The following is a 288,358-nucleotide window of genomic DNA, read 5'->3' as shown; positions in this document are numbered from 1 at the left end:
CTTTTGGGCCGCGGGCCATTTTATTCTTTAGCAAACATTTCGGGGTCAAAGAGGATAGGTAAAGTCAGTTATTGTCAATTCAAAAGTTTTTTTTTGTACAAAAAAATCAAAAATAACACATAACTAGAAATTTACAAATCAAAGATTATACTTATACGTAGGTACTTATTAGTTATTTAATGGGAGCATTGTGGCCTTAGTTTTTGAGTAACAATTTCTTTTATGTCAATATCAACATTATTTTGTTGTGGCAAGTCTAATTATATTTTCCAGCGTGGAGTCCTTCAAGCTGTTTCTATATTTTGATTTTATGTATTTCATGTCAGAGAAGGCACGCTCGCAGATATTGATGTCTAAATGTATAGTGTGCAAGGTGTGTTTGTTTAGTTGATGCCACAGTGGGTACTTTTGAATAAAAATCACTGTTAGTATGTATCATAGTATTGGTATTAATAATGCGTGAACAGACGGTCACTCTCTCTGCATCGATGACGATTTACTATGATCTATAATACCTATATACGTTGTTAACAGTCTTTATTAAATGTGCATTTGTTCACGGACAGGTGTATCTTGGTTTGGACCCCGATACTTATTAAACTGTGTTGATTGTACCTTGGTACTTGCTGTATAATTTAATATATTTTATTTTATGTAGGGAATGGTTTTCCACCATGAATAATAGTCATCAACAGCATGCATGCTAATTACAACGTACTGTTTTTCAAACGCTATTTACATTGATAAGGATAGTATAGTATTGCACTATGTCGCTATTTCGTGTGTGGGTTTTCAATTCAGGCGTAAACTAATTCCAAACAACTGAGCAATATTTCTGTAGTGAGGTATAATAGTGTATTACCTCAACGCTGTAAATTTTATCATGTAGGTAAATACGTCCAGTATTACATATATATTATGTTAGCATATTTTCATTGCATTATTTACAAAAGCTGAGTTGTGTTTTGATAATTTACACATTTTCAACGTCACAAAACATGGCTGGAAAATGTCTTGCTACAAAAGGTATATTAGAACTAAGCTCATTTCAATATAAAAAGTATGAAATGATATGTCGAATGTTAGCATGTGGCGCCCTCGCTCAGCAGACAACTTGGTGGATCTATAGTGAATTCTGTTTTTTTTTTACGTTTGTCTATCGACTGTAGCCATACTGTCACCGTCATAATCAGGGATCTCAGAAATAATGGGAACTGAAATATCTAACGGGTGTGGAGTAACAGGCAACCGATCTCGAGTGTGGAAGAATATGGGATAGACTTAAACACGTGTCAAAAATACGCTTGTCCTTCGTTCTGACAACTGCTCTCCGTTTATGCACTGACGATTATTCAATATTGGCGTATTTGAAGGTTGCAACACACACTATAGCACGTCTATATCTAATGTGTGGTTAATTTTCGTAGTACACTCACATATTCAAAACCCCGCGTCAAAATGTAGCGAATTGGGGTATAGCCTATCGGAATTCTATTTATTTATCTGTGCTGTGGTCATAATACTCGGCGAGGCTTGTAAACTGATTACTATTTTTATATTTGAGAGAAATTGAACAACACGATAAATTTGATATTTTTCGCGGCAAAAGTAAAAAAAGTTTCTCTTAAAATCGACAGATAAGAATACTCCATTTTGCTTGTGGCGATTCGAACACCACTATATCCGAGAGAATTATCGTTTGGTGTTTTAAATTTTAACCTTAGGTACTTTGCTTTGGATTGTTTTGCATGCCGAATTTACAAAAAGTACCTATGTTAAAAAATCATCAGTATATTTATGAGATATTGGTAATAACTACGCTTTGTACGAAAATTCGTACATTCAATCAAATTAGACCGCTTTTGGTGGATGGGCCATGTACACAGGATGGACGAGTCACGCATGACAATGAAAAAGCCGTAAGGCAAACCTTGTAGGTACAAGATGAAAGGAAAGCGTCGAGTTCTATTTAAAGACGTTAAGCATTTTAAACTGGAAAAAAATTGGATATTGGACAGATCTTCATGGATGCATACTAAAGTAGTCAAAGACCCACTTAGGGGTTGAAGTTTGCATTTTTTTTAAATTGTGAGATTTATGTATATTGTAAGTGTCTGTAACCTTTGTGAATTGAAAGCAATGTATCACTTATTATCTTAATATTGCACGGCAAAATACATAGGTTAGCTTCTATGGGTTGAGCTATTGTATTTCGTTTTGCATGTGTGTGTGTCGGAGTCATCAATCGCCTTTTAGTTTCTTGTCCATCCAGCGGAACGAGCAGTTCAACCCGTTGCCAGCGGACTGTTATTTATTCACTATCGCAATAAAACATATTTTTATTGTTATCATTACCTACCTGCCAGATCCTATTTGCGTGTTATATTTTAACCTAAACTGATTCTAATAATAATACGACGTTGTTATGTTGCCAATCCTGTGAGGACACTATTGCGCGGACTATTATAAAAAAATATGGTAATTATATTATTATGACACAAATATACGGTGAGGCATTATCATACGTTAGTTACATTAAGTGACGTACGTATCGGATGGTGCTACGGTCAATTCGAAACTTTTCTACTACATATTATATACCTATTTCTTGTCTCCTTCTCATTTATGTTATTGAACAGAATCCGGACGTATTGTTTCTTATGGCTCGATGACATTGAGCTACTTTACAAGCTGCTTGTAAACTCGCCCAGTGTCATCATCGAACAAGCTAACAAGCAGATTGTAAACAATCTACCGAGAAAGGTTGAAAGCTGGGCTAATTTCACACGCTACTCACTGGCGTGTGGGCCGGTCTGCGTCTGCGCAGTAGGGCGATAGTGGCGACCTCCGGGTAAAAAAATGAACTACGTCCTGTCAAAATAGTCGCTAGCTAGTGGCTTCTGAGCGAGTGGAAATTTTTGTGTGTCATCATCACAATCGCACTAGTTGACTCGCCTGCTTTTAAATTCGCCAACAAGCAGCTTGTAAAATAGCTCAATGTCATCAAGGCTTTAGGGATGTACCCGTACCTAATATTGAAAGAAAAAATATGGAAAGGTGGGCAGGTACTACTGTTCGAAACTAGTAATTTCTGTTTACTTATATTATGTTTTTGAACGAATACCGGTACCCAGGTATGCAATAAGAAATACCGAAATAGTGTTATCTAAGTATATTCTAAGTATTCATTCGACATTGCAAATATTCCTAAATAAGTACGTAGGTACCTATGTCAATTTGACTGCTCATTTCTTCATCGCTTACGGTAGACTGAGGTGCCGTTGCAGACCGATTGGGAAGCTCAGGTCTAGGTAACTGAACTATAGCTAATGGATAGGTTCTACTAATAATTGTACATTCATATCAATATTGCAATTAAATGGATGTCACTAATAGTAATTCATAGTTGTCGAAGTATTATCGCTTTTCTGAAAACCACGTAGCTTTTAAAAAAAAAAAATCTGTAAACATGCAACGCTTGTTGGCGGGTCCTTTATCGCAGTTTACAACATTTAAAATAAAATATAACTTCGATACATACTGCACAGTTGGCAGAGCTGTTAGAACCTTCAATATTTTTTAACGTTCGAATGGGGTTCGATTCTGCCAAATTAATAATTAAAACATTGGTATCGCGGTTTATTTCTAGTTCTTAAAAAATAATGCATTTGTATTATTTGTATCTTATCCTATAACGCTCCTATATCGGAACATAGAGGAACCGTATACTATACGCTCTATTTTTATAGCCGATTTTGATAAAATTCATGCAGTCAAGAATGGAAACCTAACCTAACAGATAATCCAGTATATCGGCTTGTTATATATATATTTACCAGGTAGAGCATAATATTTCCACACTATTTTAAGAAATTGTAAAATAGCTTCCCTGTAAACTAACGCAAGTGGAATATTTCAATACCCATGCTGTACTTGCCCTCCCAAATCATCAATAGCAGGTTACTTCTGCATCTTTTGAGAACAACATATTTGATACTCCTATTTTCTACGTATATGGTTATTAGGGACACATAAATTTACAACAGCAAAAATGGAAATACACAATGACTGTAGATATTATACATTCAAAGACAATTATTTGAATCTGAAAACTCTGACATTTTAAAGGGTTCTCATCATTCGAAACACAAAGTTTAAAACTATCAAAATAATCAATTGCTTCGCAGGGTTCGGTTCCGGTTCCCTGTCCAGCTCTGAATGTGACTGATGCAGGAATTTGTGTAAAAAAACAAATACTTTTCATACGTTATCGGGGTTGTGCGTAGGCAGTTACTTATATATACCGTTTTAACTGTTAGAATTTAGATAACTAAATACTGAATTTCTTTATCGCCATATGTGCAAGTGCCACTGCTTGTCGAAATTATATTTTACACAAACAGTAATTTCATAATGAACTTGTGTGTTTTTTTTTTAAATAAAATTTCGTTGAATTAGATAAAACAATGGAGGTACTTTGTTATCGTAAGTCTAATACAATATTGCTATACAATTCTATTATTCAATTATTTCATTGATGGCGTTTTTAATCAATACTTTCAACTTAAGAAGGGCAGATTCTTGATAATAGTGGTATTATATTATATAATATTTTTTTTTATTTAATACTTCAGTGCCTTCATCTTCTTGGTATTTTCCTCGTGACTGAGGATCGTGACCACGTTGAAATTCCGTCATCTGATTGACCAAGACTTTCTACCCCTCTCGATCATCTGCCTCTTTCAGGGTAGAGTGAAGGCTTCCCCATTAAGCTCCTTATCTGATCCGCGCCGAACAATAGTATCAAAAAACTGCAAAATGCGTATCAAACATATTTTTGAGGGTAGTTTCTTTATTTGACGTCTCTGGATCATTGACATTGACAGCTCTTCAAAACCATATACAAAATTTGATCGCGATTGCGAAACGTTTTTAGTGCTATTTTATTTGTAGTAATTATAGAAAAATATAAAATAGAAAAATAATATCTGGCGCACTGAAACGTATCGCTGTCATTTTTTTCCTATTTAAATGGTGTTATTGGTTGCTTATCTATCAAAAATAATTTACTAAGATTTAGGGTGGGATATCCTACCTATTAGGTACAATGGGATATGAAATGCTTGTGTAAAATAACAATATGTCAGACGAATTCTGCAGTTTTTTGGACATATTGTCCTGCGCGGACCGAACAACCTGGTCGTTTAGGGTGGCGTCCAGGGAAGGCGAAGCAGAGGAATATCCTCTATTGGCGCGCTGGGGCGACCAAGTGAATGAGCTGACTGGCCCCATTCATCCTACCCTGAGAGAAGCGTAAGATCGAGAGGGATAGAATCTTGGTCGCTGAAAGGTGGCCACGATTGTCAGCCATGAGGGTACGACCAAGAAAAGATACTAGGTTATCTTGATGTTTAACAAATTAAAAATAATGATACTTCACCAAAAATTCAACATTTCACTGACAATATCGCGTCAAATAAATTCGAGAAATAAAGCCTTCAGAGGGGGTGGGGTGGGGATGAATATGGTAAATACTGTATGATATTGCACGTGCACAGTGATCACGTTTCAACGGATGTGGAACAAAAACACCGGACGCGTGCTTTCCAGAACACTACCAAGTAGAAGTGATGCCATCCTAAAAAACAGAATGTTTGATTATCCACTAACCTTTGGCTTTCCTAGAATTCGATCGACGAAATCTATAGGTAAACCACAAGAGTATTAAGTGTGACAATATCCAGTATTTCACAATACATTTCAAATTTCACGATGGTGTTATATCGATTACGATCGAGCTTTTTTCCGTAGGACATCAATTGATGCTTTTACTAAGTTAAATTTACTTTTCAAATAGTACTATAACATGTTTCTGCTATAAATACTATTACGAATTTACTAAAGCGGAGCTTTCATTTTCACTGTTATTAAACATGAACATGCCCACAAGAGTTGGTTTTCGGGATACGAAAAAAATATGAATTATTAAAGTAAATGGAATACTACTCCTGGTTTTTCGTCAGAAGCTCATCACTGGGGATCATGGGCCGGATGATTTGACTGTTAAAGACAGACTATGAACGGGTTGCCCCTACTTATATCGGCATTCTACGACACACAAGGCTATGATTAATGGAAGACCCGCGGCATTCATTATTTAATGCAACTATCTGGGACATCCAACGTTTGCTTTAATATTCCGATGTGGCTTATTTAAAAGACAAGAGATCGCGAGCGACTCAAATGGACATTAACGATCTTAATAATCTTGTCTGTTAAGCTACGCGCATTTGATAACCACTTGTGGATGCAACAGCTCGCAATAATTCATAGATGAACACCCTAAGGTTTACTTGGAGTAAAGTTCATGTATTTATATCTAGACATAAGTGTGAGATATCTGTGTATGGAGAATGTACCTGGAAAAGTGCGGTACTATGCGGTTGAAGTGACAAAGATGAAGAAGCTATACGTTGTAGGCAGGGTAAATTAACCCCGCCCCTTAAAAATCAATTAAAAACATTCCTAACACTATGGATATTTAAAAAAATGGAATATTAAAATAGCAATTACATTATTTAGGTAAGTTTAAATATGTATATTTATTTTTTTACCAATGTATGCCAATTAAAAAATGATTTTTTAAATTTACATGGTATCGGAATTTAAATTTAAAAAAAAAAGTAGTAGGACTTTCGATTACTAAAGGTGACGTTATTATTGATTGGTTTGCTAAGCTGTCAACTATGCCTATGGTTAATAGTTCCCATTTTGTTTTACATAACGTCAATATATTAATTTGCGTTTGCCTCAGTGTTATTTGTTTTTAAAAGATGTCGGTACCTATTTGTGTTTTAATGGATTAATAATTACTATAGCTAGGTATTAACAGTTTATTATTACGCACGTATGTATACCTAAATCAGTTTAAATGTATTTGGTATGGACTGTGGGAGGAGTCGAAAAGTTTTAAATTTATATACTCAACTAGTATTTATGTATCTGTTTTAGGATTAATTGTTATGTTTCATTTATTTAGTGTATGGTTATGTAATAATTGCATATTAAATGTATTTTTACGTGACCACTAATGAAGGTAATTGAATCTATAAAACTTTATGGCCACATGGCCACACTGTGAAATATTGCCTTACTTTACACCGGTTTTTTAAAGTGGGAAATTCAAACTCGAAGGTCACTTCCAAACGTAGGTTTATAAAATTCGGTTTCTTTATTTCACACATTAATTATTTTAATAGTTTTATTTTGTTTTAAAGTATGTAGTCGTCGAATAGACTTGATTACGTCACAATCTGCACTTTAGAGATAAGTATATATTTTAGATTGTTAGATTATAACGTCGATACAGTGGTATCTAATATTAGAGGAAATATGTGGGCAATAAATTTATCATATTAAATACACAATTAATTTATATTGAAAGTTTTTTTATATATTAAAATTGCAATTAATATTAAAAAGTAAATAATGATTACAATTTATCATTTTACACAAGCATTTCATATCCCATTGTGCAAACCTTGTGTCAATATAATATTATTGTCCTCCCAATTTCAATAAAATATACACTTGCCAAAATGGCAGTGCACGTAGAATAATGGAATATTATTTTAAACATTTTTTTATTCAACGAATAATTCACAAGATTTAAGAATGTAATATTACATTTATTTATACGGGTAGTGGTAAATTGATACATTAATTTAAAACAAAGGTCGATTGCTAAAATCAACGTAATTTGTTAAGCACTTCAAGGTGTAAAAACTACTAGTTAATTTCGTCGTTATTAGATTGGTCGTACGTGACTCAACTGATAAATAACATTGACGCAAATCCAGTGTAGGTATACGGGTTTGATTCCCGTCAGTAGTCCTATTTTTTACAAAAAAAAAATGGATAGGTACGTATCCCAATTTCGACATTTTTAGGTCTTTTTTTTCTTTTTCTTTTTTTTGTCGTTTTACGATACGTTTGATCTAATTTAGGGTATGTATGACCAATATATACATATATTTACCATCCCATTACTTGGCATTTACAAGAAAGAGAAAAGTAAGTGTTATATTAAAAAAATATAGGTATCTGTAAGTAGAATATTTTTTTTGTTAAATTTGAATTCTTTATGTTTTCTTACATCGTAAGGCTCAATGCACACTCACTAATGGTAAACGTAGGTACCTACAATTGACATATTATTATTTTAGTTACTTAAAGTTTTTATAGTTCTTTTATACTCGTATATTTCGAGTTGATACTTATTAATATCATTATTTTTCATTCACTTTCGTTTTATTCTTATAGTAATACTGCCAAACAGTTATTATGGAGGTACATTTTCATTCATTGATTGAGTTATATTTGTAAAAAGGATAAATTTGTCCCATACGTCCAGTGTGGAAATTGAATTGTTGGTAGCATTATTAGATTTTTGAACGAACCCGTCCCATTCGTCCACCCCTATATTTTCTATTCTTTGAATTTTCTGTGTCTTATATTATATATTTCTAGATATGACATGATATTTTTTATCTGGCTAGACTTTGCCAAGTGGATGAGATGTAGAGACCCAAGAAAAATCATGATAATATCAGGAAATACCAACACATCAATATCAATATCTGTGCAGTTTACCAACTTCATAATGTGAATAGAATATAAATAAGAGACATTAGGTTTACCTACATATAGTTCTTTTTTTTATTATGTTTAGGTTTTACTTATCTTGTTAAAATGTAGACGTATTTCTTATTTTAAGGGTGCTTGAAAAATACAAATAAGATTAAAAAATAAACAAACTAATTGTAAATCACAAAAGGGGGAGAGAAAGTTTTATCAATGCATCAGACGTTTAATGGTAAAAACATCTTCACTGAAAAAAAAACGCTCAAGATCAAAACCATTAATCTTTACTTAACTTGAATTTTTACGCACGTGTTTTAGATAGTAAACTACCGTTTTTTTAGAGTTTAAACGATTAGTTATCTATCGGTATGCATGTCGTATTGTGATACTAAGAATTTTGAGATTATCAATGACGATCTTGGCAAACGACACTTCAAGATGTCAGTCCATAAAAAGATGTTTAAAAATATTTATGAAATTCAGTGCAAACACGTATCTTGAACATTTAGTGAATAATAATATATTATAATATACATTTCCAAAGCTTTTTTCAACAAATTAATTATCTGTGAATTTTGAGAAATATAATTTATTATTCTATTGTTGATGCTAGACCTCAGTCAAACCCCAGATCTGTACGCCCCTTCTCCAGTCCTTACCCTACGTTAAGCAGGCCTATTAGGTACCTACCTACTTATATTTTTTATTTACCATATTGTTGCGCCTTCAACATCGGCTATGTGTATTTCAAAACTTTACAGGAGAGGCTAAAAACAATGCGAATTACAATGCCTGCCGCCTACATCGAAATATTTTTTAAGCAATTCCAGAATACATTTTATCATAATCATTATATTTTTTCCTTGGTAGGTATATAAGGAATTATTATAAAAATTTTGGTGCAAAAAACCTGTTTTGTGAATATCCACATAGCCGATTTTGAAGGCGCAACGACGAATCTTACTCTAATTTAATACCTAAGTTATCAACCTCATGACTGGAAATCGTGATCATACGCATTGCATAAATGTGGAACAATTTTCTACAACTTTTCCTGTTACATGTGGGAATGGGACGATTTGACACCGCGAACTGGCCTCCGCCGATTGGCCTCCGGTTATTGGCCGCCGGTACAATCAGACACCGACCCAATTGGCCTCCGGGACGATCGGACACCGGCCCAACTGGCCGCCGGGAGATTGGACGCCGCACGGCTGAATTAAATGCGCAAAGGAAAAGACCTACGTAACGACTTGGTAGAGAAAGTAGACACGACACTTTAATGTGCTTCTATCTACTTAGTGGTTGTACCTTATACATTTTTCGCTTATGATTGATAATAATTATTACTTATGCTTTATGCTGTTTATAAAAAGAGAAGAATTCTTTCCTCGTCAGAACTTGAAGATGTGCATAATTAAGTAAGTTATTTATTGTGTATTCTATTCATATTAAAAATATATAATATATATTAATAATGAATTGGTTAGTGAAAATAATATCTTTCGGCGTTTTCTCGATTTCATGTTATTATAATTGAACTTTATATTTATTCATCATCCGTAAATAAGTATTTTGAAGTTTATGAAATTACAAACAATATAAGTAGGTAAAATACTTGAAAGGTACCTACATATTACATTATATATTATATTATTGTTTGAAATGTGTTGGTCAATCGATCTTTAATAATTAGGTACAATTTATATTAATCAAGGCGTTTACGTAATAAATAAAATAAGTCTATAATAATTGACAAACTATACCGTATTCAGTACCTACATGTATTCTGTACCTACATTATTATATATTATGTTGACAAAGCGAATTTGTATGTAGGTGCATATTATTATCAATAGACTATCGTTTGAAATAGGTGTTAGGTTTCTTCGGCTTAAAATTGCTTATTCCATTTTTATTACTAAACGTATTTTATAAAAAACGCGCTAACTCACATTAGAAAAATTTCAAGAAAAGTTGACTCAAAAAATTCAGCACGGTGCATAGGTAAATGAATATTTTTTCATAGTGTGGTATATTTTTTTACATTATTTTTAAAATAATTGGAGTAGAGTGTACTAGATATTAATTTAAGTCGAAATGTTCATATGTTAAAAATTTCACCTTTAATTTAAAATGTGTACACATATTTTTGTTGAAAGATAAATAGTATGGCTAACATCAATACATTATTATAAACATTATTATGGACGCTAAACCAAGAGATGTTACGGAGACTTGAAGCTTTCGAGATGTGGCTGTATAGATGCATCCTCAAAATTTCTTGAACTGACAGGGTGACAAATGTTGAAATTCTCAATCGAATGGGAAAGGACCAAGAAGTTCTACGTAGTATTAAAACCAGGAAACTACAGTACCTCGGCTACATTATGAGAGGACAAAAGTACAGTATTCCCCAACTTATTATTCAAGGAAAGATCAATGGTAAGCGTAGCAGAGGACGGCGCCGCATTTCGTGGCTTAAAAACCTCCGTGATTAGTACGAGTGCAGCTCCACTGAACTATTCCAGGTAGCAGACGACAAAGCTAATATTGCCTTGATGGTGTCCGACCTCCGCTAGGAGACGGCACAATAAGAAGAAGAAGATAAATATTTATTTCTGAAGAAAATCTCACAAATGGAAAATTCACTGTTGGAATATGAATACGTATAATATAACAAAAACAGTAAAACAAAATAGTAATAAGTAGCAGTGTAAACTTAATAATTATATATCCTCTTTGACAACAAAAGTCAATACCACCACCTGTCACCTGACCAAGGCTACTAAAAACCATCCATACATTATATATATGGTGGATACAGAATGGTGACATGACTTGGGAAGATAATAAGAAAATAAATAATCTAGGGAAAAAAATTATATTGACTGGTGAAACATTTCACCAAGCATGGATTTATATTTTATGAGTTGTATTGTTTTGTGTAACTACGTCGAAATATATAATACCTATTATATTAATCACTAGGAAGCCGATGTTTGTAATAGGGAATTATTTTTAATTTATCTGTGGAAATACCTGGGTACGTGGGAAAGCCCCAGATATTTAAAAATAATCTGATCTAACTACCTCATTAGCTCGATCAGGGGTTAAAAAATGATTGGCCTTTGTCATGAGAATTATACAACATATTTTAATAGCGTTAAAAATATTTTTAATAGGACAAGAATTTCGAAAAATGTCTAACTCATCGGCTAACAGTCTAAGAGCCGGCTGTCCAGTGAATTCGTCCAAAAATATCAGCCAAATATAATATAAAACATTGGAGTGATCCTGAAATCGATAATTCAATACCTACTTTGATTTAAAATACAAAAGCCGATTGCCAATAAGTAACGCAATTTAGAAAGTGCTTCAGAGACAATTATAAAAGCATTAGCTCACTTCGATACAAGTAGATAGGACTCGTATAGCTTAGTGGCCAGAGCACGCATCTGGGCGCGAATCCTGTTGGATGTCGTATTTTTTAGTTAGGTTAAATAATACTGGGTAATTATTGAGTTTGGAAGAAAATAAATCATTAAATCGACATTGACTGATTATATTGCAGCACGTTTTTATAAATTAAATAATTAGTATAACACAAATTATGACTTAATAAGTAGAATTGAACAGTAAACATATTATTAAATATATCGATGACCCAATCACATGAACCTTTTTTAACTGCAACCGGTTTCGTCCACCGAGAGGCTAGTCTAGTCAGTACGATAAAAATTGCGTTTTATTAAATTAAATCAATAATAGGATTCATTTCCACCATGAATTTACAGTTAACATAATTAATAAAAGAAATATTATATTAAACAGAATTATACGAGTGAACACAGTTTGAAAACCCCTTTTTTTGAGAAAAAAATAGGTTTAATAGTATTATTTCGATCAGGGTTGGCGAACCTTTTTACGTACGTGGGCCAAAATTTCCCTATTATAATTGTTCGACTGTCTGACATACCGAGATTCATGAGAAAAAAATGAAAAACAGTTTTTAAGAATGCTATTGAAAAAGTTTAAAGATTATAATTGAGTTCTTGAGATTCTATTTTTACTGTGTTTCTAGCCGAAGGCTAATCTTTTATTCGTTCAATAATTTTTTCCTTGTTTTCAAAATTTCAAGGAGATCGTGGAAGCATTTTAGCAACGTTTCTTTCATATTATTATATTACCTATCACTAACTAAGCGGTTTTCCGTTTTTAGCGATTATATTTGAGGTAAAATAATAAGCAGCTGTTTATATTTGAATGACTGCCGATAAATTTCACCAAGTTGTCATCATTGTTGGATGAATATTTTTATTGCCTGACTTTCGTTGATTGGTAAAAATAATATTAAAAACCGAAGAAAACATAGCTCTGTCGTCATCATTTTTTAATATTATATACTTACTTATAAGAACATTAATTTATTTGCAAAACTTTCTTGTATATTATTAAATTATTGTAGGTTTTTTTCTCTTTTCAAAATAAAACATTCGCGTGCCATGAAAAATCATCTCGCGTGACACTAGTGTCACAGGTTCGCCATCACTGATCTAGATTCATTCCGCTGTAGGGTTAATGCTTTTAACTTTTGCATTATCTACTTAGTATTAGTATTTTGAGATGTTTAAAAAATACCTAATGATTATTTACCTTTGTATCAATGACCTTTGTATACATAGACCATAATTTCGGAGTATATTTTCGGGGCAAATTTTCATAACAGCTAAATATGGTAAAATAAAAAAATGTATAATCCTCGTCATAGACATTTTCTTTGATCATTGTAAGTGGCAATATGATGCAAATCCTTACTGCTTATTTTAATAATAATCTAGTTTATATTCTAAATTTAATTAAACGTTAAATTTTTTTTTCTAACAGTGCTTTAATGAATTAAATTTACAGAAAAGATGATCGCATATACATTACAAGTTTTAGGTAGATAGGTAGGAAGGTACCTAATATTGTATTATTAGGTTCCTCCATTTATTCCTTTATTTTTATGGATAGTAATAAATATTTTGTGTAGTTTTCGTATGTTATTTTGTTATGAGGTTTTTTGAGATGAATATGTACGTATATTATGTTATTTAAATATCATAAGGATCAGGATTATAAAATACCCATACGATGTGTATTTATGAACTGCATTTTGTTTTTATATTATTAAAATGTATTGTCTAAAATAGGTTGTCATTGAAAATAAATGTATTATTATAATTGTCGTTTTATTTATCAATTTTGCTTAGCACTGCATAATATTGTGTTTTATTTTATTATTTAATATTGGTATTGTCTTTTCATCAAGGCTTCACTGTGAGTTAATACCGTTAAAGAAATTCATATGTAAGTATTATTATAAAAATATGACTAATAATAGTGAATATTATTAATTACTATAAGGTTACTTTACATATTTATCCATCAACCTACTGAAATATTTACAGCAGATTATTTTCTTAAATTTTTAAAAGATATTTTTATTTACCTTAAAACACACTTTAAAATGTATTGTTTTAATTTAAGAAAAGTCTGAAAGAATATTATTTTCATTCAAACTGGCTCAATTTAACTAATAAACTAGAAACAGACAAAAAAATAAAAAACACAAGACGAAATAAATAACAATAGCTTAAGTGTTTTATGGTTGTATTTGAAATCATATACATTTAATAAACTTTAAAAAAATATGTACCATATACGAATACATATATTTTGGTTACTTACTGTTTTTATTTGGTGTTTTTCCTCGCTTTCTGTAAAGTTGAGTTTCGCATAACATATACTTAATTATCCCCTTTATAGGGACACCTACAGATTCGTAAATATAAATAAAAATACGTAAATTTATTTGTGCACATCTTTAAAATTTTTCCATTATTTTTATAAACATCATATATATACTATACTTAAATAAAAATGACTAAAACTTCCAATAAAGTTACAAATTCGCTTTGTCAACATAATATCTAATGTAATATGTATATACCTTTCAAGTAGTTTACCTACTTATATTGTTTGTAATTTCATAATCTTCAAAATACTTATTTACGGGTTATATACACATATAAAGTTCAATTATAATGACATGAAATCGAGAAAACGCCGAAAGACAATATTTTAACTAACCAATTCATTAATAATATTTGTTGTTTTTAATATGAATAGGTATGTATACACAAAAATTACTTAATTATGCACATTTTCAATTTCTGGCGAGGAAAGAATTCTTTTCTTTTATAAACAACATAAAGCATGAATAATAATTATTATCTATCATAATAAAAATATATTAAGCGCAAAATGTATTAGGTACAACCACTAAGTAGATAGAAGCATTTATTAAAGTGTCGTGTCTACTTTCTCTACGAAGTCGTTACGTAGGTCTTTTCCTTTGCGCATTTTATTCAGCGGTGCGGCGTCCAATCTCCCGGCGGCCAGTTGGGCCGGTGTCAAATTAGGCCGGCGCCCGATTGTACCGGCGTCCGATCGTCCCGGAGGCCAATTGGGTCGGTGTCCGATTGTACCGGCGGCCAATAACCGGAGGCCAATCGGCGGAGGCCAGTTCGCGGTGCCAAATCGTCCTAGACCCGTTACATGTACCTAAGCCTTGTGCTGGATGCTATCGGTTTTGCAATTAATTAATATCCTTACACGGTTTTCACCCTTTGCTTCCTTAACCTTATTATTTATAGCTATGACTTTTATTTCTCTTACCATCGCCCAATATATAGCAGAGGATAGCAGTGATAGCACGATACTTTATTGTCCACGTTTTGACGATTGACCACGAGTTTAAATCCAGCTACTCGGTCAAAATTACATGTTGTTTCCTTCAACCAATATGTGTGTTAAAATCAAGTGACATGTAAATTCGTCATTTAAGTACCTCTCTCATCATCTATTTATTTATGCATAGTTTTTTTTATATATCTGCAGGTTCAATTATTATGAAAGTATTTAATTGTTAATTAAATTAATTAAATGTTAAAATTAATTAAGCATTTAATTTAATTTTATGTGCATTTTTTTTGTAGATACTTTGTGCGATTGGCGGGACATTCGAAATTTATAAAATTTAACTCAGCATTCAAACAATAATATCCCGACCATAATAATGTATCGGATTAATTATTATAAGTATTACCTACGTACTACCGCGGTGGCGACACTAACTATAGAAACTATACCGACACCTGCGTTAAATCTCAACAGTGCGTAGCGCAAACTTTATATTGTCATATTTCAAAGATTAGTTAGTAGATATTTGATCAATTGTGCTTTTAACACTGGCGGATTAAATGCCATTTCGAGACGAGCTTTTCAAAAAGCTCTGCCGCAGAAGAAAGGAGTAAAGCTGCAGATAATTCCTTTATTTACAATTCAACACCTTCGTAAAGTATCAGACTTCAAAGTGAGCAAGCGAAATGCGTGCTATTATAGTCCTACAGATTTTTAACAGTAGGATAGGGTTTCTATTGCTTTCAGTAAGCAGGTAGGTACTTCAGTAAGCGCTTACTATAAGAAATTTAATAATCCCACGAATTAATGGTATTTCTGCGAATTTGTCTTTTTACAATCTACTTACCTACTAAAATGAGAAATTTTGTACTTAGGTAAAGATAGCATGATTTTCTAATCAATTCGTTTTTTTAAAACACTTCATTTATGTTAACTGTCGTCTCTTGATGTAAATGCATTCGATTAATTCAATTGAAACGTACATTATAATTTAATTCACATAATTCAAAAGCAACGCTTGTGAGAACATTTTTATCTGGAAATAATTATTACCCACACTGCTTACCTACTCCTGCGGGTCTATTCTATACACAAGGCGACTATCGACCGCTAAAGTGATAGTATTTATTACACATTTGTATTAAGGTATTATAATTGTTACAATAAGTTAAGTTAGTCGTCAAAACTGTATATAGCAGTTATATACAGTTTTGACGGCAGTTACTGCCAAAAGAGGTGCTGTTAAAACATAGCACTTTTTGACAGTTCAGACGGTTAAATTATTGTAACAATTAAACTCCTCAATACATAAATATGATAAACTACCCTCGATCGTCGCCTTCTATATAGAGTAGATGCGCTGAACAAAATACCAGTAGGTATATTTTTTATAGTTGCATTGTATTGGTATCTAGTTAGTGTGGTTACCTATTTATGTACACAAATAGTTACCTAGTTAACTATGTGCGAATAAGGAAAACTATGATTAAAACTATGTTACCTATTTATTTTAATTGTTTACCATAGCGGTTCGATATTTTTCAGATATCAGAAACACACTAAAAACACAATATAATAATTAACTCAGTGGTTTCTAACTAACCGTGACTTTTTTCTGTTTTTAATATTATTCATTTCGAGCTAACGAACAGCCTTGAATTAATTACAGCAATCCATTAATAATCGAGGAGAATAAATTGTATACAATGAATAACACTTTACATACACTCGTTTATTTCAAAGTAATTAAATTTTTGTTTGGCTGCCTTATCAAAATTGTTATTAAGTATATTATTGTTTTCATGGATCCCATGCTTTAAAATTAAATTGATTTTTTGTTTGTGTTATTGAATAAATACAGGTTTTATCGGTTAGACTTGTATTCGATAGTATCGTACGTTTTCGTTTAGTTAATATTTAATTTATGCATTCAGATTAATCACAAATGTAAATAAATTAATTTTGTCATTCATTGTTGATAATTAATTGTGTAAGACACCATTTTTTGCACTTGGCATTTGAAATTGGTTTAATTGCATAAGATTTCCTGTTATTTGAATAAATCAGCCATTATTTTCAGAAATATATTCACATCAATAGAATTAATAGGTATCGTCTGTACATTATATTACTTGTAGACTGCGAAAATTATAACGTGAAGTGTCATGGCCGCCGTCGTGGCGCTGCGATAATATACTATTATGAAAGGATTATCAGTATTAGGAGACGACAATATTTTCCAATCTTTTGGGATATTTTAAATTATATGGTAACACTGAAATGTCAAAAAATATCTACCTCTCATTGTAGCGACTTTATCGACCTTATTTTTAGGCTCATTGAGCTAATTTTGCTTATTTTCTTCTTCGCAGTAGGTTAACATGACTTATAATCCTCCTGCTAAACACTTTACACGAACTTGCAGCACGCACAAATAATAACGAACGTTAAATGATTGTGTGGCGAGGGGAACGAAAGGAATCCACGCTTCACGTTATACTTGCCATACTCTACTGTTGTATTTACCAGCATTAAAGTTAATGGCACTACCAAAACACTTCAGTATGCCCCCACAAGGAAGGAGCTGTCAGAGCTTTAGCCTGGGGTCCAGGCTCTGGGGGGCCCAGCTCAGCGGGTCGATCTGATAAGTGAGATGAACACACATCACAAAATTGCTTTAGTGGGAAAAATGTCGCCTGTGGTGCTATTTTACTTGAAGAGTATTAAATTTTTTAAATATCTAGTTGGGTGTTGCAATTTTTGATTATTGTGTGTCGACAACCCATAGTTGAAGTAGATTGATTCAACAATGCAAAAAAATCACTAAAAATACACTGAATACCCTTAATTTTACCTGAAATACTGTAGAGCGTCCTACTGCCTTTAACCCTATCGGTGGGTAGGATGCCCGCTTCAAGATGTGGAGGCCATGCACTTCAGTCTTAGGTAATTTATCCTGAAACATTCCTAGTCACAACAAAATATCTATAGAATAATTAATATTTTCATATTGATACGTACCTATACCTAAGGCGATAATGCACTGCTTATGGGAGGCATATTATAAGGGTTGCTAAATAAAGGAAAGAAAGAGATTGATACGATTTCTGCTAATAGATTTCGTGTAGAGGGTATTTTTCTCCTGCAGCGCTGTCAGGCAGGGCTAAGAGTTTTATAGCGTTTTTACGATTTAAGAAATTAAGTGAAAGGGGTGGATTTTAAATTCTGATTAAGGGTAGATACCGTAATTCATCAGGGAGTGAATGTGAAAACTGCGATTGAAAAATTTTAAAAAGTTTTTTTTAATTAAAAAACAACTTACAATCAAATATTATATAATGTTGAAAAGTTACGTGTTTTTGTAAATACAGTAAATAAACAGGATCAATCTCTTAATTCCGACAATGTATTTTTAAAATATACCTAAGTATCCCTGGAAAAATCGTTACAGTTCGTTCACAATAATCAGTACGTTCGTGTGTAGGTATTATATTGTTGAGCTTAAAATAATACAATATCTACAAAATGTGCGGCCGAGGCCTGTTATCAGCTGCGATATCTCGGCCAGAACCTTATCAGCTCGACCAACACCACAGCATCCTGCCGCTCCCTTCACTCCTCGTCTCCACGACTCCTCGGCCGCCATGCCCACCAGATGTCCGATATATTTGACAGTTTGCATTGTAGATCCTGCTGTAGTCAAAGATAAATCGGCAAATTTAATAGAATACTGATTATAATTGATTTAAGTTTTGTACTATTCTATTTTAATATTTGAAGTGTTGTTTTTATACTTAATACTTTACTTAGTAGTTAATAATGCCTTTACATTGTTGTATTGTATTAATTTATTATATACTTATGCGAGAATTGACTGTATTAACTGCGAATGCCGAAAGACGAATCCCGGGTCTCAAAAAAACGACTCATATGGAACAGTACACAACTTAAATCAATCATAAATTCAAATTCTATCAAGTACATACTAAGCCGATAGTATTAATTAATTTAATTGGATACATTTTCGTAAGGAATTATCTATGTTGAATCTTCTTCCAGATGGAGGGTTTGGTATATGGTTCATATGCAAAAACAATAAGCATATACAAGAAATGAAAATATAATTAATTTTAAATTCTACAGGTTTTTAAAAAGGTTTTTCGATAGCTATTTCGGTTGTAACACCATTATCAAGACTATCCAGATATGCCGTTTGCCTTTGCCTTAATACTATACGTATAGATAGAGACAGAATACATTTTCTTATTCGTTCAAACAATATTATGACTTTGTATACCTATTATTAATTGTAATATTATTAATACTTTGAAAACCCTAAGTGGGTTTTAATGGATATCAAAATTTATCGAAAGTACCTACAATGTTGGAGTGGTTTGGTTATTTATTGACATTATTAATCAATTAAAATATTAGTATAATTGCGCATTTAAGCACATGATTAACACAATTATACTAATAATATTTTAATTGATTAATCATGTCAATAAATAACCAAAGCACTCGAACACCTTACTTTCGATATATTTTGGTTTATAAATGTGATTTGTAGAATTAAAAACACAGCAAATGAACAATATCTACTACAATGCACTTATTTATTTTTGGTTTGCGAAATATATGTAGGTTTCTGGGAACACCATATTGTGCGTTTAAAAAAACCGATTTATTATGTCGATGCTGTGGTACCAAAGTTGTAACCCAGTCAGAAAGTTATAACCAGGGAACTCAGTTGTTCTGTGGTTATAACCAAGGTTTTACTGACCGTTTATAAAGTAGTTACTCGCGGCTTAATTCACACGTTGTTTTCTACGTGAATTTAGATCCAAGTTTAATATTTAATAATTTAAGCAGGTTCAGTGTTCTTAGGATTAGGTGGTTCCAGGGTTTGGTTCCGGTTCTGTTTCCAGCTCTGATCCCAGCATCACATGTTAATAAGAATTGATAACGAAGCATTATCCTTATCAGTCGCTTTTTCTCATGGCCAGATTTGCCTAAATTTAAAATAAAAATAACAACCGCCGATAACACAATGTCAGTACATTTTCCCGATACCAAGCGGCTTATAATATTATAATTCGTAGGACGACTCAGTAAAAAAATACCTACTTTATATAATATTTTTGTTCAAACAAAATTTCGCTGTATGCACATTTATTATTTCCACTTAATCAGATAAGAAGATATAGTATATTTCTTATAGGTATAGTCAGTGGCGGCTCGACGACTTTCTATGTGGTGGGGTTTGGCCATTAATTATTAAATATACAAACTTACCGACTTTCTCATATTATACATTATGTTCCAAGCTACTTATAATAATATGTTTTTATTAATGAGGAAATGAGATTTTTTTCAAAATAAATAATATGATTATCTGAGCCGTTACTTAATTAATAATAATAATTATTATCAACTTACCATTATCAGTTTTGAACAACGACATACAGCGAGCGTTTTTACTCACCTAGGGGTTATTTGATTCGCTCCCCAGTATGCGTATACTAACGCTATTGCATTCACATCATTTGTAGAACGAGATTTGTACTGCGGCGACGGAATGGGACTGAGTCGCCCCGGTCAGAAAAAATAGACACCATAGCTTTCTTACTTTATACATACGTGTCGCCGTGAAATAGGGCGTATTCAATTTAATTAATAATTTAATACAGCGTAATCATCATTATGTTATTACATAATTTACAATCATTGCTTTATTTGTATAATAATAATAACTATCTCTATACAATTGTGATGTAGTTGGATAAAATAAATTAAATAGTTCATTTAATCATGTATTTAAAAAATATCGGACATGTAATTTTACGTGATATCAATGTGGGGATGGTCCCTACAAACCCTTAAGATAGAGCCGCCTCTGCATAGTGTATAATAATTAATTAAATAACTGTAAAATTGAATTTTACCAAGTAACCTTCCTAAATGCTTTTTAATTACTAACTAGGTATATAAGATTAAGCTTCGTCATAATTAGATGTTATGCATAAAATTCTTTGATGAGTTCTCTAAATAAATAACGCATCAATGGAAATGTAGAAATATTATATTATATGTAACTGTTTCGAATAGATATGCTTTAATTTAAATACAGAGCATATTAATAAGATAGAAATGTGAAATCCAGTCGCTATACACCAATGTTTTTAAACAGATTTTCGCTTTATTATTTTAGGGTGTTTAAGCCATTTTGCGTAATTATTGAAAACAACAATCTTTAACTTTTAAGGTCATGTATTCATTATACCGATATATTGACGTTTCTCACACATTGGACTGGCAATTAATTGTTATTGGTTTATAGATACGTCACGAAATATGCTACTTTAAATTTCGTGGAAGATTCTAATCGAAATATCTGATAAAATGTGCAAAATATGCCACAAAAATTCACGCGGCTAAAGAAATTAAAAAGCCAGGTCCATGGTGTTATTTAAAATACGAGTATGAACGGCACCATGTTTGAACCTGAATGTTTTATTATGTAGGTAATATGAATATGCATGATGGCGATACGTTGACTCATGTGGTCACTAGATGAATTAAATTATTATAATATTTATCGTTTTCAGATAGTTAATAGTTCTTATGATCAGTTCCTCCTTTTTGGCACTTCGTGCTTTATTATTATAAGTCTTGTATACCTATAGAGAAAAAAAAACTTTGATCATCACAAACGACCTAATGTTAGTAATAAGTATGTATCGCATGTGACTCATGTGAGTATGTCGGTATATATCAGGGGTTGCGAACCTATGGCACGCGAGATGATTTTGCATGGCACGCGTTTGAAGAGAAAAAAATACCTTTAATAATAATAAATGACAGATCGCACTGTATACAAATAGCAGGCAAACTCTTCAAGAATAAGCATTACGTTTAATTTAAATATAATATTGCATAGGTCGGTCCTTAGACTTTATGCGTCTCATATAATATTGCCACACTAACCTCATCAGGCGACGGGGGATGCCGCGCCGCGAACCTCTAATTTTGATCGATTTACAATGCTTGAGACCACTGTAGTGAGAAAATGCCTCATCTGATCGGAGCAATTCTCGTGTCAATTTTTTTGCGATAAGAACCAAACTAATTATTACATTACAAACAATTTCATTTCTACCTACAAAAAATGAAACAAAAACTTGGTAGTAGTAATTCTGGCAGACAGTTTCAAAGTTGGTGTACCGAAATGTTTGGTATAATTGAAGTGATAAGGCTATATAATGTCTGCTATGTTCCGTCAGTAGTAGGTATGTAGAACATCATTATTTTTATAGCATCTTTAAAAACTATTTTTTCTCATGGAAAAATGCTCGACACGTCAGAGAGTTGAAAAATAATATTTGTGAAATTATGGCACGCGTACATACCTACATGAAAAGGTTTGCCAACCCTGTTATGTATTATTATTCGAGTTTCAGTTAATCGGTGTTTCAATATTACCCAGTTTCCAATATTGTAAAATAAACATTAGGTAATTTCTATGTTAAATGTTTCTTGTAATGAAAATAACTTAGGTATTTTTAGAATCATTCCGTGCTTAAATGTATTATTTTGACCGCCATAATAATTTATGTTTATTGATGTATCTACATGAATGCATTTCTGTGAATTCAGAAACTCACTCGATTAAAATAATTAATTATTTTATTATAAGTAGGTACCTACTTATATTCATGTTGGTATGTATGAATCAGTGGCGAATACTCCATACTAGGCGATTATTTAAAGACTTTTTAAATTGCCTATTGACGTATGTAAATAATAACTTTATTATTTTATAGATAGATATTCTACAAAAATGATGCAATTTGTTCGTTATTATAAATTGACTGCCGACTTGCCGAGTTACCTAACTAGACAGACATGACATGTAGCTATTGGCACTTATACGTATGCAGCTATTACATCAAGTCACCTACACAATCCAACTAAGGCTTCAACTAATTTGGTACATTTAACGTGAACAACACATACATTATACACACATTTGTAAAAAACACATACACAATGTCAAAATCATTGTAATACCAGCACGTCATCCGAGACTGTAGATATTTAAGCCTAACAGGTCTTCCACTACATACAACGAAATATTTTTTTTTGTAAAAATGTACATTAATTTTGGCGTACCGGGCCCATACTGAAACTGAAACTCTAAACTCGCCCGACTGCTGTGATAGCACAATGTTATATAGCTCGAGTTCGAATCGCGCCTGGATATTACTTTTATTTAATATCAATGTTAGTGGCTCTTACCTTTTTTACAATCTATTTTAAAACGGTAAAATAGGTAATAAATAAAAATAAAATAGGGTGGGTAATATTTTTTGTTCAGTGAAATACGTAAATATTAACTGTTTAATACTAGGTATTTCTTTGTTTTTTAATGTCATGTTGTGAACGTCTTAAATTTATAATTTGTAATGTTCACCGTATGTTTAAAAAAATATTGAATGTCGTAGGACTTTTTTCAATTATCGACCACAGCCCACAGCCTTATTAGCTTCAACTGGCACCCTTCGCCACTGGTATGAGCAATACAAGAGATTAAATGAGTTCCTAATAGATCCATATCAGAAGATAGGTACTAATTGTATAGTATTAAAAAATCCGTTCGTTTTTTATTCTTTTTGAAGATTATTTGAAAAACATATTTGAGAGGAAAGAACAAAGTTACCACTCGACCTGAATGATCTTTGGCGATCTTTCAAAGTTCAAAAGACTACTCAATCTTATGCTAAACGAATTCACTTGAAAGATTTTATAATAGCCGATAGGTTATAAGAAAAATCAGCCCCTAAAGTCCTCGAAATAAAGCTGAAGACGTGATGTTCAGGTTTATTGTGTTCATACATAAAAAGGTTTTTTTAACATCGGGGTGAATTTTGATAGACAACTTGATTTCAACTTTGAGAGACAGAAAGGGGTCACGATTCTAATGTACTCACGTGGTTTTAAACAGCCTCATAGCCCACCCCTATGAGGTTGTCTACGCTACCAATGGAAAAGTATGTATATATAGTACTTTGGATAAATGTGTCATTTTGTTTTCTCTGTAGTTAACTCAACTCGAGTACACGTATGAATTGAAAAAAATCTAATAATATAAACATAAGACCAACATTAGCACTTAGCAGTTACGAAGCCTATCCTGACCCGGCGTGCACACAGAAATTGGTTTAGGAGCCGGGGTCCATTTGCAAAAAATATCCACAATATTTTTTTAAGTTATTAAATAGGTTAATAAAATTTAGCAGGTGCCACTGGCTTCCATATTTACCCTATCTACTAGCTTCTCGTCGCTTTTACTGCATTTTTCCGGTACATTCCCCGGACACAGACTCTCCAAACGTTGATATAAACACATCGTGTGCAAAGTTACTGCGAGCTGTTGCATTCATAAGTGTTTATCGAATGCGCGTGGCTGTGGATTAAGGGTCATTATTAGTAGAATCGTTAGTGTCCGTTTGTATCGTCCGTGCTGTCATGTCTTTTAGATATGCCGCATCAGAATATTAAAGCAAACGTTGGATGTCACAGATAGTTGCACCGATTTATATTACCTTCTTTTAGTGGCAACATGCCAAGCGTGTCGTAGAATACCTAGAGGAGCGGGGCCAACCCGTTGTAAATGGTGTCCGACAGCCAAATCATCTGGACCACGATCCTTAGTCACGAGGTCCTGATGAATAATGAGAAGAATAGTAATATCACATTTATCTAAATATTTCTTTCTGTTTCTGGGGCGATCCGGATCCGAAAGCCCTCCCTTGTGCGCGCGTCTGTACCAACTCGATTACTGTCAATCCTTTTTATGAAATCTTGAATAATAACAGGTTCTTGTCGGAGCGGCAAACAAATTTTGAAAATAGCCTATATACTGGATTATTTGTTTGTTTCGGTTATGTTATGTTAAGTTAGGTTAGGTTAGGTTAAGTTTTCATTCATGAATGAATGAATATTGCAAAAATCGGCCATGAAAATTGGCACGGTTCCCGCCTGGCTTCCCGTAAACTGACTTGTACAAAAAAAATATGAATTTAATATTATTTTAATCCTCGTAATTAGTGATAATAAACGTGGCCTACAATTTTACATGGGTAAGTTTTACCTACCTATTTTAATTCCATAGTTAGTAATAAGTACCTACTTACGTAGTTAGTATAAATTAGTAAGTACCAACATATATGAAAATATTTTTGCTAATAATTATATTGAATGTATGCTAATAATATTTGCTAACGATAAATTCGCACGTGTATAATATTCGAATACGCACGTAAAATTCGTTTATTTTCGTACGGCTCGCTCTGTTTGTTTCCAATGCTCTATGTTTCAAATTAGTATAACATGAGTCTGGTGCATTTAAAAATAAAACAAAGATGATATTATGAATGGGAAGTACCTCCTCAGGAGTGAGAGAGCGTGCTGACTGCAGAGGACACGTGTGCACTGTTGTGGAGACACGTGCAACAACATCCGGCGGCATTGGGGCATGGGGTGGAAGCTAGGCACACATGCAACTTTGCTAACTAGGTGAGCTTTTTCTCAACAGGTAACTGTGCATATTGAATTTTGCTTGTTTTTATAACACAAAAAAATGAGACGATAGTGGAGCCATTATTTTACATTTATCCTTTTGTCGTTGTCTAACATTTGACATCAATCAATTTTAATTCTGGCAAGGTCTCAAACGGTTTTGAAAACTATTAGGTAGGTACATATAAAGATTGTTTTAAACATTTAAAAAATGAATTAATGGACATACATTGTGTGAATGTAACTACGTACCATATTAATTTTTTAAGTAGGTAAGTACTTACTAGGTATTTCTTGTGACAGTGGTAGCTCGTGGATTTTGAAAGAGGTGGTTCATATTGTTAGCCGAATGAGAAAAAAACGATGTAAATATTTTCAAACAATTAATAATGATGAATGATGCCCAGCATGCACCTTTCTAAGTAGATAATTATAGCAGTTTACTCTATTCTTATATTCCTTACATTGATTAATGTCGTTCATGATTGGTTTAAGTGCACACCACACGTTGGTTGATCAGATAGTAACCTTTTCTCTCTGGACCGTTTCCTCTTCCCTTATTCACTATTCTCTCCTTACACATCTCCAAATATAAGGGAACTAATATCGTATTGCAGACCATACTTAGAAGCGTAAATATAGAAGATGTACGTCTAACTTACGATACCGAAATCGGCGACTTGATTTGAATGAGAAAAAACGTAGATATATGTGACGCTTATTTGACGTGTTTTTCAGTATTGATACATTTGCGTAATCTCCTCTCAATATGTAATAAAATTAATGGATTTAATTTTTCTACTATTCCATTTGACTCGTTTCTTGCGACCAGGGTTTCGCTGTTCGGCATTTTCAGGCGCCATGTGCACTCACCAATGGTAAATGCACACTGTTAACGAATATAGTTATTATACTAATTTAATACAATAAACTGAGATAAAAGTAAAGAGTCAAGTATAAAAATAAACAAATTGCGAATAGTTGAAGTGTTTGTAAAAACCCGTTCCTAATAGATAATTAGATACCAACCTACTGACTATTAATACATTCGGTTATCGCATTAATCGTCATTACTTCGAAACAATGGCACTGGATACCTAACGTATTGGGAATCCCAGAGAACTAATTGTAACACTCATATTGCGCTTATTGAACTTGGGATCAGGGAGCTCAGAAATAATGGGAACTGAAATACCTAACGGGTGTGGAAGAATACGGGATAAACTTAAACACAAGACAAGACTACGTCATACGTCGAATACTGACAACTGCTCTCGGTTTATGCACTGAAGTGTATTGAAGGTTGCAACACACACTATTGCACGTATAGGTACAATGCGTGGTTCTTTTTCGTAGGACACTCACACATTCAGAACCCTGCGTCAAGATGTACTGTATTGGGATATAGCATTATAGTCTATCGGAATTATATTTATTAAGTCGTTCTGTGGGTAATCCATTAGAATTTAAATTCAAATTCCATCAAGTACCCTCGGTCGATAATACCTATAAATATTGTACTTTGTATTATTGATAAAAATGTTATTAAATTTATATGTATGTATTTCTTATCTTAAAATGCCGCATATACCTATCACCTACATTTAGGTATGTAATAAACCTACCAAGTTAGCCATAAATCATTAATTATTTATTATTTTTCGGTTTTTACTTAACCAATATACCAAACAGTAGTTACTAAATTATAAATTTTAATAATCTTTAATCAACAATTAACCACACGCGTGTAACACTCGCTTATCTTTCTTACATACATATTATAAAATACGAGGGAAATAACTTCATATTTCTATAAAACTTTATGTTTTATTTATTCTTTAATATTTCGCAATTTCCTCTTTATAATGTATTTTCCCAATACATTTAAGGCGCCGTAAAAATGAGACCAAGTTAATAGGACCATAAATATTTTAATTATCCACTAATAAAATAAGTGTTACCATTCATTTTTACCTTTTTGTTTTTGTATTAGTTACTTTATTACTACTTTATTTTTCATATGCCCACCTAGGCAGAGGCACCTACTTATTATAAATATTATAATTACAACATATTCCTAAGTATAGGTTTCTACCTACATACCTATATTGTTTTTTTTTAATTCCTTACCGTTTCAACGATTGAATTGATAATTAAAAAGAGGATGCAACAAAAAATAAATTAATTTATGCCCTTGACATTTAGCTACCGTGCCTAAATGATAATTTATTTTTATATTATGTTATAATGTTGTGAGTCATTTTAGGATAATATAATATGTATATTTACCTACATAGAGACGACATGTAACTACTTATATTTGATTGGAATATAACATTTTGTCAGTAGTCTACCTTCTATCAAGATTGTCATACCAAACTGAGACATTTATTATTGATAATTTTATTTTAATTTTATTATCAATTGTTTGCAGATGCGCACACGAAGAGGGGTGGGCGGTTCATATCCGAACACCTCCAGAAACGAAAAAAAAAACAAATTATTTAGGTGAATGTAACATTTCTTCTTCTTCGTCAGGACATTATGACTGAGGATCGCTACACGGTTGATTTGACTGTCGAATAGCCTTCCTCACTTATTGTCATTCTACGACATCGAGACCTGTATCTGTGTAACTGATGGATTGGTGATGATTTGATTGAATATTCTGACGCAGCATGTTAAAATACATAAATGGTCCTAATAACTATGACCGTTAGATCACGTGCATTCGATAACCACTTGTGAATTCGACAGGTCGCAACAACGGTATTCATCGCCAGATTCAAAAAATTACAGTAACTTATATTGATATGGAGAAGTAACGATAAGATATAAGTAGTAGACGGGGTAACTGCGGAAGACGGTGGTACATGCAAGATCTTGTTACCCCCCTCCCCCAATGCCTTTAAAAACTAGAAAGAATTTTCCGAAATGGACTCCCTCAAACCATTTTTCTGTGTGCACCACACCGCACCTAGGGTTGAAGAACAACCTCCTATTGTTGACGCTAATTGAGAGAGCGATATTTATGCTCAATCCATTGAAAATAAAAACTTATTATGTATTCCACTTATGTGAGAGTGAGTTCGGTACTTATCGTATTGAAACAAAAGCATCGGTAATTTGTATTTAACTGTGTTTTTTTATAACAATAACCAATGACATACAATAACCCATCGATATAACTATGGCATAATGTTGAGTTTTTTTGATTTACATTAAATTTTAATAAATAGCACATTCTGTAAATTATTCGTTCAAGAACTCAATTTGGATATAATATGTTCAAGCTTCAAGCCTAACTTGACTACCCGATCTTTCAAGCAGAGTGAATAAATGTCTTTAAGTCAGTGAAAAAAAACGTCAAAAGTCATCAATCAGCCACCGACAGGCAATAAAGATTATAACCCACTCGTTTTTTGTCCACCAGAGTCGTGAGAATTCACCAATCGCCTTTGCAAACACGAAAAAACTCACATCCGCGAAAGTAATTATTTTAATACCTACATAGGTACCTACCTACTTACGTGTTATCTTTTAATTTCATTGCGCTTTACAAGCGAATTAGTATATTTTTAACGCAATAAAAAGATGTTACTTCATTGCGGAATAGTTTGCTATGTATACAAATTAAGGCGACAGATAGCTGGAATATAGCTAAATACATACTATACTGTCCTGCTCTCTCGCACCGTAGCAAATATAATTTATTTAATATCAACATATGTCAGTACAATGTAACATTTTACAAGCGTTGGTGACATTTTAATTAATTTAATTTATGTACTACTGAATTTATTTCTAGCTAATAAATCTTCGTAACGACTGAATCAAAGTAGGTACAGGCCTTCCATTCAATATAGCCAGCAATAGTTTCTTTTTTGATCAAACTACGTAAAACTGAAGATTTCAGACATTTTTTTCTAACAGTCTCGTGAATTCGTATTAAAAAAAGTGATTGACTTATTTACGTAGAAACAATATTACATATAAGACAAAAGACAGAAACAACATGTCCGATTTAGCTATCTGACTTCTTACGATAGATAGACTATAATGGGATTTCCGGGACACTAGAAATGAAATGTGTACTACACAATCTAATCTCAAAAATAACTAATTTTCGCTAATGTTTTTGTTTCCCCATTTTGGCTTAACAGTCACGAATTAGTATGAGCGGTTTAAGGTATTATGATGTCTAACTGTCGCAGCAATCATTCCTTGGAGTATTTTATGTGGTAATGTCATGGGGGTAAAAGTGGTAGGGGGTACACGTCCTGTTTTTAACGTACGTATTAATAATTAGTTTACGGGTTAAAGCGAGAACCTAGAGAGCAGATAGGTTTACGTTCGCAGCTAACTGCGCAGTGATACTCGCGCATCCAGTTTATTTCCGGCGCGACCGGTATTGTCTCAGCTTCCGGCCGAGGTTCGCGCCTGCGCAGAAGCCGACTCGAATGCGCGCGATTGCCCACTTTGAATTCGATCGGCGATTTGTGAGACGATGTACGAGACTTTTTTTTCAATTCCATTTGATCGTTTTGTCGTTGTGGATGTGTGTCGCTCTTTTTATCAAATTTGTCGGTTGTAACTGAGTACCTATCTACCTGATTATTCAACGATATGCTTTTTTAAACACGATCTCCTACCTACCGGCGCAATATAATCTTGTCGAACAATTAGGTCGTTAACTTAATCATAAATCTCTACTGAAATGAGCCTATTTTTTCACATGAATTACGTTACCATTGGTGTCGACAAATTAAATAAATTCCACTTAACTATACGACAGTATACACCAATGGCTCTATTCTATACTTATCGACCGCTAAAGTGATCGATATTATCAAATTTAGGGTAGGTTTGTATCAAAGTATTAGCACTTATTGTAACAATTACAACCAACGTATTGCCAACGCAAACCTACCCTAAGTTTGATAATATTTATCACTTTATCAGTTTAGCGGTCGGTAAGTACAGAAGAGATTCACTGAATTGACAGTAAACTTAATTTATTTGAAATACGATTTTTGTATAGTAAATAATCTTTCTTATTCGACCAAAGTACGGCGCCAATCACATAACAAAATATTAGTTTCGATTTTAGACGCAATGTCGCCAGTTTCGCACGTTGTAATTTCCGTGTCCGGAAACTTGTACGTATGCAGTTCGCCGTATCACACTTCGCCGTGAAATGCTGTATCGGAAATATATGGCCGTATATTAAAGACCGTCCAACCTCTTTGGGTCGTATAGTATCTACCTACCTACTGACATAAAATTCATGTCTAAATAAAACACGGTTATTGTCGGTTCACACTTTACAGGAGGCCACCAGCGAACATTTTTTTAAAATAGCCGATATACTGGATTTTTTGTTAGGTTAGGTTTTCATTGTTGAATTCATTAATCTCGACAAAATCAGATATGAAAAGTGAATTAATGTTCATATTGAATCTAATAAAATTGGAGACCGTATAGTAGGTAGGACCTACCTATATGGTCTTCTCTTTCCAATAAGAATGCTCACGGCGAACTATGCCACGGTGAAATGTTTTACGTTCAATTTACATGTAACCTGTAATTTCATTACTTTATCGCGCTATTCGTGGAAAATGTTTAGAAAACTCATGTTTTAAAATTATGTTTACGAGTCAAGTTACGTTAAATAATCGGTTAGTATCTACCGATACTTCGCTACTGCTCTATATTGTGGATGACATAATTCAAATCTTAAGAATAAGTACCGATCAAAATCTCTGTTAAACCGAAGAATAGCATGTAAGCAGAGATCAGCCAATAGCTTTCCGTAACGCCTCCCAAGGCTTAGCCAAGATCCCCATGGCCCCTGGGCGGACCTTCCATTCTTCGCGCTCCTTGTCTCTTGTCGAGGGTCGCCTCATTGACGCTGCGGGCCCGCGCTGCCTTTCTCCGCCGGATGTTGAAACGTGATATCATCCCTGTGACACGTGCACTGCCAGCGAAGGTAGCTCTACTACCCCTTGCGCTTTTGAACAGGGGCTCTTTATTTCCACAGGTAACGCGTTCGTTTCTTCTTAATATAAGGGTCGCTTCAAGTACTTACATAATTTTATTTATATTATGGTGTTTCTGATGGCATGGTAGAATGTAGAAGTGCTTTACTATTTTAAATGTTTTTTGTTTTTTTTTTTCATAAAAATACACAGGTATTTAACACGCAGAGATGTTACCGTTAAGTTAGCATAACTACGACATTCTATTATAATTATCAAAATTAAGTTTGCTTTCCATTTCTCACGATGTTTTTATTGAAAATAGCCCACCTCAATGTGGCGAATACCTACCTACATAATTTAAATAGCCAGACGGGACTCGAACCCGTTTCCACTGAATTCCAGCCGATGTGTTTTAGCAATTGAGCAATAATTATTATTGAGTGCAAGTTCGCTATCACTAAATTTTTGAGAGATCCTGACGCCTGTTATTATTTGAAGTAGGTACCTAATTGATACCTTGTTTTAAAAAATACAAAAGCCGATTACCAAAAATTAACGCAGCTTGTTAAGCGCTTCAAGGTGTAAAAACTGCTGTTAATTTCGTAGTAATTAGATAAGACGCACGTTGATCAATTGATTAGGCACATTGGCGTGAATCCAGTCTGGCATCGTATTTTTTGAAATAGGTATATATTTCTAGTGGCTACCTGCAATAAATAAATGAAGAATGTTACATTTTTAAATCTTCTGAATATTCGTTTAATCAAATAAAATAGTTAACAATATTTGACTTCAATCTGAAAACCACTGAGAATAAAATAAAAAATCTACAAGCTTTTTACAACAATTTGACAACATGTTGAAAAGTACCCACCTACCCACCTACCCGTAGAACAATAATGTACCCCCCCCATTTACTACAGCGCAGCGGATGTTATTGTCTGCCGGGGTTTGCGAATTCGATGAAAATTTTCTCGGAAAATAATCACTGTCAACTTGCCCCACAAAAGGCATTTTTTTTCTTCAATAAAATGAAAATAAGACACTGGGCGTAACGCAATTCGATAGTTGTGCAATTTTTCGGAAACGTGTAAACCGAGACTATTTTTATTCGAGTTCGTTTTGAAAGACATCGGTGATGATAAAGGTTGATTTCCACGTACCCATCATCCTAGTATTGTTATTATAAAAAACTAATCTTTCATTGAAAACGTCCATTTCCTTCATTTTTTTGAAGTTATACCTACTTCTTTTGGGGCGTTTGGTAGAGAGTGAAATTGAGAGTTACGAAAGTTTGCGACAGTATGAAGTTATCTGCGAATCAGTCAGCTGCATACAAACGCAAGTTTGATAGTAGAATTATTGTTCCGTTGCCTGGGAAACGAATTTATTATTATTAGCCATTTGCACTTACGTAAACAAACAATTAAAAGTCAGAGTGACAGAAAAGTTGTTACTCAACTAAAGGAGAAATAACAAGATAATTAAGAGCTAGTCGAAAAATATCGCTATATATTTGTTTTTGTTTTGTTACGCCAAAGAAGTGTAACTTCAAACGCGCGTACATATGTACACGCACCGATTTTTTTAATCAAGTATATTCTAATCATCGACTATGTAATGTAATGGACGCGACATTTGAATAATAAAACGACCCTGCTCATAGTCATCTGAGTCTGCATAAAGAAATTTAATTATTTTGTAATCAAATAAATATTGATACAAAATAAACTTTAGATGTGGCATAAAGTATGTACCTACCTACACTTATCTACTCAGATACAATATTAATAAGTACCATCAACCGAGTGTAACTACTTGATGGGATTTGAATTTAAATTCTAACGGATTTAAGTTTTGAACTATTCCATCTGAGTCCTACCTATAGGTAGGTGATAAAGTTTTTACCTACTAGGTACGTAGTAATTTATTAAGTATATAAGTTAGAATTAATTGTAGATACTTTTGGTGAGTGCATATAGTGCCTGAAGATGCCGAAAGGCAAAACCCGGGTCGCAAAAAATAATGAAAATGGAATAGTACAAAACTTAGAATTTACCTACCTACTTAGGTACTTAGGATATTTTAAAAAAATATCTCAACCCACTTTCCAATATAACTTATTTTTTCAGATAGATACCGTTTATGTATTTGAACTATCATGCTTACGTTTTTACGTTAATATTGAAATTTTCTATCTGAATGTGTGTCCTGTACAAGTCAATGTTAGGGGCCCGATGCTTATAACTACGCCACTGCTTACGATCGCCAGTGCGTTGTCCCTAGAACGTAATCCGTCACATTTGTATGCCGATCCCGTATCATTAAATTAAATATAAAATATGTATGATTAATAATATAATAACCAGCGATACCTGTCGCCATTTTAATCGCCGCGATTGGGCGGGAATATTCTTTCTTCCAAGGCCACCCCGCGCCGTGGAAGCCATTTTGAAAAAGTCCGAAAGACGCGGGAAACGTGTGTTCGAAATATGAATATGAAAATTATTCTTATCGAGATTGAAATTTAATCGAAAGTGAGTGATTGATCGTGAACTCCAGTAGCTCCGAATTTAAATATTTTTTCAAAATTACCAGATTACAAATTAAATTTGATCGCGTAATCGGACTAATAAATTCGAAATTTGAAAATGGAAAAAATATAAGAATACTTACCTCCGATGCCATCAATCAAATAATAAGGATTAAGTACCTACGTTAATTAAAATTAAATGGTTTAATGATCTGTATGTCTGATTCGAATCCTGTTAGATGTGCTTATATCGGGAGGTAGTTTCCAAACGATGTCAAATCCACTTTTTCACAATGTGAGAAAATCGATATGTTTATTCCTCCTTCCAAAAAAAAGCGTTTATTAGAAACAAAGTAAGCACATTGTCTATAATATGATTACCTTCATAATGTATGAACCTAATGACGTGCTCCGCGACGAAAGTGGATTTAACGCTGTTTGAAAATTCAACTGCCCTGATTAGACTAGACATGGGGTTATTAGGATTAAACGTAGAGGACATTCGCTCACGACAATGTCTACAATATAAACGAAACACCCGTAGGTATTTAAAATGTAATAAACCTGAATACAATAGTGTTACTTATAAAATATTGAATTTTAATTAGGTACTTACAAATAAAACACAGCTACCCTACACATAATGTGATCTCGAATGTGAATTCAAAAACGATTATTTGACTAATTTTTACATACGAATTAAACTTGATTTTTTAGACGCCACACTTATAGAAGTATTTAGGCAAATATAATATTTTTTGCCAAGAAGTACCTACCTGCCTACCTTCCCAGTTACATAAAATATCTTTAGAATTAATCGTTAAATAAATTACATCTGTATAATATAGATTATATTCACTACTGTTGTTATCGTCTGTACGTACCTACTTATTTACTGTGCAATAGTTAGGTTAGGATCGCAATATATTTTTAATTCAACAGGTATGATAAACATTTTCGTATGTAAACTGCATGCATAATTGTATTAAAATACTGACCTATGGGTCATACAAAAAGCATTAACGTTAGTTAGCAATTATTACACCGCGTCGTGTGGATAATATTAGATATGTATTATTTTAATAGGTTTTAGTGTCTACCTATTGAATCATTAGTTACCTATCTGTAGGCAGGGTTTGAAGTGGACCGGAGCGTAAAATCAGCAACATTGTCGTTCCGTCTCGTGGAAAAAATAATTTTACCGTTTGAGCTATAATGGCCATATAACAAAAAATCTAACTCACTTATTTTTATATAACACACATAAAATTTGATAACTATATTAATATTTTCAGAAAATTAACGAGCGCTACAGTTCGTGAAATTTTCCATTTCGAGCACTGCCTGTAGGTATACCTACTTCTAATAATGAAAGAATGTTAACTTTGAATGATGTGCTGATAATATATTCGATAGTATTCACCTACTTAGAATTAGGGGTCGTCCATGTATGACATCACACGGCCTAGGTGCAGGGAATTAACATGTTTACTAACGAATTGGGGTGGGTCAAAAAAATTGTCATCATTTAGACATGGATGATTTTGTGCACAAATTGTGACGATGGCGGTGGTAAAAAATGCCGAAAATCCTGGAACGACCTCTTGAAATTACTAATACAGAACAGTTTAATAATTAAACAATAAAATATTTAGAAAAAATACAAACAAATAAATCAAGTTGGTTATTTTTGAATATTGTACTTAGAGTTATTTTAATTAAATTGTATCATATTTTATTATGCATACTTATTACCTACTGGTTTGTATGTTATCTATTATATTCCATATTCTAACATGCGATTCGAATATAAATTATGTACCTACTTACATTGTATATTATGTATCAATTTATTGCAGTTACGTACTAATCATTATTACTATTTCAATTATTTTCCGGTTATGATTAATAAAATTCATATAATTTCATACGTCATTTCAATAGATATTACTAATTGCAATTTAATATTCGCCTGCTGCTTACTTCACCGTGTCAGACTCCAGTCTCGGAGCTTACAGCAAACACCGAGACACGCCGTTTTCCTTGGTCTATCACCACAGCCTGCGTTTTTAACAGCAGTGACGCGTACATCACTCTTGTCGCTTGTCTTTGGTCTAGGAAGGTCCAGTATGATAACAAAATTTGAGGGGTTGTGTAGTTTCATATTAAGATTTCTCAACCATATTATAATATTGTAGTGGCCGGCAACACATGTCGATTAGCTCATTAAATCAATAGTAATAAGTATCTATATAGTTTCGTTCAAATAATGTATTGTATAATAAACTATGACAATATAACCTGTAGTGGAACAACTTAGCCTTGAAATTGCGCAGATTGCGATTTCTTCTACTGCGCATGAATTACACCGGGTAAATTTTATTATTAATACCGTTATTATTTCCTACTGTTCTTACGTAAACCCTATTGCATACTTTTATCTGTAAAAACTATCGAACTTCACGCTTTTTGTGATATGTTTATTATAACAATATATTATTAATACTATTTGCTTCATTACTGAGGATGGTCATTACTGAAATTACAGACGTTGCCAACAATCTCCTTCTGTCTAGAGCGATGTTGCTTTGATCTTGTTGCTTCAGTCGCTTTATTAGTAGTGCCGCTACATCTGGAAGACACATGCTCTTGGAACCTCCTCCCTTCGACCCTACCAGAAATCACCCATCTCTTCATACTGATCTGATTTCTTCTTATCACGTGACCGAAGAATTGGAGACCGCGTCTCTTGCAGTTGGCTGATAGACTTTTATGATGCCAAGCTATTTAAGTAGAGTAAATTTGTACGCATGGACGTCCATGGAATATGGAGCAACTTTCGCCACCATCATTTTTCTGAAAGTCCAGTTTTCAACACCGATTCTATTGAGTTTGTAGTTGTAGTTTTTCTGGTGCTGATTCTGATGGTGATTCATAGCGTTCTTGGACATAACTCTTTTTATTATTATATTATGAATTGAAGTCATTACCCGCAGACTCGAATGAGTGGGTTTTAGATTCAAATCATAGACTAATATGCTGACCGAGTGTCCATCAACCTTTCTAGTAGAAAAAGTATCTTCTGCATACGTTAGATATTTCTTATATTATTTAACTATTAATTTCCATCGCGCACATTTAAAAGTTTTCCAAACTCTGATTTTTAGCAACGCAGAATTCTTAACATACAGAGCACGCGTCGATGGAAAACGCTCCTCATTTTCGTAATCAAAACCTGCAATCTTCAACATAATCTTCAACGAGGATTACGAATTTCGATACGGGAGAAGCTAGTTAGTTATTCACAACCCGACGTGGTTATGAGACGTCGGTATTATTAAAAAATCTGTACGCATTATTGAACGTGAATCAATATTGTAATTGACCGATTAATATTTTTCATTGTCATATCTCAGGTTCAAGGGTTTGGCTCTAGGTTTATCTACCTCTCTATGAATAACTTAATTCGCGTTAATTGTCCATTGAAACAATGCTGGCATTACGTACACATTTGCCACTGACTTACTCTGGAAGAATTTTTATTATTTTACACGCCATATATTAGTGGCGAATACTCGATTCTACAAACGAATTGTCACGGCTGCCATTTCACACCGTTGTATATAGTGTAAACCACAGAACAAAATAATCTGAGTTCCCTGGTGTAAACTGTAAAGGACGGAAACAGGGCTCGGGAACATACATGCATGTAACTAATAGACTTAATAGAAATAATTACAAGATAAAAAGAACTTTTTATATACTTACCACTTTTTTAAATGGATCATATAAACTTGACAATTCTATGTATTAATAATTTAGGACAAATAGGGCAATTGTCAACAAATCATTTTTTTTGTATTTTGCAACAAACAAACAAATATAGAATACTGAAATGTCATTTTGATTTACATGGTAACGCACGTATATATTAAAAATTTTGTTGCTAGGTCCACCCCCTTAGCAACCAATAATAGTGGATTGGATTACGGATTTCTTCCGAAATAACTTTTCATACAAAACAGATTTAACTGAAAATGAATTCAATTCTACTTAAAGATGGCTAAACGTATTAAAAGAATTCATTGTCATCGTGTTCTGACATATTCTAAAAGTTTCAAATGTCTAGCTGGTTGGGAAGTTAGTTAAAAATTGATTGCAAGATTTGTACTGGATAAACAACCACCGGACAAATAAGAATACGAGCTAAGAAAAACGTGGTAAAATAGAGGATTGCAGTTTCGCAGATCGCTGCTAATGCGTCCGTACCCATTATACCTACCAGTGGCGAGGAGTGGAGGTAGCCTGTTAAGCTTTAACTTTTGTTTAAGCATGTATTCGACATAAAAAGTGAACACTAAACTTTGTCAGTCATACTTATTTGTTTTTATTGAACTAAGAACACAAATGGTGCTGGTTAATTTAAAAAAATAATAATAAACCCTTCTTAAACCAAACCATAATAGTTTTGGTATATTTTGGGCGATACGACAAAATTGTGCACAGTTTTTCATTTATAATTATTTTGTTTTCGTTGGATTAATAATACATATTACCTACACATATTGTTGGTTATTTTTTTTAAATTCATTAAACCCTGCCTAAACCAAACTATAATAGATTATTCTGTCTATAAAATATTCAAAGTTATGTATGATTTATTGCATAATTTGAGATATTTTATAGATAGACTAGTATTTTTGACTGTTATCTAATAGGGTATCGCTGGGTTTAATTGAATTTTAAAAACTAACTAACACCATCTGTAAATTATAGTCTTATTTCAATGAAAACGAATACGTATGACTGATCTGGGTCTGACAAGTACACGTATTGTTTTTCAATTTGTGTATAAGTCAGAGTAGGTATCTATATACCTAATAGTTTGAGCAAGTGGCTGACATCCATTTCTCGTAACAACGAAAATCTGTTAATACAAACCTTCACTCTGTGGAGGCCCATATGATCCTTTTAGGATAGGACATGGTCGAAAAAATTTATGGCGGATCTTAACAGCCTACCTCCCCCCTTCGCCACTGATGGGTATCTAGTGTATATTTCTACTCTTTCTATAATATAGCCCCTGGTCTTTGGTTTGATCATATCTACTTTTATTGCGAAAAATATGGTCGAAGTATGCAGTCTTTCTACACTTGGTAGTAGTTAGGTAGATAGTAAAAGTTATCCTAATTGTTTATTGGTTCATCTTAAAACCTTCCCGTTAGTAATCTGAGTTAGTCTTTATGAGTATGATATGATTTCCCCTGATATTCTCTATAGATTGAACCTTACAGGAAAATACAATATGAAAATACATAATCACATGTCTTATTGGTAGATCTGGCAATTAATTACTTACCAGTAATGTGGATGTGTTATGTTGTCACTTTTGCCGCTGAAATCGAGCCTTACCACGTGAACCTTGAACCGGACGCCCTCCCGCCGCCGTGCAGACGTGACCTTGACAGACGTCCCGACGCTGACCTCGGCAGCCTCGCCGAAGAACACGCGGGTCGACGATGGCTTCGGCCAATTTTCCCACACTCCACGAGAACAATGCCAGCACGTTAATTCGCTCGCCGCGGCTGTGTTTTTTGTACGCCATTTTACGTTCATCTCGTAATGGGACATGTTCGCCTGATACTGTCATTTGGAAAATAATACTCTTTTTATTCTAAAATATTCGTTTTTTTCACGACATAATATATCTATGCGTTTCTGTTATTCATGATGAGAATCAGTAGGTATATGTATAAACATACATGAGAAAATTGTCGTTTTTTACCGTTAAATAAGTAGTTAAGTAGGTATACATATATTATACCTATTAGCCACGATAGCCGAGCGGTCACCGCGTCGACTTAGGTATAATGTCTTGGGCTCTGGGTTCAAATCCCGGTCTGGCAAAATTATCAATGTGTGTTTGGACGCAGAGGATCGACATATTATAATAGGTTGAGCAAGTGATTAACATACATTTATCATAGAACCAAAAAACCTATAACACAACCTCTACTCTGTGAAGGTAATACCTATACTATGATCTTGTTAGGATCGAACATGGTAATATACCTATACCTACATATTTTCTTTTTTTGATGACGCTTTTGATTTATTGTATTGGATAACACACTATTTTTTTAAATCTTTTTTAACACTTTCACTTCGATTTATCCACTCCGAATATTTATTTCAATTTGAATCGAGCATGTTCTTATAGAAATTGACGTTTTTAGAGATTCAAAATCGTGTTTCCTATCCGACACCATACTTCGTAGATCTGTCACAAATTGATTGTAATGGTGTTTTAATTATTTCTATATAAGATACTAGATATAACTGCACTGTAAGCATATATCAAACTATCAATGGTATTCTTTCACAATCCGATTAAAATAAATGACTGCGTTATTTGCTTGTCAGTTTATTTTTCAAATTTAGAATTTCCCTTTTCGTGCGGGTTTTCTCTCACATTACCCCTTTTAACACGCCTTCTCTCACGCATTTCAGACATATAAATAGATATATCAAAACAAATAAAAGGCAGTAGCGAAGGGTGGAGGTAGGCTGTTAAAATCCGCCATAAATAGTGTACATTAAACTGTGTTAGTCATACGTATTTGTTTTTATTGAACTAAGCTACAATCTATAAATGGTATTGGTTAGTTATTAAAAATCAATTAAACTCTGCCTAAACCAAATCTAATAGTTTTGGTATATTTTGGGCGATACGACAAAATTGTGAACACTTTTTAATTCATACTTATTTGTTTTCGTTGGATTAAGAATGCATAGGTATTATCGGTATAGGTGTTAGGCTACATACATGTTGTTGATTCATTTTTGTATATTCATTAGGCCCTGCGTAAGCCAAACTATAATAGATAAAAAATATTATTCTATCTATAAAATATTCAAAGTTATGTATGATTTAATTGCATAATTTTAGATATTTTATAGATATAGGTACGAGTATCTTTTGACAATTATCTATTATGGCTTGGTTTCGCAGGGTCTAATTGAATTTTAAAAACTAACCGACACCATCTGTGCTAATACGTATGACTGACAAAGTTTAGTATGCACTATTTATGGCGGATCTAAACAGCCTACTTCCACCCTTCGTCACTGATACCTATAAGGTTAATTAAGTAATTAACTACTTAACCGATCTTTTTTTTGCAGATTGTAGATATGTAGATTAATCAATTTGAATTTAATATTCAGCAAGTGGCAAGCACCCTCGTGTTAATATCAGCTGATCACCACACAGTCACATCTTATTGAGTTCAACGCGTTGTTACATTTTCCCATGACTAGCATGATGCCCTGGTGACGCATCCCGAGCACCATTGTCTGGTCTCTGCGGCCTTTGTGCGGAGTCAAGTCTCCATTGGCATCCATTTTATGTTCCTTTGTTCGTTGGACGTTGGCTTTTCACGGCTGCGTGACGGCCATTTTACCTCGGAAGAACAACAGGCCTATCTTGTTAATGTGTAACATTGTTTTCCAGCAGTCATATTAAATGTAGGTATACCTCACTTACAATAGAATATTATGATCATTTCTGATCGAATCTCTCAATGTAACACAGTTTAATTGCACCTCAGTGATAGGAAATGCTGGTTACCAACCTTTCAATATGAACTTTTTATCATAATTTATATCTACCTGCCTACATGTTTAATATTATACAAAGACAATCTAAAGAATAAAATATTCATGTTTCTTTCTTCTATAATTCTCGAAGTTATTCACTTTTTAAGTACTAAAAGATCACAGATTAGTCAGGTAAGTAGGTAGGTACCTAGTAGGTAGTTTGAAAGAACGGTCCCCGTTTGTTGGATTAACATTTAGTTTTAAATTTAATTGTTGGCTATCTATCTAAGTCGGACTCAGCGCTCTAAATGTACAATTTTATTAACTGGAGGGCTATTTTTTTTTAATAAACCCTGCTCAAACTAATCCATAATAGTTTTGGTATATTTTGGGGGATATGATAAAATTGTGCACACTTTTTCATTCATACTGATTTGTTTTCGTTGGATTAAGATTACATAATTACACATATTGTTGGTTCATGTTTTTAAATTTATTAAGCCCTGCCTAAACCAAACTATAATAGATAAAAAATATTATTCTATATATAAAATATCCAAAGGTCATGTATGACTTACTTTTAGATATTATAAAGATATACGTGTATTTTTTGACTATTACGGCTTGGTTTTCGCATGGTTTAATTGATTTAAATAAAAATAACCAACACCATTTGTAAATTGTGAACTTATTTCAATGAAAACAAATAAGTATGACTGAGAAAGCTTAGTGTTCACTATTTATGGCAAATATTGACAGCCTACCTCCACCCTTCGCCGCTGCTAGTAGGTAGTTTTAAAAATATATTTTTAGAAGAAGGTAGGTACCTATAAATCTAATATAGAAATAATTTATAATAGTATGACGAAATGGGTTTAGATTTTACCCAAAATACAATCAGGTAAGTGTAATTAGTATCTAAATATACCTACCACTTATTTATAATTTACTACGGAATAAGGGTGTCTTATTCAGCATGCCTACAGAATGCCAAAAAGTCTCCTGGGTAGGCTGATACTTCGGTCGGTATAGTAGGTCCCTATGTTTGATATTGCCTAGATTTGACAATTTCACTTGACTTCCTGTGGTTATTTAGGTAACTCCGGAAAAGCGAATTTAATATTCAACGCTTTCGCTTATTGGCTATTTAAAATTAAATGTTACTTTGCAAATTTCATCAAGATCTCATTTTATGATTTCACCGTGTAGTTAGTTCTTGCTATCTGGATTTGTAAATTATTTACGTGGGCACCTACTTACCTCATTGCCTCTTCGCTGTTTAGTTGACAATCACAAGGTTCGGTATATCTATTCAACTTTCTGGTGTGTAGGTACTTAAGATGTCAAGAAGTTATGGTCAAATGTGGTAAATACTTTTTTAAATCATCATCGTCATCCTGAATCTATCTAGATGAAGCCCTCTCCGAGCTGATTCTGCTCCTTTCGGTCCCTTGGAAAAAATACTGTGTGATAAACTGACATTAAGTAAGTACCTACTAGAATATTTATTAATATTGGGCATTAGAATACAATAGTTAAGGCGATTTCTTTACCTACCAGAGGCACCTAGCGGAAAAAAATACGAAGCTTGCAATGCGAGACATTATTTTGATAATTTACAATTTAAACTGTATTAATTAATAAATATGTAAGTAGGTACCTAAGTACCTACCTATCTGAAAACATTAAAAAGAAAAATATTTTTTTATTTTAAGTCAAACATAAACTTACAATTGTAAAAAAATGTCGGTAATAAAATGTAAATTTGTCGCAGGACCCCCCCATCTTATTATTAAGTAGGTACATATATTTTATGGTCATATTTATTATTAAATTTTAGTTTATTAAGTTTTCTAAGCTTAACCGATTCATAGTTTTAATATTTTTATATTCATTTTAAAAAACATCGATTTTTATACTTAAAAATATAAATGTGTAATAACTTGAAATCTTTTTTATTTATACGATATCACTTTGGAACGGTGTTAGTGTCATTTGAAAGTACTAACTAAACCAACACTTAAATGAGTAGCCTACACTGCCAGAAGTAGATATTAAATTAGGTGAAGTCTCCATCATGGCCCCCATACCCTGAAGCGAGCCCCCAGGCTACGATATATAGAGCCCCCCCCCCTACGCTAAGGTTAAAGACAGTGTGACGTTCTACAGTAGCGTTTTCAAAATGGTGTTCACGGAAAAATTAAGGGTAGATATTTAGGACCTATATTTTTGTATTTTTATCTACATCCACTTGAATTATGGAGTTGTCGAGTATCGACACACAATAAAAAATTGCATCGCACAATCACATAATATTTTATTTCTATTAAAGCAAAATTTGTGATGTGTGTTTATCTCACTTATCTGGTCGATTCGCCACGCTGGGCCCCGCCTGAGCGCGGGCCCCCAGACTAGAGCCCTATCAGCCCCCCTTTATGGGGCCCATGGTCTACAACCTACATTATTGATGAATGTCACAATAAAGTTTTTGATACGTACATTTTTTTTTTGTATTAAACGATCGTAGGACAATTAAGTCAATGAAAACAGGTTTACGTGTCTAACAGGTAGTCAGTTAAGACAGATAGATAGTAGTTATATGAACCAGAATATATCATGGATACTCCGCAATTAAGCAAAAGCACCTACTAAGACAAGTATCTACTTAAATCTGAATGATTTGAAAGCTCGTAGCAGTAAAATTAAGAACGTATGGGAAAAAAGGAAAGTGCATTGGCTCAAAGCCTCTTATTTCTTACCTCGGCTTAGTAAAGTTCTCCATACATTATAGGCGGCAGGTGTTTCTTAGCCTGTTGCTTTATCGCCGGGGAGGGGTAGTGTCGAAGTGGGGGAACAATCTCCGGAAACGTTCGGCCCGCATCGGCGCTCGTCGGTCGTGCGCCTCACGTATGCCTATATACCGAACGGAAGTCAACTTGTCAGTTGAAATGACGACGTCGTTCGTGTTCTACGCGCGCTGTGCTTTTCGGATATCGAACGTTGATTTTCTTTTTAAATAAAACGGCGGCGATATATCGCAGCGTTTTTCGCCGTGCGCAATTATTTAAATAATAATATTAAAAAAACATTTGTTTAAAATAAATAATTTATTCACGTATTTCTATTTTAATTGGTGCATTTATTTAAGTTTCTCAAGTTGATGGCAGAGTCGTACTTACGCAGTCCGCGAAAACTTCATGCCGAAGTATATTCGCATTGTGTTTTGATCAAAATAAATTACTCCCAGTAATTTAAATGGTAGTTACTTTGTTATAAAAACTCGTATATTTCGTTCTGATGTTTTAACAAAAATGAAATACGCAAATAGATTCAGTGTTGATTATTTATGTACTGCGGACAGTGACAATTTAAAAACACATCATCATTAGTCTTATTTCATTTTCCTAGATATTATATTATACTGAGACTTAAAAACATTGAAAAAATAACATTAAAACTAACAATATACCTAGTTACTTAAATAATTATAATAAAAGTGCGGAATATTAAATAATATTACCTTATTTATAATAAATAGTTATCTACCTAAAATATAATACCTTAGTAGAGTTTTAAATCGTTGTGATATTAATTATTCAGTTGGGCTGGCAACGATGACAGTTTTCGCAAAGTTGTCACCCTGGGTCGTTCGCGAGTTCCTCCAGTGAGGATATTCTGTTGGTTGAGTGGTCCTCCGGGACCCCCGAGTGACCGGAAAGGCGCTGCCGGCCGTTTCCGGTGCGCGCCGGAAGTGAGCGTCCACGACGACGGCGGAAGAGGTTGGCGCCTCTAACATGGTGCTCCTGGAGCTGTCCACAGACGCCTACTATGGGGACTGCCCCGGCTATTCGGACATCGATATTGGATCAGCGTTTCTGCCAGGTTAGCCGACACGATGGATTGTCTGTTGGAACGATCAGATCCATAAAATGCCACCAAGAACTCTTGTGACTCGTAGACATTATCTCGATATAACTTCATTAAACATCTTAGGTACCTAGGTACATACTATCGCCGCAAACTTAATAATTAGTTACCTATCTACCTGTTTGTATTCGGATGCGTTTTAGCAGCCTTCATTAAATAATGGTATTCGATTCGTAGATATCAGTAGCGAAGAGTGGAGGTAGGCTGTTAAGATCCAGCATAAATAGTGCACATTACTCTTTACTCTTTAGTCATACGCATTTGTTTTTATTGAACTAAAGTTACTAAAGCTACAATTTACCATACTAGTTTTGGTATATTTTGGGCGTTACGACAAAATTGTGCACGCTTTTTCATTCATACTTAGGTATTTGTTTTCGATTAACAATACATATTAGGTACCTACACATGTTCTTGGTTATTTTTTTTAATTTAAGCCGTGCCTGAACTTAGCTGTAATAGATAAAATATTATATCTTTAAAATATCCAAAGGTATGTAGTATGATTCGACTGCATAATTTTAGATATTTTATAGATATGTACGTACACGAGTATTTTTTGACTATTAGGTATATCCTATCTATGATGGATTGGTTTTCACAGGATTTAATTGAATTTAAAAACTAACCAACAGCATCTGTAAATTGTAGTCTTATTTCAATAAAAACAAATACGTTTGACTGACAACGTTTAGTGTGCACCATTTATGGTGGATCTTAACAGCATACCTCCACCCTTCGCCACTGACAAATATCTAATCATCTACTAGATATGATCTATTCTTATGTTCTTGCCTTACCTAGATATGTTATAATCTGATAAGGTTACATATCAAAAGTAGATGACAAATAGTCCAGATTAAAATAGTAGTGCGTTGTCTTGAAAACATAATTAACAGATAGGTATCGGCGGTAGATATCTCTACGTAGGTACCAATCACAAATGCGTTGGTTAGGTTAGGTACGTGTATTAATCATATTTTTCACGCATGTATTTAAATTGAATACCTACCTACCTATCCCTACCGAGATATTCATGTACCTACTTACGTTTCCATCTCACTGTAGCTATAAACTAATTTAACTAAAAAATATATATAAGTATATAATTGAAATCATTGCAAACAGATATCTATACTATTTTTTAACATCTTAAAGGGGTATAAACAGCAATTAAAATTAGATATCTACTTAGGCCTAATTTTATTTTTATTTTCATTCACGCGAAAAACTTTCAGTTTTTTGATGTAACAATTTTCTTGTCTTATCTTTTGTGACTGTCAATACACACTCGTAGTAGATACATTCGACAATTGGTTTAAACCAGGTACCTACTTGATTACTACCAGTCTATGTTTGTTATGGATCATAATTATTATATTTAATCATGCCTATATTGTTGGGTAATTACACTCAGGTATACCTAATGATAGTATAATAACCCATATTTACTTATTATTTGATTATGTATGAAATCCATTTATAAGGGTGTAAACGTTTAGAAAATGATTTCGGTATATGAATAATCACACGTTAAATTAATTAAGTAATTATTATGAATGAGTAATTAATTACTGACCTAATATATTCATTAAATTTAATGTTTTAGTAAGTATAAGTATAAAATTGCTAAGTGGGGTAGTACAAAACCGGATTTACCGTAGGGCTAAATGGGCTATTTTTCAGGGAACTTGGTAGGGGCCCCGGGGCTAGAAAAATAAAATTATGAAAAACTTTCAGCTAAACGAAGCAGGTGTACCCGCGCACGATTGCTTTACAGGGGCAAAAAGCTTGACAAAATTAGGTGGCTATTTTCAATTAGTTATACTATTAATTATTGATTTGCTGTGCACAAATTTGTTTCTCAGAACCCACCGTAGTCTTTAGACGTTATGACATGAAAAAATCATAAAGTTTGCATGCACCTGCCATAACATTTGTTAAAAGATGTGCAATATCATACAACAAAAAAGCAAAAAGACTTACAAACCTGGGTTCTTATTTGTTTAGTGGAAGCCAGCGACAAACACATTTTGAAAATAGCTTATATACCTACCTACTGGATTATATGTTAGGTTAGGTTATCGTTCTTGAATTCATGAATTTTTCCAATCAGCTATGAAAATTGCCGCTGTTCCCGTATGGCTTCCAGTAATTTGTAAAATACATTGTTATTCTGGATCCCTCAATATGTAGGTATCAGTAGCGAAGGATGGAGGTAGGCTGTTAAGATCCGTCAGAAATAGTGCACACTAAACTTTGTCAGTCATACGTAGGTATTTGTTTTCATTGAAATAATACTACAATTTACCAGTGGCGAAGGGTGGAGGTAGGCTGTTAAGATCCGTCATAAATAGTGCACCTTAAACATAGTCAGTCAAACGTGTATGTTTTTATTGAAATAAGACTACAATTTACAGATGGTATTGGTTAGTTTTTAAAAATAAATTAAACCCTGCCTAAACCAAACCATAATAGTATTTGTACATTTTAGGCGATACGACAAAATTGTGCACACTTTTTCATACATACTTATTTGTTTTCGTTGGATTAAGAATACACATTACACATATTGTTGGATCATTTTTTTAATTCATTAAGCCCTGCCTACGCCAAACTATAATAGATAAGAATTATTATTCTATCTATAAAATATCCAAAGTTAGGTATGATTTAATTGCATAATTTTAGATATTTTATAGATAGATGAGTATTTTTTTACTATTATCTATTATTGCTTGGTTTTCGCAGGGTTTAATTGAATTTTGAAAACTAACCAATACCATCTATAAATTGTAGTTTTATTTCAATAAAAACATATACATTTGACTGACAAAGTTTAGTGTGCACTATTTATGGCGGATTTTAACAGCCTACCTTCACCCTTCGCCACTGCAATTTACAGATGGTGTTGGTTAGTTTTTAAAATTCAATTAAATTTTGCGAAACCAAGCCATAATAGATACTACCTAATTTTCAAAAAATACTCGTCTATCTATACCTATATCTATAAAATATCTAAAATTATACAATTAAATCATACATAACGTTGGTATTTTATATATAGAATAATATTATTTATCTATTATAGTTTGACTTTATTACTTTACTATATTATTAATCCAACGAAAACAAATACCTAAGTATGAATGAAGTGTACACAATTTTGTCTTATCGCTCAAAATATACCAAAACTATCATGGTTTGGTTTAAGCAGCGTTTTTTTAAAATTTATTTTTAAAAACTAACTAACACGATCTGTAAATCAATCTGTAGTTCAATAAAAATAAATACGTATGACTAACAAAGTTTAATGTGCACTATGTATGGCGGATCTTAACAGCCTACCTCCACCCTTCGCTACTTGTAGGTATTAACCCAGGGTCCCTTTAAGCATAAATGCGGCTTAGAATAGATTCACATATCTTTGACTAACTGATAGTAAACGAACCTCGTTAATGATATTAGCAATTTTGCAGACGTAATGGATTAACTACTAATAATTATTATTATAGGTATTATAACTTTCGTTACTTAACTATCATAATTTTGTTTACCGAACACGTCGGTTAAAAGAATCCTCCGCCTGTACGCACGACTGCGTCCAGTTGGATAATGAGGTCATCATCATCATTACCAACTTCATTGTTGACTAAAAGAATACGTAAACATGCCTCTAAATAAAATTATATTCAAGTGCTTCTTCTCTCAAAAAATGTCTGTATTTTCTGACATCGTAGACAAAACAATGGCAGTGTTAATAAGTCGTTATTATTTAATGAACATTAACACAACGATCTTTGAGTTTTAATATTAATCCCTTTTTTATATTTCTTCATTTTTTAGAGTTATACCGGCTATGTATCACACCTGAATTCTTATCACAAATTTCTCATGCTTTTAACAGCACTCAATTCAAATAATTATTAACTTTTCGTGGCACACTTCGGAATACTTACCGAGTGCCAATGGCGTGGGTGGAAGAACAAATTGGAGATTTTGTTAGTTTTTTTAAATTCAATGAAACCCTGCCTAAACCAAACCATAATAGAGTAGGCTGTGGAGATGCGTTCCATATACCTACCTACCAGTGGCGAAGGGTGGAGGTAGGTTGTTAAGATCCGCCATAAATAATGTAGACTAATATAAGTAGGTAGGTACTATAATTTACAGACGGTGTTGGTTCGTTTTTAAAATTTAATTAAACACTGCGAAACCAAGCCATAATAGATAATATTTAAAAAAAAAATACTCGTCCATCTATAAAATATCTAAAAATATGCAATTAAAACATATCTACCTACATAACTTTGGATATTTTAAAAATATAATACCTACTTAATATTTTATATCTATTACTTATCTATAATTTGGTTTAGGAAAAGCTTAATGAATTAAAAAATAATGAACTAATAATATTTTTAAAAACTAACAACACCGTCTGCAAATTGTAGTCTTTATTCAATAGAAACAAATACGTATGACAAGCAAAGTTTAATGTGTATTATTTATGGCGGATCTTAACAGACTACGTCCACCCTTCGCCACTGATGGTGGGTAGGTACATTACCTATCTAGATAGTTTTCAGAATGGTCGTCAGTCATAACTGATGATTCAAAAGTAACGACGCGATATTCTTAGTTATCTACGTAATAATATGTTGACAGAATGACAGGTTTATGGTTAATATTATGACCAAATAAATCTGTCAGAGTTTTCTTGTACGAGATTTATTGAGATACATTTGTCCTGTATCCCGCAGAAGGTTGGGAATTACCGTGCATCGGTGACCGGAAGTGCGTTTATTCACCGCTAGAGGTGCGAAACCGCCTTTTCCGCTCATAATAAATAGGTACCTACAACGCATACTGCGTTATCAGTGGCGCCTTTAGTAACGCGGAGACCAGATGGACTAACTGATATTCAGGAGCCCACGACGAAAAATAAAATAAAACCAAAGTTTTGAATTTCCAAAATACCTAATAGTAAAATATCAGTGTATATATTTCCTATAACTACATCATGTAACTACGTAGGTATTATTGAAGATGACGTTGATGAGTATAATATTACTTAGTATTACTTGGTGGTTTATTGTTTTGTGTACAAGTAGGTACCTGCCTACATATTAATTTGTGGTTAGGTAAGTTATTCGCCCCTTTGATGTTAGTTGCAGAGATTTTGTTAGGCTTTGTGCAATATTTTATACTCAATTTATGAGAAATGCGCACCCTTCTGTCGAATCAATTGCGTCATCTGCGTTAAACAAAATCGCCACCGTGCATTATGCACGTAGATTTTTGCCTCACACGATGGTGGCAAAATTTCAAGCGACCGCGGCAGAACACAAACATGCCTACTTCCTTATATGAGATCATATACCTACTTCAACTACAGTATATTGATAGGTCATGACCCCCACAAGAGGGGGGGGGGGGCTGACAGGGCCCTAACCTGGGGGCCCTGGCTCAAGAGGGGCCCGGTGAGGCGAGTCAACCAGATAAGTAAGACGAACACACATCACAAATTAGCTTCATTAGTAAAAAAAATAAAAGCTATTTTCCTTCAATAAAATTATGTGGTTGTACGATACAACTCCATAATTCAAAATGGATGTATTAAAGTGTACAAAAAACACTAAATAATATACACAATAATTTTACTGCGCCCACACCATTTACACCATTTGAAAAACGCTACTGTAGAGCGTCACACTGCCTTTATCCTTAGAGACAGGTAGGGGGGCCCCATAAAAGATCCTAGCCTGGGGGCCCGCTTCAGAATGTAGGGTCCATGAGATAGGTACTAACTGTAGCTTTCTTTATCCAACTCACTGTCTCTTAAGCTTTTTCACATTCTTGTGTGATGATTGGGCATCAGTTAGGTACGTATGTGTTTTCCAATTGTGCATTAGGTACTAACTTATCATTGATTGTTCATGTAAATTGAGACGACAACAAAATTGCTTCACCTTCAGTTGAAATCGATCGACTGCTGTATGAATGTCTCCACTAACTTATTCCACTCTTATCGGACCCTTGTTTCTTCCACGTAGGTTCTTCATCCGAAGATATTAATGATTTCGTAGATTCAGCAGGTTTTATAGCGTTCCTGTGGTCGTTTGTTTTATGACATGTTGCGAGGGTGTTGTAATTTGTAATGCTCACACATGTAATCGTTCCGAGACTATGCATGCCTACCATTTTATTATATTATTCATACAGGTTAGCAGACTTATTGAACCCTAAGTGTTCTAGATCCATTTTTTTAAATTAAATATTAAATTGATAAACATGATACCAATAGAAAATATATTGTTTTAATGATTCTCTTCGGTGTCAGATCTATGTTTGACAAAGCCAACTGCATCAGCACGATATAAAATATTCATTTATTAAATGTGTTTATCGACTTGTATTTACCACATATACCTACCTAATACCTACCTACAAAGTAATAAAAACATTGCCAAGTAATAAAAACATTTTATATTATCATGAATATTCACCAAGTAAACGGTGGATACCTCAAAAAGATTGACCTATTTATGGGCAGTATTATTATTTTTATGGGGATCTTAAGACTTCAAGCAATACTTTACCTATGTGGACAGTTGGGGTATCTATTTAAATCCTTGTCATATTAATTGAATGCGTTTATACCTTTAGTAGAACTCAGGGGAACACGAAAATAGAGGAAATGGGTTATTTGGTCTGTATCATAATAAGTTAATAAGTAGATATAACAATACCCAACTTCTATAGGGAAACAACTCAAAATTTCAAGGTTTTGAGTTAATAATGCCATTCCATGTAGAAAGGCCTTTTCTTTATAATTCAACAAGAAAAAAAATCTAAAATTTTCTTTAACAGGTTATAAAATCGAATAACCCTTATAATTAGGTGGGTGTTACCTAATTCAATTATAAACAGGAATGTCTGGGTCGATTATTTGTTAAACTGTAAAATTGACAATAATTGACAAATTGAACATGACAATTAAATGGAAATGTGCATTGCTAAGTTCATTTGAACTAAATAAATAAACACATTTACCTAAAAAAAATAAGGCTTTAACATTAAAATGAGAATTTTGTGCAAAATTTTCAATCGCCATTAGGTATCTTAGATTCTTGGAACAAGGTATTTTGAGTTGTTTCCCTATATAATTTGGGTATCAAATGTTGTTTTATTAAAGTTTGTCACGTAAACAAAACGTGCATTGGTAATAGTATTTGAGGACATTCAGCGGCTTGTAGGTACATATTCCAGGCTATTCCATGTGCTTCTTCATTTACCAAAACCGACTTCAAAGTCTTGGTCTATTGTGGCTGACATTTGCATTTCTCTCTTACCTTATAATTTGCTAGGCACTTATATGATAGAATTAATTACACATATAAGTATCGTTTTGAGACAATATTGTAGAATTAATAAAGGCGTTGTTTCTTCAAGATCATTGGACGTTCTCGTAATAGTCATTTTATTAATATCTATTGTTTCCACGCTTCATAGCTCTAATGTTAACATACTTAATGCACTTGTCAATTAGTTGCCACTATCGTTCACAAAATTGTCAATGCACTCATGCAATATTGCATTCATAAGTTTATATTAGTTAACTGTGTATTTCCCTCGTAGGTATACTAGTCAGTTCCCTAGTACATATAGGTACGGTCATCTCTTTCCAATAAGAAAGCTAACGGCGAACTGTACCACGGTGAAATGTTTTAAATACAATTTACACGTAACCCTGTTGGACGAGGAATACGTAAAAATTGTTAAAAACTTTAGACATCTAAAAAGGTGTAGGCACTTTTCTTACTGAAATTCAAACGTTTGGAATAATGTCGTTCCTAGCTGTTGTCAGGAACACCAGTCTGTTAAGCCTATTGTAAGGTAAATTGTTCGAAACATATTGATACCTGAATGGACATCTAGATATCTAGCCTACTTATGTTTCATTCATAACATAAATCTAATCCATCCATTCGCTGATGACTGTGTTTTTTAAATATTCTATTTAAATCCCCAGTTGGACCCTGCGCACTCGGCTCACCTGTCAGAGGTGTCAAAATTATTACTGATTAGTATTCCGAACCTGTCCCGCCGCACTGTTAAACCTCCATTCATTCATTCGAGCCTCTTCGATTGTCTGGACGTTTTTGTTTTATTCATTCTTACTAAAAAAAAAACAATAATGACGTCTGGCTGCTTGATACGTAAATGTACCTACTGTGTGGCGACTCGATTCATTTTCGGACGTTCGATTAAATGCACTACTACTATGCAGGTTACCTTTTATAGGTAGACGCACATAGACACTAATTTATATTCAGGCGGTCATTTACTTTCGTAGACACGAATATTATTTTTATTAACATGCATTGTACCTACCTAACTACGCGTATTATTTTTTGATAGTTGCCACACATGCAGGATCAAGAATCTTTATTTTGCTACTTAAACTTAAAGGATTTATTTATATTTATTTTTTCGTTTGGAATCATTCTATTGTATATTCACTCTATTCAGCAGTGGCGAAGACTCCATAATAGGCGATTATTTAAAGCCTACCTTCTTAAGGGGGGACATGCTCAGCGTACGTGAAAATGGAGCTTTTATGCTATTTTCAAAGCATGATCCTGGACATTCCTTAAACGTTGTAGATAATCTATTTACCTACATAATCTTGAAGCCTTATTATCCTTTATACTTATTTTAAACATTTGATGACTGCATAAAGTATTTTTATTACATAAAATAGTATTCTTTTAAACCTCTCGCTCTAATGTTTTAGAATATAGTCATATTTCAATACGTCCATGTGAAGTGGTTTTAAGATTTTTTATATTTATTAATTTTTAAAAGCATTTATAAAACCATTATTAGTAAAATTTATGTCGACATTATAGTGAAATATTTGCAATAAAAAAATATATTGATAATCTCTGTGATCCGAAGTTTGACAAGAATTAGGCATTTTATTATTCAAAAAATGGGCAAGATTTACACATTTAAAGATAGATAATTTTAAAGCTACTAACTATAAGTTATGTCTTTAACCATTCAAGTGTGATAAACATTCTACGAAAAATGTTTGCTTTATAATAATTATTGACTTAAGAATAAGGTAGTATTTTTTTGAAATACGCCATTTCCCAGTGGAAAACTATTTTTTAATTGCATATTGGCATATTTATATAATCACTTGATTATTTTATATTCTATAAAAGTTATTTAATTTACCAACGACGTCGTATAATATGTTGGGAGATATAGGTACCTAGGTACCTACAGATTACAAAAAAATCAGCAAAGGCTTAAAAAAATGCGCCATCTGTCTTTACGGAAATAAATGTCAGATTATTTCTCAAGGAATTGTGATATTTTTAGCATGGACTTTACGTCACGTAACCTCAGTCAGTCTATCGAATTGTATGAAATATAGAAGGCTCCTATCGCAGAGCCTAAAACCTTCGCGCATAATAGATATTGTTGTCATGAGTACACTTTGTCCAATTAGATAATTAAAAAAAAATCCATGGCGTTCAATCGCATACCTACTAATAAAATATAGATTGTTTTTTAAATATAAAGACATTGTATCCAATGATTTTTGATGTGTACCTATAAATGTTTTGAAAAATACGTAGTTTAAACTCATCGCTCAATTTTATGTCGTCAGTGAGTTTTTGATGTTTCATTCAATCAGTGTGCCGTTGTCATTAGTGTGTACCTATTCATTAGTAGTAATATCGTATTATCTTCTTAATCTTATTCTAAGAATACAAAAGTATGTAGGTAAGTAGGTACCTAACGAATGCCACATTATAGGTAATAATTATACTTAAGACTTAATAAAATGAAAATATTTTTAAGCACCGGTAGAATTCAGAATGATGTAAGTATAAACATTATAAACTCAGGTAGATACTCGATGTTACTTACCTTAATTATTATTATAACTATTATATAAATTGTCTATTTCAAGTTACTTGGAGCATCACGCACTCGCAAGAAAGGTACCTAGGTACTTACCTATTTAAAATAAAATACACGTGCGTACAAAATTACCATTCCGTCAAATGCCCCACGAGCAACGCGTCATTTAATCTCAATGCTCTACCTACTACTATACGGCGAACTGCATACGTACAATTTACTTTAATCAGTTACCTACATAGTAGGTAGATTTCTTCATTAGGTACCTACCTATATGTATAGTGTATGCTCATAGGTCAGTGAGGCAGGTCGGTATCACAGGATAGATTAATAAATGGAATTCAGATAGGCTATATCCCAATAAACTACATTTTGAAACACACATTGTAGACGAATAGGGTATGTTGCAACTTTCAAATACACCATTATTGAATGAGCGTCAGTGTATAAAACGAGAGCAGGTTATCGGAACGAAATTCAAGCCTATTCTTGACACGTGTTTAAGTTTATCCCGTATTCTTTTATCGGTTGTCTGTTACAGGTATTTCAGTTCCCAATAATTATGTGTTCCCTGGTTGGTACCTACCTACCTACCTACTTATCTACTCATCTACTTGATTAAGATATAGGCGTGTGAAGGGGATCCGTTGCAATGGTTCTAGAATTTATCAAGTTACCGATTACTTCTAACATTAGATAATACCTATGTTAAATATACACTGGTGCATTTATTAAAGAAACGATCCTCATCTATGACATAGCTTAGGTATGTGTGATGAGTTAAGTATGGTTTCCATTTTTAAAGTGGATATCGTTAGTACCTAGAGTAGTCGGTAGAATGCCTGCCTCTGTAACAGTGATAATCGTATCACAGTCTGACAAAAATTACATCTATTTTTTTTCAATGTGTGCTTGATTCAGAGTACACAGAATAAAGGCTTTATGAATTGGATGAAAACCTAACAACCAGCCATTGTCTGTTAGTGAACTCAGTAGGTGTGTGGAATAAATCGGTACCCATCTACTAAGTAGTAGGTACCTACCTAGATGCACATTGTGTAGGTACCCATCAATAAGTTTGTTGGCAGTTTTACCATATTTTTATCCTTATTGTTCTGCTTGTGTTCTGTGATACCAGGGTTCATAAAACACGACCAACGACATGCAACACACATACACTCTCATTAGATCATACATTCACATGCACACAGGCGCACGTAGTGTCTGTCAGTGGACAGGTGCTTGCGCACCACCTGTCGCCGCGACCTGTGCGCCCTCGCTCCGCACTCCCGTGGTCGTTCCGAATTCGAAATTCAAATTCGTTCGAACGTTCCAATTTCGAATCTGGCGGTTTAATGCGAATTCGCATTATTTATAATGAACTTTGCTATGGCGATTTTTGACATTTATTTTGATATGGGTTACTTACTAAGAACTACGAACACACCTGTTGGTAAAATTAGGTTTTGTCTACGTAACCTACCTTTATTTATGCAGGTACCTACCCACCTACCAGCGGCGAAGGGTGGAGGTTAGGCTGTTATGATCTGACATACTTAAATAGTACCTACACACTAAACTTTGTCAGTCAAACGTATTTGTTTTCATTGAATTAAGACTACAATGTGTAGATAGTACCTACCTATTTGTTAGTTTTAAAGATTCAATTAAAGTTGAAACTCTGCCTAATCCAACCGAAAGTAGATAGTTATCTATTTTTTAATAGTCAAAAACTATTCGTTTATCAATAAAATATCTAAAATTATGCCTTTAAATCATTCCTAGGTATATAATTTAGCTGTAGGTAGGTACATACCTAATATTTGATCTCATTTTATTTGATTTAGGTATTATGCTTTTTGTGTCCGCCTGTTATTGAGACCATGACATACCAACCTACCTGTTATTTATTTCTATAAGTATTATATTCATATCCCCTGTGATTGATCTTGTTGCTTGTCCTAAATAAATTTAAAAAAAATATATATAATTTTAGATATTTACTAGATATTTCTAGATAGAAGAATAATTTTAATCGATTATGGTTTGCCATAAGCAGGGCTAAATAAATTTCAAAACTAAACTAACACATCTGTAATGTTATTATGTATTCTTAATTCAACGAAAACAAATAAGTACCTATCTACCTACATATGACTGAAAAGATGTGCATTATTATCTAATGCTGGATTGCCCATAGTAGATATACCTAAACTATTATGGTTTGGTTTAGGCAGAATTTAATTGATTTTTAAAAACTAACCAGCACCATCTGCAACTTGTAAATTGCAAACAGTCTAACTCTACCCCTCGTCACTGCTACCTACCTACTCCATGATTTTTAGGTAGGTAGGTACTTGTTTAGTGCTACCACGCGATAGATTTAAGTATAGAAAATAATTGTGAAGTTATAGGGTAGCAAACCATAATACATACCTAATACGTAGGAACTCACTGTATTGCTATGTCAAGTGTTTGTTTTAATTATATCTTGTCACTAGTCACGATTCTGAATGATAATTACCTAAAAGAGACAAGTATTGGTTTAATTTATAATATTTAATAATAAGTAGGTATGTAGGTACCTACAAATTTAATAAAAAAAAATATGTTGACTACCACTACAAAGAATGAAATTCATCCCTCTATGGTTCAAATTTCTGAAGTGAACACGTGTCACTTCCCTACCTAGGGCTTAGAAAGGTCCCGTATTTTGACCCCAAAGGATACAAGGGGATCTTAAGATCCCCTTCTGTCACGTAGGTAGGTAACTTTTACCTTCTTATTAAACATATGGCAGGCGATATGTAGGTAGATTGTTCTACTAATCTACTTAGGTAGCTGTAGGTACCTATCTACTCCAAAGACACCAGTTCTAAACCCCAGGTTTTTTAGTTATGTAGGTGCCAACCGACTACCTAATTTTAACAATTTAGGTAGGTACAGATAATCTATCCACTTAATTTATAACAAATTATTTTAACAACATGTTGGTAGGTAGGTATGTCTACTTTAGGTACTCACTGATATTGTTAATAATTTTAGCCTATTCTGTGATATGATAGAGGTTAGGTATTCAAATTTCACTGCGTTCCTAATTCGAATTCGGTTGTTTGTTGTTCGATAGACTTGCTACCTAATACTAAATTAAAATACATTCAAATGTTTCAATTCAATTTTCGAATATTCAAATTTTACGAATCGTTCCGACTTCGAATTCGATAATTCTTCGATAGGTTTCCATCTGTCATTCGGTTGGGCGGGTCGGCGCCCGTTTCCGCCCACCGGCCCGCTGGCCCCGCCCCCCGCCGAGATCTCTTTCGGCCAATCGGCACGCGCCATTTGAGAGTGAACTGAGGTGTTTACAGATCCCTCCGACTTCTTTGTTTTCGCACGTGACCTCTTTCTTTTCGAGAGAGAATAATAATAGGCAGGTACCTACCTACCTACCTACTACTCACCTTTATCTTTGTATATATATATTAGTTCCCCCCCCCATAACGATACCTATTATAGGGTGGTTATTGATTTGTTTGGGTACCTTATTTACAATATTGTGTAAGCGGCGAAGGCTGCCTGTCGGAGGGAGGTGAACGATGCGTAAAAGAATAGGTAGTAGGTAAGTAGATAAGAACATAATTAGAAACTTGTAGGTAGGTACTTATACGACACTATTTCGTGTTATGATTGCCCTGAATTCGTTATGTAGCAGTGGCGAAGGGTGGGGGTAGGCTTTAATATCTGCAATTAATAGTGCACATTAAACTTTGTCAGTCATAAGTATTTGTTTTCATTGAAATATAACTACAATTTACAGATGGTGTTATTTAGATTTTAAAATTCAATGAAACTCTGCGAAAACCAAGCCATAATAGATAATAGTCAGAAAATACTCGTTTATCTATAAAATAACTAAAATTAGGCAATTAAATCATACATAACTTTGTATATTTTATAGAGAGAATAATATTTTTATCTATTATAGTTTGGTTTAGGCAGGGTTTAATGAATTTAAAAAAAATAACCAACAATATTTGTAATATGTATTTTTAATCCAACGAAAACAAATAAGTATGAATTAAAAAGTGTGCACAATTTTGTCTTATCGACCAAAATATACCAAAACTATTATGGTTTGGTTAGGCAGGGTTTAATTGATTTTTGAAAACTAACCAACATCTGTAAATTGTATTTGTAGTTTAATGAAAACAAATAAGTATGGCTAACAAAGTTTAATGTGCACTATCTTGACAGCCTACCTCCACCCTTCGCTATTGTTATGTAGGTAGGTACCTACATCATGGCCCCCACATCCTGATGCGGGCCCCCTACCTATAGGTACAGACATCCACTTGAATTATGGAGATAATATCAAATAATGACACAATTAAAAATTACATCGCACAATTATCTACATATTTTAAAATAATATAATCATTATTAAAGGAAAATGGCGCCGCAGGTGACTTTTTTATATTAGATTAAATTTTTGATGTGTGTTTATCTCACTTATTTGGTCGACTCGCCACGCCGGGCCCCCCATGAGCCCGGACCCCCAGGCTAGAACCCTGTCAGCCCCCCCTTGTGGGGGCCATGACCTACATTACTAAGTACCTACCTACATACACAATGTATTTTTAATAAATAAATAATAGAGTTGAATTCGCAAAAAAAAACAATAGATATACTCAAATAGGTACGTTACTTGAATACCTACCAACCTACAAGTGATAATAATAAGATATTTAGGTAGGTATATTCAAAATTAAAAAAAAACTTTTCTAGTTGAATGTTGCTTTGCGTAGAATAAAATTATATGTATAATATATAGTGCATGGCAGTAGGTAAGTACCTAATTCATGTGGAAACAATAAGTAGGTACATTGCCCGGGTTAGTAGTTTAAATAACCGCATGGTGTGTGGATAATTGTGTAGTGTGGGGCAGTATTTAATCCGGAAATATACCTACCTCCTACCACAGAACAAATTAATGGATTAATCAATAGAATTCCGATAGGCTATACCCCAATACACTTCACCTTGAGGCAGGGTTTTGAAAGTGTGGTTGTCCTACGATTATGAAACACACATTATAGACGTGCAATAGTGTGTGTTGCAACCCTTAACTAGGTAGGTACACCAATATTGAATGAGCGTTAATGCATAAACCGAGAGCAGTAAAATTGTCTGGATGAAGGAAAGCTTAGAATGACGTATTCTTGACACGTGCTAAACAACGTTCCCTCTAATTTTGTATTCTGTGTGCGGATCATCAACGCATCTGAGCAGTGCCACTCGTCACCCAGTGCGGTAAATTTACACCCCCCCCCCCCCCAAACAAACACCTACAATTTTTCATTAAAACTTATTTTTTAAGGTATTTCTTAATTTAGTATCTAATTAACGTACAAAATTAGCAATTTGTGCACAAATATATCCGTACTTTCATCAAAAATTAATGTATGAAACCGAGACTTCCGTAATTCGTCAAAAAATTCAAATTCGAACGCATAATTTTTACTTCGCCAGCTTTCGGGAATATCTGTGTATTTAGACATTTATACATGATTATGAATATTTTGTACTGAAAGCATAGAAGCATTTTTATTTTGGTAGCCAATTAGGTATCAATCACGATTATCAATTAACACTTTGACTAGATCGCAACCAGATTTAATGCTCTCAGCGTTCTCAATCCTATTCTTTCGTTCTTCGGGTGTTTTCGTCATTATTTTCAAAAGTCCACCTCTTTTCAAATTTTTCAATTTCGTATTAGATTAGCATCCCGGTGTACGTTTTGACTTAAATGCAGTTTTAAAAGATACAACCTCCATTCAATCCATTTCTTTCCAGATGTGAATTCTCCTTGCATATTTGCTGCGAAGCAAATTAAGATGCATTTGACCCAATCATCTGTTTCCGAATGAACAAATTTAATATATGATCACCAATTCTTACGTTTTGCAAATTCATTGAAGATGGCATTTCTGTTTCGACGATTTCAGAGAGCCATTCCAATTAAAATTTATCGCAGGATTTTTTCTTAATGATCTATAATTATATTGTTTTCTATTTATATAATAAGTATAATTGTATTATATATTATTATGTAACTGTGCAAGCAATCGTATTGTTCACTTGAATTGTTTGTTACGTACACTGAACACACCTGTATTTATTACTAAAATCTGGCAAAGGATACTTTCTTGTACAATATTTTTGTGTAAGGACTGTGCGGGGTATGAAAACATGTGTGCGGATGTATCTATAGTCTATGGTGCGGACACATTTTGGTAGATGTGCGCGCGCACACTTTACAGGGAACATTGGTGCTAAAGTTTATCCCATATTCTTCCTCTTACGAGATCGGTTACCTGTCACTCCAAACCCGTTAGGTATTTCAGTTCCCATTAATTCTTTGTTCCCATATGTAGGTATCTACCATAGACTATAGATACATCTAGACGCCACCCGTTGCATTGCTAAATGAAGCTGCGTGCCGTGCGTTTGGTTTGTGGGCGAGCAAACGCATTCGTCTACAAATGTTCGAGACCATAGACCATTTCGCTAGTGTTCGCCCAAAGTGCTTGCACTAGACGCTCAGAATTAAAATATAATTTTCTATTTTTTTTACGTTATATAGTATTTTTAAGCGGTCAAAATGCAACCATTAGGTATTAGGTAAAGATATCCATAATTTAAGTTATTTTAAAGAAACACTAGGTCATTGATATTAAAATATATAATAATATACAAATAAATTATCACGAACATGTATCAACTTACCTATGAAACGTAATACCATCTTCTTGCTTATCAGTACGGCTACCATAATTTAATACAGCACAGAACCATCTTTCCTACTTAATTAACTAAAAATATTTACCACTGACTTTACGTTTAACACAAAAAATAGCAATTTTAGCAACACGAGCTCGCAGGTTATCGACGCTACGTGAAGCGATTCACCACGATTTTCCGGCGATACTTTTGGAAACTAACTCACACATATGTAGACCTTTTATCTTACTCTAGCGCCTGTCGCAGAGATTATAAGGGTGCCAGCGCTCGAAATGGAATATTTTACGAACCGGAGCGCTCGATAACTTTACGAAAACATTAACATAGTTGTCTGATTGTATGTGTATTTTATAAAAATAAGTGTGTTAGATTTTTTATTATATGGCATATCTAGTTAAGATGGTCAAATTAATATTTTCACAAGACGGTGCCGATTTTATGAACCGGAACGGCGCTCCGGTGCGTTCCGGTCCATTTCGAGCCCTGCAGGGTGCCGAATACTTTCTCACTCGCACTCATGCATCGTTTTTGTTCAGGCCTTGGTATCTACCTATATTATGAAATCGTCTTTCGTTACCTAACGAATGGTAAATGTTCAACTGTCATGAAGTTTATTGGTGAGCAATTGATCAATAGTTGTAACAAAAATATATTATTTTGAGAAACAATAGTAAATAGGAGGTACATAAATACCTACTTACTTATACCGTTTCGAATCTGTAAAAAAACACATATCAGAATGATATTTCATTATCTTATCGTTTTTTTATTTTTTTTTTACTGATCAGTTAAATTTAAATTGTCAATTAAAGCCCTAACCAGAATCGCGATTCGATCATTTATAATCGATCGTATTTTACGGATAATCGGAATTTTCTATAACTTGGAGTTTTTCTTGCAAGGCGTCGAAAACAATCGAAGGAAGTCGCCATAATTGTTCGGGCGACAGAAGCATGAATCCGGGATATTTGCTTCGTCGAGAAAATTGCATTGTCTCTTTTATTGTCCAGGACCAATCGTCTTAGAATTAGATTTTCTTTTTCACACTTTAATATGAAATTTAAAATGTCGATTTTCTAGTTGATATTTAAGTCAGAAAATTCGTTCACTCACTCATATTGACATAGACACTGTGACGATAGAAAGAATAATTGCCAAGTCAATTGAGTGGAATTGAACCATAATAATTCACCGTAAAAATTGTCACCGTGAAATTTAACAAATTCCGTTCAGAATGCTGATAGCTTTTTTTCAACCACCCCCGGATTTTTTTTCACTAGCGAATTTTAGAAATTTCTTTCAAAATCACTGTCGATTCGGATAAATTTTATATGAATCTTCACAGTTCCATATTATGTTAAATGCGATTTTTGCAAGCTAGATTGGTACCTATCTAAATCTGGCAAGACAAATCTATTTTTTTTTCTACTGGGAAATCAAATTCTCTTGTTTTGTTTAAATTCCAGTCGCAGTCAGCAGTCTAGTGACAATATCTCGATTTCTCGTGATTCTTCATTGATGATTTCTTGAAATTTCAGAAATTTAATTTCATGAAATTCGAGATTGGGCCTTTTTGTTTATTTCTCGAGAATTCTCGATCACAACCTGTAAGTGTGGATACCGGAACACAAAATTAACGGGAACTGTCTGACAGGCTAAATAAGTCGAGTGTGGAAAAATATGTAGTAAACTTAAACACGACGTGTCAAAGAATACCTATGCTATTTTCAATAGTTAATAATTATGTATTTTAGTTTGTCACGTTGGTTAATGTAACGTGCTTTCAATCTATGAGAACAGTGGACGCGGTTTTTTTACTTGTGTTTTATGGCGGTCAGGCAGGTAGGTCAACTACCCTGATTCAGAGCTTTGCTCCATGGCGATGGGTTTTACATTATTTATTAAAATCTGTTTTGTGGTTGGTATAATTATGTAGATACATCCTATGCGTGCACAATTTTAAATTGTCTATTTATATTTGAAGTTTTAGGTACCTACGTAATGTGTTAAGGGTTTCTCCTCACAAAAAAGTTGGATATTATTGGTTTAATAATACGTACATACGAGTACATAATATTTATCTTGAGGCACGTAGGGATTTATTGAAGTTATTTTAACCCCACTACGTACGTCATCCTGTTTCTAACCCAATGACGTCTTTGCCTCGACATGACGTGGCTAAATGTCACCTCCCTTTGAAGAAAATGGTTTATTATCTTTCGCAATCACACGTCCATGTTTGGAAAATAAATGAAACAATCTGAACTATCATATTATTATTCGAACTCGGTTGTATGAAATTTAACATGGATAAATGTAAATCTGCAAATTGTATTGGTGCATCCATTAAAATTTAGGATTCACCTATTATCAGAGTCCTGAGTCATCATACCGAGTGATCCATGACATTGCCAGCTCGTGCCGCATTATCTTATTTTTTTAGACCAACCAAAACAAAGCTGAGGTCTTAATTCTCTTCGGTTCTCGATTCTTTTGTACAGCATTTGGTTCCTTGCTCAGTGAATGAATATTCTTTTTGACAGGATATTTGTTTATCGTCAGATGTTTTTTTCCTTATCCGCATAAGGTTTTGACATTGAATAAATATTTATTTTGTTCATATAGTCATTTAAAATCGTAGAACGTAGTAGGTACCTACCTATTTAGGTACCTAAAAAAATCATTCGCTTATATCTAAATATTTCTGTCGTTTAACTGGTAGGTACCTACTAAGTATTTTCTTTTCGAATAATAGAATATAGAGTTAATCATGGCCCCCACATCCTGAAGTAGGCCCCCAGGGAGACTGGGACAACTGGACGCCAGGACAATAATTGGGCGCCGCACTGTCGAATTAAATAAATAGACGTCCGTTACGATTGTATACAGAAAGTAGACGAAGAATTTTAATTTCAATTTATTTCAATTTTTCAATTTGAGATTGAGAATTATCATGCCTTTTATATAAAAAAAGCACTCCCTTCTCGTTGGAACTTAAAATACCTACTTATGCACAATTAAATCATTATTTAGGTTCGTGTGCATATTTAAATTATCACCAAGTATTAAATAATAATATAATAATTTAAATATAAATAATAATATTAAATATATATTTTCAAAGTAGGTAGAACCTTTATTCACGAACAATTTATTTTTGAATTTCATTTTACCTCAAACACCATTTGGAAAACGCTACAGTATAGTATCTATCACACTGTATTTAACCTAAGCGGTAGGTAGGGGACCGCCAAAGATCTTGGCCTGGGGGGGGTCTAGGGTGATTCGGCGCCGTATATGAGTGAGCCCTTATTAAGATTAGGTAAATAGTTTGTTTTAACACCTTTATTAGTTAGGTATATATCTCTATAAGTATGTAGGTAGGTATATAAAATCTATCTCTATAATTTTCCGTCTATCATTGAATATATCCAAGCGTTTGTTCAAATATGAAGTCCGATAGTAGTGCTAATGTGTATTCGATTGGTATGCCTTAAACTAGGTAGATATCCTATTAAACGGTATCTTTTAGGCTTGAATGTAGGTACTGTAAGTAATTTGTATCATAGTGCGGCTTTGTCGAATGAATATCAGAGCACACATGTGATCTTTGCTATAAATGAATCTATAATTTTCACTTTTATAACATTTTGTTCACCTACTAGGTAGGTACCTACTTCTCCAGCTATGTTAAGATGATTTATATTACGTATTTGAAATGTTGTTTCTTTTTTAATCGTAATTGTTCTTCTCTTTCAGGCGGCTACGCGTCGAGCGGCGGCCAGCAAGGCGGAACCCCCCCTCCGCCCTCGTTCCTGCAGCAGTCGTACGGCGCACCTCCCCACCAGCACCAGCCGCCTCCCTCCTACCTGCCGCACGACCACCACGACTACCAGCCGCTGGAGCCGCAGCAACCACCCCACCACCAACCCCCGCACCACCAGCCCCAGCAGCACGGACACCCTCACCAGCAGATGGGCCAGCACCAACATCTGCACCATCACCCGCCCACGCCGGCGCCCGCGGGAGCCGCGTACTCCGAGAGCTCGCCCTCCTTCTACGACACCTCGCCACAGGCCCTCGAGCACAAATACCAACCGGCCAACTACGTCAAGCCGTACCCCAGAGGTGAGCATGATCATATTATATATCCCATACAAACACTCCTAGGTCTTCAATTATTACATAGGCATCAGTGGCGAAGGGTGGAGGTAGGCTGTTAGATCCGCCATAAATCGTGCATATTATACTTACTTTGTTAGTCATACGTATTTGTTTTTGTTGAACTAAGACTACAATTATTTACAGATGGTAAGTAGGTATTGGTTAGTTTTAAAAAATCAATTAAGCCCTGCCGAAACCAAACCATATTAATTTTTGTATATTTTGGGCGAACGACAAAATTGTGCACACTTTTTCATTCATACTTATTTATTTTCGTTGGATTAAGAATACCTACACATTACACATATTAATTGTTGGTACCTACCTACATTTTTTTTAAATTCATTAAGTCCTGCCTTAACCAAACTATAATAGATAAAAATATTATAATTTCTATATAATATTAAAGTTTATGTATGATTTAATTGTATAAATTTAGATATTTTATAGATATACTAATATCTACCTAATAACTAACTAACACAATCTATAAATAACTGTAGTCTTATTTCAATGAAAACAAATACGTATAGGTATATAACTTGCAAAGTTTAATATGCACCATCTATGGCGGATCTTAACAGCCTATCTCCACCCTTCGCCACTGGTGGGCATACTAAAAGACGTCTAAGGAAATCTTCTACAGGAGATGGAAATAATGTATGGAATATATGAAAGAGAAGTTTATAAAAACTACTTAGACAAGTGATTAAATTAGCCACATGTCATATTTCGCATTCCAAATTTATTTGTCGCAAACTTTAGATTGTTATCGTCAGCAATTAATTGTAAAAAACCGCAAGCCTTTCAATCAACAGTAAAGTTCTTTTGTACGATTTAGCTGCATTGTTCTATTAATCATACGGGGAAACCTAGAGGGCAAAACACAGCGAATACAAAGTGTGTTGCCTTCTGGGTAAGACTGAAACAAGATTTAATTCTCGAGTGAGGAGAAATATAGGATATACTTAAACACGTGCTTAAAAGATTGGTAATATTTGAGAACATTGGGGCGGGCTTTGTATTTTTTGTGTTTTATAGCCGGACCATCATTAAGTAGTGACGACTGGCTTTCCCATTTTTATATTGCCTACATAATAATTTGTGTGTGGCAAAAGACGATGCATTTCTTCTATTCTAATTGATATGTCTACTGTTAATTACAAAACTTAGTTTATGTACGTGCACAATTTTGCCATAGTGATGAAGAATGGGCATAAAATTTTGATGTGCTAAATTTCGTGTTAACATTAATTATTAATAGGATGAGTGCTAGAATAGGATAGGGCGACTGATGTTATGATCACTCTGCACGACAAGTGCTTAATTTAGTACCATAAAGTTGTGCACTGTTGTATGAGTGTACCTATATATAATTATTTTGCTTTTTCTTCATCGTGTCGGGTTTAAGCTCCAGAAGTCCAGCAAATACGTATTTATTTGGTGAGATTTTGTTATGCTTTTTCGAGCCTCATTTTAAATATTCTGACGAATCGTTAGTACCATTTGCGTCAAAGAAAATCACTGCTGGCTACAAGTTGATAAACTTTGTTGAAATGTGGTTCCTAATTATTTCAACCGACATTCCGTTGATCGACGAAAATCGACACGTGGAAATGCGGCGAAATGCAACTCAGTTTTCCTCAGGTTGTAGGATCTCTTCGAAATTACATTTAAGTGGCATGCTAATAATTATTCGCTAAAATACATTTATTTTTCATATTTGATACTCGAAACACTGTCATCTGTAACCTAAATGACTTTTCAATGTCAAAAAGGTGTTTATAACACACTCGCGTTAAATTCATTATGTAAGATTGAATGGAATTTAAATATTGAATTAATTAAACCAAGACTCGACTCTATTGCCCTTTTATATGCAAAACAATTGATTTTGTAGTTTTTGAGACCTCTGTGGGACACACCGACTGATAATTGCTCTTACATTCTAGCAGTATTTTTTTCAATCACTGTTTGTCTTCGAAACCGTACTTCAGTGTAGGTAAAGCTGGGCGCCGACATAACTACGGGTCGTTACGTCTGTTCCCTATGTCCCACGGTTACATGTAAATTGAACGTATTACATTTCACCGTAACACAGTTTGTTCGCCGTGAGCTTTCTTATCGGAAAGAGATGCCCGTATGCTATACGGTCATCTCTATAGCACCGTGATGAAAAAATACGCGTTGTTCGTGGAGCATTGCAGACAATAATGTTCCTTCAAAACTTAACCTAATCTAACCTCACAAATAATCCAGTATATCGGTTATTTTCAAAATGTATTTGCCGCTGTATCCAGGATAAAGGTATAGAACCATAAATATATTAGAAAAGGGGGCGGTTAGCCAAAATAGTATTAGAAACGACGGCATACTTACATTCTTTATACAATATTTTCTTAAGTGGTACCACGTTAATACGAGGGTGGGTCAATAAGTCCTTAGAAAAGCCGACAGGTGGCGCGACTAGTACTGCAAGCGGTTTGTTTTCATGCAGCGGCACTACCGATTCAGTATGCTGCGAAGTTTCAATCAGATTGGTCGGATTGTTGTGTGTTTCTCGTACATTTAAAAAAAAAAATTGCTTGTGGAAAATGGAAAAATAGAAAATGGAGAAAATTGAGTTTAGAGTTGTTATTAAACATTTTAATATAAAAGGGTTAACAGCAAAGGAAATAAAAAATGAGTTGGATTTAGTTCACGGCATATCTGCTCCTTCACTTGCAACTATTTATAACTGGTTAAATGAATTTCAACGTGGTCGTACATCAACAAAGGATGAACCACGCTCAGGACGTCCTGTAGAGGTGACTACACCAGAAATGATCAATAAAATCCACGATATGGTGTTAAGTGACCGAAGATTAAAGTTGAGTGAGATAATTGAGGTTACAGGGATCTCAAAAGGTAGCGTCATTTCTATTTTACATGACAAATTGGGCATGAAAAATATTTCTGCAAGATGGGTGCCGCGTTTGCTCACAGTCGACAATAAACGCAGTAGGGTGGTGGCCTCTAAAGCCCTGTTGTCGCTCATGCAACGCAATCAGGATGAATTTTTTCATCGCTTTGTGACTGTAGATGAAACATGGATACACCACTATACTCCCGAGACGAAAGAACAGTCAAAGCAGTGGATTGCGAAGGCAAACCATGTCCAAAGAAGGCGAAAACCGTAAAATCAGCTAGTAAGGTTATGGCTACTGTATTTTGGGATGCACGTGAAATTATTTTCGTTGACTATTTGGAAAAAGGAAAAACAATAACAGGGGATTATTATGCATCTTTATTGGACCAGCTAAAAAACAAAATTGAAGAAAAACGGCCTCATTTAAACAGGAAAAAAATCCTCTTTCATCAGGACAATGCCCGTGTTCACACATGTTTACGATCAATGGCTAAAATTGAAGAATTGAAGTTCGAATTGGTCGACCACCCACCGTATTCGCCAGATTTAGCCCCCAGTGACTTTTTCCTTTTCCCAAACTTAAAAAAATGGCTAAGTGGACAACGTTTTTTTTCAAATGAAGAAGTCATCGATCGGACAAATGCTTATTTTGAGGACCTTCCGAAAACTTATTTTTCTGACGGTTTAAAAAAAATTGAGAAACGTCTAACCAAGTGTATTGAGCTCCAAGGAAATTATGTTGAGAAATAAAAAAAAAATACAAAAATAAAACCTGTTTTAATGCTTTTTTCTAAGGAATTATTGACCCACCCTCGTATTATTATTATTAACCTCTAAAATCATATTTTGAACTCAGCATGTAATAATTTATTTATGAAATTCAGAACATTTTTGTATGGCATGCAAAATTATTCACAGCAAATTACCAATATTGTATTTTCCCCTCTGCATTTTAAAAGTTGTCTATTAATTTTGATATTTTTTCCTAATGACAAATAAATGATATTCATTAGTTATTTATTTGTCATCGCTTTACAATAAATGGTTGAAATATTTCCAGCCAGAGCCAGGATTCTTGCTGACTTTCGAGACTCACCGAACTGTAATTTGACTTTTATGATTCCGAATATAATTTAATATTCCTCGGGTTGTTAGTGGTCTCATTTTTAGACAGAATATGTCGTTTGGCTTGTAAGATAATATAAATTTGGCAGATGTCGGCCATTTCGATATTTAATATACCCATAAAACAGGAGCCATTAGTGTGAAATATATTTGTTTATTTTTAGCGAGGTGTACATTTTGTTTCTGGCACCAACGCGTATAATTAAAATACTGAAATTCTACTCTAAATTGAATATTAACTGTAACAAACGTCACTCAACTTTCTTCCCTAAATCTCATTATTATTATTTTAATACCTAACGATTGACGGTTTTTCATGTTGATTATTAATAAGTGTCAAACTGACATTGATTCGTGTAGGATAAAACATTTCTTTTTTATATCGGTACCCTTATTAATATCAATCTTTTAATTGGTCATAATATACGAGTTCGTTTTCAATTTGACGTGTGCAAGTTTGGACTTATTATAGGGCCTATAAAATAGACCACACCTCGAGCTTACCATACGTTTGAATTACTTCGAGAAATTCTTCTACAGCAAATAATAATTGCAAATGGTCCGAATGATCATTTTCCACTTTCAACTAATTAAAAACAACGCATTAATTTGCCAAAAATCGATTGTGTTATGCATAGAGGTTTTAAATAAAAAGAGGGCCAAGGAATCGGCTTTCTCATACAACTGAATGAAGCAGGCCAACAATAGCCGACAACTTACGAGAAATAGCGACGTGATAAAAAAAATGCAGGGCATCATGGAGATTTACTTTGGTCATTATAACGTACCCATATAATATAATGATAACGTGGAAATTTTGCCGCAAATTGATTACCAGCCTGCCTCACCATACTTGCCTGCTTCACCATACTTTCATATAACCTGCCGCCCCTAGGTGTTATGATAGCTTTCATGAAATAATATGTGATTGTGAAATCAAAATTGCATGGATTTTTTTTAGGCCACAGTATGTAGGTCTCAGGGTCACACGGTGTTTGTTATATTAAACCTAATATAATGTGTAGCAACCAATTTAAATTTAATTAAATGAGGTACAAATAGGTTTTTATTTATAATGAAAATTTACCATTTAGCTACTTCTATCAGGATACCACATTTGCATGAATATTAAACAGACACTCTCAAGGCTCAATATTGTTTTGGTAATCTGAGATGTTAATGAGATTAGAGCTGGAGACTGTAAAGTGAAAGAGGTGATCAGTGGCGAAGAGTGGAGGTAGGCTGTTTAGATCCTACATAAATAATGCACACTAAACTTTGTTAGTCAAAGGTATTTATTTTAATTGAACTAAGACTACAATGTACAGATGGTGCACAGATGGTGTAGAACACTATCTACACATTGTAGTTTTAGTTCAATAAAACAAATATTTATTACTGAGAAAGTTTTGTGTGTACTATTTATGTTGGATCTAGCCTACCTCCACCCTTCGCTACTGGGTGATAGCAATACTAGTGTATTTTTCATAGCATTAATCCATAAATGTGGTCCCATTTAAAGTTTCCTCTTTTGTGGTGCTACAGTCCGGAGTGGATTTTGGCTGGACGCTCTTCTTTTCCTGTTGATAACATCCACAGTCCTCTGTCAAGTCTTTCCGTATATCATCAAGCCACCAATATCATCATCTCCTTGCATTCTAGTTTTCTTTTGATCCACTAAATTCGACTTGCTTCATCAGTACCTACTTAATCATTCATACATGCATCTCACTTGGGCAACCGATTAATCTGACAATGCCAAGCTAAGCAGAGAGCTCATGGTTGTAACAAGTCAAATAGTGTTTGTAAGTTTCTAGTTAAATAAAATAAGCAGAAGATATGAAGAAGTATTCAATGATGACAATAATATTATTTATAAGTATGGAACATTGAACAGCCTTATTGATTGTTGATGGTATCTTTTTCAGCGCGGTATCACCACGATGCATACAGCAACGACGGAGGCTACGGCTCACCCTACGATGCGTTCCAAGGAGCGACAGGCGGAGGGGGAGGAGCAGGACCAGACGTGTGGGGGCCGCCTCCCGATCTCCAGCACGCTGCCGCCTTCCTCACTCCCGACAAGCTGCCCACTGGATACCCATCTGCAGGACCATGCTTCACAGGTATGTAACCTCACCCAATTAATAATATTTTAACTGTTTCATTTGTTATGTATGCAATGTATCTTTAACAATGCGAATCATCTCATGTATGTAGAGTAGCATATTTAGTCGTGGCGTTTACAACATTATTTCAGCGGGTGAGCGTGAATAAGTTATGTTAAGAGTGGGTATAACAGGACAATGTGATTCATATTACAGTCAAAGAGAGTCCACAGAGCGAGTAGCACGTTATTTTAAATCAAATTTACAACAAAATCCCTGGTCATCGAAGATTTTATTTTAAAAACATAATAATTATTGTCGGTAGTGCAATTCATTGCAATGATTTATTAGGTACCGTCAACGCTGTTCGCCGGCCGACCGAATGTAAAACAATGTGAAAAATAATAAAAGTGTATGGGGTGCTGCACGATAATATTTATTTTTAGCCGTTATAAATTATTTCGTGCATTGGCTTTACTCAACCAACAAAATACAATAATGGTACCTACCTATTGTTTCACTAGTACATATTATAAAAGTAAAGTGGCATTACTAGTTTGTAAAAGTGCCATACTAAACTTAAACCAATCGGTTACATCACTAGATATATTCTACGTTTTTTTTAAATATGCATTAGAATTAAACACTACTTACCTATGTTTTTAAATATTATGTAGGTCTTACACATTAAAAATAAATACTATTCATTAATAATGTTCTTTGGATAGCACATGAAATAAAAATATAAGTAGATAATATGTGTTTCAACATCCTTCGTATGTTTAGTTCTCGTACAATTTCAGGTTAAAAAGTTATTAATCTATTTCTAAGTTTCTAAACTACTAAACTAAACTCTATGTTTAAAAACGTCACAATATCCACCATATTGGTTGCAATACTTCCCACCAAACAGCTGATTAACATATTGAATTTAGTAACATTTAAGTATATCTACCTATTAGATTTTTTTTTGGTCACCCCATACTCGCTTAGTTTGAGCGAGTTTGTTTGTTTTAAATTTAATTTAGTGACCATTACTTTTGAGGCACGCATCCACGGCGACTTTCTTATATTACTAGTAGACCAACTATTTCGGACCACATATAAAAATATCATATTTTCAATTCTCAAGGGCATTTCTGTAGAGTGTCCCCTTAATGTAGATAAAAAGGAAAGGGGCTATGATTTGAGTAATACCCCTATATCTCTCTCACCTGCTAAAACTACCACGCAAACATCTTGACTAAACGTAATCGCTCTACCAGATTGAAGACTGCACGTTGGGCGATGGTAAATGAAAAAAACTTGGTAGTTTTAATTCACTTTGCTCTTAACATAATGTTTTTTTATTGCGGATTGAGAATTATTATGCACAATTAAATCATTATTTACATGTGTCTATTTAAATTCTCACCAAGTAATAAATAATATTATCATTTATTATATAAGTATCATATATATTTTTAAAGTACTTACCTATAACTCACGAACGTCTATTTATTTTCGAATTTCATTCGATTGCATGGCGCGCAGTTGTCCCGGCGCCGAATCGTCCTAGAATCGCTTTACTGATGGTGGTTAGTAGATTTCAGTGGATTCATCAAGAAAGCAACTATATATTTACCTGGGTTCTGACTGGAGTCAAGCACGGTTTTTCGCCTCATATGGTTTGCTCATTTTGGCAAAAAATCCAATGTTCTTGCTCAAAAATTTTCAGTTTGGACAATAATATTGTTTGATACTGCCGTTTAATTAATCTGAATCGCTAATTTATATTTACGGTGATACAGAATCTACCTAGTGTACCTACAGTGCTTACCATATTATGATGTTGTCAGAAGAGCATAAACCTACCTTGTATCATCTTCCAACCGATTTGATTCTGGCAGAAGGCCACAAAATAATATTTTGGTGTGGCATTATTTGACCAGAGTCTGTTATATATTATTGAATGTTACACAACAAAATGGCAGTATTTAATATTTAATGTGTGTTATTTTCCATTGCAGGTTCTGGTCCAATCCAGCTGTGGCAGTTCCTGCTGGAGCTCCTCACCGACAAGTCCTGCCAAGGGTTCATCTCTTGGACAGGCGACGGTTGGGAGTTCAAACTCACCGACCCAGATGAGGTACGGTTTCTCTCTAATAATAAATTGTATTCATATAATGTACAGTAGGCGCTCTGTAATCCGGCGTTCACCAATCCGGCACCTCCAAATGTCCAGCATTTTGCAACTCACTTCTGCTGATCTATAATTCGGCAGGTTTCATATTAAAATGCCGAATTACAGAGCGGAGAGCCGTTCGCTTGGCAGTTCAGTGCCCGACCTTGACAGATAAATACATGTTTATTTCTCTCGTGCGTGAAAGCGTCACCTAAACAAAATGGCAGACAAAAAACCAATTTTTTGTGTATGTTTACATAAACTAATAACGATTTCCACTGTGAAAATCTGTGATAGAATTATTTTCTATAGAAATCCAATAATCCGGCATAGGTGAAAAAATATGGGTGCCGGATTACCGAGCGCCAACTGCACCTATTATTTATTTGATTATTTCTTGATTAATCTATACAAATACCCTCTAGGAACACAGGATACTTGATCCTAGAAAATGTGTACTTGAATTATTAACGTATATTTTGAAACATCTATTTTCAAATACCTATGTATCTATCCACACTTCAATATTTGTGTTATATCGATTTCTTTTCCTTTGTTTACAGGTTGCACGTCGCTGGGGCATTCGCAAAAATAAACCCAAGATGAACTATGAGAAGCTGTCGAGAGGCCTTCGTTATTACTACGACAAAAATATTATTCACAAAACGGCCGGCAAACGATACGTTTACCGCTTTGTGTGCGATTTGCAGAACCTTCTTGGGTAAGTTCAACTAATATTCAACAATATTGTAAGATACATTAAGGGCAAGTGCAGTGCTAAGGTAGAAAACAAAGAGTTTGTGGGTATGTTTGTGAACTTATATCTGGAAAACTGTATATTATTATAATACCTTGTCTTTTCTCATCTTAGAAATCAACATGTAAAATATTTTAGGTATTAGTAGTAATATTGTAAATGTTATTGTGTACCTACATCAGTTGTGTTTACACATCACGTTCACCCTTAACGGCACACATGCGCCACGTAGGTCAGAATGGAGTTTTATATTATTTTCAGAGCATAAGCCTGGACATTCCTTAAACGTTGTAGATAATCTATTTATATAATTTTGAAGCCATATTATCCTCTATATTTATTTTAAACATTTGATGACTGCATAAGTATTTTTATTACATAAAATAGTATTCTTTTAAACCTCTCGTCCTAATGTTTTAGAGTATAGTCATATTTCAGTACAACCATGTGCAGTGGTGTTTAGATTTTTAGGTTTATTAATATTTAAACTCATTTATAAAACCATTACTAAAATTGTTTTCAACATTATATAGTGAAATATTTACGATAAAAAATTATATTTATAATCTCTGTGATCCCAAATTTGACAATAATTATAATAATATTGATTGTTTTATAATAATTATTGACCTAAGAATAAGGTAGTATTTTTTAAATACGCCATTTCTTTTGCTGGAATGAAATGCCAATAGAAATGGCGGGAAATATTGGGACAGCCTCAGAAACATACGTCGAAACATATTTGGACTTTATAGGACTTCAATTTTTTATGTGTGTTCCCTGCATAGCAACCGAAGTTTAACTTCCAATAATTCCTTGTCCGTTTTAATGGTATTTGTCTTCTTCTTCTGCAGGTATTCACCGGAGGAGCTGCACGCGATGGTGGACCTCAAGCTGGAGAAGAAAGACGACGACTGAAGACCACGAAACGAAAAATAATAACAAAACAGAGTTTGCAAGAACGACCGTTATTAGTTTATTAAAGTTAACGATAGGGATGTGAATGGAGACGCTTGATGAATCAAAACACTGGGCCAAGTGAATGAAAATATACAATCAATCGTTATGAATTAATTTGAAATTCGTAAGCATTTACTTGGCTCATTACTGTTGTGTTGGCCTAATGCTAATCAATATAAAAGAATATGTGCATATGAAAAAAACGTATTATTAAAAATCCTAATTTATTTTTTTATAAAGGTCTTCGTAAAAGAATCATTTTATTGAATATAAGATTTTCGTTCATAAATCATTCTTCGTTTTGAATAAAACAATGATAATTTTTTTAAATTATCGCTTGTAATTGTTTAAAAAAAAATTGTTTTCATCCAAATAATAATAATATGTTAATTTGTGCTATGTCCATTTTCTTTTAAAAATATTTCTACATAAAAGCTTTTTTGTCTGTTGGGTGCTGTGATACGTTCTTCAATATTGTTATTATGAATTTTAACAAAGATTAACTAATATTGCATACAATATTATTTGTATTGTCTCACACACTATATTATATTATAATATATATATGTAAAATAAATCTTTTACATATCCGTTAAAGTATACTCCAGTGTTTTAGTCTAACCTTATTTTTTAAGTTTCTTTCTCAACAATGTTGACTTAGTGATAACACCTATTATATATTTACTCTTTGATTACAAATACATACCTACTCGTAATACTATATACCACAGGTGCCTTGATATTTTTCCAATATAGAATATCTTATTTACGAGTTTTAGTAAATAAAATATTCTTTTTTTTCACTCATATAATAAATATCATGCACTTTTTTAGTAACATCGGCGATTGCTTTCAAAATGGTGTCTATTTTAAATTTTAATCTAACGCATTAAATTTTTTTTTATTATAATTCCTTTTTAACCTTTTCTATGCCTCACGATATTACCATGGCAGTATATGACAGGCTGCAGTTTTTTAACAACACACGTTGAATGTAAAGCGAAGCTCCTATTACAATCGCTGTAATACCAATAATTTATGCTTTAGTATTTCATAATTATTCAAACAGATGTCACTGTGTGTTTAATTTTTTGGATTATACAAATGAATCGACAGTGGCTAGTAATTTTAGTTTAAAGTCGGACGAAATAACTCTCGTATGTGCGGCCTGTCGATCACGACCTCATAGAGTGAGGAAACTCGCTGAAGGCATAGAACTTGTTGAATATTTTGTGATAATCACTGTTGATAATAAAACAAATAGAGTTTTCAATATAGCAATTTTTTTTTTGTTCTAACAAAGTCTATGATGTCCAATACATACTGCCCTGCCGTCTTAAAATAAATAATCGTACTCCATATTAGGCGATTAGGAGATAAATCTTTATATTTTTGGTAATGGTACGTTTACATCTGACACTTATACCGTTATACTTATTTTATGTGTCTGACATAAAAATTCACTTACTGTTTACACCTGCATGGATCTGACATAAAATGCTCGTATACTTCTCGTTGAAATAAAGTCTCGACACTTTATTCAATGGCAACATTTGGAATAAATATATGCGGTGTTTACATATGGTATTGTAACTTATTCGGACACTTATTTCGTATACTTCTCAAAAACGTTATGTCAGTTGTCAATATGGGAATGTTAAAAACGAAAGCAGCGAGTGTTATTATTTTCTATCTTTCTATAAGTCTTTTGGCAACAAAAAGGAGGAAAAAATGGTCTACATGGATGCGGGAATGGATTCATATTATCGTACCTAATACGAGTGCAGGTGTGGGCCAAAATGAATTAGGTAATACCATTTGAAGCGCATTTTTTCTTCACAGAGTGCATCAGAATTAATCGTATGTGCCGAGAACAAGCGATATTTTATTTTCGAACAAAATCCATAGAACACGGCACATCCGATTTATTTCTCATTGTCTATGATTTTTGACAGATCGCTACAGTACATTTATTAACGTAAACGTTGGGCATACATTCATGGTGTACCTATGATAATTGATTGTCCGTTGTTTTAGAAATATACATATGCAATTCACTAGGTACCTGTCAAACTACGAATAATGTGTCAGGTACTTGACATAAAAGTAGACGGTGGTCCAACTTCGGTGATATATCGCTCCAAGTTCGAACTTGTCGAATACGCGGTGCTTACATTTGCGTATATAAGTAGATTGAATAAGTGGCTGGTGAGAGTCGACACACGCAAAATAAGTGGCAGATACAAATATACTTACTGTTTACACTTAAGTGAATATGGTGTCATACATAAATATGACGATATTAGTGTCAAATGTAAACGTACCATAAGAAGTATTCTATAACGATAGTCTCCCAAACTTCTGAGTCTGCAATACAGAATAAATAAATGAGAATCCAAGACGTCGAGACTGGATATCTTACTCCCTAAACTTATGACCTATTATTATATTTATTCGATCCATAAACATAAATTCTCATACCACATATCTCACAACAACTTCATTTTAGTTATTCCACAATTAGTTTCAAAGTCGGCAACCTTTACTTTTACATTATATGTAAACAAAAACACCAAATCCGCCTCCGTTTCTCAGTTAAATATAATTAAACCGGACATTGATTGTTGAGTCGTTTATATTCATCAGTCACCATTTTCTATAGTTTATGTCGAACTTTAAACATGTTTTTTTTTTAATTTACTGACATTAAGAACATTTTATTTTCTCATTAAGTTTTCTAATTGTTTACTAATAATAATTAATATGTTTGCAAAAATTAAATATTCTATTTGCAGTCCAAGTGTGTTTTATGGTTTTTGTGATCATCTCTAAATGACTGAATATGGAGGTTAGGGATAGACTTTGAAACTAACAGCTGCAATTGGACATAGTTATGCAGAAAGTAGCCAGTCCACAAAAAATAAAAAAATGAGATATGATATAGATCAGATGCGAGAAGGTTTTCTCTACGTTCTGCTGAAAATAGCCAAGCCGCAAAAAAATTATTCTTGAAATAAAATACTATTAACAATTTTGCATTTCACATTTTTAATGTCATACTGTTGTTAAAGTGCCATTATCTCAGCTCGACATTATTGTGGACTAGCTACATTCTGCATAACTACATTCAATTATTGCATTAAAATACCTACTAGTAAAAAAGAATGTGTCTATTTTATGATGGCAGAATAGTACTTTTTATATATCCTGATATCCTTTAGAAACACTATTCACAGTATCAAAAAATAATATATGTATAACAGATATTTCATTTTTACAATGACTGTCTCCATCCTTTTTTTTAATTTATACATCGATGATTTTATTATGACAAATTTATTTTATAAAGAATGTTTTAATTTTTTAAATTCGTTAAAAGTTTGTGACACTTTCTTAACATCATCTCATAAACTTATTTATGTAATCATTAGTTATCCTATTGATGTGAATGCAGTTTTATTGTAATTATGTAGCACTTTTTTTAAATCTTGTAATGCACTTAATGTAGTAATTGTAAAAAAAAAACACATATTCTTTAAATTTTTGGGCCAGCAACAGTTTCGGTTGACATTCTGTTGATTTTGTATATAAATATTTACACATAAAATTAGAAACAATAGGCTTAGAATTAGTTGAAAATGTTAATGTTTAACTACATACTTAAGCGGTGAGGAAATGAATCAAAGTGAATGTTGATCATACGCGTATGAAAGAAATAAAAGATACATTCGTTAAGATTACGCGCACAAAGAATGTATTCCACTATCATTTTATATTGAAATAAGATACGCACATTAAAAAAAAAAACTGTAAAATAACATTTATTATAGACCAGAAACTATATCACTAATTCAACCAATCGATTCAGGATAATTGGTGTGGTGATTAAATTACTTTTTGCCTTAAAATCATTTAATATCATTATATAAATACTGACAAATTCTTTAAAATAGATTTTTAAAAACGTTAATAGTATGACAGATTAGTGAAATTCTCAGTGTTTATTACAAACCCAGAAAGCGAACTAAATTTAATATTAACAGGGTGCATTAATGAATTGCATCTTTCTAATTAAAAAATAGTTCTTTAATTAATATAAAATCATGAGATTCTGTTAATGTTCTGATGAGACATAGTAAGTATATTACGACCAAAGTTATATTCTTAAAAAAAAATGTTTTTTAAAAATCATTTACAAAATATTTCATAATTTAAGTGCAATCGTTCATTTTGAATTAACATTTGAAAGGCATAGATTTATATCTTGAAGTCAAAATTACAGAATATATCTTTTTACTTGATATTAAACCAATAATTTCCCAATTTAGAGCCTATGTACAATATTAATAATCGGTAATTATTTCTTCCGGCTAACGAAAACTGTATGAAAATTAATAAATTAGATGTGAGATAGTGAAATATTTTTTTTAAATACCCATGTAAGTGGGGAAAATAAATAATAATAATTATTGAAGTCTTTCCCATCGCGAAAGTAATTGATCTCGTTTTAGGGGATTCTATTGCAGATAATGAATATTCTGTTTTGACATTATGTGATTAAAATTATTTAGGCTAGATGAATAAACTATTTGTAATTTCTTTTTTATTTGACACTTTTAATTATTGATCGATTTAAAACGAGAGGGGGGCCGCATCGCTTCTCAAGCGGAGTCTTTTGAGATAGAACATAATCGTTTCTCCTGGCCGAACATTACATTGTATGTATTGATAATGATGTTGAAATAAAAAAATATATATATTTATGGAAAATTACACATTTTTTTCTTTCCCCTTATCCTATACCTACGCATACTGCATTCAAACCGCTAAAAAAGTATTGGTTGATTTAAAGAAAAGCAAATTTTACCATATGATTAAATGAATAAATACCAACCTACTTATTGTTAATGCATAATACTCCGTCCATTACTTCTAGGCATGCTCTGCATCTACAGCATCTATGGACCGCATGTCACTGTACGATATATCTACCTATTAAAGTAGGTACACAAGGAGGTGAATACTGTAGCACCTCGATTATCTGTAATCTGGATTATCATCGTCATTTATGGCACTACAGCACTTGGTGGGTCTGTGCCGACACTCTCGATTGCTTTGATTATGCATTTTTTAATGTCCCATTGCACATCCAGCCATCTCAATTTCGGTAATCTGGATTGTAGTAAACAAATACTTTCAAATGGCAAATTCCTAATGGTGTTATGCCATCATCAAGAAATATGGATGTAAACATTGTAAACAATGCCTTTGATGGCACAGGAAGAATAAAGAGAGGTGATTCCTCAGGTTTCTTGTGTAATAATAAATGGTGTCACACTTGCATATAAAAAAATACAGATACAGTTCACTAATTGTATTATAATATCTGAGTAGTCTGTAGACACGGCCAAATTTATGCTTGAAGATTGGGCTAGAAAAACAGAACTGTTTATTAAAACTCATTTCACAAAATGTTAATTATATTTTATAGTCCTTGCATTTTTGCTGTATCATATTGCACGTCTTCAACAACAAACATTTTGAAAAATGCATAGAAAATATATTATGATTTGTGTGTCATAACCTCTGAATACTATGGTGGCTTCTGAGATACAAATTGAAATATTAATAAATATTCTATAATAATGAAAATTCATCAGCAGTTGTTTCATCTGCCTCAAGATTTTTTCATAAATGTATTCAAATTAAAATTTTCCAACCTCAGGGCCTCTTATAGCCCCTTTATGGTTAATCTGGTCCAGTTGAGGGGTGTATAATCAGGAGGTAAAAAACACTGCAGTGGGGTGTAAAATCATTTCAGCAGTCTGACACAGACTAAGTCTTTCCAGTTTCATATTATGTTCATCATACAAAGGCATATAAACTCTATTTAGATTTTAGAGTTTATTAAAAGCCTTAAATGGAGATGGGCTGGACACATAGCTCGAAGAAGAGACAATCGTTGGACAAATCTAGAAAACGAAAAAAATAACGGTTTGAGCGGTTATATCGAAAATAAATCCTTCAGTGACTATTACTAGCAGACAAAAATAATGAAAAATCAATTTCTACAAGAAAATTGAAATTTAAATAACTATTTTGCAACAGAGATAGGTACTTGTCAATATTGAAAAATCTTGGAACCAAATAATGAATATATCCATTTATGAAATCTATCAGGTACCGTTGTTTATTTGTTTTTATTTAGTGGGTACCTCTTTTTAACTAATTTCATTAAATTCCTAAGACATTACCTATTAGTAACATTGTCTACGAGTAATGATCAGTGACGTCCCTAGGTAAAATGCCGCCCCTAGGCAGTGCCAAAATGCCGCCACATTTTTTTATACAGTACTTTTTATCATCCTTTCATGACTCAAATATCTAAAAATATGTTGTACATTACTAACAAGATACTTATAGTTATACCTACTACTAAATCTATTTTAAATGCCATCTCTGCTTCAATAGACAATATTTCGAGTCTATGGTTTCAGAGGGCACATTTAAAAATACACCTAACAACTTCCAAACTCGCTAGTGACTGGCAAACATATTTGGATAAATTTTAAATTAGGTATGCACGTGACATTGCTCTTCACCAAAAACGTGACATCCAACGACAACAGTAGTAAACTAGACATCGCGAACCCGAAAAAAAAATAAAGCCATGTGAAAACTTTTATAGTAGGTACCTTATTAACATATTTTGTTTCCAACCAGTGAGCTGTATTTTTTAATTGAAAGCTATTTCTGTTATTACTAAGTTTAGATAGCTTTCTATTTATACCTAATGATTCTCCTAGATATGCCGCCCTTTGGGTAACTGCCGCCCCCAAGCGACGCTCAATCTGCCTACCCCCACGGGACGTCACTGGTAATGATAAGTTAATGTGCTTACCTAAAGAATGTATTAATAGTAGGTAAGTATATGAGGTATTTACTACCGGTTTTTATAAACACTTTAAATAATATTCAAAATATTTAAAAAAAAAAAATGTTTTTATACCTAATCCTTCATTCAGGTAAAAGCTTCAAAGGCTTTTGCCTTCTTTTATTAAACTGCTATATAAACAAGAATTAAGTATTCGTTATTGGTCAGTGCGTATTTGGCATTGGTGAGTAAGCATAGTGCCCGAAGATGCCGAAAAGTGGGTCGCAACAAAATGACTCAAATGGAATAGTGCAAACATCAAATCAATTTCAATTAATCCTGTCGAATACCGCCCCCTACAACTACATAATAAAATTTCTGTTTGCCCACTATAACTTGACTGACTTACCTACTTAAGTTCACACATAGTTTTCTTAATAAGTGAGTGTGTTGTGATGAAGATGATGCACGGTGCATATTTTTGGAACGGCTCCCTTTCGATTCGACGCCCGAAAGCGCCGCGACGTCCGTATGCGTCGGCGGCAGGGTTGGCACAAGTCTCTTAAGTCTACATTTTAGACGTTGTTTTTTTACACTGGGTTCTTTCTCTGAATCATACACATATTATTGGAAAACACATCGTGCAAAATTCGCCACTTCGCAGTAAATATTAATTGAAGGAAATGATAAGTTTTCACTTTATATTTGTCTTTGGGTAAGTCTGTAAGCCGCGTGGCTTAAGCGTCGGCCTATAATGTCGTGGGTCCCAGGTACGAATCCTGAGTCTGACGAGTACACATATTGTTTTTTTTTTAATTTGTGTATGAGTCGGAGGTCGGAAAAAAAGTCAAAAGAAAAAAAAAATCAACATTTCATTTTAAATTCTACATATTATGTAAATTTTTATAGAGAACGTACCTAACTACATTTTTTTATTTTAACAGTAGGTACGCTTTAAAAATGTAAAACAACTCTTTGAAAAAAATCGCACTGTTTTATCACAACATAGGTAATAAATTTGATTTACGTGTTAACTTGATCTATATTCTTACATACACCATTTGTAACAACCTCAGAAACAAACAAATTAGATTTTTTGTACCGATTTGCATTTCGATTGGTGAGCTTTTTCGATTAAGCTATCGATACAATATTACTATTCATGCAGAAATATTCCATTTATTAATCTCGGATACATAGCTACACATACACCTTTATATTTTCGGTCAATATATAAATTGCTCGAGTTCGAATGTCGGGTTTGACAAATTCACATGTTGTTTGTCAATGTGTATTTGAAACCAGAGCATGGGCCTTATGGCCAATCGGTTGGGCAAGTGGCATTAATTTCTCGTAAAAAATCTATCAAAAAACTCGTTCGTGGGAAGCCGAGATACACACTAGTTTGTAGTAGCTATGAGAAGAAGGTTAATAGGTATATTTTGCACCTACTGTAAACTAATTACATTAGGTCAACTTACAATTCAGTCAATTACAGCATACGATCAAGCGCGATTATTTGGAGAGGGTAGGTTTGGTGGATTTAAACACTGCACACCACAAGTAAGTTATATTTGGGCTTATTATTACATACGATTACAAATTATGTCGCTATTGATTGTTATATTTAGGTCAACCAATTATTTAATTAGACCGTAATATCACAATGGTGACACTACATATCATACGTATTGAATGTTTTTGTTATAGCAAATCGCTGATAAATTAATCTGAAATAAGGTTTTTATTGAAAACGCCACTAGAACCAGCGAATGAATTATAATATAAAGCAATTTATGAACTCTATTTTACGAATAATACATAATAATTAACAAAAAATAAGTGTGTTAAATAAACTCCAGTGATTTTGTCACCCCTATATTTAGACGCCCGAAATCTATCTACGGTGCAGTGGACGCCTCATTTTGGCGTCGGCGCCGCGCCGCCTCACTTTCCCAAAAGTCCCGCGTCGCCGTGTGACGTATTAATGTGACAATGTATTTATTTACTAATATCGTAAATACGTAAATCAATTATCTACAGGAATTGATTCACTAAAAGAGAATATTTTTAATGGTTAAATAAAAGTTCAGGAGTGATTATTAACTAATTAAATATAAAGAAAAACAAGTGTAAAACTCAGTTTCATCAGTTTACTATGAAAATATTACTTAGGAATATTGGGTGATTTTTATGTTCCTATGCATATTGTGTCAATTGTATCAATTAATAAATAATCAGCCAAGTTCTTAAATTCAAAACATGGCTAATGTTAAAATTGCACTAAGAGTTCGACCTCTTCATGAAAAGTAAGTATTAAATAACATTTAACATTATTTAATTCAGTATGTAACCATAACCATATGTTTTGTTATATTATTAGTATATTATAGTAATATTAAAAATAAATGCAAAAATATATATTTATGCATAGGTACTTATTATTTATTGAAGAATTAATTTTAAAGAATTCTCTTAATTAATGAGCATTTTATCTTAACCATCTCAATGATAATCAAAAAAGCATTAATTTTTTATATACTTAAGTAATGTGAATTTACAGAAGGCGATTTCATATGTAAAAAAATCATTTCAAATTATTTATATACTAATAGGTGTATACTGTAGAATCTGGGTATTTTTTCTAGTAAATTGGTAATTTAATTTCAATAATTGTCGTAGTTAGATCGATATTATATGTATAAAAATGTTAATAATCTATATTTTAGTACGTAACTAGGTACCTAATAACATAAATTGCGAAATCGAAAACATTTTATTTAAATATCATCTTAAGTAGGTATTTCATTGTTTAGGTTTGTTTATTTCGTTAAAGAAGATAGACCTTTTTAATAAACTAGTGGTAAGAAAACTTTACTATACAACGAATAATAAAATTTTAATTCAACCTTGTGTCATAAACTTTATAGAAAATACCTATCAATATTAAAGATAATGTAAGTTACCTGTACATATTGAATTTCGCCGTAGCACAGTTCAGCGCGAGTTGTCTTACCGGAAAGTGATGGCCGAATAGCATTGGGATAAAAAAAATAACGCGTTGACGGTGGTTCATTGCAGATAGTAATGTCATTTTTTTTAGATGCAATAAGAATATTAATTTTATAGTAATTAGTATCAAATATCTGATAGTAACGCTGTCATTTTATTATAAGATATTAAATTTGATACATACGAGCACCTACCAGAATATTATAACTCGTACGATTTGATTGTATTTCTAATTTACATAATTAGAGATTTTCTTCTATTTGAAACTGTTCAGTGTCCACATTTTTTAAAAATAGTACCTACACTACCTACCCTAGATTACTTTTGTTTTTTCATTGATTCTTATTCTTTTTTACTTTCAATATATTCAGTAAATTATATTTAGGTAATTGCATGTTCATAGAGCTATTAACATAAAAATATATATATGATTCATAACAAACTCTTAATTTGTTAGTTTTTTTTTAAATTGTGTATTATTTAATAAGTATTCAAAAAAAGAAACCATTATCGGAATAAATACAAAAGTTGAATAAATTATACAAAAATAAAATAAGTAACTGATTCCAAGAAAATGACTGTGATAGTTAAAAAAAATTATGAATAGGAAATAAATTTGGTTACCTATATCACGACATTTTTAAAGGCACCTAATTTTAGTTTGTTTTCCTGGAAAAAATAGTAAACCAATACTAAGCCTTGTTCTCTTGTGTGGCATTTTTAATAGTTTTCCTCAAAGGAAGTGACAACATTTCGTCATTTTTTGAGTCAGAAACCAAATATTATGTGGGTGTTGTTTGTATACAAGCGAAACGCAGTGCACGTGCTTCCAAAATTTCTATAAATATCCTGAATCGGGTCGACTTTATTATACCCAGTTCACTCACTCTCTCTATAATAAAATTAACTACAAACGATTAACAAAATTAAGAGATCAATGCAAACACCATAAAAGCCTCCCGTATGGGCCACAACCTATTTACAAGATTAACCGATTTATCCATTTTCTAATGTTCACTGACCGCACCGCAGTGGGTAAAAGTGTTGAAAAAAAATGATATAACGAGACATAAATATTAATCTTTTAAATTTAGTAATTACATCCAATCACTATCCACTCTTCATTACGTACATAATCATATGTATTCTCACGATAAAACTTAGTATGTAGATATATAAGAAATTACAATTTTTCGTATTCAATGAAACGTATATCTATAGGTACCTACTTGTTATTTTGGCCCGCGATCACTGGTCTAGAATGATTCGGTGACGCCGCCTGGACGCCAGGACAATATAACGACGGACTTCTGGACGTCGCACAGACGAATAAAATGCGTAAAGAAATATCGACCGCGTTAAGTGCAATATTGAAATGTGAAAACGACAGTATATTATTAGATACTTTTTATTACACATATCACTGTCTACACGTGGGCTTAAGTTGTGACATATTGCACGTATTTCATTCAGCTGTAACGGTGCCAGACTGTCCGTCGTTCAGATGTCCGATAGCGCCAAATCACCATTATTTCCAAACAATAACAGTGACACAAAAATCATATGAATTTGCTGGACACTTTGATATTAAGTAAGTGGCGGCTTACACTTGAATATTGCCGACGTAAACAAAAAAAACAGAGTTTAAAAAATCCAGCAGATAAAATATAAATAAATATAAATATTTGTGTCCTCTGTGATCAACAAAATTATCCGTTATGATCAATTTGATGTACCTACCTATCTCTTTTTCAAACCGTAAACTTGTTCTCAAGATTTTTTATTTGGTATCGATATTACCTTCTTATAAAACATGATATGGTATTGTATAATTTATGAGTAGCGAAACGTGGCATAGAAACGTGAATGTGGGCAAAACGCAGAAAGACCACACAATAAACCAATGGGTAAGACAGAAAACAAGGGTAGGTACGCGATGTCGTAGACGTCGCTAAGCAGATGAAATAGCAATGGGCTAGACATGACGCAAGTGGAAAACCTCTGGACAAATGCCGTCATGCAGTGGTATCCAAGGGGCACTAAACGACCACAGGGACACCCTAAAATTCGCTGGACAGACAAACTCATGAAGTTCGGTGGATGTACTTGACATTGTCAGAAAGAAACCTTGGGCTTAATGTTGTATTCGAATATAATTTTTGTTCAACAGGCCAGGTTAAAATAATATTATGTTCTCATGTCATTATGAAATTATATTGCACGTTTTTAAACTTAAGTAATAATTAACTACTCTGTCATACTAAGACTTTACGGTGAATGGCAGAAAAGTCGACATGATTTCGATTCGGGTGGTGGAGTGGTAGGTAATTGATAATAGGTACCTAGTTAATTTTCCGCCAGATCCGACCAAACACGTTTATATGATAATGCATGGTCAAGGAATTTATTTTTAACTTATTGAAAGGGGCTCGAGATTACAATACGTTTCCTCGCCTCATCACAATCCTGAGGAAGCTTCATTTTGAATCGGATGGTCGCTAGGTCGGTTGAAAGATGACTGGTCCCTGCTTCGTTGCAAAAGCACAAATTTACAAAAAATCAAACTGCTGAAGTTAGATTTAATAAAAAGAACAACTAAAATCATAGGAAGTATATAGGAAGTATAAATTTTCTAAAATTATTGCTTATTTTACAGGGAACTGCAAGATGAGAAGTCTTCCAAAGTGGTGGTCGTGGCTGAAGATGATCATACAGTCGCAATTACAAATTTGAAAGTTTGTTATTTTTTTATAATATTATGTAGTAGCTATCTAGTTACCGTGCAAATACAATTAATAACCCACAAGTTGATTGGAGAACGCTTTATATTTTTTAGATCAAGACACATTGTACCTACAGTTCACAATATATTTTCTATACATTATCAATGTTAATTTTCCATAATTAAAATCAAGTGATTCGCCCCTGCAACGGACGAGGTCCAACCGCTTTCATTTGCTTTTATTTTATTTATGCATTTAAGAAAACAAAACATTGTGTACATAACAAATCAAAATTAGGCTTTTAGCATGAGTCTTCATATTTCGAAATATGGGACCAGGAACAATGTTTGTTACATACCTTATAGTTATAACTAATTTAGAAGATTTATAACTACCTATATATTTAAATAAAGCGTACTATATATTTATATTTTTGTCTGAGCTACAGCTACTTCTTGTTATATGGCCGTCAGAAGCCAAGCTCGGCCTAACTCCAAAGGATTCATTGGATGTAACATCTAACTACGTTCTCAGTTGGTTAACATGACTTTGAATCTATATTATTCGTAGAAGATAATGGCAAAATTAAAATAGGTTCTTAATTACATACTTACTAATTAATTACATACTTACTAATTAATTAATTACATACTTACTAATTAATTAATTACATACTTACTAATTAATTAATTACATACTTATTAATGCAAAATATTTACCCATTTGAAACAGGTTCCCGCCAGTAATGCAGGAGACAGCCGCGAAAGGGTGAAACGATTTTCATTCGATTTTTGTTTTGACTCATCGATTCCAGCGCGGGAAAACTCTGCCACACAGGAAATGGTTCGTAAATGATCGTTTTAATTATATTGCTATTAATTTAGCGTAGAAATAATGCTTGATCATATTTCACTAGTACCTATCAAAACAGAACAGTTATTTTAGTAATAAAATATTGAATTTTTGCAGTATTTCCTTTGTGTATAATAATTTAATATCAGCTCTGCTATTGAAACATTGTTATACTCTGTCCAGGTCTACGAAAAGCTCGGCGCAATCGTTCTGGAATCACTCGCTAGAGGTCAAGACGCGTGCGTTTTGGCGTACGGGCAAAGTTCTTCAGGCAAGACGCACACCATGCAGGGAACTGCTTCTCAGCCTGGACTCGCACCACGGCTTTGCGAGGCGCTTATGCTGCCATCTAATGGGGAAATTAGCGAAGCTACTGTAAGGTGGGAAATTCTTTACCTATGTATTAATTTGTATTCGATTCGTAATAATCACGCTGTGAAACTGAACTTTTAGCTTTCGGTGTAGGGCATCCAATTAACCGGGGTAAATAATACTAACTGGTTTTCATTATATTTAAGAACAAGTAACTTTTTAACCAATTTAAACAATCTAATTAAAAAAAAAAAAAAATAGGTACCTACATAGAGAGTTGGGTATTTCCCGAGAAAATCTCAATCTCGAGATTCGGGATTTCCCGAAATGATGAAATTTTGATTTCTCGAGATTCGGGATTTCCAGAAAAGAATTCTCGAGAATAGAAATCGGGAAATCAAAAAAAAAACCTGTAAAAATCCTAAAATTAGTGTAAAAACAGACAAATTTCAAAAAAATATGTTTTTTTATTTATGTAAGAAAACAAAACAAAATAGAAGTAGGAAAACAAAAATAATTCAAAACATTACTTATTAAAATAGAATTTCAAAAAACACAGACTGTCAATCGCTGCGTCTGACAATCGCGTACGCTTTTGACACACAAAATTCCCTGATGTTGCAAAAATTGCGCTCATTTTTAGTCGACACGTTGGCTTAATTGTGTAAAATAACCCAATCAGTCCTTGAACGTTTTGTGTTATCTGTCCACTTTTTTCATATTATAGAAAATCGTTTTTTAATTAATATTTGATAATAAAGAAATCCCGAATCCCGAGAAAAGATTCTCGAAATCCGGGATTTCCCCAAATGTTAAAAATTTCAATTCTCGACATTCGGGATGGAAAATCTAGAAAATTTCTCGAGAATTCCCGTCGGGAAAATCCCGAAACCCAACTCTACCTACATACAGCATCCATATACCTACGTAAAAATGACAATCGTTAAATTATTTATTACATTATTGCATGACAACTGGCCTAATTTTGCTACCAAATTTATTTGTTGAAAATGTATTTTGTTATAATATTTAATTGTGTCTTCCATTCAAATAATCAAATACCTACTGACTTTAGCCGATTAGCCGAGTAAAATTACCCGGTTTACGGTTATTCAAAAAACCCTAGGTTCCGCGGTTTGGAAGGTGTAATTTGGCGTAATGTTGAATACAACTGATTTGGCAATAAACGGTGTGTCTGAATATTCATTTTTACAACGTTGTTATTAGGTCGATTCTTATTTGTCCGGTGGTTGTTTATCCATTACAAATCTTGCACTCGATTTTTAACTAACTTCCCGACTAGCTAGACATTTGAAACTTTTAGAATACTTATATCAGAACACGATGCCAATGTAGTCTTTTAATACTTTTCGCCATCTTTAAGCAGAATTGAATTCATTTTCAGCTAATTCTGTTTTGTATGAAAAGTTATTTCGGAAGAAATCCGTAATCCATAGTGGATTGGATTACGGATTTCTTGGTTGCTAGAGGGGTCTGGGGTCCTAGCAACTAAATTATTAATATATACGTGCGTTACTATGGGAATCAATAATTATGAAATGTCAAAATGACATTTCAGTATTATTTCTATAAAGTAAAAAATTTTTTGAACGAGCCAAGTTTATATGATTCAATAGAAAATTTCAAAACGTTGTAAGTATATAAAAAGTTCTTTTTATCTTGTAATTATTTTGTATTGAAATTGTCAGCTCACAATATTAGTAAGTGACGTAGACGTATTCGTTACTTCGGTTTGAGAGTGGGTCTATTTTTTTCGGGTCCGCATCAGTTGAAGTAAGGCCTTATGGTGAAGAACTAACTTTCTAAAAATGCAGAACTTACTCACATGTCATTGGTAATGGCGATTGTAATAGCTCTGCTCAACAAAATCTAATTCAAAAATATAATTTTTATATGTATCAGAATCATTGTACGAGTTACCTACTATAATTATATTATTAGAAAATTATTATTGACTGATTTTATACATTTTGAATCAATGGTAACACCACGGAAGAGATATTAAATGAAAATATGACGCCAAATATAAATACAAGCGTCGTAATAATTTAGCGACGTCGCTTTTCATTGAAATAATCCTTACTGTGTTTTAGGTGAGGTGACCAAATACTTATTTTGATAAAAAAAAAATATTATAAAACTTGTTTATTTTGATTTATTAAAAGACTTTTTGCGTTGTCGGAAATACCGTAGAGTAAAACTGAAAATTTCAACTACACATGTATTAGAATTTTTTTTTTACACATGTATTAGAATATTAGATATAAATATTTATTTTATTGACAGCATTTATGTAATAATCTCCTGTGCGATTGTTTCTTAATTGGTATAGTTTATCGCAATTATTTCATTTTACTCACTCTACCTTTTTTCAATTTAAATTTTAATCTAATGCTTTTCCTTAAAATATAATTTTTCAGGGTTTTTAATTTACATCCAGTATGGTGAAGAGAGTTTTTTTTATAAAAATTTAGCCGGTCTATACCTGCTTGAGATTATTAGTAACGTTCCGGGGGGATAGGCAGATCATGCGTTACGTAGAGATGCCACATCATAAAGGCCGGCGAATGGAGGAACGAATACAAATATTAAAATTTATGACAGCAGTGGCGGTTTTACATAAAGCAGACAATACGGGCGCATTTCATTAAAAATAGTATCGACATCTTAGTTTAAAAAATGAACGAATAAGAATAAAAAAATCTGGTAACAGTTGTGTTGTTGTGTTGTAATTAACACCTACTGAAATACACCTTGTTAAGGAGGTTTGTCGCCTTGGAAAATTTTTCATGCCTCTAAACCTGTGAGCGCCACAAACCTCCACTTATCGACCACTGTTTGAGAGTAGGTTTCCTGGAAATGTTTTAATTGCTACTAGGTAGGTAATTCGTATGTCAATGTGCGGTTTTTGAAACTGATGGAGCTTTTCAGTGGACTGTAATTGAGGTAGATTCTGCATGTGGATGCTAGAGGAGGGTAGTTTAAACGGGACTCAAACCAGGCACCAACTAAGGTTTCACTTATGTCTAAGGATGAATGACGAGTTTATAATAGTTGGTAGACGTGACATTCACTCAAACCATAACAGATTTAGCGGTAACGAAGGTCGAATGATAACTTCTTTATGAGTCACCTTGTGTCGAGGCGATCGACGCCAAAAACTTATGCCGAAAATGATGTCTCGACGGGCAACAGGTAAGCAGGTATTTATTCCAATAATGTTGAATAATTACTGAATTATTAATAGCGTGCCTGGCATACAAAGGATGGCAGTGGGAGGTAGGTTAATACTTTATATAGGATTGGAGCCCCCATAATTGGCCCAAATAGAAAAATAAAGGAGGAGTGCATTTTTAAGTCTGCTAAGGGGGCGGTTTGCCTAGGGACGTCACAGGTGATTATACATCAATGATATAAGTGTCAGTCATTATGTGTAATTAATTTAAAAATATTTAATTACCGAAATTCGGTGCCATAAAAATATGGTCACATTATTTCCTACAACCCTCCGTCTATAAGTGCCGATGGATGTGTATTACACAAAAGAAAAGTGTTGGGAATCCAAACAAACGCACACTCTATCAATATCGTGTTTCATTACAACGTTTGTGTCTGTGATTGTTTTAAAATGGCCGCCCGAAAGCAGTTTCCCGCGTTTGCTATCGGCGAACAGTCGTGCCAACAGAAACTAAGAAAAGGCCACAATCACCAACACCATCGAAACAATAAAATATTTAATCCAACTTTTACAATCAAAGTGAGCTGAAGTTATGTTAAGTGTTTTTATGGCTATATAAAGCCACCAACTCCATGTTTTTTTTATAAATGAATATTTAGTGTTTTTAATTTAACTTGAAATCTATATATTGATTAGTTATTAAGTGTTAGCGCTTTCATGGGCATCTACTAATATAATATAAATTATTTATTAGACATTTGCTTGATTGACTTTAAAATCTGTAAAAAATACGTTAATACATTGGTATGAGCAATATCCCTAATCCTCGATCAATGGTTAAAAATAAATTAACGAATTAGTTATAGGTAAGGTATATACTTATTAATGTAAAATGTAAATTACATTGTTTTTAATTTATTTACTTTTAACCAAGACTTATTTAGGAACGTAGCATTTTTTTTAAATTAATGTACCTAGTAAATAGAAAAGTTATTTTAATAAAACGGTGAATGTGACTTGGAAATACCTCAAAACATATATTAGAAAAACGTAGAAAACGAAATTACTGGATCAAGTGAGATTCGACAACTCGCATTTGGTCCAAGATATAGAATTGTATTTTTCTGATGAAGATACATTTTTTCCATTGGTATACTACATTCCGAATATTGTATGTATATCTACATTTATTACACATTCTATAGCATCTTTTATATTGTAATAACACAACAAATTAATAATCATCGTCATGAGTTGATTTACTTCTCGATTAAGGCGATCCCACACCTCCTCCATCTCGCTCTTTCGTTAAAATAACTTAAAATATTTAATATATATGAAAAATATAGACGATTAATTATTGGTGTTTGCTTATAATGTCTTCATAACAATTCCGTGCGGTGATTTTTGTTTATATGGATGCTATTAAACAAGTTATTACATATTACCTATTTTTTGCTTTAAATGTGTTGACTGTCAATTATTGATGGAAAGACATTGTACCGAAAGGTTAGGTAAATTAATTCATTTATTTTTGAACAGATTTTTTACATTTTTTTCAGAATTGACGATATTGTCTTCAATAAATATTTTTTTTCATTAAAAAGTGCAAATAGCTACAATATTATATATTATTTTGTATCAGTTGAAATTGCTCTAATGAAGTGGAGAAAACCGGTCCTGGTTATTATAAAATTATTTAGTATATAGGTAAGTACCTACATACTGCATAATAATATATTTTTATTTGAGACATATTATTATCTACTTCGTTATTTCATATTTTTGTAATTAATTGATTGATGACTCGATCAAGCAGTATTTAATAGTATATTAAGTGGTATTGCGGAGTGATAGCTCTGCAATATTTTCAAAAAAAGTATAATAAAATATAATAATAATAACATAAAATCTTTAAAGATAGTTAAGTACACTTTACATAAAATTGCACGATAAATATGTACATCGTAATATAATAGGTACGTTACAGATTATTTGTGGGGGTGCTCTGCATTCATAGGATCTATGGACCGCACGCAACTGCTTCATAAGTAGTATAAGTATATAAGTTCTATAAGTAGTTAGTCACTTACCTACTGTACAGTAGTTGTACATATGCCCTTATCATTTTTTTTAATTCGCTCAACTCACGTGTCTATCTAATCCTGTCAATTTAATTTAATAGTGTGAAAAAAGTGATTCTTTTGTGTTTACTTACTAACTATATAGCATGTACCTAAGTCTTATAATAATTAATTGATGACAATAACATGTACTTATGTATATGTAACAGTATAGGTACGTCATAACAATATGTATAAATAACTGTGGTGAAGTGTGTTCAAATGGGGATGAATAAACACTCGGAACAACACTGTTTTCAAATAATTTACAGTGAACTTACCTACATGCCACATCTACAGGTAAGTTTGTTGAAGTTATGATTATTTTAAATTCAGCTATGGTTAAAGGGGGACATCCTCAGCGTAGGTGAAAATGGAGTTTTTATTGCATTTTCAAAGCATAATCCTGGACATTTCCTTAAACGTTGTAGATAATATATTTATATAATTTTGAAGCCTTATTATCTTTTATATTTATTTTAAACATTTGATGACTGCATAAAGTATTTTTATTACATAAAATAGTATTCTTTTAAACCTGTCGCTCTAATGTTTTAGAATATTGTCATATTTCAGTAAATAAATGTCCAGTGGTGTTAAGATTTTTTGCATTTATTAATTTTTAAACGCATTTATAAAACCATTTATAGAGCCATTTAGATACAACATTTAACGGTGAAGTGTGATACGGCAAACTGCACACGTACAAGTTTCCGGACACGATAATATTATATACCTATGTTTCTGAGGTGTTCCAAATTATATATAATATTAATGAAGTTTCTGTCGTTTAGGGAGATAATAAGTTAAGAACAATTAGATATTCTTCAACACTTTTGTAGCTACCATACCGAGGAAACAAACATTTGTGTTAATTGTATATTTTAAGTCAGCGACGTTGTAGCCCATTTCGGGATTTGAACCAATATTATAAAATTCCGTCACCACAGTTCGATTAGTTAGTGAATCAGTTTGTGATTGATATAACACTATTGTAATCAAGCCGTGATACAAAACTGCTAACTTTGATAGTATTGTTATTGCTCATACTTCGAATGTAATATAGTAAACTGTTTATAGAAACTGATGATATTTGCATATTAAATAAATATGGTAGTAATGTTAATGAAATATGCAATCGAAAATCTTAATTTATTGCGAACAGGTTACGGTATTGCCTTCGAAGATAATCAACAACTAGCACTACTATCGTAATTGACAATTTAGTGCCACGGCCTGAATATAGTCAGCCTTGCCCGAAATCCAACAGTTTTTGAATGTTACTATTAATTGAATATTATTACTAGTAACAAGCTACGAGAACGTATGTTTGTGAGACATAACCGCAAGTAGATAATATTGTGAAGTTTCTACAGATCTTTATTTTTTAACCACAAAATTTGACTGGAATATAAAAGAAAAAAAATCATTGGAAAGGCAATATGATCGAGTTAATAATAATACCTACAGAATTTTATATGAAACTATTTAATTGCATTTAAAATCATACCGACATTTGATTTCTTAATGAATATTTTCTCTTTTTTACTAATCTTTTAATTTAACTTCACTTGAATTAGGTACCTATAGGTTAGTACAGGGGGGGGCAAACTTTTTGGATGGAGGGCCAAATTCAAGAATTCAAAATGAGCGGCGGGCCGCAAGTAAAATACCGTTTTTAGATATACACTATTTATTATCACGAAAAATAAACATTACAAAAAAATTATGAGAAGAATGAAACTGTTATACATTTTTTAACATTTTTTTAAATTCAGGTGTTAATTTTGTAGTTGATATTATCAAAACTGTTTGTAAATGGGCATCGGAGATATTTGATCGCAAAGAATTTTTATTGAGGTTCATGATCGAAAACTTTTGTTCACATATATAGATTGATCCAAAAATAATGAACATTTTTCTTGCATAATCTTTAAGTTGGTCAAATTTGTCTGAATTAAGGGCATTGAAAAATTTGGAAATTTCTTCACGACGATGCAATTCTCTTAAATCGGTGTCACACTGCAGATCAGTAATATCAAGTTATAGCTCTGTCGGTACACTATCAATATCTATTGAAAATGGATCGCGTACTATTGCTAAACTTGTCTCAATTTTTCGGAAGTCACCAAATCTTATAGCATTACCATTGGCGGCTTAATCCGGAAAAACCTAGCAGGTCAATTTTGAATATATTATTTTAATTTGCCTTTTCGTTGTATACTGAAAAGACGTATTGCAAATTGACTTTTTATACATTATAGAATAAGTGCTAGAAATTGTTATAGGTCGGTACCTACTAACCCTTCAAAAAATGTCCGTTTTTCATAACGCCAACCCATCGTTAACCGAAATTGCACACAACGCATTATAATTTTTTGTAAATCAGGTCCACTTTTCTTTCTTTGCTTTTTGAAAAATCATCAATCACACGATTATAAAAATTGTCTATTTTTCCCACATATTTTTTTTCAATACTGAGCATTGCAAGAGCGGTCAGTCTATCCTGGCCCTATTGCGTAGAAAGGTTTTTATTCTTTTGAGAGTGGAAAAACATCTTTCACTTTCAACTGTTGTCATTGGTATGACGCAAATAAATTGGAGAACTTTGATCGACTCGGAAAATGTTTCGTTGAAATTATTGCTGAGTAAAAAATGTAGAAGAGAAACTGCACTAATAGCGCCATGCAAATCATCTCGTTGATAAAACACCAATAATTCATTTTTTAACTTGATTATGTTTATTTCTTCTAACAGTTTTACCAAATTTACTTGACGTGTGGGAAAATTATTTTTAAAATCAGTGTAATTTTCTTTATTGAACAAATCGGATATAATGAGATGATCGTTGGATGCAAATCGTGCTTCCATTTCCATTATAATTGTATCACAGACTTCAATTGCTACTGCGTGCGTACTAACTGCTTCACAAAAATGTTATAAATCACCAAAAACTCCTTATATATTATTAAAATAACCAAAGGCATTCGTCAAAACCTGTCAACGAATCCGAACCGCATACACAGTTGCGTCTTGAGACCAATTATCTAGTCAGTGTTATCATTCTGTTTCATTTAATTAGGTGAAAAAATCTTTTGTCTCACACTCGGGCATTGCCGATATTACAGTAATTCACGCACCGTTACAAGCTTCGATCTCGTATTTTGTGTTATATCAATCTCTGTCTTATGTATGAGAAACGAGAGAGAAAATTTTATAAAAATATTCAATTTGGGTCAATTTTCAGACTGCCGGCGAACACAATATTTTTGTTCGGGGAATTATCGCCCAAACAAAAAAAGCCCAATAGACTGGGTTGACACAATATCGCGCGCCCTATAATTTCAAATCCACCGATTATTATTAATATTATTATATATGACATTGCACATATTATTAATATTATTATGTCGATTGTAATGCCGGGTCCACACCGAAAACAAGTCGCGCGACAACTCGTTAAATTTTACGATAAGCATGATAATTATCGTAAAATTTCTTAAGCAATTATGATAATTATCGTAAAATTTAACGAGTTGTCGCGCGACTTGTTGCCGGTGTGGCCGCACTTTTAGGTATTTATTTTGGCAGGTCAATGACCGAATGACCTATAGAGGGAGCCGCCAGTGAGCATTACTATGTTATAATATGTGAAAAATCGTCATTCAGAGCTTTAATAATTTTACCATATTCTTCAAATTTATATTCTGATATATTCAGCAACTTCAAAGTTGGAAAGTGGTCGACGTTGTTATTCGATATTTGTCGAAGGAATAACTAGAGTTTTAATTGAAATCCATTCAAACTTTTTACCATATCATGGGCATATATTTTTTTTCCTGGCAACGCGGAGTTAAAAGTATTTAAATGTGTCACGATGTTCAACGTAGAAAATAGTGGTTACATAGTGTGAGACGAGACGTAAGGAAGACGTACTGAGATAATACATTTATGAAGCAACAAATTCTTCAAATTTTAATCTATTGTCAATATTTTTTAAAAAATTATAAAAAAGTTATTCGTAATCAGAAGTACAATTAATGATGGCGGGCCTCAAAAAAATACCCGGCGGGCCACATGCGGCCCGCGGGCCGCAGTTTACCCACCCCTGGGTTAGTATATTACATAATCATATTTAAAGCTGTCAACGATTTTTTGATATATTTGTGACTTGAAACTTAATAGTCTATACACAGACGGTAATGTGGTGACATTACCATATTAATTAATATGGGGTCAAACGTTGGCCCCATACAACGGTTTGCAAAAAGATTGTTTTCGTATTCTGATTTAAATAAAAATGCCAAAATCTCATATTATGTTAAGTCGACACCAACGGCCGAAATGGAAACTTTACGAACCGGAGCGCTCGATAATTTTACGAAAATATTAACATGGTTATCTAGTTTTATGTGTATCTATTTCTTTTGGCAAATTATGTAGCTAACTCAGATGATCAAATTAATTTTACCACGAGACGGAGCGATAAATTTGTGGATTTTATAAACCAAAACGGCGCTCCGGTGCGTTCCGGACCATTTCGAGCCCTGCGACACTTATAGATACAATTAGTAAAGAAAAGCCCCCACTTAGGACTGTGATGACGTATATAAGCTGTCTTTCCTCTTTTACATTTAAAATGAATCTTATTATTATGTATTATAGGTATAATGTGATTATATCGTATCGACTTTTTAATCTATTGAACATAATATAAAATTTTTGAAAACACTTCAGATAGGTAGATATGTGAAAAGATCTTTTGAAAATCTCTGCGGGACTCGAACCTTCATCCATTAGATTCGAGGCCAATGTGCTTTACCAATTGAACAAGGTGTATTTTATTTAATTACGACGAAATTAATTAGTAGTTTTTACATTTATGAAGCGCTTCACAAATTGCGTTAATTTTGACAGTCGGCTTTTATGTTTTAAAATCAAAGTATGAATTACTTTAATTACTAACCGGGGTCAGGAGCTCTCCAAATTTAGTTATAACGAACTAAAATTCCTAATAAATCAATAAATACAAAATTTATCTAATAATATGATAAAACTATTTTTTTATTCAAAGAATAATTCGCAGAATTTGAGAAAGTTACAAGAAACATCTTTCCATTTTCTGACGTTTTGGTGCTTTAAATCAGCACATCATTCACGTTGAACATTGTGATAATAGTCTAAATAAATAGTCTAGAAAAAGATTATTGAATGGTACAATAATTGTTGAATATCGGTGTGTGAAAATTACTCTTACCCTGACATATACATAAATGTAATAACATTTAATATTATAAACAAATAAAATGACATCTTGCGAGATGGTCTTGTAATCACTTTTGTATTAACGTTAAACGCCTGAAAGAATATTTTTAATTGTAACTAAAAAAGTGCAATAAAAAATATTTAGAAATCGCGACCTCATTAACCTATAAACGTTGCAATTTATAGCGAAGACTTTAAATTGGTGTGAAAATGCTCTAAATGAAAACTCTGCACAACAATGAAGCGACAGACAATGTTTGTTTTCTATCTAAATGTCACTTTTATTTGTCAATCATCCGATGCGAAAAGTTGTTTTTATTAAAAATGCGAAAAAATTCAATAATGAGACAAAGCTGCGAAGATAATATGTTTTTTAAATAATCACTTGAACGTCTACGTCAGTAGCTGTAAACCGTTTAATACAGTAAAATAATTTGTGGTGCGTTTAGGCTTGCGAAAACCTGATGCATCGACTGATTTTGAGCCCCTCGCATGATACAAAATTATATGAAACCCATAAACATACCTATCTAATATAAATGATTTTATTTTTGAAGTTATACTTCTTTTGACGCGTTTGGGAAATCAGATCAGAGTGTATTTTTGGCGTGTGATATGTAACACATAATTTATTTTTCACACGAAAAAAAACGCACTCGATGTGATTCGAACCACCGATTGTTCGGTTATCAGCCGAACGCACTACCTTTACGCCACAGTATGATATACTGCAATCGTGACGATTATACAGTATACTATTATAGTTTAGAATTGTTCCGTTGCCTAGGCATCGAATTTATTATTATCGGCCATTTGCAATTCCTTACGTAAACAAACGATTAAACGTCTCAGTTACTTTAAAAATAAAAACAACGATAAATAATTATATAATTTAGTAATATAAGTTAAAATTTATAGAAATAAACCAACGGCGCCTCAATAAGCGGCCCATTTTCTTACGTGTGTAATTTAACAAGATAATTAAGAGCTAGTCGAAGAATCTAGTTTATAACAAGTTTTGTTTTTATTTTGTTACGCCAAAGAAGTATAACTTCTGACGCGCGTACATAAGTACACACACCGAGTTTTTTGCGTGTAAGTACGCATATGTCTGATTGATTAGTGAGCCCTTTTGATGTTATTTCCAGGATTTTTGTTAAACTTTTAATAATGTTGTATGAGAAAAAATATGGCTTTTTATGATTTTAGTATAATTTATTAATTTGAGGTATTGCGTCATGTGCATCAGAGAAAATCGCCGCTGTTTTTAACACTGAACAACAATATTGAATGAGCCTCAGTGCATAAACCGAGAGCAGTTGTCAGAACGAAGGACAAGCTTAGAATAACGTATTCTTGACACGTGTTTAAGTTAGGTATTTCAGTTCCCATTATTTCTGAGCTCCCTGGGAACACTATACAAAATACGAATATTGAAGGTCATGGTTCTTATTATAGATATTATACAATAATGGTAATACTATTTATACGTACAAGCAGTTATTGTATGCCTGACGGTAGGTACTAACTAATATAACCGTTAGTGTCCGTTTGTGTCCGGCCTGTCCCGTGTTTTAGAATATATATATTGTAATAACACCGAGTAAAGTAATATTCTATCATCTAAATAATTTGTTTTTTTTTCGATCCTGAAGGGACTTGAGGATTCTTCATTGTGTGCGCGAGTGGCGAAGGGTGGAGGTAGGCTGTTATAATCCGCCATAAATAATGCACATTAAACTTTGTCAGTCATACGTATTTGTTTTCGTTGAAATAAGACTACAATTTACCGATAGTGATGGTTAGTTTTTAAAATTCAATTAAAGCATAAATAACTTTGAATATTTTATAGATATAATAATATTTGTTATCTATTATAGTTTGGTTTAGGCAGGGCTGAATTTAAAAAAAAATGAACCAACAATATGTGTATTAGGAATGTATTCTTAATCCAACGAAAACAAATAAATATGAATGAAAAAGCGTGCACAATTTTGTCGTATCGCCCAAAATATACCAACACTGTTATGGTTTGGATTGGGCAGGGTTTTATTGATTTTGATAAACTAACCAACACTATCTGTTAATTGTTGTTTTAGTTCAATAACAACCAAATACGTAGATACGACTAACAAAGTTTAATGTGCAATATTTATGACGGATAATAACAGCCTACCTCCAGTGACGTCCCGTGGGGGTAGGCAGATTGAGCGTCGCTTGGGGGCGGCAGTTACTCGAAAGGCGGCAAATCGAGAAGAATCATTAAGTATATATAGAAATAGGTACCTAACTTAGTAATTACGGAAATATCTCTCCATTAAAAATACAGCTCACTGGTTGGAAACAAAATGTATTAATTGACATAGTGTTTAACCGGAGTGTATTTTTTGTCGGGTTTGCGATGTCTAGTTTACTTCCGTTGTCTTTGGACGCCACATCCTTGATGACGAGCAATGACACGTGCAGATTTGTGAATTATAGAAATATATTTGAATTATAGGTAGGTACATACTCGTACTTATACTCGAACAACATCTTCTTGGCTACGTGTTAAAACTGCGACCTACAAGCTCGTCCCATTTTTTACCGCAATTCCATTATAAACTGACAAGCTCCACCCAATTAGTCGACAACAGCGCCTTCTGGCTTTTGCCAAAATCTTCTTGTTGGAGAGTAACCTAATTAATTTATCCAAATATCAGAGCCAGTCACTCGAGAGTTTGGAAAGTTGTCAGGTGTATATTGAATTGTATCTGAAAACCGTGGATTCGCAATATTGTCTTTTGAAGTAGAGATGGCATTTAAATTAGACCTATATATTTTGTTAGTATTGTATCTATACAACACATTTCTTAGATATTGGATTCATGGAAGGATGATGAAAAATATTGTATAAAAAAATGAGGTGGCATTTTAGCGCTGCCTAGGGGCGGCATTTTGTCTAGGGACGTCACTGCCTACCTCCACCCTTCGCTAATGGTGTGCGCTCCTGATGGGATAGCCTGATCTTTTCTTCTATCGTCTCCATGCGGGACATGTGCCTAGACTCGCGTCTTGACTATCGTGATGGCCACATTCACAGCTTGTAGGATCATCGGTGTATCGGACTTGGTCATATTGTTTTTAGTTCTAAGTTCTAATTACCCCAGTTCGCGATGGCCGGATTATAGCACAATATAAAGCACGTCTACAAAAAAAAAATAATGCAATAATTGCCTAAATTATTATCTATTAGTGATTCCGGAGTAATTTCGACAAACCGTTTGTCCGAATATTAGAAAGTAATCTATTTGTAACTGTCTATAAATCGGCTTGAACCAAGACCAATTACTAATAATTATTATTTATTGGACACCATGTTTTATTTATGGCATCAAATTTATCTTCTCGGCGAAGTTAGAAAGTTTAAATTCAAAATTTGTGCCGCAAAATTTTGGCATCGAATTATGCATAGTCTCGTTCTAACACAGAGTAGTAATATATAGAGCATAGTTTCCCAAATGGGTCACGAGAAAATAAAAAAGAAATACAAATTAAACGTATAAAATATTGTAAGTCTAGTTGCCACTTCATAAATTTGCACTCCGGCTATAGGATAAAAATGATGCATGTAAAATATTTGTTTTACATGTATTATCTATAAATACAAGTGAATATCATTATTTTGCATGCGAGGTTATCAGGCAAAGAGAAGAGTGTAGTAAAAAGTGCAAAGTTATAAAGTGTTCTACGACCTACGTGTATATATTATGCTGATGGACGTGATAATAATTAGGGTTGGATTTGTAATTGTAATCCAGGACCTGCACATGACAGCGACTATATTCGAGAGCAACTAACTATATAATTAAGTATTAGGAAACGACACGTTTTATTACCTATTTCATACTCGTATCGATTTACGCATTTTAATATTCCGCTTCGTAAAAAAATCAACAGTGTACCTATACAATTTTTTAAATAATTGGAATTTGAAATCAACATGGATTTAGAATGTTGTCAGAAGAAAGTTTAGCAAAGTACGCAGAGAATAAATCGTGTACTTAGGTACATGTTGCTTTCCACGTGGAAAAACGTAACTTTCAATTTATAGGAATTTGACATTGAACCAAGATTATTTCTACGTTAAAAATATTTAAGGGCATGGGGAAGCACGTAAAATTAACGAGAAAAGGCAATATCGGTAAATCGGTAAAAATATCAATCGGTTATCCGCTAATTACTAAGGTAGTAATAGGTAGTTATTATGGCATAATTTTTAAGCCATTTATAGACATAATATAATATGTATAGTGGATCCAATTTTATTGCACATCACTTTTGCTGAAGAGAAAACATATTTATAGAATAAGTAGATATTAATTTTGGAGCAATTTATTAAAATTTAGTAATTTATCTATAATAAATATATATTTAAGCTTGACTATTAAGTTCTGATAATATTAGGTAGGTACCTAATGTGTTTTTGTTAGAAGCAGGTAGGAAAGATTTATAATAATTTCTATGTAAATATACACTCTCTGACCACGGTGTTGCAGCTACAAATAATAATATCATTGAAATTGACAAACTCAATTTTTTTAATTAACTAAAATAGCCGTATTTATAAATAAATTTAACATATTTACCGGTAAACCGGTTTAGCGATAACCGGTAATGAATATTCCTTGGACGGAATATAAAAGAGTTCCGTGACTAAATTTTATTGGAGAACGCTGACTTAGCGTTTGGTTAAGACAAATAAATAACAACGAGGAAAGCATAAAATTACGCGGCCATTTGGAATCATCACACTTTATTTTGTTAGATACCTAGAATAAGCCTTTACTATGGCAACACGCATAAAGCTCCTACAGAATGTACTAAAACGTTTTACTTATTTTTCTATTATATTACTGAAAATGGAATCTCGTGACAGGTAGACGTATTTTTTTTGTTCGTTTCAACTGAGAGCTATCCTAATGCCCAACTCACACGGTTAGTCTTGTCCCCGCCGATCACCTACCCCGACAATAAGAATCATACAATTTTAGATAGATAAATTTAAAAAAAAAATTATTAAATTTCATAGCAAAACAGTGCTCGAAATGGAAAATTTTACCAACCGCAGCGGTCGATATTTTTTTTCTAAAATATTAAATTGTGTTCGATTTTTCTGTAAGATAAGTACATATATAGGCACTTACTACATATGTGATATGTATTAAACTTTACGTATAAAAAAGTAATGCATATCGTCGTTGAAACTACAAAATTGTGTAACTAAAAAACACAACTTTACAGGAGAGACAAAAAACATCGTGGTTTCGTTTACAAGTATAATTATAGTTATGGAGTTAAATCATCCATTATTTAAAAATGTTACATTTTTTTGGAATTACATCATATCCAAGCCGGGAAGATATTAAGAACGAACACTAGAAGTCAATTTTCGATTAAAACGGAGTTACACATTTTTCTAGTTTCAACGACGAAATGAATTTTATATTTACTTAGCAATTCACTAATCAGAACGTAATTTATAAAATTTCCACGAAACTATAGTATCGAGGATTTTATTAACTGGATCTGCGTTCTGGTGTGCTCCGGTCTATTTCGAGCACTGTAGCAAAAGAAGATAATCCCGCTCCGTATTAATAAAAAAATACCTATATTATTTCCTAGATGATTAAAATTACGTACCTATATAAACACAGTGACGTCTCGTGGAGGTGAACAGGTCATGCGTTGCATAGACGCGGAAAATAATGGAATGTATAATGTTTATATTAAAAATTTTGAGGGCAGTGGCGGTTTTCAATGTAGCAGCAAACGATGCTGTCATCTTATCAGCATCGAAATTCGTGAAAATATAACTAGTTTTGTATTGTAATACATATTGTAATAGCGGTTTCAAAATGTTCACAAGGGTGCCTCGAAACCTGTCAGCTCCACGGATCTTCATGTATCCATTTTTTGAAAATAGGTTTTGTGGAAATTCTCCAATTCTCAATAGATAATGTGTATTTGAATTTAAAGATATTTGGCGTATTTTTCTGTTTATGGTAGTCGATAAATAAATAAGTAATAAATATATAAGTAGGAAGACATCTGATTAATTTGTTGCCAATTTAAAACTAAAAATGAAATGGGACGGTGTTCTAAGTATGTTTAAGGGCGACACTTTGCCTAGGGACATCACTGTATAAATATTTAGGAATTTTGTATTGTAAAATTCTGGAATTTATATTATTTTTACGAGCTGAGTTATCTTTATCATTATTATTTTGTACTGCACATTTGTTAAATGATTGTGAATAAGAATTGTGTATAAATAGTCCCTTGGTGAATATATTTGTAATTAATACTTACTTACATAATTCATAAATGGTGAATGAATTTTTTGGACGGGGTGTATAACACCAATTTATCATGAAATTAAAATGCCTTTTGTTTTCTTATTAATATCATTTTTACTGCTGTTGAACTCTCAAAAATGATGATGATAATTTCCATTTGATGTCATTTATTTAGCGAGAGATTATATTATTGTATTTTCTTTTCCTTATTAAAAAACCGCTGTACATTTATAAAATATGAAAAGTCAGAACAGTCATTGTAAGTAAAATATATTATAATATATTCTCTTTTCTTTTATGTGTTTTTACATTAATTTCCTTATACTAATGATTTTCTTACAAATTATAATATATGTGTTATCGTATTTGTTTATAATTATTGATATTTGTATTGAGGCGGTTAATTGTTACAATAAGTTATCTCTTTTGGCTGTGTTAACTTTTAGAACAAGATAGACAGTTTTCACAGGTTAGACGGCTAACTTATTGTAAATAATTACAAGATAAAAAGAACTTTTTATATACAACGTTTTTAAATTCTGTTGAACCATATAAACTTGACTTGACTAGCTTAAACGATCAAAAAAAATGTACTTGACATGTCATATTGATTTCCATAGTAACGCACGTATATATTAATAATTTAGTTGCTAGGACCCAGACCCCTCTAGCAACCAATAATGGTGTCGAAATAACTTTTCATACAAAACAGAATTAACTGAAAATGAATTGAATTCTACTTAAAGATGTTACTAAAAGTATTAAAAAAATGCATCGGCATCGTGTTCTGATATATTCTAAAAGTTTCAAATGTCTAGCTAGTCGGGAAATTAGTTGAAAATCGATTGCAAGATTTGTACCGGACAAAGAACCACCGGACAAATAAGAATACGAGCTAAGAAAAACGTTGTAAAATAATAATAACTCAATACATAAATATGACAAACTACCGTCGACAACCGCCAACAGCCGGCTTGTGTATAGAATAGGCTATTTCTGAGTTCCCTGGAATAGACGCAAAGGATTCAAATGATCATACGAATTAGATAATTTGTTTTTATTAGGTATGACTTGGATTATCTTTTTCTAATAGATATTACTACTTATAATCAAAATGAAATCCGTTACTTTTACATTGAACGGTTTTTTGAGCTACATTCAATATTGTATTGCACACCACTGATGTATTTATAATAGGTGAAAAACTTGTTGGGCATTTATTTTTCAATGTGCGTTTACACGTGAGCTAATAAAAGATCAGTGTTCTTCAATGTAATACTAATTAAGTTTTTAATTGTCAACATTTAGATTTATAGGGCACACCTTTATGATTAAAACTACCGGTTGGAGGACTACAGGATATACCTACATGTCATGTTCATTAGTCCTTAGAGCAGTGGTTTACAATATTTGCGTTAATTGGCATAAATCGTATAACTATATACTCGTATGTATATTCACGGCGCCCTAAATATTATTTCCGAAAAAAACAATAGTATCCGTTGTCTGCGGACACATTTGAAATTTAATAGATGTTAATTATTTATAGCATTTTTTTTAAATTTGTCGATAAGTGATTAGACTTACGAAAGTGAAGTCATATATTCTGATTTGACTGTGCGTAATATCTGTGATAAGAAAAGAGCAATTTATATTTTTGTTATCGCCGAAAGAAACAGTTAAGCATACGAATCTATCGTTGTTGGTGACATGTAAACTGTACGAAAAACATTTCGCCATGGCACAATTCGCCATGAGCTTTCTTATCAGAAAGAGGTGTCCGTATAATAAACTGTCTCCAATTGTATTAGATTCAATATGAACATTAATTCAATTTTCATAGCTGATTTAGGCAGAATTCATGAATTAAACTATAAAAACCTAACCTAACCTAATAAATAATACAGTATATGGGCTATTATCAAAATTTATTTGCTGCTGGCTTCCTGTAAAGTGTAAACTGACGAGAATCGTGTTTTATTTAGACATAAATTTTATGTCAGTACCATATAACCCAAAGAAGTTACGGTCTTTAATATACGGCCATATATTTCCGATACAACATTTCACAGTGAAGTGTGGTACGGCGAACTGCATACGAGCAAGTTTCCGGACACGACTTCGAATACCATCGGTTAAACCGTTAAAGGAAGAGTTTAGATTAGTTTTTTTTTAATTTTGAATTATATCGGCATGGTATATTATTATATCTGCAGACTTGTTAAGTGACTAGTTTGTAAATTTATTTTTATGACATATTATTTTTCTTTTTTTAAACTATATACACTATGATTATATCATAAATATAATATACCTGGTTAAAATATATAACAATTTTCAGTCATTAAAAGTCAAATAAACATAATTTTATCTAAGATGTAGTTTTTTTAATCGAACACACAATAATAATTGTGATTGATATGTGCGTGAATCCCAATATATAATAAATAATATTATATATATAAACCTTTTTAATCTATGCGTTTTCAACGAATGTATTATCCTTAAATCTGGTGTATTTTTTATACATATATAAACAATAATTGATTAAAAAAATCAAGTGCAATCGATTGAATAAACAATTATTGTCCAGGAGATGAAACAGGTATATTTCACTTGTTTATAACAAATAATAAGAGTGTGTTTATTTTGAGAAATTCTTATTTACTTTGTTATGTAGCTAGGCTTTAACGTGACATATATGACAATGTATGGCAGCGTCGGCGTCGGCGCCGGTAGCGATTAGTAGCCTTTGAAAGCAAAGCCTCTTTTTGTAAATAAACGTCAACCATCAATAAATAATACTAAACGAATTATATTATATTGTTATATGTAGGCATTGTAATATATCTCAAATAAGTATATTCATTGAGTTAAAATTCAAATTATAACCCATTTTTTATTGAACGAATAATTCACAAGATTTTAGAATGTAAAAGATTTTTTCTAGTGGTTATATATATCTCAAAAGTGTTCAAATTATGTACATAATGTAAAATTCACATGATGATGGTTTTTTACTGTTATAATATATGTAGCAGTTTTATGTAGGTACCCTGGTTTAGGTTCGAATCCTGGGTCTGACAAGTACAAATATTGTTTTTCAATTTGTATATGAGTCAGAATATGGACCTAATAGGTTGATCAAGTGACTGAAATCCATTTGCCGTAAAAACAAAATCTGATAATACTCGTACAAACCTCCACTCTGTGGAGGTCCATAATATGATCTTATTACGATCGGACATGGTCTAAAAAATAAATATTTCTTTGAGTTTGTTTGGTAATAACTCATTCCTTGCGTCCAACGCAACTGTTGCGTTGCCCGTTAGATCGCCATTAGATATAATTACCATGTTATTTGAACATGGTAATTAATTAGTAATTAACAGGTCCGCAGTGAACGAGCTTTAAAATTTATACAGTTACACACATATACATAATTTGAAAACATCTCATGCATATACACTAGAAATATTGTTTTGTAGAAAAAAATACGACAACCGACGAGTCTTGAACCTGTATCTGCTGGATTCGCGCCAGTATATAGAATGTTACATTCTGAAATCTTTTGTCTTATTCGTTGAATAAAAGAAATAGTTTATTAAAGTTACACACCTTTTAGAGCGGATTCATCATCATCATTTATGGTAGGTACTTACTAAAAACTACAACCCTTGGTGGGTCTTGGCCTCCTTCAAAAACGTCGTCCACCCTGGACGATTCAGCGATGACACTCAATTTTTTCAACTGATCATATCAGTTCGGAAGGCTATTCCAAGTATTAAAAACTATAGTATCTACATTCTATAGATCGTTTAGACGTTTGCTCCACTTGTGTTTTGAAATTAAATTACACTTTATCTCTCAAAATCTTCAATTCAGTGGAAAGAGCTACAAATTTGGAGCTTCATAACACTTTTCTCGTTAAATCCACCAATTATTGTATTTCAAAAATGCTCGTGTCAAAATCAAATGGAGAAAAATTTAATTTGTTGACTTTTGCAATTAGCGGATTTAAAACAAATGCTAGTGTTCTTTTTACCTTTTTTTTTTTTTGAATCTTCGTATAAAAGATTCCCTCATATTTAATATTGCTGTTTTAAAATAATCAGTGCTAATAATTAGGGAATTGCTTTTTTGCGATATTTATACAATTCATTGATCCCTTTTCTAAATCTTTAGCGAAAACCAACAAACCCTTCAAATTGATGATGGTGGAGCGCTTTTACCACAAGTAATATTAATTCAGAATTCCATAGCTTTTACAATTTCTTCTGGGAATGTCTGTGCACAAAGCGCTTCATTCGAAACGTTAGTACCTACCTCGTGATTATTTTTTTTCTTTTAAAATTGTGACAAATATTTTTTTCACACCTGTCATACTTTTTGCCTGTTTAAAATTCGGTTGATATATTTCCATGCATTCAGGGACAGCCTTAGCTATGTCTTCTCAGCGTGTATGGCCTTTGAGTGGCAATAGTCCCAAAAGTTATTCTTTAGGACCCCCCCCCCCAGCAGGCTTATTCTAACACATCACTCAAGAGGCATGTCAGCAGAGGCACCTAGCGGAAAAATACTAAGCTTGCAATTTGAGACATTTTTTTGATAATTTACAATTTCAACTGTATTAATAAATATGTATCTGAAAACATAAAAAAGATTTTTTTTGTCAAAAATAAACTTACAATTGTAAAAAAATGTGAATTTGTTGTACGGTCCCATCTTATTATTACATAATATTTTATGGTCATATTTATTATTAAAATTTAGTTTATTATTAAGTTTTCAATTTTTTAACGTTTAGATTTTTGACTAATTCATCGTTTTAATATTTTTTATATTTATTTTAAAAACATTATTTTTTATAAAAATATAAATGTGTATAACTTGAAATCCTTTTTATTCATATCGGCCTGCACATTTTGGTGTGCATCATAATATAACCACAGCTGTAGACCCGCGATAATTATATTTATTATATAATCATATTATAAATGTAGGTACCTACATATCAATGACAAAAAATTTAAATTGTGAATTTGGAAAAAAGAGCCGCACGTGCATACCCAAGAGCCGTGGTTTGCTGACCCCTAAAGCCGATAAAGACTTCGTTAAATTTATAGTATATAATTATAATAATTATGGCAAAAGAAAGGTTTCCTACGAAAGCCTACCCTCATTCAGGAAAGGGTAGTGGGAAGCAGTACAACTGATACAATCCTCGTCGATTCTCAAGGTCGTCCAGTGCATGCGTACCGAGGTCAATACACCCATTAAAATCATAAAACGATTAAAACAATATTGTCGATCATTTTTAAGAATGTATTGTGATTAAATGGTTGTATTTGATTGGGAATTGTATCATGATACGTGATTTTACTGATAAGTAAAGGCCTTGCCAAAGTTGTATTTTTGATTACTATAGTCAATTTAGGTACCTATGCTATTTACCAGTTGAGTGTATCGGTCGATTAACGCTAATAAACAATACACATGCGTATAATAGTATGCGCACGAAACGCCACCGACGTAAGGATGTCCTGAAAAATTGAAATTTTAAAACAAAAATTAAATAAATAGTTTATAATGTTGTTTTATTATTTCCAGCAAAGGAAAACTATTTTCGGTATCGATTATATATGCAAATACGAAAGACTAGCAGTATTAAATACATATTTTAAAGTATCAACAAGGTTGATATTCGTAATAACACGCCACATCCAAATTGATCTGAAAAATTAATGTATATCAATAAACTATTGTAATTTAAATCGTCACCTCAATACTACAGCTAGATAACTTGATTTTCACTGTTTTTGAGATATCTATTGAATATAATTCTACATTTTCCTTCTCTACGAAATGATACAATTAGGTAAGTCAGAAGTTAATTGAAACTGTATTAATTTTGTGTCTGAAAATATTAAATAACTTTAAAACCATAAATATAATAAATAAATAAAACAATACATCTACAATATTTTTTCATACAATTGGACATAATTTAATTGTTATCAACTAGACAAGCATAATTTTCCATTTTTATTTTAAATTATGATTATAGCCAAGATTTATGTTAATCAAGTAAAGTTTAAATTTCATTTTCCCAACAATGACCAAATCAGAGTTATCTAGTCAGTGACGTCCCTAGATAAATTGCCGCCCCTCGGCAGCGCCAAAATGCCGTTCCATTTTTTATATAGTATTTTTATCATGCTTTCATGACTCCAATATTCAAGAAATGTGTTGTATACAAATATTACTAACAAAATATAATACCACTAAACTAATTTAAATGCCAACTCTACATCAATACACAGTATTGCGAGTCCACCTGAAAACTTTCAAAATTCGCGAGTGACGTGCAAAAATATTTGGATAAATTAATTAGGTAAGTATGTACCTATAATTCCAAATATAATTCGCAAATCTGCACGTGTCATTGCAGGTCATCAAGGACATGACGTACAAGTACAACGGAAGTAAACTAGAGATCGCGAACGCGACAAAACAATTATAGTCTTGTTAAACCTTTTATGCCAATTAATAATTTTATTTCCAAGCAGTCAGCTGAATTTTTTAATGGAAAGATATTTCTGTCATTACTAAGTTCGGGTACCTATTTCTATATATAGGTACCAAATGATTCTCCTCGATTTGCCGCCCTTTTGGTAACTGCCGCCCCCAAGCGACACTCAATCTGCCAACCCCCACGGGACGTCACTGTATCTAATTGTTGTATTGAGGTGACGAAATGTTCTTTAAGTCTAGAATTTTGTAGAATATCACTTTCAACTCGAGGTAGTAATATCGTTGTATCATCATCAGCCGGGGTCAATCCACTGCTGGATGAAGACCTCCCCTTCTTCCAACTCTCTCGATCCTGTGTCGTTCGCTGCCACGTATTTCCGCTGAACTTTACCAGTTCGTCAATCCAGCGGCTTTTAGGGCGACCCTGTGGCCGTTTTGTGCCCCTTGAGTACCACTGGATGACGGCATTTGTCCAGCGGCCGTCCTTTCGGCGAGCAATGTGCCCCGCCCATCTCCATTTCAGCTGTTTGGCAACGTCTATTACATCGCGTACTCCTGTCTGCTTCCTAACCCATTCGTTTCTCTTACGGTCCTTTCGCGTGATGCCCAACATACACCCCTCCATGCCTCGCTGTGCGACTCTTAGCCTTTGGACATCTCTCGTGTTGAGGGTCCACGTCTCACAGCCATACGTGAGCACGGGTAGCACACATTGGTCGAACACCTTACGCTTAAGACACAATGGTAGGTCACTTTTGAAGATACTATTCAGACGTCCGAAAGCACTCCATCTCAGCTTTGTTCTTCTAGCAATTGCATCGCGCATGCTTCCGTCTATGGACACCTGCTGTCCGAGATAGACGTAGCTGCTGACTTGCTCGAGTTGGGTGCTATTAATACAGATAATCGCAGGGTCCGAAAAACAGTTCCTCATCACTTTTGTCTTTGATACGTTTATCTTTAGGCCGACCGTTTGTCTGACATCCGCGAGTTCTTGCATTCTACCTTGGAGGTCTTTCGGGTCTTGTGAAAGTATAACAATATCATCTGCAAAGCGCAGGTGACTGAGGTGCTTCCCATTAATTGGAACACCTTTTTCCTCCTAATCAAGTTTCCTAAATATGTCTTCAAGAGTAGCGGTGAGTGAAATGGTATCACCTTGTCGGACACCTTTGTTAATGGGGAATTTACACGACCGTTTGTGGAGTTTCACGCATGCTGTGGCATCACTGTATATACTGTTCAATATGTTTATGTAGCGTCTGGAAATCCCTTGGTTGCTAAGGGCGTCTATAATAGAAGATTTTTTTATTGAATCAAATGCCTTCTCATAATCAATGAAACCAAGGTATAGTGGCAGTCTGTATTCTTGATACCGTTCTATAACTTCTTTGACGACTTGGATGTCCATCGTGCTATAGCCTCTTCTGAACCCAGCTTAGTCTCTCGGTTGATTCTCATCTAGAGCAGTTTCTAGACGGTTGGAGAGTATTTTTGTAAAGACTTTGTACAGAATTGGCAATAAGCTGATTGGCCGATAATTATTCAAGTCTTCCTGATCTCCCTTTTTATGGAGGATGATGATCGAGGCCAAAAAGGATAACAATTAATATATCTTGGGATAATATCCAAAAAATCTCCGTATCCTGATATAGACTAATTATATGAAAAAAAACCTTATATGATTAAAGAGAAAAGGTTAATCATAATTAAATTATTTGCAAAATATATATATTTTAATATTTTTGTTACAGTTATTTCGAGATATACAATGAACGCGTTAGAGATCTTCTCACGAGCGACGATTTACGGTCGATAGATGAAGGAAGACCCAGCAGTGTAGCAGGGTCTACGCTGAATCGTAGCACCAAGGATCTTAGAGTACGCGAGCATCCCAAAAAAGGCCCATATGTAGAGGGTGAGTGTAGTTTTTATTACAAAATTTCGTGTATTTATTGCAATTTAATCATCGATACGATAGGTACTATATATATAGCAGTAGCGATGGGTGGAGGTAGGCTGTTAAGATCCGCCATATATATTGCACATTAAACTTTGTTAGTCATATTACGTATTTGTCTTTATTGAACTAAGACTACAATAATTTACAAATGGTGTTGATTAGTTTTTAAAAATCAATTAAACTCTGCCTTCCAAACCATAATAGTTTTGATATACATTGGGCGATACGACAAAATTGTGCACACTTATTTGTTTTCGTTGGATTAAGAATACATATTACACATATTGTCGGTTCATTTTTTAAAATTCATTAAGCCCTGCCTAAACTAAACTATAAGTATCAGATATAAAATATTATTCTATATATAAAATATCCAAAGTTATGTATGATTTAATTGCATAATTTTAGATATAATATAGAAAGACGAGTATTTTTTGACAATTATTTATTATGACTTGGTTTCGCAGGGCATTATATATGGCGGATCTTATCAGCCTACCTCCAATCCTTCGCCACAGTTTACACTGAAGAATGAGGAGAATACAGCATTGATTATTTTTCAGGTTTAAGTGGTGTCGTGGTCCAGACCGGTCATCAGCTGTCAGGGGTTGTGGCTTTGGGAGCGTCTCGTCGTAGAACTGCAGCAACGGCTGGTAATGCCACCTCCAGCCGCTCCCACTCCCTGCTCTCCATACAGAAGCATAATACTACTTTAACACTTCTCGACTTGGCTGGAAGGTACAATAATTAATAACAGCTTCATCTTACATATTTCTTATACAGGCGGACCTTGACTTACGAACGTTCGACTTTCGCACAATTCGCTATTTCGCACATTTCAAAAAAAAATCGTTTTATTAAAACGTCGCGCTGGTCGTGGGGTTAAGATATCCCCTTCTCGCTCGCTCACAAACAAGTGCATTTCTTGCGTCACTTGCATCCTGATCGCACCCGTCACTTTGCTTGTGAGCTAGCTAGGATAGGTTTATTCTTGCGCAGGAGCGCGTGCGGGCGTGTCATGTTGTGCGTTTTGCTAATTTTATTCATTTGAAATTTTTCACCCTAAACATTTATAAACATGAGTGAGAAACGGAAAAACTGCAGTGTTGATACGAACAAAGAGAAATCAAGGATTTATAGACTTCACATGACGTTCTGATTGCGGTGAATCTTTTGCTTCAATCGGACGTTCGTATGATACAAACAGGTCTACTACGATATGTTCAATTTTGAAAAGTAAAAATAAAATTAAGGAATATGTTAAAAATTGTGGAAATATATGTTTAAAGGTTGTTTCCAAAAAACACGGCATAGTTATGGATGAAATGGAAAAATATTTGTCATCATGGATCGACGACCAACATCAAAAAAATGTCCCTCTGAATATTTCAATTATTCAAGCGAAGGCTCTTAGTTTGCACAAAGATTGGAAGGCTAGATCAAAAGAAGATTCTAACACGATTTTTCAAGCAAGTAACGGTTGGTTTATATTAAATTCACTGGAGAATCGGCTAATGCGGATAAAGATGCTGCAAAAGAGTTTATTTCCTCATTATCCAAAATATTGAAGATGGAGAATATTCCTCTAGCTAAATATTTAATGTAGATGACACAGGTTTATTTTGGAAAAAAATGCCTTGTCGTACATTCTTATCTAAGGAAGAATCAGTTGCCCCTGGGCATAAACCTTCTAAAAACCGATTGACATTGCTTCTTGGTGGAAACTTGGCTGGTGATTTAAAATTGATGCCAATGTTAATTTATCAACCAGAAAATCCCAGAGCATTGAAAGGGAAGGATAAAGAATTGCTTCCAGTAATCAAATAAGAAAGCCTGGGTTTACTGCGTTAATATTAAAATATTGGTTCACTTTACATTTCGTGCCAGCAGTTAAGCAATATTGTAAATTTAATGATTTACCATTTAAAATATTTTATTTAAAATAAAGAAGAACTTTTTAAGGGTAACACCCGCAAACCCCACTTAAACATGTCTCTTAAACATCTTATAATATTTCAAAATACAAACTATTTAATTTTTTTTTTACTTCCCTCTACTTTCGAACATTCAACATTCGCACACCTTTTCAGGAACCAATTATGTGCGAAAGTCGAGGTCCTCCTGTAATAGGGAATTCATCAATACGTGTAAACATCGAGTGGAGCATTTATACCACACAAATAATAATATATATCGCACCCGGGGAATAATAGTGGCACAACTCGAAAAACTAGTTTTTGCAGGAGAGCAGTTTGAATATTTTATTTTGGCATGTTTGTGCCACTATTTCTGCTCGAATTCAAGTAAACTGTTACAATTTGAGAATGACAAAAATGCTTTTAAGACCACCAGTATATTTTTAAGCATTATGTCGCTATTTGTGCGGATACATTTCTGCATACTTAACTCAAAAATGACAAATTTGGACTTGTGCCACTATTATTCCCCGGGTGCGATATTATACTCATATAACGTGGAGATATCAACGTCGGTATAAACAATATCTTCCTCCACGTCTGAATCAAATTGACTAAAAAAGGAGGCAGCTCATCTTGGATTCGTTAAAAGAATCCGCAGTAGACAACCAGTGGCGAAGGATGGAGGTAGGCTGTTAAGATCCGACATACATAGTGCACATTAAACTTTGTCAGTCATACGTATTTGTTTTTACAACGTTTTTATTAGCTCGTATTCTTGTTTGTCCTGTGGTTGTTTGTCCAGTACGAATCTTGCAATCGATTTTAAACTAACTTTTCGACTAGCTAGATATTTGAAACTTTTATAATATATCAGAACACGATGACAATGCATTATTTTAATACTTTTAGCCGTCTTTAAGTAGAATTGAATTCATTTTCAGTAAATTCTGCTTTGTATGAAAAGTTATTTCGGAAGAAATCCGTAATGCAATCCACTATTATTGGTTGCTAGGAAATTATTTATATATACGTGCATTACTATGGAAATCAATATGAGTGTCAAAATGACATTTCGGTATTATTTCTATCAAATACAATTTTTTTTGATCGTTTAAGCTAGTCAAGTCAAGTCTATATTATGATTCAACAGACAATTTAAAAACGTTGAATATAAAAAGTTCTTTTTATCTTGTAATTATTATTGTTTTGTGTTGATACTTCACAACTACATAATTCAAGTAGATGTATTAAAACTACAAAAATCCCTAAAAATAAACCGAAGGCCCTTACTTTTTCCTCTAACACTATTTTGAAAACGCTTATGTTGTGCGTCACACATGCCATTAAACTTAGCGATAGGTAGGGGGGCCTGCCAAAGATCCTGGCCGGGAGGGCCGTTTTAGGATGTGGGGGGCATGTTCATAATTATAAGTATTTTATAGATAGACGAGTATTTTTTGACTATTATCTATAGTGGCTTGATTTTCGCAGGGTTTAATTGAATTTTAAAAACTAACCAACACCATCTGTAAATTATTGTAGTCTTAGTTCAATGAAAACATATACGTATAACTGACAAAGCTTAGTATGCACTATTTATATCGGATCTTAACAGCCTATCTCCACCTCATGATCTCTTCGATGAAAAGTTGACATACCTACTCCGTTTTATTTTATCACATGTTTGACAAAGTCATATATTATGGTTGTACTGTCAGACAGGGAGCGGTAAACATTTGCTCTCAAAGGGTATTGTAAGGTTTCTCTGAGCCTGCCATAAATGTCATGATTCGCTATAATAGAACAGCTGATTTACATTGTACGATGCAACAGTAACACAACTACTAGTACTACCGAACGTAAATGAAATATTTTTTATTAATTAATTACAACACCACTCCCCGAGACGAGATCCCAACCCGTAGCTTCCGCCGTCCATTATAAAGTAATTTAAGACTTACAGTATTAATATATTTGGGGGAATATAATAATTATATAAACAGTTTTCACAAAGTGCCGGCAACATTTAAAAATATGAAATTCACACCGGAAATGAATGGTTTCACAAATGATTGACAACTACTAACTGTCAAACGGTAGATTGTCATTCATCATCATCAGCCTGAATCTATACACTGCTAGATGAAGGCCTCTCCAAGCTGATTCCACTTATTTCGGTCATGTGCGCTGCGTTCCACGTACTTCCGCAGAACTTTATCACTTCATCGATCCAGCGGTCTCTAGGTCTAGGTACTTTGCGGACGTTTTGTACCCCTCAGATACCATTGGATGACTAAATTTGTCCAACGATTGTCCCTTCTTCGAGCCATTTGTCCAGTCCAATTCCATTTGAGGTTTTTAGCAAACTCTATTACATTACATGCTATTAGATTTTCATTGTGGAAAGAAATAATTCTCACTTGTCAATAGATTATTGTAACACTCAAATGAATGTAGAAAATATATTTTGTTCTTCTTTCCGGTTAACTTAAATAAAAGAATTTGATCATGGGTATACTTAATAGTACATAGTATTATATCCAGATATAATAATAGGTATACAGTAAGTATATAAAACTATGAACAAATGTCTATCCATATTCTCTTATATTCCATTTTATTGATATGGGGGCTATCAAAACGATAATTCATTTATAAGTACAGTAATATCATATTTTATTTGACAAATCTTTGACGTGTCGCTCAGTGACGTGACCATCATAGACGAACATTAGCTTTCCTTGGTGAAAAATTGTTTCGCTTTGTGAATTTCCTCCTTTTTCTTTGTGACTAGTTGTCAATACTAAGTTTACTTATATTTTTAAAATGTGTTATTTGGTATTATTTAGTTTATGTGAAAAATATTTTCTAAATGTATGACTATTTTTTGTTGATGTGAATTTTGAATAACGCAATGTGCGATTAATTCCCATCGATATAGGTATGTGTATGTCCTTTTTTCTACTTATCTTTATAGTTTATACAATACATTGAAAAATTATAACAAAATATAGGTAGGTGTAGGACATAGTTACTACTAATAAGTCATAACTTAAATTTTGTAATAAAATAATAAAAAAACGTACATTGACAATCATGAGCAATTCTTTTATTGACCATATTAAGTAATAAAAGTGTTCTTTTACAGTTTTACACTGTCACTTAGCAAAAAATGGTTTATGACATTTTATTCGCAAGAAGATTGGTACAAAAATTACTTTGAAACGCGTAGAAGTGATAAAACGTTTAGGAAGAACCTTGAAAATGTCTTTGAAAGTTTTTGTAATCTGATATAAACTCCACAAACTGTTATGAGTTTTGAAGAATCTAGCTGTGTTCATATTAGGAAGAAGTATCTATTTTGGAAACCATTAAAATTATGAAACCACAATAGGTGTTAATAATTTCGTATATAAAATTTCTATTCGGTGTTCACTTCGACGGGTGGATTCTTCGGTGTTTAATATATTTTTTATATAACACAATAGATATACTTCACTGTGGAAAAGCATGGAAGAAAGCTCTTACCCTTAAAAAAGGTTCAAATACATTATGATGCACGTCGCGTACTGTCATGCTATTACGGCGATAAATTTAGTCTATGGTTTCTTCATTCTGCAGAATATTTTGAACGATCACTATCTCTATAAATTTAATGATGCAGAGTGCCAACTCTAATGCATTATTATTTTGAATTATTATTCATTATTCATGCTAATTTCAATTAATTTTAACAGTTTCTACGTGTGCGTACGTTAAAATTACATGCGATATTGTATCCATGGATAATATTTTGTACAGAGCCCAACCTGCAGACCATACATAATAGACAACATTCTTAAGGAAAATACATAGTGCCAACCGCTAAAAAACAAAAAATACGTGATTTTGACATGTGAGTCGAAAACGTGTAGGCATGTAGAAAATGACAAAATACGTTCATTGAGTCATGCGGGTGTCGATGCAGTACGGTATGCGTGAGGTGACCTCATTGTTGTTCTGGTGATTTCGGCAGATTTTGCTAGATTGATAATTTTCGTTTAAAGGTTCAAAATGTGCTACGGGATAGGAACATCAATCTGATAACATTTTAAACACCAAGAATAATGACATTACACCAGGGCTCGAAATGGACCGGAGCTCACCGGAGCGCCGTTCCGTTTCGTGGAATCTGTAAAGTTATTGCTCCGTCTCGTGGTTAAAATATTTTGACCGTCTGAGCTAGATATGCCATATAACAAAAAATCTAGCACATTTGTGTTTATAAAATACCCATAAAATTTGATAACCATGTTAATATCCTCAGAAAAATTTCGAGCGCTCCGGTTCGTAAACTTTTCCATTTCGAGCACTGCATTACACACCTTTTTCCCGTAGCGGCAGCTTACTGTGACGTCACGCGATAGTCCGCGTCATGCACCATAATATATTTCGCGCTTAACGTTCGTTTCACTTCACTTATGACATGCGATTCAAACTAGTCGATTGTTATAATTACTATTCCACAAGGGTAGGTACCCTAAGGCTAACATATTTCATTTCTTACTACTCATCAATTAATCTTATTCAGGTGAGCACAGCACAGGTAGAATCGCGTTCAAAGGGAGCCCACTTTAAGTCACGGCGAAAAACTCACTAGATCTTACAGATAGACAGATTAATTACGAAATTATGTACAAATGATAAACAATTTTAATTTACTAAAAAATATTATTAACTAAGTATATGATCGTAGAGCATAGATTGGCTGAAAACACAGTAATTTTTAGCGCGCCATTTACAATATTAACATGGACTAAAAGGGTTGTATGACGAATTGTCTTTTATAATAAAACAGCGCAATGATGACGTGGTCAGCATTACTATTCTCGGAATTTCCTTAAATTCACTGGAAAACTATTTCGTACTTTTCTTATATCCACCTGTTTATTTCAATTTATCTGAGGCTTAATGACTATTGTTTTCTTAGTGAACGCCCAAGCAGAGTGAACCAGAGCATACCCCGGCAGAAGGAAGGATCCAACATAAACAAATCCCTAGTAGCATTGGCTAATGTCATTTCAGCATTGGGTACGTATTTTTAAAATGAGGTTTTTTATTGCAGTTGATATTACCTAAAATTAATTGAAATCCGTTTGGAGATTGTTAATAATATAATGTATTAAACATATTATATTTGTACGTGGATCAGAGTTTTGGAAGCGCTGAACAATGATTCTTAGATGCTCGACTCCGGGATGGGCTTTAACCTGCTCCACGATATATTATAATATCAACTGACTGTTATATGACACTTTCCTTCAGCACAAATAGTTTTATATGCAACCCACTTAATGGCAAACATATACGTGCTGTTGTCTTCACTATCTTATATATGAGAAACTGTCTTAATCATTATTTCGGGCGTCGTAGAGTCTGGCATTTTCTGACCATTCCATCGTAGTTTTGTGATGTACAACGTAAATAATATTCAGAATTGAATGAAAAGTTATTAATATTAAACATATTAACAGGTAAAAGAACGTCAACACATAAAATGAGGAATCCTAATGGCCAAATTTCACGATCATACTCAACGACTACCACCGATCATCCCATCCGATTGAGAACTTTACTTTTAATCGTTTCATTAGCTCGTTGTAGAAAGTTTTCTGTTATACACCAATTATTCGATTCGGCTCTCTTAATTGTGACGTGAATTTCTATTAGGTCATCCATGAACCAAATATCATGTTGTTTATCTTGATTTAAATTACAAAGATGGTAGCGATATTGACGGAATTTATAAGAAACTTCTTCAAATGCAATTAATTATTTTCTATTTTCTTAAATATTATATACAGCTTACACAGGGCCCCGCGTGGTGAGCAGATATGTTCCTTACAGAGACTCCATCCTGACCTGGCTGCTGAAGGACACTCTAGCAGGTCGAACCACCACTGTTATGATAGCAAGTAAGTTATTTTATTATGTTAAATCTGGCTCTTTGAAGATCACCATGATGACTTGCAACAGTTGCAACATTATAAGAGTATGAAAAGTTACTATATTCTAAATCTCATATTTTTTTATAAAATGTGGTTATTATTTTCACAGGAAGGTTTTGAATTTTCTTGTCCTCTTTAAAATAATATAAACATTAAATATAAAGAAAAATCAATATTTTTTCGTAGTCATGACAATGCAACCCTATTAACAGAATATTGAAAACAGTTATGTAGAATTTACAATCTCATATTTTATCTGTACCTACTGTTGATTAATTAAACTTGACCACCGATTAAATAGAATTCTTTCAAACATCAGCATCTCTTTGATAATAGGTACATTTATGTAATAAATACCGGAATTCAAAAACTGGGATCCAGGTATTCCTCGATATCGAAAAACCGGTTGAAATTTTTTGAATTAACATTGAAAAATAAACTATACATATAATAACTGAACTATCCGACGAAAGTGAAATAATAACAAAAAAAAAAATCGAAAGAAAAAGCTCGCGTCTTTTTAAACAGAATTTGGCAAAAGTTAAAAAACACTATCGCGACAATGGTTTCTGGACGAAATATTTTGTTGTGCGGAATAATTTCCATCATCGAGAAAAATATAGGTTGCCGTGAAAGCATTTTTATTGATATGTTCTTTTTTTCGATTTTATTGAATACCATAATACCACTATTGCAATCCCTACTAACTGTACATAGGTATAAGATAATTTTTTTCTTATTAACACTTGTTTGGTTTAATTATTTCGATTGTAGGGAGGCACAAAACCAGTCATCGGTTTGGGGGCCTCTGAATTTATTTTAATTAAACCGGTAGTATGCTTTCGTACAATTCAAATAATAATTTTCCACGGTACGTATTGTAAATTATAATGCCATAATATAATTTTTCATGCACAGTTTGAGCGTGATCATAAAAACAGCATTATGAAGAGGCAAACTTTATAAAAATAGCATTGATGTTTTCTCATTTTATTCTTTCTTTTTTGAAAAAAAAACTATAGTCCATAAAATCGCCAGCACGCTAGGTATACTTAAACCTATCGCTTGAAATATACTTCGAGTGAGAAATTTCTTAACTACGGAAAACGGTGAGCTTTCTATTAACCATTTGATCGCGTGTTGAACAGGACATTTAATGGTTAAGGTATTAAAACTTCCTTATAAAGGTTAGGTAATATTATTAAGACCCTGTTCATTTGTTAACTTTACAAATAATATTGGTACGATATTGTTGATATCGTATTAACCTTAATATTATTATCCTGAAATGCACAGTAAAAATGATAATATTGTTATTATAGATTAGATATCTATCATTGTTGGGATAAAACTACGATAATTACTCTACTTTTGTGTGAAAGTACGTAAATTCATATCATTAATTCCTCTTGTGCGTCATAAAAGCACATCTGGAGTGTTATATTATGTTTCCGTGTGGATTAGTCATTGTTGAGTATGAATGCATATTGCCTGAAGAGGTGAAACTCGGGTTTCAAAAAAATGATTAAAACCGAATAGGAAGAACGAAGTTATCGAAAAGTTAAAAAATAAATGAATTATAATAGTCCAACTCTATGGTTTTGACTTTCTCATCCTCGATATCACCTCGACATTCGGAACTTTATGTGAATGTCCACGACTGTTATAATAATATGTACTATTTTTTGACTTATTAACCAACCCTGTTAGGCTTAGTGTAATAAGAAGAGGTAGGTTCTACTATCGGGTGACATCGCCAAAACGTGTTTACACTGAACATAATGACATGAGTACCTACATAGACAAAGTTTTCTGTCAGTAGTAATTATTTCTCGCTCTTTTAACTTGTTATTTTTTGTTGTAATATATTTTATTAGATACAGTCTATATGAAAGCTATGTTTATTTATGTGATTATGTACCAATTTTATTTGTCAACAATAATTGCTTTATGTAGGTATCTCGTATATTGTATTAAAAAAAATATTTCCTTACAAGCTTTCACTCATGTTGAAGAGACGCATATTATATATTATATAATAAGGTAAGGCATTATCTATTTATTCCAAGTTTGCATGTTGTTTTTAAGTTATAACTATAGCATATTATAGTCTTGGTGGAAAGCAGCAATATTATAAAATAAAACAAAATAAATGACGGCAATTAAGGCATGCAATTTAAATACCTATCATAACCAGTTTTATCGCTTTAGATTGGACGCATGACAAAACAGAACAGTGACAAAACAGAACATGACAAAACAGAACATGACAAAATAGAACAGTGACGAAACAGAACAACGATAAATATAACTATGACCTTTCAGGAAAAATATAAATTTAATATTGAAATTGTCCTATCTCTATTATGTTAATAGATTTTCAATACGCCATAATAAATCAAATTATATACCTAATTTCTGCATTCCTAATCGCTAGAAAGCCTCAAATAAACGGGACTTAACTTGGTGTTGCCGGCAAGCTTAGGATATCTCATTTTAATCAATATAATTTATGCTCAAAATGATTGGGTGACTAGGTACAACGAAATAATGACCTAACCTAACCTAACCTGTCCTGACCTAACCCAACCTAAATAGATTCCATAAAAATTAATGTTTCATTTTTCCCCTGGCTGTTCTGTTTTGACATGTTCTGTTCGGTTACCATTTTTTTACATGCAATGTACCTATGTAGGTAGATTGATTTGGAGTGTAGAAAAATAGAGATCGAAAACTATAACTTGAGGCGTAACCTTGGCACTAGTGTTACGATGTGAGTATTGTCAAGGTATTGTGAGCGTATTAGTTACCGAAATCGCCGCACCTCAAATTATAATGGTTTCTAGTAACGTTTTAGACATTGGATGTGATAAACGGTGGTTCATTTAAATGTGACCGTGATGACTCTGCGAGTGAATTCGTGACAAAAGCTCAATTAAATATAAATATAAAAAAAAAATCGATATTGATAATTCAAAATTTTAAATTAAAAAAATACTAAGTATTCAATTTTGTAAATTATTCGTTGAATTGAAAAAATAGTTTTATTAAGAAGTGCAAGTGAACGAATTCGGATTTGATTCCCGACTAAAGTCGTATTTATTTTTCAAATATATTTTCTAGTAGATCTGCTTCTGAAGTGATTTTAAATCACGTAGGTATATAAAATATTAGTATGCATTTTCAAAAATCGTTATGTGAACTTTAACTGCTTTAACCTATCAAACTACATTTTAATTCTAATTAAAAAATACTATAAAATACGGTTTGGTAATACAAATTGTAATCACCATGCATAAGATGTGAGGTGAAAGGTGATGAATTTTGCTTCCTAGAAACCAAGAAATGGCTTTGCGATCCAACGAATTGAGAATATTTTCCCTGCAACCAACTCATGGACACCTTTCTAGATAGTGTGGTAGTAAGTAATAAATTATACCGCATTTATTTGTGGAGATAGGCAAGTAGAAGACACTGCTAGACTAAGCTGACTAGAGCTTGAAAGTAAAACTACTTTGCCAGGCGAAGAACTAAGAGGTCCAATGGTTACCTCTCTACACAGACACGTTGTTTCTCATTAAAGCTAATATTGCATGGGATTTCTTTCAGCCGTTTCCCCGTCGTGCTGCTGTTACTCAGAGACGGTGAACACAATGCGCTGGGCTGCCAGGGCCTCCAGGATCCCCGCCAGCTCAAGCGCAAACCCTGGTCCTGGTACCTCGAGATCGTCTGACTCGCCTCATGAAAAAGCCATCCGAGTGCTAAGAGAGGAAGTCAGCAAACTCAGAGAACTCTTGCGAGAAGCTATACTAGCAAAAGCGCAGGTTATTTACTATATTATATGTTCATTATTTTCATTTTTCTTTCTTTGACATTTCAGTGTCCAACACATTAATATACCGAACAGTACCTACACTCTACACTCTACCATAGCCCTCTACTCTAGCCTGAGAGCCCGGGTTTAGCAGGGCGTGGTGGGTCTACCAGTTAAATGAGATACACAAAGACCACAAATTTAATCTAATAGTAAAAACGTCGCATTTTGTAGTGTATTGTTTCATGTCTAATAAAAGTGGTTATTTATCCAATATGGTAAAGGGTCGCATGTTACTTGGTTACCACAAAATTGTCGCGACAGTGCTCCATATTATGAGGCTTAGTGCCGAGAACTCAATAATTCAAATGAATTTATTTAAAAATACAAAAATCATTAAAAATACACGGAATTCCCTCAATTTTACCGCAGAGTACCGTTTGGTAACAGTACTGTAGAACATCACACCAGTATGTAGGGGGTCCGCCAAACATGCCGCTACAGCATTTGGGGGTCATGCACTATACTATAGTATATTTTTAAAATGAACTGAGTTTCGTAAATGGTAAATATATCAGTAAATTAACTTTTACAGAATAATAAAAAGAAAGTTCAGGCAAATTAAAGAAAATTCTGTCATCGTACTGTTACAGAATGATTTTAAATCACTGTCCAAATATTATTCAACATGTAATACTAAAATCATGTTCTTTTTTTGCAAACATCTTTGACTTTTATGTAAATATATGTTCTCTTCGGTTTTGCAGACACCAACACAAATCAAGAATACAACTGCCGAATCTACCACTCCTGAAGATCCCGGTGCTGCAGATACGTATGAAATAAAAAGTACAGCCGACGATGAATGTGAGATCAGCGAAGTATCAGACTCAACCATCAAAGAAGAAAAAGAGATAGGGGAGCAGAGTCGAGAAACTGAAGCAGGAGATTCCTTCAACTCATTAGCATCATCACGAATCAGCGTGAACAGCAATGATACTCTATCAGGAAATAATAGCATTCCGTCTACTCAAGGATCGATTTTAAATTCAAGCCAAGCTGAAGATGTTTTATTTGGTCCTAGATTACATAGAGCAGGAAGTGTTCATGACGTTAAGCCATTGCCACCTTTAAGAAATAAAAAACGACAATATAGATCACACGAAGTTTTACCTTCTCTTGAACAGTATTCAACAAATAAAAATACTGTAAAGCCATTGAATAATGGTAATAAAAAGTCATTAGCTTCTATACAATCTCATAAAAGTCAGAAAGAAAAAAATGCTGTTGTGAGTCAAGAAAATAAAGGTTCTTCTTCCACTACACCTGATACTAAGACAAAAAATGGAATAGATTTTCGTAAACCAAAAACACATGTTCCCTACGAACCTTTTAATAAGAGAGCTGATATTGTGGCATCAGTCACAGATAGACTATATTCTACATTGAAAAAAAAGGATGAGATTCAGCTATTAAATAAACCGGAACCCATTGTTATGGAAAGACGGAACTCGCAGAGCCTTAGCGAGTTGAGAATTTGCAGCAACGCCAGAAAACGTCTCTTCGATTTTAGTCACAGAGCTTTGAAGATGTCTCGACGGCTCAGGATCGGAATCGCTGTCGAGACCCAAACTGACAAGGTTTCAGCAATCAGAGTTAAAGAAGTAGCCATCGATACCCAGCATGATATTGAACCGATACAACAACACTTTTCACAGAATGAAAAACAGTATCGCAACGCGAGTATAGGAACCGAAAAAAATACTTTACTGTGCAAAGAAGCTTCCGTAGGGACGACCGGCGGATCTTTACGAAGTAATGATAAAAGTGTAGAAACTGATAAGGTTAATGAAACTCCGAATATTACGATAACAAGAACTTGTGGAATCATGACAGAAAATTTAACTACGTCTTATTCATCGTCAACGCAAACCAGTGAAGCAATTCCTCCAAGGAAAAAGACGTGTTCTTCATTTACGAAGTATTTAAAAGTTACTCACGATCCTATTGAGCCAGTACACAGTACAAGTGATCGATCGTCCCCAAGGGTGTTGAATATTAGTATTTCACATGATTGTGGGCCGTTTGAAAATGAAATTGATGGTATATCTGACGATAGCCTCGAAGGTGAAAATAAGCAACCTTCTGCTAAAATAAGTGAGCGAATTACTGCTCCTCCAGACTTATTGAACAATCATAATTCGACGGAAAACTTAGTTGCGCATGGGGATCCGTGTTGTTCTCATTCTCCGCAACCAAAGTTTTCTTTGTCAAATAACAGAGTAATGATTGAAAACCGATGTAAAGGTTTAAGTAAAAAATTGGCGCCGAAGTTTAATAATGACATAATAGGCAGTGTGCTAGGCTCAAACGCCGAAAGTAAATTCACTTCCGAGTGTCGTAATAATGCGAAATTGACAAACACCGATGGCGCAATGAAAAGCGAGACAGACTGCGATATCAATCAGAGGTGTGATCGCGTGTCGGGCGAAGTAATAAAAGACCCTGCCGTGACTGGGAGCATTTTGCAGCCGGCAATCTTAAAAACTGACACCACACACCCGGCCGCCAACAATGGAACAAACCAAGTAAACACTTCTCGCGAAAGTAAATCGATACAGGTGGGACCCCCTCGCGATGCTTTGGCGATTTGCGGGGACTTTCTTGAAGACGTTTATATCCCGCTGCCTCGGATACGAATTGACTCCGAGTACAGAGCTGACCGATGGCCGGACATGAGGAATTTAATTATGGGCCGAAATGATAACGTGTACCCATATAATATAAAAACATCTCCAAGAAGAGACACATCAGATAAAACAAAGATTACCAAATCAGTTACTTGGAAGTCAGATGATGATAATGAAAGATCTTCTTCATCCACTTATGGGAAATCTATTATGAAGAAAGTGATTAGTTCTCCTTCTGTAGAATTTACCAATAAATTGAAGGATTCAAGTAATTTATGTGAAGCGTCTTATTCTGATACAAAAAGTTATGGTTCAGAATTTCATTTGGACAGTGATGACGTTTCTTCTGATCAAAATAGAGAAAGTTCTAGATTATCTGGAATAAATACTCAATTTGATAACTTTAAAGGAATTCATTGTTGGAGTGATAGATCAACATCGCCAGTGAAAAGAAGAGAACACAAATTTAACAAATGTCGTCACGATTCTGATTCATGCAGAAATGACACCAAACGATGTTTGCAGTATGTGGAAGCCACGTCTAATTTTTTGGTGGAAGCAACAAATTTGGTGACAGCTCTTAATAAAACGACAAATAAATTTAATGATTCAGATAATAGTGTGAAAAAAATGGTTTCTCCCATTTGTAATAACAGATTACAAATCGCCGATGAAAATAGAAATATTTATCATAGTTTTGATTTTATTGATAGAAGTATTGGGAAGACTTCTGATTGTATGACTGGATGTATAGCACCGTCAACATCAGTAATGAACAAGTTTTCTGATGCAAAGCGCTCTCTTTTGATTAATGATTCATTAGTTGATATTGACGAGTGTAAAAAAGACATACAAAATGGCAACCAACGAGTGAATTTGCCAATTAGACCAATTAGTATATTCAACGATGAAAAGTTTTTGAAGAATGCCAACAGACTGGATGATGCTGAAAAGAATCTGATGTCTTCATTGGACAGGTTAGGAGACTGTACAAAAAGAACAAGTGACTATTTTTCTACAATGAAGAGTAGATATACAAAACAGATGAATATCGATCATCACCATTCACTACCGATTAGTTTCAATGATGGGATTCCTTCGCCGTATCCAAGGCACAGAAAAAGTCCTAGCAGATATCTTCAGCAACTCTTGGAGCTTCGTAAAGAATTGGTACAGTCGACGAAACGTGACGATGATATATTTAAACATTTTCAAGTACGTTGAAGCGGTAAATTGTTGTTAAAATTTGTGGTTTAAAAATTACTTATGTCAACATCTAATGAAGAATTCAAAAAGGTCTTTGGATCTTTTATTCTTTCATGGGAATAATTACATTGGTCAGTAGAAGGACTTTTAAGTCATTTCTAAGCAGCTCTGTAATAAATGAAGAAACTGTATTTCTATAAACCTAAGACAAAAAAATAATTTTGTCGGTTTATAATAGGTTTGCATTTTCAAGATTCATGGAGTGAAGGCCAGAGAGCTCACACTCATAATCTATTGATTGTCGATTCGAATCCATTAAATTTAATGTCTGTATTTGGATCTAAAGTATAGGCATAATGGATTGGACAATTGTCTAACGTCTAATCTGTGAATGTTCATTATGGTCCGTCATAAAGCGAACGCGGTGCAGCGATTAACTCAATATAATATGTGGAACATTCGTACCTATAAAAGTTTTGGAATATTTCAAAACATAATTACATAAAGTTCTAATGATTGTTTAATCAAGAGATAATTGAAGGAAGTATCAAAAGTTTTAGAACCTATGTATTTAGGTGAAATAATAAATATTATTATTCTATTGTATTCGTTGGAGATTTTAATTGCTGTAAAGGACATATAGATAATAATTGTTAACACCATTTTAAGAGTTGGTAATTAGTCGAGCAGACAATGTATTGCGTCAGAGGTTTTCAAAGTGTGCGTCTCGACGACCTGGGGTTCCACAATAAATTCTATCCATTCCACGGCTTATTCTAAAATTCTCATAACACCTTAATTAAACAAATAGATTTAGGTGCTTTGATGGCTGCATCTTCTTTTTTTCTTTCGACCATCGGTCTAGATTTCCAGAATTTTGATGTGATGTTCCAAAGAACATGCTCACATATGCCATTAATAATTGATATTTTTACAGGATCGTGATATGTAAATATTTGAAAACAATTGTACTATGCATTGAAAACAATGATGACCATAATATGACAAAAAACAGATGGAGAGTAAGAATAGTCTCAATGCGAAGGAGAGAAAAATCTTCCCTCGATTATCTTTGCAGTCTTGATAATGGTGTTACAACCGAAATAGCCATCGACTTAACAAATAACCTTTAGATTGTTCGCCAGTTTTGTATCAGCTTTTGTTACTTACAACAATTTTTAATTTTGCCTCTACGTGATCGTTTCTCCCATGTGTACTCTTAACCAGTGACGTCCCTAGATAAAATGCGGCCCCTAGGCAGCGCCAAAGTGCCGCCCCGTTTTTTATATAGTATTTTTATCATCCTTTCGTCAGTCCAATATCTAAGAAATGTGTTGTATGGATACATTACTAACAAAATATTAGACTAATTATTCGCAAATCTGCACGTGTCGTTTTTGGTCACCAAGGATGTCGAAGGGCAACGGAAGCAAACTAGATATCGCGAACCCAACAAAACCAGTGAGCTGTTTTTTTTAATGGAAATATATTTTCGTTATTACTAAGTTTATGTAGTTATTTCTATTTATATTCCAAATGATTCTCCTCGATTTGCCGCCCTTCGAGTAACTGCCGCCCCCAAGCGACGCTCAATCTGCCTACCCCCACGGGACGTCACTGCTCTTAACTACCACTTAAAGTCATGTAAATTCAATCAAAGCACATTTGTGTGCATAATGACTTGGGTAACTGCTCCTGAGCACGCCCGATTAAGACTGGTGCGGGGCACTGTGGTAATTTCAATGTCGAATTTAATATAATTTATATTATCATTTTGTGACGTGGATTTTTTGTTTACTAACTGTCCTGCCAAAAAATTGTTGTAACTTCTTGACAGAATAATTCTTTAGACAAACGCACTTTTGTGACGCTGAATAATATACAATTTTAATCTAACATTCAAACCCCATAAATAACTCATAATCACCATGACAACCATTTTATAACAACTTTGTGGTATTATGAATGGTACTTTTACATAATTTTTATGTATACAGATATCGTTGCGTAGTTTTAAGTTTTTATTGAAACGTAAATGTCCCTTGCAGTTATTGAATTTTCCAGTATAAGTATAATATTGTTATAGAAGAATTTATTGTTATATTATAAGACTTAGAAATAATAAATTATTTAAAGTATTTATGTAAGTATATTAAATTAATATAATAACACAAGTTTTCTAAAGAAATGTTTTTTTGTATGTTAATTTTCATAAACTATGGAATGTTGATAAATATTTTTAATAATATTGTTTTATAAAAAATCTGAGTTTCGAAATAAATTAAATAAACACATACCTACTTATCATAAAAGAGCTTTTTTTTAACCTTATGATTTACATTTTACAATGATGTTTGCAAACTATTTAACGTCATATGCGTAGTCACCACAGAGAAGATAATGCATTTATAGTAAGTAGGTGTAATAGTGTTTATATAATGCAAGAAAATAAAGCCAAATTTTTGAAATAGCAAAAATAATTTTCATTCGAGTCGGATATTTTTTCTGGCTATTTTAAAACCAAGCATAATGTAAATAAATGATCATGATTATCTGAACTAACAAAATAATTTTTATCATATTAAAAATCTGTTTACTACGCATACTTCATTATGAGTCATATAACATGTGGTGCTAGTTATCTTCATACAATTATTAGTCGCAACTACAGATCAATAATTTCATACTCACTAAAGATGTACTTAGCGTTTCTCACTATATTAATTACTTTTAGATGGAATAACTCATTGATTTTCATAATTCGCTTCAATTAAATTGTTGGTATACTATGTTTAGCAATGCCGATGTAAACGTAATCGTTTATGTATGAAGTGTCTTACACTATGTGTTTTGTCTATTTAAATACCATTTAACCAATACAAAACTATAATTTTGTAACAATACCTACTATATAATATTTTATTTATTTATTTAGAAACATTGTGGACATAACTAATCAAAATTCAGGATGTTCACATGAGATTTACATTATTACAAATATTGCTCTCACAAGAGAGAAGAAAAAAATAATAAAGAAAACAAACAATTATGTACAATTAAATAAAGTTTTAAAAACAAGATATATTATCATTGAAATTATCTATGGCTTTAGGGAGCGCATTTACTAGTCTTGCACCCCTCGCTAATGGTGCCTAATAGGCGTGACTCGAGGAAACAGTTCAGATCCAGAATAGGTCATGGCACTGCAACCACGTAGGTAATTGACAGGCGCATATAAATTAAAATTCTTTAGGACGCCAGGATTGGAAACCATTCGTGATAACAGCGAAAAATGTTTTAAGAGCAGAAGTGACCTACGAGATTCAAGAGAGTGAAAAGTGATCATGCCTTGTAGAAAGGCAGTCGGAAAGTAATCGTTTTGACAGATTATTAAAAGGAAAATAGTTATTTATCTTAAAATAAAGACATAAGACATCGAAGAAATTTCTTCTAGACGCCTTCTGAAATAAGCTTCATAAGGACTCCAGTTAATATACTCATATTCAAGAATACTACACATTAACGTGACGCAGTGGTTATGTGTGACATTTGGTTTCTTGAACGGTTTGGCTTGTCGCATGAAGAATCCTAGAAGCTTACTTGCACGTAGAGCTGTAGAAGTTAAATGTGAGTGAAAACATAACGAAGAAACAAAAATTATGCCAAGATCATTCACCAAAGATTGGCAGTTGAATGAACTTTTTGACATTACATATATAATTATATTAAATTGGGGTTCTTGACCTAGAAAAAGTGATACAGAAATACTTGTCAGTTTTAAATTTTTTTCTTAAATTCTTTATTTTATGAATAATATTATGTTGGGGGAAACGGAAAAAAAAACAAAACTGCTTTACCTCAATATATAATTTATTTAATATCACAGTTAGCTAATAAGGTATAAAATAATAATTCGGAAATAAATTATTCATAGTAGGTAATAATATTCCAATTAGCTGTATAATGTCTTATGGTATATTTCTTAAAAATAGTACATACCAACCAGGTATTAATACATTGGTAATCTCTGTAATCTACTGATACCACCTTGCAGTGGCGAAAACTCCATACTAGGCGATTATTCAAAGCCTACCTTCTTAAGAAAAATATTTTTAATTGCATATTGACATATTTATATACTTAATCACTTCATTATTTTATGTTATTTAAAAATAATTTATTTTGCCAACGAGAGATGTCGTATATCGTCGCTTAAGAAACAACACCGCGGAAGTCAATTCATTAAAATTTTCAGGGGAAACAAAAAACGTCTCAAAAAATTGAAAATTGATACCTTTTAACTTATTTTTTTTTGTGTTTAGTTAAAAAAATGTTTTTTAAGTTATCAATTTTCAATTTTTTGAGATGTTTTTTGTTTCCCCTGAAAATTTTAATGAATTGACTTCCGCAATGTTGTTTCTTAAGCGACGATATGTATTACAGTATTACACAGTTTACATAACAACTGCAAAGGTATTAATAAATATACCACAGCGCGCCCTAAATAAATAATAAACGCTGCCACATCTCGACGTAAATAAATCTCCGATTATGAGTGAAATAATTCTGATTTTTTTTCGTATGGACTTTACGTCTCGTAACCTCAGCAAGTCTGCTGATTTGTACGAAATAAGGTAAGCTCCTATCGCAGAGCCTAAAACATTCGCGCATAATAATGTTGTCACGACTGCGCACTTTGTCCAAAATCATTAAAATTAGATAATTAAAAAAATAATTTCAAGGGCGTTTAATCGAATATTAATAAATAAGTAAGTATAGATTGTTTTTATAAATAAAAATAAATTTTATCTAATGATTTTTGATGGGTATACATGTTTTGAAAAATACGTAATTTAAACACATCGCTCATTTTTATGTCGTCAATGAGTTTTTGAAGTTTCATTGAATTAGTGTGTCGTCATTTACTAGTGTGTACCTAGTCATTAGTAGTAAATATCGTACTATTCTCGTAAGTGTACCTGACAAGTGTGCTCTTTTTATCAGATCTCCACAGCCTACCTCTTTCCAAAAGTCACCCTTCGCCACTGCCACCTTGATTATGTTGGAACGTTAAAAAAATCAAATTGGTGGTTTTAGTGTAAAATATTTCCCACAGTAATTGTTGATTTGTAAATGTAAATTTAACAATGATGATTGTTTTTAATATCATTTATTTTACAAATCGTCGGTTACAAAATAAAAGTAAGAATATTGTGAATTATTGTATTGATAATGAATGATTTTGACAGTCGTCAAGTCGACATGGGTAAGATGAATTAAACATAGTTAACAGTTTTGTGCTAAGATGGACATTTATCTAGTCGTAGTAAAGTCAAAATACTGAAGCTGATTCAATATAACTATTCAATATAACTAAAAACGGTTTCAAAACAAATAAATAAATTCATAAAAATTTTGCCAATTTAGCGCCGCTGTAATAGGATGCAGGACATGGTAAAAATCAAATGTTTTAAACTATTTTTGTTTTTCCTTAAGGCTATACTTCAGTTGAGGCATGGTCAAAAAAGATCGTGGCTAGGCGATGCGCGGATTGTGCAAATGACGCGTGCCGAACAAAATATAATTTGTCATAAAAATCCAACATGCGTCCATTCAATGTCATGTTTATTGTTATATTACCAACTAATAATAATAGTAAATTCACATTTTCTATTTTAAGTACATACATAAAGTTTTTTAGTCATCTTTACACGATTTAAGAATATTTTCATCCGACGCCATGACAACACAAATCGACGTGCGGACACCTCGACGGTCAGTCTCCGATTGGCAACTAGTGAGAAATTTCGTTGCACCTACTGTTGAAAATTATTTGCCGTTTCACTGAAGTACGCTCTTAAGTTATCTTAAATCTATTTTTATTTAAATTTGTCAAAATAATCAGTTCGGTAGGTATGAGGTGTTTGAGAGGGTAAACCAATGACATTAATATGGACGAAGCATCTGGAAAAAAAAATGACACTCACTTTTATACCGAATGGCATAATCTGTTCTAACGCCATTACAATAAAGGTGATATTGCTATAAATTCCCGATGCTTTTTGTCGGGTCTGCCGAATAGCATAATTCATATTTAAATATCAATATCGTTTGCTCAAATGAACATTGACACTAGAAACACTGTTCTAATGCCATTACAATAAAGGTGATATTGCTATAAATTCCCGATGTGTGATATCGCATAATGGAAATTGCGAAATTTTGTCACGTGACGTCTACCTATACATGTTTGAATTAACTTGCTAGCTACTGTACTGAGTGCGTTGTCCACTAATAATGTCATTGGAAAATGGTCCATTATCTTCTACTTAAAAATCTTGGAATGTTATTATAATTTAACTCTAGTTTTAGTTCATCTTCTTTTATCATTTAGTTCTACGATGGACATTTTGTATAAAAAAGGCAAAAAAATATTAAAAAAAAACTATATTTGACATATTTTCTAGATTCCACTTATATTCAAAGTTAACTTAAATGTAAACAAATAATAATTAAAAACCTACAAATATTTACAGGATTATATTATTAGTTATGTATTTATATCAATTAGTGTGCCCTGCCAAATCGAACTTATCTTCAACGGGTTAATATGACGTTCAAAGCTTTCAATGAACGCCAATTTTATAACAATTGGATGTAAAAATATGTGTCATTTAATGTTTTTAGACAATATACATAGGTACCTATGCCTATTGATAATTTATAATACTTTTTAATGTAATTTTTCAATATTGCATTACAGAATTGCATGGTTTGTAATTCTGTCACTAGCTGTCACTAGTAGTAAACACGTCACACACCAACGCTTCACTTCATTTATTTTTAAAATTACTTTGATCGTTTTGTGATCTTCAGTGTGATTCCTTTCTTCGGACTTATGAAGAATGTTCTGTTGTTAATTTCTATGGGTGTATTACTATTTACAACGCTTTCCACGTGATAATACCTCAATATGGAGACAAGCGCGACTCTAATTTGCAGCATGGAGAAGCGGTTACCTGAAAATCAAATAAGACACCTACATTTTGACTTATCATTTTCTATCATGTCGCATAATATATAACCCGAGATTCAAACCAATGTGTTCTTACTTATTTGCAATAGATGTCAGTGGTACAATGATAATATATATACAATAATTTTAAATTCTAATGGATTTAAGTTTTGTACTATTCCATTTGAGTCGTTTTTTTGCGACGTAATGGAGTTTTATAGGTAATGGAGTTTTTACTTACTTTATTGTATTGATAGGTTATAAGTTAGAGTTAATAGTATACGTTGTCAGTGTTTATTTGCCTTTCGGTGAGTGTACACAGTGCCTGAAGATGACGAAAGGCGAAACCCGGGTCGCAAAAAACGACTCAAGTGGAATAGTACAAAAGTTAAATCCATTACAATTTAAACTAAAATTCTATCCTATCATCAGTCGATAATATGATAGTATAAATATAATTATTTTAAAATAAAGTATAGAAAAATAAATAAATAAAATTAAAATATAAAGTAAATAAAATGAATATTTTTATTTTCAATCTAGTTGCTTATATGGCCAAAGAAGAAGTTGCTAGTTCTGAACAGCCACTTTTCGACCAAGATTTGATAATATTTTTATAATAATGGAGAATCTCGTGGAACCTAATTTTAAAACAATCGAGAAACGAGATTCTAGATTACACTAGGTTATCATTGGTCACCTGCATAATTATTGTCTATTAAATAGGTTTTTTAAATATTTCTTACCGATGCACATACGAGGACCTTCTCCAAATGACAAGAAAGAAAAGTGGTGCCTTTTAGCTTTGTTTTCTGGTAAAAATCTTGATGGATCAAATACTTCTGGATCTGGATAGATGTCTGGATCCTTCTGAATACCAAGAATCGGAATTATGACTGATGTTCCTTTTTCTATTTTGATTTCGGTTCCAGGGATCGTATATTCCGTTGTACACACCCTGAAGAGTATTGGTAATGAAGGGTAAAGTCGAAGAGATTCTGAAATTTATTCAAAATAATAATTATTAGGTATTGAGATGCCATGATTTTGATACAAAGTCGAATTAACAAAAATAACTTTGTTTCAAAACAATTACATACAGTGGAGTAAACGCTAGTGCAATTAATACATTGAATTGCAGGTATTAGGATGGCAGGTGTAATTACACATTGGCAGGTAAGTATCAATTATTAATAATACCTATATGGGTGGCCACTAAATGCATAGGTATTGAAAAAGTATGTTTGATCTTGATCATCCGAATGGATCATCACAACATGATATTATAAAGAAAGATGCATAGATTCGCTCTCTGTTTGCCTCAGTAATATATCTATTAGAAAATCCTAGGAAAAATCTCGGAAAGAATGGGATTTGAATACACATTTGTCGCTTGCAAACCACCAGGGTTTGGTTTAATAATTAAGCTACTTAACTGACTCAAGTATATGAGGAATTTGCAGATTATGTATCTATAATAGAGAAATCTGTCTTTTCTGTCTTGAATAAAAATTATTTTATCAAAAATTTGTATTATTATCATACGAAACTTTCTTATTGTTTGGTTAGTGATCTAACCTAACCTAACTTATACTACTGGTAGGCATTAACATACAATATAATTATTATTGTCTAATTTCATTATTGACATAATTACGACAATACTTTAAAAGATAGAAGAAACTGTTTCTCCCGCAAGTGGAGAAAGCACTCATTATCGTAAGAACTTCTAGAGCTTCTAAACATTTTAAGCAACTACATTATATTTAGGTGCCTACCTTCAATAACTTGCCCCATGTAAGTTAATTCAGACAACGCTTCGTAGGTCGTTTTTCCACCATGTCTTGCCAAGACTTCGTCAATCTCCTTCGTCAGATTGCTTTGTATTTCAGGGTTCTTGGCTACCTCGTTCAGGATAAAGCTGGACATAGTGGACGACGTCTCATATCCTCCGAAGAATAAGCCGAAAGATTGTGCCGTAAGTTCCATCATCGTCAGATGAGGTTCCTTGTCATCAGTGTCTTTTGATTCAATGACTTTTTCGTCGTTGTCTAAAATATAAATAATCATAGTTGAATAAATGCAAAATAAGTAGTACAGAATCAAAAATTGAACCCATATTTAATTTGTTTTTCCGCAATATTTTTCTCATTCAATTGAATTGACTTTTTAGTGAGTGATTTAACAATATACATATAGTAAAAATTATATGATTAAGTATGTACTAAAAATATACACAATGTTTTGCATTCATATCTTTAACTCGTACAGTAATTAATTTGGTCTAACAAAAAAAAACATTTTTTTGTGAAAATTATGGATTCAAACAAGTACATAAAATTAGTTACACAAATTCTATATCACCAGATCCACCAATATAAGTTGTCCGCTGAGTGAGGACGCCATATGCTAAGATTTGACATTTTTATACTGGGTTTGAGCTTAGTTCTAAATTCAAACACCAGCTGACGATTTATGATGGTGTTGTGTATCATTTTTCGATCAAGAGATCAATAGAAAATATTACAGCGATCGAAATTGAAATTTTTACAAACCGGAGCATTCAATAATTTACCGAAAATATTAACAGAACCCTCAAAACCCACCTGGTGTGTGGCCATTAGTTACATTCACTGCTGACCAGTTACTTACCACATTTAATTAGCAGGCGGCACTGACCGAGCTGTGGTAGTTAACTGGTCAGTAAGTAGTGACTGTGTTAATATATTCATACTATTTTATACATAGTAGGTATATATACCTAAAGTGTCAATGACATTGAGCTACTTTACGAGCTGCTTGTTGGCGAATTTACAATCTGCCTGTAAAGTCGCCCAGTGTCATCGTTGAATAAGCTAACAAGCAAATGGTAAACAATCTACCGAGAAAAGTTGAAAGCCGGTCAACTTTACACGCTACACGCCGGCGTGTGGGCCTACTGCGTCTGCGCAGTAGAGTGTAGTAGCAACCTCCCGGTAAAAAAACCAAATACGTTCTGTCAAAATAGTCAGTGGCTTGTGGCTTCTCAGCGAATGGAAAGTTTTGTGTGTCATCATCACAATCGCAGTAGCTGAATCGCCCGCTTTTAAATTCGCCAACAAACAGCTCGTAAAGTAGCTCAATGTAATTGCACATAAGTATTAAGTAGACCTACTTAAATTTAAAAAAATTGTTGCCACAATTCCGAAAAGTTTCGTATAAAAAGGAATTTAAGTTAAAGTAGAAATAATAATATATCACCTTCATGACCATCTTCAATGCTTTGATTATTCTTCAACCTCATCAAGAGTTGCAGAATATCATTTCTTTTCACATTATTCTCTTCACGATATTTAACAGTATCACCAACCATCTTCACGAAGAAGTCAGTAACACTCTTATCCAGCATGCTGAACTTCAACATTTTCAACAGACCAGGAGCCATGATTGTCATAAATTGAAATACGGTCTTCCTTATGTCCAAATCAAAGACCTTACGAGCGATTTCTTTGACATCATTATTCGGATTCTTGAAGCTATTCCTTTCGATTCCAAACGCACACGATACGATAACGTCAGTTGAGAATTTTGAGATCGCGTCTTTCATATCGATATCAGACCCTACAGCTGCATCCGCCTCCAGGTATCTCGTCATTTCTTCTGCACAATTCACCATGAATTCAAACATGCCCTTCATTTTCGACGTTGTAAAAGCTGGTGTCATTTTATGCCTCACACTTTTCCATCTACTGCCATTAACATGAAACAAATGAGCCGAAAGTGGTTCAACTTTTTCATCAAATTGAAATCCGTGATCCGTGAAATGATTGAAGTCCTTCACTATAATATTCTTAATTAAATCGAGGTCATTGACCAATAAGACTTTAGTATAAAACATGTACACTCCGATAAAAGGATGATTTTTGTTTTCAGCGTATAGTTTTTCAAATATTTGGCCAATGTGTTGACTTCCCGTGATCATTTTCGTCATGTGACCAGCCGGAAAAGACGGCGGCGGTCCATGGACACCTCGTTTACTCCAGTAATTAAATTTTTGGACATACCAACCGTACACTAAACAAGTCGTAAATATTAAACACATTAAAACATCCCACCAGAATGATGACGATAAAAAATACCCCATGTTTAATTTATATACCTAGGTAAACTGTCACAAGGTTTTTGTTTTGTTTATATAACCTCAAAACTTTGACATTACATCCGAATAAATACGACACCGCGCCCAAACGAACAAAACTGACCCCAGACCCAGTTCCATCCCAGTTCGCAGCGGTTTTATTTCCAGCTGATTGATAATATTCTCCCCTACCTAAAAAATAATTTACCACGCGGCCTTGCGGTATGTATGAACGCGGACTTTATAAAAATTAGTTTTTTTACTTCTACTAAAAGTATATTAGTCTCAGTGTTGCCATATTTTGAAAGAGGAATTATAGTACAGAGCCTCCAAAATTATAGTATTTGGAGATAAAATATAGTACGCGTTGTCATCTGTTGAAAATGAAAATTTTCCCGATTTTTCATAGTCGGCTTGTTTTTTTTAGGAAAAATATTTCGTTGCGGGCCGCAGGTTCCCGATTTTTCATAGTTGGCTTGTTTTTTTTAGGAAAAATATTTCGTCGCGGGCCGCACGTTCCCAAATTTTCATGGTCGGCTTGTTGTTTTTAGGAAAAAATTTTCGTCGCGGGCCGCAGGTTCCCGATTTTTCGTGGTCGGCTTGTTTTTTTTGGGAAAAATATTTCGCCGCGGGCCGCAGATATCCAAATTTTCGAAGACCACTCGATTGCGAAATGGCAAATGCAGAATTATAGTACTCTTATATAAAATTATAGTACGATTTTCAAAATTATAGTATTTTGGGCGTACTATACCTATTTTATATCGTACATAGTACGCGGACCAAAATTATAGTACAAATACTATAATTATAGTACGGTTGGCAACACTGATTAGTCTATGCTTCTACATCAGTGTTGCCATATTTTCAAAGTGGAATTATAGTACCGAGTCTCCAAAATTATAGTATTTCGGCCAAAAATATAGTACGCGTTGAATGACGAATACTTTTCAGCATTTTCCAAAAATTTCGCGTAAAGTAATTAACGTCACCTTTTTTTAGACAAAAATTCAAATGTAAATTAATAACGTCTCGTTTTTTAGACAAAAATTCAACTGTAAGGTGATTAACATCTCGTTTTTTTAGACAAAAAATGAAATGACAAAAATTCAAATAAAAGGTGATTAACGTCTCGTTTTTTAGACAAAAGTTAAAAAGTTAGGTATTTTAGTCCTCCCGAACAGCTTTAGCGCCATTTTTTAATCTATTTTTCCGAATTTTCAAAATTATAGTATTTTGGGCGTACTATACCTGTTTTATATCGTACATAGTACGCGGGCCAAAATTATAGTACAAATACTATAATTATAGTACGGTTGGCATCACTGTTCTACATAAAAAAAAAAATAAGTAAGTACTGTACTTTTGTAGGTTTTGGATAGATGGCGTTAGAAATAATAAACTGCTAGGGCTCAATATATCCTAATAAATTATATTTCTAAGGGGGATCCTATTCCTATATGCCAACGGAGAACCTAGCGGAAAAATACGCTTGCAATTTGAGTTTTTTTTTGATAATTTACAATTTCAACTGTTGTATCTGAAAACATTAAAAAGATTCTTTTTTAAGTCAAAGATAAACTTACAATTTGTTAAAAAAATGTGAATTTGTCACATATTATTTTGGTACATAGGTTACGTTATTATTACATTATTTTTATGGTTATATTTATTATTAAAATTTAGTTGTAAGTTTTCAATTTTTTTTTTATATCTATTTTAAAACATCGATTTTTATAAAAAACTAGCTGAAGTACCCGGCTTCACACAGGGTCGCTTCGTGGTTATATTTATCTTAGATATTTGAAAAATAATAATAGGTAATTATTTTTTTAATATTAAAATATCTTTGTAATACAATATGGCAATATGAAAATAATTCTAATATGAGTAAAGGTCAAACATAAGAACACTAAATTAAAATCGAATCCAAAATATGAAAACGTTATTAATGTTATTAATATGTAGTAAAAAAAAATCAAAATTGGATGGAACAAACAAACAACAAACTTTGTACTTTATATAATAATAATTTAGACACCTTCGCAGGTGTGCGCACAACAACTGACAAAAGTTTCATCGCAATCGGATGAATGGTATAGGAACGCATACGAATAGTAGAAGAAGATGATTTTCTAAATCAGAAATCTTCGTGGGCACGCGCATGACAACTCACCAAAGTTGCATTGCATTCGGATGAATGGTATAGGAACGCATACGAATAGAAGAAGAAGAAGATGGTTGTACTAATTCAGAACTCTTTGCGGGCGTACTCACAACAACTGGTCAAAATTTCATCGCAATCGGATGAATGATATAAGAACGCATACAAATAGAAGAAGATAGAATAGAAGAAAAAGAAAATAGTTGTAACAATTCAGAAACCTTTGCGGCGTGAGCACAACACTTGATCAAAATTTCATTGCAATCGGATGAATGGTATAGGAACGCATACGAATAGAAGATAGAATAGAAGAAGAAGATGGTTGTACTAATTCAGAAACCTTCGCGGGTGTTGACACAATTACTGACGAAAATTTTATTGCAATCGGATGAATGGAATAGAAACGCATACGAATAGAAGAAGAAGAAGAAGAAGAAGATAGTTGTACTAATTCAAAAACCATTGCGGGTGTTACCACAACAACTGACGAAGGTTTCATCGCAATCGGATGAATGGTATAGGGACCATACGAATAAAAGAAGATAGAATGAAGAAGAAGAAAAAGAAGAAGAAGAAGATGGTTGTACTAATTCAGAAACCTTCGCGGGTGTTGGCACAATTACTGACGAAAATTTTATTGCAATCGGATGAATGGAATAGGAACGCATACGAATAAAAGAATATAGAATAGAAGAAGAAGAAGAAGATGGTTGTACTAATTTAAAAACCATTGCGGGTGTTACCACAACAACTGACGAAGGTTTCATTGCAATCGGATGAATGGTATAGGGACCATACGAATAAAAGAAGATAGAATAAAGAAGAAGAAGAAGATGATGATTTTTCTAATTTAGAAACCTTTATGGGTGTACATACAACCACTTACCAAAATTTCATTGCAATCGGATGAATGGTATAGGAACCATACGAATAAAAGAAAATATAATGAAGAAGAAGAAGAAGATGATGATTTTTCTAATTCAGAAACCTTCTTGGGTGTGCATGCAACCACTTACCAAAATTTCATTGCAATCGGATGAATGGTATAGGAACGCATACGGGACAGACACACAGACAGACAGACATACAGACAGACAGACATTCATTTTTATATATTAGTATAGCCTATACTCTTCCCGCAAGTGCAAGCAATAAGTTTACAAAGTTTTATTGCAATCGGATGAACGGTATGGCTGCGCATTAAATACGAACAAACAAACACACAAACACACAAATATTAATTTTTATATATTAGATATAAATGTGTATAACTTGAAATCATTTTATTTAATTATATCAAATCGAGCTTAAATATTGGGACCATACCTAAAAAGGATTTCAAGTTATACACATTTATATTTTTATAAAAATCGATGTTTTTTAAAATAAATATAAAAAATAATAAAACTATGAATTAGTCAAAAATATGTACGAGAAAAAATAGAAAACTTATTAAACTTTAATAATAATATGACCATAAAATATAATGTAATAATAAGATGTGGTCCTGTGACAAATTCACATTTTATAACATTTTTTTACAATTGTAAGTTTATCTTTGACTTTTGAATGTTTTCAGATAGGTACTTACATAAATGTAGATATTAATTAATACAATTTATTGAAATTGTAAATTATCAAAAAAAAATGTCTCAAATTGCAAGCTTCGTATTTTTCCGCTAGGTGCCTCTGCTAGGTAGAAGCATCACCCTTAAGAACTGTCTGGAGATGTACCGGAGCTCGCTTCGTCATAGAAAAAAGCTTCTTGTCACCGATCCGGCGCGCTTTGACCTACCACACAACTGATTATTATACCTAGTACTTACATCATGGCCCCCATAAGAGGGGGTGGGCTGTCTGGGCTCTAGCCAAGGGACCCGGGCATAGGGGGGAGGGGGTGTTGTGGCGTGGCGCGTCGACCAGTTAAGTGAGAAAAACACAAATCATACATTTGCACGAACAGTAAAAACAATCGCATGCGGCGTTATTTTCCTCAAGGAATATTTACATTTAAAACTACATGGCTGTGCGGTATTTGATGTGATATGATGATAAGATTGATGTAGTTAAATGATAATTAATTCATGTGTAGAATTTTATTTTATAATTATTTTAAGTGGGTTTCCTGACATATGTAAGGCTATTTACCCAATATGGCGAATGGTTGCATGTTACTTGGCTACTACAAAAGGAGGTCGCGATCAGTGCTTCATAATATTGGATGAGTGCCGAAAACTCAAAAAATCAACTGCATTTATTTAAAAATTACTGAAAATACACAGAATCACCTTAACTCTGGGGGTTCCGCGGAAATCATTTGAGTAACACTACTACTCAAAAATCACACTGCCCTTAACCTTAACGATAGATAGGGGGCTCGCCATTTATCCTGGCCTGGAGGCCCGCTTCTGGATGTGGGGGCCATGACATACATACTACACACTAATCAAATTGATAGCTTGGAAATCCACTCTCTTCTCAGCCGAGCCATCGTGAAAAGACGTCTTCGAAATCTTTTTTGGATTGCCTCACGATTTATAATAATAATTGTAAAAACAATAAAATTAATAGTGGTACTTTATATTTATAAGGCCGAATATACCGTAGTTGGGTGATGTTACTAAGGATGTAAGCGACAAACTGGTGGAGATTTACGATGAAAAAAACAGATGCAGATGACTAGAATAAGGGTCGTCGTAAAGGCCATACCTCAGTTGAGACACGGTCTAAAAAGATCGTCGCTAGGCGATGCGCGGATTGCGGGTCGCGGGTGCAAATGAGGCAAGTCAAACCAAATATAATTTGTCTTTTAAATCCCGTGTCCATTTAATGTTCTGTTTATTGTTTTATCAGTAACAATAATAATATATTCATTGACATGTTTTCTTTTTAAAGTAAATGGGTAACGTTTTAAGTCATCTTTACACGATTTAAGAATTATTACGGCCGTCGCCATCACGAAGCAAAATGACGTATTTCCAGCTCTACATTCTCTCTCCGAATGGGAGCGAGTGCAAAATTTCGTCGCGCCTATGATTGAAAATTATTTGCCGTTTCACTGATGAATCACCTTAAGAACGTATTTAAGAAAATATTATTTGAGTTTGCCCATATTCACTTCGTGTATACCTATGCACGAACGCCAGAATCAAGAATACCCGCAGGGGACCAATGAGTCAGCCATGCACCGTAGATAAAAGCATCGTCTATTAATTATATTGATTGATGTAAGACACATGTCAATAGAATATTTCAATATTTAACTGGACACGTTAGCAGAATATGACTATTTTTCTACGCGTTTGCAGAACAAGACAATAATGCTATAAATAAATGGTCACGGCGTTGTAATATGCACTTATTTTGTGGTGTATGTAGGTAAAGTTAATCTTTCAACAGCAATCATATATTTACGAAATAATACCGTATATATACGTAGTAATAATATATAATATAATAGTACAGGGTGGTAACTACAGCTACTAGAAGTGTTGACAAGGGCCGTCAAAAATGTATCGATATTTCTTGAATTTTAAAAACTAATTAGCACCATCTGTAATTTGTATTGTTAGTTCAATAAAAACAAATACGTATGACTGACAAAGTTTAGTGTGCACTATTTATGTCGGATCTCATCAGCTTACCTCCACCCTTCACCGTTCAGGTTAAACAGGTTTCCTTCATTAATCAGCGTATCTATTCTACTGAAAACTGTTATCGGCGGCTATCGAGGGTAGTTTATCATATTTATGTAGTGAGGTATTATAATTGTTAGACACAGAATTAAAACTGTCTATCTCGTTCTAAAGTTAACACAGCCAAGAGAAGTGCTGTTAAAACAGTACTTTTTGACAGTTCTGAGGGTTAACTTATTGTAACAATAATTAACCGCCTCAATACATACATGATAAACTACCCTCGACAGCAGCCTTGTCTATAGAATAGATGCGCAGGCAGGTTTTTAATTAAAACAAATGACAATAATATACTGTTCTACATTGTTATTCTTTATTTAAAAATGTTAAAAAGTGTGCAGAAAATATTTAAAAATCGTTTAGTTCACTATCCATAATATTCTCAGAATCAATACAAAATAATAATAAAAAATTTAAATAAACATTGTATTCAAAAAATATAGTGCATCTCTGAGTTTTAAAATCATTCATTTTAATATCACTAATCATGTAATAATATTATTAATTATTACCTATGTAGGATATGACGACATTCAGTTTACACATTTATATTATTCATGTATTATAATATAAAACATTGAACACCAAGTTAGTGATATAAATCACTATTTTACTTGGTCCTCTTCTTCAGTTTCAACCAAACACCACCTTCGGCGACCATCAGAACCGCTTTCTTGTCGAACACCATCGGAATGCTGGTCTTCTCGCATACTGACAGTTCATACTTCGACAGAACTGATACCAATCCCAGCTTAGTCTGCATCAGGCCGAATCTGCTTCCTGGAAATTGACAATAATATTCATCCATTACTTAAATGAACTCAAACTTAAGAAGTTCTTTGTACTCGTTCATAGTGGTTGGCGAAATTCGTTCAGATTACGGGGTTGAACAAAATACTAATCAACATCTTCCAACAAAATTGTATTATTTATTATAAAAGTCACCAAACGTAGGTAATAAATTAATATAATCGTATTTCTTTCATTACCAACAACTTAACTGATTGTTCATATAGAAAACAGGGAATATTTTACGCGTTTTCACTGATCCTGAAATCTGATGGTTGAGAGCAGGATTGAAATTCTTTCATATTTTTTTTTATCGAAATTCAGATGTTTTAAAAACCAATACAAGTATATACCTAACTTATATGATGCAGTTGGACACCATTTTATTGACCATTTTTTAATAATTACAAATTACCCTCATATTTTGCAAAGTTTTTATTAGCTCGTATTATTGTTTGTCCAGTGGTTGTATGTCCAGTACAAATCCTAAAATCGATTTTTAACCAACTTCCCGAATAGCTAAACATTTGAAACTTTTAGAATATAGCAGAACACGATGCCAATGCATTCTTTTAATACCTACTTTTAGCCATCTTTAAGCAGAATTGAATTCATTTTCAGTTAATTCTGTTTTGTATGAAAAGTTATTTCGGAAGAAATCCGTAATCCAATCCACTATTATTGGTTGCTAAGGGGGTGGTCCTAGCAACTAAATTATTAATATATACGTGCGTTACTATGGAAATCAAAATAAAATGTCAAAATGACATTTCAGTACTCTATATTAATTTGTTTGCTTGTTTTTTATTTACTTCATATCAAGTACAAGTTTGAGCATAATAATTCAACAGAAAATTAAAAAACGTTGTACTTATATAAAAAGTTCTTTTTATCTTGTAATTATTTATAATAATGGTACTTCCAATAGAGCTCGTAACACCTTCGGGTTAAAAATTACGGTGCTCCAAGTTGTAGCAAATTGAAGACACACGGCACTGCAAGTTGTCGCGTAGACGTTAGAGCATTGACGCGGATATTAAGTCGGTCTTTGCATAGACAAACACAACCATAGACCCCCTCGAAACCAAACAGCCCCGCATCAAAATCGGTTTTAACCAAACGTATCACAAGTCTGGTAATATCTCAGTAGCAGAATGATACACAAGACAGGTCACCATGCACTCAAGTGTGTTTTGACTGAGCAAGACAATGTAATACACATCTGGTAACTACGACCAAACCGACATACTATCCGTTAACGCGGCGATTTGCAATGCCGTCAGTTTTACCTCTTAGGCAATCAGTAAACCACGGCCCCCAAAAAGGGGGGGGGGGGACTGACAGTGCTCTAAGGGGCCCGGCGTAGCCAGTATAGTGAGATATACATACACCACAAATTTTCTTTAATAGTAAAAAAATTAGATTAGTGCTTCATAATATGATGCTGAGTGTCGACAACGGGATTTATTTAAAATACAAAAATCGCTAAACATACACGAATCACCCTTAATTTGACCTCAAAGAACCCTGGGGTTCCGCGGAATACTATTCGGAGAACACTAACGTAAAAAAGATCACACTGCCCTTCACCTTAACGATAGGTAGGGGGGGAACCAAATATCCTGATCTGGGGGCCCGCTTCTGGATGTGGGGGCCATGCAGTAAACAAACATACACAACAATTATTAATAAATGTGAAAACGAATAATTAAAAATCCTAAGAGTTGGTTCCTTACCTATGCAGATTCTTGGACCTTCTCCGAACGGTAAATAAGCGAAATGATGCCTCGCTGCTTTGTTCTCAGGCGTGAACCTCTCCGGGTCAAACTTGTTCGGTTCAGGGTAAAATTCTGGGTCTCTCTGAATGCCAAGAATTGGTATCATAACGGGTGTGTCCTTCTCGATGGTGATGTCTGTGCCGGGGATGACGTAGTTCTTCGTGCAGACGCGGAATAGAAGCGGAAGAGGTGGGTATTTTCTCAGTGTTTCTGAAAAAAAATAACCAAACGTTTTTTATCGTTTTGAATGAGTTTGTTTCGTGTCATTCACTCCCTGAAGCAATTTGGTGCCTATAATTTAAATTCTAAATACATTTAAGAAATAAAAAAATGTTATAGAAACTTTTTTCAAAATTGTGGAGTGAATGTGAAAACTTTGTGGGGGAACAAATGAAAGAGAAAAATGTAAATAATGCAGCAGACTCGTCATAATACTGTAACTATAATAATACATGAAAGGACAGAATCGGGAATATCCCGATATATTATATATTGGTCAATAATGGTGGGAGTATTTTTTACTTTTGTTGATGGTCGATATACCTACCATATTAGTCACAATATAAAAGTGACACTTGACCAAAGCAACATCTTAGTAATTGAATGATATATAAATATAATACCGAATAGTTAGAGAAAGAAACCTATTTTGTAACTTTGAAAACAACTAGGTAATATAGAACTGGTCCTTATGGAGCAAATTAAGCTGACATATTCAAAAATCCGTAGACTATAAAAAATAAATATTTTAAACTACGCCATTGTTGTGTGGGGAATGGGACAACTGAACGCCAGGACAATTGGACGCCGCACTGTTGAATGAAATAAATAGATGTTTGTTACGATTTTATACAGAAAGTGACGAGGAATTTGAATCAGTTTCTATCTACTACTCAGTATTTTAAATTAATTTTGCTGTTAACATAATGTTTTTTATTGTGGAAAAAAAAGAACTCTCTTCTCCGTGGAACATAATATGCACAATAAAATCATTATTTACGTGTGCATATTTAAATTCTCACCAAGTATTAACTAATAATATAATAATTTAAATATACCTACATAATAATATTAAATATATATTTTATTCACGAACGTATATTTCGTGGCGCCCAATTGTCCCGGCGCCGAATCGTCATAGACACCCATTGTGCGAAGGGAAAAGCAGACATTAAGATAGTATACGCCCTCTTTCTATAATGAGTAATGACTATCTTAGCATGAGCATTTGTTATCAGATTTTTTAGAATTTATTATTTTAGATCATTCTTACAAATTGTGTTCATATCTTGAAACAGTTATAAATAACTGAAATATTGTAGAATTAACAAAAAACTTTCTTTGAAAACCTATATAATGAAGTCTATCACGTAAACGCCTATTCAATTACTATACTAAATAGTGTTTTTGCATCATTTTTATGTTCATATATTTTTGCTAAAAAGCACATTAATTGGACATGGATAACTTCAAATATAATAAGTAAATTAATAATGTTTAGTACCTTCGATGACCTTGTTGAGATATGTCATCTCCCCCAGAGCATCATATGTGATCTTGTTGTCATGTTTTGCAAGAACTTCGTCGATTTCTTCCCTGACTTTGTCTTGAATATCGGGATTGAGAGAAAGCTCATACAGAGCGAAGCTTGCCGTTGAAGATGACGTCTCAAATCCAGCGATGAAGAAGACGAACACCTGAGCGGCGACTTGCATCGTCGTGAGTCTGGTGCCATCGTTGACAGTTTCTTCTTTGGTTCCTTGAAACAATGAAACAATTCACTATTATAATATTTTACATTCCAAATGAACAATCTTATACAACTTTTTAAACAATATTCCATGGTTGTGCTTTCCAGGTTCTTCATGATAATATTTAAAATGGAATTTTGAAATGGTATTCAACATAATTATAAAAAGATTGTTTTTATAATAAGTACCTACGTATTTTGCTAACGTGGTGAGTTAGTCACGGTTCAGATACGGCGGATTCATCGCGGATGCAAACCGCGCGGTCTGATCCGTGTGGTGTCAATTTATACAAGTAGGTACCTATGTATATATAAATAATATTCGTACACACTTGTCCGCTAGTCAAGGGCTGATAATAGAACACTTGGACACAAAATTGTTTATTGACTATCCCAATAAAAAGCGAGCTTGGCAGAAATTAGTGGACATATTTGCGGATAGAAAGGATTCATTGGATTTACCCGGGTGCATCCAATACTGCCCATTTTTTTAGAGCACCCATAAACATATTGCTTCTGAAACTCCGAGATCGGTTTCCGCACGAAAACCACATCCTTATGAACAAATCAATTTCCGCGCGGTCTACTACGCGCAGAATCTGCCGTGTCTGAACCGAGCCTAATATTAAGTATGCATATGTAGGTATTTAACTTAAGCTTAAGCTTATGTTATGTTATAATATTATTACTATCAATAGTGCGTGGTAGGGGTAGAAAAGAAGCTTCGTAGAAATGTGGGAAAGGGATGGTTTGTAAAATTTCATGTTATATCTAATAATTGAGTACCTGTAAGAGTTATTGGGGTTTAAAATGTTGTGTTATGGTTGTTAGTATTTTATTTGTAAGAATTCCAAATTATTAATTGTAAGCCTACCTACTTCATTCATGCTATGAAGGATTATATTTTTATCATATTCGATTAGTTAGATGGCAAATTCTGAATTTTGTTATTTTTTAAGCATCTTATATTATATTCATTGACTTGAATATTATTGAAAGCTCGATAGGTTTTTCCGATGTAGACTCACTAGTCACAGTCATTTCATGCTATTTCATAATATTATTATAAAAGGTTTTTTTTTTCGTGAGCAGAGGGCCGAAGATGGCAAGGAAGACTGGGCCCCAATGCCATGATGCAAAGTTGTGAAATATTCGATAATTTGAAATGCTGCAACTTTATATCATAATTATTTTAGTAGAGTAGGGATTGCAATACCGAATGAAAATACTAATATCGGTATTTCATATTGAATACCGGCATTCGTGAAATATAAAAAATAACACTATCTGCCAAAAATCTTTTTAAAATATTAATATTTCATAGCAAAAATATTTAAATAGTTACATATTATATATTATGTAAACCTTTAAAAATAGGTAAAGGTAAGATATGATAGAGATAGTGATGTTTACAGATACTTACCTAGAAATATTCGCCACAGCAGCTGAGTTTACTAATGTTTATATAAACGAATAGTATTTTACCTACATATAAAAATACACCTGACAACTTAAGTAGATATATCAACCGCGAGCGACTGACGAAACATTAGGATAGATTTGAAAGTAAGGAAATAACTACCTACTTATAATGCAAATGTATTTCGAAAATCTGCACGTTTTGTTGATGTTCACTAAAGCCATCGAAGTTCAACGGAAGTAAACTAGACATCGCGTAAGCCGACAAAATATTACAGTCCTTTTAAACCTTTTATCTAATTTAATACATTTTGTTTTAACTTTCAATATCGAATATATCGGTATTGTCTGATTTTTAATAACGGTGTTTCGGTATTCAAAAATATTGGGATACCGGTCGTATTTAAATACATATGTTTATTCTTGTTTTACATTTTAAATGTTCTTAGGCTTAAGTTAAATTTATACTAAGGTTAAGATTAGTATTTATAAGATGTATATTATAAAATATCGTTGTAAAGTTGATAGGTGGTATAATGATATATACTTATTTGTTTACCTGTTTCATCTTCAACTGCACCATCATTTTTTAACTGTATCAACAGCTGAAGAAAATCATTTCGCACAATATTATTATCCTCGCGATATTTAATAGTATTTTTCACTGTATTATAAAAGAAATCGTTAACATCTTTTCCTAGTATACTTCTTTTGTAGAGTTTCTTAATATCGGGCACGAAAAACAGAAACAATCTCATGATTGACTGGAAGAGTGTCAACTTGAATAATTTCTTTCCCATCTTCCGGAATTCGGCGTCAGGATTTTTAAAACTGTTGCATTCAATACCAAAAGCACATGACCCAATTACGTCTGTATTCAATTTTGCCATGATTTCTTTGACATCAGTTACACCATCTTCTTTAGTGTGTTCTTCTAAATATTTCTTCATTTCAACTGCACACTCGTTTACTACATCAAACATTTTTTTGATTCTACTCGTTGTAAACGTCGGTGTCAATTTGTTTCTCAGATTCTTCCATTTTTCTCCGCACAATATAAAAAGATGTCCAGACAATGGTTCAGTCTTAGTATCCGGCGGATAATTGTGGTCAGAGAAGTGAATAAAATCCTTTACCAGGATTGTTTTTATCATTTCAATATCGTTTACAACCAATGTTGGCCTATGCATCATAAAGGCGCCGCAGAATGGACGCTGTTTCGATTCATAATAAATTGCCGTGAATATGTCTCCAAGTGTTTTCTTTCCACTGAATATCGGACTAATATTTCCAAGTATGAATGATGGTTGCGGACCTTCAACGCCTTTTTTGGTCCAGTAAGTATAACGGGACCGATACCACAAATACACATATCCAAAGAAGACACACAAAAACAACACAAAGTACCAAAACCACGACATAGTTTCGCAAATTTTATAATATGCGCTGTATCACTTTGTTTTTTTATACTACGGAAATAAAATAATAAATTATTTTTATAAAATACAAATGACAAAATTAATTTGCAAAAACAATTAATATCATAGTAGTTTTAATCGCTTTTTAATAATGAAATAGAAATTTCATTAAAAACCGACAATACGATTAATTAAGTATTATAAATAATACCCCATTTCACTTTGATCGCAGTAAATTCCATTCCATACAGCAGTAGCGAACGGTGGAGGTAGGCTGTTAAGATCCGCCATAAATAGTGCGCATTAATCTTTGTTAATCATGCGTACTTATTTGTTTTTATTGAACTAAGACTTTAATTTACAGATGGTGTTAGTTAGTTTTTAAACACCAGTTAAACTCTGCCTATACTTTGGGCGATAAGACAAAATTGTGCACACGTTTACATTCATAATTATTTGTTTTCGTTGGATTAATATTACATATATTATTGGTTCATTTATTTAAATTATATTTAGCCCTGCCTAAACCAAACTATAATATATTCAAATATTATTCTATATATAAAATATTTAAAGTTATGTTTGATTTAATATAATAATTTTAGATATTTTATGGATAGACGAGTATTTTTTGACTATTATCTATTATGGCTTGGTTTTCGCAGGGTTTCGTTGAATTTTAAAAACTAACCAACACTATCTACACACTGTAGCTTAGTTCGATTAAAACAAATACTTTTGACTGACAAAGTTTAGTGTGCACTATTCACGGCAGATCTTAAAAGCCTACCTCCACCCTTCGCCAACGCCATACAGTCCACTTACTTCTTTAGAAATAATTATTGCGAATGCTAGAAGGAGAGCAATTAATATGTAATACAACTATGAATATATATTAAAATATATGTCATATTTTTTTGTTTATAACGCAGTCACGTGTTGTGTTGTGACCAATTGATGGTCAATATAACACTAAAATAAATCCTGAGTTTGTACTATAGGTAATATCAAAGCGCCAATTATTTCGATATGTAGGTACTCGTACGTAAAAAAACCGAACCACAAATCCTGTTTGTTGCATCGTTCCCCGCACCACTCACTTCTCGTTGTTGCATTTGATTGTATGACGTGCAATTTAATAAATGTAGGTATGGTGAAATACCCGAATTTAATAAACCAGGTAAAAGTAGTAAGTACACACAAAGGCTACAAAATATGATATTATGGCAACACAACTATCCGCAATGTAAAGTAAGTACCTACTTACATATTATTATTTTTGTATTACCATGTCCGATCCTAATACGATCATATGGGCCACCTACGACATTTTAAACCGACGCGTAAGCTACTCGGCCATCGTGCATACATACATTACCATATTAACATTGTTTAAAATGAAATAACAAAAGTTAATTTAAAATATGTAGGTACCTATTACCTATACGTTTTTATTGAATATTTTTTTCGAGCATGGCAATGTTAATTTAATTAATTAAAATCGTTTGTTTGACTGTTTCATTCCATATCTTTTATAATTCATAATTATAAATCACGATAAAAAGTATTATTTTCCTACACATTTCTCACAAATTTATTATATTTGTACATAAATAAAGTAAAATAGTCGCATGCGGCGCAATTCCTTTATATTCGTTTACCTACATGAAGAAAATAATATTTTGATTATTGTTCATCGTAATTTAGCACTTTGTGTGTGGTTAATAATTTTTACCATGTCCGATCTTAATAAGATAATAATATGGGCCTCCACAGTCGGAGGTTTGTATTAACAGACAGAAAAAAATAATATAATTTTTAAATGTTAAAAAATTATTGTTTTTGTAGAATATTGACATTCATTTAACTGCCGGACTATGCTGATTGAAAGATCTCAAAAATCGCAATAATTAACAGTGGGATTCCATATTTCATCCATACATAATAACTATCGCCAAAGATGAAGATTGTAAAGAAGAGGTTATAATAGCCGTCTTTCAATTTGCTAACGTACCTACTGAATTGCTGTTGAATATTACTGATTAGTGATTACAGAACTATTCTAACTCATTTGTTTCTGTTATTGTGTTAACTGTCAATTCATGGTCGAAATACACTATTATTAATTTGATTTAATAAAACGCAAATTTTTTAAATACTTTTTCCGTTTTATTAAATTAAATCAATAATATTCTAACTTGTTACGCCGAATGTGCGAAATTGACTATTACATGAAATGGGCAAAATTTTGCCTAAATCATGAAAAATGCAAGCCCGTTGCCTTATTCATAAATTAGGCAAAATATCTGCCAAGTGCGTGAATTCGGCAGTAATTTTTCTGTCTAGTTCATGCATTGGGTAAATTAGATAGTAGCGCTACGGTAGTGTTTTTTGCAACTAAACCAAATGTGTCAAATGATCACGTATTGGTCAAAATAGATGGTCGCGCTCCGGTGGTGTTTTATGCAACTAATCAAACTAACCAACTGTGTCAAATGTCATTGATTATAATATGACGTTCATATCCATTTACTATATCCAAAAAAAATCTAGAACTATAATATGACGGAATACGGAAGAATTTTATTAAAATGTATTTTCGCGATTTGATTCGTGCCTGGGTATCAATCGTGCGATGGTCGATTATTTGTTTGTGATAGTATGATTTGATATGGATATTCAGTTGAATTCAGAATTACAAAACCTAACATAACATGACCTAATAATAACAATATTATATTATGTACAATTATTATAACTAATAAAACCATCAGTATTAAATTTACTTTTTCTACTGTCATGTTTACAGTTTGAAAATTCCATACCCTGGCGAATTCACGCACTCGGCAGATAATTTACCTAATTCATGAATAAGGCAACGGGCTCGACTATTACATGAATTAGGCAAAATTTTGCCCATTTCATGTAATAGTCAATTTCGCACATTCTGCGTAACATACACATATTATTTTAGTAGGACTATTGATGATAATAATAATGTATGATTTTGTCTACATAACTAATTAATAACTTATGTAGGTATGCTACTTCAAATGACACTTCTGTAAAATATTTCAAAATGTGAGCTTGAATACTTTCGCATTCAACTGACGAATAATTAATGTTCTATGGCTACTAATAATTTTATTAATAGGTACACACTAAAAACGTGGTGGAATGGTAAAGATTGTATATAGGTTCAGTCTTGGTATCAGGTGGGTAATTAAAATTATGGTCAGAGAAGTGAATAAAATCTTTAACCAGGATTGTCTTTAACAACTCAATATCGTTTACGACCCAAGTTGGCATAATATACAATATATTAACATCATGAATGCTCCACAGAATGGAAGTTTTTAAAGTCATTATAAAATATACGTGAATATGTCTCCAAATGTTTTCTTTCTAATGAAAATGTCGCTTAAATTCCCAAGTACGAGTGATGGATGAAGACCTTCAATGCCCTTTCTGGTCCAATGACGATAACGGGACCGCATACACAAATAACCAAAGAAGATACATCCAAATAGTACGAAGTACCACTCCCAAGACATGGTTTACAAAAAAATATAAGTACACTGAATCACTCAAGTGAGGGTCGGTAATATTTTTAATTGGTTCTTGTCTGTATAGTGGAAGCCAGCGGCAGTGACGTCCCGTGGGGGTAGGCAGATTGAGCGTCGCTTGGGGGCGGCAGTTACTAGAAGAGCGGCAAATCGAGGAGAATTATTAGGTATATTATATAGATATAGCTACCTAAACTTAGTACCTAATAACGTAAATATCTTTCCATTAAAAAATTAGCTCACTGGTTGGAAACAAAATGTATTAATTAACACACGAGGTTTAAAAGGTCTGTATTTTTTTGTCGGGTTAGCGATGTCTAGTTTACTTCCGTTGTCCTTGGAGGTCACGTCCTTGATGATCAGAAATGACAAGGGTAGATTTTTGAATTACCTACCTATATACCTATAGGTAGATACATAGGTACTTCCCTAATTTAAAATTTATCCAAATATTTTTTTCCGGTCATTCGCGAGTTTTGGAAGATGCCATCTGTATTTTTGAATGTATCTGAATTAATATTTGAAAAATTTAATTAAATCAATAAATGAAATTAGATTTAGTAATACTTATATATTTTGTCGGTAATGTATTTATACAACACATTTCTTAAATATTTTAGTCATGAAAGGATGATGAAAAATACTGTATAAAAAATGGGGCGGCATTTTGTCTGGAGACGTCACTGGCCAGCGGCAAATAAATTTTGAAAATAGCCGATATACTGGGTTATTTGTTAGGTTAAAAGTGATCATTCTTGAACTCGTAAATTTTTCAGAAATCGGCCATGAAAATTGTCGTTGTTCCCGCCTGGCTTCCGGTAAATAGAATTGTACCTTTTAATCTTAATCTTTTTATATATCCCGACAATAAATAATCCATTTATTGTTTATAAAAACATACAAGTGATAAAAAAGAAATATGTGGTAAGTTACATTTACGTAATTTTTTATAGCATATGTATTTAAAAAAAATCATACTTATTTCATATTTGACATAATAAGATATGGGTGTCATAAACTTGAAATAACTTAGGTCCATAACACAATCAGTGAATCACAATAATATGTGCTCTGAAGTACCTATTGATATTGTTTGACTGTTATTTTGATACTTTATTATATCACTACAATAGTACCTACAATAATTTTGTTATTGATATATACTCCGACACCAGTGACGTTACATATTATTTACATACAGAATAATTTTTATTAAATGCGTTAAAAAATCATTAATTTACTGTACTTAAAACACAATGCTTACGGGCCCTTTTAATTAATTATGTAATTAACGTGTTAATTTGCATTTGAAAAGTAATTAGCAAAAACACAATTTTGTGCAGCCCGTAAGCTATGGGTTAAGCCCGGTCGCACACGCAGAGTAATCTCGACTACAACACGTCGATTTTGTTGATGTGATTTTGTTGCCATTTACAAAATACATGTAACATGATGTACATTGCGTTTGTGCGACATTTTTGGTAAAAAAATCTACATGACAAATTTCACTCTTTCGCGCTTTCGACTTTTTAATTCGTTTCGGTTAGCCGCGTGCCGTCACTGTCCAAGTATTATCTCCCCTGTATGCGCGGAAGAGAGATGCAGCATTGTTGGCCGTTTTGATTTATGACCACGTCCCAGTAGAGACGAATTTGTATATGCGACGAGGCTTATAGATAAGTACTTGTAAATAAAGTACCTATACACTTTTTTATTAAACATTTTATTTTCGAGCATGACAATTTCAATTTAACCAATATTTGTGTGTCAGACTATCCCGTACAGTAGAAATGACTCCAATAATTTCATAAAATCTCGAGAACCCCTACCTGGATATCGTATATTAAGGTAGGTACTGAATGTTAATCACAAAATTTACATACAAAACAATATATATATATATATTATCATTGTCTACTCCATACTATTTTAGATCTCACAGTGTATATAATTAGTATACATTATTATTTTTACGTGGTTAATTGTACTGGGTACATGCAAATATTTTATTCTAGTTGTATCCACTCTTTCTCACCGTAAGCGAGAAATTTATTATCCCACGGAAAATGCTTTGAAAAGTTGTATTAAAGCGCATTCGCTCGAATGTGCCGTTTCCATAGGCAATGGTGGCCTGCCTATCCGTACCGTACGAGACGCTGATGTTAATAGAGTTATTTTGAAAAAAAGAATATATCAAAATAGTAAGTATTATTTTTATTGCCTATATTAAACGTAGGATACAAGAATTATCTAAAGATATCTCAATGAAACCTGTAACTGTATTTTTTTTTTAATTTTATTACCAAAAAGGTTGCATGTTTTTAAAAACAGCTAAATAAGACTCAACTGAGACTTCGATGCTTAATAAAAAAATATTATGAGAATTCTCGTAAATCCCTGATATAATTTGCAGAACGCTAGGCTTATATGAACATTATTAAGGAATTACTGCCGTACGCAAAAGTAAAATTTTATAGACATTTTCCTCGTATATTTCAGAAACATTGATCAATGTTTGTGTCTAAACTCTAGCAACTCGATCACTACAATGTGGATTTAACAGCCTATGACAAGTAGCTTGCCGTATTGTGATCCGACTTGTATGTCAAGGTTACTTTATACGTAAAATGCCTTTATCTATAATCAGGGCTCGAAATTGACCGAAACGCACCGGAGCGCCGTTCCGGTTCATAAAATCTCCAAAATTTTCTCTCCTGATAGATGTTAGATAGACCATATAACAGAAAAATCGAATACTTATTTTTATAAAATACACAAAAAAATAGACAAATATGTTAGTATTTTGGTAAAATTATCGAGCGCTCCGGTTTGTAAAATTGTCTATAATAAAATATGATATAATTTACCTGAAGTTTCATCATCGATTGATCCTTCATTCTTCAGTTTAATCAACAGCTGAAAGAAGTCATTACGTTCTATGTTGTTCTCTTCGCGATATTTCATAGTACTTTTAACTGTATTATAAAAAAACTCAGTGACATCATTTCCCAGCGTACTTGTCCTGTATATTTTTTCCGTTTGCGGTATAAAAAATAATGCCAATTGCATTATTTTAGCAAACACTGACAGTTGAAAGATTTTTTTCCCCATCGTTCTAAATACTGCATCGGGATTTTTGAAACTGTTGCATTCTATCCCGAAAGCGCACGAACCTATTACATCCGTATTTAACTTTGCCATTATTTCTTTCATATCCGTTTCACCGATTTCCGTTTCCTGTCCATCTAAATACTTTGTCATTTCTACGGCGCACTGCGCCACTATGTCGAACATTCCTTTAATTCTACTTGTTGTAAACGTTGGAGTTAATTTATTTCTAATATTTTTCCATTTTTCTCCTGTTAATGAGAATAAATGCCCCGATAGAGGTTTGCTCTTTTCGTCGAAAGGATGATTTCGGTCAGAGAAATGTATAAAATCCTTCACGAGAATCGCTCTTATAAAATCAAGATCGTTGACAACCAGTGTGGGTCTGTGCATCATGAATGCTCCAGCAAACGGACGATCCTTCGTATCACGATATATGTCAAGGAATATGTCATAAATAGACTTCTTCCCAGTAAAAATTTCACGTAAATTTCCAAAAATAAGTATTGGTTGTGGTCCGTTAACACCTTTCTTTGCCCAATAGTTAAAGCGACGACGGAATAGCAAGTATAATATTCCAACCGAGATTAAGGAATACAGTAAAATGTTACACACGATTTGAACAGTCGCCATAATTTCTCAATATTATATCACTTTGTTTCACAATACAATAATATTATATAGTTATATAATATTACATACCTATTATAATTGGAAAATTCACTAGAACATTATACACAAGCAGGCACGCACACAGAAAAATGGTTTGGGATTTTTAAAGCGGAGGTAGGGGGTGGAGTTTCACTGATCCGCCAAAAATAATGCACACTAAACTTTGCTAGTCATACGTATTTGTTTTTATTTAACTAAGACTGCAATTTATAGATGGTGTTAGTTAGTTTTTAAAAATCAATCAAGGTTAATACATCAGTTGAGGCGCGGACTAAAAAGATCTTGGCTAGGCGATGCGCGGATTGCGGGTCGCGGGTGCAATTGACGCATGTCAAACGAAATATATTTTGTCATATAAATCCAACATGTGTCCATTTAATGTTCTGTTTATTGTTCTATCAGTAACAATAATAATATATTTATTGACATGTTTTCTTTTTAAAGTAAATGGGTAACGTTTTTAGTCATCTTTACACGATTTAAGAATTAATACGCCCGTCGCCATCACGAAACAATTGACGTGTTTCCAGCTTGACATTCTTTCTCCGAATGGCAGCGAGTCCAAAATTTCGTCGCGCCTATAGTTGAAAATTATTTGCCGTTTCACTAATGTATCACCTTCTAATTTGGGCGATACGACAAAATTGTGCACACTTTTTCATTCATACTTATTTGTTTTCGTTGGATTAAAAAGGGTAGGTACATATTACACATATTGCTGATTCATTTTTTTAATTCATTAAGTCCTGCCTAAACCAAACTAGAATAAATAAAAAATATTATTCTATCTATAAAATACCTATAGTTATGTATGATTTAATTGCATAATTTTAGATATTTTTTCGATAGACGAGTATTTTTTGACTATTATCTATTATGGCTTGATTTTCTTGGGGTTTAATTGAATTAACCAAAAACTAACCAACATCATCTGCAAATAATTGTAGTCTTATTTCAATGAAAACAAATACGTATGTCTGAAAAAGTTTAATGTGCACTATTTATGGCGGATCTTAACAGCCTACCTCCACCCTTCACCACTGCCTACTACTAATACGTTCTATCAGATTCACCCGCGTACCCTCCCCACAGCACTTTTCCGGGTACATTCCTCACACCCAAACACTTCAACTTTTGAATCTAGCTATGAACACCTAGCCTGCAGCTTTAACTCATCTACGAGTTATTGTAACCTGTCGCATGGTTTCGCCAATGCATGAGTGCCATTCTTCCACTGACACAGGCCTTGCGAGAGATTACAAGAGGAGAGTGGTAAACTCGTTGAGAAGACTATTCACCTCATTAATTTGTATTTTTCGGGAGCGGTTTGGAACCGGATCCACCTTGTGTGAGCGCCCGTACACAAGTGAACATAATAATTTTGCAACAGCGTTGCCAATTTAGTGTTTTTATTGCGAGATCTAGAATTTTTTGATAGGCTAGCTATCACAAATCGCATTTGGCCATGACCCTGACAGCTTTAGAAGTGTAAAAAAAGCGCTAGATACTTAATGCAGGGAGGTACCTATTTTAGTGAGAAATAAAACACGATGAAACAATTGCATGTTTTATTTAATGTTTTTGTATATTATTTCGAATTTCCGCATATATAAAATAATATTTTAACTAATAATTATTAATCTAGCATATGTATGTTCTTTAATTATCTATGTCTGTCCTACAAGAAAGAAGCTCTCGCCTTCAAACATGAAACAAAACTTGAATACAGGTATTTGTTGTCAATTTTGAAATATATTTCTGTTAAAATGTATGGTTTTTACGGTTACATGTAAACTGTGCCTAAAAACTTTCACCGTGACACAGTACGCTGTGAGTTTTCTTATCGGAAAGAGATGATAATATACTTTACGGTCTGCAGTTTTATTAGATTCAATATGAACATTAATTCATTTTTCATAGCTGATTTTGGCAAAATTCATGAATTCAAGAATTAAAACCTAACCTAACCTAACAAATAATCCAGTATATCAGCTATTTTCAAAATTTGTTTGCTGCTGGCTTCCTGTAAAGTGTAAACCGACAAGAACTGTGTTTTATTTAGACGCGAATTTTATGTCAGTAGGTACTATATGACCCAAAGAGGTTGGACGGTCATATATTTCCGATACAACATTTCGCGGAAATGCATACGTACAAGTTTGCGGACACGGGTTTTTATACGTATTGACTTTTTTCGATTTTTGAACTTTATTTTCGATACGTGAAAAATAAGGGTCTTCGTTCTTGGTAGAATTAGTAAATTTACTTTCAATTTTATTTTCACAAAATCTAGCGTTTTTTCCTGCCAAATAGTTTGTTTTCATACCCTGTCTGGCATGTTTTTTTCAACGACAGTTGGCAACACTGATTACCAAGCAATTGCAATCAACCGGTTTTAAGGCTATTCTGCCATGTCACGATGATAACTGATTTTTTGTAAAATTCTCTGATAAGATTTTTGTATTAATTTTAAAATTCATAATATCACATTATACATAATAAAATATATCTCATAAATAAGAAATTAAGTTTCTCAAATTAAATTTTAAAAATAGGTATTATGCATACATATTAATCGTTTATAATTAAATAAAATATAATAATATATATATTTGTGGTTATGTAATTAACGACGTTTTTGTATTTTAATCCTATGTGGTTGGGTTCCTTTTTTATCTATTGTATTGTATGTTGAATATAGACCAATATATTATTAATAACCAATTTCATTAGCCGAAAACTCTTGTTGAAATAATTGTTATCAAAATAAATCAGACATAATATTTGAGTACATTTATTTTAACTAATTAAACTTCTTGTCTGCTTCCTTATCCACTCATTCCTCTCTTTGTCCTTTCGCGTTATGCCGTAAAAATAATAATTGCTACATAATAAATTAAAATAGTTTTTCACTCACGACCGAATATATAGAATATTTAAGAATATAACATTCTCAATCGAAAACACATGGCTCGTAAATAAATGGTAGATCTAGATACGGGTCATCTATATGTGACTATTTTTATCCCCCTACCCCCATTATCACACTCTGTCACAAAATCATTTATCCTCCTATCTAAATAAGGTATTATGTCACACTTTTAGCGTTTTAGCTCCCCTCATTTTTGTTAAAAAACTCCCGTAAATGCTCGATTTCAGTATACTTTTCTCATGGATATTTTATTCTCATAAATAAAATGTTTTTATTTTCTTAGTTTTATGGCATCACATTTTATACAATCCCCTTTAATATAAATCATCATATTATAGCAAACCCTCCCCCTCCCCCCGATGACGTCATAAATATTCGTTTTATTTTTCAGATAAATAAGTGTAAATAAAATTATGAATTGCTAAAAAAATAAAGTCTATCAAACAATCCCGGATCCAGAAATCTATACACTTTTTATTTGGTGTCATACAATTATTATTTAGTTGCTAAGAGAGTATGCATACACCTTTCCGACAAATTGTGGAGTTCAAGATTCAACTGCACAGGTAATCAAGTTGAATAAACCTACTTCAAGGTTGTGGATCAAGGTTGCGGTCATAAAATCTAATACTTTTCTGTCTTTAACATTGACTGGACCTGTTTCTCAAATGGTAGGAACATTAGTCTTATTAGTCAGACAGTTTAGCATGAAGGTGTGAAAAAAACTATTTATTTTGCCAAGTGCTATTTTAGATCGTTGGTTTCAATTTTCGATAGAAACCGTCTCCTCCGGCGGCCATCTTTATATTGATTGTACATATTGCCAATATTCAGGCTTCTAAAGCAAAGATCATAATTTTACAATATTGGTGTGTAACAAACGAAATAAACAAATGAAAACAGTATTTGATTGTTGAAATATAAATAAACCTATATAATAAAGGACACATAGTTACCATGACCATAAAGCATAATGAAGTAAAACAAGCGAAACTTAAATATCAACTTTGCAATACAAAACAGCACAAGTGATGTTTCGTGGCTGTACCATAATAATATATAATAATTCGGTAGGTACATCGGCAAAATAGGCCGTAATCAAAAGTTAGTAATAATTATAGTCACTTGTGTGGTTATGGTTTTCAAATGTCGATATAAAGGCATTATGATAAAACCAGGCATGAATTCTTTGTTATTTTTAAACAGTTTAATAATATTCTAACCCACCATTACCATGCTATTTTTAAATCAGGTTTGTTTAAAATACACCAATTTAACCAAATATAAGCTTTGTACGAGTCAACATTATGTGTATTTTGTGAAATGTTGTGTTAATCAGCGCTCGAAATGGAAAATTTTACGAACCGGAGCGCTCGACAATTTTACGAAAATATTAACATTGTTGTCTAATTTCGTGTATTTTCCAAAAAAAGTGTGTTTGATTTTTTGTTATTTGGCCTATCTAGCACAAACGGTCAAATTAATTTTTCCACGAGACAGAACGATAATTTTGGGGATTTTATGAACCGGAACGGCGCTCCGGTTCACTCTGGTCCATTTCGAGCTCTGATGTTAATTTAAAAATTAATAAACTAAACTACGTGTTATGCGTATCTTGGTCACATGCGTGAGACGCAAAAGCAACATTACTTTCAAATTAATTTTACTTAGCGTAAAACAATATTTTTACCTGGTGAATCATCATCGACCACGCCATTGTTCTTGAGCTGTATCAGAAGTTGCAGGAAATCATTGCGAACAATATTATTCTTCTCACGGTACTCAATTGTGTTCTTGACAGTGTTGTAGAAGAAATCGTCAATCTCCTTTCCGGTTACACTGCCTTTCAACAGTTTACCCATAGTTGGTATCATAAAAATCAGAAAGTGCTTCAGTGTCTTCATCACGGTGTTTTCGGAAATCTTTTTCCCCATTCTTCTAAACTCCGCGTTGGGATTCTTAAAACTGTTACATTCTATCCCAAAAGCGCAAGACCCAATGACATCTGTACTTAATTTTGCCAATATTTCTTTCACGTCTACTACATCATTTTTATTTACATCTTCTTCCAAGAAAAAACCCATTTCCATTGAACATCTTGCAACTGTCTCAAACATTCCTTTCATTTTATTGGTGGTAAACGTTGGCGACAGTTTGTGTCGTAGATTCTTCCACTTTTCACCTGTCACATTAAACAGGTGAGACGATATTGGGTCTTTATTTTCATCGATTGGTTGATTATGGTCAGAAAAGTGAATGAAATCTTTTACCAATATCGTCTTTATTGTTTCGATGTCGTGAATCAAAAACACAGGTTTGTATAGAAGAAATACTCCAGCATACTTCAAATGTTTTGTGTCGTTGTACACATTCGTGAATAGATCTCCTAAGTTTTCTCGTCCTCTCAAAAGCTTTCCCATGTTACCAACGATGAATGTCGGTTTTGGTCCTTCAATTCCTTTAATCGTCCAGTATTGAAAAGCATTCTGATACCACACATATAGGTAACTAAGAACGAATGCAAATGATAGAAATATGCCCCAGATCAAAAAAATGATATCCATCTTCACTTTTTTTATTAACCTTATATCACTTGAAATTAAATTATATTTAAATTTCTTGTAGTAACGTCACTGTAGAATTTAATTTACATAATATTAAAATCGATGTTACATCGAACGTAACGATTCACAAAACACAATCGAGTGTCAAACACCAACTAGAAAAATATCGACAGTTTGTTATTTTCATACAACTATTCGTATTATTCTCTGCTTGCAAACATACAGTTGTATTTTTCTGGTTGATATCGATATTGCTTTGCGACTAAAATGTGGCCAGTGGCAAAGCTAGAAGTATTGGGGTCGTGTTTATAAAAAAAATGTACACAGTTAAAGTCGAGAGTAAAAATTTTATTTCATCCATTTCAATCTATGTAATATTATAAATATTCGATGAGGTAGTTACGTCACTGTGCGTGTCCCAGCTTTTAATGTGATTATAAATTCAATTGACACTTTTGTGACATCCCGAATTGTATAGATATAATATACGAGTACTAACTATAAACAATCGAATATTCTACTACCAACATGCCATAGGCTGCGATTTCATAGCCTTCTGTAGGTATAGTGTAAAAGGCGAAATCGCGCGGAGGGGATTTGTAGTTCCGCAGATCGCTGCTAAGTGTCCCATGTCATGATTTAATGATAAGTTTATAACATTTGGAAGATTTCTAATAAATTTTCCAACTTTTCGTAATTCTGTCAAATTATTGACGTTTTACAACTGGTCTATTAAAATAAATAATACACATTTAAGTAGATTTGGGGCTAAACGAAAGCGATAAAATATTAACCTATTATATTTGAAAATATCAAAATCATTTTATGGTAAGTAGGTACGTGAAAATAATTTCGCTGAGATAAGAATATTGATATATACCTACTTACTAGGATTCAATACAAATATGTGGCTATATTTTTTGTACTGCTTTATGTCGTTCGTATAGTGACATGTGCCATGGCCCCCACATCCTGAAGCGGGCCCCTAGGCCAGGATCATTGTCGGGCCCCCCTACCTATCGCTAGGCTCTACGGAAACGTTTCCCAAACGGTATTCCAGGTAAAATTACGGGTATTCAGTGTATCTCTATATATTTTTTTGTATTTTTCAATAAATTCATTTGTGGCATGAAGTTTTTGAATATCGACATATCGACACACAGTATTCAAAATCTGCATCACACAATCACATATTTTAAAATGGTAATATTCTTAAAGTAAAATAGCGCCGCAGGCGACTTTTCTACAATTAGAGAAAATTTGTGATGTGTGCTTATCTCACTTATAATATAGACGCGCCACGCGGCCCCCCAGGCTAGACCCCTGTCAGCCCCTCCTTGTGGGGGCCATGCTATGTGCTATCAGTGATACTGCACTAGGATTATTGAACTAAGGATTGATTAATAATAACAACAATACTCCATTATGACAACGATATTAGATTGATATATTTAGATCAGTGATGTACAATACATTACCTATTGCATTTAATACGACCCACTGACTAAATAATAATCAATTAATCGAAACATTCCCCTAACTACAGTGGTGACGAACTTATGGCACGCGTGCCACCAGTGGCACGTGAGATGATTTTGCATGACATGCGTTTGCAGAGAAAAAAAATACGAGTACCTACAATAATAATAAATGACAGATCGCATTGTATAAAAAATAGTAGGCAAATACTCTTCGAGAATAAGCATCACGTTTAATGTAAATATATAATTGCATAGGTCGGTCCTTAGGCTTTATGCGTCATATTTATAATATTATCGCAATAACCTCATCAGGCGGCGGGGGATGCCACGCCGCGAACCTTTTGATCGATTTACAATACTTTAGACTTAGACCACTGTAGCCAGAGAATGCCTCATCTGATTGGAGCAATTTTGGTGTCAATATGTGCGTAAAGAACCAAAGTAATTATACATTATTTTCAAGATTTCGAAAGGTAAATCAAAATGGCGACGATTGAGAAGCTTATCGAGTTGGTCCGTAATTATTGCATACTTTACGATTTGTATGAAAGTGATTATAATAATATTCTTAAAAAGATGAAATTGGGAGAGAAATGAATGAAAGTTGTCTGTAGGTAGTCATATAAATATAGACAAGTCGTATTATGCTGAGCATAGAATATTCTGTCTTCTGTCACTTTTTTTATGGACTATGGCTTTAGCCTGTGCTACCATCTATTTTCATAGAACTATAAAATACATTTTACGTGGACTGGGTAAACGTTATAGTATTCTGAAAACGCTAAAGTGTACGTATATTTTTCAAAAGCAATTCATAAAATATAGTATAAAACATTTGGCGTAAAATATTAATATTATTTAACGAAATACGTATCAAATTCAAGCGCATTTTTTTCGATAGCGGTTGCGTTGTGAATGTTTCGGTTAGAGCTGTCCAGATGATGGGTGTCTTGCCGCGATATGGCGCGAGTTCATGTCGTCGTTGTTTTGTAAAAAGGGCGAATTAACCAAAATGCTACTTTACAGGAGGAGGATTTTTAACTTTTGACATTTATTTGTTTTTTACCTGTAGATGATTATAAATATCTAACAAGTTTATAATAAAGCTTAGAAAGAATACAGTCATTATAATAGGTATTATTATATAAAATTTAGAAGGCCTAATATGTCACATTTGCTTTTTATTTCGTAATTTTAATTAATTTAATTTTAGTCGATTATCGATTTTAAGTACTTTCCTGTGGAGATAAAAATTCTCTGTTTTTACACAACAAAGCTAGTGGGGTACATATTGTATTTTCATTAAAATCTCGATTTCGCCAAAATGGTTGATTCGCCCTTTTTACAAAACACCGACGATGTGGACAGGTCAATGAAGTCATCTATACCTCGACTGCGCCCGACAGTCGTCAGAGTGCGATTACGTGCGGACGGCTAAATGAGGTCACATGTACCTGGAATGTGTGCGAGTCAAAACGCGACATGTGGACAAGGCCTTACGTCTGTGGAGTTTTTAAGAGTGGGTATAACAGGAGGCAGTGTGATTCATACTTCAGTCCCCGACCGACCAAAAAAGAACAAAAAGAAAAAGACACCTGACAAAGAGGAAGAGTACCGCCGAGGGACCAACCAACGCGCCTACTTCTTAAAAAATAAGCCCCTCCGACCCACGCCAGAACCATGACCCAGCCCACCCCTGCCAACTGCCAAGAAGCAGAGCTCCGAGCGGCGATACTCGGTGCTCTTCCAGGCTATGGCGGATGACCGGAAGCCATGAAGATTGACCAGAAAAGGAAACATGCGAAGAAATCGACGGACGCCTGCGTGAAGTTTGCTCTGCTTACTATTAAATTCCTCCAGATCAACTCACTGAGACCACCAACCCGGCCTCGCTCGGTCGCGAAGCCACCGAGGCCGGGCCTCACCACCAACAATCATGCTGCACCAGAGATAGGCACCTGATATAAAGGGAGTAGGCGCTAACAACCGTCCTGGCATCCCAAATGTGAAAGCACATTACCCTAAGCAAAAGCAAAGCATACTTCAGTCTTGGAGAATCCACAGAGCGAGTACCACGTCATTTTAAATCAAATTTAGAGCAAAATCCCTGGTCATCGAAGATTTTATTTTAAAAATACAATAATAATATTATTGTCGGTAGAGCAATTCTTTGCAATGATTTATTAGGTGCCTTAAACGCTCTCGCCAGGCGGCGGAATGGAAACAATGTGAAAAATAATAACAGTATATGGGGTGCCTATACGATAATATTTATTTTTAGGCGTTATAAATTATTTCGTGCATTGGCTTTACTCAACCAACAAAATACAATAATGGTACCTACCTATTGTTTCACTAGTACATATTATATTATAAAAGTAATTGCGTTACTAGTTTGTAAAAGTGTCTCTAAACTCGGGTAGATCACTAGAAATATTGTACGTTTTTTTAAATAGGCATTAGAATTAAACAATACATACCTATTTTTTTTTAAAAATAATTATGTAGGTCTTACACATTAAAAATAAATACTATTCAATAATTATGTTTTTTGGATAGCACATGAAATAAAAATGTAGGTAGATAATGTGTTTCAAAATCCTTCGTATGTTTAGTTCTCATACAATTTCAGGTTAAAAAGTTATTAATCTATTTCTAAGTTTCTAAACTACTAAACTAAACTCTAAGTTTAAAAACGTCACAATTGGTTGTAATACTTTCCACCAAAAAGCTGATTAACATATTGAATTTAGTAAAATTTAAGTATATTAAAAGATATTATTTTTTGGTCACCCCATACTCACTAAGCTGAAGCGAGTTTGTTTGTTTTAAATTTAATTTATTGACCATTACTTTTGACCCACGTATCGGCGGCGGCTTTTTAATATTACCAGTAGACCAGCTATTTCGGACCACATATAAAAATATCATATTTTCAATTCTCAAGGGCATTTCTGTAGAATGTCCCCTTAACAAAACTGTGTTGTGTCACATTGATTTGGCGGGAATTGGAACTGCGTTTTACGCGCCATGTATGGAGTCGAAAGCATTGAACGCATAAAACATACAATCTATTAAAACATAAAGCATTTTTATGACCCGAGAAAGTTTGAATAGGTAGTTGTTAATAAAGCAAGTTTTACCTGGTGAGTCATCCTCGACAACGCCATTGTTTTTCAGTTGCATCAAAAGTTGTAGGAAATCCTTGCGAACGATATTATTCTTTTCACGATACTCGATTGTGTTCTTGACAGTGTTGTAGAAGAAATCGTCAATTTCTTTGCCAGTAATGCTCCCCTTATAGAACCTTGCCAGAGCTGGCACCATGAACGTCATAAACGTCTTAAGCATCTTCACCAGGGTATTGTTAAAAATCTTTTTTCCCATTCTTCTAAACTCTGCGTCAGGATTCTTAAAACTGTTGCATTCTATCCCAAAAGCGCAAGAGCCAATAACATCTGTACCGAATTTTGCCAAAATTTCTTTCACATCTACTACGTCATTCTTAATTACATCTTCTTCTAAAAATATTCCCATTTCTACTGAACATCTTGCGACCGTATCAAACATGCCTTTAATTTTATTTGTTGTAAACGTTGGTGACAGTTTGTGTCGTAGATTTTTCCATTTCTCTTCCGTCAGATTAAACAGGTGAGACGATATTGGGTCTTTGTTTTCATCGATCGCGTAATTGTGATCGGAAAAGTGAATGAAATCCTTCACCAGCATCGCCTTTATGATTTCAATGTCGTTGATCAGAAACACAGGCTTATGCAGAAAGAATACACCGGCACACAGTAAATGTTTCGTATCGTAATACAACTTGGTGAATACGTCTCCGATATTTTCTCGCCCAGTCAAAACCTTTCCCATATTACCAACGATGAATTTTGGTTTTGGTCCTTCGATTCCTTTCTTCGTCCAGTATTGAAAAATGTTGTGAAACTTCACATAAAGACAGCTAACAATAAATCCAAACGACAGCAACATGCCCCACAATAATGAACATATTTCCATTTTAACTGTATATTTCTAAATATTTTTAAATCACATTAAATCCAAATTAGTGGTAAAGTCACTGTGAAGTATTATATATAAACATTACAAAACACGAAGTATGTAAACATTTAGAAAATGAACAAATCTTGTCCAAGCTATATTTTGTGTAATATTTAAACTATAACTATGGAATAAGAACCAATAAAACGTTAACTAATTATATTTAAGGTTGATTATTTCATATATTATTTAAGTATTTGTTAATTTTCCAAAATTCTATCTATCTCACTAACTCACTCACTCACTCACTCTTTCACTCACTCACTCACTCACTCTTTCAGTCACTTACTCACTCACTTTTCACTCACTCACATATTAAGGTTTTGCAACGTTTCTTGTAAACGAATTAACACCAATTAATTATTGTAGTCTTGGAGATATAAGAAATGAAAGCGATAATCCAATCTTTTTTATTTAAGCCCATTAGTTTCAAAGTCGGTGACCACCATGTTCACTTCTTTTGATATTTTTCATAAGTTGTTCTGTAAATATTTTTCACTAATAATATATAATATATTCTTGAAATATCAAATCCTCCTGTCAGTTTAATAGAATTCAACCGTAGTTGGTTGCAAAGTTGTTTATATTCATCCGCCATTTTTACCACGTTTTTATTAGCTCGTATTCTTGCTTGTCCGGTACAGATTTTTTCTTGTGCAGTACAATTTTTTTAACTAACTACCCGACTAGCTAGACATTTGAAACTTTTAGAATATATCAGAACACGACGACAATGCATTCTTTTAATACTTTTGGCCATCTTTAAGCAGAATTGAATTCATTTTCAGTTAATTCTGTTTTGTATGTTTCGGAAAAAAATCGTTAAATGTAATATTTACTACTCACTATTATTGGTTGCTAAGTGGGTCCTAGCAACTACATTATTAATATATACGTGCGTTACTATTGAAATCAATATGAAATGTCAAAATGACATTTCTGTATTCTATAATATTTATTCAGTATTTCTATCAGTACAATAAAAAGATTTTATTAATAAGTACATATAATTGTCAAGTTTATATGTTTCAACAGAAAATTAACGTGGTACCTATATAAAAAGTTCTTTTTATCATGTACCTAATTATTATATTTTACGACTGATTTTAACCACGATTTTTATCAATTTTAATGACGTTCATGCAATTTATTTTGCTATTAGCCTTTTCTGATTGTTTAAGTACTATGTTGGCGAAAAGAAAATGATTTTCTGTTATTTGTAGTCCTAATTCAATATGCTTGGCGGTTTTGTTGTGATTATTTCAAAACAAAACAATTTTTTTAATTGTGAAATAACCATCGTCATTTATACGTATATAATATTGTAAAATATGAGCACAGATTTGCCTGAAGATGATTTTGTTGAGCTAACATTATTTTGAGCGCTGAATAAATTCGTCTACATTGGCAAACAATGGTAGCTGCGTGAGAAACAGGGGTTATGCGTTTCAGAAAACGTTATATGTTATATTATTCCGTCCTAGCCGCAGAAGGTTGAGAGGCCCTGATTTGATTGAAGATGCGTGTCGCTGCGCATAAATTGAACGAATGATAATAATGTTAACCTTGACAACGGCAGACGATTTAATTAGCATGCCGTCATGTGTTGTTGGTATATATTATATGCATGCATAGTGGTGAAGAGTAGTTAAATAATAAATGAGGTATTTATGGCATTTTACATCTCACAAAGTTCGTAACTATAGCGTTTGTTTACTAATATTTAGTTTATATAAGTGATTTCCAATCTGGTCCGCGACAATTTGCAGAGCTGCGGAAAAATACGAATTAGTATCTCCGCACATAACGATGGCTCGACATTGCCACAAATAACATTAAGGCATGGCCCCCACAAGCGGGGGGGCTGATAGGACTCTAGCCTGGGGACCCAGCCTCATGGGGGGGGGGGGGGCAGCGTAGCAAGTCAACCAGATAAGAGGGGTCGACACGAAGTTTGCCCTAATAGTAACAAAAGTCGCGCTATTTGACTTCGAGGGTATGAACATTATGAAATATGCGATTGTGGGATGCAATTTTTGATTATTGTTTATCAATACCTGACAACTGACTATAAATTAATTCAAGTAGATGTATTAAAAATAAAAAAATAAATGCTAAACATACAATGAATATCATTAAGTTTACCTCGAACACCATTTGGAAAACGCTACTTTAGATTATCACACTGTCTTTAACCTTAACGATAGGTAGGGGGCCAAAGATGGGGCAAAGGGGCAGGCCAAAGATCCTGGCCTGGGGGCACGCTTCAGGATACGGGGGCCATGCATTAAGTTATAGGTCCGCATCCTCTGGGAATGTTCTAAAATGTGTAAGGAAAGCAAAGAATTGCTAAATTCGGTTTAACCAGCTGTTGAGCCCGTCGGAACGTCTAACCTGGTCGCCACAAATACCAATTTTGTTGCATTTAGAAAATTTGCGGCGTCGTCCAACCGGCACCAACCAGTGACGTCCCTAGATAAAATGCCGCCCCATGTTTTTATACAGTATTTTTATCATCCTTTCATGAGTCCAATATCTAAGAAATGTGTTGTATGGATACATTACTAACAAAATATCAGACTGTAATTATTCGCAAATCTGCACGTGTCGTTTCTGGTTACCAATGACATCGAAGGGCAACGGAAGTAAACTAGACATCGCGAACCCAACAAAACCAGTGAGCTGATTTTTTTAATGGAAAGATAGTTTCGTTATTATTAAGTTTAGATAGCTATTTCTATATATTCCAAATGATTCTCCTCGATTTGCCGCCCCTCGACAAACTGCCGCCCCCAAGCGACGCTCAATCTGCCTACCCCCACGGGACGTCACTGCTACCAACGTAAGATCTTTTCAATTAGAATGTTCGACAGTTTTGTACCTATTAGCTTTTGTTATTTACTACAATTTTTAGTTGTTTAGGTGTTTAGTTGTCTGATTTTACAGACTTTCTAATTAAAAGTGCACATGGGTGACAGAGTACGGTAAACTAATCAAAAACAAATAAAGCTACAGCAATATTGCAGAACAGATTATTAAGATGTTAATGGGAAAGCCAGTCGCCATGGAACAAGGCTTTGAAACTCATTTTGATTTACGAATTAATGACGGCGGGCTACAAAACGCAAGAAATACAAAATCCGCCTGAATGTTTTCAAATATTACCAATATTGAATGTGCGTTCCGTTTTTGTGAACAACTTGAATGCATATTATGATAAAGATAAACTATTGAAAATATCATTTCCTTTAACACGTATTTAAGTATATGCCATATTTCTCCATAATCAAGAATTAATCCTCGTTCGTTACAACCTCACCCAGAAGTGAACTGACTTTCCATAATTTATTCTATATTTTTGTTGAAACGCTCAGGAAAATAATATGTATAATATGTTAACAAATATGACCAGTCACCGTACTATGTGTAATGGTCAATTGCTATAAAAAATAAAAATGACATTTAATATTTGCACCAATGTCCTAAAAAGTTGGGCACCAGTGTCCAAGTCGAGGTTAAATTCTATGATCACGTAACAACGAATGAAACAATACAATTTGTCATAACACTCATAACACTGACCTAATAACCAAAAAATATTATCATAAAAGAACCATCGCCCGTCACAACAGCATCCGCTACAACATCTCTACAATTCTGCCGTCCTAAGCGAAAGAGCAGTATCTCAAAAATGTTAACTTTTGGCTATGAGCAATTTTGTAAAGATACAAACCGCACCACTTTGTAAATTATTATTTGATGTTTATATGCGATATAATACCTATTCTCATACTTACCTAACTGCTTATGGGTTAATTTTAATTAAAAACTTAAGCTAATAAATGAGATACGTCCATTTTGCTTAGTAAATTTGGTTTCTAAATAATAGATACCACCTCGGCCTTTATGATGTTGTAGGAAAACTTACACTTATTTTCAAAAACTTGCATTCTTTTATACTTTCGTACAAATCAAGTTTTAAATATCATGTTAATTATATCTAATGGCCAACTAATGCAAACGCGCCAGTCGCGTTGTCAGCACTAAATGATGTGCGAAGTGTTATTACTTCTAAAATTGTTCTCAGCACACACGACTAACTGTCATTTTGCTTGACAGGAACGTTTGAAACATGATGTAATATGAAAGACTTTCTTGCCATAGAACTGTATATTTCCAAAATTCTTTGTTAAGAAACTGCGTCCTTTCTTCAAATATCATTTCAGCGCACTTATGAGCACATTTTTTCAGTATCACAAGCATTTTTTACTGCATGGATTTCTGCTATTTTTTGCAACTTTTGTTTTTTTAGTTCTTTTAAACACAAATCAAACTTTTTTCTCTTTCTAATTAATCCCTTTTTTGTGTAAAGGACATCACTGTTGCGTTTACGTTCACTAAAAATTTCACCTGTGCCATTATTCTCATTAATCTCACCCTCATCCAATATTTGTCGAATATCTTCAGTGACAGTGTTATTAGAACTGACAGGATTAACTGGCTCAAGTTCTAATAATAATGAAGAATCTTCAACTATAATATCATTTATTGGAGATTCTGTTTGATTCAAAGAAGTAACATCATACATAGTCGCAGTAGCAGTAGCAGGACTAACTGGCGGCCAAAAATAATATCACATTACATCTACGTTGGTCTGAAATAATAAAATCACGTATTATAAGTAATATTGTATTGCTTGGCCTTTATCTGATACACTTTAAATACGGACATAATATTGAATTATATCGATTAAAACAAATCAAAGTTACCTTCAAAACACAATATGTTTTCATCCTGAAGCATTTCTGAAACCATACCCACCCAAATTGTTCTGCATTGCCTCACCAACATCAGGTTCCGAACATTTAACAGTTTCTGAAATGACGTAAGTCCGCAAAGTCCGGACTTAACGGCCCACGTGCGCCGCGTCGCGTAGGTCAAAATTGAGGTTTTATGGTATTTTCAAAGCATAAGCCTGGACATTTCCTAAACGTTGTAGATAATCTATTTATATTATTTTGAAGCCTGATTATCCTTTATATTTATTTTTAACAATTGATGGCTGCATAAAGTATTTTTAATACATACAATAGTATTCTTTTAAACCTCTCGATCTTTAGAATATAGTTAAGATTTTTTAGATATATTAATTTTTAAAGGTATTTATAAAATCATTAGTGAAATAATATTAACATTATACAGTGAAATATTTACTTATAATCTCTGTGATCCCAAATTTGACAAGAATTAGGCATTTTATTATTCAACACAATTAACACATTTGAAGATAAATGAAGTAGGGAGTAAGATCATGTTAACACGCGTGTTTGAAGATATATCGAACCGAAAAAAATCGTTTCAGCAACAGCTGAATTATTCTTTATTAATTCTTTCTCAGTTTTAGATATAGATTTCAGAATACTTACTTTGGAAACAACCAAATTTCACAACAATCGCTGATAATAGTGTAGTATAAAAGAATATAAAAGTCGATTTGATCGAATGTGATTGACATAACCTCACATGCATTTTTTCGATAAATTTAAATGCATTGTATTTGAATAATATTAATGTCTTACCTAATTCTTTTATATTTTATTGACATATAATCATCATTTTCATCGCTCTTGAATACACTCTTGATATATTTTTGATGAAAACACGCTTGTCAAACCTACAATAATACACGCCGAAACGTCAAGCCGACAATTATGGCATTGTCGCTAGCGAAATATTGTGAGCTTTTTCGGTCATAATGGTAAGCGAAAAGGGCGTATCTCAGAGATTCCACTAAACCGCTTAGGAAAGTGAGATACTGCTATTGCGCTTAGGATTTCATTGTGATTTTGAGATACGCCATATTTAATTAGCTTATTTTACCTATTTAAAAATGAGATGCGGCTATATCGCTTGGGAAAATAGATGTGGCACCCCCTGAATGTTCATAAGGCAACAAAAACCAGAAAACGAAAAAAAATGAGATACCGCTCTTTCGCTTAGGACGGCAGAATTGTTATATTATAATACTATAAAGACAAATAAAGTAAAAACAGATGATTCTCTTATTTTATTTTTTAGACATTTATTTCCGCTCAAATATTGTGTCCAACCTCCTCTGCACACAGAATTTTCGCAGAAAGTAGTAGGTATACGATATTACGATACCAGAATTACCTATTACCTAATTACCAGATATGTACTAATATACCTTCTTTTGTAGGGTAGTTAATGCATTCAGTTTACCGATTATGGATACTTACGTTAACATTGTTATGTATGTATTTTAGTGATATTGTTTACAATCTTTACCAATGTACTAAGTGAGTATATTATTATTATTATAATGTGTAGCAGTGGCGAACGGTGTAGGTAGGCTGTTAAGATCCGGCATAAACAGTGCAATGTGCATACTAAACTTTGTCAGTCAAACATATTTGTTTTCATTGAACTACGAATACAGTGTGTATGTGTTTGTTAGTTTTTAAAATTCAATTAAACCCTGCCTAATCTAAGTCATAGTAGACAATAGTCAAAAAATATTCGTTTATCTATAAAATATTTAAAATTATGCCATTAAACCGTACATAATTTAAGATATTTTAGTGCTTAATGAATTTACAAAAAACTAACCAACACGCGTGAGTGCGCATGGTGTCAATTAGAATTAAAATTAAATTTTTATATTAATTAATTTCAACAGTAATTACCTGTTGTTTCATCATCAATTGCCCCGTCGGTCTGCAGTTGAATCAAGAGCTGCATGAAATCCTTTCGTACAATGTTATTATCCTTGCGATGTTTAATGGTGCTTTTTACAGTATTGTAAAAGAAATCAGTTACGTCATTTCCGGCTATACTTCCTCTGTAGAACTTCATCAGACTAGGCATAAAAACCGTAAGAAACATTAGAATCCCTTGAAAGAAAGACAGTTCAAAGATTCTTCTTCCAAATTTTCTAAACTCCGCGTCCGGGTTTTTAAAACTGTTACATTCGACTCCAAACGCGCACGAACCAATTACATCAGTATTTAACTTTGCCATGATTTCTTTCATGTCGAATAAATCGTCTTGTTTTATCTGTTCGTCTAAATAAGTATTCATTTCAACTGCACATTCGGCCACAATATCAAACATTCCTTTTATTCTGCTCGTAGTAAAAGCCGGAGTTAATTTGCATCTTAAATTTTTCCATTTTTCTCCAGTTAAGTTAAACAAATGTGCGGAGAGCGGTTCGTATTTTGCGTTTATTTGGAAACTGTGATCAGAAAAATGGACAAATTCCTTCACCATGATTGTCTTTATAAGTTCTATATCGTTGATCACCAATGTCGGTTGAAGCATCATGAATGCGCCAGCGTAAGGAAGCTGTTTCGTGTCGTTGTAGATTTTGGTAAACACGTCTCCAATGCTTGACTTTCCCATAAAGGTGTCCAGAATGTGTCCAGTCAGAAATGTCGGTTGAGGTCCTTGTATTCCTTTCTTCGTCCAATACTTGTAATAATGCCGGTTCCATATATACAGGCCAGCGACGAACAGGCCAAAATATAACAGTGCACTACAAAGGCACCACATTATAATAATTGTACTAGGTATATATTTCACTATGGTTTCAATATAATAATATAATAAATTACGATTTTACGGAAATATCTCTAAAAAGAAAACAAAAAATAAAATATATTTGATTCTAATATATTTGGAAGAGTTGACATGCACTATGTTGATTTCCATTCGCGGATTAGGCTGGAACCGACTTCAGGTGATCTTATAACTTGGTTAACTTAACTTTAATAATATAATATGTAATAATATTACGATTTAGTTGTAGGTATTGTATACGTATACTTATCTAAATTGGTTTAACTTTAATAACTGTAAATTATAACCAAACGCCTATTTAATTGAATATTAGCATACCCAAAATTCCGAAAAAGGGCACATTTATTGAATGGCCCGCCAAACAACACTCGCCCCGCACCACATCTTAATCGGGCGTATCTCGTAACCCTACGTTTGATGTGAAGCATAATTTTTTTTTATGACTGACAATGTCTCTGGAGCAGTTACCCAAGACTGAGGTCGCCATACAGTAAAATGTGCTTTGACTGAATTTACATGGCTTTAAGTTAAGAGTACCCATGGGAGAGATGAGCACGTAGAGGCAATATTAAAAATGAAAGAGCACACGGAAATCACAAGGAAATGGCATTTGGTAAAGATATCGCCAACAATGAGTAATATGGATGATGACTACATTTATTGTCATCACTCGCCGCTTACCGTAGATTGCAAGTAAGAAGCCACCCGGGCACAACAGCGTGCATAAGTAAATTTGTATTATTATTAATTGTTGTGTACGCTTTAATTGTCCTTATTTTAAAATAAATACTTTTTTGAACATACCTACATAATTTTGAAAAACACTTTATGAGAAAATATATTAGGTATAACCAATAGATTTATTTTTTTTGAAAAAAGTAACCTACCCCGGCAAGGAATCGAACCCTGCATCTCCCGGGTTTACGCCCCATCCGCACATTACCTCTATGCTACGCGGTGACATACTAATTGCGACAAATTTTAACTATCGGCCACTTTTAATACCCACTCATCAGCGCTCTTCTAAATCAAGCTACTTTGACAATCGATTTTTGTTTATTAAATCAAAGTAGATGCCTATTACTTCAATTACTAACCGACGTGATTAATAAACAAAAATGATTTATAATTATGTAAGTTGCCGATTCATTTTATTTTTTCACATACATTAATAAAAATGAGAAAGATTGGAAAAAAACAATGCTTCGCACTTTTAACAAAGTAATTCCACCATGATGACACGAACAAAAACGCCGACCTTCAGTTAGTGTTTATGGCAGAGTATGGTTTAACGACATAACTATACAAATCTAGCCTTGTAGTCAATTCTACTTCTCAATAGCCGTGCGACAACCTCACGACAAGGTAAAAACAGAATATATAAGTCCCATGGTTCTAAACTATGGAAGAATCAAGAATGAAATGGTCAAAAAGACTATGAACAGGTAACCACTAGCGTAATCGTTTAGTATTAGGAAGTAAAATGTATGTTGTTTACCTTTTCTTTGTGAATGTAATAAAATTTTACGTAGAAAATTTCGCCTCCAAGGATCGAGACTGCTCAAGTGTAATTGGAACGCTGTGACCACAGGCCTCGAAATGACACGTCGCGTAGATTTGGCGCGATGTTATTTTGGAAATAATTTCCAGGAAATCTCCATTAAACTTAGAAAATAAGTTATGGGAGAGATTGTTTACGTAAAATTTAGCAAGTACATGCTTCAATAACTTTTATAGCAATAATGGAAATGTACGAAAATTGAAAAAGAAAATTGAATATTTATAAATTTATATACTGTATAATTATGAATAAAAAATTTTAACACTAATTTTATCAGTACAAGATAGAAGTTAACTACCGTTATAAAAATATTGTAAACGCGTATCTATATCTATAGACGCGTAATTATAATTATAGATTTTGTTAATGCTATAACTCGCTAACTATAATGAATATTGTAAAAGTAACAATTGGAAAAACTTAAGATTCTGGTACAGATGGGTTTCTACCCATAAACAATAATAAATCTTAATCGCGTCTTGGATAAATAAAAGAATCAAATACTGCGACTAAAAATACAAATTGACGCGTGACCTTGAACCTTAACTGAATTCTGTCCGACTAGAATTTACGGCCCAGCTGTGTTAGCTCGTGAGGTAAAAATAGATTCAAGGTTACGTTTAGATTACTATGGAAAAGCCACTATTAAAGACTAAATAAATTTGTAGTCGCTTGTAAATAACATCTTGTTAGGATTAAGCATTTATATATTTAAGTTGAAATGTTAAGTATAATATTATAGTATTTTCACGTAATAATGTTCGTCCGAAAGGTAAATATCGAATGAAACGTTTTCTGCGGCTCCAAATAGTTTTATTAAAACTTAGTAAAATTCTATTGGCCTAAAAAGGCCAAGAGTGGTGGAAAGGACTAGTACGTGGGTGTCAACCTTTCATTTTGACATTTTAAATTTAAAGACTGCCATTCCCTTATTCAGTACCCGAATACCTATTCCGATACCACGTTGGAAAGCTAGAAACTTTCCCCTTCGTTCGAACACGAAAAATCATATAAAATCAACTATTTTGCTTACGTCATCGCTACGGCGTATTTAAGGGACTTGTTCTAGAGGGTGCTTGAAACACCCCTATTGAAACTTTATTTTGTGAAAATAAGGTAGAGTAATTTTAACCCGATTTAGTTAGAAGATATCTCTATTAGAAAGTTGCCAGGAACGGGAGATATATGTAAATTTATCCCGTGAGAGAAAGATATACATCTGCTATCCCTTACGGACTGTTTCCTGTTAAACCTCTATCCGAAGGGTATAAAAGGTGACCACTTTTCCCGTAAAATCATTAGTTTCTACACTTCTCACCAGCGATCTCCTACTAAGCAGCAGTCCTTCCGCGGATACGAGATACGGTTCTCAGTAACATTCGTGAAATTTACCTACAATAAGTCCCCATCGACGGGCAAAAAGTAACGCGAATATCTCGTACCTGCCGGTTGTGACGTGTGCCGCAAAACGTAGCGCGAATAACACGTATCTGTCGGTAGTGACGTCGGCCGCTAAAACGTAGCTCGAATACCACGTATCTGTCGATAGTAACGCGCTCGCGGAGTAATTTCATTTTTCATTACTCATCATACGAGGTGACGTAATCGGGATAAATTACGTGATCGGATTTGTTTTATAAAAACAAATTAATAAACTCAGTTTGTAATAATAAATTTTACAAATCTTTTTTTCGGAATTATAAAATAAATTTTTGAAACTTTATTAAGTAAACATAATCATAAAATAAATTTTAGTAAACAAATTCGTAAACATAAAAACAAATTTTAGTAAATACATTTGTAAACATTAAGCAAACCTTTTGTAAACAAGTCTGTAAACACAAATAAATATTTGTAAATACACTGTGAACATAAATAAACTTTATAAACAACAATATAATAATTCTATTCTTTTATAAACCTAATACTGTGTGACCAAAGAATAATTTATATTTTCTTTCTTATGGGAAAATATTTCATGAATTAAAAATATCCAAAGAATATCGGCGTATACATTCTCTGAATTAGGTGTGACTTTTTGGGAACTCGCGAAAGATTTCACAGAGATCCTATAGTGAACAAATAAATAGTTTGCTGATACTTTAATGAGATTTAATTACGGGAACAATGACAGTTAACCTTATTGTGTGACCGTGAACTCTAGTACCTGAATAAATTCGGCACCACACCAGCTGAGAGTTTTATTCGGGAATTCAAAAGTTGTGATACTACAAAGGAGATCCACCTCTCCTAATTCATCACTAGTCTCCTCAGTGACGGCCCGGTAGCATTATTGAGCTAGCCGTGAGCCGGGTCATGTCAATGATCTCATACGTTTTACGGCAGTTTCATATTTGGCTGACTAATTAGATTTATGAAGTGGAAAGGCCATACACCACGATTTGCTTTACTATTTTAAATCTCGCTAACTCATTCATCTTTACTATCAGAAACAGCAATCTCATATTAAATTCACATTATTATTTATATTACAATATTTACTCCATTAAACTTATGTATTTTCAAGATTGAACGTACACAATATTAACAACAAAAATGTCTTAAATAGTATAAATTATACTAGATTTATTTTTGAGCGATTTTATCAATATTATTTGTAAATATAAAAAAAATATATATTAACTATGGAAAAATGCCAATCCCGGGATTGTCAAAATGTAATCCCGAAATCCCGGGATCAGAATTTTGGCTCGGGAATGGATTCTCTAGTTTCCAGTGATCGCGTTAAGCGGTTGCATTTATCTATGTCTCAATACAGATTAAAATTGAATACCTATCAGTATCAACCAGATATTAGATTATATGAGACAGAAAAGATAACACTCTAGTTAACCAACGTTCCGTATTTTTATTTCATGATATCTTAAGATTACGCATTAATTATCTACGCCCTTTGGCGTACTAATTGGCGCAGGTATTAATGTAAAATTCTGTGAGCCAAAAGATAAAGGAGATATCCAAGGACAGAAATTTTCCAAATATTATTTTTCTACTGTCTGACGTACCGAGCAGTTTTTCATGGGATTTTTTTTTTAAGAATTCTATTTCACTCATAGAAGATATCACACACATACTATAGCTTTATCACTTTTTGCAATTACGCCATACATTTCGGTCCACCGATTTTGAAGCTGTCTGCCAGAATAACTACTTCTAGCTCTATCAAGATTTTGTTTCTTATTTGGTGCAGCAATTTTATGTGGGTAGAACTGATCAGATTAGGCATTCTCCCGCTACAGTGGTCTCAAGCATTGTAAATCGATCAAAATTAGAGTTTCTATTATATATGACGCATCAAGCCTAAATACATGCAACTATGCAATTATATATTTACAACGTGATGCTTATTCTTGAAGATGATTTGCCTGCTATTTTTTATACAATGCGATCTGTTATTTATAATTATCATGGGTATATTTTGTGTCATGCAAAATCATCTCGCGTGCCAAAGGTTCGCCACCACTGTCTTAGGACCTAGAATATGCCAGCCATATTGCCAGCATTATTGGAGTTCTCACAGGTCCGTCCACATATTGAAGTTGGATAGAGACCATGATAGATTTTTTTTGAGGGTTCTTTACTCATGATAATGAAATTTACTCTCACAAAAGAATTGTCCTATTCCTTTTATTCTGGATATGCTATCAGTGGAACCCTTGTCTCTTTTAAGGCATTTATTTTTACTTCTTCGTGACTTCATTAATTACAATCCGTCTATATTGGGAAGTATTAATTGTCATGTTCCCGCCAACATCAATCGTAGCTCTGTGGTCTTCACGATACTCTGTTGTAGGACGGATGCTATGTTTAATGTTGCTGGGTGTCGTGCGATTAACCTTTTTGAAAGCACCATAAAGATTTTTTTTATTTTTTTTATAACTAGATATAATATAATGTTTGTGGACGTGTTAAATAGGTTATATTTATAATTTGATTTTAATATTTATATAAGAACTTCCTTTCTCTCCGTGTTTTGTATTAGTTGTTGTTAGTAGTTAAGTCTCTTATTTATTTCATGACTATAATGTTGTATTGTAATTTATTATATTGCATTATGGCACATTGGCCAACAGCTGTAATGATATAGTACTCGTTTATAAATAAATAAATAAATATCTTTTAGGAATGCTAAAAGACGATTGAGTATTCGGCAACTTCGTTAGCCAATTTTTCTTTGTAGAATTTACTGATTCAGAAGAGTTGATTCTACTACTCCCGTTTTTCGTTTACGCAGATATGCTTAATTTGGCATGTAACTGATTTTTAAAATTTCAAAACTTATCTCCCTTTTCCTTTCTAAGAATAAGAAACATTACCTATATTTTCTGACATTCTATCACAGATTGTGATTGTACGAGTATCATTACGTGTTTTGAATGTTGTGAGCGACCTTTATTCCTTACAGCGCGAACGCAACAGCTGTTGTGTCCTGATTGGGGGCCATTAGATATAATTAGCATGTTATTTAAATGTGGTAATTAAAAAGTAATTAAACACTCCGCAGTGAATCGATTAAGAATAAACAGAAACGCACTAAAGGAAATCGGGCGCCTAAGTTTATGGTGTCAACTAATTATTGTTGGGGCGCCATTTTGATAAACCAAACAAAACATTTTTGCCTGCTATCATGAAATGGTTTCTAATTATGGCGTCCCAAAGAATTTCAATTTATATTCGCCTGTTAATTACCTACGTGGTTATTACCTACATGACTTATTCTAAGAAGTGGAAATACAGCGTACTTCGCGCTGAGTCGTCTGTTCAGGTCCAAAATGCTGTCCATCAAAACGAAATTCCGGGTGTATAACGTGGTCATCAAGCCAATCGTCATGTATGGATGTGAAACGTGGGGTTTAACAGAAAAACAAGAAAAGGCGCTCCAAGTGTTTGAAAACAGAATCCTCCGGAGAATACTTGGACCCGTCAATGAGAACCACCGGTGGCGCATCCGCACAAACGCTGAGCTCTTCGACCGATACCAACCTAGAATCACTAATATTCTGAGGTCAAGAAGGCTCAGATGGGCGGGCCACGTTGTACGATCTGAAAGATCTAGAACTCTCTATAGGATTTACAAAGGCACACCAGCTGGCACCCGACCTCTTGGCCGCCCTCGACGGAGATGGGCGGACAACATTCAAAGGGATGCGGAAAGGCTGGGGATAGTCAACTGGGAAGAGAGAGCGCTGGACAGAGATGCCTGGAGAAACGTTGTGCAGTCGGCCATGGACCTGAACGGCCCCTAGCGCCAGTTTAATAATAATAATAACTTATTCTGGGTGAGAACTGTTTCCTTGAGTCAAGCCTATCAGGCACCATAAGCGACGGGTGAAAGACTAGTAAATGCGCTCCCTAAAGACATAGACATTTTCAATGATGTACTTTGCATTTTGTTTCTGAAACTTTATTTTATTGAATAACATTGCTTGTTTGTTTGTTTTTTTTTTTTTTTATATATTATTATTATTTTTCTTCTCTCTTGTGAGAGTAATATTTGTTATAATGTAAGTCTCATGTTTTTTTTATAATTATTAATAACCATGTCCTTGCTTTTTCGTGCAAGGTGGTTGTTAGTAATTTTGAACAATCACAAACACCCAGGCTTTGAGAAAAACACATAAATTTTATGTCCTGACCGGGAATCGGACCCAGAACTCTCGGGTGGAAGGCAAGCGCCCTCGCCCCAGAGGTGAGCCGTCTTTAAGTCTCATGAAATGATCTAAAAATCTCATGGTGTGAACGTCCTGAATCTTGATTTTATATGTCCACAATGTTTTGTTTTCTTAAATAAATAAAATAAAGAGGCATATTAAATAAATAAACAAATCCTGATATCGTCAATACATTCTCGTGCGACAAATATTAAAGAAAAACTAGTATAAAACTGTGGATTGTGTTTTTAATTGAAAGCCAAATTATTCCATGTTATAGAATAATTAATATCCATTCGCCACTGGTTTTCACTTTTCTTAGTTCGCCACTGTATGTCACTAATATATCACTATCACTATCACAAATAAGTGCATAGAACTAACATAATTAAGGGGGAAATTAACAATACGTATCGTAATCAACACGACGTTACTTCATAAGATAAGCCTTCCACTACGACTGACAGGTTTGTTCATTTATAGATGATAATAACGAGAATAATATGCAGAATCAGAAAATCCTTTTTATCTTTAAATTTTACGTTTGCAAGTAATTTGTACGAATACATTATGGCCGAAATGAATGGCATGTTCACCGACAAGCATTTCTCCGAACGGTAATTTGTACGAATCTCAAAACCATGTGCCATTTATTAATAATAAGAAGTCTATTTCAAGAAGGGATTGAAATACCGGTATTTCAAAACCGGTACTCAATTATTTATCGATATGTACCGAAATACCGGTTTCAAAAATCCAATCCACCGGTATTTTCGTTATTAAGGGAGCATACACGTTTATGTTTTAAAAAAATTAATTTAATGATTTTTTTCTTTATTTATTACTGTATTTATTGTACCCACGGTGGCCGCGCGGCATAAGCGTTGGAGTATTACGCTGTGGGTCTCAGGATCGAATCCTGGGTCTGGCAAGTACACATATTGTTTTTCACTTTGTGTGTGAGTCAGGGTATGGACCTAATAGGTTAAGCAAGTGGCTGACATCCATTTCTCGTAAAAAACAAAATCTGTTAATACAAACCTCTACGCTGTGGAGGCCCATATTATGATCCTATTAGGATCGGACATGGTCAAAAAAAAAAAAATATTGTATATTAAATTTAATGTACTTATAAGTTTTATGATGCCAAATATTTACTGAAACCAACAAAAGTTAATTAATATTTAAACAAAATCCTTCAAATAATGTAGAATTGTCACGATGTATTAAGATATTTCAACATTCGTGGCAAATATTTCCAATTATTCTATAAGTGACTATTGATCCAACGTTGATGGTACATCCAACAAAATGTTGAATTTGAGAGAGATTTTCCTGTATCCGGACTTATAGTATTTGTAAAAATTAGCATTTCTAAAATGTTATGATCTATACATATTTATATAGATCAATATAATAAATGTAGGTAGGTTGCGACAAAATAGTGTTTTAAATATATTTTAATAGTTATATTAATAATTGATAGGTAATTCTTTTTTCTATTATATTATGTTCTGATGAATACAGGTATTTATACCGATATTCAATAAGAAATACCAGTATTGATATATTCATTCGGTATTGCAATCCCTTATTTCAAGACAGTCGTCTACTTCTCGTATGGTGGCAGAGTGCATAATACAACTTATAAATAAAGCGCAGTGTACACGCAGAATGTCTTGCGATACGGTTATTATTAAATTATAATTGTCAATTATTGTATGTCGCAATATTAAGTACCTATCGAAATTGTTTTGGGTATTTATTAGGTTACAATTAAGAGATGAATCTTTTCGTGAACGCATACAATCGACACTGATATAATGCGCAAAGACATACCCCGCATATATGACGATGACGCTGGTACAGTACGATTGTTTGATAATTGACACACTACATCTAATATTAATCTTTTAACCTAAATAATATATTTCTAGAAATCGGCTCTCGTGTTGCAGTGCATAAGGCGCTGGCATTCCACCCGTGAGCTCTGGGATCGATGCTCAGTGAGGAAATCATATATTTATGTAATTTTCTCAAAGTCCGGGTGTTAGTGATTGTTAAAAAATAATAACAACCACATTGTACGAAAAAGCAAGGACATGGTTATTAATAATTACAATTAACTATTTCTTTTATTCAACGAATAATTCACAAGACTTAAGAATGTATCATTCTAATTAAAATAAATGAATTGAATTGAATTGAATGAATTTACATTGGTAGGTATAACTCTGCATTTGGCCCTAACATTAAAAAAACTATGTTTCTATCGTAGAAAAATATTTTCTTTAGTCCCATATTATACAAATTATATAAGTAATTATGATCCTAACTAGAAATACCTAAGTATATATATTTTTTTGTAATTATTAAACATACATAATTCCGAAAAACTAACGTAAAACGTAAACTAAATTTGGAGAGCGGTTATGAGCAGGTATTAAAAAGGTCATTAGTTAAAATTTGTCGCAATTAAGCATGGCAGTCGTAGCATAGTGGTAATGCACAGGACGCGATACCCAAGATACGGAGGTTCGATCCTATTTCGATCGATTTCTATCGGCTATATTTTCTCATGAGTGTTTCCGAGACTATGTATGTTTAATAATTACAAAAAAATATATATACTTAGGTATTTCTATTTAGGATCATAATTACTTATATAATTTGTATAATATGGGACTAAAGAGTATATTATTCTACGATAGAAATATAGTTTTTTTTAATGTTAGGGCCAAATGCAGAGTAATACCTACCAATGTAAATTCATTCAATTCAATTCAATTCATTTATTTTACATATTGTGAAAATTACTAATTATAAGTTTAAAAGTGGTCGAGCAGATTTTCGATCGCATTACAAATAACATAAACCGAATTAAATTACAGGCTCCTTTATCGACGAACTTGAAAACAATGGCTTAATTACATATTGTAAACGTAAATCAATTAAATATAGTTTTGAATATCATTTAATAATAGTCATCCGATAAAACGAGATTGAATTGGATAACAATTATCTACGCAAACAAAAAATACTAGCAGTATTAAATATGTATTTTAAATATTATCCAAATTACAGAATACTGTTTGACATTGTCTATTTATATGCATGTCAACTGACTGTGTGTTGCAATACGAGTAGTACCTAAGTATGTCCAAATATCCACGCTATATTATAAAAACAAAACAATGATTCGTTTCGTGGATTGTATGCGTACGAATACGTATACCGTTGTCAGCGTTACGGGCACACCGACTGCCAGGTAATTAGTAGCACTAGTAGGGATAAACATCCGCACGCATACCATCGACCAACCGAATCATTGTTTTGTTTTTACTTGTACATTTATTGAATTAAAAAAATGATAATTAAACAAATAGGTGTTTTAAGTTTATATTAAATATTATTATAAAATGTTGATTTTTCAATATATTATATCGTGCAGTTTTTATACTTGGCATTGTATGTCATTTAAAAAAAATGATCGTCATAGTGACATTGCCACATTAGTGCTTGTTTTTTTAAACTGTCACCTATGCATATGTTTCATAATTAGTTAATTTTACATTCCACGCATTAGGCCCTAGTTAGTGTATTACAAGGTTTTTTTTAAATCGATAATTATTGTGTTAAATGGGTATTTAAATTTGAATTTTCCAGTTTATATAACTGTTAACACATCTTTAATTTGGTAAACAATCTTCTATTCACTGACTGGTACAATATTTGAACAACTGTTTTTGGTTATATTATACTGCGTCATCTTACCGTACATAAATAGTAGGCGGAAACTGTGGTATGAAATTAATATTAAAAGATTTTGAAGAATATTTCCAAATTTGTACCTGTTATTTCATCATCGATGGACCCGTCATTCTGTAGTTGAATCAAGAGCTGCATAAAATCTTTTCTAACGATGTTGTTATCCTTGCGATGTTTAATAGTGTTTTTTACAGTATTGTAAAAGAAATCCGTCAAATCATTTCCTGCTACACTTCCTCCAAAGAACGTCATCAACTTAGGCATTAACAAGAAAATAAACTGTTGGATCCTCGAAAAGAAAGTCTTTCTTCGATGTTCGAAGATTCTTTTACCCATTCTTCTGAACTCCGCATCCGGGTTTTTAAAACTGTTACATTCGATTCCAAACGCGCACGACCCAATTACGTCGGTATTTAACTTTGCCATGATTTCTTTCATATCGAATAAATCGTCTTGTTTTATCTGTTCGTCCAAATACGTATTCATCTGAACAGCACATTCAGATACAACGTCAAACATAATTTTTATTTTACTCGTAGTAAAAGCCGGGGTTAGTTTAATTCTTAAATTTTTCCATTTTTCTCCAGTTAAATTAAACAAATGTTCGGCGAGTGGTTTATTTTTTGAGTTTTTCTTCAAACTGTGATCCGAAAAATGAGTGAATTCCTTCACCATGATTATCTTAATAAGTTCGACTTTATTGATCACTAACGCTGGTTTAAGCATTATGTATGCTCCGACATAAGGGAGTTCTTTAGTGTCGTTGTACATTTTATTAAGCACGTCGCCAACGCTTGACTTTCCTGTGAAGACGTCCAGCATGTTTCCGACTATAAATGTCGGTTGAGGTCCTTGTATTCCTTTCTTGGTCCAATATTTGAATTCGGAACGAATCCGTAAATACAGCACCGCAATGAATATAGTCAAATATAACAGCCAATGACAGAGGGCCCACATTATTGTAATACTGTTTGATTTCAATCCGATAGGTAATGAATGATTTTATAGAAATATCTTTAAAAACATATTTCCGATAACAAATTTAATTATAATAATATGCATTTGTTTTTATTTTCTGTATTTTTCTATAATCTAACAGGGGTAGTCAACCTGGTCCTTACCGCCCAGTAGTGGGCGTTCCAGCTTTCATGGTGGGCGGTAGAGGTTTTAAAAACATTGTTAACTTCGTTATATTATATTGAAGAGAGAATTTCGTCACTGTCCTGAATTTTTATCTATAAAAATGATGTAACTCCAGAGGATATTGACAGATTCAGTAGCCACCTCAAAAAACTTAAATTGGACTTGGAAAAACGATGTAAAGATATTTTGAAATTCAAGGTGTATGACTGGATGAAAAATCCTTTTACTGCAAATATTTAAGAGGCTGATACAACTTGCCAAGAAGAACTGTTAGAAATTTGATATGATATCATGGAGAAAGTTTGATACCTTTCCCTATCTCATATCTTGTGGAATCAGGTGGGCGGTTAGAAAATTTTACTATTAACAGAGATACAAAAGTGGGCGGTAGGTGTAAAAAGGTTGACTGCCCCTGATATAAACTTTGTCATGTAAAGAAAACACCGAATCATCGAGAGGGTGCATCATTGCATTATTAAATTTCCTGTAATTATCAAAATTGTATAACATTCGCACACTCTGAAATCTTACGAATTAAGATACATATATACACATCTGACATCACCCAACTTTATCAGACCAGGCGGCTCTCGTGGTGCAGTGCGTAAGGCGCTTGCCTTCCACCCGAGAGTTCCTGGATTCAAGGAAGTAAGGTAATGGTTATTAACAATTAAAAAAAAAAACTTTATTGGACCGTGTAGACCCCAAATAATTGGTGGGGTAGGAGTGCCTTTTTAATTTTAATATTAAATACTAAGCAAATATACACGTATATAATATTATATTGTAACGTTTCGACTTGTCTTGTATTTCGAGTTGTCAGCAACCTACGCCTCTCAGGATTCGCACCTGTGTGCACTGACCACTATGCTATACGTGTACTATTTAATTGCGACAATGTTAAATAATAGTTTTTATAATATTCTTTGAAGCGCTTTCTAAATTGCGTTACTTATTGACAATATCGCGAGGTCCCAGAGTTTATTTTTTTGTGTATGACCGCACTTTAGATATCCAGCCAGTCCAGCAGACCCTGGTAATATTTTAGTATACTTCTCACTCGGAGTTATGGAGGTTAGCTCCAACGCAAGGCAATTTTCGCCCCTTACGCCCTCACCCTTATATGGGCTGCTTGCAAGTAGGGATTGCAATACCGAATGAATATATCAATACCGGTATTTCGGTATTTCTTATTGAATACCGGTATCAATACAGGTATTTGTCAAATCATATTAAGTATAGAAAAAGTACCTATCAATAAATATAACTATTAAAATGTATTTAAAATGCTATTTTATAGCAACCTTAAGTACCTACCCACATTTATTATGTTGACCCTTGTAAATATGACGTATAGATATAGAATATAGATAAAAATATTTTAGAACTGCTAATTTTTACAAATACTATATTATTATATAAGTCCGGGTACAGAAAAATTAGTTTTCTTTTTCGAAATATGTTAATTCATCGCAACAATTATAGAAGTATTAAGTTGAGGGATTTTGTTTTAGTATTATTTAACTTTTGTTGGTTTCAGTCAATATATTTGCGTTTTGGCAGCATAAAACTTATACTTACATTAAATTTAATATACAATACAGTAGTAAGTAATGAAAAAATAACAATACATTCATTGTTGAAAAACATATACGCGTATGGTTTTTGATATTTTGATATTATTGATGATATTTTGGATTTTTGAAACCGGTATTTCGGTATCGATAAATAATTGAATACCGGTTTTGGAATACCGGTATTGCAATCCCTACTTGCAAGTATCTAATCGACGCCAGTATCGAGACGTCCATTCGATACGCCACTGACAACATGTAACAATACCTTTTCTTTTGATATGACGACCTTAGATAAGACTACGTAACTGTGGCATTTAATCAATTTATTTATAACTTTATAACTGAGATGTTTGAATGGAAGAGTCGAAACATTTAAGTTTCTGACGTCACTCTATCATCAGTCATCACTCATCACTCCTGCTGCTCTAACTTGTACCTAAGTGATATTTATTCGTTGAGTCAACGACATAATAATATTATGTACCTACATCCAAATATATTTTTGATGTAAACATGTACGGCCGAGGAGAATTACTGTTAGCAAAGACTCAGGGATGGCGAACCTTTTTACGTACGCGTGCCAAAATTTCCCAAATAATATTTTTTAACTATCTGTCGTGCCAAGCCATTTTTTTCGTTTTGTTTTCTAAAAAAAATACTTTTTAAGAATTCTATTAAAAGAGTTTAAAAATTACAATTGAGTTATTGATATTCTATCTTTCACAGTATTTTTAGCCGAAGGCATTTCTTTTATTCATTGAATATTTTTTTCCTTGTTTTCAAATTACTCAGAGAGATCGTGGAAGCATTTAAACCACTCTTCTTTCATATTATATTCTCCATCACTGAGCGGTTTTCCATTTTTAGAGATTACGTTAGAGGTAACATAAAAAGCAGTTATTATATTTGAATGACTGGCGATAATTAATTTCATAAGGTTTGTTGATTGTTTTTTTATACAATTTGTCACTAGGTATGCATGAATTTCGTCGTTTCCGTTTCCGCATCGTTTGTAAGGTACCTAAACATAATATGAAAAACCGAAGAAAATACGCATGGCTATGTCGTCATTATTTTTTAATATTATATTATATAAGTACCTATATATTTATTTGTAAACCTTTTTTATAAAAAAAAACATTTTTAAAATATGTATAAAATACTAATATGTCTTTTCTCTTCAAAATGAAACATTCGCGTGCCATCCAAAATCATCTCGCGTGCCACTGGTGGTAGGTTCGCCATCCCTGACTTAAGTCAATGATAATAAATGATAATTAGTGATAACAACATACATATGGCCAGGGCCGTCCCGTCCATATGTGCAGAACGTGCATAGCACGAGGGCGGCTGAATGTACGGGCGGTAAATAACACTTTTTCTATTACATAAGTACATATTCAATCCTTTAATTTACATTTATGTAAATGACAACCGCCATTTACAAAGATACCCTTCCTTTTAAAAATTACGTAAAAATATTAAACAGAAGAAGCGCACTAAATAATAACATATCATATTTAAAATAGTTCGCCGCTTTTGTATCAACTACAGAACAGACATATAATTCCGACAGGGTATATTCCAATACACTACACTTTGACGCAGTGTTTTGAATATGTAAGTGTCCTACGAAAATGAACCACGCATTATAGAAATGCAATAGTGTGTGTTACAACCTTCATTACACCGATATTGTATAATGCATAAACCGAGAGCAGTTGTCAGTATTCGACATATGACGTATTCTTGACACGTGTTTAATTTTATCCAGTATTCTTCCACACTCGACATAGGTTGTCTGTTTCTCCACACCCATTAGATATTTCAGTTTCCATTATCTCTGAGTTTCCTGGTATCAACATATTTCCATATTTAAGTTAAAAACGTTCAAAATACTTTTAGCGGTACTTAAATATTTATAGACATAATTATAATTAATATACGAGTATTATAAGGAAATAAAATTAACTTTTTAAAATAAGTTTTTTTTAAATTTATGTAAGTATTTTTAACGAGGTCGGCTATTTTAGATTTCGCACAGATTCGGCCGAGCACCTTGGGGTGGACCTGCGTATTGCAATTATTATTTTTGATAACTGATAGCAATTATTCAAAAGAGTATTTTCCCCTTTACAAAAGTTCGAACTGTTTTTGTAATAATGCGCCCAATAAATAATAATCAAAGGTGTCTGAGAATAATTACAAATATTTACCTGTTGTTTCATCATCGATTGACCCGTCAGTCTGCAGTTGAATCAAGAGCTGCATGAAATCCTTTCTTACGATGTTGTTATCCTTGCGATATTTAATGGTGTTCTTGACAGTATTGTAAAAGAAATCAGTCAAGTCCTGCCCTGCTATACTTCTATTAACGAATTTCATCAGACTAGGCATAAGAAAGAATAGGAACTGTAGAATCCTTGAAAAGAAAGAAAGTTCGAATATTCTTTTCCCCATTCTTCTGAACTCTGCATCTGGGTTTTTAAAACTGTTACATTCAATTCCAAACGCGCACGAACCAATCACGTCAGTATTTAATTTTGCTAATATTTCTTTTATGTCCAACAAATCATCTTGCACTATTGTTTCTTCTAAATACGTATTCATCTCAACTGCACATTCAGATACAACATCAAACATATTTTTTATTTTGCTCGTTGTAAAGGCTGGGGTTAACTTGTTCCTCAAATTCTTCCATTGTTCTCCTGTTAAATTAAACAAATGTCCTGCAAGCGGTTCGTTTTTGGTGTTCAATTTAAAACCGTGATCGGAAAAATGAACAAAATCCTTCACCATAATTGACTTAATAAGTTCGACATCATTTATCACTAACGTCGGTCGAAGCATCATGAATGCTCCGTAGTAAGGGAGATGTTTTGTGTCGTTGTATAGTTTGGTAAATACATCGCCAATGTTTGATTTTCCTTTGAAGACATCCAGCATATGTCCGACTATAAATGTCGGTTGAGGTCCTTGTATTCCTTTCTTGGTCCAGTACTTGAAACTGTGCCAGCTCCATAAATACAGGCCAGCGATGAATAGGGCGAAATATAATAGCAAATTACAAAGGCACCACATGATTGAAGGTATTATAAATTATTTTACTTTAATTTTAAAATAAAATGAATAACGTCTGATTGTTTATTGGGCTTAAAAATTAATCACCAACACGAATATCAATATTTATTTTCTCATTCTGTCACTGATAATAAAAATAATTGTCACTGTAAAAATAAAGAATGAGCAAAACTATCACAACGTTTCTTTAACACGACGATCCTTAACTAAGGATATTCAGTAACCGACAGCTTTATTTATATTCGATACTGCCATGAATGTATGTGTTTTAACCGGAATTACCGAGAATACGAAGAATTGTACAATCATAATATTTATCTTTACATTTTACAAGCAAGTGATTCGAAACCTTTTTAGAGCGACTAAAATTTCGGTGACACCCTCTGATGATGGTCCGATGACAATTTTTTCTATTGAACTGCGAACATATTTTAAAATATATAGACTTCTGTGGTGAAGGGTGTCTGTTAGTTGAAGGTAGGTAGAAACCTTACCTTTTTATAACAGATATTACACGTTATCAGGCACTAAAATGGATATTAAAGAAAAGTAAAAGCCAACTACAGCGCTCGAAATGGAAAAGTTTATGAACCGGAGCGGTTGACAATTTTCTGAAGATATTAACATAGTAATCAAATTTTATGTGCACTTATTTTGTTATATAACCTATCTAGCTAAAGCTTTTTTTTTACGAAACGGAGCGATAATTTTACCGATTTCACGAACCGAAACGGCGCTCCGGTGTGTTCCGGTCCATTTCGTGACCTGGCAGCGCTCTAAATGGAAAAAAAATTAACGAACCGGAGCGCTCGACAATTTTCTGAAGATATTAACAAACTAAGATACTTGTTGTTATCAAATTTTATAAGTATTTTATAAAAATAAGTGTGTTAGATTTTTTGTTATATGATCTCAGTCAAATTATTTTTCCCACGAGACGGAGCGACAATTTTACCGATTTCACGAAACGGAACGGCGCTCCGGTACATTTCGAGCCCTGTATTAATGTCAATAGCTACATGTCCGTCTAGTTAAGCAAGTCGGTAGTAAATTTATAAAATTTACATACCTACAGATAGATGACGTCGTCATATTAAATGCGATAATAAATTGTATTTTTTGATATAACTAATCTATTTTTACCAATATTAAAGTAAAAAAATATAGAAATTATTTATTAAGGTAGTTGAGAACAGTTGAGGTAGTATATATATATTAAAATATTTATTGGTTGAGGACCACTGATTTACCAAAGTATTAATTTTATTTATTTTCCTTTAAGAATAAACGAATACTGGTTTGCCAAAAGTATGTACTCTTTCAAGACAGGCAACAATGCCATAAACGTAGGAACGATAACTTTTTGCCTCTTTTGAAAGTAAGTAGGTAGGTACCTACTGTAGGTATGTATTTAAAAAAAATGGTTTTTATCATAAAGACAATCATAAATTTCCTGCAAAAAATAAATATCCGGTGAAATTGATAACAACGTATAGTTTAATGGGATAGGTAGTTCGAAAATTGTTAAAATTATTATCTACTTATTAGGTTTCGCAATCCTGGAAACCTGCTAAATCTTTTCTTACTAAATTCCAGGATTGAAAATACTGAAATATCGGAAATCCCTGTTATCGTGTTTTTTTGTGAAAATTAAAGTGTTAGCCACTTTTCTCTCGGCATTCTACACACGCAAAGTCTGTGTCAGTAGAAGACCCGTGGCCAATGACATTATTAATGGACAACGCACTCAATACAGTAGCTAGCAAGTAAATTCGCGCATAGCGACATTCGCACATATATAGGTAGACGTCACGCAAGTTCCATTATGCGATATCATACATCGGGAATTTATAGCAATATCACCTTTATTGTAATGGCGTTAGAACAGTGTTTTTAGTGTCAATGTTCATTTGAGCGAACCCGTTCGAACCGAACCATTCGGCAGACCCGACAAAAAGCATCGGGAATTTATAGCAATATCATCTTTATTGTAATGGCGTTAGAACAGTGTTTCTAGTGTCAATGTTCATTTGAGCGAACCCGTTCGAACCGAACCATTCGGCAGACCCGACAAAATGCATCGGGAATTTATTGTAATGGCGTCAGAACAGATTATGCCATTCGGCAGACCCGACAAAAAAGTGAGTGTCATTTTTTTTCCAGCTGCTTCGTCCATATTAATATCATTGCCCGTGGCACTTATGAATCGATGCAGTCATCTGAGGCATCCAATGCTTGCTTTAATATTCAAACGTGGCATGTCTAAAAGACAAGACGACAATATAAACGGGCACTAATGATCTTAATAACTTTGACGATTTGGTGACGCGCATTCGACAATCATTTATGGTTGCGATAGGTCGCAATAACTCGAAGGTACGCAACCATTCTTATAGCTACAGGCAAAGTCTTCATCCGCTAGATTTTGTCAACCTCGCTCTACCGCCCCATTAAAAATCAATAATCAATTTTTATGACTATTTTTTCGAAATGGACCCCCTCTAAAATATTTTTCTGTGTGCTCGCTTGTTAGACACGGGAAATTGAATGATTTACTTTCAAATCAATGAAAACCTTAAAAATAATATCCGTTTACTATCGAGTCATCGCCCTTGATCGTAAGTGTATGTATTCATAAACAAAATAATGTACCCAATAACCACATAGACGTGTCCAGTATATTATATTTAAGTGGCATTTAATTGGTTAGATTGCAAGTGTAATAATTTGCAAATACGTACTACCTACTTACAATGACATTAATTACTTACACTATAATAAACGGTGTATTATTAAAAAAGAAACACTAAATTTCACAGTGCTAAGTATAAAGGCAATAATTTTTCCATAGGTAATAAATTAGTAATTACTTGGGAATTGGACTGACGAATCGCTTCTGTCAGTTCTGTCGCATGCTGCTCTGTTTGCAGGATACGAATATACTAGATTTTCCACCGAGTAAACAACGCAATGATTGTCTATAGTGTATGTATATTATTGTATGTGTATTGTATATGTCTATATTGTATGTATTGTCACCAAATCTCAGTAGCGAAGGGTGGAGGTAGGCTATTAAGATTCGCCATAAAAATGCACATTAAACTTTGTTAGTCATACGAATTTGTTTATATTGAACTAAGATTACAATTTACAGATGGTATTGGTTAGTTTTCAAAAAAAAAAAAATATACCCTGCCAAAACCAAACCATAACAGTGTTTGGGCAATACGAATTAAATTTGTCATATTACACATATTGTTGGTTCATTTTTTAAATTCATTATTAAACCCTGCCTAACCAAACTAACTTAAAAAATATTAGTCTATCTACAAAATATTCAAAGTTAAGAAATATGGTTTAATGGCATAATTTTAGATATTTCATACTATGGCTTAGTTTTCCGCAAGGTTTAATTGAATCTTAAAAACTAACTAACATCTTCTGTAAATTTTAGTCTTATTTCAATGAAAACAAATACGTATTACTGACAAAGTTTAGTGTGCACCGTTTAACAGCCTACATCCACCCTTAGCCACTGCGGCGGGCAAATCTACACCATCAAATTAATTCTCCATCGGATATATGATTAGAACTTGTTTAAAAATACCTATAAAACGAAATTGTGTAAAAAAAAATCGCCATCCTTTCCACGTTTCTTGCATACGAAAATAAAATATACCCTTGGTACCTAACAAAGAACCTTCATTGGAAAGGATGTAATTGGAACCTGGAAATCTACCACAACCTCTTCTCTACCCGCAAAACCCGAAAGGCCCAGTAGGTCTATTCTAAATAATTAATACGGGAACACGTTTTCGTTATATTTATTGCTCTAAAATAACACGGATATCACTTGGAGCAATTCCATAAACAAGGCAGTTATCTACAGTAATTGTTAGCACTGTTAACACGTCTTACTTTATTTGTGTTACTCCACGACATTTGATCACGACACGATCCAATAGAATAAGAATTCCGATAGGCTATATTCTAATACACTGCATTTTGACACAGGGTTTTGAATATGTGAGTGTCATACAAAAATGAACCACAAATTATATAAGTACGTGCAATAGTGTGTGTTGAAACCTTTAAATACACCAATATTGAATGAGCGTCAGTGCATAAACTGAAAGCAGTTGTCAGAACAAAGGACACGCGTATTCTTGACACATGTTTAAGTTTATCCCATATTCTTCCACACTCGAGATCGGTTGCCTGTTACTCCACACCCGTTAGGTATTTCAGTTCCCATTAATTCTGTGTTGCCACCTTACGCCTCCCTTCCACTAAAATCTCAAAAATTACAAACTCCTAATCCCAACAATGACTCGAGCTAGAAGGAGTTATTAATATAAATAAAAATATTGTATGTAACATAATAATATTATAATGATAATTCTTTGAAGAAGTGACGGAATGTAATCTGTCCTAGAAACATATTTCAGTTATCCCCATTACATCACTGACTAGGAACAATGAAAAGTGATTGATTTGTTAGTAATGATTATAATATTTAGATCACAAGTAGTTAGCTTGGTGCTTTTTTTTAATATAGTTACTTAGTTGTATTACCTGTAGCATCTTCTTCAATCGTTCCGTCGTTCTTCAGTTGTATCAAAAGTTGCAAAAAGTCGTTCCTGACTATATTGTTCTCCTCGCGGTGTTTGATGGTGTCTCTTACAGTGTTGTAGAAGAACTCATTCAAGTCGTTCCCCAAAACGCTTCCAGTGTAAAACGTCATAAGTTTCGGCGCAAAGAATATCATGAATTGTAAAAATGCCCTAAAGAATGACAGTTCGAAAATTCTTCTTCCCATTTTTCGGAATATTGCATCTGGATTTTTAAAACTGTTGCACTCTACGCCAAATGCACATGAGCCAATTACATCTGTGTTTAATTTTGCCATAACTTCCTTTATATCTAACACATCTTCTTCTTTAGTTACATCTTCTAAATAATGATTCATTTCAATTGCGCATTGATGTACTATCTCAAACATTCCCTTTATTTTACTTGTTGTAAACGCTGGAGTTAGCTTATATCTCAAATTCTTCCACCTTTCCCCAGTCAAGTTGAATAAATGTGCAGACAAAGGTTCATTCTTTTCACTTGCTTGAAAACTGTGATCAGAAAAATGTATAAAATCTTTCACCATAACTGCCTTTATGAGGTCCACATCATTGAAAGTGAATGTTGGTCTATGCATCATGAACGCTCCAGAGTACGGCAGATGTTTTGTTTCTTGATAAATTTCTGTGAATACGTCGCCGAGGTTTTTCTTCCCCATGAAGACGCCCAGCATGTTACCGACGACGAACGTCGGCTGAGGTCCCTGGACTCCTTTTTTCGTCCAGTAAGTGAAGCAAGCACGGAACCATAAATACACTGCACCCACTATGAGTCCAAAACATAGTACCACGTCCCAGCAGCACGATACAAGTGCCATTTTTGTATCAATATAAATAAATACTACTACAATTAAAATTAAAACAATAAATTATTACATTTAACCAATACAATTCTATATACAATATTCTCTCATTGTTTAACTAGAAGTACCTATACCAATTAAGATTTTTTAATATTCACTCTACATCTAATCTTGTATTATATTATTTTCTTCTAAACTGACATTATAAGAAAGCCCGATATGTGATAGAATAATATATATATATATATTGTTATAAATTTTGATAATCAAAGTAAACATGCAATTGTTAATTATTAATATACTCAAAGTATAGTGTTTCCCAAACTGTGATACTCTTAACAATTGTGGGATCCGATTAGAGTACCTACTTGTCTTGTTTTTCAAATTACTTGAAAAGAAATTATAAATATAAGAAATAATCATGATGCACTAATATAATTTAACAATTTATTGAAAATCTTGATAATATCACGAAACTTTTCATCTAATCAAGATGATATTTTTCTTGCCCTTTTACCGGAAAACTATTCACAGTTTAAACTCCAAGCATCTTCAGTAACATTTAATTAACAGATAAAATTGCAAGACAGTAACATATTGTTTTTTACTGCATCTCCCATGATTCCTGTGAGCGCCTTTAGCGTTAAAGCGCCTTTTTTAATAGTGGTCCTGAAAGCTTTATTAGACAATGTCATTCTTAATTTTCCCGATAATTCTATGATTCTACTGTATAACAGCTTTGCGCACTACGCTGTGCGCAAACATCACGCGCGCATCGTGCAGCTACTCGCAGTGTTCTTTGTTGATAAAAGTCTAATTACATAAGCAGACTCGCATATTTGATAACATTCACTCCGATCATCGTGATCAATTATGTACGACTATGTCTGATCCTTTCCACAGAGTGGAGGTTTGTATTACAGATTTTTGTTTTTACGAGAAATGAATATTAGGCACTTTCTCAACATATTAGGTCCATACTCTGATTCAAACACAAATTGAAAAACAAAATGTGTATTTGCCAGACCCAGGATTCGAATCTGTGACCCACGTCGTTATAAGTCGAAGCTGCAAATAGCAATTACACGGAATGATTCAGCTTCCAACTAGATTGTGTTAACGCTTGATTTGATTGGAATATAACATATATACGTTGTGTTGCTAGTGTTAACAATAAAAGTAGAATACGCAGTGACGTCCCTAGACAAAATTCCGCCCCTAGGCAGCGCCAAAATGCCGCCCCATTTTTTATACATTATTTTTCTTCATCCTTTAATCACTATAATATCTAAGAAATGTGTTGAAAGGATGAATTAGACACTAACAAAATATATACCACTAAATCTAATTTAAAATATTGCGAGTCCACGGTTTCAAATACATATATTTAAAAATACACCTGACAACTTTCAAAACTCGCGAGTGACTGACAAAAACATTTGGATATATACCTACCTATAATTAAAAATGTAATTCGCAAATCTGCACGTGTCATTGCTGATCAGGCCGTGACGTCCAAGGATAGCGGAAGTAAGCTAGACATCGCTAAACCGACATTAAAATTACAGTCCTGTTAAACCTTTTAAGTATGTTAATTAGTACATTTTGTTTGATTGGGAAACACTGGAGTTTACGTCATTTGTTAATCGCATTCATTCATAAAGCCATGCAGTTAAAAATATACAGTATGCAATCTCTTCATCTACGTTGTACCTATAATAAAATAATATATTACACGTAATTGATTGTTAATTAATTATTACTAATACGCAGTTGTCGAAGGCCATAATGATTAAATACGAATACAATTTTATTATTATTTGTGTTTGGGTTTGTACTTCTTTAATAGGTTTAAGCTTCAACGCAAAGAGACTGATAAAGTGATAAAGATTGAAATGAGCTAGGGCGGCATTAATCCAGCAGTGGATCAACAGCGTTTTTATAAAAAAATATTTAATTTACTATTTTTTAAAGTTATACTTCTTTAGGCGCGTTTGGAAAATCAGTTCAGAGTGTATTTTTGGTGTGTGACATGTAACACATAATTTATTTTTTCACACGAAAAAAAATGCACTCGATTGGATTCGAACCGCGATTGTTCGGTTATCAGCCGAACGCACTGCCTTTACGCCACAGTATGATAATGCAAAAGTGACGATTATACAGTATAATATTATATAGTTTAGAATTGTTCCGTTACCTAGGCAGCGAATTTATTATTATATCTACAAAGAATTGTTCCGTTGCCTAGGAAACGAATTTATTATTGTTGGCCAAAATAAAATAAAAACAACGAGAAATAATTTATTTAGTGCTATATGTTAAAGTGTCTAGAAATAAACCAGCGGCACTCCAAGAAGTTTTTATTGATAAGGGACTTTTAAAAGTCAATTCTATCTTATATCATACTTTATTATTTGACAGATCTGAAACATGACGTCTCGCGCAATGATGTGATCATAGCCGACCATAGTGACCATAGAATAAGAAGTAGGTATAGATTATTTTGCTTAGTGAAAAATATTCTTTCGCATTGTGAATTGAACTTTTTATATGTGATTAACTGTAAAAACTAAGCTTAATAATTTTTAAGTGTGATAGGTACGTTACTTTTGTTTGGTATTACATATTTAGTAAAGTTTATGTAAAAACTATTTTCTAACTGTTTGAATATTTTTGGTTGATGTGAATGTTTGGTTGATGCGTGTAACGCGGTGTGCGATTATTTTATTTTGTTACGCCAAAGAAGTACAACTTCTAACGCGCGTACATAAATACACACACCGATTTTTTTATTCAACAACTAATTCACAAGATTTAATAATGTAACATTCTAATTATTGAACATACATAATTTTGAAAACACTGCTGAGAAAATATAATATTTTTTTTTTTTTTTTGTGATTTTACCGAGGCTTTGACTGCGACTCGCTGTCATATCGCCTCTTCTCTTCTAGAAGGGAATCCGTCGATCAGGTCCTCACTCCTATTCTGTTAAATAACTTTACAATTTTGCCTAGCTCTTCCGTCTTACCCACCGCCAGTACACCCTTCAATTCGTCGACATTCTCATAGATATCTGCAATTCGCAGCTGTACTCTGTGAACTTCATATTTGGGGCATTGCAGTGCTATATGTACAATGTCCTCTAAAACATGACATTCATCGCAGAGCTGCGATTCGCTTCTTCCCATGAGGACATCAAATCTTTTGCCCATGGTGTGCCCTGTTCTTAGCCTCAGTAATAACTTAAGCTCATTCCTCGTCAAAGAAGACTCTACAAACCAGGGCACCTCTCGTGGTGTTGGTAGAATCGACTTACTCCATTTCCCCTTTTCTAATGATGCCCTATGGTGAAAATCTATCCACATACTATGGCACATTTTCTTTATAGCCTCATTCCAGTCCAGGTTTTCTGGTATCCACTGATATGGTACCCCTGAATGGCCGGCTACCTTTGCCAGATCATCTGCCCTTTCATTTCCCTCAATGCCCATGTGCGATGGGATCCATTGAAGGCATGGATCTCCTCCTCTATTTTTCTTGGCGTCGATCTGGTCAAGGATGTGGTATGCTATGGTTTTACTGTTATGTGAGCGAGTTGCTGCGGTAAGATGTTGTAAAGCGCTTTTGGAGTCTGTTAAAATGACAGCGGATTGCGCCGAGAAATCATCGCTTAAAGTGTATTTAATTGCTTCGTTTATCGCGATGAGTTCCGCCGTCATTATTGGTATTGCTGGGTTTAGCTTCCAGCTCTTGTTTATACCTACTTCTGGTATCACAAGAGCTGCTCCTGCTCTATTCTGGAAAATATAATATTATTATAACCAATAGAAAAAAATCTTTTTGAAAAAAGTAAGACACCCCCGCTGGAATCGAATCTACATCTCTCGGGTATCGCACCCACGCACATAGTCTACTATGCTAAAGGAGTCATACTTAATTACGACACATTTCAACTATTGACCTTTTTAATACTCATTGAAGCGCTTTTAAAAATATATTTTAAATCAAAGTAGGTATTACTTTAATTACTAACCGACGTCACGGATCACTCCAAGATTTTTTATTGTAACTTACTTGAACTTGATAATAATTTTTAATTTTTTTATTCAATGAATAATTCACATGATTTAAGAATGTAACATTCTAATTATTGAACATACATCATTTTGAAAACACTTCTGAGAAAATATGTAATAACCAATAGAATCAATCTTTTTGAAAAAAGTAGTAGGATCGAACCTGCATCTCTCGGGTATCGCGCCCACGCACATAGTTCACTATGATAAATGAGCCATACTTAATGACGACACATTTTTACTATTGACCTTTTTAATACTCAAATACGAAAACACCTCGAATATACCCACTAGAAAAAATCACATTTGAAAAAAATACGATGCTCGACGGGATTTGAACCCGTATCTCCATTGGTATCGCGCCAATATGCTTTAACCAATTAACCTACGAGCCACCTATTTGCCATAATTTAAACTACACCTTTACTTGCACACAATTTGTCGAATCTCCGTACGTGCTCTTATTAGGCGTGAGAGGAAAACACAATATGTATATATTATAATATTTAAGGTGGGCAATAAACATTATTTATTATGTTTTGCCTCACATCATAGGTATATTTAATTCACCTTCAATGCACGTTTCTACTACGCTGATGGAATTATTAATTGTTTATCTTTTATGCATATTTAAGGTCACTACGATTCAAATATTTCGTCGCGGGGAAAATTCTAAATTGCCATCATAAACAAGTAATAAAATATTTTGAAAATTTAAAAAATAATGTCAGAAAATTATTATGTCCAATATAATAATACTAATATTCACAAAAAATATAATTATACTTTATTGGTCAATGTTCAGTGTAGCTTGGCAACATAATTATGATAATTTAAATTATTTATGCATACAATAGTCAACTCATTTCGCAATTGGAACTGCAGTAAATAAACTTTACTTTTGTAAAATACCATCCCTCAAGTTATATAGGTATCAAATGTGATGGTACAGCTTCGGTGGTTGATAGCATGACCCCCACAAGGGGGAGGGTTGACAGCGCTCAAGCTTGGGGGGCCGGTATGGCGGGTCAACCAAATAAGTGAGATAAACACACATCACAAATAAAATCGACCCTAATAGTAAAAAAGTCGCCTGCGGAGCTAATTTACTTCAAATGTTGAATTTACTTTTAAAATATGTAGTTATGCTATGCAATTTTTTATGTCTGTCGATACTCGACAATTCGAAAATTCAAGTGGTGTATTAAAAAGATGCTAAAAATCGCTAAATACTATTTTTTCCCTCGAATACCATTTGGAAAGGTTAATATAGATCATCATACTGCCTTTAATCTTATTGATAGGTAGGGGGGGGGGGCTACCAAAGATCCTGGCCTAAGGGCCCGCTTCAAGGTGTGGGGGCCATGATTGAGAGTGCCAAACTATATTTAAACATGAACCGTTAAGTTCCATAAATAATACAAGGGAATCGAATTGTATTTGAATTGCAAAACGTAGATACAACCGTCAGGAATCGTTTTGCATTTTTAACCCATTTATGGTGAAATTGTGGGTTGACTGTTTTTTGCATAAATATATCCAAGTAGTACTGATTCAACTTATGTATAAAAAAACGGGAATGACAATGAGTATGACTCGAAGCCAGTGTTGCCATATTTTTCTATGCTGATTATAGTAGGTACAACGGCGTTAAAATTATAGTATTTCTGTAAAAAATATAGTACAGGAACATTTTTCGGCTCGAATCCTTTAAAATTATAGTATTTTGACATATTTGGCGTAAAATTATAGTATTTCACATTTTTTGCAGAATCAAAATTATAGTATTGTACTATAATTATAGTACGGTTGGCAACACTGCTCGAAGCTAACATTTTTTCGGCACAAATTTAAAAATAAATTATTATTATAAAAGTTGCAATGTTGGGCGAGGACGAAGTGTTCGAAAAATAAAATGAAGCCGAATTCGTTTAACCTGCCAGAATTTTCTTGTACTAACAGATTTTACTATTTTGTTTAAAAATAGATAAATACAGATTAAACTAATGGAATTTTTTTAAATCAGCTCAGTGAAACATCAAAACTTTTTTTGTGTATCGAAATATAATCTGTAAGACGTATAAAATAATTGTACCTAATACCACACGGTTGAAATTAATATGTTATATTAATTATTATGTACCAACTCATTATGCATAAATATATATTTTTATTTTTGTTTTTATCATCATATAATCGGTACCTATGCCCGACGTGTGGATCGGGGGACTTGACCGGGAATTTGATGACGTTAACGCATAGTCGATACAGTTCAATCAAAAATCATATCCGAGGTACTTAATTTGTTCAAAATGTAGAATGTTCAAACATTTTATATCGTCATGAAGGCGACCATGCACAAAGCGGGGGTGGAGACGTGGTTACTCAAACCATGTAGAAGAAGAACAGAACCATCTGGCATTCCGACCACGACAAATTCATGGTGTTAGTGTCATATTTTGAAAGTAACAATAAGAACACCTAAATTAGTCGCCTGCACTGTCAGAAAAATCTGACAACATTCTACCTACCTATATGGTTTTTGTCCCCTTTAATAACTAAAACTTTATTTATCCGAATAGCGCTATTTTGTATAATATGCCACGCCAAGGTGGTATCAGTAGGTATAAGCTATATTATTTTCAAACCATATAAATAATTGTTTTTTTTTACGTTGTGGTAAATATTGATATTAATATTAACTGCATAGGTAGGTAAGTAGGATGAAAATTGATTGAACAAAATTATACAATTTCAATTTGTTATGTTTCAAGGTTACAATTATTACACCAATCAGTCCCATGCTTCGTAATAATTTAATTAGTAGGTCAAGGTTGACTTTATTGAAAAAAAAATATGAATAGAAAAAACAATACACACCAAATGTTTTATGTGTTATCATATAAGATACCTAACTAAAATGGATATTTACGTCAAGTAATGCGCGACAATTTGTTGTGAAATATTCGGTTTAACGAGAAATAAAAATATTATTTCAGTTCTACATAAATTTCTAAATCTTTATTATTTCTTCAAAGTGCGATGCTAGTTGTCTTCTTACTAATATCACTTACGATTACAGACCAATAGTTAATACTATTTAAAGGTTTTATTAGTTTATCATGATGTAATTTTATTACTTATGGATGAAATAAATAACTAATACGTACAATACTTACATTTGTATTATTTTTTTACAGCTCAAAGTAAACGTTGAATACCTATATCATGTCCTCGCCAATGGTGTTTCGATAAAGGTTATAGACATGTAGCAATATACCACTCAGCATTAAATGTGTGATACACTTTAATATGTATGTTTTGTAGTAAAAACAAAACAGTATAGCGATAGTATTCGTCAGCATTTCCTCAATCATAACTAAATCTGTAGGGTCTGTTAAGATTGGTAATTGCAATAATATATCTTGTAATGTATGTACTGCATTTGTATAAATTGGAAGGACAATGCATGACTCCTGACTAAACTCATCGAGTCCATCACGAGACGCACTACTAGCACATTCACTTGATATAGTTATCTAGTACTCCGGTCGAATCAAGTCTCTCAGTTCATTAACATAATAATTAATCTCTTCATCGCATCGATCTCATAAGTACATCATTGCCCGCGATTATAATCTTACGTTAACATCCTTATTATTGTATGAAGTGTATTCTTGTAACGATCAATAAACTCTCCTCCAAATAATGCAAGCAACAACGACCTTCTATCTCCTCCACCTCATCTACTTACAAAGAACAAAAAGTTAGAGCGAATTACGAGCAAATAATTCTCGTAAAAAGTTTTATAGGTATTACAATCCTGCCACTTCATCGAAGTACGTATATTTCCAGCTATTCTTTCTGTCTCCCGCAAATATTGTAATTATTATTGATAAACTTAATGCAATAGAAACCCAAAATCATTACAAGATAATAAATTCATACAATGCTTATTTTTAACCTTTAACTTTTTAACTACCTGTATCAAAATTATATTAGTAAGGTTGGGATGTCGCAAGATTCTGCAAAATATTTCAAGGTTTCTTCCAACCAAAAATGGTTAGGATTTACTCGCTTACGTACTAATAACCGCCACAGGCAATTGTATGCTTTCATTTCTTTTATTTTGTTAACTGTCAATTCATGGTGGAACTGCATTGTATTGTTGTTTTAATTTAATTAAACGCAATTTTTTTGTAGTACTTATTCCACTTTTAATCAATAAATTAGGACCGGTTTCGTCCGCCTCAGAGGGACATTTTCAACTGAATACATTTTTTTTTATAAAACAATATTTATCAAACAAAATCGAAAGCGACATAAATAATATAACGAGGCGGACGAAACCCATCCTAATTTATTGATTAAAAGTGGAATAAGTACCTACTACAAAAAAATTGCGTTTTATTAAATTAAAACAACAATAATTGTATGCTTGTTAAAGAAACGCCAAAACTTTCCAATCAATTTCAATTCGATCGCTTGATCCAAACATCATAAATATCTATCAATCTATCTATATTTAAAACTGACTTAAATGCCACGCCTTTATATTTACTGTATTAACGTTATATGCAATCATATACGAATCTTTTTATACCTATTAATCGGTAAACATAATAATTATGTGCCTAGATAATAAATACTAATAATAGATAATAATCCGTATTCTAAGATTTCTTGATAATAATACAAGATAACGCAATCGTCACTGTAATATATAATATATTACTGATTACTTTTTTAAAAAACTATATTTTTCTTTACATATAGGTATCACAATGAACTTTGACACTGTTAATTTTTCACAATATACACAAGGTGTTATATGTATGAGTGTTTGATTAAATAATGGATAAAACAGAACATATTAAATAATAATAATTAATTATCATTCTCCACGTTAGTACCAAAACTGTATGTACGTCCGAATTCGACCAAAAACGACTCTGCACTGAGTTGATTACTCTGGCTTTTGCTTCCGTGATGAAATAAAATTAAATTCTATTGAAAACTATGGTTGATTGTTAGATATTAGTTGCAATGACGGAAATTTTCACGATCACAGACTTGTTATGTAAATAAAAATAATGAAGGTTGGCAATTTTGAGATCACTTTGTTTTAATGGTTTATAAGTTACGGGATTGAGAAGCCTATAAATAATCTTGGAATGAGATTTTTTATGTTTCTGTTATCGATTAAAGAGATGCTAAGTATTTAAAGAAGACGTTTATATCATACATTAAGGTGAATGCTATTTATACTAGAAGCACATGGAAACAGAATACGAATTTTTCAATGTTAACGGTTTATTGATTAATTTACATTTTAAGAATCGATGTTTCTTTTTTAAAATAAAAACAAAATACATACATACAACTATGAATTATTCAAACAAAATTATAAATAAGTTTTTAAGCTACATTTTAATGATAAATATAATCATAAAATACTATGTAATAAATGACCAGGGAAAACAAAAATCAAAAACAAAAATGAGGTGGGTTGTCTTCTAGGTTAGGTTAGGTTGAATTCTCGAGTGTGGATAAATATGGGATAAACATTAAGGATTGCAATACCGGTATTTTAAAGCCGATATTCTATTATTTATCGATACCGAAATACCGGATTCAAAAATCTGAAATACCGGTATTTTCAGTATTAAGAAAGCATACACGTTTATGTTTTCGAAAATGAGTTAATGTTATTTTTTCATTATTTACTACTATATTGTATAAATATATTTTTATGCAGCCAAAACGCAAATATTATTGACTGAAACCAACAAAAGTTACATAATATTAAAACAAAATCCCTCAAATATTATACTGCCCTTCCAAGGAAGAAGGCAGTAACTCGCAAAATTTGTGATATTGAGTTATGAATGCCATCCGTTAGGAAATTTTGAAAGCCATATATTCTGTTCACTTTAAAATCAGTATTATCACTAAAATACCATTAAAATCCTTAGTGAAAAATAGACATCTTCTAAAATAATACAGTAAGGCAGTAATTGCGTCCATTCATTGCACTTACTGCTTTTTATTATTACTTTGTTTATATTTTAACATCGTACTAATAAAAATTTATTCACCATATCGTTTTTATGTTCTCTCAATATTTTTATTCTATGGTATGGAAGTATGGATGCTAAACCACGAGATGTCACGGAAATTTGAAGCTTTCGAGATGTGGCTGTATAAACGCATCCTGAATGTTCCTTGGGGTGACAATAATGTTGAAGTTTTCAATCGAAAGGGAAAGGACTGAGAAGTTCTGCGTGGTATCAAAACTAGAAAACTAATAAGTAATACCTCGGCCACATTATGAGAGAACAAAAGTACAGCATTCCCCAAGGAAAGATTAATGGTAAGTGTAGCAGTGGACGACGCTGCATGTCATGTCTTAATAACCTCTGTAGTTAGTACGAGTGCAGCTCCACTGAACTCTTCCGGGTTCCAGATAAAAGACTAAGATCGCCCTGATGGTGGCCGACCTCCGCTAGGGGTGGCATGATAAAAAGAAGAAAGTTTGTCACGTAAACAAAACGTGTATTCAATATTGGTTTGAGAACATTCACCTCATTTATGTTATTTTTGCAGTTATTCTTCTTTAGGCGCGTTTAGGAAACAGATCAGAGTGTATTTTCATGGGCACGTTTGAATCGATTATAACCCCTGTATGATAAAGATGAGTTTTGGTCCAATACAATAAATAAATTACAATTACCATATGCTATATCCCTTTATAGGGCAAAGGTCGAAAACGGTTTATTCATCGACCACCTCATTTATGAGCTATAAGTCATACACTAAATATGGAAATATCAACCTTAGTGCTTCAAGACGTTGTCGAGAACGTTCTCTGGTTACGAAATAAGCCATCTAATATGAAGTGTACGTCAATCGCTCGCAAACCATTATTTCAACGATTGGTCGATGTATCAGCCATTGCGCGTTTGCGGTCGCGACTCGACGAATTCGCGAGTGACACTTGACTTTGCAAGTCATTTTCTTCCCATTTATATTATGTTTTGTGAAAAAGAGTATGTACATAATTATTTAATATGCATTTATTTACCGATTTACGTTATATTTTTCACAAGTATATTATGAAAGAGTACTTGTTTCATCATTCTATTGCCAAGCGGGAAGTACATAGCCTCAAATTTGCAAATCGCACGGCTAACTTCTAGAATTATTTTAAACATAAAAAAGCGGCTTAGGCAGTTGTGCATAGTTATATTTTATTGTGAATATAGTATACTATCATAAATATATTTTATTTTTACTCAGAATATTTGGGATCGGAAAAGTTCTCAAAATATCCGATAAGAAATGGTGTTTTTTTGTTAATTGTGACATCAATTGAATGCTAAAGTACTTAATTACTATCAAAATCGCAACTTTCATGGGGTTGTATTGTATTATATTTGACTGTAGAAGTAACATCATCATCATCAGCCGGGGTCTATCCACTGCTGGATGAAGGCCTCCCCTATCATACTCAATTTTTCGCGGTCATTTCGTAATATGGTAATGTTGTATGTCGGTAGGTACTGTTACGATAATATGTTTTATTTTTTTTTAGTTCATTATGAGTAAATCCAAGAAAAAGAGCTGTCGATGTACTTCTAGTACGGCTAGAGAGCCAAAACGCATATCTTATTTTTGTAAGCAATGTATTGTACCGCGTTGCATACTATGTTTTGAAAAGTATTATGTAAATAATAAAAAAAATTAAAATTGAATTGTAACTTTTCTTATGACTAAATAAATAATATTTACAACCATTATTTATTTGTTTTATTTGAAAAAAATATATTATAAAATCAAAAAAAAAAAACACCTGAATGGGCACTGGTTGATAAAAAAACCACCATAAATTATAGTTTTTCCAAATTTCTGATAGATATTTTTTATTTTTATATTGAAATTGTTTTAAGATATGAATTATCTGATGCAAAATGGTGGAGATCGGTTTGAAATGGAGAAAAAAATGCTTTGCCCTATAAAGGATTAAGTGACACAGATAGATCAACCTAATCCACTATAATATTAATAGACTCAGGTAACGGCTTATTTTGTTTTGCTACGACAAAGAAGTATAACTTCTAACGCTCGTACATAAGGACACACCGATTTTTTTATAGCCTGACCGTCATTATAATATCGTAAAACAAACCCGATTTCAAAGCCTAGGTTCATGAGGAGTGGCTTTTGAATTTCTATCATATTAATCTGTTATAACAAGAAGATACCTACTTACTAATTTAATAACGAACTTACTGACTAAATTTAATAACGAACTGAAAAGTAATGTAAGTTTATCCTATACATTAATAATTAACATTGAAATTAGATAATATATAGGAAATGTATCTAAGTACCTTAATAATATTCTAGTGACGTTTGAAAATATAATATATAGGTGGATACATTATAGAATTGTTGATTTTTACAAATGCATTGCAAACATTAAATTCGTTTTCCTAAAAGTAAATGTGATTCTTAATAACGTAAATACCGTTATTTTTTATATTTAAAACCGGTATTTTGGTATCGATAAATTCTGGAATACCGATTTTGAAATACCGGTATTGCAATCCCTAAGTATGTGTCGACGAAGATTTGGGAATAGAGAAGAGTCGAAAGAAATAGGGGAGGCTTTCTTATTTACCTATCTGGACTATGGACCCTGGTAATGATAACTGATATTTAATTTTTGTTTTTTTGCAGAAATTCCATTAAGCATTCCTAACGTAATAACTGAGGATAAATGTAATAATAATTCAAGCTGGCTGGCAACACTCGAAGCTGAAGAGAAAAACAGATGCACGATTATAATATGATTAGGTATACATGATGTGTGAGCAATCACTAATGTTGGGTAACTCTAAACATACCAGTAGCCATATGGCTTTATAAATCTAAAGATAACACTCTCCTATTTATCTAAGCTTAGCCAGATTTTCTTCGAGGTACGATTACGACCATATACTTACCAATTCATTTATTTTTATTATTTATAAAATCTATCGTACTATCAAAGTTAAATATTATATTAAAAAAAACAGTATGCATATTTTTACACCACGTTCACTCGGTCGGAGCATATCGGCATTAGAAATTTAGTGGTAGGATGAACATTTATATGGTTAATATGAGTATTATTTTACATTAATGTGATATATTATATTTTGTAGTTGTGATCCTTATCGTCACAACTACAAAATAAAGGGAGAGAAAGCTGACCAATAAATGGGATTTAGAGTATAAAGAGCTGAGCATGAGATAAAGGCAAGAGCCATGGGTTGCGTGCATCCTTTTCAAGCTGAACAAAAATTACTTCCGTAACCTCGCAACTGACAACTGTAAAAAATTAAATTAGAAATACAAAAAAGGAATTGCACGGCTGAAGGCACGTGCAATCTATGATTAAAAGATGTAGTTAATAAAGTCCTGGACGCCACACGGTCTCGATACCGTGAAAGATTATAATTATATTACAGTGTGGAATAAAGGGGAAATAATAAATGAAAGAGCAATTTATGTACTTGACCGAACTATATTATAGCGAAAACAAGAATATTACATTAAAAGGTTATAAAGGAAATACTATAATAACGGCAAGCAGCTAAGTTTTAAAAGAAACATTGGAAGATAAGTGAATCAAATAATAATAGTTTTACAATACCAAACTTGGAACGAACACAGAGGCCTCAAGCACTGCGGCTGCAATCGTGCTGCTTTAAGTGACGTCCATTATAAATGTTGGTAAAACCAAAGCAGAGCACGACTATCCTGTATGACAGACCGAATCAAAAAGCCCTGTTGCTACTTTCACACCTCGCGACGTCCGCTGCGGCCGGAAATTCTATCAGCGACATCTGTGGAATCGCGAACGCTCCATGACTTGACCATAAATATTCGACGGGGTTGCCAGAGTATGAATGTTGGTTATGGTCATTTTGAACATAACAAATGTTTTTGAAATGATTTACAAAGTGTTTTCTAATTCTACGATATTTCAATGGATATTTATATGTATATATGCATGGCCCCCACAACGGGGGCTGACAGGGCTCCAGCTTGGGGTCCGGGCTCTGGATTGGCCCGGCGTGGTGAGTCGACCGGATAAGTGAGATAAACACAAATCACAAATTGACCCTAATAGTAAAAAAAGTCGCATGCGGAGCAAATTTACTTCAAATGTCAATGTGGATTATTGTTTTAAAACATGTAGTTATTTGATTTTTGTAGTTTTTGATGTGTGTCGATACTCGACAATTCAATAATTCAAGTGAATGTATTAAAAAAAATAATAAACTTTCTCTAATAGTAAAAAAAGTCGCCTGGTCGGCGATATTTTCCATCAATAATGGTATTTTTATGATTATAATTATAAAACATTGAAATCGTGTCCACCATCGTGGTATTTTATGAGATACTTATTGCAAAATTGCAAGATAAATAAAATCATAAGATACATGTATAAGTACACTAAAATATAATCAAAACAGATGATAGCTTTGCTGTCATTTTGGAATTTAGAGGCTTCTGAGTTTATCGTGGCAAATTTTATGTTTCTATGCAAAAGTGTACCTACATTTTGTTGGATTTTTTGAGCTATGCCGCCGGACTATTTCTTTAAATTTGGAACACCAGTTAAACACGTTTACACCGTCAAGTTCATTGCAAGTACCTAGTCATGGTCAATGTAATATTGGATTTCATCAGCTGTCTGGACGTAACTACTACTGAGTGGTAAGTTGCTCAAGTTTAGCTTTTTCTGTAGAGACACAACCTTGCACAACATAAAATCATAACATCATGAGTCATTTAGTATAATAATCAATTATTGCATAATCAATAAACATTTTACGACATATTGTAACATACCTACTTAACATTAGTCATAATCATAATACTCATAATAATCTTTGGCAACACTGGTATTATTTATTTAAAAGTTTTTGTGTTTTGGACGTACCTATATTGACCTCGATGATACAAACAGGCATATCAGTGGGTCTATTCTATAGTTATCGACCGCTAAAGTGATAAAGTGATAAATATTATCAAACTTAGGGTAGGTTTGTATCAAAATATTAGCACGTATTGTAACAATTACACGAAGTTCGTTTTTATTGTTGCAATAAGTGCTATATTTTAACAGAACCTATCTTGCTGCTGTTAAAATATCGCACTTATTGCAACAATAAAAATCAACTTCGTGTAATTGTTACAATAAGTGCTAATATTTTGATACAAACCTACCCTAAGTTTGATACTATTTATCACTTTAGTGTTCGATAAGTATAGAATAGACCCACAGGTTTTATTTTGTAAACAATATTATTCAATTCAATTAGTGCAGTAATCGTCGCACTAACTGTCAAAGTTCAAGGTCATTTAACATTTTTCGGGAGACACCATATGTTTTTTTTTTCTTCACGGGATAACTCACCCAATAGCAATTATTGCTCATGTATCTCAAAATCTTAAAATAAATAAGTTGTAATTTATAATTTAAAAATAATTGTCACGAAGATAAAAATAATGATGCACTGCTATCAAAAGCAATCCTCATCACTGGCACTCAAATTGAGGATCTTAACAACTAGGTACGTCTATTCGTACAACACAATATGTCAATATTGACGGTGGTATATCTGAGGTGATTTCTCGCAGCACGAAACTGACAAAGCATGTTTGGGCGCCTCTATACTCCTTAGCAGACCTGGGCAAACTTTTTGGATGAAGGGCCACATCCAAGGTTCGAAATGGACCGGAGCGCCGTTCCGGTTCGTGAAAATCTGCAAAATTATCGCTACGTCTCGTGGAAAAAATAATTTGACCGTCTGAGCTAGATAGGTCGGAAAACGAAAAAATCTAACGCTTTTATTAATAAATACCCGAGTTTTCCGAGCGCTCCGGTGCGTTAACTTTTCCATTTCGAGTGCTGCCCATATTAGGAATACAAAATGAACGGCAGGCCGCAAGTAAGAAAGTAAGCATGAAAAGGAATTTCAACTTAAAAAAAAATATTCTCTAATAGCCAAAACTTTCATGAGAAGAATGAAACTGTTTTACATTTTCATTCATACGCGTGACGAACAAAACATAATTTGTCATAAAAATTCAACATGCGTCCATTTAATGTTATGTTTATTGTTATTTAAGAAATAGTAATAATATATTCTGTTTTGTTTGTTATACTTATTTGTTTAATATACATGTTTTGTTTTTAGAGTAAATACGTAACGTTTTTTAGTCATCTTTACACAATTTAAGAATTAATTCCTCCAACGCCATCACAAAACAAATTGACGTGCTCACAGGTCGACTATCGCTCTCCGACTGGCAACGCATGCGAAATTACGTCCTACCTATTGCTGAAAATTATTTGCCGTTTCACTGAAGTATGCTCAATGAAACTGTTTTACATTTTTCAACATATTTAGCTAGCGGGCCCCCACAGAAAGATTGCCCAGGCTTGTATCTTAAGTATAAAGTGTTCAACCAACGTGTGTTACTAGTGCTCACGGCAGCGTGTAATACATGGATTCTTAATGTTAGAAAAATATAAATATTACGAGTAGCGCGACGTGGCATTGTTGCACCAAACAAATCAATAGATACGGAAGCAGACATGAGTATGCGATGTTATAGAGGTCGTTAAGCAGATGAAATGTTATTGGAATGGGCATCTTGCTCGGCGAGTCGACAATCGCTGGACAAAATCGTCATACATTCATATACAAGGGGTACTCCACAGAAATTCCCTAAAATCGGCTGGATAGATAAACGGCTCATATAGTGAAAGCGAAGAACTAGGGACCGGGAAGAGTGGAGGCTTTTATCCAGCCGTGGATCGACCCCGTCTGATGATGCATTTAAAAATCCTTCCCCGAATGAATAAACTCAGTTAAAAAATATTTTAGGATTCCTAGAATTAAATTGAAATATTAACCGAAATAACACATTAATTAAAGCCCTAATTTCATTCCCACTTCTCACGATTTTCCCATTAAAATTCACACTCCCTCCACTCTAATATTGGATTAAATTTTCATCGACTATCCCCTTTCACGTCACCATATTGATAAAAATTAATTATTATTACAACGTCCGATCTCATATTTAAAGCTCACAATGTAAGTGAAGCACATGTTGTTGAAGTATATTATATATTTTTTTTATATACTTTTTTATATACCGTTTTATTACTTGTATCGTATCGATTCAAAAAAATCGATTTTATTGCAAGAATCGAACATCCCTACTTTTTGACAATGCGCTCTGCAATTAATGGTCACATTCGTCATCTCACCCGCATGTCTACGTCCAACGGATGACATAAGTCTGCCCAGTGACGTCTCTAGACAAAATGCCGCCCCTAGGCAGTGCCAAAATGCAGCCCCATTTTTTATACTTATAGTATTTTACCACGTTTTCTTAGCTCGCATTCTTGTTTGTCCGGTGGTTGTTTATCCAGTACAAATCTTGCAATCGATTTTCCGACTAGCTAGATATTTAAAACTTTTAGTATATATCAGAACACGATGCCAATGCATTCTTTTAATACTTTTAGCCATCTTTAAGTAGAATTGAATTCATTTTCAGTCAATTCTGTTTTTTATTAAAAGTTATTTCGGAAGAAATCTGTAATCCAATCACTATTATTGTGTTGCTAAAGTGGTGGTCCTAGCAACTAAATTATTAATTTATATACGTGCGTTACTATGGAAATCAAAATGAAATTTCAGTATTCTATATTTGTTTGTTGCAAAATAGCAAAAAAATGATTTGTTGACAATTGCATTATTTGTGCTAAATTATTAATACATAGAATTGTCAAGTTTATATAATTCAACAGAAAATTTAAAAACGTGGTATATAAAAAGTTCTTTTTATCTTGTTATTATTTTATCATCCTTTCATGGTTCCAATATCATACTTTTAATCATATTAATTATACCAATTAATAGTCTCAAAACTCAACCATTAAAATAAAAATAAACTTTCCTGGCCTTTTTTGTTGCAAAGTCAGTAACTATACTTATCATCCAAATCTAATTTAAATGCCATCTGAGACATATTTAAAAATACACCTGATAACTTACGAGTAACTGGCAAAAATCTTTGGATAACTTTAGGGAAGTATAATGGTACCTAACTGTAATTTAAATATAATTCGCAAATCTGCTCGTGTCACTTCTGGTCACCAATAACGTGACGTCCAAAATAAACGGAAGTAAACTAGACATTGCGAAACCGACTAAAATACAGTCCTGTTAAACCTTTTACGTTAATTATTAAGGCGATACTTCAGTGAAACGGCAAATAATTTTCAACTATAGGCGCGACGAAATTTTGGGCTCGCTGGCAGTCTGAGAGCGAACGTCGTGGTGTCAATACGTCATTTTGTTTTGTGATGGCGACGGGGGGATTAATTCTTAAATCGTGTAAAGATGACTAAAAACGTTACCCATTTACTTTAAAAAGAAAACATGTCAATGAATATATTATTATTGTTACTAATAGAACATTAAATGGACGCATGTTGGATTTATATGACAAATTATATTTCGGTTGGCATGCGTCATTATTTGCACCCGCAATCCGCGCATCGTCTAGCCACGATCTGTTTAGACCATGCCTCAACTGAGGTATGCCCTTAATACATATTGCTTCCAATCAGTGGGCTGATTTTTTTAATGGAAAGATATATCCGTTATTACTAAGTTTATATTGTACACATTTCTATATATACCTAATGGTTCTCCTCGATTTTCCGCCCTTCGAGTAACTGCCGCCCCCAAGCAACGCTCAATCTGCCTACCCCACGGGATGTCACTGAGTCTGCATATTTCTTCTTAAACCACACTGCCAAAAATTTACTGAAATCATCCCCTAAGAACAATACTACACAAGTTCATAATCGAGATACTATAAAAGAAAATATTAGCTCAATTTTCTTTCATACTTGTGGGTGGATGCACTGTGAACTATACCAGTTCATTCGCTGAAGATAAAAAAAGTTGGATGACCAAATGCACTGGAATATCAGTTTAGAGACACGTATTATTTGTTCGCTAATTTTATGATGTCAAGTACCAATATCATTAATTACTTTCCTTAGAAAAACAAATGTTTCGCATGTTTAATTGTGGCTACGATAAACTGTCCATTATCATCACATGGCAGTGGAGTAACTAGACTTGCCGGACTGCCCATTATAACATCATATTATCAACGATGATCAAAAATACCTTATTTTATCAGAAAAGGTCTAAAATTATCAAGGGTCTCTATAGTGAGGCCGCAGCGTGAAACTGTGAATTTTAGTCGTAGTGCAATATGGTTAACTATTTGTAGAACATTAGGTTTTTTCCCATATTAAAAAATGGTAACGCATTAATTAATATGAACGAAATATGCAATCGAAAATCTTCATTTCTTACGAACAAATTACCGCATTAAGTTCGAACTTGTACTACCATCAGAACTCGCAATTTACTGAATTATAAAAGTGATTTCAGATTCAGTTATGGCAACTTCACACTTTTTCGCTCTAAGATTTACTTGAGCTGCGTCTGCTGCACTGATGCAAGTATTTTTGTATAAAATGGACCATCATTATTCAGAATATTTAGATAAACACTCACAAAAAAACAAAGGTTACATGGATTCATGCCTTACCGGTTCCACCGTGACTTGTTGTATGACTAATTCAGTGGTTTTGTTTGTTTTCTAATGTATTTTTCTTTTTTGTGCAAAGTGTAATTATTTTTTTACTATCGCCATATGACTAGGTATATTATAGTGATCTATAAGAATAAATGCATCATTTAACTCTTAGCCAGATAGATTACTTAAATTTTCAATAATATATTGTTTGTAATTTGAAATAAGTAAGCTATACATTTGCAAAATGCAAATCTGTGGCTATATTAATTATGTTAAACTTTTCGCGCTTCCCTTTGCAACACTCCGCGCCTCCCAGTTTGGAAATCGCTGGTCTATGCATTAACTATTTGTCGAAAATGAGGTTTTCCCCATATTAAAAAATGATAACGCATTAATTAATATGAACGAAATATGCAATCAAAAATCTTTATTTCTTACGAACAGATTACCGCATTAAGTTCTAAAATAAGTAATAACTTGCGCTACCACCAGAGCTCGCAATTTACTGAATAATAAAAGTGATTTCAGATTCAGTTATAGCAACTTCACACTTTTTTGCTCTTAAGATTTACTTGAGCTGCGGCTGCTGCACTGATGCAAGCACAGTATTTTTTATAAAATGGACCATCATTATTCAGAATATTTAGATAAACACTCACAAAAAATTAAAGGTTGGATGAATTGATGATGATGATGATTTGTTTTATAATGTATTTTTCTTTTTTGTGCAAAGTTTTTTTTTTTTACTATCGCCATATATGACTAGGTATATTAATTATAATAATCTATAAGAATAAATGTATCATTTAACTCTTAGCCAGATAGATTACTTAAATTTTCAATAATATATTGTTTGTAATTTGAAATAAGTAATATTTTAAACGTCTAATAAGTTAGTAATTAAATATGAAAATGTCCTTTAATTTTTATAGTCATAGCTTTTTAGAATTGTCCCATTTTTTAAATGTTGGAGTTATTCAATATAAATTTAATCTTAGAAAATGTTACTACGCCACTGTATAAAGTATGAAGCATTTTAATTACATCAGTGCTCCGCAACGAATGAACTGCGAGACGTTTTCTGGCACAAAATTTTTCGGTAGATTTTTTTTTTGACCTGTAGTACCTACATTGGTAGATTGTGTTATAAACAGTATTTCTAACAATATAATGGATCATTTTAACTTTTATTGTTGTGCATAATATCATATGTTTGGATTTTATACAAAACCCGTCTAATTTTAACCGGGCTTTTTGTAAAAACCTCGGAAATGTTATTTTTTTAAAAACCTTTTAGATAAATTTCTCATTGTAATAAGGAAGAGTAAGTAAAAACTGCAATCAACATGTATTTACAATAAACAAACATAATTATATTATGACGTGTCATCCATTTTATGTACAAATATGCAGATATTATGCCCAAAATTTAATTATTGTCCAACTTAAAAATATTTTATTGCGTGTCTGATTCAATTTAAATGTGAGATATTTTATTATATCTTTTGATTGTTAATAAATAATTAATGAAAATATATGGCATTAGAATAGAACAAAATATTTAAATATTTTTCGTTATATTCTATTTTTCGTACTTATAGACCAATTGAAAATGCCCGTTTGGATGAAACCGGTATTACATACAATATAATAAATGTGGAAACAAATACGATAGATACATAAAATACAATTAACATATTCCACTGTTTGTTATTTCGAATAACTATTGAAACTATTGTGCGATATATTTAACTAGAAGTGAAAATTGGTATTAAGTGTTTTTTGTAAGATTTTATAAACACTTAACTGCAACGGTGGATGACCTATATAATATATTTGCTCAAGTGAAAAAAGTGGTGCCACTTAATACCAGCACGAAAATATTTACACAATTAAATTTTACGTATATTTTATAAAAAATAGTGTGTTAGATTTTTTTATTATATGAACTACCTAGCTCAGATGGTTAATTTATTTTTTCTACGAGACGGAGAGACAATCTCGGGGATTTCATGAACCGGAACTGTGCTCCGGTGTGCTCGGGACCATTTCGAGGCCATCTTAGTACGTCCAACATTGTAGAAAATAATATTTAGTGTTACGCAGAAGAGAAATGTTCCATATCACTGATTAATATTATAAGTTATCTGCTGATAGCTATTTACTTAGAGTTTATAAATAAATTAAGTTTAGAAAATTGTATGCATTATTAGTAATTGTGGCCAGTGAAATATCAGTTAAAATCATGTGGTATTTTTACATTTTGTTATTTTTTGGACTATTTTCGGGTGGACTGATTTTATGGAATTGGTATTGTTTCATGTTTTGGACCAATAAAGGAATAAAAGGACCCAAGCCGACTTTTTTGGTCGGTAATATGCTTAACGTCTTTTTGGGAAAAGAAAATCTCGGGGCTTTGATCACCAAAATTTACAACGACACAAAACATCTTCCGTACGCTGGAGCATTCTTGATGCTACGGCCGACACTCATCATCAATGATATCGAACTTCTGAAAGCGATTATGGCAAAAGATTTTATTCATTTTACGGATCACTCCACAATGGACCACACTCACAATCCTCTCAATGCACATCTGTTTAATTTGAGAGGAGAACAATGGAAGGTTTTAAGGAGCAAATTGACCCCAGTGTTTACTGCGAACAAAATCAAAGAGATGTTTGATCTTGTGACACAATGTGCAATTGAGATGAATAGTTACTTAGAAGAAACCATTGTACAAGATGATAATGTTGACATGAGAGAGATTATGGCGAAGTTAAACACTGATGTGATCGGCTCGTGTGCGTTTGGGATTGAGTGCAATAGTTTCAAGCACTCGGACGCGGAATTCAGGAAGATGGGAAAGAAAGTATTTGAAATATCTTTTGTTAGAGGGGTATTCCAGTTCATCATGTTTTTTATGCCCAAATTAATGGTGTTTTATAGAGGAAGTAAAACCGGTAATAAGCTGACAGATTTCTTTTACAATACCGTGAAGAAGACAATTAAATATCGCAAGGATAATAATATAGCCCGCAATGATTTCATGCAGCTTCTGATTCAGTTACAGAAAGATGGAGTCGTTCATGATGAGACTTTAGGTGACAATTTTTAATTTTCTTAATATTTTATGTATCTCTCTAGACCAGTGGTTTTCACTTGAAATTAAACTGTGGCCGCACGATTGACATTGACAGTTCTATGGAAACGTCTGGTGGCCGCACCAAATTTCACTTTTGTTGTGATTAAAAAATTTAAAGCAAAATTTTATTTACTAAAAAAATGGATGAATTTATTTATAGACAAGTCCATTTAATAAAAGACATTTGAACATTTTACTACCTACATATCTATTTATTTAAAAATAATGCAAATACTAATAATTAAATAAATGCTACTTCTAAGTTACAGATCCTGTCAACTGAATTTTACATTACACTGAATGATCTTTCACAGTATAGATGATGTACAGGAAAAATCGACAATATTAATAAACCAATTTTGTATTTTTGGACAATAGCTAGAACCTGAGTAGACTCTTCAGTGCGAAGAACGCAATAAATAAATAACCTTGTTATATTACAGGAATCAATGAGCAAGCACTGAATGATGGAGTCAGACTCACGACGATGCAAGTCGCCGCTCAGGTATATGCCTTCTTCGCCACTGGATTTGAGACTACATCGTCTACGTCAAGTTATGCTCTGTATGAGCTAGCTCTCAATCCAGATATTCAGAACAGAGTGAGAGAAGAAATAGACCAAGTCATTGCAAAGCACGACAACAAGATTACCTATGATGCGCTGGGAGAGATAACGTATATTAATCAAGTCATTGATGGTAAGATACGGTATTGGATTCTGATGAAACATTGGTGACGAAGATTCCATACTAGGCGGTAATTAGATAAAAGTATGTATAGTATTCAAAAGTATAAAGTAGAGTCATGACTCTAAGTATTATAACTTAATTGAATTTAGGATTCACCTACACGTAGATAGACTCTATCCGAGTCTATAGAATCTTCTACCGATATGTACACAAACAGAGGTTTAGGAGACATGAAAATATAAATAATATTAAACTCTACAGGTTTAAAAAAAAGGGTTTTGTAGATAGCTATTTCGGTTGTAACACCATTATCAAGACTATTCAGATAGTTCGTTTTTCGTTCTGTGTATAGCCTTTTACATGTATATGGAGCACCGGGGCTGGGCCCCTATCTCCGTCATCTCGGTTGTAGTTTTTGGCTTTTGGTAGGCTTTGGTGCGGTACGCATTTGTGTAATTACCTACACAACGGGTAAAAGTTTATACATTTATATATACAAACAATTCAGGTTTACTTCATCCTGGCCGTGATGTAACCCAGATTCAGGTCACATCACTGGTCAGGTGGTTTCCGGTGAAGATCTCTGCTGTGACATTGATAGCCCGATTGTCTCCCCCGAGCAGTATTTTATCTTTTATATTTATGTCCCTGAGATGAAATAAAAGTTGTATATTTATATTTTTTAATACTAGGGAGGAAGGTTCCCTCCGGCCGCACTAGCGTCAGGCGGCGGGGTGCCCTTCATCTTTTATTATCCTCGGGAGAGGGTCGGGTATCAATGTCTCTCCTTGGTGCGATTAAAAATAACAGGTTAGTCGCTCGGATGATAGGAAGTCTTGGGGTATGGATGTGAGGGAACTATGGTGGTTGCTTGTCCAGCAGGATTGCCTTCGGCCTCCTATAAACGTAGTCTGTGTCGCTTCCATTTTCGATCAGCAAATTTTTAATAGTCGCGTTGGGATGGTTTATCATGGACTTGTAGAATTTCTTCGACAGTTTCATGATTATGTTCGTGGATGGTTTCTATTTTAAGGTCTTTGTGGAGTGTAGTATTGCGTACAAACCACGGTGCGTTTGTGATTTGTCTCAATGTCTTGTTTTGTATGGTCTGAAAAACTTTAGTGTGCCTAGGGTTTGCGTATGCCCATATGGGGCTTGCGTAGGTAATTATTGGTCTGGTGATTGCTGTGTAGAGCAGAAGTTTTGCTCGAGTAAACAGTTTACTCCTGGGACCCATTATGGGTCGAAGTTTTGAATGGACTATTGCAGCTTGGCGTTTTTTCTCTAGAATATGTTTGTTAAACGTGAGTATGCTGTCTATCGTTAGACCTAAGTATTTAACTGAATTATCCGATGGGATTTTGTGGTTATGCATTTAAAGATTTTCCATTTTAGAGACGTGCCTATTCGGGACCCCTTGTGGGACTCCGGCTGTGGGTGTTTTAGTGGTGGATCTAATTCCGTTAATTTTTACATTAATGCTTCTGTTCCGAAGAAAGGAGCTTATCATGTTGATCATGGCTATGTCGAGTCCTGATTCTTCGAGTTTAACTATAAGACCTTTGATCCAGACCTTATCAAAGGCTTTTGCTATGTCTAAAAAAAGTCCTGTTGTGAAGACTTTGTAATTGAACGCTTTGGTTATGTATTCAATAGCCCTAAGTAGTTGATGGTTGGTCGAGTGTCCTGCTCTGAATCCGTGTTGGATTTCTGGGATGAGGTCTGCTTCATCGATCATGATTTGAAGTCTGCGTTTTACGACTCGTTCAAAGATTTTACTTAAAGTAGGTAAGAGGCTAATTGGTCTATGATTTTCTGGTCTAGTCAGATCTTTGCCAGGTTTTGGAATGAGGACTATATCCGCTACTTTCCAGGCTGCTGGAAAGTATTGGAGTTCTAGGCTGGCGTTGATTATCTGCGTAAGTATTTCTATATCTCTATCTGGGAGGTTTTTGACAGCTCTGTTTGTTAGACCGACATTACCAGGGGCTTTGCTGTTATTAAACCACTTAATGAGGCAACCGATTTCCGTGACCGAGGCCGGCATTAGAGGATTTGGAGGAGGATCTGACCTCTTATTGGAGATATCCCTGGCTTTTCTAGTGATTTGCCTAACATGATTAACTATTTCCGAATTGTTCCTGTCTATTGTGTTTGGAGAGAATTGTTCGGCTAGGCTAATTGCGAAAGCTTCGGCTTTATCTATGGATGAATATACTGAACCATTAGGTCCCTGGATATGAGTTATCTTTTGTTTAGTCTGTCTTAGAATTTTAGTTATGGACCAGTATGGTAGGCTGCCCTTAATTAAATTGCTAACTTTTTGGCACCAGCTGGCGTCATCAAGTTCTGCGAGTTCTTTTCTGATCTCGGGTATCAAACTGTTGTAAATGGCTTTGGATGTGTGGAGTTTTAGCTCCTGCAACTCCTTGTGTGCTATATTTTTCTCTCTGATTTTATATTTAAGGCGCAGTGGTATGTATGGGCGGAGTGTATGATTTGACGGTGTAACTATGGTGGCTGAGTTTAAGGCATCACGTATTTCGCCGTGAGTGTCGCGACTGCGGAGTCTATGCTCTCCTCAGTGTTAAGTAGGGTTAAGTGCGTGAGCTTTTACTCTAACGCTGATTTGAAATCGTCCCAAGAAGTTTGGGTTCTGATTCTTCTGCTGATTGCTGGGCCACATTTTATGGGTCCCCTAAGTGTAAAAGTACCGGCTTGTGGTCTGACGATAGTTCGTTAACTACACTAATTTCGTGAATGAAATCCGTCTGCGCGAGCAAAGCAAAGTCTATGATATTAGGTCGACCTAATTTGTTTATTGGAAAGTGAGTGGGGTCAGATGGAGCGGCTAAGGTTATGTCGTTGTCTTCTATGAATTTGTGTATCATTTTACCTCTGAAATTCGCGGATCGATTGTGCCAGGCAGAGTGCTTGGCATTGAAATCACCCGCGATGACAATTGAGGTAACGTTAGCGTCCAGTAGGCTATCTAGATCTGATCTGTTTATAGAGTCGTCCTTTTTAAAGGGAGGAACGTAGACTGAAGTGAATTTAACACTGCCGGAGGTGCGAGCATTAACTATGATTGAGCATGATTCTAGTGCCCGGCTTTGTGGGGTCGGAGGTGCCTCATATGAATTCAGATAGGCCATTTGCCTTTGCTTAAATACTATACGTATAGATAGAGACAGATTACATTTTCTTATTCGTTCCAACAATATTATTATTGTGTATCATCAATACTTTGAGAATCCTAAATGGGTTTTTAATGGATATCAAAATTTACACAATTTATCGAAAGTACAATGTTCGAGTGCTTTGGTTATTTCTTGTTTACATTATTAATCAATTAAAATATTATTAATATAATTCTGTTAATCATCTGATTAAACTATATTTAATAGTAGCGACGAATGCATTATAAAATTTTCATTAATTATGTGATTATTTTTGGATAATTCGCGATTAATTTCCAACTGTTCGAGTAAATTTAATTTTAGAGAGGTTTAGGATTATCCAGTTTGATACCTGTGAATCCCGGGATTAGTAAACATAATCCAGAAACTTTCGGGATTGTTTTTTTTTATCAATCACAATCAATTGGTACATATACAAAATCATTATGTTAGTGGCGTGTATGTACCTGCACATGTCACAGGGGGAATTGCAGAATGCTCACGGATAATAAATAATCATTTATTGCTGCCATATGCAATCGTAACAACATCAGAAAAATAATAAATCCGTTTATTTAACAAGTTAGACACCACTGCCGTGCTGGCACGCGAATGGCGTATAACCGCCAGTGCCACGGACGTGCAGGTACCCACTTGTTTCAGCACCGAATTTTGTATGTTTTATTTTCTCATTTAATTTAATACAGGCACATCCACGAATGAGTAGCAATATTGTTACAATCTCGGAATGTGTATTAATTTTAATTAATATAATATGTAGGTACTAATAGATATTGTATGTTATTGTCAACACAATATGATATTTTTTATTTTAATTGATCTTGTATTTGTATTTGTTATCGTTTCTTAAATAAATAAATAAAACTGTTTTACTTTCACATTATTATTTATATTAAAATATTATTTACACCACTAAAATTGCACGAATACAATATTTACAATAAATGTCTTCAATAAATTATACTTTTTATCATTGGTATTTGTATAAGTATATAAAAATTTAATATTAACTATCGAAAAAATACCAATCCTGGGATCACAAAAATTGTGATCAAATTGTGAAATTATTTTGGCTTGGTATTGGGTTACCTAGTCTGGACCCTCTTTCTACTACGTCAGTGTGGTCTGCAGGCGTGTCGTCTTTCCGGATTTGTCAATGCTTTGTTTTTCAATGCTGATGTATTATTATTCCTTTCTATACATATTTCAATATTTATATTCCCACCTCTGCTCTTCAATAGTAATTGTAGATATGTTTATTTACGAATGCTTCAATTGTAAACTTTTTTCCAGAAACATTAAGAAAATATCCACCAAGCGCGGTAACATTACGAGTATGCACGAAGAATTACCCGCTCCCTGGCACAGACATAATCATTGAAAAGGACACCCCCATCATGATACCAATTTTTGGCATTCAGAGGAACTCAGACTATTATCCTGAACCGAACAAATTCGACCCAGAAAGGTTTTCGCCAGAGAACAAAGCAGCAGTGATTAAGTTTTCGTATTTACCTTTTGGTGAAGGGCCTCGAATTTGCATAGGTAAGTAATCGATCGCCTTGTTTAGACCGAATTAAGAGGAACTCCTTACTGAGTAAGTACTTACTTACCGAGTTGTTACTTTAAAAATAAAAACAACGAGAAATAACAAGATAATTAAGAGCTAGTCGAAGAATCTAGGTTATCACAAGTTTTGTTTTTGTTTTGTTACGCCAAAGAAGTATAACTTCTAACGCGCATACATAAGTACATGCACCGATTTTTTTTTTATAATTTTTGTTTTTTTGTTATTCAATAATGCGTTGGCAGCATGCAGATCTCGCTTCCAGTTTATGATAGAAAAAACGAGTTTATTATTTTTTATATAATATCTTCTTCTATTTACTTATATTTCACTAGAAAGATTTACTCCTACTGATTTGAAATATCTATGGATGTTAAAACAGTTTTAAGATAGGACTGATTTTTTTAAATGATTTTACCGAAGCTTTGACTGTGACTCGTTGTCATATCGCCTCTTCTCTTCTAGAAGGGGATCCGCCGATCAGGTCCTGCCAAGCTCTTCCGTCTTACCCACCGCCAGGGCACCTTTCAATTCGACGATATTCTCAAAGATATCCGCAATTCGCAGCTGTACTCTGTGAGGTTCATATTTAGGGAATTGTACTGCTATATGTACAATGTCCCCTAAAACATCACATTTATCGCAGAGCTGCGAATCGCTTCTTCCCATGAAGACATCAAATCTTTTACCCATTGTGTGCCCTGTTCTTAGCCTCTAGTATGTATTAGCTTAAGATCGTCGCTCTTCAAAGGAAACTACAAACCAGGGCACCAACCGTGGGGCTGGTAGAATAGACTTACTCCATTTTCCCTTTTCTAGTGATGCCCCTATGGTGAAAATCTATCCATATGCTTTCGCACATTTTCTTTATGGCCTCATTCCGGTCCAGGTTTTCTGCTATCCACTGATATGGTATCCCTGATTTACGTTAAATGAATTAAAGGCGTCTTTATAGGTACTATGTTAAATCTAAATATATCGTTGTTTATCTATTATTTTAAAGGCAGACCAATTGACGCGCAGTGACCTGTCTAAAATATCACGTGTACAAAACGTCCTTTGTGAGCATAGAGTAAAAAAAACTCCGATACTTATATAATTAGACTTGTGTGAGAAAGTATCACATACGACATATTATTATTGTGCATAATTTGCGTAGGTTTCACATAGTTCATATTGAATTTTGCCATAACTTTTATATTTATCCGTTATTTTTAAATAAGACTTATTGTTGGTTTTCTGGTGTCCACTGATATGGCATTCCTAAATGGCCAGCTTCCTTTGCCAGATCATCCGCCCTTTCATTGCCCTAAATACCCATGTGTGATGGGATCCATTGAAGGCTAAATCTCCTCCTCTAAAGATAGGACTGATAAACATTTTGTTTTTATCTAAATATCACGTTGCCAACTTTTTGAATTGATTTATTTTGTAAATTAATAACAATACATTTTATTTCCAGGGAAAAGATTCGGCTTATTCCAAGTTAAATCGAGTTTGGTATACCTTTTATCCAGGTTTGAGCTGTCAGTATGCGAAAGGACCAGCATCCCAATGGTATTCGATAAGAAAGCAGTTTTCGTGGTACCTGAAGGTGGATTGTGGTTGAATTTAAAGAAGAGGACAAAGTAAAAGAGTTATATTAATGTGCACCATATATTTTGTAATATTTATATGGACGTATCAACAACGGTTTCTATTTCCTATTACTATCAATTGATAAGATAATTGTCAGCAGGCAATTGAAACAGGATAGGTTTCACCCTTCCGACATTTTTAACTGTACGAAATCTGTCTTGAAGTAAATAAAATTATGAAAATAAGTACAAATAATAAAATATTTTAACATAATTAAGTGATTTTTATTTTTACCATACGTGTCTCTCTACCACTGTGATGAGAAAATAATAAGTTTATTGTTTATTGTGACTAATGTACCTACACAGTATTTATATTACTTTGAAAAGGTAAAAACAATTAAAATTAAATATATATATTAATTTTCTATTCTATTCTATTCTATTCTATTCTATTCTATTCTATTCTATTCTATTCTATTCTATTCTATTCTATTCTATTCTATTCTATTCTATTCTATTCTATTCTATTCTATTCTATTCTATTCTATTCTATTCTATTCTATTCTATTCTATTGATTATTTTGTATGGAAAGTCTAAAGGAGATATGCGTTAGTCTAATTGAACGTTGCTCCAGTCATTTTAATTTATATAGCGAGCTTTCTTGCTAAATATCATCTAGGTATTTAAAGCTATCAAATCTCTCAATATTTATCTGTCTGATAAATATCATCTGTATAAATCTCTCAAGGGGAATTCTTGATAAGAACAGCTGAAAACGATGGTTTTCTTTGCGTTGATTTTCAATAACGACGATAGACGAATTGGCATGAAAATGTCATCGGTGTACTAATTTTGATCTAGCAAATTAATCGTTGTTTTTTTTTAATTCGTCACTTAATTCGTTGAGAAGTTGCAGATTTTTTTACAAACTTTTATGAATATTAGTGGAACCCTGATTGGGTACACTTTTCTAAAAACAACGGATCGTAGTATAATTAATGTTTTGTTGCATTTGTTCGCAGACATGCTAAATTATTTTGTTTACTATTAATTTCTTATCCTACATTACTCGCAATACTTTTTTTTTATCTGCGACACCTGATAACTCAATATTAAAATATAAACTCAGGAATAATTTTTACTTCCATCAATAAATTTGAAACATAGCGACGATTATATAGAATATTTTTTATTACTTCGCCTACGCCTCTATAAACACAAAATTAATGGGATCTGGCTTACCCTACTGGTTATGGTATAACAGGCAACGGATCTCAAGTGCGGAAAAATATAGGATAGGTACTCTTAAACACGTGTTAGAATATGTTATTTTCAATAATAATTATTGAAGGCGTCCCCGGAAAATGGGTCTATATCCAAAAACAAAATTGTTAAGGGGCCACGTGCGCCAAAATTGAGGTTTTATGGTATTTTCAGAGCATAATCCTGGACATTCCTTAAACGTTGTAGATAATCTATTTATATAATTTTGAAGCCTTATTATCGTTTATATTTATTTTAAACATTTGATGACTGCGTATTAAGTAAGTATTTTTATTACAGAAAATAGTATTTTTTTAAACTTCTCGATCTAATGTTTTAGAATATAGTCATATTTCAGTACATCCATGTGCAGTGGTATTAAGATTTTTTAGATTTATTAATATTTAAACGCATTTATAAAACCATTAGTAAAATGAACGTTAACAAATTTATATCGACATTATTATAGTGAAATATTTACGATAAAAAATTGTATTTTATAATCTCTGTGATTCCAAATTTGACAAGAATTAGGCATTTTATTATTTAAAAAATGGGCCTGATTACCACATTTGAAGATAAATCTAAATATACTGATTATAAGCTATGTCTTTGACCATTCAAATGTGATAACATTCTACGAATAATGATTGTATTATAATAATTATTGATCTAAGAATATGGTAGTATTTTTTGAAATACGCCATTTCTATTAGTATTTCTCAGTGGTTAAGCTACAACATACGGCCGTTACCATAAATTGACAAACAATAAATGAAATAGGGAGTAAGATCATGTTAACGCGCGTGTTTGAACATGTACCTAACCGACAAAAAACATTTTTTTCGGTTCGGTATCATTGTCAAAATAGTTTTAATTTTTTATTTTGGATAATAAAGACCCTTCTTCTACGGTAAGCATTTTAGTATTTCTAATATCTCAAAAAGTGTGGCAGTTAAAATAATAAAACTTTCCAACATCGTGAGCAATGCTATATAGACCCGTTTTAGTCAATAAAATCACTTTTTGACATAATGTATGTATTATACAGACCCCTTTTCCGGGGACGCCTTCAATTACGTCTGTATGATAATAATATACATTAAAGTTTGTTAAGTAAATGTAACGTGCATCTAATATTGATTTGTTATATTTGGTTTTTACGGCTTGACTGCCATAAAATACCCTGCTACAAAATAGTAGTCCACGGCGATGGCTGTTACATGTCTATTTATTAATCTGTTCTGTGTCTTTAGCAGACCTGGGCAAACTTTTTTAATGAAGGGCCATATTAGGAATATAAAATGAACGGCAGGCCGCAAGCAAAATACTATTTTTAGACATACATTATTAATTATTATCATGGAAAAGGAAATTCAACATAAAAAAATAACTTATTCTTTAATAGCCAAAAAATTAAGGCTATACTTTAGCTGAGGCATGGTCTAACTCTAACTAAATCGATCGTGACTACGCGTCGCGCAGATTGTGCAAATGACGCGTGCAGAACAAAACATAATTTTTCATAAAAAGTCAACATGCGTCCATTTAATGTTATGTTTATTGTTCTATTACGAATAATAATAATATATTCATTGACATGTTTTCTTTTTCAAGTAAATGGTTAACGTTTTTTAGTCATCTTTACACAATTCAAGAATTAATTCCTCCGACACAGGTCGACTATCGCTCTCCGACTGGCAACGCATGCGAAATTATGTCCCACCTATTGCTGAAAATTATTTGCCGTTTCACTGAAGTATGCTCTTAATGAGAAGAATGAAACTGTTTTACATTTTTCAACATATTTAGCTAGCGGGCTCCACAGAAATACTTGAGAGGCCATAGTTTGCCCAGACCTATATCTTAAATGTAAAGTGTTCAACCAACGTGTGCTACCAGTGCTCACGTCAACGTGTGCTACTAGTCCTCACGTCAGCGTGTAAAACATGGATTCTTAAACATACATAATTTTGAAAAACACTTTCTGAAAGAATAATATAATTTATTATATCCAATAGAAAAAATCTTTTTTGAAAAAAGTAAGCCACCCCGGCCGGGAATCGAACCCTGCATCTCCAGGGTTTACGCGCCGTCCGTCGCATTTACCAATATGTTACGCAGTGACATACTAATTGCGACAAATTTTAACTATTGGCATTTTAAACTTACTTTTTTCAAAAAAGATTTTTTCTATTGTTTATAATATATTATATTATACAGAAAGTGTTTTTCAAAATTATCTATGTTCAATAATCAGAATGGTACATTCTTAAATCTTGTGAATTATTCATTGAATAAAAGAAATAGTTAATAATGGATTCTTAATGTTAGAAAAATATAAATATTACGAGTAGCGCAACGTGGCATGTTGCACCAAAATATCAATGGATACGGAAGCAGACATGAGTACCTATGCAATGTTATAGAGGTCGCTAAGCAGATGAAATGGGCATGGAATCGACAATCGCTGGACAAATTCGTCATACAGTGATACACAAGAGGTACTCCACATAAATGCCCTAAAATCGGCTGGATAGATGAACTCATATAGTGGTAGTGAAGAACTATGGACCGGGAAGAGTGGAGACTTTCATCTAGCTGTGGATCGACCCAATCTGATGATGCATTTAAAAATCCTTCTCCGAATGAATAAAGTCGGTTTAAAAATCAATATTTTAGAATTCCTAGAATTAAATAGAAATATTAACCGAAGGACACATTAATGAAACCCCTAGTTTCATCCCCATTTCTCACTATTTTCCCATTAAAATTCACACTCCCTCCACTCTAATATTGGCTTAAATTTTCACCGACTATCCCTTTCCGCGTCACAATATTGATAAAAATTATAACCCTGCACAAAGTCTGTTCTCAAATTTTTAAAGCTCACAATGTAAGTGAAGCACATCGCACCCGGGGAATAATAGTGGCACAACTCGAAATACTTGTTTTTGCAGGAGAGCAGTTTGAATATTTTATTTTGGTGTTAAATAAGTTTTTAAATTTACTTTATAATCGCGTGAAGTTGGCACACTTGAGTCATCTCATTTTGAATGTTATCCGCAATAACAATAGCACAACGATCATTGTGCCACTATTTCTGCTTGAATTCAAGTAAAACGTTATAATAATATGATAATGACAAAAATGTTTTTAAGGCCACCATTATATTTTTAAGAATTATGCCGCTATTTGTGCAGACAGAAATGATAAATCTTGGAACATTTCTGCATACTGAACTCAAAAATGACACATGTGGACTTGTGCCACTATTATTCCCCGGGTGCGACATGTTGTTGAAACTTAATTTGATTTTATATAAAAAAATATTAAATGTAATTTGCCTATCAATATTTTGCTTTCGTCTTTATTACTTGTATCGTATCGATTCAAAAAATCGACTTTATTGCAAAAATCGAACATTCCCACTTTGATCTATTCATGTCCTTATCTCCAACGTTCTCATATTAGGTATATACATACTTTGACAATGCGCTCTTCAATTATGATCACGATCGTCATCTCACCCTTGTCTACGTCCAACGGAGGGCATAATTCTGCCTATTTCTTTTTGGACCACACCGCGATCATCCCCTAAGAACAATACACCACATGTTTATATCGACTTTTCTAAACCAAAAGGGCGTTAGTGACAAATCGCTACTATTCAAGCGAGCAAAACGAGTGAAAAAATTTCATGTTAATGAGAACAACTTCGTTTCTTCACAACTTCTTTCTTAGTATTTGAGTTTTTTTCTTTCATTTATACTAGAAAAATATTGTTATGGAATAATATGTAGTGTTAATTTATTTATTTATTTGCAATAGAATTTTTAAATCACTTAATTCCTTTTGGCAGTTCAAGAAAAAATACAAAGTTCATAAAGAAAACACAAAATTGTTTTTTTTTTTAAATTTTATTCATGTTTTTGTTTGTATTTCTGTTATGTTTTATTTGTTTATTATAACTATTTTACTTTTTTTACATTACATACGTTAATAATTATTCTTACTGGCTTTCTGTAGGGTTATCACTTACACCCTAATTGGAAAATCGTAACTCCGTTTGCAATCATCCATGAAAAACGCCCTTTTGCCAGTCTGTAGATATTTTTGTTGTATGCTTAACCTCATATTTAACTCAAAATCACCAAAATGTTACTTACGCTCTTTTGGCTTAGAGGATTTGATATCTAAGTACTACTAATCGAAATACTATAATAGAAAATAATAGCTCAATTTTCATTCATTTCTTTTTCACTCTATGTGAGTGCACTGTGAACTATACCAGTTCATTCGCTGAAGATAAAAAAGTTGGATGACCGATTGCACTGGAATATGAGTTTATTGAGCCGTATTATTTGTTCGCTAATTTCATGATGTCAAGTACCAATAGAATTAATTACTTTCCTTAGAAAAACAAATGTTTCGCATGTTTAATTGTGGCTACGATAAACTGTCCATTATCATCACATGGCAGTGGAGTAACTAGACTTGCTGGACTGTCCATTATAAAATCATATTATCAACGATGTTCAAGAATACCTTATTTTATCAGAAAAGGCCTAAAATTACCAAGGGTCTCTACAATAGTCAGGCCGCGGCGCGAAACTGTGAATTTCATAGTCTATGCATTAAGGGCCTACATGCTCAGCGTTAAAGGAGTAAGATCATGGTAACGCGCGTGTTTGAACATGTACCGTTTTAAAAAAAAAAAAAATTTCGGCTAGGTACATGTTCAAACACGCGCGTTAACATGATTTTACTCCCTACTTCATTTATCCTTTGTCAATTGATGGCTACGGCCGTATGTTGTAACTTAACCACTGAGAAATTCCAATAGAAATGGCGTATTTCAAAAAAATACTAAGTACCTTAATCTTAGGTCAATAATTATTATAAAGCAAACATTATGCGTACGATGTTTATCACATTCGAATGGTTATAAGACATAACTTATAATCAGTATCTTTAGAATTATCTTCAAATGTGTTAATCGTGCCCATTTTTGAATAATAAAATGCCTAATTCTTGTAAAATTTGGGATCAAAAAGATTATAAAATATATTTTTTTATAGTAAATATGTCACTATATAATGTTAACATTAATTTTACTAATGGTTTTGTAAATGCGTTTAAAAATTAATAAATTTAAAAAATTTTAACACCACTTCACATTGACGTACAGAAATATGACTATATTCTAAAACATTAGATCGAGAGGTTTAAAAGAATACTTTTATATGTAATAAAAATACTTTATGCAGTCATCAAATGTTTAAAATAAATATAAAGGTTAATAAGGCTTCAAAATTATATAAATAGATTATCTACAACGTATAAGGAATGTCCAGGGTTATGCTCTGAAAATACCATAAACGCTCCATTTTGACCTACGCTAAGCATGTGGGCCGTTAACTATTGAAATGGTAACGCATTAATTAATATGAACGAAATATGCAATCGAAAATATTCATTTCTTACGAACAGATTTCCGCATTAGGTACTAAATTAAGTAATAACTTGCACTACCATCAGAACTCGCAATTTACTGAATTATAAAAGTGATTTCAGATTCAGTTATAGCAATTTCACGCTTTTTAACAACGTTTTTATTAGCTCGTATTCTTATTTGTCCGGTGGTTGTTTATCCGGTACAAATCTTGCAATCGATTTTTAACTAACTTCCCGTCTAGCTAGACATTTTAAACTTTTAGAATATATCAGAACACGATGCTAATGCATTCTTTTAATACTTTTAGCCATCTTTAAGTAGAATTTACTTCATTTTCACTTATTTCTGTTTTGTATGAAAAGTTATTTTGGAAGAAATTCGTAATCCAATCCACTATTATTGGTTGCTTGGTGGTCCTAGCAACTAAATTATTAATATATACGTGCGTTACTATGGAAATCAAAATGACATTTCAGTATTCAGTAATTCTATATTTGTTTGTTTTTTATTTACTTCATATCAAGTAGTCAACAAATCAAATAATTCAACAGAAAATTTACAAACGTTGTAAGTATATAAAAAAATCTTTTTATTTTGTAATAATTATTATTGCTCGGCTGCGCGCACACGGCAAAGCGACTGCGCGCAGACGGCAAAGCGAAGTTTCGGATTCATCCGCCAAACGACGTTTGCGTTTTGTTTCCGAGCCGATTGCGTTTTAAATGCGTGTCAAATGCGTCAATATTTCGACGATGCTGTCCAAGAGAAAACACGGTTTTCACGGGGATTCATAAACGCCTTTTTTTGAAACTGCACCCTGCTGCGAGAGTATTTATCTTTCATTACAGTGGCGTACAAGGGTACATAAATCAATATAAAATCAGTACATAATATTGCATTATACCTAAATTTATTTTCCCACTATTGCTTCTTTTGGAGCTGGACTGTTTTATATCGAAAGCGTTTTGAAAATTACCTGTTGTTGAGCCTATTATATACCATCATCATCAATACTATCGACCGAGGGTACTTGATGGAGTTTGAATTTAAATTCTAATTGATTTAAGTTTTGTACTATTATTATTTATTAATACAATAAAAAGATTATAAGTTAATACACGAAGAAAGGGTAAAAACCTTATTACCTAGATACCTACTAAGTAAAGGATTAAGTACAAAAACATAATATTTTGAATAATTTTAATATTTGCAGTATTCTAATAACCTGTTGTAAATACTATTAATACATTCGGTAGGTAAGCAGTTTTACAAAATATAATAAAAAGTTGTGACACAGCACAGCTATGAGAAGAAGTATTTCACGAGAAGAATGGCTCGCCATATCTATACGGTAAACTAAACTATTATTATTTATTTTGTAGTATGTACTTATTTAATTATTTTTTTTATTAGTTGACACTGTCATCTTCTATAGATACACTAAAATGGAAACGGGTACTAATAATAATATATTGAAGTGAGAATAATGAATACCCACCTACTACTATTGATAGGTATGTGCTTGTGTTCTTGTATCGGTACAAGTATATTTATATTAATTATTGTTTTTTTGTTATAATATATTAGTTGCGATTAATTGACAATAAAATTTAGATAATTTATCTATTTAGCCGCTACAGTACCATATTATTCAATTACATATTCAAAAAAAGTTGGTAGTTATGAATTCAAAACACCTTTCATAAAAAATAGATTGAAATATTAGTAGGTACACTAACACGAAATTACCTGATATAGTCTCATTACAATAGCTATCTTTTTAATATGTAGCTATTGAATTCTAAGCAATAATATTCTATTGCATATATGAACAGATTTTAAGGGGAGATATTTCAAATGTTTATGAATAATATGTTTTGAATGTTTATTTAATAAAAGATACAATAGGTATAATAATATATTACATTGTTCTAACAAATTATATACAAAAAACCTATAAAATATTTTAATTAAATTATATCTGTTTTCCCCATTGCATTAACGCCACTGTGAAATTCTTGATGACACTAATTCAGAAAGAAGGAAGATTTTTTTAATTTTTAAGTAATAAATTATGTCATACAATATGTGCCTTATTGTGTTCGGCAAACTTATAGCTATTATGGAAATTAGTACTTTTTGTTTTCACCGTTAGTGTTATTATGTAAGAATTTATTTATTGCACTATCCGAAGAATTTAAAAAAAACTTTTTTTTGTCGCCAGTGGCGAACTAAGATAAATAAAATATAAAAATATAATATGTAAACATTACCTACATAATTATTAAGTATTTCTTTTTTACCATTTTACCTATATTTATTTTTTCCACTATTGCTTGATTTGGAATAGAATTCTGTTATATTATATCGAAAGCGTTTTTTAATTTGATGATATTTTCATAGTGTAGAAATTATTTTTAATGACTTTCATGCGGATTTTTGTTAGCTATACGCAAATGCAAACATAGTCTAAATAAGCATTAATCATTCAAGTGAATCTTTCTGGTTGCAAACAATTCATCATGACTTCGACAACAATAACAATACAGAACATGATAAAACAGAACAGCCAGGTTTTCTCCAGGTGTTCTGTTTTGTCATGTTCTGTTTTGTCACTGTCCTGTTTTGTCATGGAACCGACTAAGATTTAACATTCTTCATATTATTATATATGACAATGTGCTAGGTGCAGATTGCGTAGGCTTAAACCTTTACATTATACCCAAGTTTTTAATGAAAAATACCCACTCATCCGGTCATGAGTTTGTCATTGGTAAATAAAATTTATTAGGCCTTTCTGAAAATAATTATGTGGTTAATCAGTAATATTTCTTAATACGCGCCCCCATAAATTTCAGCTTTCAAAAGTTCGGTCCTGGCCTAAATGGGAAGATTTAAAAGAACATGTGGTAGGTAGGATATTCATGGCACGTATTGTATGACATAATTAATTACTCCATTGCTTCAGTGGCGTTCATGCAATGTAGAGCAACAGATATAATTTAATTAAAATATTTTATAGATTTTACTGTAGCGGGTGAATAGATAAATTATCTAAATTTTGTTATCAATTAATCGCAAATAATATATTATAACACGAAAACAATAATTAATATAAATATACATGTACCTACACAAGTACACAGGAACATACCTATCGATAGTAGTAGGAAGGTATTCATTATTCTCACTTCAATATGTTATTATTGGCACCCGTTTCCATTTTAGTGTATCTATAGAAGATAAAAGTGTCAACTAATAAAAAAAAAATTAAAGAAGTACATACTTACTACAAAATAAATAATAATGGTTTAGTTTACCTTATAGTTATGGCGAGCCTTCGCGCTTAAAAACAGATTAAATTTAATAAAAATATTTTATAGATTCGATACCTACATAAAGATTCTACAATCATAAAAAGGAGGCATGATTCTATTAAAGATACATACTTATTTAATATCAAATATAACCAAATGCACACCTACTTGTATTCTTCCCAAAAGAATGGTGTTATTTTAAATATGTATTTCATAATAATATGAATAGGTAGGTGGGTAATTCAATACGTATCTATAGGTACTTATATAAATATTTTCGGTATAGGTATATAGGTATTCATCAAAAATTTTTTAAATTTGCATATTACGAACTATACCTTAACATTGTTTATTCGTTTTTTATTTATTTAGTGAGTAGTTACAGTTGGTGAAATCTCTCATTAGTTAATATTATTAAACTCCCAACATATTGCACAACGAGAAAACTATTGTTTACGAGAAATGACATTTTAATACGCTTACCTACCGAATGTATTAATCGTATTTACAACGGGTTTTTTTAGAAACACTGCAAATATTCAAATTATTCAAAATATTATGTTTTTATACTTCATCATTTACTTAGTAGGTATCTAGGTAATAAGGTTTTTACCTTTTCTTCGTGTATTAAGTTATAATCTTTTTTTATTGTAGCTAGAATTTGATGTCAATGTGTATTTGCCATTGGCGAGTGCGCAAAATGCTGAAAGGCAAAAGCCTGATCGCAAAAAAATACTCAAGTGGAATAGTACAAAACTTAAATTAATTAGAATTTAAATTCAAACTCCATCAAGTACCCTCGGTTGATAGTATTAATCAGACAAAGTTTATGATGATACATACAAGGCTCAATAATAGGTAATTTTAAAAACGCTTTCGATATAAAATAGTCCAGTTCCAAAAGAAGCAATAGTGGGAAAATAAATGTAGGTACAGTGGCGAAGGGTGCAGGTAAGCTGTTAAGGTCCGCCATAAATAGTGCACATTAACCTTTTTCAGTCAATATATGTTCTTATTGAAATACGACTACAATTTACAGATGGTATTGGTTGGATTTTAAAAATCAATTAAGCCCTGTCTAACCAAACCATAATAGTATTGGTATATTTTAGGTGATATGACAAAATTGTGCACATTTTTTCATTCTTACTTATTTTTTTAACTTTAGATTAAAAATACGTATCACACATATTGTAAGTTCATTTTTTTAATTCATCAAGCTATGCCTAAACCAAACTGTAATAGATAAATTGTATTATCCTATCTATAAAATATCCAAATTTATGTTAGATTTCGTATTTTTTTTACTATTATATATTATGGCTTTCGGTCGATAGTATTGATGATGATGGTATATAATAGGCTCGACAATAGGTAATTTTCAAAACGCTTTCGATATAAAACAGTCCAGCTCCAAAAGAAGCAATAGTGGGAAAATAAATGTAGGTATAATGCAATATTATGTACTGATTTTATATTGATTTATTTACCCTTGTACGCCACTGTAATGAAAGATAAATACTCTCGCAGCAGGGTGCAGTTTCAAAAAAAGGCGTTTATGAATCCCCTTGAAAACCGTGTTTTCTCTTGGACAGCATCGTCGAAATATTGACGCATTTGACACGCATTTAAAACGCAATCGGCTCGCAAACAAAACGCAAACGTCGTTTGGCGGATGAATCCAAAACTTCGCTTTGCCGTCTGCGCGCAGTCGCTTTGCCGTGTGCGCGCAGCCTAAGATTTACTTGAGCTGCGTCTGCTGCACTGATGCAAGCACAGTATTTTTTATAAAATGGATCATTATTCAGAATATTTAGATAAACACTCACAAAAAACCAAAGGTTGCATGGATTGATGATGATTTGTTTTATAATGTATTTTTCTTTTTTGTGCAAAGTTTTATTATTTTTTTACTATCGCCATATGACTAGGTATATTATAGTGATCTATAAGAATAAATGCGTCATTTAACTCTTAGCCAGATCGATTACTTTGATTTAATTTGAAATAAATAATATTTTAAACGTCTAATACGTTAGTAAAAATTAATATCTAAGCTTTTTGGAATCGTCCCTTTTATTAATTGTTCGAATTACTCAATATAAATTTAATGTTAGAAAATTTTACTACGCCATTGTATAAAGTATGAATCATTTTAATAACATCAGTGCTCTGCAACAAATGAACCGCGAGACGTTTTCTGGCACAAAATTTTTCGGTAGATTTTTTTTTACCTGTAGTACCTACATTGGTAGATTGTGTTATAAACAGTATTTCTAACAATATAACGGATCATTTTAACTTTTAATGTTGTGCATAATATCTTATGTTTGGAATTTATACAAAACCCGTCTTATTTTAACCGGGGTTTTTGTAAAAACCTCGGAAATGTTATTTTTTTTTAAACCGGTTAGATAAATTTCTCATTGTAATAAGGCGGTCCACAGTAACAAATCTTATAGTGTATAATAATTTTATTTCAAATTCTATGGATAAGTCAATTCAAGTTGATTCTGTGTACACAGATATTTCCAAGGCATTTGATCGTGTTGATCACGATATTTTATTACAAAAGCTTTGTACATTTGGCGCGTCATATAGGATAATATGTTTTTTTGCTTCTTATTTGAAAAATCGCCGTCAATTTGTTGATTACCATGGGAATGAATCGCGGATTTTTAGAACAAAATCTGGTGTTCCTCAAGGTTCAAATCTTGGCCCAATTTTGTTTTTAATATTTTTTGATGATATTGTCAAAGTTATAACCAATTCTTCTTGTTTGCTATTCGCAGATGATTTTAAACTTTTTCGAACTATTGAAACCCCATTATGCTGTGCGATGATGCAGTCTGACCTAGATGCTATCTCGCAATGGTCTATATTGAATAAACTTGAATTCGCTACCTCCAAATGTAATATTATTTCATTCAGTCGTTCAAGGCAAACCTTATTGTTCCCATACACATTGTCTGGTATAATATTGAGTAGGGTAACGGAGATAAAAGATTTTGGTGTATTGTATGATGCAAAGTTCACTTTCAATCAGCATATTCTTGACATCAGTACTAGATCTAGCAAAATGATTGGTTTTGTAATGAGGGTTTCAAAATCATGCGAAAACGTCCGAGTGCTACGTACATTATACGTATCATTTGTGTTGAGTATACTTGAATATGCCAGCATTATTTGGAGTCCTAATAGGTCCATCAACACAATTAAGTTGGATCGAGTCCACAATAGATTTCTTAGATTTCTCTACTTAAGAACATACGGGTTCTTTCCTTATGATAATGACAATAAAATGAATTTCCCGACTCGTTTTCTTCTGTGTATGCTATCAATGCAATCCCTGTCTACCCGAAGAGTGATTGTTCTTTTAAAGCATTTCTTTTTACTTCTTCGTGGGTTCATTTACAATCCGTATATACTGGCAAATATTAATTTTCATGTTCCCACCAATATCACTCGTAGCTCCACGGTCTTCAAGATATCTCGTCGCAGGACAGATGTTATGTTTCATGATGCTGTTTATCGTGCAATTAGCTTATTTGATGGCACCATAAAGGTGGATTTGTTTTTTATTAACTATATAATGTTTGTGGACGTATTGAATAGGCTAAATTTATAATTGTATAAATTATCATATTTCATTAATATTTACACATGCTCTCTTTTTATTGTTATTTTTAATTAAGATATTTTTATATATTTGTATTTATTATGTATTATGGCGCATTGGCCAATAGCTGTAATGCCGTAATACTATTTTTATAAATAAATAAATAAATAAATAAATAAACAAGAGTAAGTAAGAACTGCAATCAAAATGGGTTTACAATAAACAAACATAAAGAAGTATACATAATTATAATTATGATGTGTCATCCATTGTGTGTGCAAATATGCAGATATTATGTGCAAAATTTAATTATTGTCCAATTTAAAAATATTTTATTGCATGTCTGATTCACTTTTAATGTGAGATATTTTATAATAATTGTTAATACTCAATAACTCAACGAAAATAAACAGCATTACAATAACACATATTCAAATATTTTTCTTTATATTCTATTTTTTATAATTATGGACCAATTGAAAATGCCTATTGATATTGAAACCGGTATTGCTAATATGCTTACAATATAATAAATGTGGAAACAGATACATAACATACATAAAATACAATTAAACATATTGCAATGATTGTGATTTCGAATAAGTGTTGTTTCAGAAACATTATTTAAATTGTTGTGCGATATATTTAACTAGAAGTGAAAACTGGTGGGAATTACGTGTTTTTTGTAACATTTTATAAACACTTAACTTGAACCGTGGAGTACCTATATAATAATTACATTTGCACAAATTGAATATTTGCACAAAGTATTTGAAAAAAGTGGAGCTACTTAGTACCAGCACTAGAAAAGGATTATTTTACGAACCGGAGTGCTTGATACTTTTCCGAAAATATTAACACAATTAAATTCTACGTACATTTTATAAAAAATAGTGGTTAGATTTTTTTAATATATGACCTACCCTAGCTCAGATGGTTAATTTATTTTTTTCTACGAGACGGAGAGACAATCTCGGGGATTTCATGAACCGGAACTGTGCTTCGGTGTGCTCGGTACCATTTTGAGGCCTGCTTAGTACGTCTAACATTGTAGTAAATAATATTTAGTGTTACGCAGAAGAGAAATGTTTCAAATCACTGATTAATAATATAAGTTATCTACTGATAGCTTTTTACTTCGAGTTTATAAATAAATTAAGCTTAGAAAATTGTATGCATTATTAGTCATTGTGGCCAGTGAAATATTAGTTAAAATCATGTGGTATTTTTACATTTTGTTATTTTTTGGACTATTTTCGGTTGGACTGATTTTATGGAATTGGTATTGTTTCATGTTTTGGACCAATAAAGGAATAAAAGGACCCAGGCCGACTTTTTTAGTCGGTAATATGCTTAGCGTCTTCTTGGGAAAAGAAAATCTCGGGGCTTTGATAACCAAGATTTACAACGACACAAAACATCTTCCGTACGCTGGAGCATTCTTGATGCTACGGCCGACACTCATCATCAATGATATCGAACTTCTGAAAGCGATTATGACAAAAGATTTTATTCATTTTACGGATCACTCCACAATGGACCACACTCACAATCCTCTCAATGCACATCTGTTTAATTTGAGAGGAGAACAATGGAAGGTTTTAAGGAGCAAATTTACCCCAGTGTTTACTGCGAACAATATCAAAGAGATGTTTGATGTTGTGACACAATGTGCGATTGAGATGAATAGTTACTTAGAAGAAACCATTGTACAAGATGATAATGTTGACATGAGAGAGATTATGGCGAAGTTAAACACTGATGTGATCGGCTCGTGTGCGTTTGGGATTGAGTGCAATAGTTTCAAGCACCCGGACGCGGAATTCAGGAAGATGGGAAAGAAAGTATTTGAAATATCTTTTGTTAGAGGGGTATTCCAGTTCATCATGTTTTTTATGCCCAAATTGATGGTGTTTTATAGAGGAAATAAAACCGGTAATCAGCTGACAGATTTCTTTTACAATACCGTGAAGAACACCATTAAATATCGCAAGGATAATATTATAATCCGCAATGATTTCATGCAGCTTCTGATACAGTTACAGAAAGATGGAGTCGTTCATGATGAGACTTTAGGTGACCATTTTAAAGTTTCTTAATATTTCATGTACCTCTCTAGACCAGTGGTTCTCAAGTGAAATTTAACTGTGGCCGCACAATTGACATTGGCAGTTCTATGGAAACGTCTGGTGGCCGCACCAAATTTCACTTTTGTTGTGATTAAAAAAATTAAAGCAAAATTTTATTTACTAAAAAAATGGATCAATTTATTTATAGACAATTCCATTTAATAAAAGACATTTGAACACCCACAATGGCCGCGTGGATTAAGCGCCGGTCTATAGTGTCGAGGGTTCCAGGTTCGAATCCTGGGTCTGGCAAGTTCACATATTGCTTTTCAATTTGTGCATGAGTCAGAGTATGGTCCTAATAGGTTGAGCAAGTGGCTGACATCCATTTAATCCATCCAATAAAATCTGTTAATACAAACCTTCACTCTGTGGAGGCCCATATGATCATATTAGGATCGGACATGGTCAAAAGAAGAAAAGAATATTTTAGTACCTACATATCTATTTATTTAAAAATAATGCAAATGGTAATTCCTCAATATTCCTTTTTTCCAATACGAGCCGCATGGCTACTACTAAGTAACAGATTCTGTCAACTGAATTTTACATTACACTGAATGATCTTTCACAGTATATGTACAGGAAAAATTGGTAATATTTATAAACCAATTTTGTATTTTTGGACAATAGCTAGGACCTGAATAGACTCTTAGTGCGAAGAACGCAATAAATAAATACCATTGTTATATTACAGGAATCAATGAGCAAGCACTGAATGATGGAGTCAGACTCACGACGATGCAAGTCGCCGCTCAGGTATATATCTTCTTCGCCGCTGGATTTGAGACTTCATCGTCTACGTCAAGTTATGCTCTGTATGAGCTAGCTCTCAATCCAAATATTCAGAACAGAGTGAGAGAAGAAATAGACCCAAGTCATTGCAAAGCACGACAACAAGATAACCTATGATGCGCTGGGAGAGATGACGTATATTAATCAAGTCATTGAAGGTAAGATACGGTATTGGATTCTGATGAAACATTGGTGACGAAGATTCCATGCTCGGCGGTAATTAGATAAAAGTATGTATAGTATTCAAAAGTATAAAGTAGAGTCATGACTCTAAGTATTATAACTTAATTGAATTTAGGATTCACCTACACGTAGATAGACTCTATCCGAGTCTATAGAATCTTCTACTGATATACACAAACAGAGGCTTAGGAGACATGAAAATATAAATAATATTAAACTCTACAGGTTTAAAAAAAAAGGGTTTTGTCGATAGCTATTTCGGTTGTAACACCATTATCAAAACTATTCAGATAGTTCGTTTTTCATTCTGTGTATAGCCTTTTACATGTATATGGAGTACCGGGGCTGGGAACCTATCTCCGTCATCTCGGTTGTAGTTTTTGGCTTTTGGTAGGCTTCGGTGCGGTTACGCGTTTGTGTAATTACATACACAACGGGTACAAGTTTATACATTTATATATACAAACAATTCAGGTTTACTTCATCCTGGCCGTGATGTTACCCAGATTTAGGTCACATCACTGGTCAGGTGGTTTCCGGTGATGATCTCTGCTGTGACATTGATAGCCCGATTGTCTCCCCCAAACAGTATTTTATCTTTTATACGTATGTCCCTGAGATGAAATAAAAGTTGTATATTTATATTTTTTAATACTAGGGAGGAAGGTTCCCTCCGCCCGCACTTGCGTCAGGCGACGGGGTGCCCTTCATCTTTTATTATCCTCGGGAGAGGGTCGGGTATCAATGTCTCTCCTTGGTGCGCTGAAAAATAACAGGTTAGTTGCTCGGATGATAGGAAGTCTGTGGTATGGATGTGAGGGAACTATGGTGGTTGCTTGTCCAGCAGAATTGCCTTCGGCCTCCTATAAACGTAGTCTGTGTCGTTTCCATTTTCGATCAGCAAATTTTTAATAGTCGCGTTGGGATGGTTTATCATGGACTTGTAGAATTTCTTCAACAGTTTCATGATATGTTAGTGGATGGTTTCTATTTTAAGGTCTTTGTGGAGTGTAGTATTGCGTACAAACCACGGTGCGTTTGTAATTTGTCTCAATGTCTTGTTTTGTATGGTCTGAAAAACTTTAGTGTGCCTAGGGTTTGCGTATGCCCATATGGGGCTTGCGTAGGTGATTATTGGTCTGGTGATTGCTGTATAGAGCAGAAGTTTTGCTCGAGTAGACAGTTTACTCTTGGAACCCATTATGGGTCGAAGTCTTGAGTGGACTATTGCAGCTTGGCGTTTTTTCTCTAGAATATGTTTGTTAAACGTGGGTTTGCTGTCTATCGTTAGAGCTTAGTATTTAACTGACTTATCCCATGGGATTTTGTGGTTATACATTTTGAGATTTTCCATTTTAGAGACGTGCCTATTAGTTGGCAAAGTGAATGGCAGTGCTCTTGAATGGATTAATCTGAATACGCCATTTGTCGCACCAGTTGGAGATCTGGTTTGCCGCTTTCTGGACTTGTTTGATCGATTTATTGAGATTGAGCGATTTGCCAAGGATAGCTGTGTCATCTGCGTATTGGGCTACGATGGTCGAGCTACCGTAACTGTCGATGGGAAACGGTATGTCCTTTGTGTACAGGTTGTACAGGGCGGGACCTAACACAGATCCTTGTGGGACTCCGGCTGTGGGTGTTTTAGTGGTGGATCTAATTCCGTTAATTTTTACATTAAGGCTTCTGTTCCGAAGAAAGGAGCTTATCATGTTGACCATGGCTATTTCGAGTCCTGATTCTTCGAGTTTAACTATAAGACCTTTGATCCAGACCTTATCAAAGGCTTTTGCTATGTCTAAGAAAAGTCCTGTTGTGAAGACTTTGTAATTGAACGCTTTGGTTATGTATTCAATAACCCTAAGTAGTTGATGGTTGGTTGAGTGTCCTGCTCTGAATCCGTGTTTGATTTCTGGGATGAGATCTGCTTCATCGATCATGATTTGAAGTCTGCGTTTTATGACTCGTTCAAAGATTTTACTTAAAGTAGGTAAGAGGCTAATAGGTCTATGATTTTCTGGTCTAGTCAGATCTTTGCCGGGTTTTGGAATGAGGACTATATCCGCTACTTTCCAGGCTGCTGGAAAGTATTGGAGTTCTAGGCTGGCGTTGATTATCTGCGTAAGTATTTCTATACCTCTCTCTGGGAGGTTTTTGACAGCTCTGTTTGTTAGACCGTCATTATCAGGGGCTTTACGATTATTATGCCACTTAATAAGGCAACCGATTTCCGTGACCGTGGCTGGCATTAGAGGATTTGGAGGAGGATCTGACCCCTTATTGGAGATATCCGTGGCTTTTCTAGTGATTTGCCTAACATGATTAACTATTTCCGAATTGTTCCTGTTTATTGTGTTTGGAGAGAATTGTTCGGCTAGGCTAATTGGGAAATCTTTGGCTTTATCTATGGATGAATATACCGGACCGTTAGGTCCCTGGATATGAGTTATCTTTTGATTATACTGTCTTAGAATTTTAGTTATGGACAATGACGTCCCGTGGGGGTAGGCAGATTGAGCGTCGCTTGGGGGCGGCAGATACTCGAAGGGTGGCAAATCGAAGAGAATCATTTGGTATTATATAGAAATAGCTACCTAAACTTAGTTATATTATAACCAGAGCGTTGGGATGTTTTGTTCCGGATGCTTTTTTTTATTATTACCCAGTAGGTACTCGCAGCGATTTTAGTATGATGTCACCACGCTCCGCTAGTGATTTTTTTATTTTATTTTTGACTGCTCGGTTTCGTATACAAATGCTAATAAACTTGGCGCCTAGACACATTATGAATAGTTTTATAAATGTAAAACACCACAAACGAATAATAAATCAGTCATAATAATATAATGTCATTTACTCAGATTAAAAAGTTCCTTTCATAACAGTGGTAGGTATACTGCGCAAAAGCCAATAATTATGTCGCGCCATAGTTATTAAAAGAAAATAATATTATATATTATATCAACGTTGGTAACGAAACAAGGAGAATTTATGGTAGAGATTTATAGGTAGGTACATACCGTATTTTTTAATTTATCCAAATATTTTTGCCAGTCACTCGCGAGATTTAAAAGTTGCCGGATGTACCTATTGCAAATAGATACCTATTCATAATGATTATTAATCCTTATTGACATTTGACATAATCAATTAGTATTCGTGCATATAATAGGTATTTACGTTAAGTACCAGCTAATTGTAATAAAAATGTACACTAGTAGGTATCTACCTAGATTATATCATATTTTTTTATCGTGCTGTGAATACAATACTGTGCAATACCTTCTTTTAAGTCGTTTTTTTTGTAAACATATTTTTTGCTGATAATAGTGTGGATTTGTAGTTTATTTCAATCATCAACGGTTGAATGTTGAGACTATTAATTAATAGTGTATTTATGATTAAATTTAGGTTTATATTAAAAAAATAATGAGGAAAATTATTTTGTTTACATGTTGTAGGGTACAATAATAGCATATAAAAAATGGTGTGAAAATAATACATCTGCGTAGGTATTACTAAATGATACAAACCAAATGTGTCAGACATATCAACCAAATGGCATCTTAGACTCTGGTGATTTGGGTAAGTGTCTAACTAATATTATATTTATTCGCTTATTTATTTATTGATATCTAAATTTAATTTTGTATGTTTCAGCTTAATGGTAGGTGTATATTTTATTAGTAATGTATCCATACCATGGCCCCCACAAGGGGGAGGGCTGACAGGGCTCTAACCTGGGGCCCGGGCTTGATAAGTGAGATAAACACATATCACAAATTTGCTCTAATATCAAAAAATTCGCCTGCGGCGCTATTTTCCTTCAATAATATTATTTAAAATTATGTGGTTACACAATACAATTTATAATTGTGTAGCAATACTCAAAAACTCCATAATTCAAGTGTATGTATTAAAATATACAAAAAAAACACTAAATATACACATCAATTTTAACGCGTACGCCATTTGGAAAACATTACTGTAGAGCGTCATATTGCTTTTATCCTAAGCGATAGGTAGGGGGGGCGCCAAAGATCCTAATATGGGGCCCGCTTCAGGATGAAGGGGCCATGCTTCATACAACACATTTCATAGATATTGGAGTAATGAAAGGATGATAAAAAAATGGGGCGGCATTTTGACGCTGCTTAGGGGCGGCATTTTGTCTAGGGACGTCACTGGTTATGGACCAGTATGGTGGGCTGCCCTTAATTAAATTGCTAACTTTTTGGCACCAGCTGGCGTCATCAAGTTCTGCGAGTTATTTTCTGATCTCGGGTATCAAACTGTTGTAAATGGCTTTGGATGTGTGGAGTTTTAGCTCCTACCACTCCTTGCGTGCTATATTTTTCTCTCTGATTTTATCTTTAAGGCGCTGTGGTATGTCTGGGCGGAGTGTAAGATTTGACGGTGTAACTACGGTGGCCGAGTTTACGGCATCAAGTATTTCGCCCGTGAGCGTCGCGACTCCGGAGTCTATGCTCTCCTCAGTGTTAAGTAGGGTTGGCTGCGTGAGCTTTTCCTCTAACGCTGATTTGAAATCGTCCCAAGAAGTTTGGGTTCTGATTATTCTGCTGATTGCTAGGGCCACATTTGATGGGTCCCCTAAGTGTAAAAGTACCGGCTTGTGGTCTGACGATAGTTCGTTAACTACACTAATTTCGTGAATGAAATCCGTCTGCGCGAGCAAAGCAAAGTCTATGATATTAGGTCGACCTAAGTTGTTTATTGGAAAGTGAGTGGGCTCAGATGGAGCGGCTAAGGTTATGTCGTTGTCTTCTATGAATTTGCGTATCATTTTACCTCTGAATTTTGCGGATCGATTGTGCCAGGAAGAGTGCTTGGCATTGAAATCGCCCGCGATGACTATTGAGGTAACATTAGCGTCTTGTAGGCTATCTAGATCTGATCTGTTTAAAGAGTCGTCCTTTTTAATAGGAGGAACATAGACTGAAGTGAATTTAACGCTGCCGGAGGTGCGAATAACATATCATTAATATAATTCTGTTAATCATGTGCTTAAATTATATTTAATAGTGGCGACGAATACATTACAAAATTTTCATTAATTATGTGATTATTTTTGGATAATTCGCGATTAATTTCCAACTGTTCGAGTAAATTTAATTTTAGAGAGGTTTAGGATTATCCAGTTTGATACCTGTGAATCCCGGGATTAGTAAACATAATCCAAAAACTTTCGGGATTGATTTTTTTTAACAATCACAATCAATTGGCGCGTATACAAAATCATTATGTTAGTGGCGTGTATGTACCTGCACATGTCACAGGGGGAATTGCAGAATGCTCACGGATAATAAATAATCATGTATATCTGCCATATGCAATCGTAACAACATCAGAAAAATAATAAATCCGTTTATTTAACAATTTAGACGCCACTGCCGTGCTGGCACGCGAATGGCGTCTAACGCCAGTGCCACGGACGTGCAGGTACCCACTTGTTTCAGCACCGAATTTTGTATGTTTTATTTTCTCATTTAATTTAATACATGCACATCCACAAATGAGTAGCAATATTGTTACAATCTCAGAATGTGTATTAATTTTATTTATTATAATATGTACTAATAGGTATTGTATTTTATTGCCAACACAATATGATATTTTTTATTTTAATTGATCTTGTATTTGTATTTGTTATCGTTTCTTAGATAAATAAATAAAACAGTTTTACTTTCTTTTCTTCTTTTGCCATATCCGCCCCTTAACTGGAGCATATGGACACCACGCGGCGCCTCCAGGAATCCTTGTCGCTCGCCAGACTTCTTGCTTCGTTCCAGGTCAAACCAGCATCCCGTAGCTCCGCCGTATACACTCTGTTGATTGTATTTAGCGGCCTTCCAGGCTTCCGGTCGACTTGAAGAACAGGCAAGCCAGGTTGAAGTTCTCTTCTGGCATCCGCAGCACGTGGCCGAGCCAGGTCCAACGTCGCCTCTTCACTTTCGGCGTGATGAGAGGCTGCTTGGTACGTTCTTTTATCTCTTTGTTGCTCCTAAAGTCATACCACCGCACACCCAGTATTCGTCGCAAACATCTGTTTTCGAAGCTCAGTATACGGTTGCTCTGAGCCTTCGTAAGGTGCCATGATTCGCTACCGTAAAGCAGCACCGTCAGAATGCAAGCGTCGAATAGGTGGCATTTGGTTTTGACTGAATACAATCGTGAGTCCCAGACATTCCGCATCGAGTTGAATGTTGCTCGAGCCATTCCCATTCGGATAGCGAGCTCTTTCTGCAAAATGCCATCTCCCGTGATGTGTACCCCTAGGTACTTGAAGCTGTCGACGCTCTCGATGTTTTGTCCGTCGCTAATCAGAGGGAAATCTGGATCAGGGCAGATGCTATTACACAAGACATTGGTTTCTTCGCGTTGATTTTCAAACCAACGCGAGAGGAGTTGTTATGCAACCTGTCGATTGTCTCTTGAATGCCCTCGATTGAGTTGTCGAATAGGACAGCGTCATCGGCGTATTCTAGGTCGCATAGCTTCACCGTGGGGGTAACAGGTATGCCTCGGTCGGGTGGTATTGACTTCTGTAGTATGAAGTCAAAGAGAATGATGAAGTGAAACGGTACAAGGACTCTACCCTGTCTGACTCCGGTCGTGATCCCGAACCATTCCGTGACAGTGTCTCCAATTCTGACACAGCATTCGCTGTTCTCGTGCAGGCTTTTGATTATGACAATGATCTTGGGAGGGATCCCTTATGCTCCCAGTATCGTTCAGAGGGAGGGGCGGTGCGGATTGTCGAAAACCTTCTCATAATCCACAAAGCAGCAGGCCATCGGACTGTTCAGCTCATGGCTCTGCTGGAGAAGACATCGAAGGTTGTGGATTTGGTCTGCACACGCTCGACCAGGTAGAAACCCAGCTTGGTTTTTCCTGAGGACGTGTATTATTGGGTCCCTTATTCTCATCAAGAGGATGATTGCCAAAATCTTTCCCGGAACACTGAGTAGCGTAATGCCTCGGTAGCTTAGAGGGTCACCTTTTTTGTGAAGTGTGATGATTTCACCGTTCACCCAGTCCCTTGGACAGCGCTCTTCTTCCCACACCTTTGTCATCAAATGAAACATAGGGTGCAGGATTGCGCTCAGGCTATACTTGAGGAATTCAGGATGATTCCTGTCTCCCCCCGGTGCCTTTCCGTTCTTGAGCCTTTTCACAACCGATTTTATCTCCGTGTGCGTGGGCGGGCAATCGGAAATGTCGGTCGCTCGGGGAATGTCCAAAAGTAAAGCTTCCGCAGATATGTCAAAGGGATCCAAAGGGGGTGGGTGGTTCAGCACTCCGCAGAAATGATTCTTCCAAATCTTCTTGACACATTCTGCGTCAGACTTTATTGCTCCACTGGGACCACGAATGGCTCCGGGAGTCGGTGGTCACCTGCCGCAGACTTCACGGGCGATTCGGAAGAGTTTCCTGGTGTCATTTCTGTTTGCTGCCTCCTCTGCTGCTTCAATTTGCCGGTTCATAAAATTGCGCTTGTCCAACCGCACGGATCGTTTGACTACCCTGTCTTGGGTTTGGTAGTCAGTCCGGCAGTCCTCGGTTTGGTCGGGGTCTGTCTTCTCGTCTCTCAGGGCTTTCAGCCTGGCTCTTTTTCCAATTTCAGCCCACGTTTTGTCAGACATCCACTTTGGCTGCTCACTCCTTCTGGTATCAAGGACCGTTCGGGCCGACGACACAATCGCACTCTTTGTGAGGCTCCAGTCCGCCTCAATGAGTCGGATTCAGATGTGTGCCGCTCGTAGATACGATCTACACTATCTCGTACAGCAGTTTCGAAGTCGATCCAAATTCTGCGGCGTCGGAGCTTCTCAGTGTCAATTTGTTCGCGCTTTGGAGGCCTCGCCTGGCGACTGAGTTTTACTCGGATGTTTCCAATGAGTAACTCATGATCGCTATGGATATCGGCGCCTCTGTAAGTACGCGCGTCGAGAAGTTCCTTTCGGTGCTTTAAGCTGTACAATAATTGGTCAATCTGCGTCCTAGTGTGTCCATCAGGAGACGTCCATGTATATTTGTGAATATCTTTGTGGGGAAAAACAGTGCCTCCGATGGCGAGCTCGTTCAGAGTGGCAAACTCTACGAGCCTCTCACCATTATCGTTGGGGTCACCGAGGCCGTGTCGTCCCATCACCGTAGGGCCAAGCACCAGGTCTGCTCCTACTCTCGCATTATAATCGGCCATTACAATCACGCGGTTTCTTCGGGGGATGGCGGAGACTGCCGCGTGGAGAGAATCATAGAAGGCATCCTTTATCTGCGCGTCGGCATCCTCAGTAGGAGCGTAGCACTGAAAGACGGTCAAGGAGCTATCTGGCGTCTTGAAGGAGGCACGTATCAGTCTCTCCGAGATTGGTCCCCATTTCACGAGGCAACGGGCCGCTCTCTTTGGCATCAATACTGCCACTCCCTGGCGATGATATTGCTCCTGACCTAAGTAGACAATAGAGTAACCCTCAATCAACTTTCTCCCGGTTCCTTTCCAGCGCACTTCACTCAGCCCTAGGATGTCCACACCGTAGGTGTGCATGATGCGTGTGACGTGCAGGTCCTTCCCGGGGGTACGCAGGGTGCGAACATTATATGTCTCAATGCGCATACTCGAGTTGTTAGAGAGGATTACTCTACCTGTTTCATTGTCCATTTCCATGCAAGGTCGTCGTTTTACAGAGCCGGTTGTCGTCCGAGGCTGCTGTGTAGGTGTTGTGTAATCTGTTTCGTTTAAGGAGGCAAGGTGATTAGTCCACCGCTCTCAAGGCCTGAGCCACGAGGGCCCTGAGGGTCGGCTCGACCGGGTTTTTCTGTCGGGGATTTCCTTCACCTTAGCCAGAAGGCCAGTTTTATGGCGCCGGTCACTCGCCCTTCGCCCCCTGCTGTTAGCTACAGCTTACGTTGCATTGCCCAGAGGTTGCCGCGGGCAGGCCAGCAGATGGGGCTTGCTGGCAGTTTGGCATTTCCCAACTTTTGCTATGAACACATCTACTGGCGTCAATGTGTCCACTTGGGGCCGACCAGCCGTTGACCACCAATTTACTTTCACATTATTATTTATATTAAAATACTAGCTGACCCGGCGAACTTCGTACCGCCTCAGAATCAATAATCTTGTGTTAATTTATTAGCTGAATTAAAATACTCAAAATAAATTAAGTTCAATAAATGTGCAAAAATCAAATCAAAATGAAATAGATTACATAGTTTTGGTTGGTTTAGATTTCGAAGCATGATAACTACTAAGTTAATCTTCAGTTGTAAATTGTGCGGTGGCAAGCCAGGCAGATCCAATAAGTTTAAAAAATCAGTTGGATAGTTGGTTGCTTCTTCTTCGTTTATTATACAGTCGATATATTTGAAGGAATGCATTGGACCAACGATTTGATTTTGAATTGTGGAGTTTAAGTGATCTACATCTTTGTTCTTTACCGAAAAAATTGCTCGTTCACTCAACCAATTGTGATTTTTGTGGTTAGAAATGACGTTCGGGAACACTTTGTTGATGAGGTCGTCCTTCGCTGAGACGAAATTTCAAAAATTCGGCGGAAACGAAATCAATCCGTTCGATTTGTCGACAGGAACACTGCAGTTACCGATAGTCAGCAATTGTTTAGAGAAATCGTCGGCAGATGGATCGTTTAGCAATGCAACTCGCATGTTCGTCGTCAGCCGAAGTTTCTTCACATAGCGCCACAGAGTCTATGATTTGAGGCAAGCGCTCATTTCATCGGCAGCGGTCGATCTTGGAATGACTGGTTTGCCAGATAGTAGAATCATTGCGCCACCAAAACATCTTGAGTAATTGCGCAGATCTTTCATAGTTCGATTGAATGCTGCCAATGCGCATTTGTGCGCCATTGTGCATTCATCCCAAGTGACGATTTTAGTTGCTACCAAAACTTTGGCCATTGCTGAGTGTTTCGCAATACTGCTTGTTGGTGTTTCAGTCATTTGAAGGTTTAACGGAAATTTCAACGCTGAATGAGCCGTTCGGCATCCTTCTAACAACGTGTCCGCTATCCCAGAAGAAGCAACTGCTACAGAAATATCGGATCTCGCACGAACAGTGGCCAAAATCAATGTCATGAGAAATGTCTTCCCAGTTCCACCAGGCGCATCGAGGAAAAATAAACCACCATTTCCATCATCAATTGCCTTCATTAACGTATCGTACACTTCCTTCTGTTTGGGGTTCAATATTGGTACATTCGATCAAACCGATAGGTTCAATGCATCTTGATCATATTCACGTTCACGTTCCAATTCTCGATTAAAAGAGTCATTCATTCCACGATCAGGCGTTGGCATTCCTAACTTGACTAACAAACTGCCGCACATGAGATAACACATGTCTTCGATCAAAAGCAAAGCCTGGTTATGTATTTCCTCATTCACTTCGAGATCGGGATTCTCTGAACTAACACGAATTCGATGTAAAATGTCTTCTGACATGTCATCCTTGTACTTGTTCCACAGCTCAGGTGGATTTGATAGGAAGCATGTCGAAATAATGATAGCAAATAATGTACGTATCTGACTTGGAGATGCAGAAACAAGTGCTTTAGCGATTGTCATGTCCCAATGAGTATCATTTTCAAGCAAATTGAGCTTTTGACATGCAGCACAAAATGTTGGGCACACTACACCAGTGGCGCACCCAGGATTTAATATTGGGGGGGGCCCAAGGAGGAGAAGGTTAATTAGTCCCATAGACTCTTTTTTTTCTTCACAGCTTAATTTCTCGTTTATCGGTCTTTTGTCTATTGCACTCGGTGTACCTATACCATGGTCCCCACATCCTGATACGGGCCCTCCTACCTACCGCTTAGATTAAATGCAGTGTAAAACACTACATAAACGTTTTTCAAATTGTATTTTAGTTCAAATTAAGGGTACTTATACAGTGAATTATTGGCGATTTTTAATACATCTACTTTAATAATGGAGCTGTCGAGTATCGACACATAATAATCAAAAAATATATTGCACAATTATATGAGTAATTGAAAATGTTCATGGTCATGAAGTGTAATAGCGCCGCAGGTGACTTTTTTACTATTAAAGCTAATTTATGATGTGTGTTTATCTCACTTATCTAGTCAACCCGACACGCCGGGCCCCCCACAGCCCGGGTCTCCAGGCTAGAGCCCTGTCAACCCTCCCCAGCCATGACCTACACCACTCCGGAATTCGGGTGGAAACCGAGAATTTTTTGACAGTTCCCTTAGGTATTGGGTTTCTAAAAAAACCTGACATTATTGTTTCGAAATTTTTGTATTAGAAATTTTACATTATTACATTATTACAAATTATTTTTTTGCCGTGTTTTTATTTGTCTACTACTACTTACTTAGGATATGTGCTTATATATTTTGGGCCACCTAGACGGTTTTTAGCGCCTATCCCCTTTATATGAAGTGCCTATTTGGGGTGAAGCATGATTGTGAGTGAAAGGACCCGGTCACGGCGGTTTCGCGACCGACCGAGACCAGGTTTGGGATCTGGGTGAAGGAATCTCTAGTAAGTATATTTAAAAAAGTGTTTCTCCTGAACAAACAACAACAAGGACCACCGCCATCACAGGCCTCCATCATCTCCCCACCCCACATCTCACTTCTGTCCGGTTCTGCGGAGTCCAGCGTTCAGTCCGTGGGGTCTGGCGTTCGTCCAATCCGAATCCAGAGCCGGGGTCATCTTCTTCATCAGCTTTCAATTTCAATGTTTTTGCACTACACCATTGACAGTTCGAAGTGATTCAAATGATGTCGACCCACGAACATTTACCAGCAACAACCGCAAGTAGAATCATTCGCCATTCGTCGGATGAACTGTGTAAATGCGACCAAGAGCATCAGTAGAATGCACATCCGGATGATCAGGAACCGCATCGCCTTGCTTCCGACGTTGAAATTTCTTCGATGAAGCGTTCCAAGTGTAATAACGTGGCATCTTAGAGTAGAACTACGTTCGTGCAAACGGATCGCTTTGGCAAATCGAAAAGAAACTGGTCAATGTTGGCGATAGAGATATTTCAGCACGTTGAGCAACATTCGATGCGTTGAAATAAACTTGTTGACCATTCTCCAGATGCACCGCCAAATGTACAGCAGTGGGATGACGTTCATGAATGGGGAATGAGAGAATACGCCAAATTGCTTCATTGCAGCTCACATATCGACCAACTTGATAGTGCGTGATTTTATCGTTGGTATTGGGAGTTTGAACGCCAAAAACTACAATATCGCTGCCTTTGGTGACATATTTGCAGATGTATTTGATGGACTTCACTGAATTGCAAAACTCCACGTTGCAATGCGCCTTGAATGTTTTGGAAAAAAAGTGGCGAATACGGAACAATCCAAGTGTTGTCGACCACGATATCGTTTCACTTCATTTTCGTTGTGATAGTTCTACCGTTATCATTGGGTGATCGACGCCGATGGATAACCATCATTGGCAGTGATAGTCTCCGCCGTTAAACTTCATGGATAATGCTTGGAACACTTGCCGTCGACCATGCACGGTGATTGGGGGTTGATGGCGCCACACTGTCCATGAATCATGTAAGTAATTACAACATCATGCAGGTCTGGATCGGTTTCGGGATCAGGAACCTCGGCACATATGATGTCATCTTTTTGGTCTGGTCGAATTCTTTCGACTCACCAAATAAGAATGTGTGCATGCGGCAAGCTTCGTTTTTGTCATTCAATCGAATACATCCAGCATCGAGTATCCCCAAAGGCGCGATGATTAACAATGTAGTTCATCAGCGACAGGATTTTTTTAAACACACGTGCGGTGATGTCGTGCCGATCACTTGATGTTTGTCCGGGGGTAGCAGTTGAACAATTTCTATTCATTTCGGATTTCATGTAAAGTTGATGAATAGATCTGGACGACCGTAATGACGAACATATGTCATTGCATCTTGCGCATATTCATGCATATGACGTGGGCTGCCAATGTACATCGCCAATAGAATAGTCAATCGACCAACATTAGCTGCATCTCCTACGGTGCTGATTGCATCGCGTAAATGAATATACTCCTCCGATCGCAGTTTGGCTTGGTTCAACCGAATGAAAGTGAGGCGCTCCGTCTCGATTTTAAGCAATCGATGAAATCGCAGCAAATAGTGTCAGCATTTTGACGAATCATCAAATGATAAACACTGGAAAATTAATTACATAATTCAAAATTACATAATGAAGCAGTTATCGATGCACACACAATCACAAATTTGATAACCTCACAAAGTGAACATCTTCGAAGGCAACTTACCGTTTGAAAATCACGATCGAAATAGCTATTTGCGCACCTAGCTGGTAATCGGCTCGATTATTCACGTAGATCGATTGTCGAATGAAGTTCGAATGATGGTTTTTGAAATTGGTAGGTAAATAATGAGCAATACCAGCAATGAGATCATGTAATTTTATCCTTGGCTTTATTTTTGGACGCTGTCGAAGAAGTAAAAAAGATTCAGGCAGGACAACTTCCTCCAAAATTCGCCGGAGTATACAACAAAGTCTTTCGGGATTATCTGAGGCTGAACCATAGACTAATATACTATATACTATAGATAAGCCACATCAATGTGTAGAAGTGGTTCAAAATCATTCTCTATATATCGCTCTCTAATTTGGACTGGAGGTCTTCGTTTTAAAAAATGGCTCGAATCTTGAACTGGAGGTCTTTGTTTTAAAAAGTGGCTTGAATCTTGGACTGGGACTTAGGCGGGAATTAAAAACAAAAAAATATTATATGTTTGACATTTTATTTTTTGAAATACACAGAACAGCATATACAATAAAAATATAAATACATAATATTACAACAAAATATCATCAAATTATCGAAAACAGAATGTAATATGACAAATTCAATAAAATCTTAAATCAAAGTAAGGTTTAACATTTTTCAATTAATCACAAGAAATTTTACTGAAGGCTTATATAATTTATATTAAATGAGATAGCATTTAATTGGAAGAATTCCATTTGCAATGCAATATTGAAACTATGTACACTGATAAATGAGCGGAAAACATTGCAAAAATAAATAGGTACATTTTCATTATAGACGATTAACGCCATGTTAATTTAAATATCTACACAAATTAATTCATGTAGTTTTATTTTATAGATTCAAGGTTCAAAATGATAAAATGTCATTTACTCTTAAAGAGTATTATATTATGATTCTCGCTAGAGTATCGATTTTTTGAGGAACACATTAGTTTATTTAAAGTACCCCTTAAAATATCAAATTTATCAAAAATCATGAGAATTTTTATCCTTATGTATAAGTAGGTAGGTACCTTCTTCTTCTTTCTCGGCACTACATCCCGGGGCGGGATTTGGCCTCCTCTACAATTGTCCTCCACACGCTCTTTTCCCTGGCTGCTCCTCTCCAGTCTCCAGCCCTCCCCATCTTTCTCCAGTCCTTTTCGATACAGTCAGCCCACCTCTTCTTTGGTCTGCCCCTAGACCGTTTCCACTATGGGATCCACTTGGTCATGATTTTTGGCGTCCTGTGCTCAGGAATTCTCTCAACGTGTCCAGCCCACCTAAGTCTTTGGGATCGACAGAATTTCACCACCGTTTCATGTTTTATTAACTCTTCTTACTCGTGGTTGGTAAATTATCACACCCTTTTACTGCACACCTATCCTTTGACATTATGTAATAAATTGTATCTAATATTAATTATCACTAGTCAATTATTACGAAAAGTAATTAATTTCACACACGTTTTAGTAGATTTCAATGTGTTTTTCACCAATCCGGTTGTGTTTTGTTTCATATTAATTTGACATTTGAAAAATCCAGTAAAAAAAATATAAATAGTCAAAATAAGAACTCTCGACCTAATAAACTTATTTTCATAGGAAAAATATTATGACATATTATTATATTCCATTTTAACCTCTCTGCTGCGAATGTCTCAGAGTATGGTTAGTACGTTTGATTCCTGATCGGTGTGCCATCTGTTGAAAGTCACATTGTTTTTTTTTTTTTGTAATACCTCATGGATTCATGAGTGTTTTCATTTTGGATATGATCTGGAGTTAAGCGAATGATGAATAATTATTTATTTGTAAGTCAGTTAAGATGACACAACGAAAATGATAATTTACACATTATTATTTAAAATAGAAAGGCTAGATCAAAAAAAAAATGGCGCATCAAAAATGTTAAAAGATAAAAATATACAGTACGACAAACACTTATTAAATCAATAAGCACGATATGGTCACAGAGTTTATTGAATCGAGATTAAGATACAAATTTACTGACGTACGAGTATATTTATGTTTGGCCCATAATATATACTTGTAATCTCTATCAGCTGTCTATCCGTTTGTCTGATTTAAACGCAAAATCCACTCAACCGATATACCAATTATACAACCGAATATAGCAATTAAAATGACAGAAAGAAATAGAATCAGGTTAGGGAGGTCTTTATCCAGCAGTGGATTGGTTCAGGTCGACGTTGATAAGGATGATAGAAATAGGTATAATATCACAAATTCGTTTAACCGCTAGTAATAGAATCAGGCTAGGGAACCCTTCATCCAGCAGTGGATTGATCCTAGTTGATGATGATGATGATAACGATGTGAGTATGTAGATAAATATAATATCACCAATTTTGATAAATACAGCAATTCAAATGACAGAAAGGAGTAGAATATGGGTAGGGAGGCCTTTATCCAGCAGTGGATTGGATCAGGTCGATGGTGATGATGACGATATTAATATGTAAATAAATATAATATTAACGATTTTGATAAATACAGCAATTCAAATGACAGAAAGGAGTAGAATCAGGGTAGGGAGGCCTTTATCCAACAGTGGATTGGTTCAGGTCAATGTCGATAAGGATGATAGACATAGGTATACTATCACAAATTCGTTTAACCGCCAGTAGTAGAATCAGATTGCGGAACCCTTCGTCTAGCAGTGGATTGATCCTAGTTGTTGATGATGATGATAACGATATGAATATGTAGATAAATATAATGTCACTTATAGTAGGTATGGTATTTTTTTGCAACAATACTAACATCCATATATCACAAATTAAATAAAATGTCACAATTTATTATAAATTATAACAATACCTATAATAAACATGCTGCACAATAAAAACTCTGTAATATGAAAAAATATTAATAAATTATCTAGAGGATAATTAAACAATTGCAAATAATTGAAATAAGATTTCTCCACTTGATAAACACAAGGTTTAAAGAATATATTTATTTTATAAAGAAAAATTAATAAATAATGAAGAGATAATAAACATACATTATAATTATTTAATCCTTCACGATCCTGCTGGGTGTCGTATTTGTTTCAAAAAGATTTTTTCTAGTACTTATATATTTTTCAGAAGTGTTTTAAAATTATGTAAGTATGACATTTCTGAATCTTGTAATTATTCGTTGAATAAAAAAAAATATTTATTACACAAGGCAAATATAAATGTACAATATAGCTGGATAACATCTGATAGCTGGTCACATTTTTCACCGCCATTTTGTAACAGTAACTCTAGTAGATATCTACAATATCCAGTCACATGACATACCGCCATTTTGTTAAGCAGTCGATCCAACAGAATTCTACAGTCTGGACTGCATACAAATCATTTAATACCTCTTAGGTGTATGCCTGATACACCCCCCTGGGCTGAACTGAATCAAGTGTCAAAGGATAGATAATGCACACAACGCCTTTCATTTGTTTGTTTGTTTCTTGTTTATTCTTTCTGTCATGTTTCGTTGTATATGGATTTAAATTTTTTGTGATTTTCTTTTATTTTCGATTGCGCGTTCATTGTTCAAAATGTCAAAATGTATGAGAAATTTAATTTTCTTCATATTTTTTTTCCCCGTGATTTTTTCCCCATGTTTTTATAGTTATTCTGTATTCGGGGCTGAGACAAATCCAACAATGCAAAGATCGTAAAAATCGGTCCAGCCGTTCTCGAGTTATAAATGGTGTAACTAACCCGACTTTCTTTTATATATATAGATTATTTACACCACTAAAATTGCTCGAATACAATATAAACAATAAATTTCTTCAATAAATTGTACTTTTTATCATTGGTATTTGTATAAGTATATAAAAATTTAATATTAACTATCGAAAAAATACCAATCCCGGGATCACAATAATTCTGATCAAATTGTGAAATTATTTTGGTTCGGTATTGGGTTACCTAGTCTGGACCCTCTTTCTACTACGTCAGTGTGGTCTGCAGGCGTGTCGTCTTTCCGGATTTGTCAATGTTTTGTTTTTCAATGCTGATGTATTATTATTCGTTTCTATACATATTTCAATATTTATATTCCCACCTCTGCTCTTCAATAGTAATTGTAGATATGTTTATTTACGAATGCTTAAATTATAAACTTTTTTCTAGAAACATTAAGAAAATATCCAATCGCGCTATTATTACGAGTATGCACGAAGAATTACCCGCTCCCTGGCACAGACATAATCATTGAAAAGGACACACCCATTATGATACCAATTTTTGGCATTCAGAGGAACTCAGACTATTTTCCTGAACCGAACAAATTCGACCCAGAAAGGTTTTCGCCAGAGAACAAAGCAGCAGTGAATAAGTTTTCGTATTTACCTTTTGGTGAAGGGCCTCGAATTTGCATAGGTAAGTAATCGATCACCTTGCCTAGACTGAATTAAGAGGAACTCCATTATATATTTTTTGAAGTTATACTTCTTTTGGGGCGAGAGCGAAATAAATCGAGAGCTGCGCGCGCAAACCGTTACGACGATTTTAATATTTATATTAATGTCATTGTTGTCAGCCATTTGCAATTCCTTACGTAAACAAACGATTACATGTCAGAGTGACAGAGTTGTTACTTTAAAAATAAAAACAATGAGAAATAACAAGATAATTAAGAGCTAGTCGAAGAATCTAGGTTATCACAAGTTTTGTTTTTGTTTTGTTACGCCAAAGAAGTATAACTTCTAACACGCATACATAAGTACATGCACCGATTTTTTTTTTATAATTTTTGTTTTTTTGTTATTCAATAATGCGTTGACAGCATGCAGATCTCGCTTCCAGTTTATGACAGAAAAAACGAGTTTATTATTTTTTATATAATATCTTCTTCTATTTACTTATATTTCACTAGAAAGATTTACTCCTACTGATTTGAAATATCTATGGATGTTAAAACAGTTTTAAGATAGGACTGATTTTTTAAAATGATTTTACCGAAGCTTTGACTGTGACTCGTTGTCATATCGCCTCTTCTCTTCTAGAAGGGGATCCGCCGATCAGGTCCTCAGTCCTATTCTGTTAAACTGCCAAGCTCTTCCGTCTTACCCACCGCCAGGGCACCTTTCAATTTGACGATATTCTCAAAGATATCCGCAATTCGCAGCTGTACTCTGTGAGGTTCATATTTAGGGAATTGTACTGCTATATGCACAATGTCCCCTAAAACATCACATTCATCGCAGAGCTGCGAATCTCTTCTTCCCATGAAGACATCAAATCTTTTACCCATTGTGTGCCCTGTTCTTAGCATTTATTAGGTATTAGCTTAAGCTCGTCGCTCTTCAAAGGAGACTACAAACCAGGGCACCAACCGTGGGGCTGGTAGAATAGACTTACTCCATTTCCCCTTTTCTAGTGATGCTCCTATGGTGAAAATCTATCCATATGCTTTCGCACATTTTCTTTATGGCCTCATTCCGGTCCAGGTTTTCTGCTATCCACTGATATGGTATCTCTGATTTACGTTAAATGAATTAAAGGCGTCTTTATAGGTACTATGTTAAATCAAAATATATCGTTGTTTATCTATTATTTTAAAGGCAGACCAATTGACGCGCAGTGACCTGTCTAAAATATCACGTGTACAAAACGTCCTTTGTGAGCATAGAGTAAAAAACTCCGATACTTATATAATTAGACTTGTGTGAGAAAGTATCACATACGACATATTATTATTGTGCATAATTTGCGTAGGTTTCACATAGTTCATATTGAATTTTGCCATAACTTTTATATTTATCCGTTATTTTTAAATAAGACTTATTGTTGGTTTTCTGGTATCCACTGATATGGCATCCCTGAATGACCAGCTTCCTTTGCCGGATCATCCGCCCTTTCATTGCCCTCAATACCCATGTGCGATGGGATCCATTAAAGGCTAGATCTCCTCCTCTAAAGATAGGACTGATAAAATTTTTGTTTTTATCTAAATATCATGTTGCCAACTTTTTGAATTGATTTATTTTGTAAATTAATAACAATACATTTTATTTCCAGGGAAAAGATTCGGCTTATTCCAAGTTAAATCGAGTTTGGTATATCTTTTATCCAGGTTTGAGCTGTCAGTATGCGAAAGGACCAGCATCCCAATGGTATTCGATAAGAAAGCAGTTTTCGTGGTACCTGAAGGTGGATTGTGGTTGAATTTAAAGAAGAGGACAAAGTAAAAGAGTTATATTAATGTGCACCATATATTTTGTAATTTTTTTATGGACGTATCAACAACGGTTTCTATTTCCTATTACTATCAATTGATAAGATAATTGTCAGCAGGCAATTGAAACAGGATAGGTTTCACCCTTCCGACATTTTTAACTGTACGAAATCTGTCTTGAAGTAAATAAAATTATGAAAATAAGTACAAATAATAAAATATTTTAACATAATTAAGTGATTTTTATTTTTACCATACGTGTCTCTCTACCACTGTGATGAGAAAATAATAAGTTTATTGTTTATTGTGACTAATGTACCTACACAGTATTTATATTACTTTGAAAAGGTAAAAACAATTAATATTAAATATATATTATTCTTCTATTCTATTCTATTCTATTGATTATTTTGTATAAGTCTAAAGGAGATATTATGCGTTAGTCAAATTGAACGTTGCTCCAGTCATTTTAATTTATATAGCGAGCTTTCTTGCTAAATATCATCTAGGTATTTAAAGCTATCAAATCTCTCAATATTTATCTGTCACTGATCAAGGGGAATTCTTGATAAGAACAGCTGAAAACTATGGTTTTAAATTTAATGGAATATTAGTGGAACCCTGATTGGTTACACTTTTCTAAAAACAACGGATGGGAGTATAATTAATTTTTTGTTGCATTTGTTCGCAGACATGCTGAATTATTTTGTTTACTATTAATTTCTTACTTCTTACATTACTCGCAATACTTTTTTTTTATCTGCGACACCCGATAACTCAATATTAAAATATAAACTCAGGAATAATTTATACTTCCATCAATAAATTTGAAACATAGCGACGATTATATAGAATATTTTTTATTACTTCGCCCACGCCCTACGCCTACGCCTCTATAAACACAAAATTAATGGGATCTGGCTTACCCTACTGGTTATGGTATAACAGGCAACGGATCTCAATTGCCGAAAAATATAGTATAGGTACTCTTAAACACGTGTTAGAATATGTTATTTTCAATAATAATTATTGAAGGCGTCCCCGGAAAAGTGTCTATATGCAAAAAAAAAAAATTGTTAAGGGGCCACGTGCGCCAAAGTTGAGGTTTTATGGTATTTTCAGAGCATAATCCTGGACATTCCAGATCCAAACGTTGTAGATAATCTATATTATTTTGAAGCCTTATTATCCTTTATATTTATTTTGAACATTTGATGACTGCTTATTAAGTAAGTATTTTTATTACATAAAATAGTATTCTTTTAAACCTCTACATCCATGTGCAGTGGTGTTAAGTTTTTTTATGTTTATTAATTTTTTTTAAACGCATTTATAAAACCATTAGTAAAATTAACGTGAACATGATATAGCGAAATATTTACGATAAAAAATTATATTTTATAATTTCTGTGATTCCAAATTTGACAAGAATTAGGTATTTTATTATTCAAAAAATGGGCAAGATTACAACATTTGAAGATAAATCTAAATATACTGATTATAAGCTATGTCTTTGACTATTAAAATGTGATAAACATCCTACGAATAAAGATTGTATTATAATAATTATTGACCTAAGAATATGGTAGTATTAATTGAAATACGCCATTTTTATTGTCATTTCCCAGTGGTTAAGCTACAACATACGGCCGTTACCATAAATTTACAAACAATAAATGAAATAGGGAGTAAGATTATGTTAACGCGCGTGTTTGAACATGTACCTAATAATAGTGGCACAACTCGAAAAACTAGTTTTTGCAGGAGAGCAGTTTGAATATTTTATTTTGGTATGTTAAATAAGTTTTTTTTTTTAAATTTACTTTATAATAGCGTGAAGTTGGCACACTTGAGTCATCTCATTTTGAATGTTATCCGCAGTAACAATGGCACAATGATCATTGTGCCACTATTTCTGCTTGAATTCAAGTAAAACGTTATAATAATATGATAATGACAAAAATGCTTTTAAATTATGCCGCTATTATTGTGCAGACAGAAATGATACCTTGAAACATTTCTGCATACTTAACTCAAAAATGACAAATTTGGACTTGTTCCACTATTATTCCCCGGGTGCGACATGTTGTTGAAACTTAATTTGATTTTAAATATAAAAATGATTTAATATAATTTACCTATCAATATTTTGCTTTCGTTTTTATTACTTGTATCGTATCGATTCAAAAAATCGATTTTATTGCAAGAATCGATCATCCCTACTTTGATCTATTTATGTCCTTATCTCCAACGTTCTCATATTAGGTATATACTTTGACAACGCGCTTTGCAATTATGATCACATTCGTCATCTCACCCTTGTCTACGTCCAACGGAGGGCATAAGTCTGCGTATTTCTTCTTTGACCACACCGCGAAAAAAATACTGAAATCATCCACTAAGCACAATACAACACAGGTTCATATCGACTTTTCTAAACCAAAAGGGCGTTAGTGACAAATCGCTACTATTCAGGCGAGCAAAACGAGTTATGTTAATGAGAACAACTTCTTTCTTAGTATTTGAGTGTTTTTTTTTTCATTTATGATAGAAAAATATTGTTATGGAGTATGTAGTGTTAATTTATTTATTTATTTGCAATTAGAATTTTTAAATCACTTAATTCCTTTTGGCTGTCCAAGAAAAAATACAAAGTTCATAAAGAAAACACAGAATTGTTTTTTTTTCATTATTTTATTCATGTTTTTGTTTGTATTTTTGTCATGTTTTATTTGTTTATCATAATCATTTTAATTCTAGGACGTTACGTTAATTCTTATTGGTTTTCTGTAGGGTTGTAACTTGTAATTAAATTGGAAAATCCTAACTCTGTTTGCAATCATCTATAAAGAACGTCCTTTTGCCAGTATGTAGATTTTTTTTGTGAACCTAACCTCATATTTAACTCAAAATGTTACTTACGCCCTTTTGCCTTGAAGCATTTGATATCTAAGTACTACTAATCGAATTCTATAAAAGAAAATATTAGCTCAATTTTCTTTCATACTTGTATTTATTTCTATGTGGGTGCACTGTGAACTATACCAGTTCACTCGCTGAAGATAAAAAAAGTTGGATGACCAAATGCACTGGAATATCAGTTTAGTGACACGTAGTATTTGTTCGCTAATGTTATGATGTCAAGTACCAATATCATTAATTAATTTCCTTAGAAAAACAAATGTTTCGCATGTTTAATTGTGGCTACGATAAATTGTCCATTATCATCAAATGGCAGTGGAGTAACTAGACTTGCTGGACTGCCCATTATAAAATCATATTATCAACGATGTTCAAGAATACCTTTATCATCATCATCATCAGCCTGAGTCTATCCACTACTGGATGAAGGCCTCTTCAAGTTGCTTCCACTTCTCTCGGTCCTGTGCATTGCGTTGCCACGTACTTCCGCAGAACTTCATCATTTCATCGATCCAGCGGCCTCTAGGTCTACCTTGCGGACGTTTTGTACTTCTTGGATACCACTGGATGACTAGATTTGTCCAACGATGTCTCTTCTTCGAGCTATGTGTCCAGCCCATCTCCATTTAAGGCTTTTAATAAACTCTATTACATCGCAAACCCTTGTCTGCTTCCTTATCCACTCATTCCTCTTTTTGTCCTTTTGCGTTATGCCCAGCATGCACCTCTCCATACCACGTTGTGCTTCTCTAAGTTTCTGGATCTCTCTTAAAAAAAAAAGAAGACCTTATTTTATCAGAATATTCCTAAAATTATCAAGGGTCTCTATAGTCAGGCCGCAGCGCGAAACTGTGAATTTCAGTCATAGTCTATGCCAGTGGTGTCCAATCTTTATGTTACTACGCCTCCCTTTATATCATTAAATAATACAGACAAATACAAAAATGAAAGAAAAAAAAATATAAAAATAAACAAGGTTTTACTACTTACATTATATTCATTTTTAGATTAATTTGTTTTTCATGCGATGAATGTGCTTGTTTATTAGCACAATCAATTTTAATAGTAGTCAATCCTTTCCAGTTTCCTAAATTATACACGGCAGTTATCATTTATCTATCGTATATCAATCATCATAATATAATTATGTATCACATCAAATCGCAACGCACAACCACATATTTAAAATATTTAATAGTGCTGAAACAAATCAGCTTTTTTTTTTTTTTAATATTAATAAATTAATGTGAGAAGTGCATTAGCAAACTAAGCAAGAACTTTGTTTGCTTCAGTATATCTGGCGCAGAAATCATTTAAAAGTGGAAACATGGCCAACTTATTTTTTTGTATTTTTGATTTCCAAAGCTCCATTTTTTGATGAATGCCTTCACTTTGTCTTTTTATACCAGTGAATGCATGAGTAGTCCTTGCATGGATTTATTCACTCATTTTTTTTATATTTTCAACCAGACAACAAAATTATCGTTCCTAAACAAATTTGCCTCAAATTTCAATATTATGATTTGACCCTTTTATTTCATTTTTTCACGAGATAGCCAGCGCGCTTCACAATAGTATAGAAGTGAGGTATTATAAAATTATTAGTCTCCATATTTTCAGACAGGTTTGCAAACAACCTTTTATAGGACTGTTTTTTATGTAGTTTATAACTAGCGGCCGTTTTATAAGCTATACATTTGCAAAATGCAAATCTGTGGCTACATTAATTATGTGAAACTTTTCGCGCTTCCCTTTGCAACACTCCGCGCCTCCCAGTTTGGAAATCGCTGGTCTATGCATTAACTATTTGTCGAAAATGAGGTTTTCCCCATATTAAAAAATGATAACGCATTAATTAATATGAACGAAATATGCAATCGAAAATCTTCATTTCTTACGAACAGATTACCGCATTAAGTTCTAAATTAAGTAATAACTTGCGCTACCACCAGAGCTCGCAATTTACTGAATTATAAAAGTGATTTCAGATTCAGTTATAGCAACTTCACACTTTTTTGCTCTTAAGATTTACTTGAGCTGCGGCTGCTGCACTGATGCAAGCACAGTATTTTTTTATAAAATGGACCATCATTATTCAGAATATTTAGATAAACGCTCACAAAAACTTAAAGGTTGGATGAATTGATGATGATGATGATTTGTTTTATAATGTATTTTTCTTTTTTGTGCAAAGTTTTTTTTTTTACTATCGCCATATATGACTAGGTACATTAATTATAATAATCCATAAGAATAAATGTATCATTTAACTCTTAGCCAGATAGATTACTTTAATTTTCAATAATATTTTTCTTTTAATTTGAAATAAATAATATTTTAAACGTCTAATAAGTTAGTAATTAATTAATATCCAAGCTTTTTGGAATTGTCCCATTTTTTAAATGTTGGAATTACTCAATATAAATTTAATCTTAGAAAATGTTACTACGCCACTGTATAAAGTATAAAGCATTTTAATTACATCAGTGCTCCGCAACAAATGAACTGCGAGACGTTTTTTGGCACAAAATTTTTCGGTAGATTTTTTTTTGCCCTGTAGTACCTACATTGGTAGATTGTGTTATAAACAGTATTTCTAACAATATAATGGATCATTTTAACTTTTATTGTTGTGCATAATATCATATGTTTGGATTTTATACAAAACCCGTCTAATTTTAACCGGGCTTTTTGTAAAAACCTCGGAAATGTTATTTTTTTAAAAACCTTTTAGATAAATTTCTCATTGTAATAAGGAAGAGTAAGTAGAAACTGCAATCAAAATGTATTTACAATAAACAAACATAATTATATTATGACGTGTCATCCATTTTATGTGCAAATATGCAGGTATTATGCGGAAAATTTAATTATTGTCCAACTTAAAAATATTTTATTGCGTGTCTGATTCAATTTAAATGTGAGATATTTTATTATATCTTTTAATTGTTAATAAATAATTAATGAAAATAAATGACATTAGAATAGAACAAAATATTTAAATATTTTGTTCTATTCTTCTATTCTACTATTTTTCGTATTTATGGACCAATTGAAAATGCCCGTTTGGATGAAACCGGTATTACATACAATATAATAAATGTGGAAACAAATACGATAGGTACATAAAATACAATTAAGCATATTCCACTGTTTATTATTTCGAATAATTATTGAAACTGTTGTGCGATATATTTAACTAGAAGTGAAAATTGGTATTACGTGTTTTTTGTAAGATTTTATAAACACTTAACTGCAACGGTGGATTACCTATAAAATATATTTGCTCAAGTGAAAAAAAGTGGTGCTACTTAATACCAGCACTCGATAATTTTCCGAAAATATTTACATAATTAAATTTTACGTATATTTTATAAAAAATAGTGTGTTAGATTTTTTTATTATTTGAACTACCTAGCTCAGATGATTAATTTATTTTTTCTACGAGACGGAGAGACAATCTCGGGGATTTCATGAACCGGAACGGTGTGCTCGGGACCATTTCGAGGCCTGCTTAGTACGTCCAACATTGTAGAAAATAATATTTAGTGTTACGCAAAAGAGAAATGTTTCATATCACTGATTAATAATATAAGTTATCTACTGATAGCTTTTTACTTCGAGTTTATAAATAAATTAAGTTTAGAAAATTGTATGCATTATTAGTCATTGTGGCCAGTGAAATATTAGTTAAAATCATGTGGTATTTTTACATTTTGTTATTTTTTGGACTATTTTCGGTTGGACTGATTTTATGGAATTGGTATTGTTTCATGTTTTGGACCAATAAGGGAATAAAAGGACCCAAGCCGACTTTTTTAGTCGGTAATATGCTTAACGTCTTCTTGGGAAAAGAAAATCTCGGGGCTTTGATCACCAAGATTTACAACGACACAAAACATCTGCCGTACGCTGGAGCATTCTTGATGCTACGGCCGACACTCATCATCAATGATATCGAACTTCTGAAAGCGATTATGGCAAAAGATTTTATTCATTTTACGGATCACTCCACAATGGACCACACTCACAATCCTCTCAATGCCCACCTGTTTAATTTGAGAGGAGAACAATGGAAGATTTTAAGGAGTAAATTGACCCCAGTGTTTACTGCGAACAAAATCAAAGAGATGTTTAATCTTGTGACACAATGTGCAATTGAGATGAATAGTTACTTAGAAGAAACCATTGTACAAGATGATAATGTTGACATGAGAGAGATTATGGCGAAGTTAAACACTGATGTGATCGGCTCGTGTGCGTTTGGGATTGAGTGCAATAGTTTCAAGCACCCGGACGCGGAATTCAGGAAGATGGGAAAGAAAGTATTTGAAATATCTTTTGTTAGAGGGGTATTCCAGTTCATCATGTTTTTTATGCCCAAATTGATGGTGTTTTATAGAGGAAGTAAAAACGGTAATAAGCTGACAGATTTCTTTTACAATACCGTGAAGAACACAATTAAATATCGCAAGGATAATAATATAATCCGCAATGATTTCATGCAGCTTCTGATTCAGTTACAGAAAGATGGAGTCGTTCATGATGAGACTTTAGGTGACAATTTTTAATTTTCTTAATATTTTATGTATCTCTCTAGACCAGTGGTTCTCATGTGAAATTAAACTGTGGCCGCACAATTGACATTGCCAGTTCTATGGAAACGTCTAGTGGCCGCACCAAATATCACTTTTATTGTGATTAAAAAATTTAAAGCAAAATTTTATTTACTAAAAAAATGGATGAATTTATTTATAATCAAGTCCATTTAATAAAAGACATTTGAACATTTTACTACCTACATATCTATTTATTTAAAAATAGTGCAAATGGAAATTCCTCAATATTCCTTTTTTCCAGCGCGAGCCGCATGGCTACTACTAAGTTACAGATTCTGTCCACTGAATTTTACATTACACTGAATGATCTTTCACAGTATAGGTACAGGAAAAATCGACAATATTAATAAACCAATTTTGTATTTTTGGACATTAGCTAGGACCTGAATAGACTCTTCAGTGCGAAGAACGCAATAAATAAATAAATACCATTGTTATATTACAGGAATCAACGAGCAAGCACTGAATGATGGAGTCAGACTCACGACGATGCAAATCGCCGCTCAGGTATATATCTTCTTCGCCGCTGGATTTGAGACTTCATCGTCTACGTCAAGTTATGCTCTGTATGAGCTAGCTCTCAATCCAGATATTCAGAACAGAGTGAGAGAAGAAATAGACCAAGTCATTGCAAAGCACGACAATAAGATAACATATGATGCGCTGGGAGAGATGACTTATCTTACTCAAGTCATTGAAGGTAAGATAACAGTGGCGAAGGCTCCATAGTAGGCGATTATTTGAAGCCTACCTTCTGAGAAAAATAGATAGAACGTATTTAAATTTAAATAAATAAATAAATGTGCGGGAAACAATTGAATATATCGTCAGAATAATTAATTAACATTTAAAAAATATAAATAAGAGCCATCTATCGTCAGAATAATTTAGAATAAAAAAAAAATAAGTGACAAAGCAGCGCCTCTAGCGAGTATTGAAATATTGATTCACTCGAGATGATTTTGGCGAGCTTATTGTATGAACTGCATGTCAAGGGCATCGGGGTAGCTGGTTTTGTTCATACAAATCTTTAAGCTTATAAGGCAAAGCTTATCTCCGGATATATTTAGTGTCGAGGACTGCCGCTTTATTCATATAATAATAATAATGCGATAATTTAAAAAAAAAATTCTATGGGTCCAATCACGTCATATAACGATAGAATGTTTTAAAAAATAATTTATAATTTTATCTCATGATTATTATTTATCAGTTAATTCAGTTATAGACTAACTTATATATATTATTTTTTGTTTGGTTGTTTGTCATTTTCAGCTGTTGATAGCTCTATATTTACCGATGTTATATTTTTAGGCGTATGTTATGTGTACCTATATATATATATATATAGGAAAATACATAATTTATATTCATTGCTCAAGTCTATATCTTCAGTGAGCAATTGAAATATCATCGATTTAGTGTGACATTGACATTAGTGTGTACCTATTCATCAGTAGTAATATCGTATTATCGTCTTATTTCCCGTGAGTATACTTGACAAGTGTGCTCTTTTTCTTTAGTCTCCACAGCCTACTCCTTTCCAAAAGTCAATCTTCGCCACTGTAATATACGGTATTGGATTCTTATGAACCATCGGTGACGAAGATTCCATGCTAGGCGGTAATTAGATTTTAATCACCTCAAAGTCATCCTATTTTGAAAAGTAAAAAGTAAAGTCATGACTTTAATTTAGGATTCACCTACACATAGATAGACTGTATACGAGTCTATAGATATACGCAAACAGAATTTTATAGCTTGTCCAGATGATGCGTTTCTCCACGCGATACGCCGCGAGAAAATATCCTCACCTTACACGAGGTCGTGTTTAAATGTGTTTATTATTGTTTTACATTTTAAATGTTCTTATGCTTGAGTTAAGTTTGTTCTAATGCTCACGCCTTGTCCACATGGCGCGTGTCACGCCGCGATTTGCCGCAATGCTACAGTTAGTAGTAGTCCGAATGTCGGTCGGATGAGATGTTGTGCGGCGCGATATAGAGACTGAGATTCTAACAGACCGGGAACTTATATTCGAGTGACATGTCCAATGAATTATGATCCGCTATTTATTGATGTACTCTCAATCAAAATAATACCTTGAATAAAATATTTAGGAAATAATTATTGTAATTGAGTCGGCTACTATAATGGAGTTTGCGCCATCGGGTATAGCTGACTATGTGGAAAAATGGATATCGCGGAAACAATCTGCTGTAAGCCATTTAGGTACTGAGTTTACAATAATTGGACACTCCGGGAAATGGATATTATTTTGTAATTTCGGTAATATATTTAATATCGCCGATCTATATGCTGACACCGACTGAGTTGTTTATCACCATACATATAATGATGTTATAGCTATAAATGATCCCCGAATTGATATGGAGTCCGGAGCCCAAAAAATAAATTTAAATAACTCTGTTAGTAGGATACAATCTTTGCAATAACACTATCTAACACATACAGTTTGTGGGCGAATTAAAATAATATTATATGACGTATAATACGTCTTATTTTAATGAAGTACCTATCGTGTTGCATTTGAGTTGTTTTCTTGAACACGCGTAAAAAATATGATTGAATTATGACCAAATATATTTGTAATATGAAAATACAAAACATTTTTTTAAAATAAAGTTTTTATTAGTTGGGTCTTTTGGGGGGTCCAATCATAATTAATAGTATTAACCCAGAACCCCTTCAAGTATATATCCGATTCCGGTTGGAATAGATTTGCTGGAATTCCAGTTAGATAGGATACACCGAGAGACTGGACCTTCTTTTCGACTACGTTGATAATATGATCTGCAGACGTGTCTTTCCGGATTTGTCAACATTAAGAGCTTCGACGCTGTTGTATTGTTATTCCTTACTATACATATTTCTATATAATACTAGCTGACCCGGCAAACGTTGTTCTGCCATATAAATTATTTCTAGTGAATATTTTGGTTGTTAAATAAAAAATAACGAATGTATCGTAAGTGTGTGGGGATGGGATCTATGACAGAAAGAGGAATAGAGCGCTGTAGACGATGACCGCCGATAAAAACAAAAAAACATCAACCATTCATTTTCTCAATTCAAAATGAGTAATGATGTTCATAATGATTGAATTACCTGTGACAGGATCTCGTTGTTTACTGTTTATGCAATATCCGTCTTGTCCCTTCCAGAAAATTAGCGAATATTGGAGAGCGTCGTATGAACGGTGTGTGTCAGCGATGAACTCCAGATTATTGTTTCTTCTTCGAATCACGATTTCTCGCGTCGATGTGCGGTCGCCAACCATGATTCCAGCAATGTCGTCAACAACAGTCGCATTGAATCGACGTATGTGCTCTCCAGCTGGTGTTTTTATCAGGATTGATGACAATAGCGTGATTGTCACTTTGCAATTCGTGCATGTGTGCTTTGAAGAATTTCAATAATTCATTGTGCTCATTCAACAGGGCGTCCAGTTCGCCGACGATGCGCCTGGCATTAGGCGAATTGAGGCTATTGTAGCCGCAACGTGCATCCACATGATTGATGTCCTCACCGCCGCGCCCATGAAGAAGTAAAAATTTTGTAAAAATGTATGTGGTTCGTTTGGCATTGGCAGCAATGAGCCTACTTTGTGGTATACTTGGCCTTTGATTTTGAACGTAGAATGGAATTGTTGACCATTTGCCGCAGTATTGTGAACTATTTCTGTTGCTCCGGACGAAGTCATTTGGGAGCATGAATTGAATGTGCGAATGGACTTCAGGAACAGGTTTGAATCTGGAACCGTGCCGATGAGCAAGCCGTTCAATGGTTCTGGTGGTATCTCAATTTCTGGTAGTTGCACTTTTCCTGATGCGCAACACATCCCGGCTGACTCATGTTTGAATTTGAGCGCATGACAATGGGGACATTCTTTGTCCATAGCACCAATCAGCACTTTCGGATGAGCGGAATATTCAGTATCTGGCTCGTACTCGAATGCGAGACGAAGGAACGAAGCGGATGTAAATGTTCGATGTACTTGTTTGGCGTTGTCGGTCATTTGCTCTGCGTGTGTTACGAACCGGCGCGCTTGGCTCCGTTCCAATTGTCGTTGTTGATTTCGTTCAGCTCGTGCCTCTTGTGATTGAGATGCACGCAATTGCGACATGCTTATACGCACATTTTTGTTATCTTGTTGGATTTGTTCGTCTGTTCTTTCTGCTCTACTATTTCGCATGTTTGTGGCTTTATTCGTTCGACGGCCCAAATGGCCCCCCTTGCGTCTTGCTGGCATTGTGTACTGTAATACACGCACATAAAAATAGATAAACTAAAATGAAATGTCAAAATGACGCGACGCTTCTCTTGAATTCTTCTCGGACGTAGCGCCATCTGTCATTCAACAACATAAATAATTTCGTTCTGTTTGAAATACGAACGACGGTTAAATTTGTTCATACAAAAATAATAAAATCGCGATTAAAAATGGGAGGGTGGAGGTAGGAAGGTGAAAATTTGGGGTTATATGTATTTTTTTATGCCAAATAATAAAAAAATACAAAAAAAAATTGTCAAAAAAATAAAAGAAAATTTTTCTGGATAGAGATACCCTAATCACCTAGCGGTATGAAATATACTTGTTGACCTATTCTCATACCTAACAAATATACATAAAAAAATTAAGTAAATAAAGATGGTCGAGCCATTTCGGAGGAGTTTGACCACAAACATCGTGACACGAGATTTTTATATATATAGAGATTATATTCATTCCCATCTCAGTTATTCAATACTAATTGTAGATATTAATAATTAACTACATATTTCTTTTAATTCAACGAATAATTCACAAGATTTTAAGAATGTACCATTCTAATTATTGAACATACATAATTTTGAAAACACTCATGAGAAAATATAGCTAACATAAAAAATCTTTTTGAAAAAAGTAAGACACCCGGCAGGAATCGAACCTACGTCTCTTGGGTATCGCGCCCTGTGCATTACCACTACGCTACGACTGCCATATTTAACGGTAGGCGATCGGTTTTTGTATTCTAAAATAAAATATTATTACTTTACTAACCGAAGTCACGGATCACTCCAATATTTTCTGTTGTAGCTTACTTGAACTTGCTATTAATTTTAATTAACTATTTATTTTATTCAACGAATAATTCACAAGATTTTCTTATTCAATTCAATCATTCTAATTATTGAACATACAGAATTTTGGAAACATTTAAAAAGACCAATAGTTAAAATTTATCGCATTTAAGCATGGCAGTCGTAGCATAGTGGTGATGCGCAAGGCGCGATACCCAAGAGACGCAGGCTCGATTCCTGTCGGGTGTCGTACTTTTTTCAAAAAAGATTTTTTAATTGGCTATATTTTCTCATGATTGTAAACTTTTTTCCAGAAACATTAAGAAAATATCCACCAAGCGCGGTAACATTACGAGTATGCACGAAGAATTACCCGCTCCCTGGCACAGACATAATCATTGAAAAGGACACCCCCATCATGATACCAATTTTTGGCATTCAGAGGAACTCAGACCATTATCCTGAACCGAACAAATTCGACCCAGAAAGGTTTTCGCCAGAGAACAAAGCAGCAGTGAATAAGTTTTCGTATTTACCTTTTGGTGAAGGGCCTCGAATTTGCATAGGTAAGTAATCAATCGCCTTGTTTAGATCGAATTAAGAGGAACTCCATTAATTTTATTTAATTTTTTTTTATAATTCTTGATTTTTAGTTATTTAATAATACGCTGACAGCATGCAGATCTCGATTCCAGTTTATGACAGAAAAAAAGAGTTTATTAGGTATTTTTTATATAATATCTTCTTCTATTTATATTTTACTAGAAAGATTTCCTCCTACATCTTTGGATGTTAAAACAGTTTTAAGGTAGGACTGATTTTTGTTTTAAGATTTTACCGAGGCTTTGACTGTGACTCGCTGTCAAATCGCCTCTTCTCTGCAAGGTCCTCACTCAAATTCTGTTAAAAAACTTTACAATTTTGCTAAGTTCTTCCGTCTTACCCACCACCAGGGCATCTTTCAATTCGTCGATATTCTCAAAGATATCCGCAATTCGCAGTTGTACTCTGTGAAGTTCATATTTAGGGTATTGTACTGCTATATGTACAATGTCCTCTAAAACATTACATTCATCGCAGAGCTGCAAATCGCTTCTTCTCATGAGGACATCAAATCTTTTACCCATTGTGTGCCCTGTTCTTAGCCTCTGTATTAGCTTAAGCTCGTCGCTCTTCAAAGGAGGCTACAAACCAGGGCACCAATCGTGGTGATGGTAGAATAGACGTACTCCATTCCCCCTTTTTTAGTGATGCCCTATGGTGAAAATCTATCCATATGCTTTGGCCAGTGACGTCCCGTGGGGGTAGGCAGATTGAGTGTCGCTTGGGGGCGGCAGCTACTCGAAGGGCGGCAAAACGAGGAGAATCATTTGGTATATAAAGACATAAGTAGCTAAAAATATTTTGTTAACATGTCTACAATAATAGCACACTTAGTAAAAATGGTGTGGAAATAATAAATCGGTGTTTTGCTAAATTTAAAGGTACAAACCAAATGTGTGTAAAATACGAACCACATAGAACCTCTGACTCTGATGATTTGGGTATATTTCCTACCATGACCGATCATATTATGGACATCTACAGAGTGGATGTTTTGTATTAACAGATTTTTGTTTTTACGAGAAATTGATGTCAGCCACTTGCTCAACCTATTAGGCCCATACCCTGACTCACACACAAATTGAAAAACAATATGTGTACTTGCCAGACCCAGGATTCGAACCTGAGACCCATGGCATGATAGTCCAACGCTCCAATGGACATCTACAGAGTGGATGTTTTGTATTAACAGATTTTAGTTTTTACGAGAAATGGATGTCAGCCACTTGCTCAACCTATTAGGCCCATACTCTGACTCATACACAAATTGAAAAACAATACGTGTACTTGCCAGACCAAGGATTCAAACCTGGGGCCCACGACACTATAGGCCGACGCTTATATCTAAATTAAATTTTGTATGTATTAGTGGTAAATTTATATTTAATTTGTAATGCATCCAGGGCTTGAAATGGACCGGAACGCACCGGAACGCACCGGAGCACCGTTCCGGTTCATAAAATCCACAAAATTATCGCTCCGTCTCGTGGAAATATTAATTGGACCGTCTGAGCTAGATATTTCATATAATAAAAAAAATAACACACTTATTTTCACATTTCAATTTACAATTAATCTAGATCTAATTCTAAAATTATTGAGCGCTCCGGTTCGTACAATTTTCCATTTCGAGCGCTTAATGCATCCATACAAGAGATTTATTAGATATTGGAGTCGTGAAAGGATGATAAAAATACCTACTGTATAAAAATGGGGCGGCATTTTGTCTAGGTACGTCACTGGCTTTGGCACATTTTCTTTATGGCCTCATTCCAGTCTGGTATCCACTGATATAGCATCCCTGATTTACTTTAAATGAATTAAATGTGTCTTTCTAGGCAGGTACTATGTAAAATGAAAATATATCGTTGTTTATTGATTATTTTAAAGGCAGACCAATTGATGCGCAGTGACCTGTCTAAAATATCATGTATACAAAACGTCCTTTGTGAGCATAGAGTAAAAAACTCCGATACTTATATAATTGGACTTATGTGAGAAAGTATTACATACGACATAATATTATTGTGCATAATTTGCGTAGCTTTCACTTAGTTTATATTGAATTTTGCCATAACTTTTTTATTTATCCATTATTTTTAAATAAGACTTATTGTAGGTTTTCTGGTATCCATTGATATGGCATCCCTAAATGGCCAGCTTCCTTTGCCAGATCATCCGCCCTTTCATTGCCCTAAATACCCATGTGTGATGAAATCCATTGAAGGCTAAATCTCCTCCTCTAAAGATAGGACTGATAAACATTTTGTTTTTATCTAAATATCATGTTGCCAACTTTTTGAATTGATTTCTTTTGTAAATTAATAACAATACATTTTATTTCCAGGGAAAAGATTCGGCTTATTGCAAGTTAAATTGAGTTTGGTACACCTTTTATCCAGGTTTGAGCTGTCAGTATGCGAAAGGACCAGAATCCCAATGATATTCGATAAGAAATCACTTTTATTAGTACCTGAAGGTGGAATGTGGTTGAATTTAAAGAAGAGGACAAAGTAAAAGAGTTATATTAATGTGCACCATATATTTTGTAATATTTATATGGACATATCAACAACGGTTTCTATTTCCTATTACTATCAATTAAGATAATTGTCAGCAGTCGCGAAACAGGATAGGTTTCGCCTTTTAGACATTTTTAGTTGTACGAAATCTGTCTTGAAGTAAATAAAATTATGGAAATAAGTACAAATAATAAAATATTTTAACATAATTATTAAGTCAATTTTATTTTTACCATACGTCTTTCTACCACGGTGATGAAAAAATAATAACTTTATTGTTTATGTGACTAATGTACCTACACAGTATTTATATTACTTTGAAAAGGTAAAAACAACTAAAATTAAATATATATATTATTCTTCTATTGATTCTATTATATTCTATTGATTATTTTGTATGGTAAGTCTAAAGGAGATAGGCGTTAGTTAAATTGAACGTTGCTCCAGTCATTTTAATTTATGTAGCGAGCTTTCTTGCTAAATAACATCTAGGTTTTTAAAGCTAACACATCTCTCAATATTTGTCTGTCACTAATCAATGGGATTACCTCCAACCGTTCGATCGTCGAGTCAAACACGACTGCGTCATCTGCATACTAGCATACTCCAAGTCGCACAGTCTTCTTAGATCGATTGTGTCACTATGATGTAGGCGTATCCCACTGTCTGGGCGAACCGTCTTGTTATGAAATCCATCATGATGATAAAAAGAAAGGGCGCAAGTACACATCCTTGCTTGACTCCTTACGTGATTTCAAAGAGGTCAGAGGATGTTCCGGCTGCTCTCACGCGACTCTCTGTATTGGTGTAGAGAGCACTTATCACGGCGACCAGTTTCCGTGGGACACCATAGCCTGGCAGAATTTGCCACAGAGTCACGATGAGGGCTGTCAAATGCCAATAATAAAAAATTCAATAATAAAAAGGATTTCAAGTTATACACATTTATATTTTTTTTTATAAAAATTGATGTTTTTTAAAATATATATAAAAATATTAAAACTATGATTAGTCAAAAATCTAAACGGTGAAAATTTGAAAACTAAATAAACTAAATTTTAATAATAAATTTGACCATTAAATATAATGTAATAATAAGATGGGACCCTGCAACGAATTCACATTTTTAAGTTTGTAAGTTTATCTTTGAATAAAAAAAATCTTTTTAATGTTTTCAGATACATATTTATTAATTAATACAGTTGAACTTGTAAATTATCAAAAAAAAAACTCAAATTGCAAGCTTCGTATTTTTCCGCTAGGTTCTCTGCTGGCATGCCTCTCCCACTTAATTATAATAATAATGATTAATTAGAATACAGTGGCAGTGAAGTGGCACCTGTGAATATAAAATATGACTATTTTGTAAGTACATTTTGTCCACTATAGAGAACTGTATTTTTTTTAATAAACTTTCATTAGCTTAAAAATATAGTTTGATGCGAAAATGCAGCACAATGCAGTTAAGGACTAATTAATACCGGCAAATGCCGTTAATCATACTAAATTTTAAGGTAAGTATTCAACAACCATAATATTCTGCAGTTAGCTCTTTATACATTTGAATGCATTATATTCAAACATATTATTATCAATATAGACTCGTTATTTGATAAATATTTGCTTTCCCCTCTATCGTTTGCCAGATCTCCAAACCTGCTATAAAAGGCCGGCCACACGCTCATGCTTCCCCACGGTGTTGCCTGCGCAAACCCGTGCGTGTGTACGGCAAAACTGTACACCGCGCAAACCAAAAAGTGCGGCCTGCGCAAAATTCGACTTGCTTGAAATTTTAACTACGCAAACCGAGTTTTACAAGCCGCGCTCAGTTCGTCGAAGGTTACGGTCTTTTTTCATTCCTACTTATTTGTTTTCGTTGGATTAAGAATACATAATATTACACATATTATTGTTGGTACGTTTTTTAAATTCATTAAGCTCTGCCTAAATAAAATCACAATAGATAAAAAAAATATTATATCTATAAAATATTCATATTTATGTATGATTTAATTGCATAATTTTAGATATTTTATCGATAGACTAGTATTTTTTGACTATTATCTATTATGGCTTGGTTTTCACAGGGTTTAATTGAATTTTAAAAACTAACCAACACCATCTGTAAATTGTAGTCTTATTTCAATGAAAACAATTACGTATGACCAACATAGTTTAGTATGCACCATTTACGGCGGATCTTAACACCGTACCTCCACCCTTTGCCACTAGTATATACTAT

At 33.6% G+C, this 288,358-nt stretch overlaps 6 protein-coding genes and 2 pseudogenes across 23 annotated transcripts in view; 5 read left to right on the top strand and 3 right to left on the bottom strand.

Moving 5' to 3' along the window:
- The window catches only part of pnt (ETS transcription factor pointed), a 429,327-nt gene extending 352,035 nt beyond the window's left edge, over positions 1 to 77,292 (top strand). For all 3 annotated transcript variants that reach the window (XM_085948067.1, XM_085948069.1, XM_085948068.1), the window contains 5 exons: positions 66,517 to 66,885; positions 72,883 to 73,080; positions 75,072 to 75,190; positions 75,790 to 75,947; positions 76,838 to 77,292. In XM_085948067.1, the coding sequence (XP_085804193.1) occupies positions 66,517 to 66,885; positions 72,883 to 73,080; positions 75,072 to 75,190; positions 75,790 to 75,947; positions 76,838 to 76,901 (908 nt within the window). In that variant the 3' untranslated portion in view covers positions 76,902 to 77,292. The remainder of the gene's footprint in view (positions 1 to 66,516; positions 66,886 to 72,882; positions 73,081 to 75,071; positions 75,191 to 75,789; positions 75,948 to 76,837) is intronic.
- An 8,787-nt stretch (positions 77,293 to 86,079) lies between these two features.
- Positions 86,080 to 131,817, top strand: LOC147071622 (uncharacterized). Its single transcript, XM_085947988.1, has 11 exons — positions 86,080 to 86,126; positions 89,486 to 89,564; positions 90,285 to 90,395; positions 90,588 to 90,784; positions 115,930 to 116,093; positions 116,702 to 116,876; positions 123,027 to 123,127; positions 123,901 to 124,011; positions 127,654 to 127,847; positions 128,644 to 130,767; positions 130,810 to 131,817. Exons 1-11 carry the CDS (start codon positions 86,080 to 86,082, stop codon positions 131,770 to 131,772), a joined length of 4,266 nt encoding a protein of 1,421 aa, XP_085804114.1. The 3' UTR covers positions 131,773 to 131,817.
- Positions 131,818 to 135,643: 3,826 nt separating this feature from the next.
- On the bottom strand, positions 135,644 to 143,153 carry LOC147071621 (putative cytochrome P450 6a13). Its single transcript, XM_085948279.1, has 4 exons — positions 142,010 to 143,153; positions 140,548 to 140,820; positions 139,516 to 139,767; positions 135,644 to 138,773 (listed from the first exon to the last, which is right to left on the bottom strand). The coding sequence occupies exons 1-4, from the start codon at positions 142,890 to 142,892 to the stop codon at positions 138,604 to 138,606; spliced, it is 1,578 nt and encodes a 525-aa protein (XP_085804405.1). The 5' UTR covers positions 142,893 to 143,153; the 3' UTR covers positions 135,644 to 138,603.
- Positions 143,154 to 149,030: 5,877 nt separating this feature from the next.
- LOC147071619 (putative cytochrome P450 6a14) lies at positions 149,031 to 213,157 on the bottom strand. Of its 16 annotated transcripts, XM_085948295.1 has the most exons (6): positions 213,112 to 213,157; positions 155,704 to 155,950; positions 155,041 to 155,661; positions 152,817 to 153,071; positions 151,271 to 151,522; positions 149,032 to 149,525 (listed from the first exon to the last, which is right to left on the bottom strand). In XM_085948295.1, exons 2-6 carry the CDS (start codon positions 155,900 to 155,902, stop codon positions 149,356 to 149,358), a joined length of 1,497 nt encoding a protein of 498 aa, XP_085804421.1. In that variant the 5' UTR covers positions 155,903 to 155,950; positions 213,112 to 213,157; the 3' UTR covers positions 149,032 to 149,355. The 16 variants fall into 16 exon arrangements, with proteins under 16 accessions (XP_085804406.1, XP_085804419.1, XP_085804421.1 ...); XM_085948280.1 differs by lacking the exons at positions 155,041 to 155,661; positions 155,704 to 155,950 and adding an exon at positions 203,258 to 204,157 and having other exon boundaries at positions 149,031 to 149,525; XM_085948293.1 differs by lacking the exons at positions 155,041 to 155,661; positions 155,704 to 155,950 and adding an exon at positions 197,818 to 198,828 and having other exon boundaries at positions 149,031 to 149,525.
- Positions 192,468 to 193,968, bottom strand: LOC147071620 (cytochrome P450 6k1 pseudogene; annotated as a pseudogene).
- A 13,085-nt stretch (positions 213,158 to 226,242) lies between the features above and the next one.
- Positions 226,243 to 234,130, top strand: LOC147071618 (putative cytochrome P450 6a14). The gene is made up of 4 exons (XM_085947987.1): positions 226,243 to 227,001; positions 227,486 to 227,740; positions 232,225 to 232,476; positions 233,961 to 234,130. The coding sequence occupies exons 1-4, from the start codon at positions 226,275 to 226,277 to the stop codon at positions 234,128 to 234,130; spliced, it is 1,404 nt and encodes a 467-aa protein (XP_085804113.1). The 5' UTR covers positions 226,243 to 226,274.
- Positions 234,131 to 249,085: 14,955 nt separating this feature from the next.
- Positions 249,086 to 270,523, top strand: LOC147071617 (putative cytochrome P450 6a14; annotated as a pseudogene).
- Positions 270,524 to 277,060: 6,537 nt separating this feature from the next.
- On the top strand, positions 277,061 to 286,111 carry LOC147071616 (putative cytochrome P450 6a14). The gene is made up of 4 exons (XM_085947985.1): positions 277,061 to 277,844; positions 278,352 to 278,606; positions 283,306 to 283,557; positions 285,942 to 286,111. Exons 1-4 carry the CDS (start codon positions 277,061 to 277,063, stop codon positions 286,109 to 286,111), a joined length of 1,461 nt encoding a protein of 486 aa, XP_085804111.1.
- The last annotated feature ends 2,247 nt before the right edge of the window (positions 286,112 to 288,358 follow it).

The sequence above is a fragment of the Rhyacophila brunnea genome, unplaced genomic scaffold (assembly GCF_057557595.1).
Source record: "Rhyacophila brunnea isolate RB1 unplaced genomic scaffold, BYU_Rbru_1.0 scaffold_20, whole genome shotgun sequence".
Lineage (NCBI taxonomy): Eukaryota > Metazoa > Arthropoda > Insecta > Trichoptera > Rhyacophilidae > Rhyacophila > Rhyacophila brunnea.
This window is presented reverse-complemented; position numbering and strand designations above follow the sequence as displayed.

Bases quoted from the DNA above. Each gene is read 5' to 3' on its own strand.
- LOC147071622 (XM_085947988.1), top strand. From the start codon at position 86,080: ATGGCTAATGTTAAAATTGCACTAAGAGTTCGACCTCTTCATGAAAA. The intron at 86,127-89,485 runs GTAAGTATTAAA...CTTATTTTACAG, and splicing joins GTTCGACCTCTTCATGAAAA to GGAACTGCAAGATGAGAAGT. The intron at 123,128-123,900 runs GTACGTATTTTT...TATTATATACAG, and splicing joins TAATGTCATTTCAGCATTGG to CTTACACAGGGCCCCGCGTG.
- LOC147071621 (XM_085948279.1), bottom strand. From the start codon at position 142,892: ATGGGGTATTTTTTATCGTCATCATTCTGGTGGGATGTTTTAATGTGT. The intron at 139,768-140,547 runs GTAGGCACCTAA...AATAAATTTCAG, and splicing joins CATGGGGCAAGTTATTGAAG to AATCTCTTCGACTTTACCCT. The intron at 138,774-139,515 runs GTAAGAAATATT...TTTGATTTTCAG, and splicing joins AGGTCCTCGTATGTGCATCG to GTAACCGCTTCTCCATGCTG.
- LOC147071619 (XM_085948280.1), bottom strand. From the start codon at position 204,131: ATGGCACTTGTATCGTGCTGCTGGGACGTGGTACTATGTTTTGGACTC. The intron at 153,072-203,257 runs GTAATACAACTA...CATTGTTTCAAG, and splicing joins GATTGAAGAAGATGCTACAG to GAACCAAAGAAGAAACTGTC. The intron at 149,526-151,270 runs GTAAGGAACCAA...GTCAATTTCCAG, and splicing joins AGGTCCAAGAATCTGCATAG to GAAGCAGATTCGGCCTGATG.
- LOC147071618 (XM_085947987.1), top strand. From the start codon at position 226,275: ATGCTTAACGTCTTTTTGGGAAAAGAAAATCTCGGGGCTTTGATCACC. The intron at 227,002-227,485 runs GTGACAATTTTT...GTTATATTACAG, and splicing joins CGTTCATGATGAGACTTTAG to GAATCAATGAGCAAGCACTG. The intron at 227,741-232,224 runs GTAAGATACGGT...ACTTTTTTCCAG, and splicing joins TATTAATCAAGTCATTGATG to AAACATTAAGAAAATATCCA.
- LOC147071616 (XM_085947985.1), top strand. From the start codon at position 277,061: ATGTTTTGGACCAATAAGGGAATAAAAGGACCCAAGCCGACTTTTTTA. The intron at 277,845-278,351 runs GTGACAATTTTT...GTTATATTACAG, and splicing joins CGTTCATGATGAGACTTTAG to GAATCAACGAGCAAGCACTG. The intron at 283,558-285,941 runs GTAAGTAATCAA...TTTTATTTCCAG, and splicing joins AGGGCCTCGAATTTGCATAG to GGAAAAGATTCGGCTTATTG.